Source organism: Lucilia sericata, unplaced genomic scaffold, assembly GCF_015586225.1.
Source record: "Lucilia sericata isolate MDLA Ls3-8-SP2 unplaced genomic scaffold, ASM1558622v1 Contig000507F_arrow, whole genome shotgun sequence".
Lineage (NCBI taxonomy): Eukaryota > Metazoa > Arthropoda > Insecta > Diptera > Calliphoridae > Lucilia > Lucilia sericata.
The window spans coordinates 20,001-272,500 of NW_023994521.1; the positions used below are offsets into that span (position 1 = coordinate 20,001).

Here is a 252,500-nt window from a genome sequence, read left to right on the forward strand (position 1 = left end):
TTTAATTGTCTAAATTAAATCAAGAATTTGTAAGAAATTTCTGTTGCAATTTATTTATTTTTTTTGCTTTTGCTTAATATTTTGAACTTTTTGGCCATCTTTAACTTAAAAGTTGAGGATTTGTTTAAGTAAAAGCTTTTTCTAATAAAAATTATAAAATTTATGACAATTTTTGTTTGTTTCTTATGAAAAACATCGAGATTTCTTTTAAATAATTTTGGGGAAAAATTTATAAAAAAACTAAATTATAATGTTTTTATTTACAGTTTAATTTTTAAGAAAATTTTGATTTTAGTTTTAAGAATTTTGTTTAAGCTTTTTTTTTAAGTTTGTTAAATTTTAAGTATTTTTTATTATTTTCAATTAAATGCAATGAGATACGTTTGTTATTATTATTTTTAATTTCATTATAATTTCTTCTCTTCACATTTGTTTAAGTTTTCTTGTTTATTTGGTGTTTTTTTATATTTAATATATATTTTGAAATATACAGTTGTTTTATTATAAATAGATTTATCTGTTTTTTTTTTTGGCTTTAGTGCAGGGTGTTATTATTATTAATATTTAATTTTCTATACACATTTTTAATTTTTTTATAATTCATTATAAATTCAAGCAATCTCTCTATTAAGCAAATTACACATTTAAAATTAGTGACTATTCAGTGGTAATAATGATAGAAATTTAGACATTTTTGAAAGCTTTTTAAGGCTAAAGAAAAACTTACTTACACTTTTTAAAATATTTATGCGAAAAAATTTAGTTTTTTTAATAAAAAAAGCTTTTTATTAAAAAGGCTTTCATTTAACGCTTTTTAATAAAAAAGCTTTTAGGAGGACATTTCAATATACACGCTTTAGCTTTCTAATCAAGAAAACTTTTTCAGAAATTTTGTAATAAACATTGTTTTACGAAAGCTTTTACATTTTCAAAAAGCTTTCAAATAGAAAAACTTTTAAAATAAATTAAAATATAACGACTTTTAGGAAGCGGTAATATCATTTATAAAAAAAGCTTTTTTTAAGTTTATATAAAGATTAAAAAGATAAAAAGAATTTTGAAAAAAAACTTTTGAAGAAAATGTTTAAATAACAAACAGAAAATTTAAAAAGAAAATGATTTGAAATAATTATTACTCTTAGAAAGCGTTGGAAAGGACATTAAGAAAAAAGCTTTGTTAAAGCCTAAAAACGGATTTTTGGTTAAATAAAACTTATTTTTTAAAGCTTTTGAAGAAAATTGCTTAAACTGAAAAAGTTTTTTTGATTAGAAAGCTTTTCAAAATAAATTTTTGTTTAAGAAAGCTTTAGATGAGAGTTTTTTTAGAAAGCGTGTAATAAAGCTTTTAAACAGAAAGGTGTTTTAAGGAACCTTCTAAATAAAAAAGCTGCCAAATAAACTTTAAAATCAGAATGCTTTTAAATAAAAAGCCCTTTGATTAGACATTTTAAATAAAAAAAGCTTTTTTAAAAAAGAAGAGAAGTGTTTTAAGAAAGCTTCTTAATAAAAAAACTGCCAAATAAACTTTAAAATGAGAAAGTTTTTAAATAAAATACCCTTTGAGGAGAAATTTTAAATAAAAAAGCTTTTTTAAGAAAGCTTTTTGAGAGTTGAAAAGGCTCTTTTTAATAAACCGTGGCTTTTAAAAGCTTCTGAAGGAAATTGTTTGCACGGAAAAAGTTTTTTTATACAAAGCCTTTTATGAAAGCCCTTCGTGGAAACATTTTAAATAAAAAAAGCGTTGTTTATGTCTAAATAACGTTTTTTTTAAGAATCTTGTTAAATAAAACATGTTTTTTAAAAGCTTTTCAAGATAATTTATTAAACAGAAAAAGTTTTTTTTTAAGAAAGAAAGGTTTTAAAAATATTTTTGAAATTTTAAAATTTCAAATATATTTCTCTATATATATATTTTGAAAGCTTTTAGATAAGGGTTTTTTAGAAAGCGTTTAAAAAAGCTTTTTAAAAAGACATTAAAAAAATCAGAAAGTTTTTACATAAAAAGCCCTTTGTGAAAATATTTTAAATAAAAAAAGCTTTCTTAAATAGAGAAGCTTTCTAAGGAGTAGAAGAAAGCTCTGTTTATGTCTAAATAGCGATTTTTTTAAACAAAACATGGGTTTTAAAAGCTTTTGAAGAACATTTTTATACGGATAAAGTTTTTTTGATAAGAAAGCTTTTGAAAACAAAATCTTTTAAGAAAGCTATTAGATGACAAAAAGCTTTTAAACAAAAAAATGTTTTAAGAAAGCTTCTAAATAAAAAGGACTTTAAAAACCGTTAAAAAAAAAGCTTTGAAATAAAAAGCTTTTAATGAAATCTTTTGGAATATATTTTCAATAAAGAACTTATTTCTACAGGCTTTTTAACCTTTAAGGAAGATTTTAAACAAAAAAGTGTTTTAAGAAAGCTTCTAAATAAAAAGGCCTTTAAAACCCGTTTAAAGTTTTGAATAAGAAAGTTTTTAAATAAAAAAGTTTTTTTTTAATAAAAAAGCTTTTAAATAAAAATATTTTCTGGAAAGCATTTGGAAAATATTTTGAACTTATTTCTGAAAGCTTTTTAATAAAAAATGCAATACAGTAAATCTCAGTTTAAGGTTCAGTTAACTTTCTGCCCTAAAAGCTTTATAAAATGACAATATTCTATCACTTTTTTTCTACATAATTTCATAACGTTTATAACGTTTTTTTTTTTCATTTTCTCTTATTTTTCACAACTAATACCTACATTTATGCTAAACTTTGATTTTAAATTACTAACTTGTTATTATGTTTTTTTTTCTTGGCTTAAAATTAATTTTAAAATTTCTTTCCTTCCAAATTTAGTTTTCATTTTATTATACTTTCTAATTTTATGCAATTTTAGGCAAATTTTGAAAATTTCAAAAATATTTCTATTTATATATATATTTTGATATATTAGATATGTAACTACTACAACTAATTTAATAAACATTTATATATTAATCTTAGGCAAAAGAAAAAAAAAATAATTTCAATTTACATACAGAATCTAGCCTAAAAAAATTACATTAATTTAGAAAATCCTTTTACTTTTTAGGTTCAACTATTTACATTATGATTTGTTGTCATTAGAAAATCTCTGTTTTTTTGTCCATTGTTTAAAAATAATCCATTTGTGGTGCATCCAAGGCTGAGTGCATGGTTAGAGTGACACCACGATTAATACTAACAGCTGGATAGAAGACACCATATAAATCACGAAACGCTATAGAACCTTGAGGCATGCCATTAACCAGAAAACTTAAAGTGTGTCTTTCTAAATTGAGTAAAACACCGATGGTGCTGCCGGTGCTAATGCCACCCTCAACGCGTCTTTCATGCACTGAATTATGTTGGAACCAAGAACGTTGACGATCAATGTACATGGCAAATGATTTTTCATCTTTACCTTTAAAAGAAAAAAATAATATATAAAGAAGGATTAATTTTTTTGGTTTAAAATATTGTAGAGTATAAAAAATAAATGAATCTCTTAAAGTAAGCAGGAAAAAGTAACAAAGAAAAGCTTTATGGTTAAAAGCTTTTATTTTTTTTTTCTAAAAAGTAAAAAACACAAAAGTTTTTTAATTTTCTTTAGCTACTTGCTAAAGAATAGAAAAAAATTGTTTGCCTTACATTTTTGTTAATGGATTTTCAATAAAATAACAATATAGAAAGAACAAAAGAAATTAAAAATGGCGTCAAAAAAACTTTTCTGTCGTTTTGTTAAAGTATCAATAGAGGAAGTAAAAATTCTTTTGAAAAATGATTTAAAAACGTGATGGCGCCTTCTTTTGTTTTAAAACTTTTGTTTTAAACTTTTGACTGAAATGATGACAATATATATTGGCAAATATTGATATTTTGGAGTGCCAACTGAAATCATGGACCGATTTTTACTTCGTCCTTAAACTAAATCTCTTAAACTTTTTTAAAAATAAGACTTAAAGTTTGTTCTTAAAGTTTGCAATGAACGATGACACAGAAAGCGATTCTGAGCCGATAAATGCCGAGATCATATACATAGTTATTTCGCTAACAAATACTTTATTTCGTCAATACTTTTACACCACTTTCCAACAATATCTCCCGATTAGCCCCACACACACAGTTAGTGTGAAACCTGACCATAAGTAAAAAGAGAAAAACAACACAACACCACTAACAACGTAAAGTTTTATCTCTATAGCAAACTTAAGTTTGTGACAATAAACGCCTCACACCTCCCCGAAAATCCTCCTGCCTCAAGAGATAATATGATAAAAACTAGCTAAAGAAACACTTCGATATTTCGACTACAAAAAAACCAAAAAGGCGTGACAATAAGCACAAACACTTTTCAAACAAAAAAACGAAACTTCTATTTAATACAAACAACAGCAGCAGTGAAATCTAAAGTTTGGCAAGTGAACACAAAGTATTGTTAACAAATGAAAATTGAAAATCGAAAAAAAAACAATAAAAACAAGAAATATTGCCAATTTCGATACAATTTAATCTGAGAGAGAAAAATAGAAAATCAAGAAAAACTTTCGCTGTTTGTGCTATTAAAAAAAAATTGCCAGAGAGCTGTTGCGCTTTTGTATGCGAAAGTGTGTTGGCTAGAAGTCTGTAACTGTGAGATAAAATTACCAATTGTACAATAGCAACAACAAAGGAAACGGAAGTTTCTTTTCTCTCTCAAAGTATATACAAATCCATTATAGTTGGTATAAAGTTATTTGAAGGGAATTAAGTGAAATATTTTTGCAAAGTTGAAAGAATGTTGAAAGCTCATGAGTGCAAGACAAGTATAAATAAAAGTTATTTTCCATTATTTACATTACCATAGATTGATAAGTTAAATTCTTCTATTTTAATCAACTGCTTTTCCCTATTGGGTATAAGGAGTAGTTTATAATGTCAGCTAGAAAGTTAATATATTTAAGGCATCATAATTTCTCATTCTTTAAAAGCACTATCTACTATACCCTAAAAATTTTTTATGTAAGATCCTATACATATGTTTTCAAATAGAATGTCTGCTATTGTATTAAACTTTACAGAAAAAAAGCTTTTCAAGGAATTAAAATGCACTTTTTAAAAAGATTCTCTTTACAGATTTTTCAGGGAATTAAAAACTAGTTTTTGAGAAAGATTTTCTTAAAATAAATAGTAAATTAAAGCTTTCAAGAAAGCTATTTGCCTGAAAGTTTTGTTATAAAACTCTAAAAATATGAATATATAAATAGATAAAGCTTCTAAGAAGATTAATAATATGAAATTTTTAAGAAAGTAATAACTTAAAAAGCTTTTTGATATAAACGACTATAAGCTTTTGGCTACTTAGTTAGTTAGTTAGTTAGTTAGTTAGTTAGTTAGTTAGTTAGTTAGTTAGTTAGTTAGTTAGTTAGTTAGTTAGTTAGTTAGTTAGTTAGTTAGTTAGTTAGTTAGTTAGTTAGTTAGTAGTTAGTTAGTTAGTTAGTTAGTTAGTTAGTTAGTTAGTTAGTTAGTTAGTTAGTTAGTTAGTTAGTTAGTTAGTTAGTTAGTTAGTTAGTTAGTTAGTTAGTTAGTAGTTAGTTAGTTAGTTAGTTAGTTAGTTAGTTAGTTAGTTAGTTAGTTAGTTAGTTAGTTAGTTAGTTAGTTAGTTAGTTAGTAGTTAGTTAGTAGTTAGTTAGTTAGTTAGTTAGTTAGTTAGTTAGTTAGTTAGTTAGTTAGTTAGTTAGTTAGTTAGTTAGTTAGTTAGTTAGTAGTTAGTTAGTTAGTTAGTTAGTTAGTTAGTTAGTTAGTTAGTTAGTTAGTTAGTTAGTTAGTTAGTTAGTTAGTTAGTTAGTTAGTTAGTTAGTTAGTTAGTTAGTTAGTTAGTTAGTTAGTTAGTTAGTTAGTTAGTTAGTTAGTTAGTTAGTTAGTTAGTTAGTTAGTTAGTTAGTTAGTTAGTTAGTTAGTTAGTTAGTTAGTTAGTTAGTTAGTTAGTTAGTTAGTTAGTTAGTTAGTTAGTTAGTTAGTTAGTTAGTTAGTTAGTTAGTTAGTTAGTTAGTTAGTTAGTTAGTTAGTTAGTTAGTTAGTTAGTTAGTTAGTTAGTTTCTTTCTTTAGTTAGTTAGCTTAGTTAGTTAGTTAGTTAGTTTAGTTAGTTAGTTATTAGCTTAGTTCGTTCCGTTAGTTCTGTTAGTGAGTTAGTTAGTTAGTTAGTTAGTTTGTTAGTTAGTTAGTGGGTATACCACTATCGCCATTACTGGGTGCTACTTTTTCCAGAACCGCTGGTGGAAATCTGACCCACAACCTCCGGCCTGATAGGCTTAAACACTAATGGGACCATATTATTGCTGATAACTTTCCTTCAAAATTAAAAATATATACAACTTGATATTTAATGCTGACACAAACAAACATTTTAGGGAATTTTCCATAAATATTTTCTAGCTGCAAACTTTTCCTATACAAAATTTCTACACCATTTGACACGTGTTAAAGCAGCTCATCACAAGTTTTCAAATTAAAATTTCATAAGACACTGCAGTTAAAAATAGAAAACTTTGTTTATGCTGCTGGTATGTACATACATATTTAAGAATTAGTGGTATGTATTGCTAGCAACATAACACCTTTTTACCCCACCCACGAAATTGACACTGACACTAAAATGTTGAAAAGTTTTTCGTTTGCGCTACTAAATGCTAAAAGTTAACTAAACAGTGGCTGGAGGAGATTCCCGGGTGGTTTGAATATTATTCTAACATTTCTTAAAAAAAAAGAAAGTTATTAATAATATTAATATGTGTGTATATTTCAGAAATTTGGGGCAAATAATTACATTACTAATTCTAATGTGTTATTATAGCTTTCATCCATTTAATGCTTTTAAGCCACTGTGCAATATTTAACAAAAAATATGTTTCTCTTTTTTAAATCTAACTTTTTATTAAGCTTTGTTAGACGCCACTACCCTAAAACCTCTCTATATCCTTACATTGTCTTAGACATTGTGGACGTGATGAGTTGTTGTTTTGGCTTATTTTACTAGCAAGTCACTTTTTCGTTTCTTTGCTGCTGTTACGTGTTTCGCGTTATTGTTCTACACAATCTCATAAAAAATATTTGTTACAAACAAAACTTTTCGCTTTTCCTGTCGTTTATTTTAAACTAGTACATACAATGTATTACAAAATATGTATCTGTGTGTTTGAATATTGGGGGCATGTATCTCTTAAGTTAATATCATGTTCTTATTGCATGTGTTGTCACAGTTTGGTGTCTAACATTTTGGAGTTTTATAAAGTAAGTAAGTAGCAGTAGTAGTATAGTTAGCTGCTGTTTTTAGTTTTTCAAAACCATCATGTTTAACTTTAAAAAAAGTTTTGCCAGATAATGTTCAGTGTTATCTGGCTCATACTTCATTCTTTTGCTACATTCTGCCACTAACACTCGTACTTTTGCTAAGTTTATTACGCGATACTAAGATTCTTAGATAGTCATACATACTAAGTTTAAGTATAAAGTTAATGATACTTTGTTGTTATTTTGTTACATTTTAAATAGTTTTATTATTTTGTTATTTAGTTATGGGGGTGGGGGATAAGTTGCGTTTGTGCTGATGCTTACAACGCTTATCCCGAAATTTAAAAAGACGTCCCTGTATCTATCTTGTAATCGATTTATGATTTCTTCAATTTGTATGAAGAAGAACCCCTAATTTTTTTTAACTCTTGCGTAACAACTCTCTTGAAAATCTATCTAATTTACAGTTCAAAACTTCCAAAAACGGCTTCTTTTCAAAAAGTATTTTCTTTGGGAAATGAACTAACATTTTTGAATAAATTTTACAGAAAACTTTATAAAAAATGTATAAAAATAAAAAATTATTACAAATATTTTTAAATATAAATTATTGTTTTAAGCAATTTTTATTTTGCTAAAGTTTTTTTTTTTTAAAAAAAGCTTTGCCACAATTAAAAGCTCTTAAAAAAGCTCTTTCAAAACAAACTTTATAGTGAAAAGCTTTAAAATATAACTTTAGGTAACTTTTAAAAATAAATTACTTGTTATATTAAAGTTTAGTTTGAAAGCTTTCAAATATAAAACTTTTGTGGAAAACTGATACTGATATTTTCAAAAATAAGCTTAATAGTAGAAAGCTTTATAAAACCTATAACTTTAGGCAACTTTTGGAAATAAATTACTTGTTATATAACAGTTTTGTTAGAAAGCTTTCAAACAAGAAAACTTTGGAAAAACGTTTCAAAAACTAAAGCTTTCTAAATAAAATAAAGGCTTTTAAAATGGTATTTTTAATAAAAATAAAGACTTTTAAAGTGGATTTTTTAAGATCTATAAGAAAAGCTTTTTAAAAGAAAAGCTCTTTTATAAATTTTTTAAAACACAAAGAGCTTTTAAAGTTTAAGAATGATGTTTGTGATAAAGCTTTTTGATGAAAAACTTTTCGATAAAACGCTTTGCCAATGTGTGGGACAAATGAAGATAAAGCTTGAATGCTTTAGCTTTTTCTACAAAAGCTTTAATTAATTTAATTCATATAAAATTAAAACTACTTAAGCCTGCTGTTGCTAACTTAAAACATCTTGAGAAATATTTGGAGAAAGCTTTTCATCTGCTCAGTTTCTGAGAAATTCTCATTGTCAATAAAAAAGCTTCGTTAATGTTATGGGAAGCTTAAATTTGTGAAAATGGATTAAAAGTACTATTTATTTATTTCAATCTATTGACAAATTGACTAACTAATCTTTGTAGGAGACAAGTCTATGTGAGATCCAGAACTAAAACTCATAATTTAATTTAAGTCCCCTTTTTATATACTATACTTTCTTACTTGTAGTTTAATTTTATAACTTTAAGTTTTTAAATAAATTTATTACTTGACAATGTTTTCTTTCATATTCTCTGATTCATTACTTATGATCCCTGACAACCAATTTATATTAAATATTGCTAAAGAAATTACTATACCTGTTGACCAGCTCTTAACAAAGAAGCTATAAATCTCAACAACAACTAAAAGTACAATTTTCTAAGAATATTTCTACATAAAATACAAAGAGCCACAGACCGCAAAGTTTTTTCTTCTGTAATAAATACTCTTGTACTACTATTCATAGCTATTATTTCTTTAAGTTGCCAAGCAAGCTAATACTATCCCTTTTGCCTTTATACTTAAAAAAAAAACTACATAATAAAAACTACTGACAACAATTGACTACTTACCCAACATTTTATTACGATTAACATCGATGCGTGCCACACCAAAGGCAGGATCTGTATCAGCTGTATAATTGTCAATGGTAAATTCCCAATAGTGTATGCCACGTGAAAAACCCACAGAACCCAATGCAACACGATGTTCCCAGCCTTCAACGGAGACAGTTGAATTGTTATTACTAAAGATGAGACCAGAACCAGGACCACCGCTTAAAACCGGATCAAATGTAAACCAGGCAACTGTAAATATAGGGGAAAAAAATAAATATAGAAACATTGAAAATGTAATATAAATACTAGGAAATAAATAAATATCCTTGACTGTGAAAAATAAACTCTATAAACCACAACTTGTTATGTAGTCTGGTAAAAAAACGAGGAAAATAATAGCAAAATCTACATTTAACAGGAAGGACAGACAAATAAGCTTTGTTTAGCCAATATGGAGGAAATTCAATTTGATTGCATTTCCTTGTTATGCTTGTTGTAATATTCTCTTTTCTTCTTTAAATTCTACTACTTTTTTAGTTTTTTTGTTGTAGTGGTTTTTTAGTCCTGTTTTAGTTGCAAATGTGTTTGTATGTGGGTTGTTGTTGTTATGATGTTATTGTCTGCACCGCAAAGTATGCTTTAGGTTTTGTAAAATCTTGATTTTTTTCTTGTATAAGGGATGTTAGCAGAGACTTTAGCTATGAACTAAGCAAATATTTAAGTTAAATATTGGTATTATACTCTATATGGTGATATATGTATTATAATTTCTCTTCCTGGTAAGTAGAAGACTATCTATAGACGAAATCCTTTGTCATTACTTCTATAATGACTATTGTTTGCCATATCGAAGCCGGCAAACTATTTTTGGGTCTTTGCTTGAAAATTCTTGGGTTTATGCATGAAAGAGCTGAATCAGCCGATCCGAGACGGAACGGAACATACATACATAGCAATTAGCTGAGCCTTAAGTCGAAAAAGAGAATTTAGAGTTTTTAAGCTTTCTAATCTGTATAGCCTACAGCTCTACAGTGAGGAGGTTATTATGAGAAGATGTTGTGTTGGTCCCACACTCACCTTGAAGAATATGAATGTTCTGAGACTGTTAAGCTATGTCCGTCCGTCTGTGAGTCCTCGTAAAACTTGTGACTTTTTGAAATAATTTCCTTGAGTCAAAGTATAATGTGTCAATTTTCATCAAATTATCTTGAAAATTAAGTAGAACGAGTGATGAACGAACATCGCTAAATTGTTTTAGAATATGATTCAAATTCAATTAGAGTAAAAGCCAGATTTCTATACGTCACAAACATCAGCACGATCTCATGACACCTTTACCACTATAGTGGTCTGAATTAAATTTTATGATATAGCAATGGTGCTATAACATGTCTATAACTTCCCCGATTTATTTTCCTATTCACGGTTATTTGTTTTTTTCCTTTCTGTTAGAGTGGTTTAGTTAACTTATTTGTTCATTTACTTTTTCTAAGTTATTGACTGCTTATTATTAGCTGTCCTGTCCGGTAAAAACACTCACCTCGCTAAAAGAATGTTAAGTAAAATTAAATAAAATCCTCTTACAACTAAAGATTAAAAAAAAGAATTTATAGTCGGGCATGGCCCACCATATGATACCCTATACCAGTGATTTTGTTAAATATGTTGATTATTATTTTTAATAATAAACTATTTCATTTCATTTTTATCTTAATTCAAAATTATTTTATGAATTTGTTGACAAAAAAGGATTTTCTAAGTAAAGAGTTTTACGGGGGCAAATATGATCCTATCCTTATAAATTTTGGTAGAGGGATTTACGTCTACATTAGTTGTTTATGTAGAATATCATCATGATATCAGTGAATTTTCTCCTTCAACTCACTTTCTGAATGGGACTTTGGATGGGGGATAGGGTCAAATGGGACCCAATCATTACGAAAATCAACAGTATGATTAAGACCTATATAAAACTAAGTTTTGCCAATTTTTGAAGTGATACAAGAACATTTAACATATTTATGAGCTCAAAATCCCTATTCGAGGGGTACGGTTGTATGGGGCTATACGAAATAATGAACCGATTTTAACCTTTTTCAATAGTTCTTGGGTCATAAGAAGAGTATGTACAAAATTTCATCAAATTAGCTTGAAAATTGTGACCTGTATAGTACGCACAAGGTTTACATGGACACACAGATGGACGGACGGACATAGCAAAATTGATTCAGAAAGTGATTCTGAGCCTATTGGTATACCTTAAGGTGGGTATAGTGTGCACAAAGTTTACATGAACGTACAGACGGACGGACATAGGTAAATCGACTAAGAAAGTGATTCTTAACCGACTAACTAATTACCTACCTAAATAACTAACCAACCAACCAACCAACTAACTACTAACTAACTAACTAACTAACTAACTACTAACTAACTAACTAACTAACTAACTAACTAACTAACTAACTAACTAACTAACTAACTAACTAACTAACTAACTAACTAACTAACTACTAACTAACTAACTAACTAACTAACTAACTAACTAACTAACTAACTAACTAACTAACTAACTAACTACTAACTAACTAACTAACTACTAACTAACTAACTAACTAACTAACTAACTAACTAACTAACTAACTAACTAACTAACTAACTAACTAACTAACTAACTAACTAACTAACTAACTAACTAACTAACTAACTAACTAACTAACTACTAACTAACTAACTAACTAACTAACTAACTAACTAACTAACTAACTAACTACTAACTAACTAACTAACTAACTAACTAACTAACTAACTAACTAACTACTACTAACTAACTAACTAACTAACTAACTAACTAACTAACTAACTAACTAACTAACTAACTAACTAACTAACTAACTACTAACTAACTAACTAACTAACTAACTAACTAACTAACTAACTAACTACTAACTAACTAACTAACTAACTAACTAACTACTAACTAACTAACTAACTAACTAACTAACTAACTAACTAACTAACTAACTAACTACTTGATTTCATAACATTAGTATTTAGACCTAAAGTAAAGACCTATTTAGACCTATTAATTGTCAAAAACTTATCTACTTATTGCATATATATTATAAACTAAATGAGAATTATACGCTAGAATGTAAATTAATGTATTTTTTAGTTTTCATATTTGAATTTATTACAAAATGAGAATCAATTGATATATCAATTCAATCTAAATTACTGCTACCAGCTCTAAATAACTAGAATTTAATTCTTAAAGAAATCATTAGCGTAAACTTTAAAACCAAATCAAATTAGCGAAAAGCTCAATTAACATATAAATAACACTTAAACAAGACAATAAAAAATATGTTAATTTTTTACTGTTCGAAAAAATAAAATAAATAAAACTGAAAAAAATCTATAAATTTTCTATTAGCTACCACCTTCTTTCTACCTTAATGCCTCTATTAACATTAAAATAATTAAAATGCTGTCTTCTGCAACTCTCACCTTTTGCAGACATCAAAATTTATATCCTTGTCATTTACACACTTTTCTACATTAAGTAATTAAATATTAAGGACTAATCAATTTTCTATTTGAAATCCCTTAAGGCATTTTATGACTAGACTTAACTGGCTCTTCTTGACTGACGCTATTTCTATTTGTCTGTCATGAAGGCGAAGGCGGCAACGGCGGCCTAAAGAAGCAAAAAACAATTTAAATGAAAATTAAATAATAAAAAAAAAAATATTTGCGTCTAATGAAATCAACACTGCTGTTTACTAGCGTATAACTAATAAATCTTGCTAAAATAGCAGGCAGAAAACTGCCAAAGCAAGTTGCTAAAGGAACAACAAACGGAAAACATCAATCAATTTTGAAGTGGAAGTGCTAGAAAGAAGCTAAAGTTTCTAATACAACTTAACAGAAAACAGTAAGTAGTAAACGGAGTAGTCAAAGGAGTAGCAAAGCGAAGAAGAGATTAAAAATTTTGGTGTAAAAGACAATTTATACAACTGACACTCACGCATGAGTGAATTAGTAATACAGGAAAATTATAACCCTTTATGGAAGACTTTTTAAATTTAAATACTAAAAACTTTTGTTCAAACTAGAAAAGAACCTAATACTCTAGTTAAAAAAACTGTTTTGAAAAACATTACAAGAATGTTTTTGTAATGTTAGTCTAATTTACAAAACAAAATCACCAACTTTTAAAGCGGAAAAATATTTAACGCTTAAAATAACATAAGTCTTTATTTATGTCCACCGGTTTTGGATTTCACTCGAAGGTAACCCAGCAAAACCTAAGTAATGAATTTCAAGTATTATACCCTACACCACTATAGTGGGGAGGGTATTATTTTATTTTACCTAATAACATACTTAAATTACATAAAAGTTGTTAAATAATAACTTACTAAGAATCACAAACAAATGTTTAAATATTCATTAGACGCCTCGCAAGGACTACATAACCGCTTACTAGTAAGCAAGTAGTTATTAAAACGATAACCAGTTCTTGCGAAATGTAATATACCTGTTAGCATTGTTGTAATGTTTTTTTGCAATTTTTCAAGTATTTAGTTTAAATGCTTTTTAAATTCTAATGGAATTATTGTCGGTTTTAATGTTTTTTTTTTGGCTCAACTAAAGTAATACAAAACAACAAATGCACTTTAGAGTGCTTTGAACTTTATGAACTTACCTTCAGCCGTTTGTAATCCAATAAGTTCAGAGTATTCACCTTCTCCAGCACTATTGAAAGCCTTGACACGAGCATTGTACATTGAATTAAAATGTAAACCATCAACGGTGCATATTGTTTCTTTGCCACAATAAACTTCCTATAAATGAGGCATGAAATGAAAGGTAAAACAAAAACAATGGTAAAGGGAAAAAATTAAAATAGAATAGTTTATAAAATATAATAGGAAGAAGAGCTTAAAGCTTTAAGTAGAGATTTTAAGTAAAATTTTCGGAAAACAGTGCATTTCTGAAGTAAGAAAGATTCGAAATGAAGAAACTAACTAACTAACTAACTAACTAACTAACTAACTAACTAACTAACTAACTAACTAACTAACTAACTAACTAACTAACTAACTAACTACTAACTAACTAACTAACTAACTAACTAACTAACTAACTACTAACTAACTAACTAACTAACTAACTAACTAACTAACTAACTAACTAACTAACTAACTAACTAACTAACTAACTAACTAACTAACTAACTAACTAACTAACTAACTAACTACTACTAACTAACTAACTAACTAACTAACTAACTAACTAACTAACTAACTAACTAACTAACTAACTAACTAACTAACTAACTAACTAACTAACTAACTAACTAACTAACTAACTAACTAACTAACTAACTAACTAACTAACTAACTAACTAACTAACTAACTAACTAACTAACTAACTAACTAACTAACTAACTAACTAACTAACTAACTAACTAACTAACTAACTAACTAACTAACTAACTAACTAACTAACTAACTAACTACTACTAACTAACTAACTAACTAACTAACTAAACTAAGCTAACTAACTAGTAACTGACTGACTGACTGACTAACTAACTAACTAGCTAAGTAGCTAACTACTAGCTAAGTAGCTAACTATCTAGCTAGTAGCTATCTATCTATCTATCTATCTATCTATCTATCTATCTATCTATCTATCTATCTATCTATCTATCTATCTATCTATCTATCTATCTATCTATCTATCTATCTATCTATCTATCTATCTATCTATCTATCTATCTATCTATCTATCTATCTATCTATCTATCTATCTATCTATCTATCTATCTATCTATCTATCTATCTATCTATCTATCTATCTATCTATCTATCTATCTATCTATCTATCTATCTATCTATCTATCTATCTATCTATCTATCTATCTATCTATCTATCTATCTATCTATCTATCTATCTATCCATCTATCTATCTATCTATCTATCCATCTATCTATCTATCTATCTATCTATCTATCTATCTATCTATCTATCTATCTATCTATCTATCTATCTATCTATCTATCTAAGGATAGCTATATGAAAATTTTATTTTAAAATTTTACAATTCCTAGAAATACAAAAAATTACAGAGAAATTTTGTCTGGAAACATAGTGTCATATTCCTAAGCAATACTGACAAATGCACTCTATTCGAATCCTGTTATAGATTCATATTTGAAACATAATTTATTATTTATACATTCAAATAAAATGTACATACTTCATTCTCTACACTTACCCTAAATTCTCCACCGCTGCCATCGTCTAGTTCTAAAACGTAACCCTCAACAAATGAATGATTTGGCGCCTGCCACGCCACGGTAACTGAATTATTTTCCGCTGAACAATCTTGTGGTATAATTGCAGGAGGTTGTGGAGCTATAGTTATTATATATATATTCATATATTTGTAATTTGTATATAATTTTACAGTTTTCCATTTACATTCCAGGGAAAAACGAGAAATATTAGAAATTTGTAGTCGAGATTATGTTTTGTTCACACACACGTAAAGGAAATGGAAGAAAAATAAACAATAATATTGTTGTTATTTAGCATAAATGTAAATTATGTAATAAATTATATAGAAGTTTTTGTTATTATATTATTAGAATAAAGTAAGTATATTTGTGTGTAAAAGTGTAAGTTTATGTTTTTAGTGTAAATATTAGTAAATGTAAATTCAAGTATTTAACATTTTAACTACAATGATACAGTTTAATTATTATGACTTAAGGGTATAATAAACAATAAATTATAAATACTAAGAGAAATGAAAAAAAACATTATTTATATTTCTTGAAATAAACGAAAAAAAAACATAAAAAAGAAAAAACCAATCCTTGTTGAAAGAAATAGGAAAATTAAAGAACATAAAGGAATAGAATAACACCAAGTTTAAACAATGAACTTAAGAAACCATTAAATAATAGGAAACGGAACTTAGGTGTAGTAATATCAAATGAAACGAACAAAAAAAAAAAACTGTAACAAAAACAACATTAACACAGCAGGATCCTTTTTGTTATTTTTTGCAATGTATGTGTTTGTGTTATGTAAGTTGTTGTTTTAACCTTCCGTGTAGCCAGTAGCAAGTTCGAAAGTATAAAATTTATAGAAATTACTAAAGTAACCGGAAACCGGAAAAACGTACACCAACCAACCTTTGGAGTTGCTGTTTTGTTTTTTCCATTTTTTACCAAATAATAATTACTTTTTTATGGTGTAAATGTCATATAAAACAAATAAATTTTTATCTAGAATGGAGTGTGTTTGCTTAGAAAAGTATTAGGAAGGAGTAGGAAGTACTGATATGAATAAAATGTGGTATAAATAAAAGTACTTAACAATAAAAGAAATTCTCATATATTAACTTAAAAGGTTAGTAATACAAAAGTTTTTGTAATATGCAAATGGAAAAGAAAATAAAGAATTACAAATTACATTTCCCTAAATGGAAAATAATAATTATTATAAATATTTCCTATTCTCTAAATCAGAAAATTACTTTTTTATGAAGAATGCAAGTTCAAAGCTTGGATGTTGCTTTGAACTTGCTAGATCTATAATCGGAGAGTATATTTATTAGTTTAAGTTTTTATTTTGGTCTCTCTGGATTGACTCTGGCTGGTTCGATTCTCTTAGTCATTATATCTTTGTATATGTAAGCAATTTTTTGATAAAAAAGGTTTTCTTTTGACTGAAGTGAACGTTTTTGTGAAAAAAGAATTTTTAAGCTGGTTTTGTTTTCTTCAAGTTTTCAGTGAAAAGCTCTCTTAGACAATATATCACTAGTTATATATGAAATCATAGTTTAGTGAAAAAAGCTTTATTTGGTCGAAAATAAATTTGTTTGATAAAAAAGTTTTTGCTTCTAAAAATTATCCTATTTTGATTAAAGAACCTTTTTAATTGTAAATGTTTTTTTTTAAGTTTTTTTTTCTTTTTTTTTTGACTGAAGAATCTTTTTAAGGTGGTTTAGTTTTCTTTAGGTTTTCAGGGAAAAGCTTTTATGTTAATAATTTTAAGTCTTTATTTTGGTTAAAAAAGTTTTTTTGTATGAAAAAGCTTTTGGAAGAGGAATGTTGTTAAAAAAGTTCGATTTTGATGAACGAAGCTTTTTCATTTTAATTATTTTTAAAGCCTTAGCTTTAAAATAATTTTTTTTTATAAATAAAGCCGAAAAGTGAATTTAAATTTGTGAAAAAGCTTTTTAAGCAAAACTTTTTATAAATTTTAATAAAAATAAGCTTTTCAGATTAATTATTTCTTAAAGCTTTATAAGACAAAAATTAAAAATTTTAAGTGCAATATTTATATTTTATTAGCAAAAAGCTTTTTCAAGTAAAATAAGTTTTGAAAGCCTTTATGTCTAAAGCTTATTTAATAAAAAGGAAAATGTATGATAAAAAAGTATGAACAAGTTTAGAATGAACTTTTTTTAGAAAACAATTAATTTTTATGAAAAAAAGCTTTTCAGACTTTTTTTAAAAAGGCTACTTTTTTAAAAGGCTTTTTATTAAAAAGCTTCATTTTTAAAAAGCTTCTTTTTTTTAAAAACTTCTTTTTTTAAAAGCTTCTTTTTTTAAAAGCTTCTTTTTTTAAAAGCTTCTTTTTTTAAAAGCTTCTTTTTTTAAAAAAGCTTCTTTTTTTTAAACAGCTTCTATTTTTAAAAAGCTTCTTTTTCTAATGAACTTTTGTAGAAAACAATAAATTTTGATGAAAAAAAGCTTTTTATGTAAAGATATGAAAAAAAGAAACTTTTTTTAAAAAAGCTCCTTTTTTTAAAAAGCTTCTTTTTTTAAAAAGAGTCTTTTTTTAAGAAAGCTTCTATTTAAAAAAACTTCTTTTTTAACAAATAAAGAAGCTTTATTAAAAAAAGAAGCTTCTACTTAAAAAAGCTAATTTTTTAAAAAGCTTCTTTTTTAAAAAATGCTTCTATTGAAAAAAGCTCATTTTTTAAAAAAGTTTAATTTTTACTGAAAAATCTTTTTCAAGGAAAATTATTTTTTAAGCTTTTATGTAAAAATATGAAATTTTTGGGAAAATACCTAAAAAGCTTTTTCATCAAAATGGATATTTTTTATAAAAAAGTTTTTTTTTTTTAGAAAAAGCTTTGTAAGTGAATAAAGTCTTTCAGTTAAAATAGTTTTTGGATTTATATATTTATTAAAATAAAAAGCTTTATTATTACTGAATCGTTTACTCAGAAAGCTTTTTAAGAAATATATTGCATTTATTGGTAAATTTCCCTTAAGTAAGAAAATTGATTGTTAATTACGCATACCTTCGCATATTTAATAAAATAGTAAGCTTATAAAATTCTTAAAAAATAAACCCAACACCAAATAATGTTTAGTAACAAATAAAGCTAAGTGCAAGTAAATAAATTAACAAAAAACACAATTCAAAAGAGGATATTAAATAATAGCGAAAATGAACTTAAAGCAATATCATAAAGTAAAACGAACACAAAGAACATGATAAACGATTAGACACGAAAAATATGAATGAAACACACAAAGTGTATGAAAATGAATGAGTTATTAAAACACAAATTATACATTTAACAAATGAACCAGAAACATAAACAACAAAATAATTGCAATTTGAAGAAATGAAAATATAACGAAACAAAACAATTTTGTGAAAAAAAATGTTGTGGGAAAATTTAATAAAAAAAAAATAAGAAAATAATGCATACATGATATCGATTCATCGTAGTTAATTAATTTTCTAAATGCATTCATTTTCAGGGATATTGATGTTGAGGAGGATGAAGATGATGATTTATTGGATTTGGTGGAGCGTAATGTTGAGGTTTTATTATTTTCATTGAAATTGTACGACAATAAGCTGGTTGGCATTGATGGTATTGATATTATTCCCGAATTAGCTGTAGAAGGTGGTGGTGTTGTTGTTGTTGTCATTGTTGTTGTATTGTCTAATAATGAGGTATTGATGACTGTATTGGTGGATAGTATGGATGTGGTAAATGTTGTATTGCTGATTAAATGATCATCTAGCATCTCACCTGCTGGTAATCTTTCATCGCCATCTTTAGCAGCTATAAAAGCGGATTATGGATTTTTATATCATTTTTTTGTTTACAAATAATTGATGATGATAATTTTGTTTATTATATAATACATAATTTGATGAAAATTGATTTGATTTATGATTGTGTTGTAACAAATATTGTTTAAATTTTTATTTTTTTTAAGCAGCATGTAATGTTGTTAAAGAAAAATGAAGAGAAAGAAGTAGAAATATTTTGAATTTTTTGTTATTTTATAATATTATATAAATATAGTTAATTTTAAAACTAGCTTTTTTGGAAAAATTGTGGTTGTTTTTCTTTTATAAAAAAAGTTTTACTTTTAGTTTTTGTTTGGTGTATAAAGTAAAACAAATTTTCTTAATACTTTGTGGTTTTATAATTTATGGTTTTGTGTTGATTAACACCATTTCCAGGTGAAATTTTGAATTATGTGAAAAAATCCGGTGAAAAAGCTTTATATGTTGTGCAGTGAGTTTTCTACAGAAAATAGCTTTTTGTGGTAAAAAAAGCTTTTTTTTCGAATGAAAACTTATTCCCTTTCACAATAAATATGTTTCTGCTGATGAAAAATGCGAGTGTTAATGAAAAAAGCTCTTCAATGATGAAATGAAAACTTTTTTTGAGAAAGCTTTTTAAATGAAACTGTTGCTTGCGAGGAAAGCTTTTCTAGTTTAAAAAACTTTTTTCTGTTGTAAAATACTTTTAGTTTAAAAAGCTTTTTTCTAGAAAATTAGCGCATACATGTTCGAAAAAGCTTTCTTATCTGAAAGATCTTCTTCTGCTGAAGAAATATGTATGTTCCTGATGAAGAGCAGATGAAATATTCAATTCTTAATGGAAAAAAGCTTTTTTGTGATGAAATTTTCTGGTGATGAAGCTTTTTCTAGCAAAAAAGAAGTTCAAGGTTTTCTTACGAAGCTTTTATCGGTGCGTTGAAAAGCAGTTTTCTAATGAAAGGAGAAATTTTTAATAAGAAAACAACTTTTTAAGGAAATAAATACTTTTTCTAGCAAAAGAGAAGCTTTATCTTCTTCTACTGAAGAAATATTTTGCTGATGAAAAACTGATGAAATATGCCATTCTTAATGAAAAAAACTTTTTCCTGGTGATAAAGCTTTTTCTTATAAAAAAGAAGTTCAAGATTTTATTATGAAGCTTTTATTGGTGAGTTGAAAAACTGTTTTCTGATGAAAGGAGGAATGACAAGAACTTTTCTAATGAAATAAATACTTTTTCTGGTTAAAAAAGAAGCTTTTTCAGCTAAAATAAAGCTTTTTTTCTTGTTAATGAAGCTTTTGCTTATGATAGAAGCTTCTTAAAAAGGATCTCTTGTTCAGATGAAATGAAAACTTTATCTCGTAAATTCTTTTACTTATAAAACTTTTTTGTTTACGATCTTTTCACATTGGAAATGGTGTCATTAGTTTTTAAATATTGCTGTTAAAATTGTGTTGGTATGTGTTCGACAAAATAAAAAATCTTCTCATATTTCAAAATAAATGTTTGTTAAACAAAACAAACAATATTGAAATGATATCTTATTTTCGGGTTGTGTAGAGAAAAAAAAACTAAAATCTAAATAGTAAAAGTGATTTGTCACAGCTGTGTAGATCGTAAGCCAAAGTGGTTTTTAAGGGGTCTTCCCAAATCATACACACACACACTTTAGTTTAGTGTAAAAAAGGTATCACTCACATACTGTAACTAACCAGTGACTAATTACAGAACATGATGTGATTTTAATGTTTTAACATAAATTTAAAAAAAAAAAAACTATGTTTTGAAACAAGAACAAGGGGGGATGTGTGTATCGTTTGAAAACTAGATAAATGTTTAGTAATTTAATTAATTTTTAGCCTAACAAACCTAAAATTTTCAAAAGTGTAAGTTAAAACTACTTTAGTGTTTGTGCAATATTACTCTAAAATTCTAATTAAAATTTATTACTTTCAATTTATTTCTATAATTAGGAGCGCTCCCTTGTATATTAATTTTCGATTGAAAATTTTTGGTAAAAAATTTTCATTTATTCTCATACTTACGTTTCATTTGTATAAAATTTAAATTATCAATCGCTCGTAAAACGGAAGCATCATCGAGGGTTAAATCGACTATGGGTGAAACACGGGGTGCAGCATTTGTTACTTCCTGATGCCAAGTCATATCGGTGTTGGCTACGCGATTTATTAACATGGAACCGACCTGAAAGGATATGATGTTGTGTTTTTTGTTAGTTTTTCTACATATTATTTAAATTTTATTAGTGTTTATAGAGAGTGAAAACTAATCTATGCTTTGATTTTAAAATTTAAATGGTAAGATTTTAAAGTTCAAAGCTCACTTTCATGGAGTTTGCGAAAAAAGCTTTAAACAGTTACAAAACTTTTTCCGCTTGGCTTAAAAAAGCTTTAAACAGTAACAAAACTTTTTTCGTTTGATTTAAAAAAGCTTTAAATTAAACAAAAATTTTACTTGTTAACTTTAAAAGCTTCATATTATAACCATTCCTTGACCTTTTAAATTAAAAAGCTTTTAATTTTTACCAAGCTTTTACTTCATCTTGGAATTCGATTAAGAAATTTATTAAAAAGTTTTTATCTTGGAATTCGATTAAAGAAATTTTTTAAAGAGTTTTAAATTTCAACATAGCTTTGACCTTTTGGCCGAAAAAGCTTTAAATTTTAACTAAGCTTTGACCCTAAGACTTAAAAACCTTAAAATTTAAATAAGTCGTAGACCTTAAAAGCTTTACTATTTTAACCAAGCTTTGACCTATTGTATATATATTAGTCAAACTCTTTAACCAATAACAAAGCTTTTTCCGCATGACTTAACAAAGCTTTAAATTTAACCAAAATTTGACTTGTTAACTTTAAAAGCTTTAAATTATAACCATTCCTAGACCTTTTAAATTAAAAAGCTTTTAATTTTTACCAAGCTTTTACTTCATCTTGGAATTCGATTAAAGAAATTTCTTAAAAAGTTTTAAATTTCAACATAGCTTTGACCTTTTCGCCGAAAAAGCTTTAAATTTTGACCCTAAGACTTAAAAACCTTAAAATTTTAATAAAACTTTAAGTCCTAGACCTTAAAAGCTTTATTATTTTAACCAAGCTTTGACCTATTGTATTTATGTTAGTCAAACTCTTTAACCAATAACAAAGCTTTTTCCGCATGACTTAACAAATTTAACCAAAATTTGAACTTTAAAAGCTTTAAATTATAAACATTCCTTGACCTCTTGATTACAAAAGCTTTATACTTATACTAAGCTTTTCATCTTGAAGTTCGGTTAAAAAAAATTCTTAAAAAGTTTTAAATTTCAACATAGCTTTGACCTTTTGGCCCGAAAAGCTTTAAATTTTTAACAAAGCTTTGACCCTAAGACTTAAAAACCTTAAAATTTTAATAAAAATTTAACAAACTTTGATACCTTGTCTTAAAAAGCTTTACATATTAATCAAGCTTTGACATCTACTTAGAAGTTGAGATAATAAAATATTTCTATTTATTCTAATAAAAGTTTATAATTTGTATTTTCTAATTTACCTGTAAAAATGCAGCACTATCAGTCTCTTTTAATGCCTCAATACAGAATTGTATTAGACCTGTAGTTTGTTGTAATTTTCCAGTACAATTTGATTGTTGATCCTGTAAAAGAAATTAAAAAAATCAAGTTTAATTATATTAAATTAATATAATACACAATCAATAGCTTTTCTGTAAGTACTTACCTTTAATATTCGTATTTTAGTATCTTTATCCATGCGTATTGCTTCTAATAAATATTCACGTCTATCATGTATGGCTTGTATTAGGGCTTCACATTGTGCGGCCACCAGTCTTTCAAATTCTATGCAGGATTCCTGGAAGAAAACGAATGGTAGAAGAAAAAAAAGCACATGTAAATAAATATCCAAAGAAGTTTATAAAAAAGAAACTTATGGCAACATATTCAAATGGCAATATCGATTAAGATATACCCTTCAGTTTAAAGAATAGGTATCCGATGTTATAGTTAAGTTATTTAGAGCCTTAGAATAACCGATTTGAATTAACATATGGACAGACGGACGCAAAATTAACCAATAGACCGACATGGACTCGACTATAAAGATCGACATTTTCGAAGTAAATGAATATAAATTGGAATTAAAATAAAAACCTCATGACAAAGCTATACATACATATGTATATACCTTGTACATAGGTGTATGGCCTTGTCGCTTTGCTGCAGTATAAATAAAATTTAATTAAAAATATTGCGTATTTCATTTCACACAAAATGTTCATGTTTTTATACTTAAATATAAACTCAAAGAAAAACTCCAAGAAAACGGAAATCTAACAAGTCTTTAGCAAAATATATATATAAAAACATGGCGCCATTTCTTTTACATTTTTAATTTTCTTTTAATTTTATTTTTTTTAACTACAGGTAAATCAAAAGTAATTGTTGTAAGTTTATTAAAAAAGAAAATACAAAAAAAACTTAAATACTTAAAGCAAATGTCTGGTCGGTAAAAGCTAACGTCAGACAGAAAAACCCATAAAGACTTTTTGCAAACAATTTGAGTTTTTTCCACTTTTTGTGTACTTTTTACTTTAGTTGGAGATTTTATGTTGAAAGTTTCTATGCTGCTTTTTAAGTAGTAAAATAAAATAGAAGTAAAAAAGTACTATTTATTTTATGTCTACAAATTAAATGCTCAATATTTTAAAATTTTTAAGCTTAATTATACGAATATTTTAAATTTAAAGTTAAAGCTCTGTAAAGCTTAGTCTCCTTTTAGAAATTGGCTGATATTTTGCAATCTTAAATTGGAAAAGGATTGGATATTTGTGGCTTGATCACGTAGGCGTGCGACATGCAAGTCCCCCAAGAAAAGGCTCTGCAATGATCCAATCAGACGATCTTGTCGAACTAAGTAAATCATCTAAATAAGACATAAGACGTCCTTCTATCCAATGCATCCCAAAGAGGTAGTTATTTTCACAAAGAAGCTTCGATAGGATAGAGGTTAGTATTATAGTCTAGTAGGCTGGTGGCTGTAGGTTCGATTCCCACCGGACACACTGGTTAAAGAGTGCACAGTCCCGATATAGGCCAAGGTGTTTTTCGCATTTGGTTTCAAGCTAACTAACTAACTAACTAACTACTAACTAACTAACTAACTAACTAACTACTAACTAACTAACTACTAACTAACTAACTAACTAACTAACTAACTAACTAACTAACTAACTACTAACTAACTACTAACTAACTAACTAACTAACTACTAACTAACTAACTAACTAACTAACTAACTAACTAACTAACTAACTAACTAACTAACTAACTAACTAACTAACTAACTAACTAACTAACTAACTAACTAACTAACTAACTAACTAACTAACTAACTAACTACTAACTAACTAACTAACTAACTAACTAACTAACTAACTAACTAACTAACTAACTAACTAACTAACTAACTAACTAACTAACTAACTAACTAACTAACTAACTAACTAACTAACTACTAACTAACTAACTAACTAACTAACTAACTAACTAACTAACTAACTACTAACTAACTAACTAACTACTAACTAACTAACTAACTAACTAACTAACTAACTAACTAACTAACTAACTACTAACTAACTAACTAACTAACTAACTAACTAACTAACTAACTAACTAACTAACTAACTAACTAACTAACTAACTAACTAACTAACTAACTAACTAACTAACTAACTAACTAACTAACTAACTAACTAACTAACTAACTAACTAACTAACTAACTAACTAACTAACTAACTAACTAACTAACTAACTAACCAACTAACGTCTAACCACCAGGTTCCTTATGAATGTACACTTTGTAAACGACAGTCGTCACTTGTGTCAACTTTGTAAGCGACAGCAGCGAAAGAACAGTGGACACTTAAAAAACAAATTTCAACAAAAATGTTCATTGCCGTGTATTGACCTCTATTGGACTAGCTTTCTGACTATATCCTCGTCAACTATAGAGTGCCAGTTGAGTTACTGGTAGGACAAGCACATGATAAAATAGCCAGTAATCCGGGAAGTCGGTGGCTAGAGGTAACCCTTGATAGTAGCTTAAATAGGTAATTTGGAATTGTCCCTCCGAACTGCTGGGTAAACACAATCCCAATGCTTACAAATATGGTAATTATGCAATATAATTTTTAATCCTAAATAAATTTTCATTTGATCTGTTATACAGAATTTAATAGGTACAGAACCATAAGGTCGTATATACCCAACTAAGTCTGTATACTTGGCATTTCATTACTTAAGTGCCATTAAAATTAGATGTAAATATTTTCGCAAGAAAATAAACTCTAGCAGCACAAAAGAGGAAAATAAAGCAAACAACTGTTTTTTCTTAATTTCATGACTAAAAACACACTCTTGAGACTTAAACATTTACTTAATTAAGAAATTATAATTTAGAACTGTTTTACTTGAGAATGCTTTTTATTATTTATTTAGTTTTAATTTTAAGCTTTTTAAGGCCTTTGCAAAGAAACACACAAAATTAATGATGAAAATTTTAACTGAAACAATTAAAAAGTTTGTTTTTAAGTGTAAAAACGTTTGTTTAAGCAATGTTTTCCAAAAAAAATGCCTAAAGGATTAAGTTTTTCCTTTAAAAAGACTTTGAGTAAAAATTAAAAAAAAACATAAGAAAGTAAAACTTACCGTCACTTTATCACTCATGCCCTTTAGCCGTTGTATAAATTCTGTTGTTGAACGTGCCTTCTCTGACAATTGTTGCAGATTGTGTGAAAGTTCCGTCTGCAAATAAAATAAAAGACAAAAATATATTAAAACTAAGATAAGAATATAATGTAAATTTTAAAAGATTAAAAGATATTTAGAGAAATTCAGATAAATGAAAAAAAACATAATGTCAGTTATAGTGACAAATTGCTATAAAGAAATTCAAATAAAAAGAAAGTGTTTTATTTTCTGATTTTTTTATGAAGTGTTAAAATAATGCTTTTAAACAGATTTTTTTTATTATTTGTTAGTATAATTTTTTTGTTGTATCCTTTTTGCAAATTTCCTTCCTTCCTGTTCAGTTTTTTTTTTAGTTGTATGAGTCATGGGTTTCATGTTATTTTTGCGCCTCAACAAATTATAATAAAAGTAACCACAAAAGCCCGGAGTCATAACAATAATGTTCTCTTTTGGTATTTTTTTTTTTCATTTTATAGAAAAAAACGCAGCAAATGTTTTGAATAGGAACAATAAAAGGCGTGAAATGGAAACTTTTTTATCTTTTTTTCCATGCGAACACAATTGTTGACAAATTAAAGGAAAATAATAGCAAACGAATGAATTGTTGCCGGAAACTATAAAAATAAAGCGAATTTTAATGAAAATTCTAAAAGTTGTCAAGTTAAATAAGTGGACAAGATTGTACAAACAACAAGGACTTTTTCCAAAAACATTTAAATTTGGTTAAATGAACCAAAGGATCTCATAATTTTAAGACAGAGAAAATCTAATATGAATGACTGAAGACGACCCCACAATATAAACAGCGATCTTATAAAATAAGCCATGATATACTTTGAAGTTCATTGACATACTTAAAGAGCCTTAAAAGGATAAAAAGGTGTTTGACAGGAACCACTTCTATTTAATATACATAATTCTGGACATGATCTTTGAAAGACCTTGATCCAGACCGTACATGTCTACTGGTGCGCAGCTACTTAAATCTAGAGGCGGAATTACGAAGCGTAACGCTGGCGGTGGAAACACTTGGTTTGAAAATTAATGTGTGGAAGACAAAAATCTTATCAATACATCCTCTCGGGACTTATTTAAAACTGGTGCCAGAGAAATAGAAAATGTCAGCTAATTCTGTACTAATTCAGGGATTATTATCGCCCCTATTCAGCATTTAAATGGGAATCGAAATTTTCTCCGTTTGGCAACTTTGGTATTCTGCATTTCGATTCGACTCTCCGGCACATAAACAACAACAAAAACGTAGGTACGATCGTAACGCAGAATACACATATTCGTAAAGCATTAAAACGAATTGGAATTGCTTCTTCTTTTTCTTACGATTCAGTTTTTTGATGGAATAACTTTTTTTCGATCGTTGCGTAATCGAAATGCAGAATAGGGGTGTGGGATCGGATGAGGATATCGATAACACAGGCCAACAAATTTTAAATCCAGACCCCAATGAATACTTTTCTAAAAGTTGCTTTTTTAGACGTTGTAACAGCGCCAAAACAACTTTATTTATAGAAGATATCTCGAAGAAGAAAGAAGATATAAGGCCTCTATTTTAAAGGACTTTTAATGGACTTTCAAATGTCATACAACATTTTATAAATAAAGTTATCTTAGAGCTGTTACGACTTCCCAAAAGGCCCAAAAAAGGCGTTTTGTCAAACTTCAGGACACGATATCTCAACTCCCAAATGTGATGGTGAAAATCTAAGGTCAGGTCAGAAAAGTGTAAATTGGTCTCAAAGTTTTAACTTTTTCAAATTTTTTCGGCAAAGAGGTTGCATTTTGGCCGTGATCCACATTATACGCAAAGAAATGGCCAACAAATTTCATCTATTGACATTTAGAGAAGCAAATGGCGCTGGATTGGTCACACACTTAGAAGGTGGACTAACCTAACATCACTATAATTGTCACAAACTAGAATTTTCAAGGAATCAGAGAAGAGGACGCTTAGTCCCAGGATGATACAGATTGAGGCCCAAGTAAACCAAAATGCAAAGAGTTTGGGGAAGGAGTTGACATAAAAGAGTTACATACATATGTTCAAGAATTTAGACTGAGACCATATGTACCTTGTAGGAAGAGTGAGAACTAACGGATAATATAAGAAAAGTTGTGTAAGCTAAAAAACTTTTTATCAACTTTTGGTGGAGAGAGAGAGAGAAATAAATAAAATGTCCTCTGTGCTTGTCTATGTAAAAAAACTTTTAATCTGCTAACAGGAGAGGAAGAGGGAGACACTTTTGTGAGTTTATGCACGTGTGAAAGCAAGAGGAAATGCTCATGAGAGAACTCTGTGCCGATAATTGCTTAAAATTGATTTTCAAATTTGCGAGAGAGAGTTTTCAGATAAAAATTCGTGTATTCACTAATTTAAACACATTTTGCATTAAGGCTAAAAAATTTTTATATTTACTAAAAAATTTTTAACGTTTAATCAACATTCAAAACAATTTTATTTAGATAACATCTTCATGTTGAAAACAGTTCTTTATAATAAATAAATAAAAATTCTTAAACTTAATTAAGAAATGTCTTTAACAAAAACACAATCCACTAATTAAAAATTAGATTTAAATTAACTCTTCCTGTACTGTTTCTTTCTCTTCTGTTTTGGCAAATTTTTCATTAAAAAAATAAATTTTATTTTTTGAACAAAATAAGAGAAATCATTGTCTAAAACATACACCATTCAAAAGTTTTCTAAAACAATATTTTAAATGAATTCAACAGCCATAACAACGGAGCTACAACCGAGCGACCTTATGGTCTCAAACCATAATAATAGGAAAATGGGTATTAAAAAACCGGCTTTAAATAAAAACAGGAAAATTTACAACATTGAACATGACAGGAAATGTTCTAAATACTACAGCAAAATACTCATCATCAAACTCTTACAAAAAGGGAAGAACTAGACACAATATTTGCCAGAAAGTAAGAGAACAGGTTTGGAAAGTTTAGGGCAGTAACATCTAAAAGCACAAATAACTGAAACTGGATATTATTGATTCCCTGAGAAGCGAAAGTGCTTACTTGGACTTGGAACTTAACAAATTGGTGTTCACTTCAGTCTCATAATAGAAATTGGATTTCAGTAGCTTTTAACAAGTTATGAAAAGCACAAAAAGCTTTAAAGTTTCCAACTCTGCTAAAGCTGAAACAGGAACAGAATAGACATTTGTACTTAAACAACGTACATATTTCTCTTACAAACATCCTCATTAATATAAGTGTGTATGTGGCAGCAAGCATATGTATGTGTGTGTGTGTGTGTGTGTGTGTGTGACAACAAATGCTGCGGGCCAAAAACATTATTATTGTAATTAAACAATTCATGTTGTTAGCAACACTTTTCTTCTTCATCTAGTCTACTTAATGCCACATACTCTCATATATTGCGCTCTTTCACTCTTAAACAGACTTTTCTATATCCTGTTAAGGACAAAACAAACGCCCTCTTCAATACTTAGCAGTTTTAAGAAGAGTCATGGTATCCCTTTTCAGACGTTGGTTGACAAGTGAATTAAAAGTTTGTACACCTCGAACTACAGGGTACTTGTAACCATACCTAGACTAAGGATTTATTTTCATACACATTGCAAATATACATATGTATTTGTTCCTCACAAAATTCAAGTACAAGGTTAGAAAAAGGAAAGTATGTAAAGGATGGATGGTTGGTTGTTGCACTTGAGGCTGTTTAAATTGATGTTGTTGCTATCATCTACATAAGTATTTTCCTAATGTTAGTCCTGTTGTTTGTTTATTTGTATATGTATTTGTTGCCACCACGTATTGTCCTGAACAACAAACAACCGAAGCAGTAGTAGCAATAACAGTGTTAGCAACAACATAATTTAAATGGACATAAACAGTTTTGAAGCAAAATATTGTATGAATAGACAGGAAAGCTTCCATAACCCCACTAAAGTTTAAATATGACATTAAAAGAGGAGGCAGTCGACATTAAGGGGTGATGTTGACGGACAAGATTGGGTTTGGCGTAATGTTAGAATAATGGTAATTGAAAAATAGCATTTCTCTAATAATAAGCATTGCTTAAGGATGTAAATCCTTAGAAAAACATGCTGTTTAGCTAATGACTACAACAAAGACTTTAACATGGGTTGCGGTAATCTTGTTTCTTACGATTATCAAAAGGGGTGGTGGTTGGAAATTAAAGAATTAAATTACAATATTTTGTAACAATTTAAAATATTAAAGTGAGAAAAAAAATACTTCCTTAAATGAGTATATTTATTAGGATTAGAGGTATATCAATGCAACAAAATAAATATAGTCGTAATAAACTAGGCGAATAATGGACTCGACCAGCATTAAGGCTTTTTCTGACTGTTCAGTTCAGTTCTAGTTCAGTACAAGTTCAATTCTAGTTCAGTTCTAGTTCAGTTCTAGTTCAGTACTAGTTCAGTTCTAGTTCAGTTCTAGTTCAGTTCTAGTTCAGTTCTAGTTCAGTTCTAGTTCAGTTCTAGTTCAGTTCTAGTTCAGTTCTAGTTCAGTTCTAGTTCAGTTCCAGTTCAGTTCTAGTTCAGTTCTAGTTCAGTTCTAGTTCAGTTCTAGTTCAGTTCTAGTTCAGTTCTAGTCTAGTTCAGTTCTAGTTCAGTTCTAGTTCAGTTCTAGTTCAGTTCTAGTTCAGTTCTAGTTCAGTTCTAGTTCAGTTCTAGTTCAGTTCTAGTTCAGTTCTAGTTCAGTTCTAGTTCAGTTCTAGTTCAGTTCTAGTTTAGTTCAGTTCTAGTTCAGTTCTAGTTCAGTTCTAGTTCAGTTCTAGTTCAGTTCTAGTTCAGTTCTAGTTCAGTTCTAGTTCAGTTCTAGTTCAGTTCTAGTTCAGTTCTAGTTCAGTTCTAGTTCAGTTCTAGTTCAGTTCTAGTTCAGTTCTAGTTCAGTTCTAGTTCAGTTCTAGTTCTGTTCTAGTTCTGTTCTAGTTCAGTTCTAGTTCAGTTCTAGTCCAGTTATAATTTATCGGATAGCTAATCAGATCAAAGCAATTCGCAGTTCAGTTCTCTCTAGAACAGCCTTCTAAATTTGAACATTAATCGAAATAGTATTTTATTAATGCTTATTTTGCTATCATTACCATTCTTTGTTCTGTGTGTCTGTCTCGATAGTTTCTGCAAGATTGCAATATTTACTTTTGAGATACATACCTAGAAAAACTTAAACATTTTCTTAATATTTAATTTTAAATCAACAAAGAAAACTATAAAATAAATAAACTTTTGCTTTTATTTTCTTTAGTGTAAAATGAAAACAAGCTAACACACACGTACTAATGCCACAAGGTACTTTGTACGACACTCTCACTTAACGTTTTTCACAGATAAATCTTAGAAGTTCTTCTACAACATCTATCTATGCATGTAGTTGCATAGAAATAAATGTTTGCATAAATGTTGGAATAAAAGGCAAAGTTTCATGGGTATAATAAGATAATAATCGCAGACACAATGGCACCAGTTTGTATGCATATGCAGAAACATTTTCACACAAACACAAAACCCAATTGATCATTTTTCAAAAACATACACAAATATGTAGAATCTAGTTATATTTTAATATTGTCGCTCATTTTGATATCAATAGAGGCTTTACAGTCGTCATTATCATCTATTGTGGTTTGGTCAATTGGGTAAAATTTTCAACACATGCATACATTTAACAGCAAAGATGCTTACACGAGATTTGCTTCATAAAGCCTAAACGAAAGTTTCCCTCTGCAACAAGTCTAGTTCGTTTAAGTTTTTTTTTTTTTTTTTTTTGTAGCTGCCTAAGCGAGCAGATTCTCCACTGACACTGTACATTAACAATTTTGAAGGTTAGCATTTAGTTTTTATTGTTTTTTTTTTTTTTTTTTTTTTTGTTGCACAAACAAAACTGTTAAAGATATGTATAAAAACTTTTTATGTTGCATATTGTTTTAATTTGTTTAAAGTTTTTTATTTTTGCACATTTTTGCAGAAGACGTAGTCATAAAACTAGTAAATGCGTATTTTCTTGCAACATTTTTTTTTCTTCTGTTGCTGATGAAGAGATATTGTCATAGTTTATAATGATGCTATAATTTTCATCAGCAATTGTTGCAGCAGTAGCTGTATAAGACATCAACAATCCATAAAGTAAATGAGCAGGAAGATAGAGAGAAAGACGATAACACTTTTAACGGTATGAATGAAACTAATTTATAGTCATCAAAGTGTCGCTGCTGTTGTAGCTGGGGTGTTGCTGGTTGCTATTGCTACTGCCACAACTTTATTTCTTTGCCGAGTTAATTTCTTAATTGCAAAGTTAAATTAAGCGGTTACAATTTCTGCAGAATTTCGTATTTCTTTTCTGGCTTCTGTTTGCGAAAGCGGTAAACATTAAGGGACTATGTAAGAGATATTATAAAGTTTAAAATTTAATTATGTTTATTTAGTAAGAAGTAATTGAAAACAATGCAAAGAACTTATAAATATATTTTACAAAAGTAATTATGAAGGGATAATCTTTTTAATAAAAAAAAAGCTTAAAACTTTTTAGACTTACATAAAGGCACTTAAAATTAAAAACTGCAGCTATATATGTAGGTATTTTTAAGAAAATGTTTCAAATTGTATGAAACTGTTTGAAACGTACTAGTTCCGTAGCTAGTGGTAAGGAAACTTATTACTAAACTAGTGCATATGTGATATAAAATTATTAAAAAAATCGTTAAAATTTATAATGCATCACGTTCGTTACTCTTATACTCATGCCACTGTCAATTGAATTTGTTGTGACTGAAAGCGTCTTGTCACTTGACTCCTTCGACAGTTTTTCCTACGATGACATGAGACATGTGTAAAATTAAACGTGACTAGCTGCCAATGCAAGTGCATGGAAAATAAAATAGAAAATGTCATTTTTAACTGAGAAGGAAAGTGTATGTTAAAATGACATTTCAGACAGACAGCATACAGCAACAGTTTGGTAACTCAATTATAATGTCACATATGAGAAACAATTTTAAACAGCTGTATTGATTTGCAAGGTATTGAAAGATTCAATAGTGATGTTAATAACCTATATCTTTTTATTTTAATAATAAGTGTATCTGAACTAGAACTGAACTAGAACTGAACTAGAACTGAACTAGAACTGAACTAGAACTGAACTAGAACTGAACTAGAACTGAACTAGAACTGAACTAGAACTGAACTAGAACTGAACTAGAACTGAACTAGAACTGAACTAGAACTGAACTAGAACTGAACTAGAACTGAACTAGAACTGAACTAGAACTGAACTAGAACTGAACTAGAACTGAACTAGAACTGAACTAGAACTGAACTAGAACTGAACTAGAACTGAACTAGAACTGAACTAGAACTGAACTAGAACTGAACTAGAACTGAACTAGAACTGAACTAGAACTGAACTAGAACTGAACTAGAACTGAACTAGAACTGAACTAGAACTGAACTAGAACTGAACTAGAACTGAACTAGAACTGAACTAGAACTGAACTAGAACTGAACTAGAACTGAACTAGAACTGAACTAGAACTGAACTAGAACTGAACTAGAACTGAACTAGAACTGAACTAGAACTGAACTAGAACTGAACTAGAACTGAACTAGAACTGAACTAGAACTGAACTAGAACTGAACTAGAACTGAACTAGAACTGAACTAGAACTGAACTAGAACTGAACTAGAACTGAACTAGAACTGAACTAGAACTGAACTAGAACTGAACTAGAACTAGAACTGAACTAGAACTGAACTAGAACTGAACTAGAACTGAACTAGAACTGAACTAGAACTGAACTAGAACTGAACTAGAACTGAACTAGAACTGAACTAGAACTGAACTAGAACTGAACTAGAACTGAACTAGAACTAAACTAGAACTGAACTAGAACTGAACTAGAACTGAACTAGAACTGAACTAGAACTGAACTAGAACTGACTAGAACTGAACTAGAACTGAACTAGAAACTGAACTAGAACTGAACTAGAACTGAACTAGAACTGAACTAGAACTGAACTAGAACTGAACTAGAACTGAACTAGAACTGAACTAGAACTGAACTAGAACTGAACTAGAACTGAACTAGAACTGAACTAGAACTGAACTAGAACTGAACTAGAACTAGAACTAACTAGAACTGAACTAGAACTGAACTAGAACTGAACTAGAACTGAACGAGACTGAACTAGAACTGAACTAGAACTTGAACAGAACTGAACTAGAACTGAAACTAGAACTGAACTAGAACTGAACTAGAACTGAACTAGAACTGAACTAGAACTGAACTAGAACTGAACTAGAACTGAACTAGAACTGACTAGAACTGAACTAGAACTAGAACGTAGAACTGAACTAGAACTGAACTAGAACTGAACTAGAACTGAACTAGAACTGAACTAGAACTGAACTAGAACTGAACTAGAACTGAACTAGACTGAACTAGAACGGAAAACTAGAACTGAACTAGAACTGAACTAGAACTGAACTAGAACTGAACTAGAACTGAACTAGAACTGAACTACGAACTGAACTAGAACTGAACTAGAACTGAACTAGAACTGAACTAGAACTGAACTAGAACTGAACTAGAACTGAACTAGAACTGAAACTAGACTGAACTAGAACTGAATAGAACGAACTAGAACTGACTAGAACTGAACTAGAACTGAACTAGAACTGAACTAGAACTGAACTGAACTAGAACTGAATAGAACTGAACTAGAACTGAACTAGAACTGGAACTAGAAACTGAACTAGAACTAGAACTAGAACTGAAACTAGAAACTGAACCTATAACTGGAAGCTAGAACTGAACTAGAACTGAACTAGAACTGAACTAGAAACTGAACTAGAACTGAACTAGAACTGAACAGAACTGAACTAGAACTGAACTAGAAACTGAACTAGACTGAACTAGAAACTGAACTAGAACATGAACTAGGAACTGAACTAGAACTGAACTAGAAACTGAACTAGACTGAACTAGAACTGAACTAGAACTCAACTGACTACTGAACTAGAAATGAACTAGAACTGAACTAGAAACTGAACCTAGAATGAACTAGAACTGAACTAGAACTGAACTAGAACTGAACTAGAACTGAACTAGAACTAACTAGATGAACTAGAACTGAACTAGAACTGAACTAGGAACTGAACTAGAATGAACTAGAACGAACTAGAACTGAACTAGACGGAACTAGAAACTGAACTAGAAACTGAACTAGAACTGAACTAGAACTGAACTAGAACTGAACTACGTGAACTAGAACTGAACTAGAACTGACTAGAACTGAACTAGAACTGAACTAGAACTGAACTATAAATGAACTAGAACTGAATAGAACTGAACTAGAACGAACTAGAACTGAACTAGAACTGAACTAGAACTGAACTAGAACTGAACTAGAACTGAACTAGAACTGAACTAGAACTGAACTAGAACTGAACTAGAACTGAACTAGAACTGAACTAGAACTGAACTAGAACTGAACTAGAAACTGAACTAGAACTGAACTAGAACTGAACTAGAACTGAACTAGAACTGAACTAGAACTGAACTAGAACTGAACTAGAAACTGAACTAGAACTGAACTGCTGAACTAGAACTGAACTAGAACTGAACTAGAACTGAACTAGAACTGAACTAGAACTGAACTAGAACTGAACTAGAACTGAACTAGAACTGAACTAGAAACTGAACTAGAACTGAACTAGAACTGAACTAGAACTGAACTAGAACTGAACTAGAACTGAACTAGAACTGAACTAGAACTGAACTAGAACTGAACTAGAACTGAACTAGAACTAACTAAAACTGAACTAGAACTTAACTAGAACTGAACTAGAACTAAATTAGAATTTTTCAAAATATAACTATAATTTTGTTTTATTAAAGCATAATAACTCTTTTATAGATTTTTGACTAATAAGTTACTGTATTTGGTCTAGGATTTGTTTGTCTAATTTTTTTATTTAAATCCCTTAAAAATATGTTTTTGTTTCAGTTGATTACATTAATTAACCAGCAAAACTCCTCTGAAATATTTGTGTTTTTTGTTCCATTTGAGAAAAAAAATTAACAAACTTTAAATGAGCAAAATATGTTTTAAATACCAAAAAGGCCGAACCATACACTGTAAAGCTTAAAAAAACTATAGCTGTTGAAATTTAATCCCTTAAGGGATGTCCTTTATGAGCTTAGCACTAACAGAAGGACGGACAGACAGACAGACGTGGCAACAAATAAAACTAGAAAGAGAATTGTAAAATTTGTTGAAATATATTTTAAGGCATTTATCAAAATTGTGGATTTCTATTTTTCACAAATTGTATTCATTAGAATATTTTGTGAATAAATGTATGACTGGCAGCAGCAGGAGTGGTTGTTGGCTGGTGATTTTAATGCTGAGCGTCTGTTTTGAATTGATAAGGCAAAAAGTTAAAGTAAGCGAAATATTTTTTTGTGAATTTATTTTTTTCTATTTGGGTTATTTGTTGTTTGTCATGAATAATTGTTTGAATGAGTAAACGAATGCATAAAAGGGTATATAAATCTTACTTTTTTTTGGAATAACAAAGAAATAAGAAGACTGAGAAAAAAATGCCACACAACAAATGAACACCCTTAACAACATACAAAAATTAAAAAAGGAGAAAAGGACATAAGTAAACAAATTAAAGGAAAATATACGTTTTTATAAACATTAAAAATAATATTTTTACAACAAAATATTTTCACAATTACTTAAAGAAATTAGCTTTGAAAATAGTACTTGTGAACATCAAAAACCTATAAAGACAAAATGCTCGTTCATACTTTAAGTACTTTATTGTGTCATTTTATTTTTAGCCAGACACATAAACCATTTCGTTTGTTTGTCTATTTGTTTCGGTAAAAAAAATCAAATAAAAACCTCAAGAATACATTATTTAAGGCAATAAATTACAGCAACAAACAAAAATGAAGAAAATATAAAAGTTGCAAATCTCTATATATTCATGCCACATAAAGAAAACTGTTACTTAAAACAGCATATGCATGCGTAAGATGATGAGAATGATGATGCTGTTGGAGAAGAAATCTTTTGTCTTTTCATATTTTATGTTGCAGAATGGAACAACAATGTCTGCTCTTACATCCTTTTTGTGTTATTTTCTTGCAACATGGTAAAAGTTGTTAAAAACAATACACATAAACAACAAACAACTTTAAGTAGTTGAATAAGTTTATTATATTGTTGAAAATGTAATCATAATTTCTTTACTTTTATTCTTGTAGAACAAAACAACAGTATTAAAAGAAACTTGCAATAAAATGTAATGAAATGAATGAACAGGAAGAGAAGTAGAAAAACAAACAAAAATATGAGTAAAGTATCCTTGGCATAAATGAATTTTGTGGAAGGGTCACACATTGAAGTTGGAAACATGTTAGATTTTCCGTATGTAGAAATACATATTTTAAACTGAACTAAAACTGAACTAGACCTGAACTAGAATTGAACTAGAACTGAACTAGAACTGAACTAGAACTGAACTAGAACTGAACTAGAACTGAACTAGAACTGAACTAGAACTGAACTAGAACTGGACTAGAACTGAACTAGAACTGAACTAGAACTGAACTAGAATGAACTAGAACTGAACTAGAACTGAACTAGAACTGAACTAGAACTGAACTAGAACTGAACTAGAACTGAACTAGAACTGAACTAGAACTGAACTAGAACTGAACTAGAACTGAACTAGAACTGAACTAGAACTGAACTAGAACTGAACTAGAACTGAACTAGAACTGAACTAGAACTGAACTAGAACTGAACTAGAACTGAACTAGAACTGAACTAGAACTGAACTAGAACTGAACTAGAACTGAACTAGAACTGAACTAGAACTGAACTAGAACTGAACTAGAACTGAACTAGAACTGAACTAGAACTGAACTAGAACTGAACTAGAACTGAACTAGAACTGAACTAGAACTGAACTAGAACTGAACTAGAACTGAACTAGAACTGAACTAGAACTGAACTAGAACTGAACTAGAACTGAACTAGAACTGAACTAGAACTGCTGAACTAGAACTGAACTGAAACTGAACTAGAACTGAACTAGAACTGAACTAGAACTGAACTAGTACTGAACTAGAACTGAACTAGAACTGAACTAGAACTGAACCAGAACTGAACTAGAACTGAACTAGAACTGAACTAGAACTGAACTAGAACTGAACTAGAACTGAACTAGAACTGAACTAGAACTGAACTAGAACTGAACTAAAACTGAACTAGAACTGAACTAGAACTGAACTAGAACTGAACTAGAACTGAACTAGAACTGAAATAGAACTGAACTAGAACTGAAACTAGAACTGGACTATAACTGAACTAGAACTGGAATAGACTGAAACTAGAACTGAACTAGAACTGACTAGACTTAACTTACGAAACTGAACTAGAACTGAACTAGAACTGAACTAGAACTGAACTAGAAACTGAACTAGAAACTGTAACTAGAACTGAACTAAACTGAACTAGAACTGAACTAGAAACTGAACTAGAACTGAACTAGAACTGAACTAGAACTGAACTAGACAATGAATAGACTGAACTAGACCTGAACTAGAACTGAACTAGAACTGAACTGAACTGAACTGAACTGAACTAGAACTGAACTAGAACTGAACTAGAACTGAACTTAGAACTGAACTAGAACTGAACTAGAACTGAACTTAGAACTGAAACTAGAACGGAACTAGAACCTGAACTAGAACTGAACTAGAACTGAACTAGAAACTGAACTAAGAACTGAACTAGACTGACTAGAACTGGAACTAGAACTGAACTAGAACTGAACTAGAACTGAACTAGAACTGAAACTAAACTGAACTAGAACTGAACTAGAACTGAACTAGAACTGAACTAGAACTGAACTAGAACTGAACTAGAACTGAACTAGAACTGAACTAGAACTGAACTAGAACTGAACTAGAACTGAACTAGAACTGAACTAGAACTGAACTAGAACGAACTAGAACTGAACTAGAACTGAACTAGAAACTGAACTAGAACTGAACTAGAACTGAACTAGAACTGAACTAGAACTGAACTAGAACTGAATTAGAACTGAACTAGAACTGAACTAGAACTGAACTAGAACTGAACTAGAACTGAACTAGAACTGAACTAGAACTGAACTAGAACTGAACTAGAACTGAACTAGAACTGAACTAGAACTGAACTAGAACTGAACTAGAACTGAACTAGAACTGAACTAGAACTGAACTAGAACTGAACTAGAACTGAACTAGAACTGAACTAGAACTGAACTAGAACTGAACTAGAACTGAACTAGAACTGAACTAGAACTGAACTAGAACTGAACTAGAACTGAACTAGAACTGAACTAGAACTGAACTAGAACTGAACTAGAACTGAACTAGAACTGAACTAGAAGCTGAACTAGAACTGAACTAGAACTGAACTAGAACTGAACTAGAACTGAACTAGAACTGAACTAGAACTGAACTAGACTGAACTAGAAACTGAACTAGAACTGAACTAGAACTGAACTAGAACTGAACTAGAACTGAACTAGAACTGAACTAGAACTGAACTAGAACTGAACTAGAACTGAACTAGAACTGAACTAGAACTGAACTAGAACTGAACTAGAACTGAACTAGAATGAACTAGAACTGAACTAGACTGAACTAGTAACTGAACTAGAACTGAACTAGAACTGAACTAGACTGAACTAGGAACTGAACTAGAACTGAACTAGAACTGAACTAGAACTGAACTAGAACTGAACTAGAACTGAACTAGAACTGAACTAGAACTGAACTAGAACTGAACTAGAACTGAACTAGAACTGAACTAGACTGAACTAGAACTGAACTAGAACTGACTAGAACTGAACTAGAACTGAACTAGAACTGAACTAGAACTGAAAACTGAACTAGAACTGAACTAGAACTGAACTAGAACTGAACTAGAACTAGAACGAAACTAGAACTGAACTAGAACTGAACTAGAACTGAACTAGAACTGAACTAGAACTGAACTAGAACTGAACTAGAACTGAACTAGAACTGAACTAGAACTGAACTAGAACTGAACTAGAACTGAACTAGAACTGAACTAGAACTGAACTAGAACTGAACTAGAACTGAACTAGAACTGAACTAGAACTATACTAGAACTGAACTAGAAATGAACAAGAACTGAACTAGAATAGAACTAGAAATGAACAAGATATCGAAAACATCTATATATCGAAACATATAGTGTATCAGTTGCTCACTCAAAATATAAATAGACTGATTAAGCACTTTTTGAATATAGCGTCTCGATATAATATTCTTTTAATAATACTGATGTAAGAAAGACCATAGTAAACATAAACCATCCACCACAACATTTGTTAAATGTCTGCCAAAGAAAAAAAAAAAACATTCAACATTTCCTACGTGACGTCTTCATTTTCAGACCAGCAAAAAAGAGTCAAAAGGTGCCTGAATAATTTTAGCCATATACTCAAACTCCTAAACATGTGCCCAAGACAAACAGCAGACAACCAAATAACCATTTAACAACATGTTTAGACAACACCTAACCACCTGTTCCCCCAATGAAAGGAAAAAACTACAACTTAATAAAGAAAAAATCAATAAAAATATTATATGTATAGTATCTACAATTTTATAATAAAATATAAATTGTTTATAAGAAATGTGCAAAAAAGAATATATATAAATGGAAAATTGGCATTACACAGACATTAGTCTTTCCTAAACATATGGTGATTTTAGAAAGAAAAACAATAATTTTAATATTTATAATATTTGATCGTTTGCTGTATTTGCAAATAAACATTTGTGTTGTTTGATTTTTATTTTTTTACAAAAAAATATATTGTTTTTTTTTTTTTTTAATTTATGATTTATGTTTAAAAATTGTGTAAATATTTAAAGAGTAGTTTTGAAAATTTTATTAACATATTTGCTATCAGTGATGCCAAGTGTAGGGATTTTTCCCTTTTTTGTAGGGATTTTTTTCAAAAATTTCACGTGTAGGGAAAAAGGGAAAGATTTCTTACTATTGTCAAGTTGTAGGGATTTTTTCAATTTCATAGTTTTTATCAACTAAAAATATACTCTTTCATGTATTAAACTTTAAAATTAAAAATGAAATCAATTTTAAGTGTATCGTTAGTAAAAATTCCGCTTGTAATTTCTACAATATGTGTACCTACATATCCCTACAAGCCTGGCATAATCCAAAATTCGGGTTTCTTGAACTGACGTCTACAAAACATGCGACATACTAATATCTTTCATATATATTTATCAAATTTCTAATATGTCTATTATTTTCGATGTGAAAACGATTTTTTGTAAACGTAAAAACTAAAACCAACGTTTTCGTGAATATTAGACAACTAAAAATTGAATTTCAATTTAGATGAGAAACATATTAACCTCAACTATCTGAATTTGGATTTTTAAAATCCCTTAATTTGTTTAAAAGTTATCAAAGAAAATAGTTAAATGTCATTAAATATTCATATCCATTTTTCTTCAAACTACTTTTTTGGATTATGCCAATCCTGTAGGGCGATATATTCTGACTCCTTATAGATAGAGTAGTCGGGGGCTTAATGCAGTAACTCAGGATTGAAAAAAATAATTTCATGTTCTGAGAATTTATAAAAGTAAACCGCAAAAAGTAAACGCAAAAGTAAACCTTATTTAAAATAATTATATTAAATTTTATGACATTTTTTTGTTGGGAGCACATAAAATACATTTTTAACATCGAATCGTGATACTGCTATAAATCTCTTAATTGTCTTGTTTTTTTTAATCTTAACTGAAGAGTCAGGGTTGGAAGATTTGTATGATGTAAAATTGAAAGTAAAAAATTACAAATTTAAATTCTAGAAATTTCATTCCTAAAAATTAAAAAAAAATATATATATATATTATAAAACAGCTAATATTTTAGTTTTTTATGTTATTTTTGTATTTTTTTATGATAAACTTGGAAAAAAATTGAAAAAAGTAGTGTAGGGAAAAATGTAGGGAAAATAAAAAGTGGGTGTAGGGAAAAAAGGGATTTTTTCTCATAAGCGTAGGGATTTCTGAAAAATTCTCCTGGCATCACTGTTTGCTATCGTAACTGTCAGAGTCATATGGTCTAGCAAAAATTGCATTTTCGCAATGTGTTTACCCGTTTGAAAGTCTCTCTCTCTCGCTTTTAATAGAGCGATGCGTGAACACGATGCTCGTATAGTTTGATCTGTCTAGTTAAGTCGAGTTTCAAACCCTTGTGGCTGTGCTAGTTTGAAAACTTTTTACAAAGTGTTGTATAAGTTTTTCAGATCCTATAGTGCAAATGGACCAAAAATATTTAAATAATTTCCTTTCAAATTTACCTGCCAACACCTTCTGACTCACTTTAAAGATTTTTTTAGAATCTTAAAATATTTATTTTTTTCATGAATCACTGTTTGAGTCATTTTTCATATTTATTTATACATTAAAAAGTTATAAATATTTTGTGTATTTATTTGACATTTAGAAGCAAGAAAAAATTAAAATAATTTAAACTTTAACAAAAGGAGACCCATTTTATTTAAACTTGTAACATTTTCAAACCGAATGCAAAAAAAAGGTCAGTCAACCAACCTACTCCTGCAAAAAAAGGTAAAATTATAACATTTACCTATATAGAAAATCCCCATTACCGTTATTTTTTTATGACAAGTGTCATTTACACAAATAAAGTAGAAATAATATCGACACCGACATAAAAAAAATATGAAACGTAAAAGTACAACATTGCCATTTAGAGTGGTATAAATAAATAGGAGTTTTTTGTTAACATTTTAAAAATGTTATTTTTAATAACAAAAATGTTTACAAACAAATGCCACACAGTGTACTTGTTAATACAATTCGGGCCAACAACTTGCAAACACTTTAAAACTATCTAACCACTTGTAAACACTTTAAATATTTAAATCCCATTCTAGTTTTTCTGTGTCATTTTATCATATCATGTTTATATGTATGTTTATAAAAATGCCATTTTCTAAAGAAAAAAAGGCAAAAACATTAAAATGATTTGTTTTATTTATAACACACTCTAAATACATAAAATAATTGCAGTAATATGAGATGCATTTTAAAATGATCTCAAACACGTGAAGTGTAGTCGTCACTCTGCCAGTACTTGTTTGCAGAAATGTGATCATTTTGTACAAAAATATAAAAAAATCTGAAACAAAAACATTGTTATAATAATGAAATTGGAATTGTTTGTCATTGAAAGTCCAACCGAATAGTGGAAATGTAGGCTGGTTAGGTTGGTGGCACTGGCTGGTTGTTACGAGTTTTGTTCATACATAGTTTTAAATTCATTTGAGAGATTGTACTGGTGACCATATTTATTCATTTGTTTACCATTAGAAGTGGTTTCCAATAACATACAATTTATAAAAGATATAATTATATATTCTAATGGGGTTAACATAGTAATTAAACAAACTTTAAGTTTACCTACATACATATTTTATAGGTCCCCAGCGGTTCGCAGGGACATTCCTGCACTACATATTTAACTTACCACTTAGAGTTATCCCTAGCCACCCGACTAGCCTTTGTACTTCACTTAATATATTACAAAGAGACAGTCAGAATTCTAGGCCAAAGCAGTCAATGCAATGAAATTTTTTCTTAAGTTTGTGTTTAAATTTCTAGTCTCTAGACTACTTGGGGACTGTAAAGTAGAGACAGAATCTGCTCTCGCTTACAAAGGGGACACTCACGTTTACGAAGAGTTCATTAGTGACGAAAGACAAATTAGAGGGACACTAGGGGACTATCTGTCTTTACTGTCGTTTACGAAGAATACATTCGTGAAGAAATACGTTTAGAGCCGACTAAGGCTAATCTGTTGGTTAGACGTATGTAAGTGGACATGACTGACTGCTAAGTCAAGGAATGCTTTGCCGTTTCTCTTCACTCGACAGTTGTCAAGATGGAATAAAAAATTAACTTTTTCAACAAGATACTTTCGGAATTTGTAACCACGATACGATTTCTGTTGTATTCCATTCTCAATATAAATAATATTTCAGCCGTACATCAACATCTATTAGGACCCTATGGTGGGTTTTTATCAGACAGACCTACGGCCATGTCGAAAATGGTTGTTTGTAGAATCACAATAAACCCATATTTGATCTAAAAGAAGACTGCTTGAAGTTTTTTGTAAATGGTAAGTGACCAACCTTTAGACCAACCTTTCTATAGAAACTAACTAACTAAATAACGAAACGAACAAACTAACGACAAACGAAACGAACGAAAAGAACGAACGAACGAACGAACGAACGAACTAACGGAACGAACGAACGAACTAACGAACTAACGAACGAACTGAACGAAACTAACGAACGAAACTAACGACCGAACGAAACGAAACGAACTAACGGAACGAAACGAACGAACGAAAGAAAGACGAAAGAACTAACGAACGAACTAACTAACTACTAACTAACTAACTAACTAACTAACCTAACTAACTACTAACTAAACTAACTACTACTAACTAACTAACTAACTACACTAACTACTAACTAACTAACTAACTAACTAACTAACTAACTAACTAACTAACTAACTAACTAACTAACTAACTAACTAACTAACTAACTAACTAACTAACTAACTAACTAACTACTAACTACTAACTACTAACTAGCTAACTAACTAACTAGCTACTAGCTAACTAACTACTAACTAACTAACTAACTAACTAACTAACTAACTAACTAACTAACTAACTAACTAACTAACTAACTAACTAACTAACTAACTAACTAACTAGCTAGCTAGCTAACAACTAACTAACTAACTAACTAACTAACTAACTAACTAGCTAGCTAGCTAACTAACTAACTAACTAACTAACTAACTAACTAGCTAGCTAGCTAACTAACTAACCAAATATGATTGAACCGAGAAAATCACTCGACTTGATGTCCCATATGTATCAGTGTTGATCACTTCTGCAGAATACTGCTTAAGTTTCTTAACCTCTCTATTGAAATTTATTTTATAAGTTTTCTTCAAACCAATATAGAAACTTTCAAAATTCCATAATTTTCAAAACACTACTTTTTTCCATTAGTTTTATTACTTATACCCAACAAAATCCAACTTTCTAAAGGAAATTACCAATAATTATTGACTTAATTTTTGTTGTAATTTAAAAAAAATTTCGCTTAAAATTGATTATTAAAAATATCTTTAAATCCACAACAACTTGTTTAATTACTGCAGTAGTTTCTCTCCATATCACTTAAGATTAGTTTTATGGAATTTCCATTTCCTTAATGTAAACATTTCTCAAATATTAACAGACTTTAATATAGTAAATGACTTGTAAAACTATTGGAAATTAGTAAGAGGCACTTTAGCAAAAAAAATAAAAAAGTAAAAAAATTACAAACAATTATGTATTTACAAATACAAGAAACCATAAATATTTGTTTTAAATAAAAAAAACTACCGTAAATTCTAATAAAATATAGAGGCGCCATGTAATACTATATTAAAATTGAACCAAAAACCAAATAAGTGGATCATAAACGACTATAAGATACCTCTGCAACTATACTCAGACCTATAGTTTGATTTAAAGGTTTACATGGAAAGACGGACATATAGCAACTAAAATACTTAAATGCCGGATGTAAAATCACAATTTGTATGTGTTACAAACGCATAATACCCTCCCCACTATAGAGCAAACTCAAATCTCTATACCTTCTCAAACATCCTTAAGAAATCTGTTAAAGTACAACAACTATAGATGACAATAAAAACTAGAAGTTGTAATAAAAAACACGAAAACAGCAAAAACAACATATTTTGATTGTTGTTGTTGTTTTATTGTTTTGACCACCAAACCCAGACACACAAACATACAAAAGTAGTTTAAGAACATTCGCAGCAAAAAAAGGAAGAAATGAAAAAGAAATCATGGAGCTGATACGAAGTGACACATTAATGAGAATAGATGGGAATACATGCAGGACGCATACAAAAACATTTATTGTATTTCTTTAAGAATGAAAAAAAAAAAAAAAACAACAAATATTGTAGCTTTTAAATGCAATAGGAGCCAGACTAATGATTCAAAAACAGAAATAAACACAATAAATGTTTAAGATGACTAAAAAGGAAGGGAGACGACGACGGTCAAGCAGACAGACATCTGCAACCATATCTGTATATGTTTGGTTTTTTTTTCCTGTGTAATGTTTGTAATGATAATGACAATGAGACAATAATGGTTATAAAAGTTATGTTCTTCATTTTTGGCGCTAAAGTACTTACTACTCGTATTTACGTAGTAATACTCATCGTACTTATAAGATTGAAAGTAATAAAAGATTATATTGTTTTGTTGCTAAAATAAATGCTGGTTTACTATGAGGAGCGTATCAAAATCAAAACGAAATCAGTTTTCTATATTCAATGGCAACGAATCTTTAAAAGCCTCTACTATTAAAAGATATCATGTTTCATGGAAAGTTTGATTCATTCTAGCAAAAATTTGATAATTAATTACTCATCAACTTAGTTTCAATGACTACTTTATAACGTCTGCATTACCTATGTGTAAGAGTTTGTGGTAATCACTTATTTAACTGCCTATTTGTAAGCGAGCGCCTCCAATGACATCGCTGTATGAGAAATGTTCACAAACAAACAACTAACTAACTAACTAACTAACTAACTAACTAACTAACTAACTAACTAACTAACTACTAACTAACTAACTAACACTACTAACTAACTAACTAACTAAACTAACTAACTAACTAACTAACTAACTAACTAACTAACTAACGAACTAACTAACTAACTAACTACTAACTAACTAACTAACTACTAACTAACTAACTAACTAACTAACTACTAACTAACTAACTACTAACTAACTAACTAACTAACTAACTAACTAACTAACTAACTAACTAACTAACTAACTAACTAACTAACTAACTAACTAACTAACTAACTAACTAACTAACTAACTAACTACTAACTAACTAACTAACTAACTAACTAACTAACTAACTAACTAACTAACTAACTAACTAACTAACTAACTAACTAACTAACTAACTAACTAACTAACTAACTAACTAACTAACTACTAACTAACTAACTAACAAACTAACTAACTAACTAACTAACTAACTAACTAACTAACTAATGCCCCTAATATGGTTTACAACTCAACTCTTCTTTAGTTGAAATTTTGGTCTTTGGTATTATCGATAACAACTTAAAATTTAAAGTTGAAATTTATTACAACTTTTTTGAAAAAAATTACAACTTATCAAAAGCAGTTGTAACAAATTACAACTCAATTGTTTAGAATAAATTTTTAAAATAAAACAAAGTAAAGTCTTTTTTAAACATTTTTTTTAAATTTCATTAATCACTGATTTCAAGCGAATTTACAATAAAAAGATGTTCAATACATTTGTCATTTACGAAAAACAGAAATTCATAAACTTTTCACTTAATTTTATGACAAAAAAGCACTTTTTAGGTTGGCAACATCAACACAATTACAACTGAAATTGGTTGTAATTCATAATACCAAATATAAGTTGAGTTGTTCTAAAGTTGAGTTGTTTCAATTTCAACTCAACTGAGTTGAGTTGTAAACCATAATAGGGGCATAACTAACTAACTAACTAACTAACTAACTAACTAACTAACTAACTAACTAACTAACCAACTAACTAACTAACTAACTAACTAACTAACTAACTAACTAACTAACTAACTAACTAACTAACTAACTAACTAACTAACTAACTAACTAACTAACTAACTAACTAACTAACTAACTAACTAACTAACTAACTAACTAACTAACTAACTAACTAACTAACTAACTAACTAACTAACTAACTAACTAATTTATAAATTAAAAATTCCATACTTTTCAAAACACAACTTTTTTCCATTAGTTTTATTACTTATCCCCAACAAAATCCAACTTTCTAAAGGAAATTACCCATACTTATTGACTTATTTCTTATTGTCATTTAAAAAAAATTGTAGCTAAAATTTGACGTTCGATGAATCCCAGCAAAAACTATAATCACTCACTTACTTTTCCATGACTACTTTATAACGTCTGCATTACCTATGTATAAGAGTTTGTAGTAATCACTTATTTCACTGCCTATTTGTAAGTGAGCGCAGTATGTACCCACTTGTCTCCAATCATATCGCTGTATGAAAAATGTCCATGTATAAGTAGTAAAAACGAGTTTTATCACCTTTTTAATGTTAGGTATTAATCTGGGTATTACAGAAAACAAACCAGATTCCCTTTTACCCACCGTAGAGTACTTAAGAAAAGGAGTTCTAAAACAAAAACTATAAGAATAAAATGTAAGTATTACAAACAGATGGTGATCATATATATTATTTCCTTTACGATTTTTTTCTTTTCGTGTATTAGAAGAATATTTTTATTACATACTTATTTTGTCTTCTTGTGCTTTTTGCTTAAGAATTGATATTAATGACAATAGAATTTTTATGTTCTTTTCTAGAAATTAAAAATAATTAGATTTTCTTTACATGAAAAAAACAACAACACGATGGTTGGGAAATAAAAAAAAAATCATTGTTAATTAGAGACAAGAAAAGAATTATTAAATCTTTTATAAATTTTCGAAAAGAAAATTTAATTGAAATCGCAAAATCAAAGGAAAGTTTAGAATTTTAATACACTTTACGTTTAAGAAAAGATTAATCGGCAGACTGTTAAATAAGTCCAGGACATGTTTTTACAGTATGCGGCGAGGTCCGCGTACTTCTATATAACTATAGTGGGAAAGGTAATATGCGTGACTCCACTCAAAATCGGACTTCCGGATAGACAGATACAATGAAAACAAGAAATAACATATAGCTACATATTCTATGTTGTTGTAATATATAAAGTTGAATATTTTTGTGGTTTTGTTATTGACGAAAGTAACGGAAGAATCAAGGATGGAAGATTTTGTATGATGAAAAGTATTTTTTTTAAATTTTTATACCCTACACCACTATAATGGCGAGGGTATTATGCATTTGTGCTAATGTTTGTAAGGCACAAAATTATTGGTCAGAACTCCACCTTAAAGTCGATTACGACATGTCCGTCCGTCCGTCTGTCCGGCTGGCTGGCCATGTAAATCTTGTGTCCAAGCTACAGGCCACAATTTTCAAGAAATTTTGTAAATAGTTTAAAATTCTGGTCTTATTCTGCTTTATATAAGTAAAACACTCCAAATTAAATAAGTGCTAAATAAACAGAATTTTCCCACACTTAATTTTTTTTCCTTAACGGAAAATGAAACATTCATTTAATTTAAAACATTTCTTTTTTTCATTATAATTCCCATGATGTCCTAAAACATTTATAATGATTAAGATGATCTTAACATAAACATTGACATACAGCCAACTACTCCTTCTCTCTGTCATTCAGTCAACCAGTCTATAACTTCAACTTGTTGTTTGACAATAACTACCAAAAACACTTCTTGGCAGCACGTCAACAATTGACATTTGAAGAAACAATGAAAAATATTAACTAAATAAGAAAAACAGCAACACATACAGTAGTGAACACACGTTGAGTTAAACACTGCAGGAGTTAAAAATATTTTGTAACTCCTTCTCGATTAGAAGAAAGTCTTCAAGTCACTCAGTCAAGCCAGTCAGCCCTCCAGCCAACCCAGTCAGTTATTCATACGAGTACAAATAATAAAAACAAGAAACTAACGATATGACAACATATGAATTTAAAATGAATTGTTGTGTCTGATTTATGGCAATTCGAAGAGGATGGATGCGCCATATGAAAAACAACACGTACTTATTTCGGTTTCTTTTCGTTAAATTTCTTAAGACGTTGTTTTTTTACTTTTTCTATAAATTTCGTTACACCCAAACAATCAGTGGTATACAATAATACACCATACGGGTACTTTAATATCAACACAACTCATTTTAAAGATTTTTTTTGTGGAATGAAAAAAAATTTACCGAGAAGAAATTTCTTCACATTGTGCGAAAAAGTATGTGATATTAAAAGCAGACATTTAAGTTAGCGCTTTCTTTAAAATAACAAGAGAGAGAGAAAGATTGCTCAACTTCGCATTAGAGAAAAATGAGAGAAATTTTCACAACTCTGCCCGATCATAATACAGGGTATACAGAAGCGTCACGAGTAAAAAACTATTTCTATCTCTTTCGCACACCACTTTACACCTAGTTTTTTAGCTGTATTTTATATACCTCTTCCCAGAAATGTTTACAAAAGCCGCAGAAAAGCTGATTTCAGACTTTTGTAAATGTCAAAAGTGACACCTCTGTATACATTGTGATGATAGCATGTCAACTTTAGGTTAGGTCGCTAGTTAGCGAGTTCGAAGGTCTTGTGGCCCATTGTGATATCCTTAGAATTGTCATTCCATTATGTTGAGAGAATGGTTTCCCTCCCTGATTCCGTTGACTACTTGGTTCTTGCGGCCTTCGTGAAAACCAGCCGTTGATCCTAATAAAACCAGACTGTCCAGATCATGGAAAAGAGCTTTACCAATGTAGAGTAGTATGTGCTCTTGTAAGACTGGCCAGTCACATAGAAAGTATTGTACTGTAGAGTAGCTATAACGTGGGTGTACGTTCCGATATATGTAAAATCAAAAAGTGCTCAGTAATTAAACCAGTTAGAAGCCTAATCGAGTTCTTAATAAGACACAAGAGAGTCCTAGTCCAATCCGTTGTCAGAGTGGGCCACATTAGTCTCGATATTCTACAAGTGCTGATATTTGACCACCTGAGTTACGTCTCACTGGGCTTCATCTATCAATCAGTCAGGGCGAAAGACCAATCGAACCATCTAGTAGCTGGTTCTCTCCGAAGTTTCCCTTAGGATAGCTGGTCCATTTAAAAATTATGTAAAATAATCTTATCTGGTAAAGCGAATGATTAGAGGCCTTAGATTCGAAACGATCTCATACTTTAAATGGGTAAGAACCTCATCTTTCTTGATATGAAGGTTGTGGTTGTATTATATGTTAAATAATCTTATCTGGTAAAGCGAATGATTAGAGGCCTTAGGTTCGAAATGATCTCAAACTTTAAATGGGTAAGAACCTCATCTTTCTTGGTTTGAAGGTTGTGGTTGTGATATAATGGTCCCAGTGGGTCACTTTTAGTAAGCAGAACTGGCGATGTGGGATGAATCAAACACTTTGTGCAAGGGTTAAGTCTAGGGACGACCCTTTGGTTGCGCATTCATCAGATATTTCATTTCCCCGGTGGCCTTCATGTCCTGGAACCCATATCAACTCAACGTGAAGTTGTGTCAGTTGTGCCAATAATTGAATACAATTGAGAAGACATTTCAACTTAATAAGATTGGAGTTAAGAGCCTTGATTGATGCATGGCTGTGCAATGGTCGAATATTCGAGATCTAGTTCCCGGATTCTTCTCACGGCTATATCGATTTGATACCGTGCAGGTGTCAGGTAGTATAAGAGACAGTAGAAGATTCCCGATCCCGTGCCTCTTTCTTTCTTTGAGCCATCAGTATAGATTGAGATCACGTCGTCCCTTAGGACAGTGATCGCGACCCAATAATCCCCTGTCGGTATTCTGGTCTTGAATGACCGATTGAAATTCATTATAGATAGTGTGTAGTCTGTGGCCTGCCATGATTGGCCTGTCAATGCGATCATGCTTCAGTCTGTTCGACTGTTTAAGTCGAAGAGCAGATTTAGCAGAAATGCATTCGATATATATATATCAAGGGGATAGAAAATAAAGTATATATCAAAATTTCGAAGAGGAAAGCTAGTTAGTTAGTTAGTTAGTTAGTTTGAAAGGAGGATGTATATACATCAAATCCGAAGAAATACACCTAGGCCTCTATCGGGCCTGTTGTGCGCTCCTTAACCAGTGCCTTAGGTGGGAATCGAACCCACCACCTCCGGTCTACCAGACTAGAACACTAACCACTAACCTACCGGAGGCCACAAGAGGAAAGCTAAGTTGGCAAATTTTATCTTCATTCAAGGTCGTGTTGCTGTGGAACCATATAATCGTTAAAGGTTGATTATATCGCAAAAACTTCATCTGAAACTGTTTCAAATATTCCGTACGATTCTTCTAATCATCCATATCATTAACGAACTTTTCATCCTATCTATATAGAAAAAGTCGCATTCAAGATTTAAAATTACTTGAAAATTTAAGTATAACCTTTTTTAAAAATAGGTAACCAGGGGGATTGATTACAAAATCGAGAGCAGGAAATCTTAAACTAACTGTAAAAATCTATTTTTAAGTGTGTTGGTATTTGAGTGCTAATGAGAAATGTTCTGAAGTCAAGTACGAATCGTGCTCAAATCAAGAACACAATTCTTAACGAAATAAAAGAACAAAACATTCTTACTGTAAAATTATTAATGGAACGATGGATAGATAGCATGAACAGAATCCACTCCTTTAAATTACTGTTAAACAGTTGAAACAAAGCAAAAAATCTATATATTGGAAAAAAAGCAAGGAAACAAAAAACAAATATGATGAGCTGGTTTTATAAGCTTAGGAAGAAATCATCATCATCTACGGCAGCAGCAGCAGCAGAAACATTTAAAGAAACTGAAGATGAAATGTAGAAGGTATTATGGATATATTTATATGGAATTGTATGGCGGATAGACGCCATGCATGATTATTTTAAATTGGATTATTTGTTTAAGGCGACAAGCAGCGCGGCATCTCTTCCTCATCATCTTTTGTATTTATTTTTATTATTTCTTTCATGACTTTACGGTGGTTTCCACACAACGGTCTGGGTCTACTAAGGCGGCTTTTTCAGTTTTCAAAACACACACACACATACACATGAAGATATAACGGATGAATTGGATTTGTAGTTGGAGTTAATAAAAAAAATATATATTCCTTTTGGTATAAAAAAAAGAGGATAAACACAATATTTTGCCAGTTATGCATATCAATGAATGTTAAGGAATGAATGAATAAATGACTGAGTGAGTGACTGAATGAATGGATTGGTTTTATACAAATACAAGTGATAAACATTTCAAAATTTTAACTTGAAATAAAAATTATTTATTTATTTACTTTTAATCTTTTTCGTTTTCCATTTCTTGTAAAAATGTAATTGAATTTTTGTTTTATACAGTTGTCAAGTTGAATTAAAAATTTTTCTTTGTTTATTAAACTCCAGCATGAATGTCATGCAGTATAATGACTGTCGTTGACACATGTTTGTAAGCCGTGATAAATCCTAGCGTTATGTTGGAAATAGTATATATGAGCCATGACTGAGAGGCTTAATAATGTTAACAATAATTAATGTTTTAATTAAAAAAACAAATAACGCGCTTGGTATACAAATATGCTCTACCTCCTGAAACGCAAAAATATCTCTATAATAATTACAGGTGTCAAAACAGCTTATGGAAAATATTATTTTTATTATAGAAATGAATCAAAAGATTTATAGTTAAAGCTTTTGCAGATGGCAACTTATAATAAAAAGCTTACCATAAATGTGCAATATTTGCCATCAAGTCAAAATAAATTTATAATTATTGAAAAAAAACTCATACATATACTGTCAGTCAGGTTTTGTTTTTTTTGGCTGGCCATTAAATTATAATTAAGAAAATGTCAATAAAATTTGTAAAACGAAATTAATATGGAAATCTCTCTTTATTGAGCCATTATAATGTTTTTTAAGCTTTATTTCCATTGAAAAATATATTATTAAAAAATGTACATATGTTCTTTTTTATTTTACTAATAATGACCTTAAAACATAAATACTTGTTCACATTTTCCAGCTGTATTTTGTTTAAAAATAAGTAATATTTTTAAAAATCATTTATAAACATTAATACACTGAAACTTTTTATAACCTATGTACACCTTAAAAACAGTATGCTGAGTTTGTTCTGATGTTTGTTAAACCCAGAAACAAAACAGTTTGATACCTCCCTAGTCAATTTAACTATAGATATCTTTTCCTCCCTGTCTGAAACAATTATTTTTTCAAAATGTCACTTTCATGTAGAAATATTTCCCGGTTTATTGTATCATAAAGTCGACTTTGACCGTTTTCTTTTAGTTATTTTTTTTTTATTCCATCGAAATGTCATTTTTCATTATTTTCGTTTTATGAATGTATATCATGATAAATATAACCTAATTTTTGTGGCACATTCGTCGGATGTACTGTATCTATTATAATATCAGCAAAAAGTTTTAAGTTTGAGGTTTTAAAAATAACATTGATTTATCGATATGATTTTAATATAATTGAAGATAAACAAAAATATTATTCAAAGTTTAATAAAAACATAAAAAATTAAAATGGCTTATATACACAGTTTGACTTTGAGCGTTAAATAGAAGAGACGTATAGACAAGTACACTTATCTCGCGTGTTTTAAACTTTTCTTCTTTCATCTATTCTAAAAAAAAAAAAAAAACAAAAACAGCATGGAAAAACCACCGGACGGTGGTTTGGAATCCAAACCACCAATTGTTATTGACAAAAATAAAAATATTAAAATTACAACTCCTGGACCAAAATTTTTGGTAATGTCAAGAATTAAGAGTGAAGATACGCTATCAAAGGTATCTCCCTTCTTAATTAAAAAAGTGATAGATTCCATTTGCGAAGGCGAAGTTTCAAGTTGCAATAAATTACGAAATGGAACAATTTTAATCAAAACAAAAAATCTTAACCAAGCCAGCAAATTAATAAAACTAGGATCACTCTCCCCTTCAATTGAAGTAGAAGTCTCTGAACATAATTCATTAAATTTTTCTAAAGGCGTTATTTACTCAAACGATCTACGTGGAATAACCGAAGAAGAAATTCTCAACGAACTAAAATCGCAAAATGTGTGCAAAATTGAAAAAATAAAAAGAAAGACGTCAGAAGGTAAAATAGAAGAAACGGGACTTATTATACTTACCTTCAACACCATCTCCTTACCATCAGAAATCTCTATTGGATACGAAAGAGTTAGAATCCGGACATATGTCCCCCTTCCTCTACGTTGCAGAAATTGCCTTCGCTATGGACACATAGGCAAAACGTGTAACAATACTAAATTATGCTCTAACTGCTCTCAAGAATTCCACATTGAAGAAAATGAAGAAGAATGCGAATTACCAAAATCATGCATTAATTGCAAAGAGCAAAATCAAGATTATAATCATTCCACAACTGACAAAAAATGCCCTATCTTCCTTAAAGAAAAGGAAATTCAAGCAATCGTTACGCTTGAAAAGGTAGGCAAAAAGAAAGCCGTAAATTTATATAAAGAACGCCACCCAAATATGAATCATTCTTATTCATTTGTTTTAAAAAACTCCAACACCTTAATAGGTACAACTTCCCAACAAAATGTAATTACACCGGCAAACAATAACAATAATAAAAATTCTAACGGACCCACGCAACTAATAACAACACAACGTAAGTTGAATGACTACTCAACAATTATCTCTGATGTCGAATTATCAGAGAATGAAGAAAATGATGTAGAACTAAACAGTGTATCATCTCTTTCAACTACTGATTCAATGACAAACCCAACAACAATAACTACGGATTCTGCGGCTAAGCCATCAACAAAAAACAATGTATTTCTCCTTCCAAAAAACACCTCTAACAAAAACAAGCAAAAAATTAAGAATAAGCAAATAACAGGAGCTCGCAACAAAAAATAATTTCTCTTATATTTTTTACTTTTATAAATAGTATCATAAATTCACTCTCATCTATAATGATCTTCAAAAATTCCTTTTTTACTACAACAACTTTACTCCCAACATTTGTATCACTTCCAACAATAGTTACATCACAATCATTATACTTATTTTCGCTCCTACTCATTTACTCTCGATTAATAATTAAATGTATCTCTCATACGTTTAAAAAACAACTTTCTTCCCTTACATACACAACATATTTGGAACAAACAAAATTTAACTATATACTACACTACACAATAATGCCCTACACAAAAATTTACAATTTATTATTTATCTCAAAATATTATAAGCAAGTCTGTACACATATAATAGTTATTTCAAATGTCATTTAAAATAATTCAATGGAACATAAACGGTTATTTTAACAACTATAATAAATTGCTAATACTAATAAATAAATATATCCCTAAAATCATAGCAATCCAGGAAACTCATATCCATACCCAAACAAATATCCCTATTCCAATTAACTATATACTATACAAAACAAACACTTCAACTACTAGATATGGAGGAGTAGGTATTCTAATTCATAAATCTATAGAACATAAACTTATACCACTAGGAAGAGATTTCGATACAATATGCCTAGAAATCAAATCGGGGAAAAAAATTAACATTATCAGTGCATATATTCCACCTCAAACCCATTTACGTACTATAAACCTTGAAAACGTTTTTGGAAACCTTACGTCGCCGACCGTCGTTTCAGGTGATTTTAATGCCTGGCATACAACCTGGGGCTCCCCAACCAACAACTCACGTGGAAACACTATTGACAACTATATATCAAACTCTCCTTTTGCCATTATTAATGACGGCTCACCAACTCATTTAAGCAGTCACGGTAGTCTTACACATGTGGATTTAACATTTTGCACCACGTCGTTAACACCAATAATAAGCTGGAAAACTGATGATAATTTATTTGGAAGCGACCATTTCCCCATTTTAATATCAATTCAGTTTCAACCAACACCTCACTCCCAATTTTCTTATAAACCCATATTTAAGACACAACAATCAGACTGGAATAAATTCCAACATTTTTGCTCGAAGATAAGTGCTACAAAACCTATAGCAAATGAAATTAATAAAGAAGCTGCAAATGTAAGAAAAATTATAATAGGTGCTGCAAACTACTCCATCCCTCAAAACTCTCCGAATTTTAAGCCTAAACAAGTTCCATGGTGGAATCAAAATCTTGAAATCTTAAAAAAACAGAAAAATACGGCATGGAATTCATTTAAACGAAATATAAATAATCAAAACCTCGCTAATTATAGAAAACTTAATGCAAAACTAAAAAGAGAAATCAAAATAGCCAAAAGGAAATCAATAGAAAATCTTACCGCAACTATATGCCCTTCATCCTCAACCGAACACATTTGGAATAACATAAACAGATTCACTGGTTACAAGACTAATTGTAGTATTCACAGTCTCATCATAGATAACACTAATCAAATACTTACTACTAACAAAAAAGAAATCGCAAACACTTTATGTACATTTTATTCCGAAAACTCTAAAGACTCTAATTTTCCGATTGAATTTCAAAATCAAAAATATAATCCCTCAGTACCTACAATACAACCATCACCCGAAGCTAGTATGATTGAACATGATATACTTCTCTCAGAACTGACAACAGTCCTTTATAGTTTAAAAGGCAAAACTCCTGGATTAGATCGGATCTCATACCCAATGTTAAAACAATTGCCAAACCACCTGAAACTTAGGTTACTTCAACTCTATAATAATATCCTTAATAGTACTATCCCACAACAATTTAAGACAAGTATCATTGTTCCTATACCGAAGCAAAAAGCTGACAAGACATCACCAAACTCATATCGTCCAATATCCTTAAACTCATGTCTATCAAAGGTCCTTGACAAAATCATAGCAAATAGACTATGGTGGCTTGTCATATCGTCCAAGCTTCTCGATAGTCGACAGTTCGGTTTTATGAAAGGCAAATCCACAATTGATCCTCTACTCTATGTAGATTATCAAATTGCAAACAGCCTTTCTTTAAAGAAACATATTACAATAATATCCCTCGACTTTGAGAAAGCATTTGACAAAATAGGAACACATTCAATCATCGATCAACTTCTTGCATGGAGAGTGGGACCCAAGATTATAAACTATGTTCGAAATTTCATGGCGAACAGAAAAATTATTACCCGAGTAGGCAAACTTTATTCTAACTGTCAGCCATTACATAATGGTATCCCACAGGGATCACCATTATCTGTAATCTTGTTTTTAATAGCTTATAACAAAATTTGCTCCATCATATCTCTACACAGAAACATTGACTTCATAGCATATGCTGATGACTTCAATATGCTCATCCGGTCTGACCGCAAAAGGAATCCGATAGTGAATATTGATGAAGTCTTCCAGGACATTAACGAGTGGTGCAAACATTCAGGAGCCGTTTTATCTAGCTCTAAATGTAAAGCTATTCATATTTGCAGAAAAAAAAACTGCACTCACAGAATAGTATGCAATAATTTCTCTATCTCTGAAGTCGATACTCTAAGAATACTTGGGCTATTCATAAACAGAAAATATAAATGGAATACCCATATAGAAAAACTCTCCTCTTCCCTAACAAAACAACTTAATGTTATAAAATGCTTATCCAGCCAACAATTTAACAGTAACACTTCAACTTTGGTTACAATTATAAAAACACTACTGTTGACCAAAATAAATTTCACACTCCCATTTTATGGCTACTCTCCTAAAACGTCTCTTAGGAAAATAAAAACAAAAATAAACGCAGCTGTAAGGTTCGCGCTAGGAGCGTTTCGTACAACGCCGGTGTCAAATATGCTGCATGAATCCAACATTCTTCCACTGGAATCACAACGAGATTTTATTACAGCCAAACTAATTAAATGTTTATATAACAACCATGACACACCCCTGAAACTAATAATACAAAAATGCTGCAAATCTAAGAAAAATCCAAAGATACCATCAGTCATCCATAAAATTATAAATATTTGTAAAAACCAAAATTTGCCCCTTATAAGGAAAATACATGACAAGGAAAAGAAACCACACTGGACCTTTAGAAATGAAACAATAAACACTAGTCTGCATAATCACATAAAATCGAACACTCATCCCTCTTTATTCAGAAAATTATTTCATGAAATCCAATTACAATATAAAGATTCTACTTTTATCTACACTGACGCTTCAAAAACAGATGATTTAGCAGCCTTCAGCGTCACCTATGATAACAAAATAATTAAAAACTTAATTCTACCCTACTACACCTCCATATTCTCAGCGGAAATCATAGCTATTATGGAAGCCGTAAACTTCGCCTGTACACAAAACGGACACTTTGCGATTTGCACAGACTCGCTATCATCTTTAAAAGCTATCTTAAATACTTCAAACAACAACTATTACGCCAAAATAATAAGATCTATTCTAATAAAAAAATATCCAAATATAAGACTCATCTGGACACCTGGACACTGTGAAATAAAGGGTAACGAATTCGCAGATAAAACTGCGAAGGAAGCAGATAAGACCCCTTTAATGATGGCATACAACTACAATACAACAGACATCAAAAAATTTTTTAAACGGGTTTACCTTGGCAATAACATTTTATTTGAACACACCTCTCCTTGGTACAAACAAATAAACAACAACAAATTGAATGTTACCATATTCCTTAAAAATTATATCTGCCAGTTAAATAGAAGGGATATCACTAAATTTGTAAGACTGCGTCTAGGACACACAAAACTGTCCCATGGACACTTAGTTAACCTAAATCAGTCCCAAGTCTGCAACTGCAACATAACACCAAATGAAATACTTAAACATTTACTATCCACATGTCCAAAATTTCAAACAATACGCCAGCAAATATTTAAAAACATCTCTAACCCAATATCCCTGTTGTCTAACCCAAGTGACATCAATATCATCCAAGTAATATCTTTCTTAAAGGAAACAAATCTATACAAACTAATCTAAAAACTTATTATTATTATATATAGAAATATTGAGCCTAAGGCCTAGTAGCCATGGCCTATTATACATTAATTTGTAATTTATAATTATACTTTAATGATTAAAATAAATAAATAAATAAATAAATAAAATGGCTTATAATAACAAATGCATATGTTGTTTTTATTATTTAAATAATTTCTAAAATAATAAACTCATTCTATGGAAGAGCTCAAGGAAAATTATTGTTTAATACTGTTTTACCGGGAAAATTACCTGTTGCAATTTATGAGTGCATTTAGCAAAATATAACTTAACTAGAATTGCAGTAGAATTGAACTAAAGCTGAACTAGAACTTAAATAGAACTGAACTAGAACTGAACTAGAACTGAACTAGAACTAAACTAGAACTAAACTAGAACTGAACTAGAACTAAACTAGAACTAAACTAGAACTGAACTAGAACTGAACTAGAACTGAACTAGAACTGAACTAGAACTGAACTAGAACTGAACTAGAACTGAACTAGACGACTACTGAACTAGAACTGAACTAGAACTGAACTAGAACTGAACTAGAACTGAACTAGAACTGAACTAGAACTGAACTAGAACTGAACTAGAACTGAACTAGAACTGAACTAGAACTGAACTAGAACTGAACTAGAACTGAACTAGAACTGAACTAGAACTGAACTAGAACTGAACTAGAACTGAACTAGAACTGAACTAGAACTGAACTAGAACTGAACTAGAACTGAACTAGAACTGAACTAGAACTGAACTAGAACTGAACTAGAACTGAACTAGAACTGAACTAGAACTGAACTAGAACTGAACTAGAACTGAACTAGAACTGAACTAGAACTGAACTAGAACTGAACTAGAACTGAACTAGAACTGAACTAGAACTGAACTAGAACTGAACTAGAACTGAACTAGAACTGAACTAGAACTGAACTAGAACTGAACTAGAACTGAACTAGAACTGAACTAGAACTGAACTAGAACTGAACTAGAACTGAACTAGAACTGAACTAGAACTGAACTAGAACTGAACTAGAACTGAACTAGAACTGAACTAGAACTGAACTAGAACTGAACTAGAACTGAACTAGAACTGAACTAGAACTGAACTAGAACTGAACTAGAACTGAACTAGAACTGAACTAGAACTGAACTAGAACTGAACTAGAACTGAACTAGAACTGAACTAGAACTGAACTAGAACTGAACTAGAACTGAACTAGAACTGAACTAGAGCTGAACTAGAACTGAACTAGAACTAAACTAGAACTGAACTTTAACTGAACTAGAACTGAACTAGAACTGAACTAGAACTGAACTAGAACCGAACTTAAACTAAACTAGATCTCAAAACATATGTATCCATCGAATCTAAGGGTCTTATTCGCAGATACATGATGATTCCGTAATGTTAGTCTTTTTTAAAGAGTTTTGTTGTACGAGCTTAATTTGATCCCTTTTTATTGAAGTTATAAGCTTTTTTAAGAATAAATCTGTTTTATAATTTTAATCCCTTTCGAATGTAATTTTAAATACCCCTTTTAAAATAATGTAATCCTTTAAATATGTCTAGCATATGTATACATGTAGTATCCTTTAAACTTAAAAAAGGCTTAAACTATTATTACTATTTACTTAAGTAGCACAATTCAAAACTAAATATTGTTCAACATTTAGTTGGGTCAAAAGTAAATAATGAAAGAAACTTACAATAAACATAATGGCCTAAGCAAGCATTGTCAGTCCAACCAACATTCTTTTCAAAAGTTGATCATTATTTGTGCATAAATTAGGATTAAATGTCCCCACTGACCAAAAAAAAAAGTTTTCTTTTTTCTTAAATAAAAAGAAAAACAAAAAATATGTTACAATTTTATGCCTGTTTTTGGTCAATAATAATGAGTTTAAAATGACAACATTCACTGTGGCTTGCAGCAAATACCTAACTGCAGCAGCATCATCGTCAACATCATCAACAACAACTAGTATTGGATGGAAGTTTGTCTTGCGGCCTGCATATGATGAGTGCGATTGATAGTTTTTTTTGTTTAAAATTATTTTAGCCTTATAAGGTTAAAGTAAGTATTACCAAAACCGAAAACCAAAAAAAAAACAAAGTCACAACAATAATAAGAATAACAAGACATTGTTAACTTTTAAACAACTAAAGCTAAAGAGTTAATTGTGTAGCTAAGACAGTGGGTCGTCTTATAAAGTCCATGAAATGTAAGTAAGTTTACAACAAAGCAGAGTTAAATTGTTTTTATTTTCTCTTCAGGCCGCTCTCTGCTTTGGAAAAAAGGAATCGTTTTCATTCCTCTTGTCTGTTGTGTGACAATGTTTGTTTTCATTATGACTTAAATACATCATTATTTTTTTTTGTGTGGTTGAATGGACGGATGGATGAGTGTGTTTTTGTTATTGTTGTTGTTGAACCTATATTTAGTATGTTGCATGATTAAGTGTGTGAATGTGTGGAATGTTTTCTTATTTTTTTTGTTTTTGTTATTTTCAGGAAATAATGAATAATTAAAATTTATTGTATTTTCATAATTGATGACAATTTATTTGACACTTTTATGTCAGAAAAATGTTTGTTAATCTTGTCTTGGGTTTCGATTTGTTTTTTTTTTTATGAATTAGTGTAAACGGAAACTAAGTGACTTGAAAAATGACTTTGAAATTTTTCAAAATTAAAACAAAAAACTGAAATTTTCATTATGGGAATAAATAAGAGCGGATATGTGTATGTATGCAGGGGGAAGTTTTGAAACAGTTTGATCATATGATAACCTAAAAATTTTATTGTTAAAATAAAGGGAACTAGGCTTACTAATTGGAGAAGCTTTATGAAATACCTTTCATTTGATACCATAGAAGATCGTGTGCCAAATTTCATTGAATTATCTTCAAAATTGCGACCTGCAGCTTAATTACAAGGTTTACAAGCCCTATTCGGAGGGTCAGTTGTATGGGGGCTAGGTGAAATAATGGACCGATGTTAACCATTTCTAAAAGGCTTCGTCTCCGATACCATAGAAGATCATATACCAAATTCCATTGAATTATCTTCAAAATTGCGACCTGTAGTTTGATTACAAAGTTTACAAGCCCTATTCGGAGGTTCAGTTGTATGGGGGCTAGGTGAAATAATGAACCGATGTTAACCATTTTCAATAGGCTTCGTCTCCGATACCATAGAAGATCGTGTGCCGAATTTCATTGAATTATCTTCAAAATTGCGACCTGTAGTTTGATTACAAGGTTTACAAGCCCTATTCGGAGGTTCAGTTGTATGGGGGCTAGGTGAAATAAAGGACCGATGTTAACCATTTTTATTAGGATTCGTCTCTGATACCATAGACGATCATGTGCCATATTTCATTGAATTATCTTCAAAATTGCAACCTGTAGTTTGATTACAAGGTTTACAAGCCCTATTCGGAGATTCAGTTGTATGGGGGCTAGGTGAAATAATGGACCGATCTTAACCATTTCCAGACGACGAACAGACGGACAGACAGACAGACAGACAGACGGACAGACAGACGGACAGACAGACGGACGGACATAGCTAAATCGACACAGAAAATTATTCTAAGCCGATTACTATCCTTTAAGGTGTATATAGGACCAATATTATTGTGCGTTACGAACATTAGCACAAACCCAATATACCATCCCCACTAAAGTGGTGTAGGGTATAAATATCTACAAATTAAATTATAATTACTTCTACTAACTTATTTCTCCCGCAAAAAATCACTTAAACGAAAACAGATTTTCCACCAATTAAAATAAATTTCTTCGCCAAAAAATAAAAAACAAATTATCACATCAACAGATCCGCCACAACTCAGGTGACTTTAATCACAAGATGACACCTTCGCGTGTGACTCTATTCCTTGGCACAATGTTTTTCCTTTTTTTTTATCAGTTTTCTTACAATAAATTTACATGAAAATTTCCTTTAAACAAACATGACTCTACAAAGTTCGTTGAGTGTCTGGCTGGTTGGTTGGCTGTAGTTGGTACTGACTGACTGACTGCATGTAAAAAATAATTTACATACAGTCTTTTAATTGCATTTAAATGCGACATTTATTTGCTTGTAATATTTAACGTGTATGCAAATTATTTTTATGGTTTACAAAAAAAAAAACATAAATTTTAAGTTTCAGTTTTGTCTCTCTTTTTACTTTGACTGACTACAAATGACAATGACTGAATAGCAACTTTATGTGTGTGTCATCTTCTTTGGCAGTCTTTAGAGGAGTAAGTCTGCTTACAACCCTCCTTGGGAGGGGAAGACAGCAAGTGAAGGTTGTTGTTTTTTCAAAGATGCCTGCCATGGAAGACTGTAAATCAAGTTGTTGTTGTTGCTGGCAACTACTTACGTGTGTGAGCTGGTGCTCGTGCGTAGTTACAAGCACCCGGAGTTGTATATTTTGTTTAAATTTGTTATTTGCTTTTTTTGCTGTTGTAAGTCGGTGACAACTGTAGTGACAGGCAGACATCAACACTGGATGTAAAACACATCACAGCTTTGGTTTTTGCTTGGCTTTTGAATCTTTTTTTATAGTAAGTACATAATATGTAGAAAAAGAGACAGTTGGAAATTTGCAATACTCACTTGCAATAATAGCAGAGGCCGACAATATTTGAAAACATTCGACATCCTGAGACTTTTAAATAAAGTCATATCTTCCGAGATATCTTCACCTAAGCTTGATAAAACAATAAATTGAAAAAATCTCAGAAAATCTGATGCCAGATTCAGATTCACCGCAACCCAAACCTTTAGAAAGTATACTTTGGTCTCTGGGTTAGAAATTAGTAGGCCTGTGTAATTATATCAGACAATATCTGTGTTTCAAATAAAAATCTCTACCTCAGATATATATATAACAAATGATCATTTAATCTAGTGACATGTTTCGGGACCTTACTAGGGGATCATTTAACACTGTGCACTTTCCAACGTCGAAAGTCGAAACTGGCATAAATGCTTAGCTTAAGTCGTTCGAGACAGTTTTCTGGCAGAGTTCCGCCCAGTAATCATGGGTAACATGGGAAGTCTTTGTCAAAATACCCAAAAATTTCCTATAAGGTATATATTAGTCTGAGGAGTACTTTGTTGGTGGCACTTAGACATATTAAATTAAGATTTTATGCAAAATCAAATATTAGAGGTAAAATAAACTCTATTTCGTTCATTTAAAAAGATCAATCAATTAAATCTTGCTTCCATATTAGATCTTCATAAGGAAATGAAATAAGGAATTTGAAAAATCGCTTTTATAGGGAAATTTGATTTGATGATTAAATCAATCGTTAAAGAAAACTAAAGTAAGAGCATACGTGATCGTCTATGCATTGAAAAGTTCGTGTTGCGTCTTTGAGAAAAGCCGATCTATGTCCCTGCCCTAGGACAATCATTGATACATATAAGCTAAATTCCAAAAGTCCTTAAACTTTTCTTTACACCCAATCTTTTTAGTTTACATTTTAAATAAATACAAACTAATTTTTTTTGTTACTTATAATTTTAACTACCATGTTTTGTGTGGGCTTTAATTTTTTGTTCTTCTCCTCCTAGTATAGTGTTGAATTTTTCATGTTCATGTTTTTTTTTTCTATGTATTTTTCCCTTTTTTTTTGTTCCTTTTTCTAGCATATAACTCTTTCATTTGGTGTTTTAGGTATTTGTTATTTTTTTGCACTTTTTGTTAAGTAAACTCTGCTGCCATGTTGTTATATGCAAAATATATATAAAAATGTATTTTTGCTGTATTCCTCCTTTTTTTCTTGGTTTTAATAAAGACATAAAAAAATTATTTTAAATCATGTAAAGATTTTTCCCACAGTGAAAATTTTTTATAGGAAAATATCAAAAAAAAAAAAAAAAAAAAAAATGCTAAAAAGCTGTAAATCAATAATACACACAGAAAAAGTATTAAAATTTTACACTTTTATAGCTTAACCATAAATATTTGTATATATTGATCTAAACATTTAATTTGGAATATAGAGCAAAATCTATTATAAATAACTATGAAAACTACTGAACTAGAACTGAACTAGAACTGCACTAGAACTGAACTAGAACTGAACTAGAACTGAACTAGAACTGAACTAGAACTGAACTAGAACTGAACTAGAACTGAACTAGAACTGAACTAGAACTGAACTAGAACTGAACTAGAACTGAACTAGAACTGAACTAGAACTGAACTAGAACTGAACTAGAACTGAACTAGAACTGAACTAGAACTGAACTAGAACTGAACTAGAACTGAACTAGAACTGAACTAGAACTGAACTAGAACTGAACTAGAACTGAACTAGAACTGAACTAGAACTGAACTAGAACTGAACTAGAACTGAACTAGAACTGAACTAGAACTGAACTAGAACTGAACTAGAACTGAACTAGAACTGAACTAGAACTGAACTAGAACTGAACTAGAACTGAACTAGAACTGACTAGAACTGAACTAACTGAACTAGAACTGAACTAGAACTGAACTAGAACTGAACTAGAACTGAACTAGAACTGAACTAGAACTGAACTAGAACTGAACTAGAACTGAACTAGAACTGAACTAGAACTGAACTAGAACTGAACTAGAACTGAACTAGAACTGAACTAGAACTGAACTAGAACTGAACTAGAACTGAACTAGAACTGAACTAGAACTGAACTAGAACTGAACTAGAACTGAACTAGAACTGAACTAGAACTGAACTAGAACTGAACTAGAACTGAACTAGAACTGAACTAGAACTGAACTAGAACTGAACTAGAACTGAACTAGAACTGAACTAGAACTGAACTAGAACTGAACTAGAACTGAACTAGAACTGAACTAGAACTGAACTAGAACTGAACTAGAACTGAACTAGAACTGAACTAGAACTGAACTAGAACTGAACTAGAACTGAACTAGAACTGAACTAGAACTGAACTAGAACTGAACTAGAACTGAACTAGAACTGAACTAGAACTGAACTAGAACTGAACTAGAACTGAACTAGAACTGAACTAGAACTGAACTAGAACTGAACTAGAACTGAACTAGAACTGAACTAGAACTGAACTAGAACTGAACTAGAACTGAACTAGAACTGAACTAGAACTGAACTAGAACTGAACTAGAACTGAACTAGAACTGAACTAGAACTGAACTAGAACTGAACTAGAACTGAACTAGAACTGAACTAGAACTGAACTAGAACTGAACTAGAACTGAATTTATTAAAAAAATCCTTAGATCTTTTATGTATAATAGAATCATATAACATTTATGTTTTCTCTGGACATTGTGTATTATTTTGATTTATTCTAATTAAAGAAACACATTTAAAATTTCTATCTAATCTATTAAAATTTCTAATTAGTTGATATTAAATATTTATTTTCTAGTAAATACAATTAGAATTTTAAATAAATACTTTTTTGCATATGTTCACACTAGGTTGCAAATTTAATTTTCTTGACACTTGAGTAATTTAAATTGACTTTTTGCTGACATTATAGAAGTGTTAATGTTTAGAAATTTTTTAAACAATCAATAAAGGTCAAATAGATTAAATTGTAATCTTTTATATTAAATTTAATTGTTATTTAAATGTCAAGAAATTAAATAAGGAATTGTAGTAATTTTATATTTGTTTTTGTAGTTATTAAAATACTATGGCAAAACAATGTGTAAAAATTATCTCAAATTAAGTTTTAGATTTATTTGTTTCGAAAACTTTCATTTCATAGACTGTTGCCTTTTTTACCAACTTTTTGGTTCAAATACTGCTTAGTGCTCTACTACTTTAAATAAAAGAAACTTGCATTTTTAAAGTTTCATTTGTTTCAAATCTTTTTTAAAGTATTTAAAAACAAAATTAATATGATTTTTTTAAGATTTCTTGTTTATGCCACAAAAATCTTGAAAAACCAAAATCAAAGAAGAAAAAGACTTTGTGGTAGGTTTTATTGCCTTGAATATCAAAAAAAACACATATAAAAACTAAACCCCTACATAGAGCATAAAATCTATAATATATCTAACAAGTGACGCCAATGTCAAAGCATAACACAACTGATGTCTTATTATGACTACCACAAATTGTGCAGTTTTTCCCTCTGAGTTGTATAACCCACCTCATGCTATTTAATACCCCAAACTCCCTTCTAACTTCTTGCACAAATATTTTATATATATAATAAAGTTAATCGAATCTTTTAAATAGTACAGATAGAGAGTAGAAACATATGAAATATGTTTATTACAAATATATGTATGTTTGCCATTATAAAGATTTTTTGTTTTTGATAAAAATAAATTGTATTTTTACAATTTGAATTTAAAACTGAGAAAATACACACAACTACATACATATGTCTAAGGAATATTATTATGAAAAATGTGTCTAGCCACATCAGAGACTTGACTTTACTGGGGTACTCACTCAATGGTATAAATTTACATGCCACAACTAAAATCCTACAAAACAAATATAATTTGTATATGTATGTGTACATCTTTCACATGCAACATAAGGCGTCTTGTTTACAGTGATAAATAAAACAAAGTGTATAAAAGAATAACAATTGCTTGTTTCAATAGTGTTTTTTGTTTTTGGTAGCATGTGTTTTGTTGTAGCAAAAACATTAAGATGCTGATCACTATTACAAAATTATTGTATAAATATTTAAGTGTCAATAAAATTTTGAAAATTTAAATATTGTTCTTTGAAAATAATATTTACCTAAAGGAAACATTGATATTTTTTTTTAATTTGTTATAAAGGGAGGATTTTAGTTTCATGAGGGTCTTTAAATATTTCTTTAAAGGATATAAGGGTAATATTTCTGTTTAAAAAGAAGTACATTTTCTTGTGAAAGTCAATATAAATTAGTTCATTATATTTGCTATAAATTACCTAATGAGAAAGAACATAAATATTTGGGAAAAATTTGAGGAATTTAAATTTTATTAAATCCAACATGTCTGCAGTTCATTAAGAATATATACTTAATTTAAAATGCCCTTAAAATTTTCTAGAATTATTTTGACATCTTGCACTGTTACAACAACAACTATACAATTTGGACTTGTCTCAATGCATATAGTCTTGTCACTAGACTTGACTATGGTTTTCATAGACTTGACAATACTTTCGTCCATATTCTGAACCATAACCTTTATTAAGACTGAACAGACTTTAGCCTGGTTAATAGTCTTGAATGTAGTCTCGTCTATAATCTTAACCATCATATAGTCTATAGTCTAGAGCATAGTGATGTTTATTGTCTTGACTAAAGTGTCATTAGAGTCTGGGTCATCATCTGGTCTATAATTTGGACTATATTCTTCTCTATAGTCTGAACTATAGCCTGATTATAGTCTGGATTATAGTCTTGTCTGGACTAGTACTTTTTATAGTTTGGTCTATAGTCTCATCTATTGTTTGGACAATAGTCTCGTCGATAGTCTGGACTATAGTCTCGTCTATAGTCTAGACTATAATCACGTCTATAGTCACATCTATAGTATAGTCTGAAGTGTCGTATATTCTCTGGTCTATAGTTTCGTCTATAGCATTGACTAAAGACTCTTCTATAATATTGACTATATTCTCGTCAGTAGTCTGGACTTCAGTCTCTTCCAAAATCTGGTCTCGTCTATATTCTGGACTATAGTCATGTCTATATTCTGTACTATAGTCGCGTCTATAGTCTGGACTATAGTCTCGTTTATAGTCTCATCTATAGTCTCGTCTTTAGTCTGGACTATAGTCTCGTCTATAGTCTCGTCTATAGTCTGGACTATAGTCTCGTCTATAGTCTCGTCTATAGTCTGGACTATAGTCTCGTCTATAGTCTCGTCTATAGTCTGGACTATAGTCTCGTCTATAGTTACGTCTATAGTGTGGACTATAGTTACGTCTATAGTCTGGACTATAGTCACGTCTATAGTCTGGACTATAGTCACGTCCATAGTCTGGACTATAGTCACGTCTATAGTCTGGACTATAATCTCGTCTATAGCCTGGACTATACTCTCGTCTATAGTCTGGACTATAATCTCGTCTATAGTCTGGACTATAATCTCGTCTATAGTCTGGACTATAATCTCGTCTATAGTCTGGACTATAATCTCGTTTATAGTCTGGACTATAATCTCGTCTATAATCTCCTCTATAGTCTGGACTATAGTCTCCTATATAGTTCGGAATATAGTCGCCTCTATAGTTTCGTGCATAGTCAGGACTATAGTTTATAGTCTAAGCTACAGTGTATAGTCTTGGCTGCAGTCTCGTCTAAAGGTTAAACTATAATGTGGACTATTGCTTCGTCTAGCCTATTGTCTGGACAATAGCCTCGTTTATAATCTGTATTATAATCTCATCTAAGATTTAACTATAGTCGCGTCTATAGGCGACTTGAGAATGATCTTTAGTCTGGACCAGGTCTATTACTTTTGTTATATTCAATAATTTTGATCATAGTTTTGTATATAGTCTTAACTATATTCTTGACTCTAGTCTTGTTTATAGACTGGAATATGGACAGCAAAACAAAGAAATTTTTGAAGTATCTAAACTTTTTCTTTTGAAATTTGTTTTCATAAATATAAACACAGCTGTCCTCTAAAAAAAAAAAAACTGCACTTTCATAGCCTGTAAACACATTTATATTAAAATTAAAAAAAAACTTCATCATAACTCCACCCTTCTTCTGATAATTTTAGGAAACATCTTTCACTCACTTAGTTCCAAGAAAGAAATCACATAAAACAAATTTCATTTAAAACAATCTCAATAACAAAGAGAATACAACAATGCACAAAGATGCTGACAGTGATAAAGCATAATTACAATATTTTCCCTTCCTCAATTATGCATCAAGAGAAAAAACAACACACATGATGATGTATCATACCTGGCAGATTATACTTAAATGTGCAACATAATAAAAGATTATAAAGTATAGTGAACAAAACATGCAGCACGTGTCTTTGGGTGACAACTTGGAAATTTTTAAATTGTTTGTTTACTTAATCTTATTGTTTAAATGATAAGGCGATAAAGTACAAAATTGAAAATGAGGGCTTTTTTTGACAGACAGACAGATGTTGTGGTCATTTTTTTCTAAAATAAAATTTATATTTAAAAGTATTCTTATTGCATAAATAAATTTAATTTTATTATGTTAAAGTTTAAAAATTATTTTTATTAATTTTTAAATTTACTTAATACTTTTTGACCATATTAAAGTAAAACAAAGACTCCCTTAATCTGCGGCTTATAATAACCACAAAACTTCCGCCAAAAAATAATTACAACCATAAATTAAAAACCCGAAATTAAAAGAAAAAATCAACTACATTAAATAAACACTTGTTTTTTTATTTTTATTGCATGTTGCACACAAAAGGACACTACAAATCCACCACACACACCCACCATAAGTTACAACACCACAGAAGCAAAGCTGAAATGGTTGTATTACATCCGTATGGATGATGGTCAGCTGCTGTAGTTACATGCTTATCGACGAACATTTTACCATTCTCGTTAATGAATGCGGTCGCTGGCATATCAATTTTAATACTATAATTAAAATTTTTTTCCATAATCCTTCAAAACCAAAGAATCGAGTATTACAGTACACAACAGATAATAATGAATTTTGTAGAAAAAATATAATGTTTTTGTTTTAAAGGAGAAGAATATTAAAAAAAAATTAAATTGTTTCATGTAGAACAAACAGTTGGGGTGGTTTGCTGCATGACATTTTTTTAGGGCAATTTTTGTTCCAATACACGTGTTTCAGTTCTCAATATATAAACATTTATAATGTTGTTTTAATTTTATAAGGATATGCTAATATTTTCTTATTTTTTGTGGATTTTTCAATTTGCTCTAAAGGTTGGGTTTGGAAGGCAAGGATTACAATAAGTAATTCATTACAGTTGCAATTACAATTACTTGTAATGGGTTATAGAACTACCAGTAATTGTCTTTGAAGTTTTAACAATTGATATGATTTATAATTCAACAATTACTTGCAATGTGTTATTGAGCAACAATTCAATTACAAGTAATTGTAATTGAAGTTTTAACAATTTAAATTATTTATAATTGAACTATCACTAATAAAAATTATATGTAATTGTAATGGAAATAAGTTCGATTAATTTTTTTTTATTAAATTACATGAATTAGTACTTAAATTATCAATAATTGTATTTCAATTACAATAATTAATCTTTAATTACAATAAAAAGTAATTATACTTATATTTAAATAACCAGGATTGAGGGTTAATGATTAAATTTTTAATTTCAAATTAAGTAATTGTAATTGAATCTTTACCAATAATGATTACTTGTAAATCTAATTGAAGTTTTGACAATTACAATTACTTGTAATTGTAATTGGAGTTTCACCAATAACAATTATTTATAAGTGCAGTTATTGATCAGTTACATTACAAGTAATTGTAATTGGAATAATTTGAATAACAATAACAAGTAATTTGTAATTCAGCAATAATCAATTACTTGCAATTGTAATTCAATTGTAATCCAAGCCTGTCAGTACTACAGATTAAGTATATAGTCCAAAGATCGTCGTTATTAGACATTATTGTATATGTAATTGAAGTTTTGTTATAAATAATAACGATTACTTGTAAATGTAATTGAAGTTTTGACAATTACAATTACTTGCAATTGGAGTTTCGCCAATTACAATTATTTGTAATTGTAGTTATTGGTCAGTTAAACATTACAAGTAATTGTAATTGGAAAAACTTGCATTATAATTACAAGTAATTTGTAATTGAGCAATAATCAATTACTTGTAATTGTAATTCAATTGTAATCATTACCCTTCAAGCCTGTCAATGCTACACATTAAGAATATAGTCGAAAGATCGTCATTATTAGACATTATTGTATATGTAATTAAAGTTTTGTCAATTACAATTACTTGTAATTGGAGTTTCGCCAGTTACAATTATTTGTAATTATTGGTCAGTTACACATTACAAGTAATTGTAATTGGAAAAACTTGAATTACAATTACAACTAATATGTAATTCAGCAATAATCAATTACTTGTAATTGTAATTCAATTGTAATCATTACCCTTTAAGCCTGTCAATACTACATATTAAGAATATAGACCAAAGATCGTCATTATTAGACATTATTGTAAATGTAATTGAAGTTTTGCCAATTACAATTACTTGCAATTGGAGTTTCGCTAATTAAAATTATTTGTAATTGTAATTATTCATCAGTTACATATTACAAGTAATTGTAATTGGAAAAACTTGAACAATTACAAATAATTCAGCAGTAATCAATTACTTCTAATTACTTCTAACTATAATTGTAATTCAATTGTAATCATTACCCTTTAAGCCTGTCAATACTAAAGATTAAGAATATAGTCATTATGAGAATAGAGGTTGTGGGCTATTGCTTTGCTTCCTTTAATGAAAAATATATCCAAAATAATTTTTTTAATTAAACCTCCTTTTTATGGTTATACGCTTCGTTAGCTAAACCATATTAAATTTAAAAATTCTTTAAATAGTTTCCTTTTTTTTTATCCCTCCTCAATCCAAATACACCTTCTAAAGACCTACTTGAAAAACTTCCCTGCCCACACATCCTTATAGAAGTGTAAATAAAACACTTTAAATTGATCCTATCACGATCACAATGAACGAGGCATAAAAATAAGAAAAATATTAAACAAATTTTTAACAACTAACGAAGCAAAAAATATTTTTACTAATTATGTGGAACCATATTTTACAAAGTACTTAAATTCTTGTTAACGGAATAAAACAATAATTGCATCCCCTATTTCCGTTCGGAGCACACACACCTTATTTCTATGATCTATCCTATAATGCACAAGATTAAAGTGCATTGAGTAATGCATGTGTTTACCCTTAACAAACCCCTGAATCCTGTGCTCTTTTGTTTAAGGCGCCTGTAAAGTATGTTTCATAGAAAATACAATATTTTTACTCGTCATTCATTATTAAGGTTTATCATTATAATACACTCGCTCTTATATCCCGGAAAAGGACAGATGTTTTATGTTCTAGCAAAAACCATTATTTCTATTGATTGCAGTTCAACTCGCTAAATATGAATCGACATCTTGTTATACACTCAACCCTGTACTTTTATCTATAAAATAATATTAAATTTCTTTTCTATAACAATGCTGAGCAAAAAAAGGCTTTAGTGTTGAAATTCTCTTTCTCTCTAGTCCTGTTTAAGGCAATGACTGATGTTTCACATCATAAAACCGCCATGTGACAGGCAACAACCTCCTCCCCTTAACATGAACCTGAACTGTAGGCTATAGTTTTTATGCGCTTATTTCTTTATGTTTCAATATTTTTGTTTTAATGCATTTTGTAGATTTATTGCTTTAAACAGCTTACAGTTTTATTGTATTTAAACAATAGCAAAACTACTGATCCCTGCTGTTGCTATTGTCCTTTTTTTTTGAGCATTACAATTGGGGTTAGGTATAGTTTTAGGCTGTTTTCCTTGCTGTAGTAGTAGTGGTTTTGAATAGATTTGTTTTATTTTTTTTTTTTTTTTTGCAAAATTCTCATGGCTTATTTGAATGATATGTGTTAAGGCGATTGTGTGATTGTTCATTTTAATGTTTTTCTAAATAAAATTCAAAAATTTTTAATATTCATTTGTATTGAAATAAAAATGTTCGCTAATAAATTCAATCGAAAAAAGGAAAACAAATAAAATTTGTAAATTGAACTAAATTGTTTACTTTTCAAAAGGGATTTATTAGAGTGTTTAGAAAGGGGTTAAAGTTTAACATCAAGGTATTAGGGATTTTGAAATAAAAAAAAATATTTGTAGAAAATTGTTTAATAAATTTTTAAATTTTAGTTTTTGGAGGAATATGGGGGAAGAAGAACAATAGCTCATTCCTGTCTACAGACTACACTGAAGCTACTAAAGATACACACGAGGCAATAGCCTTGCACAAAATCTATCTAGTGTAGACTATATAATAGTCAATAATCTTGAATATTGTTGGTCTTTAGTACTAACTGTAGTCTTGATAATAGTCGTGCCTATAGTATCTGTTATAGTTTGTTCCACAGTCTCTGTCTATAGTCTATAGTCTTGGCTAAAGTCTAACTATAGACTAAACTAGTCTTAGCTACAGACTGCTATACACTTGACTATAGTGCCGGCTGTAGTCTTGACTATAGTACTAGCTATAGTTTTGACTATATTGCAAGCTATAGGCTTGTATTAGCCATAGTCTTGACTATAGTTCCAGCTATAGTCTTGACGATAGTGTCAGCTATACTCTTAGCTATAGTGTCAGCTATAGCCTTGACGATAGCGCCAGCTATTGTCTTGACTATATTGTCTGACTATAGTGTCAGCTATAGTCTTGACTATAGTATCAGCTACAGTTTTGTGCGAGATATTGTCTTGACTATAGTGTCAGCTATAGTCTTAACTACAATGTTAATGTCAGCTATAGTCTTGACTATAATGCCAGTTGTAGTCTTGACTATAATGCCAGTTGTAGTCTTGACTATAATGCCAGTTGTAGTCTTGACTATAATGCCAGTTGTAGTCTTGACTATAGTCGTTACTATATTGCCAACTATAGTTTTGACCATAGTGCCAGCTGTAGTCTTGACAATAGTATGACCATGGTCTTGACTACAGTGCAGCTATAGTCCTGACTACAGTCCCAGCTATAGTCTTGACTATAGTTACAGCTATAGTCATGATTATAGTGCTACCTATAGTCTTGACTATAGTGCCAGCTAAAGTCTTGACTGTAGTGTAGTCTTGACTACAGGTCCAGCTATAGTCCTGACTACAGGTCCAGCTATAGTATTGACTATAGTTCCAGCTATAGTCATGATTATAGTGCTAGCTATAGTCTTGACTATAGTGCAACTATAGTCTTGACTACAGTGTCAACTATAGCCTTGAATATAGTGTCAGCTTTATTCTTGACTGTAGTGTCATCTACAGTCTTCAGCTGTAGTTTTGACTTTAGTGCCAGCTAAAGTCTTGACTATAGGGACAGTTATAGTGTTGGATATAGTGCCACTTGTAGTCTTGAATATAGTGTAGATATAGTCTTAAATATAGTGCAGTTATAGTCTTGACTATAGTTTTGTTGTAATTTCGATAATAGTTTATGCTTTAGTATGGACTATAGTATGTTCTATGGTCTTAGCTGATGTCTATGCTATGGTCTTGACTATAGTTTGTACTATAGTATAATAACTGCTAAACTTACTAGACTTTGCTATTTTAAAATAAAATATTCTGAATATTTCTAAAAAATATATATAAATTTTTAAATCTTCAAATAGTTATTTTCTAAATACTTACAATTCAATAAAAATTTCTTTTAACAAAACCACAGCCTTTAATTAAAACTTTTCTAAGAACTGAAAAATCGTATCTTTACAGCAATTAAAATTTTACAAAATTGATTTCACACTATTGTCTTAGTACATGACATATAACAACAATCCTTTTAAAACTCAAAACTATACAATGGAAGACAAAAACTACTATATGTCAAAAAATATTATTGACACATTTTCTATTACTATGAACACGAATATTTACAATAACAAAGAAAAAGCTGCGTTCACACTAAGAAAAGAAATATTTGACAAAATCAGCAAAATGTATTAATGTAAACTTTTAAAAAGGACAAACTATTTCCTCAAAATACTTGGCTTAGTGTGAACGTAGCTTATATTGTACTGAAAAGAAATCAATGTGGAAAAAACACAAAACAAAAGCTAAAGCAATTAGTGTCAGAGTGTGGTTGGTGCGAGAAACAAAAAAAGCATCAAGTTAACAAAACATAAAGGATTTCTTTTTTTTATCCTTTTTATACATTTAAAACTACACTCGAATCCAAATGATCACAAATACAAACGATATGCTAACCCCTGCTAGTGCTACTGAATGAAACAAAGAAATCTAATGAAATAACAGACCGGAAACCTTTGAAAGGAAATAAAAGCTTAAAACAAGCAGTTGTAATTGACGATTTTTTTTGTTGTATAGTTTGTGCTGCAAATAGTTATCACACCGTAAAGGTATTTATGCGAAAAAAAAAGAAATCACAAAAAAATGGTGAGAAAAATTGATAAATATCAGCTGAAGTTAAAACTTTAAGGGGGTTTACGAGTTTGTTGATTTTGCAAAAAAACATTGAAAAGTTATAGGATATAGTATAGCTGGCAAAAATCCTTTTGTAATCACAGCTTTATTGATTTAGTCGGATTTTTTTTTTTTTTTTTTTGTTTTATACGTTTACATGAACAAAGTAAGAGATTTTAGTAGAGTCCTTTATTGTGGTTAAATTTTTCTATATATTTTTTTCCATATTGATATTTTATAATGGTTAACAAGTTTTTAGAGCCAACAACTACCAATAGCAAATGAATGGTCATTGATTAGAAAATAAAAGATGAAACCAAATCCAATAACATGGAAGAAAAATATTTAATATTTAAAGCAACCAAAAAACATTTTCATTTACAGATTTTTATTTTATAATTGATTGCTATGAAACTGATTGATGATGGGTGGTTTTTTTTTTGCTTCATTTTTGTCAAAAGGGAAATATATATTGAAAATCAGCTTGTATTTCTTTATTTTTGTTAAAAAGTTCAACAATAATAATAATAATTTTTTATATGACATGACAAATTGCTATCAAACTAAATTTTATTGAGGGGAATACAAGAATTGTTGTTCAGAAGAAAAAAACAACAAAATGCTTAATAAAAGGACTAGTCTGCGGTGGAAATTATAGAAAAGCAATCTGGAGCGCTATTGCCAACTCTAGAGAGTAAACTATAGTCTAGACTATTAAGCAAACTATAGTCACTACTTTCGACTAGATTATAGTCGGGCTATCAACCATAGACTACAGACACTATCGTCTAGATAATAGTCTACTATAAACTGGATTAAAGTTAAATATAAACTGCACTATAGTGGACCACAGTCGGTGCCATAAACTATACTATTGTCAGTAATAGACTAGACTACTATGGACAAGACTATAGTTAGAACTATAGTCCATAGATGACACACACGACTATTGTCAAGAACATAGTCAACTATAAACTGGACTATAGCCAATGACATAAACGTTACTATAGTCAATACTATCCTATATTATGAAAAAAACTACAAAGCCGACTATAGTCACTACTATAAACTAGGGCTATCGTCCATAAGACACTACTATTGTCAACTACAAACTAGACTATAATCACGACTATTAAGCTTACTATATAGTCACTACTATAATCAGGGCTATCGATTAACAACTACAAACACGAGTATTGTCAATACCATAGTCAACTATAAACTGAACTATAGTTAGTACCATGAAGTATAGACTATGAAGCCGACTGCTATAAACTATAGTCAGGACTACTTACGCTACTATTGTCAAGAGCATAGTCGACTATTAGCTGAACTACAGTCAGTGTCATAAACTATACTATAGTCAATACTAACCTAGACTATAATCATGAATCTATGAAGTCGATTATAGTCAGGACAATCGGCCATAGACTACAGACATGGCTATTGTCAGCTCTATAATTGACTATAAACTGAACTATAGTCAATACTAGACTAACTAGGCAAGATTATAATCCGCTTCACTCTATAGACTAGACTATAGTCAGGGCTATCGACCATAGTCAACTATAAACTTGACTATAGTCAGTGCCATAAACTAGACTATAGTCGACACTAGACTATACTATAAATAAGACTATAAAGTAGACTATAGTCGCTACTATAGATTAGACTGTAGTCAATGCTATCGACCTTAGACTACAGACATGACTATTGTCAATACCACAGTTGACTATTAACCGGACTATAGTCAATACTAGACTTATTAGACTAGACTATAATGCCAACTATAACCACTCCTATAAACTAGACCATAGTCAGTGCTATTGTCCATAGACTACAGACACGAATATTGTCAAGACCATACTCAACTGTAAACTGTAGTCAATGCCATAAACTATATAGACTATAGTTAATACTATACTAGAATACAGTCCAGACCATAAAGCGGACTATAGTCTGGGCTATCAGACATAGACTACAACACGTCTACTATAAACTAGTAGGGCTCTATAAATCGACTTTGGAATAATCGAACAATCGACTTTTTATCGAAAAAAGTCGAAGTCGTCTATTTTGTTCCAAAAAAGTCGATAACTCGACTATCGTCTATGAAAAAAGTCGAAAAGTAGATTTTGTAAATAAAAGTCGAAAAAAGTCAAAAAGTCGAAAAAAGTCGATAAGTTGAAAAAAGTCAAAAAGTCGGAAAAAGTCGAAAAAAGTCGGAAAGAGTCGAAAACTCGAAAATAGTAGAAAAAAGTTAAAAATAGTCGAAAATTTTACAAAAGTGGAAAAAAGTCAAAAACTCTAAAATAGTCGGAAAAAAGTCAAATAGTAGAAATAAGTCGAAAGAAGTCGAAAATAGTGAAAAAGTCGAAAAAAATCGAAAAGTCGAAATGTCGAAAAAAGTCAGAAAAAGTCGAAAAGTCGACTATTTATAAAATACTAAAAGTCGACTTTTAATAAAATGAAAAAAGTCGAAAAATCGACTTTTCATAAAATGCAAAAAGTCGAAAAGTCGACTTTTAACTAAATGAAAAAGTCGAAAAGTCGACTATTTATAAAATACTAAAAGTCGAAAAGTCTAAAAGTCGACTTTTAATAAAATGAAAAAAGTCGAAAAATCGACTTTTCATAAAATGCAAAAAGTCGAAAAGTCGACTTTTCGTTTCAACTATAGAACCCTATAAACTAGTATACTATAAACTGGACTATAGTTTACTATAAATTGCTATAGTCGACTATGGTCTTGACAATAGCTGTGTCTGTATGGACAATAGCCCTGACTATAGTCTAGTTTATAGAAGTAGTTATAGTCGGCTATCAACTATAAACTAGACTATACTTACTACTACATTACACTATAGTCATGTTTATAGTCAATAATATTCACTCGAATATAGTCAAATTTATAACGAATATAGTCAATATTACAGAAAAAAAACAAATAGCAAAGTTCAAGTTTATATTATTTACAAAATGTCCCTTCTGTTTCAAATATAAAGTTAAAAAATCCCTAAACAACTTACCCACACAACCTTTATAGACCACTACAACTTCATAAATTACACATACCTGCAAAGAAATAAAAAGAAAATAGTTGTTTAGCATTAAAAATAAAAACTATTTTAAACATACATTATTATGATTATTTTAATATTTATGAGTTTTTAACAATAAAAAAAATACATTGAAAAACTGTTTCACACACAAACAATATAAAAGCCAAAATCTAACAACAAATATGTACGTGACATTTTAGCTAATTACAGAATTTTGTATCAACATTTAACACCAACATAAAGAGCTGTTTTTTCCTTTCAAACTTAATGTATTAAAAAACAAGAAAGATTTGTAACAACCATAAGTAGCACTAGACATGAAATTAACAAAAAAATATAAAGTACAATAACCCAGCAAAATTTTTGTTAACAACAAAAAGGATGTCTCCTAAAATTTTAAATTTTTTTGTTAAATAAACATTTTGCTGGGTTGGAAAATATAAAATAAAAAGCATAAATATATTGTTTTGAGAGTTGAAATACTTCTTTGTTTTGTGTGTCCATGTTTTTTATTCTTTGTTAATGTTAAATGTGTAACAACTATTAAGTATTATTTTTATTATTCTACACTTTTTGTATTTGTAATTTATTTATTTTTTTGTTCTATTTTTTAAAGAAAATTTACGAGTTTATAATGCTACTGGTCAGATAAAAAATTTATACAAACAAACACTAAAAAATGCTAAATTTGAAAATTAAACTCATAATTTTTCTACTGAATGTTAATTTTTTTCTTCTTCTTCTTTAGTTTCATAAAACTCCTAATATTTTTACCACATTAAAAAAATGGTAATTATCGTTTGTCATTGAGTAAATACTAAAAAATACGTTTATTCCTATAGAGAGCTTTCCCGTTTTTCCCTAGTTATACGAGCAAAAGTTTAAAATTTATTTTTGTCATAAAATACTGAGAAAAGAAAAATCCATAGAAATTCCATTAGAGTTGTGTTTGGTTGGAAATAAATTTAGGCTTGTTAAATATTCATAATTTATTTAAAAGAATTTGAAATGCTCTAATTATTGCTGTGATAAATTAATGTGGACATTTAGGTAAAAAGTTATGCTTATGAATGAATGATTTCTCAAAATAAAAGCTGTTAAAAAATAATGATTATAAATTTAAATTTGTAAAGCTAAACATGCTTGCAATTTGGTTCGTGGAAAATGATTCCGCTATAATTACTAACTGAAAAGAGTGGATTGTAATATAGACAATACTATAGTCTAAACTCTAGACAAGATTTTAGTCTAAACTCTAGACAAGATTTTAGTCTGGACTATAGACAAGAATATAGTCTGGACTATAGACAAGACTATAGTCTGGACTATAGAAAAGACTATAGTCTGGACTATAGACAAGAATATAGTCTGGACTATAGACAAGACTATAGTCTAAACTCTAGACAAGACTTTAGTGTGGACTATAAACAAGAATATAGTCTGGACTATAGACAAGGCTATAGTCTGGACTATAGACAAGGCTATAGTCTGGACTATAGACAAGGCTATAGTCTGGACTATAGACAAGGCTATAGTCTGGACTAAAGACAAGGCTATAGTCTGGACTATAAACAAAACTATAGTCTGGACTGTAGGCAAGACTACAGTCTGGACTATAGACAAGACTACAGTCTGGACTATAGATAAGACTATAGTTTGGACTATAGACAAGACTATAGTCTTTACTATAAACAAGACTATAGTCTGGACTATAGACAAGACTATAGTCTGGACTATAGACAAGACTACAGTCTGGACTATAGACAAGACTATAGTCTGGACTATAAACAAAACTATAGTCTGGACTGTAGGCAAGACTACAGTCTGGACTATAGACAAGACTACAGTCTGGACTATAGACAAGACTATAGTCTGGACTATAGACAAGACTATAGTCTTTACTATAAACAAGACTATAGTCTGGACTATAGACAAGACTATAGACAAGACTATAGACAAGACTATAGACAAGACTATATTCTGGACTATAGACAAGACTATAGACAAGACTATAGACAAGACTATAGTCTGGACTATAGATAAGACTTTAGTCTGGACTATAGACAAGACTATAGTCTGGACTATAAACAAAACTATAGTCTGGACTGTAGGCAAGACTACAGTCTGGACTATAGACAAGACTATAGTCTGGACTATAGACAAGACTATAGTCTGGACTATAGACAAGACTATAGTCTGGACTATAGACAAGACTATAGACAAGACTATAGTCTGGACTATAGACAAGACTATAATAGTCTGGACTATAGACAAGACTATAGTCTGGACTATAGACAAGACTATTGTCTGGACTATAGACAAGACTATAGTTCGGACTATAGACAAGACTATAGTTCGGACTATAGACAAGACTATTGTCTGGACTATAAACAAAACTGTCTGTACTGTAGACAAGACTACAGTCTGAACTATAGACAAGACTATAGTCTGGACTATATACAAGACTATAGTCTGGAGAATAGACACGACTATAGTCTGGACTATAGAGAAGACTATAGTCTGGACTATAGACAAGCCTATAGTCTTTACTATAGACAAAACTATAGTTTGGACTATAGACGAGACTTCTGTCTGGACTATAAACGAAACTATAGTCTGGACTGTAGATAAGACTGTAGTCTGGACTATAGACAAGACTATAGGCTGCACTATAAACGAAACTATAGTCTTTACTATAAACAAGACTATAGTCTGGATTATAGACAAGACTGTATATTGCACTATCGACAAGACTACAGTCTGGACTATAGACAAGACAATAGTCTTTATTATAGACAAGACTATAGTCTTTACTCTAGACAAGTCTATAGTCTAAATTATATACAAGACTGTAATTTGCACTATCGACAAGACTACAGTCTGGACTATAGACAAGACTATAATCTGGACTATAGACAAGACTATAATCTGGACTATAGACAAGACTATAATCTGGACTATAGACAAGACTATAATCTGGACTATAGACAAGACTATAGTCTGGACTATAGACAAGACTATAGTCTGGACTATCGACAAGACTATAGTCTGGACTATCGACAAGACTATAGTCTGGACTATCGACAAGACTATAGTCTGGACTATCGACAAGACTATAGTCTGGACTATAGACAAGACTATAGTCTGGACTACAGACAAGACTACAGTCTGGACTATAGACAAGACTATAGTCTGGACTATAGACAAGACTATAGTCTGGACTATAGACAAGACTATAGTCTGGACTATAGACAAGACTATAGTCTGGACTATAAACAAGGCTATAGTCTGGACTATAGACAAGACTATAGTCTGGACTATAGACAAGACTATAGTCTGGACAATAGAGAAGACTATAGTATATAGTATAGACAAGATTATAGTCTGGACTATAGACATTCTGGACTATAGACAAGACTATAGTCTTCACTGTAGGCAAGTCTATAGTCTAGATTATAGATATAAGACTATAGTTTGGACTATAGACACGACTATAGTCTGTAATGTAGACAAGACTATAGCCTGTACTGTAGAAAAGGCTATAGTCTGGACTCTAAGCAAGACTTTAGTCTGGAGAATAGACAAGACTATAGTTTGGACTATAGACAAAGCTATCTTAGTCTGCATCATAGACTATAGACAAATCATATGGTCTTGTGTTTAGTATAGAGTATTTGTCAATAACATTGATTCAAAATTAAAATGCTATTTTTAACCTTAAATCTTATTTCGATTAATTGCTTTCAAATTCAATTCAAAACATCAATTTAATAAAATTACCCTGATATTTAAAAAATAAGACCTCCATATAAGAATACAATAATATTTTATCTATTCATATACACCATTTACCACTCTACAATTAGCATTGATTTCCTGATTAACTTCCCAAAAAAAAAAGAAACAAACTGCCATAAACTATTAAAATGACATTTATAAATGCATCATAAATCTCTGCAGAAGTAGGAAAATATTAAAAAAAAAACTCTTACAAATCAAACATGTACAATCTGCTTCGTAACAACTTCAACAAAATAGTACTTAAAGCAGCATTTAATTGAATTTTCATATCTCTGCTTTAAGATGAACTACTCTACTCGTTATGATACAAACAAAAATTTGGAATACATCATTAGTCATCTTAAATATACAATATATTTGTGATTTTTTTTTTCAATTTTCTATATAAAGAAAATGTTACACTCGCTTTAATGCTATATGCAGCATAGTAGCTAAAGAAAAAGATGAAAAAAACTGAAAAAATATGATGCTGCTGTTGCAGAAAGCATAAAAATGAAACAACACATGGCTGAATGGATGAATGGCTGGTTTACTATTTGATGATGGAGTTTCCCTGAAAAAGTGTTTTGTACTATGTTCTTAATGAAAAAACGAAATAATAATTTTTATAAATGATCTTTTTGAAAACTTAAATAAATGATTTTTTTCATTTCATTCTAAGAAGAGAAAGAGAGGAGAAGAACCACACACACTGCTTAGCATTTAGTTAAATTAAGAATGAAATCATATTTAATTATTTTGACAGCATATTTTGATGAGATTTTCCTGTGTCTCTGTGTCTTTGGTTTAATGTTTGTTTAATTTGGGAGGGGTTCAAACAATCTCTGGCCATCATTAATTGTAAACAGTTATCATTACTTATAAAATGAAAAATATTTAATACGTTTGTGGAAAAAAACAAATCTTAAAAAGTAACAATTAAAAAAGACACCAACTGTGCCTTGCTTTACTATAACATTATTTAATTTTAAAAATATCTATAATAATTTTAGCTATAAATTGTCAATGATCTGTCATTAGCTGTACGGTTGACTGGCGGTTTTTATTTAGATCTCATTATTATACCCCTATATGTGTGATAAGTGCTTGACTTTTGAAGTGTTATGTATGGTAAGCATCTGTAAGAGATTTTCTAGGGTTCTTAAAATTTGCCATGCTCGTCGCCTCAATAATTGACGAAATTGATGAGGAGCTACTGTGTTTAGAATAACAAGACAGCTATGAATTTTTCTGGACGTGCTTGACTGATTTGTAACAAGAATAAACGGGGTACCGAGCAAAAACAAAAAAAAAAAAAAACGATTGTTATTGTTCTGGGAAAAATCTATTTACATGGTATAGTTTTATTAACGAAATTCGTATAAATTCAAGTTTCTGTCGCTGCTTTCATTTATTTGAATCATTTCAATGTACTTTTACAGAACATCTTGTATATATTTGTTAAATTTATCTAGAAAACTACTAAAGGTTTCCAAAATTACCCTTATTAAGCATGTTGCCTGGTGTCTCAGCTTCATTCATTAGTTTGACTTTAAGTCTCTAATGATCCTATCAAAAGTATTGTTTAATATAGATCAGATTTGTATATTCGATAATGCCGGCTATAGTCTAATCTATAGTCCTCACGAAAGTCTAGTTTAAGGTCTAGTATACTGTCCAGATTACAGTCTAGTCTCTAGTCCAGACTAAAGTCTATAGTCCAGACTATAGTCTATAGTTTAGACTATAGTCTATAGTTCAGACTATAGTCTATAGTTCAGACTATAGTCTATAGTTCAGACTAAAGTCTATAGTTCAGACTATAGTCTATAGTTCAGACTATAGTTTATAGTTCAGATTATAGTCTATAGTTCAGACTATAGTCTATAGTCTTGACTATAGACTAAGGTACTGTTTGGATTATAGACTAAGGTCTGGACTATAGACTAAGGTCTGGACTATAGACTATAATCTGGATTATAGACTATGGACTAGTCTGGACTATAGATTATAGTCTGGACTATAGATTATAGTCTGGACTATAGACTATAGTCTGGACTATTGACTATAGTCCAGACTATAATCTATAGTCCAAACTAGTCCATAGTCTGGACTATAGACTATAGTCTGGACTATAGACTATAGTCCAGACTATAAACTATAGTCCAGACTATAGTCAATAGTCCAGACTATAGTCTATAGTCCAGATTATAATTAATAGTCCAGACTAGTCCATAGTCTATAATCCAGACTTTAGTCTATAGTCCAGACCTTAGTCTATAGTCCAGACCTTAGTCTATAATCCAAACAGTACCTTAGTCTATAGTCAAGACTATAGCTCAGTCTGTAGTCCTGACAATAGCTTAGTCTATAGTCCAGACTATAGCTTAGTCTATAGTACAGACTATAGCTTAGTCTATAGTACAGACTATAGCTTAGTCTATAGTACAGACTATAGTCTATAGTCCAGACTATAGTCTATAGTCCAGACTATAGTCTATAGTCCAGACTATAGTCAATAGTCCAGACTATAGTCCAGACTATAGTCTATAGTCCAGACCATGGTCTGTAGTCCAGACTATAATCTATAGTCCATGCCTTAGTCTGTAATCCAAACAACACCTTAGTCTATAGTCCAGACTATAGTCTATAGTCCAGACCATAGTCTATAGTCTAGACTATGGTCTGTAGTCCAGACTATAGCTTGGTCTATAGTCCAGACTATAGCTTAGTCTATACTACAGACTTTAGCTTAGTCTATAGTATAGACTATAGTATTTAGATTATTGTCTTTATTATTAGTTACTCCTCCGCCTTGTCATCTTATTGCTAAAAAATTCCACGTCAGCTATTTAACTAAATGATTAGATAAGTAGTAAAGGTTTGCTGTACATAAAAGTGTAATAAATTTTAATAATATATTAAAATACTTGTCATTTTTTTTCTTTGGGCTTAAATTATAGTTACTTACTTGACGTAACTAATTTCCTCAGTTAACCAACTACCGAAAAACAGAGCAACCAAATCCCAAATGTTGAAAATACGTGATGTGTTTCAATAAATTGAAATTGTTTATTTCGAATGTAAATGGAATTGTGTGTATTATATAATAAATATTCAAAGGAAATTATTTAATAAAAATAAAGACATTTTAAACTAAAAGTAAAGAAAATCCCTTATTTATGATCTTTCAGATGTTGTTTGTAAGTAGCAAAGTAAAAAAGGGAATATTTTTGGAAAAAAGGAAAATTTTAAATTATTTTCAGAAGGCTTTTGAAGAGACACTTGTATGTGACTGTTACTTTCAGAGAGTTTAAAAAGTCATTTATCATACCGAAGGAAAAAAAGTAAAATGTTTAAGGAAAAATGTCATTTTAGTATTTTGTGACACATTTCTTTAATTTTGGCCAAGTCACGCATTTTAAAAGCCTAACAAATTAAAGTTCACACTGGAAAAGAAAAAATTATAATCTTTAATTTATAATCAAAAAAACAAATTTAAGATATCTTACTTTTCTATCTTTATCCATCAAATCAAATATTCATTATTAAGAAAAGAAAGGAAAAATTATTTACAAAAAATAGACTTTAAGGCTAAAGTAGCATTAGTGCCGCCATTAATAATACTATTATTTATTCACAACTTTCTAGCCATTTACAAGATTTTGAAATTAAAAGCAAATAATATTAAACAAATAAATCGACTCTATACTATGTTTAAAATGTTATTAAAGGAACAAATAACAAATAGAAAAGAAAAATCATCCATCCTTTTATTTATCTGCCAACTCAAATAAATTTGATAGAAAGGAAAATCTAACAAAGAGAGAGAGAGAGAGCGTCAAAAAAAAGAAAAGTCATTGAATATTTAATGAATTGCTGAAGATTGTGTTTAAAGTAGGATATTTTTTGATTTATACCGTTAGACAGTTGAAAAAGAAAACTAGACAAGCAAAACCAAACTAATCAGATTATTGTATTTGATTGCAATTTGATTTCTATTTAACTGGCAATTTTAAATTAGTTGCAGTTTTTCTTTTTATTTGTATTAAAAGTCTACGTAGACTTAACATGATTAGCTTGAAAGGCTTTGAGTCTCATACATTTTTTTACTCTGAATAAATTTACTTAAATATTTTTTTTTTTTTTTTTTTTTGATAAATATTAAGCTTTTCTAATAAGAACTTTAATATAACCACTAAATGTTTGAAAACACTTTAGTAAACTGTTTGTAAAATGCTCAAGTTTTTTGAAAACTTTGTTATCATACGATTTTTTCATAAAGCTTTAAAGTTTTAATATTGTTAATAAAGCTTTGTTGTAAAATTTTTAAAAAAATTTTTCACAAAAAATATTTGAATACATTTTCGTTCGAAGCTTTTAAAAATAGCTTTTTTCAAAAAAAGTGAAAAAAGTTGTGTCATAAAAGCTTTAATTTTTTGTAAATGTATATAGTTTAAAAAAGCCTTTTAGAACTTTTTCTAAAATATTTTAAAAACATTTAAAGGAGTTTTTCAAAAATTTAAAAGAAAACTTTTTTAAAAGTTTAAAAAAGCTTTTCTTAAAGAACTATTTAAAACATTTAAAAAGTTTTCTTATTAAAAAGTTTAAAATTTTTGAAGCTTAAAATTATTTTTTAATAAATCTAAGAAAGCTTTTTGTTAAAAGATGTTGGAAAATGAAAAAACGAAAAGTTCATAAATTTTTTTACGAAAAAATTAAAAAAAAACTTTTTTTAAACAAAGATACAATTTGTTCAAAAAATTAACGAGAGCTTTTTAAGTTAAGAAAATTTTGTCTAGGAAATTTTAGAAATGCTGTATTTTTAAAAGCTTAAAAAAGCTTTTTCTGTAAAAAATTTAGAAAAATACTTCTAAAAAAGAATGTTTAAAAAAGAAAACATACAAATATACAAGTTTTTTTTAATAAAACCAGCTTTTAAAACCACTTTTATAAAAAATTAAAAAAGCTTTAAAAAAACTTAAACATTTTGATCTTAAAACAATTTTTAAAGCTTTTTGTTAATTTAGAGAAACGTTCTACAAAACTCTTAAGTTTTTTTGTTCCAAAAATAAGAAGCTTTTTCTTAAAAAGCTTTATTTAAAAAATTCTAGAAAAACTTTTTTCTTTGAAACTTCTAAAAAAAAATCTTAAAAAATGCAATAAAGATCTTTTTTAAAAAAATATTTAAGTATAGCTTTTTTCTCAAACATTTTAGAATAGCTTTTCTCTTAAAAACTAAAAAGTTGTAGAAATGGTTTGATTTTCTTAAATACATAGTTTAGAAAAGATTTTTTTTCAAAACCAGTTTTGCTAAAAGTTACTTTGTAAAAATGATAAAAAAAGCTTTCTAAAAAAGTTAAAATTTTTTACTAAAAGTTTCTCAAAAATTTTTCCAAAAAATCTTTAAAAAGATTTTTTCAAATTAATTATTTTCTAAAAGTTTTTCAAAAACTTTGTATATTAAGAGAAGCTTTTTACATAATCTTTAAAAGGTTTTTTTTAGCTTTTTCTAAAAAAGTTTTCCAAAATCTTTTTATTCTTCGATATTTTCAGAAAAGCTTTTTTCTAAAAAGTCATACAAAATGTTTAATTTTCGAAAATAGTTGATAGAAATTTTTGAAAAAAGCTTACAAAACCTTTTTTTTACAAAGCATGTTAAATGTTTTTTCATTAAAAGCTTTTTAAATTTTAAGAAAATAAGGAAAAATTTTAGAAAGTTTTTTTTTTTCGCAAATAAAAAGCTTTTTCTTAAAAAAGTTGAAAAAGTTGTTTTAAAAAAGGTTTTTTTCTTAAAAATTTCTAAAAATCCTATTTTCTAAAAAAAAATCAGTTAAGCTTTTCTCAGCTATATTTCAGCTTTATTCTAAAATATTTCAAAAAAACTTTCTTCTTAAAAACTATAGAAAATTTTGTTTCATTAAAAACTTTTATCTTAAAAACTATAGGATAGCTTTTTCTTAAAAACTATAGAAAAGCTTTTTTCTTCAAAATTATAAAAAAGCTTTTTTCTTCAAAACTATTTAAAAAAAAGTTTTTTTTTCTTAAAAATTTAAAAAAAAAACTATTTTCTAAAAAAAACAATTAAGCTTTTCTCAGCAATATTTCAGTTTTATTCTAAAATATTTCAGAAAAGTTTTTTTTTAAACTATAGAAAATCTTGTTTTGTTAAAAACTTTTATCTTAAAAACTATAGGAAAGCTTTTTTCTTAAAAACTATAGAAAAGCTTTTTTCTTAAAAACATAGAAAATCTATTTTCTTCAAAACTATAGAAAAGCTTTTTTCTTCAAAACTATAAAAAAGCTTTGTTCTTAAAAACTATAAAAAAGCTTTTTTCTTAAAAACTTCTAGAGTTATAAAAGTTTTGAATTAAAAAAGTTTTTTATAAATTTTATTTATAATTAAGATGACAATACTGTTACCCCTTCAGTAATATAGTTTTTAGAAAAGCTTCTTGGAAAATGCTTTATAAAAATTTGTCCCCTAGGAAACTTCCCTCTTAACCGGTTTTTTTGTAAATAAAGCTCTCCTTGGAAAAAAATGAAATGTACATAAAAGCCAAAAAAATTATCATCATTAATTTTTCAATCATTTTACAGATTTATTTGCCATTTTTTCCCTCTTTATTTTCTAGTACTATTATTTTTTCTTTAACGATTTTTTTCCCGGCGTTTCTTTTCATTACAAGTTTACATTATCAAGGGTTTGTTTGGTCATAATAGACTTTCTCTGTTTGTTAAACACAGATTCTTTTAACTTTTATTTCTTTTGTTGACTCTTAGTGTATAGTAAAGACCCCACCCTTTGGGGTTCTACTCAATAAAAAGCGTTGGGATGAAGAAAATAAATTGTATGCAAATTTTTTTATAGCAAAACAATTTGTATTTTTTTTTTTTCGTTTTTTCTTATGGTGGTGGCAGGGACTGTAAGGGCGAGGTATTTGGAAAAAAAATGGATAAAGTATATAGCAAGTATCAAATGATTTATTACTTTAGTAAGTAAAAACATGATTAGCTTTTTGCAATTTATATCCTTTTTTTATAGTCATGTTTTCTGTATAGTATTTTTTATATATATATTGTGAGGAAAATAAATAGAAGTAGTAAACAGGAAATATTTCATTATTTTCTTTAAGATTACCTTGTCATAATCTAGAGACTAAAGTTTTAAATATTTTATATAGTTTTTGTACAACTAGCATTTCATAAATGTTAATTATGTTAAAAATTCAAAACGCTAATGTTAAACTTGTTTTTAACTAAGTCGTCTGCAGTTGAAGAAAATGTAAACAAAGTGAAGTTGGTGGCAGTTGCTAAATATAAAAGTAAATAAAGTGAAGTTGGCTGCAACTCACTTAAAACGAAGGTTATGTGCAAAGATTTAATAAGTATTTTTTTTTTTACTAAATCTTAATAAATATTTTAATACAATTCATTTATTATAATGACCTTAAACGATTTCTTCAACATTCCTTTAAAAATGAGCAAAATATTTTTCTTAACTTTACTTCCGCTGCTTTAAACATTTACTTGACTTTATTCTCCTTAAAAAAACAATTTTTAGCAATATTTGTACTTAAGTAAAGGCGTCATTGATTTTCCTGTTTTTCTTTGTAGTTGTCTTTAAAGGAGTCATTGTTGTACCAAAATTGTGGGGTGCGGTTGGTGGCTAAAAAAAAACGGAAGTCTTTTGTAAATTGTTGGTCTTTATATTGACTTATTTTTTGTGTATGTCTGTCCTTTCCTTTAAGCATTTTTTCTTTTTTGGATAAAGTGAATAAGTTTCACGTCATATTGAAAATATTGAAAGTCATAAATTATTCTCTGTTCAGATTATAAAGTGCTTTTTAAATTATTAAAGATTGTGAAAAGAGATTGTCAAAAAGAAAAGAAAGCAAAAACGAAATTTAAAAGGCATCCAAAGAAAAAATAGGGGAAATTTTGTTGGAAATTTTTAAAATATTTTAAAGATTGAAAGCTTTTAAAATTATATATTTTTAAATTTTCAAAACTTAGTTACAAATGTGTTATGTATTTTTAGTTTAGTATTTTTTTCATATAAATCATTTTTAATTATTTATCAAAAAAACAAATTATCACACTATAAATTACAAAATTTTAAATATTTAAAACTTATTAACCCCTTTTCTAACCCCTCTTCTTATTTTCATTGTGATATATCACCACCATATAGATTACAAAACTTTTTTTTATCACAAAACCATTATGATAATTTGTTTTTTATTATTTTTCAAAAGATTTATAACTTTTTCATAAAATGTAATTAATTTTAATGGTATTGATATTATTTAAATGAAACCCCAGACAGAAGAAAAACTATAAATATGAAATAGTAGCAAGTGTGAACACAATCTTAAATAAAGTTAATTAATGCAAGTGCAACAAAATGTTTGAGTTGCATGTTGCTGCCTAAAGAAATTTTATTTATTTTTATTATTTTTTTTTTTTTTTTTTTGAAAAAAAGTGTTTTCGGTAATTACTAAAAAGGGTGTGAAAAGATTTTCTTACACTTGACCATAAATTTTTGTTTTAAATTAAAAACACAAGAAAAGGGGAATATATTATTTTTCAAAAGAATTTATGGATTTTTTTCAAATGATTTATATGTGTTATTAATGTTTCTGCAATAGAAAAGTTTAAAAAATATAAATTATTTGTTTACAAATATAAAAAAAAATTAAAAGAGAACAAATTATTAAAATTTTGTAAAAAGTTTTTATTTTTCGAAAAAATTTAAAATTTTACAACCAAAATAATTTTTTTAAAATCCGAAAAATTGTTTACAGGGTTTTTCTTTTAACTAACTAACTAACTAACTAACTAACTAACTAACTAACTAACTAACTAACTAACTAACTAACTAACTAACTACTAACTAACTAACTAACTAACTAACTAACTACTACTAACTAACTAACTAACTAACTAACTAACTACTAACTAACTAACTAACTAACTAACTAACTAACTAACTAACTAACTAACTAACTAACTAACTAACTAACTAACTAACTAACTAACTAACTAACTAACTAACTAACTAACTAACTAACTAACTAACTAACTAACTACTAACTAACTAACTAACTAACTAACTAACTAACTAACTAACTAACTAACTAACTAACTAACTAACTAACTAACTAACTAACTAACTAACTAACTAACTAACTAACTAATAACTACTAACTAACTAACTAACTAACTAACTAACTAACTAACTACTAACTAACTAACTAACTAACTAACTACTAACTAACTAACTAACTACACTAACTAACTAACTAACTAACTAACTACCTAACTACTACTAACTAACTAACTAACTAACTAACTACTAACTAACTAACTAACTAACTAACTAACTAACTAACTACTAACTACTAACTACTAACTAACTACTAACTAACTAACTAACTAACTAACTAACTAACTAACTAACTAACTACTACTAACTACTAACTACTCTAACTAACTAACTAACTAACTAACTAACTACTAACTAACTAACTAAAACTAACTACTAACTAACTAACTACTAACTAACTAACTAACTAACTAACTAACTAACTAACTAACTAACTAACTAACTAACTACTAACTACTAACTAACTAACTAACTAACTAACTAACTAACTAACTAACTACTAACTAACTAACTAACTAACTAACTAACTAACTACTACTAACTACTCTACTAACTAACTAACTAACTACTAACTAACTAACTCACAACTAACTAACTAACACTAACTAACTAACTAACTAACTACTACTAACTAACTAACTAACTAACTAACTAACTAACTAACTAACTACTAATACTAACTAACTAAGAACTAACTAACTAACTAACTAACTAACTACTACTAACTAACTAACTAACTAAACTAACTAACTAACTAACTTAACTAACTAACTACTAACTTACTAACTAACAACTAACTAATCTAACTAATAACTAACTAAATAACTAAGTTTGCTAATGTTTGTAACACCCAAAAATATTGGTACGATTAAGTACACTAATCGCTCATATCGCAATTAAGCTATGTCCGTCTTTCTGTTCGTTTCCAAGATTTTCAAGGACGAAGCCTATCGAAAATGGTTGTAATCGGTCCATTATTTCCATTATTATTAAAATAGGGCTTAGAATTATGTTAAATGTTGTAGAATCTCTACGAAATTTCTGTTATCATCGGGCCTCATTTGACCCTAGCCTCTATACAAATTTCCCCGCAAAGAATGACTTAAAGTTGAAAATTCACTTTTAAACACTAGTATAACAATAAAATTCTCCATAAATAACTTTAATGTCATAAAAATAATTCACATTTTTAACATACTCACTAGTGTGGGGTATCATATGGTCGGCCATGCCCGACTTGCATTTCAATTCGAATCGAAATTTTCTCCGTTTGGCAACTTTGGTATTCTACATTTCGATTCGACTCTCCGCCACATAAACAACAACTTACAAAAACGTGTAGGTACGATCGTAACGCAGAATACACACATTCGTGAAGCATTGAAACGAAATGGAATTGCTTCTTCTTTTTCTTACGATTCAGTTTTTTGTTGGAATACCTTCTTTCGATCGTTGCGTAACTGAATGCGTGAACGTAATCGAAATGCAGAATAAGGGGGATTTTTTTTTATACATTTTGTTTCGATCGAATTTATATAATTACCCCAAAAAACTTTTGTTTTGCTTGTTGATCAATTCCTTTGTTGCATTTTTTTAATTATCTGTTTTTAACAAAATTTCTATAAAAAAATATATATTTATAAAAAATTTTAAGACTTTGACATTTTTCTAATCCATTTGCTCTTCTAATTTAAATATCTGTTCGAAATTATTCCTTAAACGTCTTTTAAAAATCTTTCGCCTCTAATATTACAAAATTAGATTTCCTTTTCACACACACACACACACACAACAATACAATATAATTTGTCTTTTGTATCAAAGAAAGAAACCTCTAAAAACATCTTAGCATTTTGTCAATATAATTTATTGATTGAACCAACCGCAATTTATGGAGACAATGACAAAATAACAAAATAACAACAATAGCAACCACTAATACAGACTGACTGACTGTCTGTTTGGCTGTGTTGTGTTATGTGTAACAAAATGTGCAAGTATGTATATAGTATGAACAAGAACTTGCAAAATGTTGTTGCTAGTTGGTGGCTGGTTGGGTTGGCTTTAATATCCGTTTCCGTTTTGTAAATTTACTGTCATTTATTTCCTATTCTCACTCGCTCTCTTGCTATAAGTTTATATGTATGAGAGTGAGTGTGTATTAGTTTAAGTATGTGTTTTTGAGTAGTTATTGTTGTTATTGTTTACTATATAAGTATACAACTGAATAGCCATTTCATCAGTCTACTAACAGCAACAACAACTATAACATCAGACTGTATAAATATTTATGCTGTTTTCCAATACAATTTGTTTATCAACTTTTTGTATTTTTTTTTACCATTTTTTTCTCTTTCCAAATTTTTGGTTTGTGGTTGTTGCAAAAAGGAAACAATTGTATGTGTGTATAAGTGTATGTATTGTAGCAATGTTTTGTGGCAACATCTGTTACGCTATTACGGAGACAATTTTTGTTCAAGTAAAATGATTTTTTTTTTTATTTATTTTACATTCCTTTAGTTTTATTTCATTTTTTTGTTAAACACCCAGAGACAAAGATAAATTGTTAAACATTGAATGGTTATTTATTTTGTTTTTACGTTTTCATTTCGTCCTTTTTGTGTAGAACATTTAATAATGTTTTGCTGCTGTAAACAAGGTTCAGAGGCAGTAAGTCGTTGCTATAGAACAACATTTGAAATTTGACATTTTATTAAAAAAATCCTTAAACATACATATAGTAAAGCATACTTTTAGTTAGAAACAGCAAATAGCAACGAAAATTCTGCAGAAAACTTGCTATTTATAAACTCATAGACTCTTACTAACACACACACACACGCTCAGACCACAAAATGTTGTCTGCAATATTTTGGGAAAAAATTGGAAATTTATTTTTTGACAAAATATATCTAAAATGTGTCACGACAACATTTCGCTTGATAGTAAATAAAGAAAAACCATTCAAGTTGAAATTGACAAAATAAAAGAACAATTAACGGGAAAAAAATTTATAATTTATTAGAGATAAGTAATAAATATTTGGTCATCTAGACGTCAAATTGTAGTTGTTAGACACTTGAAAATTTATTACTGTAGATATTTTAGAAAGTTTTTAAACAAGCTGAACTTTAGGCGAATTCATTAAAATGTTTAGAAAAATACAAAATTTTTAAAATTTATTAAAAAAAATTTGACCCTCATTTTTGGTGTTACTAGCCTTTGAACATTAAAAGTAATTAAAATTAAATTCTGCCCCAAAAAAGCACAATTATTTACCTGATTGTTGCATATACCTATACATACATATAAAACCACTATTTACTTTTACTTGTTGTTTGCTTTAATTTTACAAATATTAAATTATCATACAATTTTATATTAACAGCAAACAAAATAACAGAATTTTATTAAAAAAATCCTTAAAATATCCTTAGGCTTTTTAATAACATCAGTAACAACAAACAATTTTTTGTATGCCATAAACGTTAAAAAACATGTTGCCATATCTATGTATTTTGAAAGCTCCACTAAATATTCTGACTCTCACACAATTTGCAAGAGTAAAACAAAACAGAAAAACAAAACGCCACTTTAAAACGTGGCATTTTTAAGCCTGAAGTCATATTGGACGGAAATAAACAAAAATAAAAATTGCTTATTCCTTTTAACTTTGTACACACACATATTCTACATATTCCTACATTTTTTTATAAAAAAAATATTTCGCCTTTTTGGTTTTACGATTATTAAAAAATAGAGAATTTGCTTTTTTTTTCTCGATTTGTCTATAAACGGAAATTGCTTTGTGCCTTCTTAAATTCAAGTAAAATTTTGTGAATTCAATGATCCTTAATGAAATTGTTTTATTGGGCTGAATGTCTTTATGGCCAACCCCTAGTTGGGAAACTACAAAATATTTGTTAAAAAGAAATTTTTATAATAGAAATAAATATTGAGAAATGTTAATGTTAAAATTAGGCAAATAGTTAAGATTTAATGAGTAATTGAAAAAGGGACATAAAAACCATTTGTAGTAAACCAAGTATAACTGAATTTTAACTAAACTAAACGGAACTAAAACAGAACTGGCACAGAACTGGAAGAGAACAGGAACAGAACTGGAAAAGAACTAGAACAGAACTAGGAAAGAACTCGAACATAACTAGAACAGAAGTAGAACTGAACTAGAACTGAACTAGAACTGAACTAGAACTGAACTAGAACTGAACTAGAACTGAACTAGAACTGAACTAGAACTGAACTAGAACTGAACTAGAACTGAACTAGAACTGAACTAGAACTGAACTAGAACTGAACTAGAACTGAACTAGAACTGAACTTGAACTGAACTAGAACTGAACTAGAACTGAACTAGAACTGAACTAGAACTGAACTAGAACTGAACTAGAACTGAACTAGAACTGAACTAGAACTGAACTAGAACTGAACTAGAACTGAACTTGAACTGAACTAGAACTGAACTAGAACTGAACTAGAACTGAACTAGAACTGAACTAGAACTGAACTAGAACTGAACTAGAACTGAACTAGAACTGAACTAGAACTGAACTAGAACTGAACTAGAACTGAACTTGAACTGAACTAGAACTGAACTGGAACTGAACTAGAACTGAACTAGAACTGAACTAGAACTGAACTGGAACTGAACTAGAACTGAACTGGAACTGAACTGGAACTGAACTAGAACTGAACTAGAACTGAACTAGAACTGAACTAGAACTGAACTAGAACTGAACTAGAACTGAACTAGAACTGAACTGGAACTGAACTAGAACTGAACTAGAACTGAAGTAGACCTGAACTAGAACTGAACTAGAACTGAACTAGAACTGAACTAGAACTGAACTAGAACTGAACTAGAACTGAACTAGAACTGAACTAGAACTGAAGTAGACCTGAACTAGAACTGAACTAGAACTGAACTAGAACTGAACTAGAACTGAACTAGAACTGAACTAGACTGAACTAGAACTGAACTAGAACTGAACTAGAACTGAACTAGAACTGAACTAGAACTGAACTAGAACTGAACTAAGGAACTAGAACTGAACTAGAACTGAACTAGAACTGAATAGAACTGAACTAGAACTGAACTAGAACTGAACTAGAACTGAACTGAGAACTGACTAGAACTGAACTAGAACTGAACTAGAACTGAACTAGAAACTGAACTAGAGTAGAAGTGAACTAGAACTGAACTAGAACAGGAAACTAGAAAGTGAACTAGAAGTGAACTAAGAACTGAACTAGAACAGAACTAGAACTGAACTAGGAACTGAACTAGAACTGAACTAGAACTGAACTGGAACTGAACTTGAACTGAACTAGAACTGAACTAGAACTGAACTAGAACTGAACTAGAACTGAACTAGAACTGAACTAGAACTGAACTAGAACTGACTAGACTGAACTAGAACTGAACTAGAACTGACTAGAAATGACTAGAACTGAACTAGAACTGAACTAGACTGAAGAACTAGAAATGAACTAGCTGAACTAGAACTGAACTAGAACTGAACTAGAACTGAACTAGAACTGAACTAGAACTGAACGAGAACTGAACTAGAACTGAACTAGAACTGAACTAGAACTGAACTAGAACTGAACTAGAACTGAACTAGAACTGAACTAGAACTGAACTAGAACTGAACTAGAACTGAACTAGAACTGAACTAGAACTGAACTAGAACTGAACTAGAACTGAACTAGAACTGAACTAGAACTGAACTAGAACTGAACTAGAACTGAACTAGAACTGAACTAGAACTGAACTAGAACTGAACTAGAACTGAACTAGAACTGAACTAGAACTGAACCAGAACTGAACCAGAACTGAACTAGAACTGAACTAGAACTGAACTAGAACTGAACTAGAACTGAACTAAAAATGAACTAGAACTGACTAGAAACTGAACTAGAACTGAACTAGAACTGAACTAGAACTGAACTTGTACTGAACTAGAATTGAACTAGACCTGAACTAGAACTGAACTAGAACTGAACTAGAACTGAACTAGAACTGAACTAGAATTGAACTAGAACTAAAATAGAACACAACCAAATCAAATCTGTAGTTGAACTGTAATTTTTTGTGCTTATAGACTCTAAGTCCTTTTGCATATTAACCTTGAAAAGGTTACGCCTACCAAAAATAAAAATATATAACAATTTATTTCTTCAAAAATGCTTAAGTTTTAGTAATTTAGCTTAAATACAAATAAATTGGTATTAAGAAAATTGAATTTTCAATTTTAAAAATTTCTTGCACCACATCTCTCTTTATCACTTTTTTCTGTTAAATGATGAAATAAAAATTAACATAAAATTTAATATACAAAAAAAAAAATTTGTGCACTCCAATCATGTGATAAGCGGAAATGAATTTTTATATAATTTTCGCACACAATGTTTTTGAAAAAAAAAAAAAAAATACTTTAATGGAAAAACCTCCCCAAAATAAATGACATCGTTTTTTTTTCCTGCAGCTCATGCTTATTTACTCAATGTCGTGTGTTTACCAATTTGACATTTTCTTGATATTGTTATTTTATCATCGTCAGGATTAATGTTTACTCTTAATTTATTTCACTATATTTGTGTAAGTCAGTCACATACATAGATGAAACAATGAGTGAGTGAGAGAGAGAGAGGTAGTGTGAGTAGTAGGAGTACATTTGAATTATTTTCATTATATGATTTTTTTCATGTCTTTTGCAAATAATTGCTTTAACAGAAACGTGTATGACATTAGTTTTAGTCCTTTAATATATATATTTTTTTTGTATTTTAGTTTGTGTTGTTGTTTTTTCATTAATATGTGATCTCCTGTTTTCTTGTCATTATTCCTGTTGACTTCTTTATCTCAATTTCAATTGTTTACTCTGGGAATTAGTGTTAATTTATCTTTAGTATTTGTTTAAATTGTTTTTATTTCTTTGTCTCTATTTATTTATTTGTGTTGGAAACGTGAAGGGAATACGTTTAATTTTTCGTTTTGTCATTTTTGGACTGAAGGCAGAAATTTGGTCTTTAATAGTCTTAATCAATATGCGTATGACATGAGTCAGTTGGTTGGCTACGAGCAGAAGCTAAGAAATGATTGATGTTGGTAGATGTGAAATAAAGTATTATTTAAGATATGTCACAGCCAATGCTATATTATTGATGAAATTGTATTTATATTAAAATAATTCTAGCATCAAAAGTCACTTTTAAAGCTTTTTTTGCAACATTAAATGCTAAAAGTATTCCATATTTGCCACAATCTGCAAATCATATTATTTCTTGTGCCAATAAAACTTTAAAAACTTTTCACTTCATTAAATCAGCACAATCATCAAACAACTAAATAAAATAAAAATCAATATTTTTACCATTATTTGGCAATTTTCTGCAAATCAAAAAGTGCATTTAATTCAACAATTATCAAGTTATAAAGTATTGCTATAAAATTAAGAATAAACCTAACGATTAACCACAGTACTTTGCTAAATTAAACTCTAAACCATGTAACGAGAAATATTTAAGTAAAAAGGTGCGGTCGAAGTTTATAAAAACATGAAAAATATTTTGTTTGTTTCCTTAATCGTAACTCACCATGACATGACTAAACTCGGTAGAATCAAAGAAATTCATTGGTTTGAAAGAATAACAACAGTCAAACAAATCGACTTAAAACTTAAAAAATGCATTCAAATAATTTTACACAAATAGTAGCAGCGAAAAAAGAAGAAATCATAAGTATACAAAGTGGAATGGTGAAGAGGCAAAATAAGCATGAGATAGTCAAACATTGTGTTAAAAGTTATATGGAAGAATAAACAGAAGTTTAAACCTAAAAAGGCTGATCAGGAATAAAAATTATTTCAGGGTCATGTGAAGCAAACACAACCAGAAAGTGAGTAGAAAAGAGCTAATAACGAACGAACAAGAGAACTAGAACAGAACTAGAACAGAACTAAAACAGAACTAAAACAGAACTAGAACAGAACTAGCACAGAACTAGAGCGGAACTAGAACAGAACTAGAACAGAACTAGAACAGAACTAGAACAGAACTAGAACAGAACTAGAACAGAACTAGAACAGAACTAGAACAGAACTAGAACAGAACTAGAACAGAACTAAACTAGAACAGAACTAGAACAGAACTAGAAAGAACTAGAACAGAACTAGAACAGAACTAGAACAGAACTAGAACAGAACTAGAACAGAACTAGAACAGAACTAGAACAGAACTAGAACAGAACTAGAACAGAACTAGAACAGAACTAGAACAGAACTAGAACAGAACTAGAACAGAACTAGAACGAACTAGAACAGAACTAGAACAGAACTAGAACAGAACTAGAACAGAACTAGAACAGAACTAGAACAGAACTAGAACAGAACTAGAACAGAACTAGAACAGAACTAGAACAGAACTAGAACAGAACTAGAACAGAACTAGAACCAGAACTAGAACAAGAAACTAGAACAGAACTAGAACAGAACTAGAACAGAACTAGAACAGAACTAGAACTAGACAACTAGAACAGAAACTAGAACAGAACTAGACAGAACTAGAACAGAACTAGAACAGAACTAGAACTAGACAGAACTAGAACAGAACTAGACAGAACTAGAACAGAACTAGACAGAACTAGAACAGAACTAGAACAGAACAGAACAGAACTAGACAGAACAGAACAGAACTAGAACAGAACTAGAACAGAACTAGAACAGAACTAGAACAGAACTAGAACAGAACTAGAACAGAACTAGAACAGAACTAGAACAGAACCAGAACAGAACTAGAACAGAACAGAACTAGACAGAACAGAACTAGAACAGGAACTAGAACAGAACTAGAACAGAACTCGAACAGAACTAGAACAGAACTAGACAGAACTAGAACAGAACTAGAACAGAACTAGAACAGAACTAGAACAGAACTAGAACAGAACTAGAACAAAAGCGAACTACAACTATGTATTTACGTTTTAAATATTCCGGAAAGTTCATAATTTAAAACCCATTGTAAACTTTCCCTCTCTTAATGTCCTTTTGGGGTTAAAACGCCAAAATACTCTCCCACATTTTCAACACATAATACATATTTTACAACCAGCCCTAACACTCCTTGGGTGTGATGAGAAATCGACCAACTAATGTTTAAAAAAAAGAAAACATACATATTTCGATTACCTTTAAAAAAACTTTGGCAACGCATTCCATTTAATGTGTTACGCTTTTGCAAATTGTGGTAAAAGCTACAATAGCAACAGCAACAAAAGAACTGAACAGAAGAAGATTTGAACACAAAATGTCATTAAAATTGCTCTTCATAAATCACCCAACAAAAAAAAAAACATGTTGTTGCAACATAACCTCATTTCACGGTCCATGAACTTTTACATTAATACATTCATCCACAAAACAATCAAGCATACAGGAAAAAAAAAAGAAATCCTTTTTTCCCCGTAAACGTTTATCAGGCAACCACTAGTAGAGAGTTATAGACTGTGGCAGCAAATAAGCAAGTGAGTGAGTGAATGAGACAGTGTCTAAAATAAACCCAACAATCAGTAAATGCAGCAAACTACATTTTTGGCTTATACTTAGTTTCTTTAGACAGCGTGCCTGGTTGTCTGCCTGAATGTATGAGAAAACGCGTACGTTACTTTTATTTTTACTTACTGTTTGTTGACTAAAATATGTTCACAGTGATCGAAAAAATGCAACAAATGTTATATTTGTTTCTCCAATTTGAATGTATTGAAAAACAAGGTATTGAATTCTTCTGAAAAGAAAACCAAAAATAACTAAATGGAGTATAAATGTCATGTTGCGTTTTTTTTTTTTCCAGTTTCAATGGCAACTCATATACATATTTGCATCATTGCATTTGGGATTCATACTTCATATGAAAATATTTTTGTTTTTCTTTCTCACAGCTTACAAAGCGATTTGTTTCAAAATGTGTTCTTCATTTATATTCGTATTGCTTTTCTGCTTCTCAATTCTAAAAGTATGTGCCACATAAAATGTGGCAAATGTACAATAGTACATCTAGGAAATTTTTATATGCAATTCTTGCAAAAACTCGCTTTAATCTGTTACGGTAAATAACTGTTACCATACCTTGCAATAAAGTGTGTGTGTGTGTGTGTGTGCCAATTTTTGGTCGGTGGGTGAGGGGGTTGCCATTAACATGAGCGTGTACATTTATGCATGTATTGTATATTGCATGTCGAAATGTTTATATGTATTCACATTTCACATCCTTATCAAATGTTTATCATCAGTATTGTTGTTGTTTTTCTTAAATTTTCTTTCTTGTTGTGGGATTTATGTTTCCAGTTTATAAAGTGGGATTTTCCAAAACAACATTTTCTTTCTCGTATGTTTTATATGTAGTCAGGGCTCATGAGCATCAAATATTGAAGTGGATTTTTTTAGATTATTCAATGTGTTCATTCAATTTCAAGGAAAATTTAAAAATATATTTTGAAACAGAAATTCCTCTTTCGATAAGAGAAACAGTGTGCAAAACATCCAATTGTATTGAACAAAATTTGTATTGAGAAAATGCTTAGGTATTTCTTTTAATAGGTTCTATTAAAGTGCATTATAGGGATTTGTAGAGTTGATGAAGAACATGCACAATATGTTCAAGATTAAATTGTTTTAAAGAGACATTAAAGGTTTTCATTTCTGAAACATAAACTTAACAGAACTAGAAGACAACTAGAACACAACTAGAACAGACCTAGAACCTAACTAGAACAGAACTAGAACAGAAGTAGAACACAACTAGAACAGAACTAGTACCTAACTAGAACAGAAGTAGAACAGAACTAGAACATAACTAGAACATAATTAGAACATAAATAGAACATAACTAGAACAGCACTAGAACAGGACTAGAACAGAACTAAAACAGAACTAGAACAGAAATAGAACAGAACTAGAACTGAACTAGAACAGAACTAGAAGAACAGAACTAGAACAGAACTAGAACAGAACTAGAACAGAACTAGAACAGAACTAGAACAGAACTAGAACAGAACTAGAACAGAACTAGAACAGAACTAGAACAGAACTAGAACAGAACTAGAACAGAACTAGAACAGAACTAGAACAGAACTAGAACAGAACTAGAACAGAACCAGAACCAGAACAGAACTAGAACAGAACTAGAACAGAACTAGAACTAGAACTAGAACAGAACTAGAACTAGAACAGAACAGAACAGAACAGAACTAGAACTAGAACAGAACTAGAACTAGAACAGAACTAGAACACAACTAGAACACAACTAGACAGAACTAGAACAGAACTAAAACAGAACTAGAACAGAACTAGAACAGAACTAGAACAGAACTAGAACAGAACTAGAACAGAACTAGAACAGAACTAGAACAGAACTAGAACAGAACTAGAACAGAACTAGAACAGAACTAGAACAGAACTAGAACAGAACTAGAACAGAACTAGAACAGAACTAGAACAGAACTAGAACAGAACTAGAACAAAACTAGAACAGAACTAGAACAGAACTAGAACAGAACTAGAACAGAACTAGAACAAACTAGAAAGAACTAGAACAGAACTAGACACAGAACTAGAACAGACTAGACAGAACTAGAACAGAACTAGAACAGAACTAAACTAGAACTAGAACAGAACTAGAACAGAACTAGAACAGACCTAGAACAGAACTAGAACAGAACTAGAACAGAACTAGAACAGAACTAGAACAGAACTAGAACAGAACTAGAACAGAACTAGAACAGAACTAGAACAGAACTAGAACAGAACTAGAACAGAACTAGAACAGAACTAGAACAGAACTAGAACAGAACTAGAACAGAACTAGAACAGAACTAGACAGAACTAACAGAACTAGAACAGAACTCGAACAGAACTAGAACAGAACTAGAACAGAACTAGAACAGAACTAGAACAGAACTAGAACAGACCTAGAACAGAACTAGAACAGAACTAGAACAGAACTAGAACAGAACTAGAACAGAACTAGAACAGAACTAGACAGAACTAGAACAGAACTAGAACAGAACTAGAACAGAACTAGAACAGAACTAGAACAGAACTAGAACAGAACTAGAACGAACTAAACAGAACTAGAACAGAACTAGAACAGAACTAGAACAGAACTAGAACAGAACTAGAACAGAACTAGAACAGAACTAGAACAGAACTAGAACAGAACTAGAACAGAAACAACTAGAACAGAACTAGAACAGAACTAGAACAGAACTAGAACAGAACTAGACAGAACTAGAACAGAACTAGAACAGAACTAGAACAGAACTAGAACAGAACTAGAACAGAACTAGAACAGAACTAAAACAGAACTATACATAGGGAAAAAGGAAATAAACACTGGTACCAAATTGAAACCAAAGAGTTTATAATTATTCAATAACATCCGCTGTCAAAGTATATACATACGTACGACAACGTTGCGTTGTCAACATTGCAACAATTCGTTGTCGAAATCTAAATTTTATAACACATCCGTTGTCTAAATGTTAACAAACGTGGTAAGCTCACTATTGGCAACGGATTGTTTGTAAATAGAATAGGAATAGAACAGAAATAGAACTAGAACAGAACTAGAACAGAACTAGAACAGAACTAGAACAGAACTAGAACAGAACTAGAACATAACTAGAACAGAACTAGAACAGAACTAGAACAGAACTAGAACAGAACTAGAACAGAACTAGAACAGAACTAGAACAGAACTAGAACAGAACTAGAACAGAACTAGAACAGAACTAGAACAGAACTAGAACAGAACTAGAACAGAACTAGAACAGAACTAGAACAGAACTAGAACAGAACTAGAACAGAACATAATTAGAACAGAACTGGAACACAACATTCGTTGTCAACAGTATGAAAACTAGAATTGCAGCTTTAAATTTAAATTTAACATCTTTAAATATTTTCATTTACTTTTATTTACGACAATTCTTAAAAACAAACTTTTATGACATGACTTTAATATTTTTGTTTATTTTACAACCGCCAAATTTTCGTTTATTAATACATTCTGTTTGTCTTTTATGGTTTTTATTATTTTGTTGAAACAATATTATTTTTCCTGTTTGCTGATCAACAGGAGGAGTCGTAAAGCAAGCTCTTTCAAAAATAACCCCAAATTAAAGTAAATATTAAATGTACTTGTTAAATTCTTAAACCAGGGAAAATATGTGTCTTTTAACGAAAAAAAAAAAGAATTTATATAAAAAAACTTTATTTTACTGCAATATGGCGCATATTTGCACATTGTATTTTTTTCTGGTGGAGCACTTTTTCTTATTTGTTTTATTTTACTTTTTTATATGTATTTAAGAGAAGACTTAACAAAGTAAATTTTTTAACGATTTTGACTTTTGTTGATAAACATCACGTAGACCAAACAACGAAAGGAGCAGCCAGCCAAACATACAAACTAAGCATGTAAAGGACTCCGAAAATATCCTTATATTGTAACAAATAAAAAATTCTATAACATAAGTAAAATGGATTTGAGATTTGCGTGATAGAGTTTTAAGATTTACAAAATGAAAAAATATATATAAAAAGGATATCTGAAGAACTTTAAAAAGGGTGCAATTTAACTTACTGTTTATAAGTACACATACATACACATTTTGGGACATACCTAGAAAGAAAAGTAACAAATCAAAAATTAGTTTATAAAATAAATAAAAAGGTTTTCTTCACATTAAATTAATAGGCAACTATAAACATTTTTCGTACATTAGATAAATTCCTCCCCTATCTGCATAGACAAATTTACTTATATACAACAGCTGATTATAATGACGACGATGATGGTGATGACGTTAATGCCCATTATTTTTGCAGACCAAAACTCAAACGATATAAGTACTCATAAGTTGTAAAACTCTTCATTCATAAGTTATTTTGTTATTAAAAACCCCAAAGAAGAAAAGTCTGCTTTTAATGGAAGATGTCAGTTTTTTAATGTTGTTAACATTCCAACTTGATTCTTGAGGGTTTCTTTTTTTTTATTCCAATTTTATTGCAGTCCATTTCAAAATGCCACGTTAGACAGACAGTTGTAAAATCTTGGCCATAAAAGTGCAAATATACACATTTTATACACATTTATTTTAGTTTTTTTTTCCATTATTTCTTTATGATTTTATATTTTTCTTTTACATATTTCACACATTTCATAATGTATTTTAACGATGTACCCTTTCAAGGATTAAAGATTAATGCATGTATCCACTTAACGGCATTTGTTTTGAATTGGATGCTTTTTTAGAAGATTTTATTAAGAAGACAGGATGATGATTTATGAAGTAGTGTTGAACTTTGCTAACAGAATAAGAGGGCAAAAAAATAAGTTATGATTATGTTCTATTTTCGTTTCAGTTCTGTTCTAGTTCTGTTCTAGTCCTATCCTTGTTCTGTTCTAGTTCTGTTCTAGTTCTGTTCTAGTTCTGTTCTAGTTCTGTTCTAGTTCTGTTCTAGTTCTGTTCTAGTTCTGTTCTAGTTCTGTTCTAGTTCTGTTCTAGTTCTGTTCTAGTTCTGTTCTAGTTCTGTTCTAGTTCTGTTCTAGTTCTGTTCTAGTTCTGTTCTAGTTCTGTTCTAGTTCTGTTCTAGTTCTGTTCTAGTTCTGTTCTAGTTCTGTTCTAGTTCTGTTCTAGTTCTGTTCTAGTTCTGTTCTAGTTCTGTTCTAGTTCTGTTCTAGTTCTGTTCTAGTTCTGTTCTAGTTCTGTTCTAGTTCTGTTCTGTTCTAGTTCTGTTCTAGTTCTGTTCTAGTTCTGTTCTAGTTCTGTTCTAGTTCTGTTCTAGTTCTGTTCTAGTTCTGTTCTAGTTCTGTTCTAGTTCTGTTCTAGTTCTGTTCTAGTTCTGTTCTAGTTCTGTTCTAGTTCTGTTCTAGTTCTGTTCTAGTTCTGTTCTAGTTCTGTTCTAGTTCTGTTCTAGTTCTGTTCTAGTTCTGTTCTAGTTCTGTTCTAGTTCTGTTCTAGTTCTGTTCTAGTTCTGTTCTAGTTCTGTTCTAGTTCTGTTCTAGTTCTGTTCTAGTTCTGTTCTAGTTCTGTTCTAGTTCTGTTCTAGTTCTGTTCTAGTTCTGTTCTAGTTCTGTTCTAGTTCTGTTCTAGTTCTGTTCTAGTTCTGTTCTAGTTCTGTTCTAGTTCTGTTCTAGTTTGTTCTAGTTCTGTTCTAGTTCTGTTCTAGTTCTGTTCTAGTTCTGTTCTAGTTCTGTTCTAGTTCTGTTTCTAGTTCTGTTCTAGTTCTGTTCTAGTTCTGTTCTAGTTCTGTTCTAGTTCTGTTCTAGTCTGTTCTAGTTCTGTCTAGTTCTGTTCTAGTTCTGTTCTAGTTCTGTTCTAGTTCTGTTCTAGTTCTGTTCTAGTTCTGTTCTAGTTCTGTTCTAGTTCTGTTCTAGTTCTGTTCTAGTTCTGTTCTAGTTCTGTTCTAGTTCTGTTCTAGTTCTGTTCTAGTTCTGTTCTAGTTCTGTTCTAGTTCTGTTCTAGTTCTGTTCTAGTTCTGTTCTAGTTCTGTTCTAGTTCTGTTCTAGTTCTGTTCTAGTTCTGTTCTAGTTCTGTTCTAGTTCTGTTCTAGTTCTGTTCAGTTCTGTTCTAGTTCTGTTCTAGTTCTGTTTAGTTCTGTTCTAGTTCTGTTCTAGTTCTGTTCTAGTTCTGTTCTAGTTCTGTTCTAGTTCTGTTCTAGTTCGCTAGTTCTGTTCTAGTTCTGGTTCTAGTTCTGTTCTAGTTCTGTTCTAGTTCTGTCTAGTTCTCGTTTCTAGTTCTGGTTCTAGTTCTGTTCTAGTTCGTTCTAGTTTTCTAGTGTTCTAGTTCTGTTCTAGTTCTGTCTAGTTTCTGTTCTAGTTCTGTTCTAGTTCTGTTCTAGTTCTGTTCTAGTTCTGTTCTAGTTCTGTTCTAGTTCTAGTTCTAGTTCAGTTCTAGTTCAGTAGTTCATAGTTCAGTCTAGTTCAGTTCTAGTTCAGTTCAAGTTCAGTTCTAGTTACAGTTCTAGTTCAGTCTAGTTCAGTTCGAGTCTGTTCTAGTTCTGTTCTAGTTCTGTTCTAGTTATGTTCTAGTTATGTTCTAGTTATGTTCCAGTATTTAACAGGTGCTGATATATGTATCTCAAACAAAATTTAGAACATTTCTGTTTATTTTTCCTTTATTTCTTTAAACAATATTATGTTAACCAATTTGTTACAAAAACTTCTCCATCACACACAACTAATATTTATTTATTCTAGTGCTTATCCTTAACAAAAACTCAATTTTGTTATTACTGGTGATATATTCTTATTATCATAACAGAAATTGACAATTTTTTTGCCACTTGAATACAAAAAAAAATTGTTCACACTTGTGCAACATTATGCCAAAACAAGCAGCATCTCTCTCCACCACCAATCAACCGCATTCAACATTCTGAATACACTTTTAAATACTTGAACTTCAAGTACAATGTTGATCTAGAAGTTTAAGTTTGTTATTCTTTTTCTATTTTTTCGTTTACAGCAGTTGCATTAAATTTTGTGAATGAAGGAAAAAAAAGCGTAAAAAGTATCATCTTTAGTATTTGTTTGAAATTTACTTGTCATCATCTTTCCAATGTGGTTGTCATTTCTATTAAAATTTTTGATATAAAAAATTTGTTTTTCTTTGTATAGGTTGTTGCAATTATTTAGTTGTTATTCTATCGAAATTGTTCAAGTGGTTTATTTTATTATTTGTTACAAATTGTTGTTGACAAAACCTGGTGGCAATAGTATTTAAGTTGCTGCTAACAAAATTTTAACAATGTTTATAGGAATGAGTCGAAAATTTTAAATTACTTATTTAAAATAGAATACGTTGTGTTTGACTAAGGCGATTTTCTCTTTATGCCGATCACTGCTTTTTATTAGTTACGATCTTTATGCCAAACAATTAAATAAGTTTGAGTCAATATTTCGAAAATGTTGAAGTGTAATAAGTAGTCAGTAGTAGTTTTTAATGACCACTACTACATGACGAGACATTGTTTTCCTAGAATTTTTTTTTATAGTCTTGCTGGCCATAAATCTTTTAAAATAGTAATAAATATAAATTTAAATTTCACTAGCAGCCCTTATTAGTTAGAAAACTTTTTATTACACTTGTTTAAATTTGATTTTAATTATTATAGGAATTTAATTATGGCGCCTTTAGAACAACCATATTAGGCAATACATTGTTGTGTAATAATAAAAAAAAAGGTGGCAATGCAATAAAAATTTTTTAAATTATTTATGCAAAAGAAATTTTAAAGTGATTATTTGAAAATAATCAATTATTTTCACTCAATTTCAATAACAATAAAATCATTGCTATTGACATATTCTATCCACAAAAATATGGTAAATATTGTTTGACAGACAGACAGACAGACAGACAGACGGAGAGACAGGCAGACATTTAACATTACTCAACTAGACTTTACAAATTGTTAACAAATTTATATGAATTTTAGCCATTTCTGCTTTACCGCCAATTTTGTTTTTACACCCTCTCTCCTTGACGTACATACGTACATACATACATATGTATGTAGGTATGTTAGCATTGTGTGCTGCAAACAATTGTAATAAAGTTTTCGTTATGAAAACGAGCAAACGAACTGTATAAATGGGAAATGAAAAACATATTATAATGAAAAACTTTTTAATAAATCTATTTTCAAAAGAACCGGGCTGTATTTGTCAAGACCCCCTCTAGACCCCCACAAAGTTAACAAAATGCTTTTTATACAGTGAGTTCCACAAAAAGTTTGTGACAGCCGAGGCAAACAACCAGCAACAGAAATTGTAACAATGCAACAACAACAAATAGGAAATGATTGTAACTATAGGCGCTTAAATAGCTGCAACAGCAGCAATAACAGTGGCAACATATAACAAAAAAATGTTATTGGTTGACTTGTAGGCAACAAAGAGTCTCTTTCTTGTGTTTGGTGTCTGTCTAGACATGATTATAAAACGCTAAACGTGAAAATTGAATTGTATGGTGAAAAATGACAGCCATATTGACTAAATGACAGAATGACTAGTTGGTTGTGGATAGAAAAAGACCCCTTTTTTCGTTAGTTAAAATATTCAGCTTATAAAATTTATTTTTATATGGATATCTGTACATGTTCTTCTATAATCGTGACATGTTTGAGAATTTGTTTAGTTTTTTTTTTTGACAAGAAATGTCAATACTAAATGACAATTAAATGCAATATTTGTTTATGTTTATTATAACTGGTGGTTTTTTGATATTTTTGTTTGTTCAAAATTTAATTTTGTATTTATTATGACAGTTTTTATGATCCATGGAACGGTTGTAGTTAAATTACCATAAGAAAAAAAAAAATTGTGATTAAATTATTACATAAAAACGGAATGAATAAATTATGACTGTGTTAATGTCTTTATTATAATAACAATCTTTAAGATAATTTTAATAAACATTTCGATAAACTTAAAGAAACTTCTATAAAATTATAGAAAACTAAATTGTAAACGGATTTTAAAGTTTGTTTTTATATCCTACACCACTTTAGTGGGGAGGGTATATTGGGTTTGTGCTGATTTTTGTAACGCACAATAATATTGGTCCTATACCCACCTTAAAGTATACCAATCGGCTAAGAATCATTTTCTGAGTCAATTTAGCTATGTCCGTCCGTCAGTCCGCCCGTATGTCCGTCCATGTAAACCTTGTAATCAAACTACAGGTCGCAATTTTGAAGATAATTCAATGAAATTTGATACATGACCGTCTATTGTCCCAGGGACGAAGCCCATTGAAAATGGTTAAGATCGGTCTATTATTTCACCTAGCCCCCGTACAACTGAACCCCTGAATAGGGCTTGTAAACCTTGTAATCAAACTACAGGTCGCAATTTTGAAGAAAATTCAATGAAATCTGGCACATGATCTTCTATGGTACGGGAGACGAAGCTTATTGAAAATGATTAACATCGGTCCATTATTTCACCTAGCCCCCGTACAACTGAACCCCTAAATATTGCTTGTATACCTTGTAATCAAACTACAGGTCGCAGTTTTGATGATAATTCAATGAAATTTGGCACATGATCTTCTATGGTACCGGAGACGAAGCTTATTGAAAATGATTAACATCGGTCCATTATTTCACCTAGCCCCCATACAACTGAACCCGACGAATAGGGCTTTCAAGTTCATAATTATACCCTACACCACTTTAGTGGGGAGGGTATATTGGATTTGTGCTGATGTTTGTAACGCACAATAATATTGGTCCTATACCCACCTTAAAGTATACCAATCGGCTTAGAATCATTTTCTGAGTCGATTTAGCTATGTCCGTCCGTCTGTCCGTCCTTCCGTCCGTCCGTCCGTCCGTCCGTCCGTCTGTCCGTCCATGTAAACCTTGTAATCAAACTACAGGTCGCAATTTTGAAGATAATTCAATGAAATTTGGCACATGATCTTCTATTGGCCCAGGGACGAAGCCTATTGAAAATGGTTAATATTGGTCCATTATTTCACCTAGCCCCCATACAACTGAGCCCCCGAATAGGGCTTGTAAACCTTGTAATCAAACTACAGGTCGCAATTTTGATGATAATTCAATGAAATTTGGCACATGATCTTCTATGATACCGGAAACGAAGCCTATTGAAAATGGTTAACATCGGTCCATTATTTCACCTAGCCCCCATACAACTGAACCTCCGAATAGGGCTTGTAAACCTTGTAATCAAACTACAGGTCGCAATTTTGAAGAAAATTCAATGAAATTTGGCACATGATCTTCTATTGTACCGGAGACGAAGCTTATTGAAAATGATTATCATCGGTCCATTATTTTACCTAGCCCCCATACAACTGAACCTCTGAATAGGGCTTGTAAACCTTGTAATGAAACTACAGGTCGTAATTTTGAAGAAAATTTAATGAAATTTGGCACATGATCTTCTATGGTACAGGAGACGAAGCCTATTGAAAATGGTTAACATCGGTTCATTATTTCACCTAGCCCCCATACAACTGAACCCGACGAATAGGGCTTTCAAGTTCATAATTATGTTTAATATAATCGTATCTCGACAAAAAGTTATAAAACCAAGTTCTAGCCATTATGACTCTCATGAATTTTATAATTATAGGGTCTCATTTGACCATAGCCCCTATACAAAGCCCCCTTCAAAATTTGACTTAAATGTCTACAATTTTATTCAACAATAAATGGCTTAAGTATATCTGAGACAAGGTAAAATTCAACTTAAATGCTTTATTATGAAAACTAAATCATATTTTATTTTTGTATCAGGTGTAGGGTATTATATGGTCGGCCTCGCCCGACTATAATTTGTTAATTGTTTTTTTTTTTAATTTACAGCCTTAAATGTAAACAATATTTATTTAAACAATTTCAATTAAAAATATTATTATTATTGAACAGTGTATTCAGCAAAAAAATGTTGCAATATTTATATAATAAACAATTGTAACACTCTAACAAATATGCATACAAATCCAACAAGAGAATTGAGTAAATAAATCAAAAAAACTCTACTCTCTTTTGCTTACTTGCATATTAAATAAATCTGCAAAAAAAATAATAAAATTAAATAAATAAATATAATTGTTTATATATATATTTTTACAACAGTTGTCATTAATTGCAGCAGGGTTGATATATTTTTTATTTATTTGATTTTATATTTATTGCAATTTGTTAGTAAATGTTTGTTAAGGCTTTTAAACAACTCTCTTTTTTTGGGGGTTATACTGCAGAAAAAAGCCATGGCGTAGACTCATCTTTTCACTGTTTGTTATTTGTTTGTGGTAGTAGTAGTAGTACTATGAAGTATATACCCAGCAAGAACATGTTAATGATTTGCATTTACTGAAGAACTAACTTTCATTAGTTACGGCATACCGCCTGCACTACTTAGAAGGAGTTTAGTAATAACTTACAAATAACTATATAAGTAAGTACTTCCTTTTAAGCCTTACACTTATGTTTTCGAAAGTAGTTTTTTACAAAAATGAAAATCTTTTTGTCAATAGATATTGCACGTATCCTAATTTTTTCTTAAAAACCAAACTTCTTACTTAACTCCTTACTTGTAAGCGAGCATGATACGTACTGGCCTCCATGTCATTCATTAACATGTTAAACTAATCGCTTAAAATGCTTTTGTTTAAGTAATTTACAGTATTTTCACCCCTTTACTGTTCAATGTTAGGTTTTGCTGGGTATATTTACAATTTTATTATTTATGTATGTAAATGATTTTTGTTGTTGCTGTGTTAAATTGCCATTATGACAAAAACAACAGTTACAATAAATACATCACTGCAAGAGAAAATAATAAATAGTCGTAAGAGCTCGTAAATATTAAACGAGTGGAAATTGGTATCTAAGGAGAGGGTGTAACAGGCGTATGCAAAATGTACTATGGTACTTTTTATATTGGTTTAAATGAAAAAGTACTACATGCCCACTTCATTAGGCGATAGAATTTGTCAATAAAAATCGTTAATAGATGAGTCTATAAACTAGTCAAAAAATTAGACAATAGTCCATAGACTAATCAATAGTCAATAGACTAGTCAATAGTAAAGTCAATAAACTAGTCAGAAGACTAGTCAATGGAATAGTTTTTGGAGTTGTCACTCCAACTCCAAAAACTCATCCACAGACTAATCATTGGTATAGACAATAGATTTTTTCAATAGACTATTCCTAATTTTAGTCAATATACTAACCAATAGACTATTCCATATACTAGTCTATAAACTTGTCTATAGAAGAGTCCTTAGACTCACCCATAGACTAGTCAGAATATTAGTCGATAGACTAGTCAATAGCATATTCCACAGATTATTCAATAGATCATTCCTTACGTTAGTCAATATTATAGTCCATGTACTAGTCCACAGATTACTCTATGGACTCGTCAGTAGAATAGTCCTTAAAGTTTTTAATAGACTCATTTATAGACAAGTGAATAGCCTAGTCAATAGAATAGTCCTTAGAGTTGTCAATAGGCTCATCCACAGAGTAGTCAATAGCCAAAACAATAAACTAGTCAGAAGACTAGTCAATAGAATATTCTATAGACTATTACTTAGATGAGTCCATTTACTATTCCTTGGGGATGTCAATAGGCAATAGATTATTCAATAGACTATATCTTATATTTGTTTATATACTAGTCAATATTCTAGTCCATGTACGGGTCCACAGATTAGTCTGCGGACTAGTCAATAGAAGAGTCCTTTAAATATCATAGACTAGTTTATATACTAGGCCATTGTGTAATCCATAGACCCATAGAATAGTCAATAGAAAAGTCTTTTGAGTTGTCAATAGAATCATCCATATGCCAATCAAAATAGTCTAGTCAATAAACTAGTCCCTGGACTAGTCGGAAGACTAATCCCTAGACTAGACAATAAACTAAATTACAGACTAATCAATTACCAAATCCATAGACTTGACACAAGTCCACTTTATAAACAAATGGCGAAAAGTACATTTTATACTCCTAATACTGAAAAAGTACTATTTTGGAAATAGTACTATTTCATAGCTCCAAATTTCGCTTGCAAAGCGTAGCCAGCAAAATGTTGGCAGTAGAAAAATCAAAACAATTTAGTTGTAAATCGAAAAATTTACATAATTTACAAGTGTATGACATACACATGCTGCGTTTGTGCAAACACATACACACACACATTTAAAACAATTTAAATGCAAATATATAACAATATTGACAGAATGTTTGTTGAAACAAATTGTCCAGGTATTTCCGGTTAAGGGGTTTCTTTTAACTATGAAAAAAATAACACAATGGGCTGAGTTTAAGCTAAATTTGATCTAAAAAAATCAACAGATGTTAAAATATTAAAAAATTTAATAAAAATTGTTCACATTTATAGAAGAAATTTCCATACTTTTTGTTTTAAACACTCGGGGTTAAAATTTTTATGTTGTTTAACCACTTGATGGTATTTTTGCAACAATTATTTAAATTTCAAAATTTATAAAATAACAACATTGAATAATAACAGGTTTTTGGTTTACTATTTTTAGTCCATGTAATAAAATCTATTTTATATTTTTAACTATAATTGGTCATTTTATCATAACGAAAATTGTTGTTAAACTAAATGTTACAGTTTATGAAAACAAAAAACTTTTTTCTGCACATACACACATACTATACCTATTAAAATAACATTTTAATAAATGTCATTGTTAGTTTTTTGTTATTTTCATATCAACTTTGTGTTCTTTTTATTTTGGTGAAAAACTCATGTAACATGTCACAAAAATTTTATGTTTATTATTTTTTTCTGTTTTGTAAATTTGTTAAAAATTATTTTGTTTGCAATTTGTTAACATTTTTGAAATGTAAATTTTTAAACGTTTGACATGTGTTTCTGTAACAATCTATTTGCACCGTAACACACATACCAATAGAAATTTGTATGTTTTTGTCAAAATAAAAACTAAAAAAGTTTATTTTGCAGTTACATGGATACTTATGTGTGTATATGAATTTGCACTTGTATAAATATTTGCTTTAATTTCAGTTAGATTTGTTGATTTTTTAATTGGCTTGGTATACACAGCCACCGACAGACACACGCGGATTCAGTCACAGATAACGAGCAATCTGGTTGGTCTGACATTTATTGACAGGTACAGCATGTTTTTATGACAAATACAAATTTATTTTATGCGCATTTCTTTATGATTGAATAAAATTTTATTGATTCAATTAATAAGAATTAAATGAAAAATCTATATACAAAATTTTAAAGAATTGACTTAACATGGATCTAATAAAATAGAACAGAATAGAACAGAACTAGAACAGAACTAGAACAGAACTAGAACAGAACTAGAACAGAACTAGAACAGAACTAGAACAGAACTAGAACAGAACTAGAACAGAACTAGAACAGAACTAGAACAGAACTAGAACAGAACTAGAACAGAACTAGAACAGAACTAGAACAGAACTAGAACAGAACTAGAACAGAACTAGAACAGAACTAGAACAGAACTAGAACAGAACTAGAACAGAACTAGAACAGAACTAGAACAGAACTAGAACAGAACTAAAACAGAACTAGAATAGAACTAGAACAGAACTAGAACAGAACTAGAACAGAACTAGAACAGAACTAGAACAGAACTAGAATAGAACTAGAACAGAACTAGAACAGAACTAGAACAGAACTAGAACAGAACTAGAACAGAACTAGAACAGAACAGAACTAGAACAGAACTAGAACAGAACTAGAACAGAACTAGAACAGAACAGAACTAGAACAGAACTAGAACTAGAACAGAACTAGAACAGAACTAGAACAGAATTAGAACAGAACCAGAACAGAACTAGAACAGAACTAGAACAGAACTAGAACAGAACTAGAACAGAACTAGAACAGAACTAGAACAGAACTAGAACAGAACTAGAACAGAACTAGAACAGAACTAGAACAGAACTAGAACAGAACTAGAACTGAACTTGAACAGAACTAGAACAGAACTAGAATAGAACTAGAACAGAACTAGAACAGAACTAGAACTGAACTAGAACTGAACTAGAACAGAACTAGAACAGAACTAGAACTGAACTAGAACTGAACTAGAACTGAACTAGAACTGAACTAGAACAGAACTAGAACAGAACTAGAATAGAACTAGAACAGAACTAGAACAGAACTAGAACAGAAGTAGAACAGAAGTAGAACAGAACTAGAACAGAACTAGAACAGAACTAGAACTGAACTAGAACAGAACTAGAACAGAACTAGAACAGAACTAGAACAGAACTAGAACAGAACTAGAACAGAAACTAGAACAGAACTAGAACAGAACTAGAACAGAACTAGAACAGAACTAGAACAGAACTAGAACAGAACTAGAACAGAACTAGAACAGAACTAGAACAGAACTAGAACAGAACTAGAACAGAACTAGAACAGAACTAGAACAGAACTAGAACATAACTAGAACATAACTAGAACAAATAATTTACGAAAAAAACACATTACAAGAAGGGGTTCAACATAACAAGACTAAAAGTTAAACCGCAAATCATATTAAATAGGTTGCCACATATTTCACAGAAAATACTTTTATGTAAAGTCGTAATTAAATCTAGCACATAATTTAAAGATTAAACACACATACATATATACATATGTATAAAAACAAAATATTCAACACATATGAATTAAAGCATCCTATTTACTCCTTGCTAACGTCATCAACTCATTGATGTGTTAAAATCGTGTTATTGAAACTTTAATGGTCGAGAAAAGGTTTCCTTTCTCTCTGATCCATTTATCCAACTATTTATCTCCATGTGTAAAAGTATATTGATGTATCCCCTTTTTATTGACACTCTGCTTCAACGCCTGAGGTTTATTACTCCACAACAAAAGCCCAACAAAAAACTAAACTGAAAACTACAACATCAGCACTAACATTAACAATAGTCAATAGCAAAATTAGAACTTCTGGTAACCTAAAGATAAACTGAAATCACACATCATACGGATGCGGAAGACAACAGCAAGACACAGGATAGTTATAATATGAAAGAACATCCCAACTAAAATAGAAAAGGAAAATATGACGACGTTGTCTAAAAAACTGAAAACATAAAACCGCTACATAAAAAAACCACGACCATCTGTATTTTATGTATGTGTGGCTAAAAAGAAGAAGACTAGAAATAGAAAGCTGTTAGACAGATGGGAGTAAAAAAATACTGTTGCAAATGATTGTAATTAAAAATAATATAAAAGTTAATTTTTAAAAAATTTTAGAGCTACTGTTTGGCAGACCATATAGGCGCAAAGTCTGAAATTTTTATACATCTATGCTTTCAGGTATGCTATATACACTTCTAAAAAAGGTCGTGAAATATTTAGCTTATTAAGTATTGCTTTTACTAAATTTGTCCCCATTTCTGTTCAGAAATATAAATTTTCTTCGATTCTGTTGTATACTTTTGTTCTAAAACGATAAAACCCTTAATACCACAACAACCACATATGACTGAGTGACTGACTGACTGACTGGATGTCTGTTGTGCTGCTTGACAGTCTCACTTTAAATAGTCTCAACTATTTTCCTAAAACTATACATTGTAACCGACAGGAGCATCATGTTTTCTTCTTTCGTTTAAACCCACATCTAAATATAAAACTTTTAGCCAACATACACTCATACATACATAAGTATGTAGCACGTTTAGTATTTTTATAGGATTCTAGTGTCTCGCAAGTATGGTTTGTTGCTACCAAAGTTATGACGACGTGTCTGCCAAACTATTTTATACTCTTATGGCTGAAATATCATTATTACTGTCTTCATCATCATTGTCATGTTTATGTGTAGACTAAAACTAAATAACATGAAATAACCTCCAAATATTAATGTTGCATACTAAAAACGGTATTAGAGGTTTGTTGGGTACTGATACAACACGTCTAAACAGTCATCAACTTTGTCGTCATTATCATGTTTATGTCAATTTATATCCTCATATGTTATATTAAATAAAGGTTAAATTAATGTGCTTTGGAGAAACATATTTACTCATATTAGAAAATTTTGAAATTTCGCTAAATAAAATTAAAGATACATTTGAACTAGGACTGAAGTAGAACTGAAGTAGAACTGAATTAGAACTGAACTAGAACTGAACTAGAAATGAACTAGAACTGAACTAGAACTGAACTAGAACTGAACTAGAACTGAACTAGAACTGAACTAGAACGAACTAGAACTGAGAACTGAACTAGAACTGAACTAGAACTGAACTAGAACTGAACTAGAACTGAACTAGAACTGAACTAGAACTGAACTAGAACTGAACTAGAACTGAACTAGAACTGAACTAGAACTGAACTAGACTACTGAACTGAACTAGAACTGAACTAGAACTGAACTAGAACTGAACTAGAACTGAACTAGAACTGAACTAGAACTGAACTAGAACTGAACTAGAACTGAACTGAGAGAACTGAACTAGAACTGAACTAGAACTGAACTAGAACTGAACTAGAACTGAACTAGAACTGAACTAGAACTGAACTAGAACTGAACTAGAACTGAACTAGAACTGAACTAGAACTGAGAACTGAACTAGAACTGAACTAGAACTGAACTAGAACTGAACTAGAACTGAACTAGAACTGAACTAGAACTGAACTAGAACTGAACTAGAACTGAACTAGAACTGAACTAGAACTGAACTAGAACTGAACTAGAACTGAACTAGAACTGAACTAGAACTGAACTAGAACTGAACTAGAACTGAACTAAACTGAAATGAACAACTGAAACTAGAACTGAACTATAACTGAACTATACTACTGAACTGAACTAAACTGAACTAGAACTGAACTAGAACTGAACTAGAACTGAACTAGAACTGAACTAGAACTGAACTAGAACTGAACTAGAACTGAACTAGAACTGAACTAGAACTGAACTAGAACTGAACTAGAACTGAACTAGAACTGAACTAGAACTGAACTAGAACTGAACTAGAACTGAACTAAACTGAACTAACTAGAACTGAACTAGAACTGAACTAGAACTGAACTAGAACTGAACTAGAACTGAACTAGAACTGAACTAGAACTGAACTAGAACTGAACTAGAACTGAACTAGAACTGAACTAGAACTGAACTAGAACTGAACTAGAACTGAACTAGAACTGAACTAAAACTGAACTAGAACTGATCTAGAACTGAACTAGAACTGAACTAGAACTGAACCAGAACTGAACTAGAACTGAACTAGAACAGAACTAGAACTGAACTAGAACTGAACTAGAACTGAACTAGAACTGAACTAGAACTGAATTAGAACAGAACTAGAACTGAACTAGAACTGAACTAGAACTGAACTAGAACTGAACTAGAACTGAACTAGAACTGAACTAGAACTGAACTAGAACTGAACAAGAACTGAACTAGAACTGAACTAGAACTGAACTAGAACTGAACTAGAACTGAACTAGAACTGAACTAGATCTGAACTAGAACTAACTAGAACTGAACTAGAACTGAACTAGAACTGAACTAGAACTCAACTAGAACTGAACTAGAACTGAACTAGAACTGAACTAGAACTGAACTAGAACTGAACTAGAACTGAACTAGAACTGAACTAGAACTGAACTAGACTAGAACTGAACTAGAACTGAACTAGAACTGAACTAGAACTGAACTAGAACTGAACTATGAACTGAACTAGAACTGAACTAGTACTGAACTAGAACTGAACTAGAACTGAACTAGAACTGAACTAGAACTGAACTAGAACTGAACTAGAACTGAACTAAAAGTGACTTCATAGTTTTTAGTCTGTTAACAGTATACTGTCTTTCTGTTGTTATCCCCTTGACCAGGTAGTATAAATATTTCGGTACATGATATAACTATTGAAATTTGTACAAAATGTTGTTTAGTAATATTTTTATTGTAGGTAGTTGTAAATAGTTAGGCGGATTATTCAAAGTATTGTTTTAGCCCAAAACAACTTTAATATTTCAAATCCATTTATTTTCTTAAATAATCCTCAACACATAACGGAAACCTCTAACATATTTTAGGGAGGAAATTCCTTAAATCATATTCCGGCAACATCTTAAGCTGCTAAAGCTTTAACCTCAAAAACTACCACTTGTTTAATAAGATTACAGCCCATAAGACCCCAAATATTTGTTATACAAAACATTTGGGGGAAAAAAATTCATAATATTATGAAAATAGTTGTTGACAGTTCTTTTTACAATATTATAGCAAATGTTTGTTTTTATTACTACTCTAATGATGAAATAGTTTCATATTTTTGTCATTTTAGCTATAGTTTTTCGGGGTATGTGAAACTATTTCGAAAATTTAGTGGTGGTGGTGGTTTCTAAGTGATTTTTAACTTAAGGAATTTGCTAGTTTATATTGGATTAAAGACGTTTTTGTGTGATGTTGTCCATCCCCTGCTCCTCTTTCGCTCAGTCCTCTAGAGTCCTATTAAGTTAGCGGAAAAATTTATTATTAAATTAGTCAATAACTATGATTGTTATCGAGGGCATTCGCATTTAAATGGCCTTAACGTTGTGTTAGTCATTTTGGTTTTTATATTCAATTATTATTTATGTCTCAGACATGACAGGATGTAATGATGAATTTTTTCGTTTTAGATTGCTTTTTTTGTTCCTTTCATTTTTGCGGAAATGAAACGTGTATGGAATACTTATAAGAGGATTCATGTATTTGAACAAATAAATACATACATATACGTAAATGTGATAAGGCCAAATTTATGTGTGTATATGGTTAAAGAGGCTGGTTAAAGAATTCAAGTTTTTAAATGAATTTTGGAAAATAAAAGAAAATTCTTAAATTTAGCTTTAATGTTAATGAAAGTTTTATATCATTAGCATTGATATGTGGATTTTGCAAAATTTATCGAACTAAAAAAATTAATTTCTAATTAAAGCAACAGTACATCATGTTTAAGTTCGAATCTCAATTCAATTTTAGAATATAACAAAAATATAGCTTTCTTAAGAAGTAAACTTAATGCTGGGTTGTCCTTTAAAACTCTCCTGCTCTATCATGCAAACTTCGTTACAAAAACATTCTTCTACATGAAGTTTTTAAAATTGACATTTATACAATTTGACGCAATACAAATTTAATTTTGTGAAAATTTACTTTTTATTTTCCCTTTACATTACATTCTTTATATTTTCCACACAGTCTCACATGTTAGATAATATAACTTTGTATCAGCATGTATTCAGGCACTACTGCAGCAAATGTAGAAGCAAAACCGAAGAAATCAAATTGTTTGCATGAATAAATGCTGTATATACATATGTATGTCAGGAGTATGAACTAAGTTTAAATGTTCTAATATTTACACTCAGGGAAACGAACTAGTTGAAATTGAAATTATTATAGCCAAGTCTCCATAATTTGAAAGCTAAGTTCTTCAAATTTAAAGTTCTTATTTAAAGCTCTTGGTTAGGTTTTAAAAATGTTGATAAAACACTTCTTTAAGAATTTTTTCAATGTATTTATATGACTGACAATTTTTTTTACATATGTGTATTTTAAAAAATAAATTGCATAGTCTTTTATTGTGTAAATTTATTCGAATAATACTAAAACGGAAGTTGATCAGCATGAGAAAGTGAGTGCTTTTGAGATGAGAGTAGATTATCAACAACACTACAATCCCCATATTGTTCAAGACTCATTTTTCTAGAACTGAATTAGAACTGAACTAGAACTGAACTAGAACTGAACTAGAACTGAAGTAGAACTGAACTAGAACTGAACTAGAACTGAACTAGAACTGAACTAGAACTGAACTAGAACTGAACTAGAACTGAACTAGAACTGAACTAGAACTGAACTAGAACAGAACTAGAACTGAACTAGAACTGAACTAAAACTGAACTAGAACTGAACTAGAACTGAACTAGAACTGAACTAGAACTGAACTAGAACTGAACTAGAACTGAACTAGAACTGAACTAGAACTAAACTAGAACTGAACTAGAACTGAACTAGAACTGAACTAGAACTGAACTAGAACTGAACTAGAACTGAACTAGAACTGAACTAGAACTGAACTAGAACTGAACGAATGAACTAGAACTACTGAACTAGAACTGAACGAACTGAACTAGAACTGAACTAGAACTGAACTAGAACTGAACTAGAACGAACTAGAACTGAACTAGAACTGAACTAGAACTGAACTAGAACTGAAACTAGAACTAAACTAGAACTAAGAACTGAACTAGAACTAAGAACTGAACTGAACTGAACTAGACTGAACTAGAACTGAACTAGAACTGAACTAGAACTGAACTAGAACTGAACTAGAACTGAACTAGAACTGAACTAGAACTGAACTAGAACTGAACTAGAACTGAACTGAACTGAACTAGAACTGAACTAAAACTGAACTAGAACTGAACTAGAACTGAACTAGAACTGAACTAGAACTGAACTAGAACTAGAACTGAACTAGAACTGAACTAGAACTGAACTAGAACTGAACTAGAACTGAACTAGAACTGAACTAGAACTGAACTAGAACTAAACTAGAACTGAACTAGAACTGAACTAGAACTGAACTAGAACTGAACTAGAACTGAACTAGAACTGAACTAGAACTGAACTAGAACTGAACTAGAACTGAACTAGAACTGAACTAGAACTGGAACTAGAACCTGAACTAGAACTGAACTAGAACTGAACTAGAACTGAACTAGAACTGAACTAGAACTGAACTAGAAACTGAACTAGAACTGAACTAGAACTGAACTAGAACTGAACTAGAACTGAACTAGAACTGAACTAGAACTGAACTAGAACTGAACTAGAACTGAACTAGAACTGAACTAGAACTGAACTAGAACTGAACTAGAACTGAAACTAGAACTGAACTAGAACTGAACTAGAACTGAACTAGAACTGAACTAGAACTGAACTAGAACTGAACTAGAACTGAACTAGAACTGAACTAGAACTGAACTAGAACTGAACTAGAACTGAACTAGAACTGAACTAGAACTGAACTAGAACTGAACTAGAACTGAACTAGAACTGAACTAGAACTGAACTAGAACTGAACTAGAACTGAACTAGAACTGAACTAGAACTGAACTAGAACTGAACTAGAACTGAACTAGAACTGAACTAGAACTGAACTAGAACTGAACTAGAACTGAACTAGAAAACTGAACTAGAACTGAACTAGAACTGAACTAGAACTGAACAAGAACTGAACTAGAACTGAACTAGAACTGAACTAGAACTGAACTAGAACTGAACTAGAACTGAACTAGAACTGAACTAGAACTGAACTAGAACTGAACTAGAACTGAACTAGAACTGAACTAGAACTGAACTAGAACTGAACTAGAACTGAACTAGAACTGAACTAGAACTGAACTAGAACTGAACTAGAACTGAACTAGAACTGAACTAGAACTGAACTAGAACTGAACTAGAACTGAACTAGAACTGAACTAGAACTGAACTAGAACTGAACTAGAACTGAACTAGAACTGAACTAGAACTGAACTAGAACTGAACTAGAACTGAAAAACTGAACTAGAACTGAACTAGAAACTGAACTAGAACTGAACTAGAACTGAACTAGAAACTAGAACTGAACTAGAACTGAACTAGAACTGAACTAGAACTGAACTAGAACTGAACTAGAACTGAACTAGAACTGAACTAGAACTGAACTAGAACTGAACTAGAACTGAACTAGAACTGAACTAGAACTGAACTAGAACTGAACTAGAACTGAACTAGAACTGAACTAGAACTGAACTAGAACTGAACTAGAACTGAACTAGAACTGAACTAGAACTGAACTAGAACTGAACTAGAACTGAACTAGAACTGAACTAGAACTGAACTAGAACTGAACTAGAACTGAAGTAGAACTGAACTAGAACTGAACTAGAACTGAACTAGAACTGAACTAGAACTGAACTAGAACTGAACTAGAACTGAACTAGAACTGAACTAGACTGAACTAGAACTGAACTAGAACTGAACTAGAACTGAACTAGAACTGAACTAGAACAGAACTAGAACTGAACTAGTACTGAACTAGAACTGAACTAGAACTGAACTAGAACTGAACTAGAACTGAACTAGAACTGAAATAGAACTGAACTAGAACTGAACTAGAACGTTACGATTAGTTTTCAGAACTGCAGGGTATAATGCAAGGAATTCTTTTCCATTTAACTTCTTTATGTTAAAGAAAAATTATTAAGACAACAAGGACGAACATGTACATGAAAAAATATGGAAGAAAATTTCATTTGTTTATGATTTTATGAGTAATTTGTCACAATTTACATTTAATTTACATATAGAGTTGTTGTTATAGGTTTTTTTTTGCAATTACTTTCAGCAACATGTTCTTTACATAAATGTTTATGAACAATGTTGTAAAATAAAACTGTAGAATTTTTAAATTTGAGAATATAAAAAAAATATTTGTATGTGTTTATGATGTGACTTACAATTAAAGAATCTACAAAACTGACAAGATTTTCATATTATATACACAATTTTACTTTCAATAATACTTCCCCTTCTTGTTCTATTTATTATTACCCTCATTTTAAAAATTTCACTTTTCCTTTGTTTGAAACAACATTATAAAGTCATTTATTAGCAACGTGACAACATGAAATCATGTGCCATAGAAGTCATAGCCAAGACCAATCGATCAAAATTCAATACATTAGAAAATTTCACCTTATGCACATGTTAATTTTGCATTAATGTTATAATTTCTATAGCCTTTTACACTAAAGTACTCTTTTAGTTGTATTAGGCTAATAAATATTTGGGGGTGGGAGAATTTCGACACGCCTACACGTGACTTTAACTATTCATCGAAGATGGTAATGAGCATGTAAAGGTTGATGGCAATGATAATTGTAACAGTTGAATGAAAGTTAAAGTTTTTCTATTTTTTTTTTTGCTACAATTATGAATTTTTGTGTTGAACAACACATGCCATTGTTTCGATTTTTTCTATAACTACCTACCACCATATGTTGAGGAAAATATAATATAATTTATCATATTTTTTTTTTTTTTTTTTTTTTGTAAAAGACATTTGTAATGACTGGTGGGAAATTAATCGATTTGTGTTATGAAATAGGTGTATCAAAGTGAAATTTTATGAGTCAAATGAATTTCAATGTTAGATCTTTAACAGGGGTTAAAAGAGGGGGAACTTGAAGGTATAATTAAATGACTTTTTTCTGTTTGTTAAAAATCGTTCCTGATATATAATGCACTAAAATCTAAACTCGGTCCATCAGACATACTAGTTGTACGAATAAAGTAAAAATGGCTTTAAATTCACGATTACGCATTACCTCTTCACCCCTTCTCACACATATGTATAACTATCCTTCAAATTTAATTTTATAAATTCCAATTAAATTACTTTTATCTTATCAACTAACTAACTAGTGCAAACAATCAATATTTAAAACCATTAACAGTTATCATATAAATACAAATAGAAATTAATGCACATCTAACATAAACGTTTCTAATTAATGCTTTTAAAATCATTGCTACGCTCGCGCCCCAAATCACCCTTTAAAACAACCCTTTCAATCATCCATTACGAGATACCACAGTGGGGCAGAATGGAAATTTTTTGGAAATAAATCTGGAATTTCTAAACGGCTGATCCGATCGGGATAAAATTTGGCGTGAGCGTAGCCAAGGAGTATTCGAGTTTAAGTTTTGAAGATGAACCCTGCAGATGCCCCAGGGACGGCGCTGTGGCGGCTCAAAGTAGGGTACCTACGACATGTAAAATTTTTTAAACTCGTGCCATTTTTTTGTTTTTCACCCAAATACAAAGATTTTTATATTTTGTGAAAGCGCTCGACGAGATCTTGAAAAAACATGCTTGGACATACTACTTATCTCTTATAATATCCGAGTTATAGGCATTTAAAAATTTAGTGATACAAAATTTACCATACCTTGGTCCGCCCTTTTTTTGAATACCGGGCGTAATTTTGGACCAAATGGACTCAATTTTTTCTTGTTAGTTAGACAACAAAATTTCCAATAATATACAAAAAATTTCAGATCAATATCGTTTACAGATCCAAAAATATACGTTTTTTAATTTAAAAATTCAAAAAATTTTAGATTTTTGGCGTTTTTTTGCCAAAAATGTGTCTTAACTCTTTTATTAATAAAATAAATTTTTTATTAAGAACATATAACAATTTTATAGTTTTCTAAAAGGTATCTTTACGCAGAACGCTTTGGCGTAAAAAACTTGTCCTATTTTTTGAAAATGTTGCCACTGCGTCCTTCCGAATATGACCTATTTTTTATCAAAACTTCAACTTTGGGCGACATGTTCTAAAATCCCAAAGCTGGGATCAAAAACTGAAAGCAGTTTTGGAAACCTCAATATGTTTTCTATTTACTCCAAAAGTATTTTCCCAGCCCTGAAAGAAATGTGGACCCTATGGGCAAAAAAGTAAAAAATCCCATTTTTGGGATTTTCATTCCTATTTTTGGGAATTGCGGGATGCCCTTTGACCTTTTCAATTTTTTTTTTGCATATTCTTATTTGAAATGACAAATTTAACAAGCGTTGAAAATTTCATTGAGTTTTGTTCATAAATAAAGATTTTGTCATATATTACATATTTGTTTAATTTCTAAAACTATGATTTATATCAACATTTTAATAGGATCGCAGATAGCTACAACAATTTAGTCCATATTTATCCCTTAATATCATTTTTTAGTTAGATATGGAAATTCTCGACCCTTTACAAAAAATTTCAAGCCAATATCTCAATTACATTCAAAAATATGTTCATTTAAACCTGTGTCCTTTAATTTCATCATTTTCATATTTTAGTATTAAGTATGACAGAACATATTTAAATCTTATCTCTTTACCTATTTTCTATTTGTTTGCTTATCCTTATAATTGAAAGGTCCTATTATGCTTAAATTTTCAAAAATTTATAACTATTTTTTACCTAAATTTTTTCGACAGATCATTTCGTTCTGTTTCGTTTATGATCATGTAGGTAAAAATGTACAGGTAATGATAATTTCGATTCATTCACTAATAAGAAATATCAATGACTGAATTACAGGTTATAGTAATATAGTCCTAAATGTTAATAGGTAGACAATTCGTAATTTTTTACTTTGGAATACCTGTATCGGAAATGACAAGAATTGGTATATAAGTAAACTTCTCAGATTTTAAGTACCATATTTAATAAATCTACAATGAAGATTACATTAAAGTACGAAGAGTTGTGTTCCGTTTTATGGAGTATATCTTCAAAAGGGCCAGAAAGAATTGAAGACATTTCAAATTATATAAAAACTACATATAGTAGAAAAGTAGACAAAACAGGCATATCAAAAATTGAAAACTTTTTAAAACTTTTTGATGTAAAAAGTAAGTCTGTGGATGGAAATCAAAAGAAATTTCGATTAAAATTTTGTAGTTGGATGGAAACTACTACGGAAATCTCAACTTACAACACATCAACAGGAGCGCCTTGCAAGTCATACGAAGACTTATGTTCAAGGTAAAAAAAAAGAGGGTCACACAAAAACTTTTTTCAATCTCAAATGAGGAAATTGCTGATACATTTAACGAAATGCTGAAAAAGGAAAACCAACATATGGATGTCGTACATATTGCAACTATTCTATAATGCATCACCAAAACGACTTAAGCGAATTGTGGAAAGTATACCAACTCCAACATCATAATCAAATTTTACTGAAGAGGAAGCAATAGCGCTTATGTTGGAACTGGGTCTCAGTCGAAATAAGTACCAAATATTAAGGAAGCTCTGCATGAAAAAGGACACAATATATTACCATCATACAAGGCGATCCAGGAAAAAAAAAACAAACTATCCTACTAAATCAACAAAAAATAATGAAGAATTGAAAGAACTGAGAGCTGCGGAAAAAAGCAGAATCCAAGAAGAATTTAAAGTTCAGATGGGATTAAACATCGACAAACCACTTTCAAGTTGCGGTAGTACAAATGACGGTAATACGGCGAGAAGGTTTTTTCGTGATTTTGAAATTACTTCAAAAATAACTGGAATCGACAAGGAGTTGCTTCGAAGAGTTAAAACTATTTAATGGCACTGAATAGTAAACATAAAATTAATGAAAATCGATTTGGGGAATACACATCTGAAATTTCTAAATTACTTGTATCTCTGTATCCATGGAGGGAACTAACACCAACAGTACACAAAGTATTGTGTCATGGTCAAATAATAATTGAATCGAATATTCTTCCACTTGGAGAGTTAACAGAAGAAGCCCAGGAAGCGAGGAATCGAGATTTTAAGCATGTTCAACTATTCAGCTCAAGAAAATGCTCCATGCAATCACAGAATGAAGATATTTTTAATAGTTTACTTCTATCTTCTGATCCTGTTCTTTCAACTATGCGAAAAAGATGGATTTGTTATGAAACTCTATCATCTCAAAACAAGGAAGATTTAAAGGACTTATATTACCTTCTGGATATGTATACCGATATGACAGATTATTTTATAGAAAATAAGTAGTGTTAGGAATTAACTATATAAGTAGGTTGTAAGAATTAATTGTATTATGTTTAAGATAAACAGTTCAAATAAAAAAAGCTATTATACTAACTGATGATATTGTATTAAATTGTGTTTTATATTTCGGTGGGCGGGAAAGGTAATTTGTGTGGGGTGATTTAGGTGTGTTGTGCGTGGCTCATAATAAAATTATAATTTTTTTTATTTAATATACAATATTATAATAAAATAATTAACTAAATAATTTTTAAAAATTGTCCAAATATTTTATTCAACACCAAATGTATGTTCTGTCATACTTAATACTAAAATATGAAAAAGATGAAATTAAAGGACACAGGTTTAAATGAACATATTTTTGAATGTAATTGAGATATTGGCTTGAAATTTTTTGTAAAGGGTCGAGAATTTCCATATCTAACTAAAAAATGATATTAAGGGATAAATATGGACTAAATTGTTGCGATCCTATTAAAATTTTGATATAAATCATAGTTTTAGAAATTAAACAAATATGTAATATATGACAAAATCTTTATTTATGAACAAAACTCAATGAAATTTTCAACGCTTGTTAAATTTGTCATTTCAAATAAGAATATACAAAAAAAAAAATTGAAAAGGTCAAAGGGCATCCCGCAATTCCCAAAAATAGGAATGAAAATCCCAAAAATGGGATTTTTTATTTTTTTGCCCATAGGGTCCACATTTCTTTCAGGGCTGGGAAAATACTTTTGGAGTAAATAGAAAACATATTGAGGTTTCCAAAACTGCTTTCAGTTTTCTGATTCCAGCTTTGGGATTTTAGAACATGTCGCCCAAAGTTGAAGTTTTGATAAAAAATAGGTCATATTCGGAAGGACGCAGTGGCAACATTTTCAAAAAATAGGACTAGTTTTTTACGCCAAAGCGTTCTGCGTAAAGATACCTTTTAGAGAACTATAAAATTGTTATATGTTCTTAATAAAAATTTAATTTTATTAATAAAAGAATTAAGACACATTTTTGGCAAAAAAACGCCAAAAATCTAAAATTTTTGAATTTTTAAATTAAAAAACGTATATTTTTGGATCTGAAAACGATATTGATCTGAAATTTTTTGTATATTATTGGAAATTTTGTTGTCTAACTAACAAGAAAAAATTGAGTCCATTTGGTCCAAAATTACGCTCGGTATTCAAAAAAAGGCGGACCAAGGTATGGTAAATTTTGTATCACTAAATTTTTAAATGCCTATAACTCGGATATTATAAGAGATAAGTAGTATGTCCAAGCATGTTTTTTCAAGATCTCGTCGAGCGCTTTCACAAAATCTTTGTATTTGGGTGAAAAACAAAAAAATGGCACGAGTTTAAAAATTTTACATGTTGTAGGTACCCTACTTTGAGCCGCCACAGCGCCGTCCCTGGGGCATCTGCAGGGTTCATCTTCAAAACTTAAGCTCGAATACTCCTTGGCTACGCTCACGCCAAATTTTATCCCGATCGGATCAGCCGTTTAGAAATGCCAGATTTATTTCCAAAAAATTTCCATTCTGCCCCACTGTGCGATACCTGGTTTGAGGAGTGTTTACGTATTTAAGCCTTTTCACCTCTTATTTCACCGCTATTTGACATAATATTAACATTAAATCCATAAATAATTTATTAATTCTGTTTGTCTATATATTCCTACCAACTAATGTAACTACAATGAACAGACATATAGTGGAAATTCAAACAATGAAACATATATTTATTTTTTATACAAATAAACAAAATGTATGACAATAAAATAGTATTCCATAAAGTAAGTAATAAATACGAGTTGTGAATAGAAAAATAAGAACAAAATATTCAGTGTTAGAACTAACCAACCACCAAAATAAACGGATAAAATGTTTGCCTCCAACAAATTGTTAGTGTCAGAGACAATAGAGTAGTAGCAGAATCTGATTTAGCGGGTAAAGGGCAAGCCAAAAGAAGGGTGCAGGTAGCGAGAAGCAATATAAGATGGGCAACTGAAAATACCGGAGAGAGGAAGAGGAAATATCGGAGAGAGAAGAAGCAGATAACAACGCGGCAGGCGGGAGAGAACGAACGAACGAACTAACGAACGAACGAAAACGAACTGACGAAAACGAACGAACGAAACGAACGAACGAACGAACGAACGAACGAACGAAACGAACGAACGAACGAACGAACGAACGAACGAACAACGAACGAACGAACGAACGAACGAACGAACGAACGAACGAACGAAGAACGAACGAACGAACGAACGAACGAACGAACGAAAACGAACGAACGAAACGAACGAACGAACGAACGACGAAAGAACGAACGAAAACGAACGAACGAACGAACGAACGAACGAGACGAACGAACGAACGAAACGAACGAACGAACGAACGAACGAACAACGAACGAAACGAAACGAACGAACGAACGAACGAACGAACGAACGAACGAACGAACGAACGAACGAACGAACGAACGAACGAACGAACGAACGAACGAACGAACGAACGAACGAAAGAACGAACGAAGAACGAACGAAAACGAACGAACGAACGAACTAAAACGAACGAACGAACGAACGAACGAACGAACGAACGAACGAACAACGAACGAACGAACGAACGAACGAACGAACGAACGAACGAACGAACGAACGAAACGAACGAACGAACGAACGGACGAAGGAACGAAACGAACGAACGAACGAACGAAACGAACGAACGAACGAACGAACGAACGAACGAACGAACGAACGAACGAACGAACGAACGAACGAACGAACGAACGAACGAACTAACGAACGAAGAACGAACGAACGAACGAACGAACGAAAGAACGAACGAAGCGAACGAACGAACGAACGAAACGAACGAACGAACGAAACGAACGAACGAACACGAACGAACGAACTCACGAACGAACGAACGAACGAACGAACGAAAGAACGAACGAACGAACAACGAACGAACGAACGAACGAAATAACGAACGAACGAACGAACGAAACGAACGAAACGAATAACGAACGAACGAACGAACGAACGACGAAGGAACGAACGAACGAACGAACGAACGAAGAACGAACGAACGAGCGAACTAACGAACGAACGAACGAAACGAACGAACGAACAACGAACGAACGAACTAACAAAAACTAACGAACAATAACGAACGAACTAACGAAAACTAACGAACTAACGAACAAACGAACAAAAACGAACTAACGAACGAACTAACTAACAACTAACTAACTAACTAACTAACTAATAAACTAACTAACTAACTAATAACTAACTAACTAACTAACTAACTAACTAACTACTAACTAACTAACTAACTAACTAACTAATTAACTAACTAACTAACTAATAACTAACTGACTCTCGACAATAACTCTCGATTGTTTGATCGAATATTTATCGAGCATTTGATTTAAATTAGAGTTGTCTGAAATGTTCGGAAAGTGAATTGAACTATGTACTGATATCGGTAAATATTTTTAAAAAATGTGTTAAAACGGTCTATTCGGGATATGGCAATTACATATGAATTTTAAAGCTATTTTCTAAAGCGGGTCTACTATAGGGACTAGGGTTGCATGATTTTCATAAGAATTGAAAAATTGGTGAAGTTAATGGTAGTTTGGTAGTTTTTGGCGTAGAAAAATGTATCGGTTTCAATGAAAATCAATAATACATGCACCCACCAAAAGTGGTAATAGCAATTTCTCCGGGTTTAAAAACATCAGCACAAATGCATTATACTTACTCGCAACACTAAAGTTGTGAACCATATAAAAACTAGAGTGACTTATAAATCAATATATCTCGAGATTTTCTATGTTCTACCAAACGTATAGTACCTTGCCACGTTGTAAGTAAGCGAATTAGAACTCCAATTCTCTTTTACTAGATAATGCAGTAAATTTTTGAGTAGAACACCCTAAATTATCAACAAGACAACTAACGCGCTATTATACACCTATTCTCCGCATAATAAATGTATCACACATACTACTACCCCACCTCACCATTGGCTTTGACTATGGGCCGCTTTGTATTAAAAACTGCTTAAAAAGCTTAACGCATGCGGCGCGTGCCACACCGATGATGATACATGGTTGTGTTTTGGTTTTTAATAAATATTTTTTTTAATAGTTTAACGTTTTTAACAAAAAAAAATCATTATAAACTATTAGTTTTTTTGTGAAAATTATTATGTTTTTTTTTGTCTACTAAAAAAAAAAAAACAGATGTCGGCGGTATTAACAAACATTTAATTGGGCTTAAACAAGCTCAAGCATTAATTGAATGGCCAAAGGAATTATTAATGGATTTAGGTGATAAAATGAAAAATTAATAAAGTTTATAAAAATTAATGTTAAATTTAGTTGATAAAAATTCATTATTAAAATTAAAAATTTTAAAATTTTTATACGATGTAATGTATAATGTGCTATGATTTCTTCTATTGGGTTCCGATTCTTATAATATGTATGTACTGATTGAATTGAAGCTAGATTTTAACAATTATAACTAATTGTCCATTTACTCACCACCTGTAGTCAATTAAGTGCATAATACATTTAAACATACCTGCAAAGAAAAAGTTAAATTATGAATATTTAATAATTTATTATAAACTTATATAATTTACATACAAAAAATAAAGAAATATTAAAGAAAAATTTTAAGCAAACTTTCTGCTTAAATTCACCTTTATTCATGCAAGGCTCCCCTTCAAACTTGACTTAAAACAATGTTTTATTTGAATAATAAGAAAAAAACTTTCTTTCTTTATTATTCATAAGTGACAATGAAACAGAGAATGATAAAGAAAGAAACTGAAAAATTCTCAAACTGAAATAAAAACGAAAAGTATTTTTCATCATAAAAAATTCATAAAGAAAGTTGTCAAATATTAAATATTTTAAACATATTTAACACAGAGTAAATGGTAAAGAGACTAAGTGATATTTGTAAGAAAATTATTATTTGTTTCTATTTTTACTTTATTCCGTAACTAATAGAAAATATTATTCATTGAAATATTTTGTTTTTATAAAACGTACTTAGGTGCTTTTGCTAGCAAGATAATGATATATTCTCTTATTTCAGCAGCTGCTTCATTGTCACATAAGAAAACTTTTGTTATAAAATAGTTCTTGAAACATAAATAAATTTTCTTGCAATATTTTTTTAGCAATGTCCTCTCATCACTTAAGCAGGAGTATGTATATAAAGTTTGTCATTCTATTTTCATCATCTGCCCTTAACTTTTGAGATCTTGGTTTCTTAAAGTTATAGGAGTTGATTTAGATAAGTTCGCTAGTCAGTTTAAGTAAATTATACACTGATTACAGATATCTTAGGAATCCTCATGTTTGATTAATGTTTTAGCCATTCTACTCTAATCAGCTATAGAAAGGCCCCCCGATATCATTCTTAAATTTTTGATTGATTTATCCGTATAATTAACAAGTCAATGAAGTGAGCATTGATTACAGAGTCAGTTCACCAATGTCTGTCTAACTGTCCAAATCAAATTTCCGAAAGCCCCAAATATCTTAGGCACTTAAACCATATTTCAATCTATCTTTTGCACTGAAATCTTGGACTAATATATCAGAAATGTACATTTGAAAACTTTTATAATTAACAATTTAGTGAAGTGAGTAATGATTGCAGAGTAAGTTTAGCTTGTCTGTTTAAATCAACTTTCCGAAGGCCTCAGATGTCTTAGGCACTTAATGCAGGTCTCAATCTATCAGAAATATATTCAAGAACTATCACAATTATCATTTTTGCCAATGTTGTTACCGTAGTCAATGAAGTAATGTCCACATATATTCACACATTAATTTAAATCAATTTTCCGAAGACCCCTAGATATCTACCAGATACTTATACATTCAAGAGTAACCACCTGGATTAATGTTTGGATTGATAGATAGCAATGTCTATAGTAATATTTTAAATAAAATCTTTCAAGATATCTTACTCACACCAATCTTAGGTCAATCTATCAGACATACATTTAGAATTACCACAATAGTGATTTAGATCAGTATAGATTAAGGAGTTAATGTTCAGATATTAGTTCAAATAAACTCTTCGAAGAATCCCGATATCTTACCTGTATCAATTTTGCAAATTAGTAATAGACATTTGGATCCATTATTGATAGCGACAATATCGAAATGTCTGTCTTTCCGTATATTAATTCAAATCAAATTTTCTAAAATCCCATTCGGATGAAAATATATATGTGGATAGAGTGCTTAAGATATCAATCGATATATATTTTTATCCGACATATATTCCAGAATAATCATAATTACTATTTGATTCAGTACTGTTAATGTAGCAATGTCCAACAGTTCGTATATTTGTTCTCAATAACTTTCCGAATATCCCAGATATCTGACGCACCCAAACTTAATCAGTCTCCTAGTTCCTCATTCAAAAATGAACAAAGTTAAAATTTGGATTAGTACTGATGTTAGCGCAACAATGATCACATATCAACACTCCGAAGGGTCTCAGTTATCTGTTTCCAACCAAATTTTGTATTAATCAGATCAACATTCAGAAATTTGCATTTGGATCATAATTAATATTATAATGTTAACCACAGTTAAGATTTGGATCAGTACTGAAATTAGCGCAACAGTGATCAGATATCAAAACTCCGAAGGTCTCAGTTATCTGTTACAACCAAATTTTATATCAATCTGATCTACTTTAGAAAGCATTTGGATCATAATTAACACTTGGTGTCAATCGCACTAATCTGTGTTTTAACTACAATTTATGTTTGAAGGTCCCAGATATCTTAGGTACCAACATTTTGAATTACTCTACAAAATATTCGGTCAAGAAGTTGCATACATATGTATGTATTTTCATGATTCATGAATAATGGAGATATATGTAATAACGAAAGCCTATTATGGGATATATCTCCAATACTAAGTTCCTTTAATGGGTAACATATTTATAAAAAAAAGCTTTAATTGTAAACGTTTTTTAAAGAGTAGGGTATATAACCTACAACACTGTAGTATAGAAATTAAGAAGATGTTAGAACTTTTGTGGGTAAAGAAAAATAAAACTGACCTAAATTTCTTTAAAGAACCGAAAAGAAAAATACAATTTTATAAGAAAGAGCAAAATTTGCTCAAAAATTATGTTAGATGAACTTTGCTAGAATGTAAATGCAAAATTTATGCAGATGATTTAATTTTCTTTCTCCAAAAGAAACTAAAGCAAAACAAAGCTAAAACTTTTTTATATAAAATACATACAAAGGATTTTTTTTTAGTTTTGCTATAAGCAATAAAAGCATATCAAATAATTAAAAGTGTAAAGATGTTCAAGGTAGATATTGCCAAGGTTTTTTTAAAATAAATTTTTAATGAAATAAGCTTTTTTTAAGCGAAATAGAAGATTTTTTAAAAACATAAATAGTTTGACTTTGCAAAATTGTTTTAATATATAGACATCTAAAAACTTAAGAAATATTTTGAGTATAGTAAAAAGGCAATAAAAACTTAATATTAGCTGAAAGCTGACTAAATAAGCTTTTAAATTATTCTAAAAAAGTTTTGATTTGCTTTGTAGGTATTTTTACAAAACTCCTTTAAACTTTCAATATGATTATCATTCATGTTGATGTAAACATGTTTCTCAACATGTTGTGATCATTTTGAATAACTTACATGTTAACAACATGTTTAGCCACATTATTGAAGAAAACATGATTCTCAAATAAGCTCAACATGTTTAGCATTATTGTTAAGGTTAAAATGTCTATAGTCTAGTCTATAGTCTAGTCTATAGTCTAGTCTATAGTCTAGTCTATAGTCTAGTCTATAGTCTAGTCTATAGTCTAGTCTATAGTCTAGTCTATAGTCTAGTCTATAGTCTAGTCTATAGTCTAGTCTATAGTCTAGTCTATAATCTAGTCTATAATCTAGTCTATAGTCTATTCTATAGTCTAGTCTATAGTCTAGTCTATAATCTAGTCTATAATCTAGTCTATAGTCTAGTCTATAGTCTAGTTTATAGTCTAGTCTATAGTCTATTCTATAGTCTAGTCTATAGTCTAGTCTATAATTCTATATAATCTAGTCTATAGTCTAGTCTATAGTCTAGTTTATAGTCTAGTCTATAGTCTAGTCTATAGTCTAGTCTATAGTCTAGTCTATAGTCTAGTCTATAGTCTAGTCTATAGTCTAGTCTATAGTCTAGTCTATAGTCTAGTCTATAGTCTAGTCTATAGTCTAGTCTATAGTCTAGTCTATAGTCTAGTCTATAGTCTAGTCTATAGTCTAGTCTATAGTCTAGTCTATAGTCTAGTCTATAGTCTAGTCTATAGTCTAGTCTATAGTCTAGTCAATAGTCTGGTCTATAGTCTAGTCTATAGTCTAGTCTATAGTCTAGTCTATAGTCTAGTCTATAGTCTAGTCTATAGTCTAGTCTATAGTCTAGTCTATAGTCTAGTCTATAGTCTAGTCTATAGTCTAGTCTATAGTCTAGTCTATAGTCTAGTCTATAGTCCAGTCTATAGTCTAGTCTATAGTCTAGTCTATAGTCTAGTCTATAGTCTAGTCTATAGTCTAGTCTATAGTCTAGTCTATAGTCTAGTCTATAGTCTAGTCTATAGTCTAGTCTATAGTCTAGTCTATAGTCTAGGCTATAGTCTAGTCTATAGTCTAGTCTATAGTCTATAGTCTAGTCTATAGTCTAGTCTATAGTCTAGTCTATAGTCTAGTCTATAGTCTAGTCTATAGTCTAGTCTATAGTCTAGTCTATAGTCTAGTCTATAGTCTAGTCTATAGTCTAGTCTATAGTCTAGTCTATAGTCTAGTCTATAGTCTAGTCTATAGTCTAGTCTATAGTCTAGTCTATAGTCTAGTCTATAGTCTAGTCTATAGTCTAGTCTATAGTCTAGTCTATAGTCTAGTCTATAGTCTAGTCTATAGTCTAGTCTATAGTCTAGTCTATAGTCTAGTCTATAGTCTAGTCTATAGTCTAGTCTATAGTCTAGTCTATAGTCTAGTCTATAGTCTAGTCTATAGTCTAGTCTATAGTCTAGTCTATAGTCTAGTCTATAGTCTAGTCTATAGTCTAGTCTATAGTCTAGTCTATAGTCTAGTCTATAGTCTAGTCTATAGTCTAGTCTATAGTCTAGTCTATAGTCTAGTCTATAGTCTAGTCTATAGTCTAGTCTATAGTCTAGTCTATAGTCTAGTCTATAGTCTAGTCTATAGTCTAGTCTATAGTCTAGTCTATAGTCTAGTCTATAGTCTAGTCTATAGTCTAGTCTATAGTCTAGTCTATAGTCTAGTCTATAGTCTAGTCTATAGTCTAGTCTATAGTCTAGTCTATAGTCTAGTCTATAGGCCAGTCTAGTCTAGAGCCTAGTCTATAGCCTAGTCTATAGTCATAGTCTATATCGACATGTATAGCAACATTATTAAAGCAAACATGTTTCTTAAATAAGCTCAACATGTTTAGAATTATTGTTAATGCTAAAATTTATCTCTAATCTTCATTTTATAAAAATTTTGCTTTAAATTTTAAAATTTTTTTTATTAATTTATTGACTTTACTTAACACATGTTACAATTTTCTTAAAATTTTATAGCAAAGTATATTTTGACATGCTGTTGAAAATCTCCTAACGCCTGATTAATTTCTTTCTTTTAGATTCTTCAAACAATTGGTCTCTATCAATCTTCTCTTTCGTTTAGTAGTTATGTACTTTTGAATTCAATCAATTTTCAATAACAAAATCAACATTTGTATAAAATTCTTTTTCGAAACATTTATTGGCACAGCCTCAAGGCTTAAAAAGGAACAAAATAAAAATTCAATTGCAATAACGCAAAAATGCTATTTATTTAAAAAAAAAAGTGGAAAAAGAAAGCAGCAACAGAAAAAAAAACTAAACTGAAACATAAAATTTATAACAAATGACAAAAAATAATATTTACTTATACAGCTGCAAATACTATAAAATGAAAAAAAAAAAAAACTTAAAAAAACTGAAAATAATTTTGTGTTCTCAATTGGTTGCACTAAAGTATAAAAAAAAACGCAAAAAATGGAAAAAAAAGCAAAATTAAACACCCTTAACAGACAGACACTTGTAACAAGTGGAAGCCCAGCAGGACACATTTTTCTTTTATAACTATTGTATTTTCTTTTTTCACACTAACATCTGAAGCCTATAAGTGTCATTTTAGCAGTTTGCAATATAACTGTTATGCTTTCGAACTTACCACTTTGACAGCTATAGTAAGACTCTATTGAATCAGCTTTACATTTGTCTTCCCTGCCAAGCTTTTGTCAGCCATTATAATGGTTTTTAGAAAAATGTGAAATGACAAACTGCAGTTATTGATTCAGTTTGATTAAAAAAATTTCATTTCAACCATTACTTTTCTTAATTTTCTTGGCATTATTATAGAATTCCAGAAAAAAATTTCTTTTGTCCTTTTTTTATATAACATAAAGCGCTTCTAAAAGGATTTTAGGATTTATTAGAGGATTTTCATATAATAAACATTTACTACAAGTAAACAATTGTTGCTTCAATTTTTCTTTTTATTACAATTCAATATTATTATGTCATACAATTTCCTTTTCTTTTTTTATATTTTTATTTTCCAAAGTGCACACTAACTTTAGTCCTTTTCTGTACTCACATACACTGACAAACAGCACAGCTAACAATTCAACATTTCGTTTATTTGTAAATCTTTACAGGATTTTTCACACATTTTAAATGGGATTAATATCCAGTGGCGAGGTATTCATACAGAAATGTGATAAATTGGATTTTGTCGGCTAAAAGTTTTGGATTTTTCTTTTATTTTCGTATCGTTTTTTTGTATTGTCCTTATTTTTGCAAAATATTGTATATATTAAGGGTTGAATTTTTTTAAGGCGCAAAAGAAGTTAATGATTACTTGTTTGAAAGTTTTTGCAAAAAAGCAATTTGAGAACTTTGAATAAAATGTCTCTCGCATAGTATAATATCTGTTCTAGTCTCAAGTATATTCTCTGTTTTAGTCTATTATCTAGTCTCTAGTCAAGTCCGTAGTCTAGTCCAGTCTAGTCTACCCCAGTCTAATCTAGTCTAGTGTAGTCTAGTGTAGTCTAGTCTGTAGTCTAGCTTTAGTCTTGTCTATAATCTAGTCTATAGTCTAGTTTATAGTCGAGTATATAGTCTAGTCTGTAGTCTAGTCTATAGTCTATTCTATAGTCTAGTCTATAGTCTAGTCTATAGTCTAGTCTATAGTCTAGTCTATAGTCTAGTCTATAGTCTAGTCTATAGTCTAGTCTATAGTCTAGTCTATAGTCTAGTCTATAGTCTAGTCTATAGTCTAGTCTATAGTATAGTCTATAGTCTAGTCTATAGTCTAGTCTATAGTCTAGTCTATAGTCTAGTCTATAGTCTAGTCTATAGTCTAGTCTATAGTCTAGTCTATAGTCTAGTCTATAGTCTAGTCTATAGTCTAGTCTATAGTCTAGTCTATAGTCTAGTCTATAGTCTAGTCTATAGTCTAGTCTATAGTCTAGTCTATAGTCTAGTCTACAGTCTAGTCTATAGTCTAGTCTATAGTCTAGTCTATAGTCTAGTCTATAGTCTAGTCTATAGTCTAGTCTATAGTCTAGTCTATAGTCTAGTCTATAGTCTAGTCTATAGTCTAGTCTATAGTCTAGTCTAGTCTATAGTCTAGTCTATAGTCTAGTCTATAGTCTAGTCTATAGTCTAGTCTTTAGTCTAGTCTGTAGTCTAGTCTATAGTCTAGTCTATAGTCTAGTCTATAGTCTATAGTCTAGTCTATAGTCTAGTCTATAGTCTAGTCTATAGTCTAGTCTATAGTCTAGTCTATAGTCTAGTCTATAGTCTAGTCTATAGTCTAGTCTATAGTCTAGTCTATAGTCTAGTCTATAGTCTAGTCTATAGTCTAGTCTATAGTCTAGTCTATAGTCTAGTCTATAGTCTAGTCTATAGTCTAGTCTATAGTCTAGTCTATAGTCTAGTCTATAGTCTAGTCTATAGTCTAGTCTATAGTCTAGTCTATAGTCTAGTCTATAGTCTAGTCTATAGTCTAGTCTATAGTCTAGTCTATAGTCTAGTCTATAGTCTAGTCTATAGTCTAGTCTATAGTCTAGTCTATAGTCTAGTCTATAGTCTAGTCTATAGTCTAGTCTATAGTCTAGTCTATAGTCTAGTCTATAGTCTAGTCTATAGTCTAGTCTATAGTCTAGTCTATAGTCTAGTCTATAGTCTAGTCTATAGTCTAGTCTATAGTCTAGTCTATAGTCTAGTCTATAGTCTAGTCTATAGTCTAGTCTATAGTCTAGTCTATAGTCTAGTCTATAGTCTAGTCTATAGTCTAGTCTATAGTCTAGTCTATAGTCTAGTCTATAGTCTAGTCTATAGTCTAGTCTATAGTCTAGTCTATAGTCTAGTCTATAGTCTAGTCTATAGTCTAGTCTATAGTCTAGTCTATAGTCTAGTCTATAGTCTAGTCTATAGTCTAGTCTATAGTCTAGTCTATAGTCTAGTCTATAGTCTAGTCTATAGACTAGTCTATAGTCTAGTCTCTAGTCTAGTCTATAGTCTAGTCTATAGTCTAGTCTATAGTCGAGTCTATAGTCTAGTCTAGTATAACCTCAGAAATCACCCTTTTCACCTTGTATCCAGCTCACTGAATCCGGACAGATTTATCAATAGTTTAAGCTAAGTGCGCTTACTTAGATTTAATTAAGCTTTTATTTCATTTAAAACATTAGCACCTCGTAAATTGGAGCGACCCAATGTTGTATATTTCCTTTTCTTTGAACACTTTCCCTCTAAAATTTCTCAGTTAACCTTTCTAAAGTTATTGATTTGATCGTTTTTAACTAGAATTCAATATTTTTATGTATTTTCGTTATCTGGAGTAAATATTTGTTTAACATTTAAAGTCATTAACAAAACGATTCATTGAACCTACAGCAAAATTATTCAATATGTTCAAAGTATACCGATTCTTAAATACCCTCCATCGTTGTATGTTTTAATAACTTTTTGGGAAAAAGTTGGTAAAAATATATTAGCTTTCAAAAACTTCACTTTCAGATAAATTTTATCTGAAAACATTTTTGTTAATAAACAGTATCAAATCTTGAGTATACAATTTCTGATAAAGAGCAAAATGCAAAAGTTAAAATTTCATAGAGACAGATGTTGTTGATGTTGCATCATTAGCACTTGATGCTGTCGCAATATCAGCAGTAAAATATAGTAACAGCAATATGGTCGTCATTGTCAATAACATCACCATCGTCGAGAGATAACAAAGTGATGTACATTCAATGGTAATCAAGTAATATTTACTTGATATTGATATAGAGACATCAAATGCAGAATCATTTCCAAAAATATACATACATACATACAGAGACTAATGTAATGTATGATGTGGAGTATGTTAGAGTTTCTAAGCCCAGTAGTTATAGGTGTGTATGCCGTTAAATAATTTTATTTATGGGTATTTTAACTTGAAAGTACATATCTTCAAAGGTGCCTATATAGATAATTTTTTGTTGAGAAAAATAACTTCATTGCAGAAATGTGAAAAACGAACTAGCTACACTGTGCATTACTTAGGGAAGCTAAGGTGACAATTAGCTCTCCGCTAGATTACTAGTGAGTATAAAACGTATACCTTGACTAGTTGGTAACATTGTAGGGATATTAAAGAGAGTAAATTGTGAATAGGGTAAATGAGTGTGACGAGACTAACTCCCATATAAACATGAGTTATCTTACAAATGTGTTGCTCATACATTTGTCTTGATATGGTATGATATGATATGATACTACTACAACTATTACCATTAGCAACAACAACAAATAGTACATCATCACCAACAACAATTTTTGAAATTTTATTAAAAAGGCAAAACTGAAGAAGAGCAAGACAAAAACAAGAAGAATAGATAAAGATAAGTTTGCAAATAATACTTAAAATATGAATGAATGGAAATTCAAGAAATTTTGTTGAAAGAAGAAACTTTAACATGCAACATACAAATGATATGAAAGGATGAACTAGAGGGAGAATAACTAGCAACAACAACAATAACAACAGAAAAAACGACATTTTGATGGGAAATTGATGATGATTGAAGAGTTGTAGTTGATGCAGTTGCATCATTTTCCTTAATTCTTTTACTTTTCTGAAATGTATTCAAAAGACTATGTGCATAGTTTGTGTGGCAAGACAAACTGCAAACTTTAAAATTCCTTTTCAACACATGAAAGCTACATGAAATGCTTAAAACTGAACACAAGAGGAATACATATTTTGATAGAGAAGAAAAAGCTGATTAAACTTCTAGAGAGGTTTTCTCGGTATTCTAATGTTTATATCTCTGCCATTTTAGTAGATTTGCATTGCTAACGATTCGAGCAGGAATTGAACTTGCAACCCCAAATTTGAAGGAGTAGCTCTCTAACCAACCAGGAAATCCAGATTTACATTTTGTCTTCCAATTTACATCTAAAATCTTGCCATCAAATAATTCCGTGCACTTCCTTTACAACTCCTATTGCTGTACTAAATGATTGTTCCAAATATTAACTTTTTTTTTTTTTTTGTTACATCAACTACATGAAGTTTTGCACAATTTTACGTCTTTTACTGCATACAGTTGGTTGTTGTGAGAGAAAAAAAGGAGCAGCATTTTACAATTTGATTATGACTAGAAATTCTTACAAATTACATTGAATAATTTTTCTGCTACAGGCTTGCACATGACAGAAAAAAACTTTTACATTTTAAAAGTTGCAGCAAAAAACTTAATGCTTTTTAATTGAATCAAAGTGTTAAAAATCATAGTTATACAAAATGTAAGGATAGTAAAAAAAAGTTAAGAATTTTACACACAATGTACAAATATTAAATGAAATAGCATTAATTTATTTGATTTTACAGGAATTTTCTAAGTGCAAACAATATAACAATTGTTAATAGGATTCTAACTTAATATGCAGAGCAACGAAAAAAGATGTGAAGCTTTCCCAGCAAAAACTTGGCAAGGACTTGTACTTGTTCAACAACTTACTTTACAATGACTACTTCATGCCATCTGCATTACTTTGGAGTAGTCTTTTAATGACTTATATAATATAATCAGTTATCTGTAATGAACTTTTTTTCAGAAATGTTTTCAAATCAAGTGCAAATCAAGCTGAAATCAAGACCAAAATATTTGAAAAAATCTTCTTAAATATTCGGAATTCTGAAATCAAGTATGAGTCGGATTCAAATTAAGAACATTTTCGTATGATTTCAATCTTGATCGTACTTAAATTTATTATGTATCAAACCGATAATATTTTATAAAAGTACGTTATAAATCAATTTGAACCCAAAAAAGTATTAATAAGATCTATAATTGAGAATTTTGTAATTGATTGATCTGTACTCGAATCAAGTATTTTGATATTACTCCAGTTTGATTTGTGTACGTATTAGTCGATACTTTCTTGATTGTTCAATTTGAGATTTGTTTTAGGGTAGATATTAAGAGAAGAACTCTAATTGGATCAAAGGGAGCAGAAAACTGGGCTCTAAAGAATTTGAAAGAGAGATAATTACCACGGATAATATATTAAAACAAATAATTTTTGTTGAATTCTATTTTCGTGTATGATGGTTTGGCCGATTGGGTCAATTATAGACTGATCATCATGGACCTAAATTCTCAGACGATCTAGCCATGTCCGTCCTTATGTAAGACTGTCTATCTGTTGAAATTACGATAGCGACCACACGGTAGGAGCTAGAGGGTTCAGATTTTACAAATAATCTCTATTGATAAAGTTTATTGGTCCATGATTTCATATAAACCCCATACAAGGAGATAACCATGTGCGTCCTACGGTCCATCCGTATAACTGTAGGTCTGTCTGTTGAAATTACGATACAATATGGGTAACACGGTTTCATCTTACCCCATATACAAGTGGACATGGTACCATAGTTGATCTTAGCCCCATGTAAGGCACCCTACCGAAAATTACTTTAATTATACCATGCAAAATTTATTGGAGGACATGATCTATTTGGGTAATCCCAAAACTACTCCCTTGTAAACAGTATTGGAGTAGATGATCAGTTTAGTAGTCCTATGTAGTACAGGCTTGAGGTATGTACTTGGCTTGAGGTCTAGCAATGACTTACACATAATATAATATATAATGAAAACTAATACTAGAAGAAATGGACGTATCCTCCTACGAAATTTTCTCAGAAACAAAATTACTTAACTCACTAACCTGTCTCCTCCGGCTAGTGTTTAGCATTCTAGTCTGGTAAACCAGAGGTGGTGTGTTCGATTCTTACCTAAAACACAGGTTAAGGAGTGTCCATCAGGCCCGATAATGGTCTCGGTGTATTTCTTTGGATTTGATGTATACATTCTCTTTCCAAACTAACTATCTATCTATCTATCTATATCTATCTATCTATCTATCTATCTATCTATCTATCTATCTATCTATCTATCTATCTATCTATCTATCTATCTATCTATCTATCTATCTATCTATCTATCTATCTATCTATCTATCTATCTATCTATCTATCTATCTATCTATCTATCTATCTATCTATCTATCTATCTATCTATCTATCTATCTATCTATCTATCTATCTATCTATCTATCTATCTATCTATCTATCTATCTATCTATCATCTATCTATCTATCTATCTATCTATCTATCTATCTATCTATCTATCTATCTATCTATCTATCTATCTGTCTATCTATCTATCTATCTATCTATCTATCTATCTATCTATCTAGCTATCTATCTATCTATCTATCTATCTATCTATCTATCTATCTATCGATCTATCTATCTATCTATCTATCTATCTATCTATCTATCTATCTATCTATCTATCTATCTATCTATCTATCTATCTATCTATCTATCTATCTAGCTACTATCTATCTCTATCTATCTATCTATCTATCTATCTATCTATCTATCCTATCCTATCTATCTATCTATCTATCTTATCTATCTATCTATCTATCTATCTACTACTATCTATCTATCTATCTATCTATCTATCTACATCTATCTACTATCTATCTATCTATCTATCTATCTACCTATCTATCTATCTATCTATCTATCTTCTTCTATCTATCTATCTATCTAGCTATCTATCTATCTATCTATCTATCTACTACTATCTATCTATCTATCTATCTATCATCTACTCTATCTATCTATCATACTATCTATCTATCTATCTATCTATCCTATCTATCTATCTATCTATCTATCTATCTATCTATCTATTCTATCTATCTATTATCTATCTATCTAGCTAATCTATCTATCTATCTATCTATCTATCTATCTATCTATCTATCTATCTAGCTATCATCTATCTATCTATCTATCTATCTATCTATCTATCTATCTATCTATCTATCTATCTATCTATCTATCTATCTATCTATCTATCTATCTATCTATCTATCTATCTATCTATCTATCTATCTACAGAAGTAGGTACTTACCTAACTCCCTCAATGACATTCCCGTTTTAATGTTATTGTGTAAGTAAATTTAAGCACTTTAACGCCTTATTTTTCAATGTAAGTTTTTGCTGGGTCTATCTAACAAATATTATGAGGATCAGTCTATAATTGAACCTATCTTCGAAAACTTACATTAATTTACAACATATGCTTCGATGGTGGATATAAAAACACTTTCATCTTCATGCTTTATTTTTAACTTTCAAATATCAAAAAAAAACCAAACTTTGAAACTCTAAACTTCATAACTTTCAAAACTTTTAAGCACAAGAAAAAAAAACTAAATTTCCTGTCTCACCTAATAAACCAAACAAATCACTTTAGCCAAAGCCAACCAAAGACGTCTGGACATTTGTACAAAAAGTTTAAGTTATTATTGCCATAAATGGGCCTCCTCTTTTTAACACATCGTTAAAAAGCCATAAAAGTAATCATACTTTTTAATATATTTACATTCATAAGTTTATTTTAAAAAACCAGTCATGCATTTAAATATATAAATTTTGCTAAAGAATATTTTATTATTATGCATATTTACTAACATATATTTTCTTATTTATTTATAACAATTTAATGTTCTTTATCAATTATTTTAAATTGTGTGGTTGTTTTAAATGTGTTATGATGATGACGTTACAACAGTTTTATTGACCATTATCATCATCAATTCTAGTAGATAAACTTCCTGGTAAAACTTTTATATTTTATTTAATAATTTATTATTAAAAACAAAGTTATTTGTTTTTTTTTTTTTTTTTTTTGTTCAATTTTAATAATTTCTGTTGTGTTGCTGTTTTTTATTTATTTTTATGGTTTTTGTGTTAAATGGTCAAGAGATAAAATGAAATGTATTAGTCATAAAAAATGTAGTTTAACGTAAAATTACACACTCATATGTATATTTAGTCATATAGCAAAAATAACTGAAATATAAACAAATATATTTTATAAATTTTATAGCCTTTTAGTTGTTGTAGGTAATGCTGTTCTGCCTGTTTGTGATGACTTTTTAAAAGTCTGTTTTTAGCAAATAATTTTTAAGTGGTTTAAAATAAATGATGATTTTGCTAAGGCGTCTTTATTTCTACGTTTGTGGTTAACATATGTGTGTGGCTTGCGTGAAAGGTAGAATGTGTTAAGACCATAAATGCTAAAAAATTGCCATAAAATATGAAATTATTGGCTGTAGGCATTTATATATTTATACCCACTAATTTTTGAGACATTTATTATAGATTTTTCATTTTGAGTTTAATTGTAAGAAACATACAGTTCAATTATAGACTTAAGCGTTTTTGCTTTTAGCTAAAGTTTGTACAACATTTACTCGTTTTACTTATCAGTAATGCAACTTATAGCTGGTAAATATTTGCTATAGCGTTAACCCAGTTGAACTCAAATGATTTATGGTTACATTTTTATAAGATAGGTGATGATTGCTATTTAGTAGGCTGTTTTGTCTTCAACAGCCTTTTAGTTTTATCTAAAGCTTTATAAATACCTTGCAATGAATGAACTTATCGAAGGGTTTATTACCTGCAAATAAAGGAAAAAGAAATATTTGTAAGTAATATTAAAAAGGAAACATTGTGATATTATTATAAGCTTCTGAAAAGTTTTCGAAAAAGAGCCTTTTATGGAGACCTGGTTAAATTGTGTATAATTTTTGTCGAGTTTGTCTTAATAGGATTGATTTTTAAACGATTTAATAACAATATTGAGATTTTCTGTAGACTGGGTTATATGGGAGTAGGATCAAAATTATAGACAGATTCATATGAAATTTGTTTTATAATCTAGTAAGGACACAGAATATATACACAGTGTTATGGTTCTACGATCAATATTTACATTTGTTAAAGAAAATCTTTTAACAATAAAAGCTTTTTTGTAAAGCTTTAATAAAAGCTTTTTTTAAAGCTTTAATAACAGCTTTTTAAAGCTTTAATAAAAGCTTTTTTAAAGCTTTAATAAAACTTTTTAAAACTTTTTAAAGCTTTAATAAAACTTTTTAAAATTTTAATAAAACATTTTAAATCTTTAATAAAAGCTTTTTAAAGCTTTAATAAAATCTTGTTAAAAGCTTTTCTAAAGCTTTAATAATAAAAGCTTTTTTAAAGCTTTAATAATAAAAGCTTTTCTAAAGCTTTAATAATAAAAGCTTTCCTAACGCTTTAATAATAAAAGCTTAATAAAAACTTTTTTAAAGCTTTAACAACTGCTTTATTAAAAGCTTTTTTAAAACATTAATAACATATTTAATAAATAGATGTAAAAGCTTTTACTAAAAAGATTAATTAATTAAAGTTTTTTTTCAACAAAGGTTTTAGTTAAATAATTCATTAAGAAAGCTTTTATAAAAGAGTTTATTAAACATGTTTTAAAAGAAGCTTGAATTAAAGAACTTAAATGGAAGCTTTAAAAAAAAGCTCTAATGTAAACTTTTTTACAAATATCTTCAATAAATGGTTTTATTAAATGATTTTATTACAAAACTTTTTTTTACTAAAAAGCTCTAATAAAAGCATTTATTACAAAGGCTTTAATAACATGTTTTATTAAAAAATAAGGCCAATTAAAAGCTTCTACGTTTAAAGTTTTAGGAAACGTTTGTATTAAAAAATCTTTTATAAAAATTAAAAAATCTCTTATATTTTTATGAAATTCGATAAAAGCTTTTATTTTAAAACTTAAGTTTTACACTTAGAAGCTTTAAGCAAGATTTCGTTACAGTTTTAAAAAAGCCTTTATCCAAAAGATTTTATAAAATTTTATATTACAAATGTCTTAAATTTAAGCTTTAGTAATGAAATTTTAATAAAAGCTTTTATTTAAAAAGCTTTAATGTATAAGAATAGCTTTAATGATGACTTCTATGTATTAAATAAACTTTAGTAAAGAATTTGCTAATAAAAGTAAATCAAAAGCTTTAATAAAAGCTATTATCAAAAAAGCTTTTGTTTTTAAACTTGACTTATAAACTTTAAAGCTTTATTCGAGATATGGTTAAAGTTTTATAAAAGCCTCTATCAAAAAAGGTTATGTTAAACTTAAACTTTGAAATGTTTTAGAACTAAGCTTTCGTAAGGATTTTTAAAAGGACATTATTATTTTTTTCAGTACATTTGACAGAACACCATTTGACTTGTCGTTAAATACTACTAGTCTAAACATTTATCAAGCAGTTTAAGAAAATCGGAAATTCAGGACTTTGTCTCCTAGACTTTATAATTAAAGAAAAATAAATCTATAAAAAACCTATAATAAAATCAAACAAATTTCCTTGAATTTTCCAACACAGCACAATTTACTGAACCATAAAAACTAATCAAACAAAATGTCTCTTCTATCTTAACATACAAAAACCCATACATGTGATGGCCCAGTCCACACATTAAAATAAAAACCACTTTAATTTAAATTTTTCATGCTCATCCTATCTACTGGCCGGTCAGTCACTAGGAAATGGTGTCTGCATACAAGTGTGGGTGATTTATTTTGCAACATAAAACCCCAAAATATTTTACCATAAGAAGGGGGCTTTGTCTTACCACTGAAAAACATCCAGTGACAACAGTATTAAACAGCCCCCAATCACCACTGATGGTCAAAATAACAAAAATCAAAGAGAACAAACAATAAAGTAAAAGAAACAAAATATTTGGTATAGAAAAAAATTTAAGCCCTTAATTATATTGAGTGTATAAAATCCTTTAACCACACACATACACACACAAAGTCATAGAAACAGACAAAACTCATACATATTTATTTAGTTTATAAATTTATTAGATACTTATGCTCGTGCTATTAAAGTTACAGGAAAGATACATAGGGGAAGAAAATGTCCTGCATTAAGTACTTTTTTGAGTACTTATTATTCATAAGGAATGTTGGGAGAAATAATGGAATTTTTTATATTTTGTGGTACTTTTATAGTACTACCTATTAAAGAATAATTCTTTTCTGAAAATTTTATGCAACAATAATACTCTTAAAGGGTACTATTTTGAGCCTTAAAAAAATGCAACATGTTGCAAAAAAAAAAATGTTGGTGTGTCAACTGTAGCGAGACTCAGCCAAAGTTTCGCTTCTATGACTACAACTATGGCTACCACTTTATAGGAACTTCTAACCACTTTTGCACACTCTTACCTCTTTTCTATGCTCATTGCATTTAATCCCCAACAATTTGCCATTTTTTGGCAATATAAGCCAGACCAAGTAGAGTTTATGGCCATGAAACAAAAAGCGGTGTATGATTTTTTTCCTATAAACAGGGTAGCAAAATTTCAAATCATTATTTGTTTGTGGTGTTCCTCTACCACTAAGAGTTTGCTTCCAAAAAAGTAATAATATCAAGTGGCAATTTCAAAGCTTTAATACCGCTTTTATTATGGAAAATACTCAAATGAAAACAGACACACACATGGCAAATTATAATGATGTAAATTTTTACTTAGTATAAAGAAGAAGGAACATTGTTTTTGAAACAGGGGAACATAATCAAGAAACTTAAGTATAGAATTCATGGCAATTATTTTTGATTTTATGAATTTATTGGCCTATAAGCTTTGGCGGCATTAGTCTGGAACGAAAATTTAAATATGTTTTATGCTTTTGCACCAGGCTGAATTAGAAAAGAAAGGTATGGCAAATAAACCATCAAAAATAGGCGTATTATTGACTTTAGACTATAGTTTACATTAGGACTATAGACTAGACTATAAACTAGACTACAGATTACATTAGAACTATAGACTAGACTAAAAAATAGACTATAGACTAGACCATAGACTAGACTATAGACTAGACTATAGACTAGACTAGAACTAGACCTATAGACTAGACTATAGACTAGACTATAGACTAGACTATAGACTAGACTATAGACTAGACTATAGACTAGACTATAGACTAGACTATAGACTAGACTATAGACTAGACTATAGACTAGACTATAGACTAGACTATAGACTAGACTATAGACTAGACTATAGACTAGACTATAGACTAGACTATAGACTAGACTATAGACTAGACTATAGACTAGACTATAGACTAGACTATAGACTAGACTATAGACTAGACTATAGACTAGACTATAGACTAGACTATAGACTAGACTATAGACTAGACTATAGACTAGACTATAGACTAGACTATAGACTAGACTATAGACTAGACTATAGACTAGACTATAGACTAGACTATAGACTAGACTATAGACTAGACTATAGACTAGACTATAGACTAGACTATAGACTAGACTATAGACTAGACTATAGACTAGACTATAGACTAGACTATAGACTAGACTATAGACTAGACTATAGACTAGACTATAGAGACTATAGACTAGACTATAGACTAGACTATAGACTAGACTATACTAGACTATAGACTAGACGATATGAAACTAGACTATAGACTAGACTATAGGACTAGACTATAGACTAGACTATAGGACTAGACTATAGACTAGACTATAGACTAGACTATAGACTAGACTATAGACTAGACTATAGACTAGACTATAGACTAGACTATAGACTAGACTATAGACTAGACTATAGACTAGACTATAGACTAGACTATAGACTAGACTATAGACTAGACTATAGACTAGACTATAGGACTAGACTATAGACTAGACTATAGACTAGACTATAGACTAGACTATGAAGACTATAGACTAGACTATAGACTAGACTATAGACTAGACTATAGACTAGACTATAGACTAGACTATAGACTAGACTATAGACTAGACTATAGACTAGACTATAGACTAGACTAGATAGACTAGACTATAGACTAGACTATAGACTAGACTATAAACTATTAGACTAGACTATAGACTAGACTATAGACTAGACTATAACTAGACTATAACGATAAACTAGACTATAAACTAGACTATAAACTAGACTATAACTAGACTATAAACTAGACTATAAACTAGACTATAAACTAGACTATAAACTAGACTATAAACTAGACTATAACTAGACTATAAACTAGACTATAAACTAGACTATAAACTAGACTATAGAAATTCAGTCAGCAACACGACTCTTACCACTTCCATTGTTTAAAGTATAACCTGTCACTATGTAATGAGTGTGGGCTGTTTCTTCATTGCCACCCATTTATTATACATCTTATTATTATTATTGTTATTAAGCCCAAGCTTATTATCATGAAAATTATAGCTGTTGATTTATGGCCTTTATATGTTTTAACGAGATAAATTTATATTTTTATTTATTTATATTTTAGACAAAATTAAGTTTCTGTTTTTCATACTAATATTATCTTCTCTACTCTACTCTATAAAAGGGCGTTTTTAAGCAAAATTAACTTAAAGTATTAAAACACACCAAAACAGGCAGTAGCTAGAACAAAAAAAGTGATAATCTAAAAAATTTTTAATGGAAAAAAATATTCGCAAAAAAGAAACTTATTACTTACTGTCAGAGTTGTCCGTTTGTTGGTAGCAGACATTGTGCTGTCATTTCGTTGTGTCAGATGTCTGTTTATTTGCACTTGTTTTTTTTCTGTATCTCATTCAGCCATAAATATATTTTATTTAAACATTTTTTATTTCCTTTTCCTTTTTTTAATATTTTATATTTTGTTTATTATTTATTTTATAGAGTTGAGTCAGTAAATGGTGGTAATAAAAAAATTTGCTTGTAATAAAACTTGTAGTAATCATAATAATCATTATTATGTTTGATTACTATTAATTATGCTGAATGCTGTTAGCGAGTTTTGAAATGGAGAAATTTCAGACATATTTTTTAGGAATTTTTTTAATAATTTTTTTAATTAGAGGCAATTTTTATATATTTTCCAAGAATTGTCTAAAAAAAATTTCGAGACTGATTCTAAATTCTGTAAAATTTTAAAAATTTACAAAGAACCCTAAATGATGTAAATATTTTTTTATGCCAAATAAAATGAGCTGTTATTAAAATATAAAAATTTTTTCCTGTTGTATTTGCACTTAGTGTGTAATGTAGCATTATTAAAAATTTTTAATCTTTATTTGAAATTGTACAACATAAAAAATTATTATTTTAAATTGAAAAACAGATACAGGTTACCACAAGTTTATGGAGTATACTAACTGTGAATGTAGTTCTCTGAAGGAGGTAGTTAAAAAATAAATTTTATTGCTTTAACATAATAATTTTAAGATTTTAAACAACAAATTCCAAAAATAGAAAATTCAGAAAGGACTTGATAATCTGAAAGCTCTAAGTAAATACCAAGGGGTTTCTAGCTGATGTTTTAAATGGATGCTGGCTGATCGGTTGATGCAACTTCTCTCATCTTTGTTTGTAAGTTAGTTAGTTAGTTAGTTAGTAGTTAGTTAGTTAGTTAGTTAGTTAGTTAGTAGTTAGTTAGTTAGTTAGTTAGTTAGTTAGTTAGTTAGTTAGTTAGTTAGTTAGTTAGTTAGTTAGTAGTTAGTTAGTTAGTTAGTTAGTTAGTTAGTTAGTTAGTTAGTTAGTTAGTTAGTTAGTTAGTTAGTTAGTTAGTTAGTTAGTTAGTAGTTAGTTAGTTAGTTAGTTAGTTAGTTAGTTAGTTAGTTAGTTAGTTAGTTAGTTAGTTAGTTAGTTAGTTAGTTAGTTAGTTAGTTAGTTAGTTAGTAGTTAGTTAGTTAGTTAGTTAGTTAGTTAGTTAGTTAGTTAGTTAGTTAGTTAGTAGTTAGTTAGTTAGTTAGTTAGTTAGTTAGTTAGTTAGTTAGTTAGTTAGTTAGTTAGTTAGTTAGTTAGTTAGTTAGTTAGTTAGTTAGTTAGTTAGTTAGTTAGTTAGTTAGTTAGTTAGTTAGTTAGTTAGTTAGTTAGTTAGTTAGTTAGTTAGTTAGTAGTTAGTAGTTAGTTAGTTAGTTAGTTAGTTAGTTAGTTAGTTAGTTAGTTAGTTAGTTAGTTAGTTAGTTAGTTAGTTAGTTAGTTAGTTAGTAGTTAGTTAGTTAGTTAGTTAGTTAGTAGTTAGTTAGTTAGTTAGTTAGTTAGTTAGTAGTTAGTTAGTTAGTTAGTTAGTTAGTTAGTTAGTTAGTTAGTTAGTTAGTTAGTTAGTTAGTTAGTAGTTAGTTAGTTAGTTAGTTAGTTATAGTTAGTTAGTTAGTTAGTTAGTTAGTTAGTTAGTTAGTAGTTAGTTAGTTAGTTAGTTAGTTAGTTAGTAGTAGTTAGTTAGTTAGTTAGTAGTTAGTTAGTTAGTTAGTTAGTAGTTAGTAGTAGTTAGTTAGTTAGTTAGTTAGTTAGTTAGTTAGTTAGTTAGTTAGTTAGTTAGTTAGTTAGTTAGTTAGTTAGTTAGTTAGTTAGTTAGTTAGTAGTTAGTTAGTTAGTTAGTTAGTTAGTTAGTTAGTTAGTAGTTAGTTAGTTAGTAGTTAGTTAGTAGTTAGTTAGTAGTTAGTTAGTAGTTAGTTAGTTAGTTAGTTAGTTAGTTAGTTAGTTAGTTAGTTAGTTAGTTAGTAGTTAGTTAGTTAGTTAGTTAGTTAGTTAGTTAGTTAGTTAGTTAAGTTCCCTATATTTCGATATCATGCGATTCCTAATGATCCTGGGATATCTCGTGTTAGTTCTTCTACATTCCCCTAATATTGAGACGGACCCTTCAGAGGGCTTTTATCTGCAGGAAAGCAATTCAAAAACCAATGGTCATCCATTTCCCGATTCAAATTTCTAACATCCCTTTGAATGTTTTTTTAAAATAATAAACATATGTTTTCAAAGGTTTCATTTAACATAATTTCACCAAAAAATTTTATAGTTTTTCATGTTTGTTCTAAAATCATAAAACTAAAAACTTAGAAAGAAATGAATAATTACACCTAAGGGATTTGTATAAAAAAAAAAAACATAATAAATGACGACAAAAGTCAATTAAAACTGCGAAGAAAGTAGAATAAAAATAAAACCGAAAAATAAACATACATAAATGATATTAAACCATAAAACTGAAACATAACCTGAACAAATGTGACAAAATAATAAAATAAAACTTTAAAAATGTAATAAGATAAAAAGAAATTGCAACATAACAAACCAAAAAAGGACACACAGCAATAAAAAGAATACCACCCCAAATAAGGACAAGGCTAGATTTTCACCAACTAAACTAAAATCAACCCCCTAAAAACAAATGCAATTGTCTAGTCTATGTAATGCGTAGCTAAATTTTGGTAGTCAATGCAATTTAACAAAACGTTTTTTTCCACCAGACTTCTGTTGAATATATGGCACAAGGATGATGAAAAAAAAATTACATGCCATAGCAACACCTCACATGCATCGTTTAGAAAAATTTAAAAAAAACACATTTACGTTTTACATACGATTATACAAATCTAAACTAACAAATTTATCTTTGTTTTACAAAGACATTTATATTGTGATTCAGATATTTACAGGGGATAAACGTTGCTGGCATTTATCAGTTGCTAAGATTTTTTTTCCACCTAAGGGTGAATGAAATGTTTGTAGAATGTTTCTTTTTTAGATTTTTCCTGGCATGTTAATAAAAAATTGGAATTTTCATTTAATTTAAATCTTAGGTTATAAATTACTTAAAAACTCATTTGCAAAAGATATATAAAGTTTAAGGGGTAAGTTTGTTTTACAGGAGCAGTTTTTTTACATTTTGAGGTAGAGAATTTTGGAAAGTAATTTGTTTTAAATTTAAATTTAAATAAAAAAAACCTAAAAATTCCTTTTTGAAACTTGAGTGAATATGAATGTGTTTCAGTTCCAAATGCTTATGTAGTTATTAGAAAGAAAAATATAATAAATTCTTGGAATATTCGCGAAAAATTATTTTCAAGACTATCTCATGAGAGAATGAATATAAATTCAAATCAGAAATGTTTTCAAATATTTAATTTTCTTTCAAAGTTCGGTACAAAAGTGCCGCTGAAGCATAACAATTACCCACCGATTCTTATGGTGAATATGTTCCATCTCTTTCAATGTGCGTTAGTTTGTGAGTTAGTTTGTGCGCTTCAGAAGTAATGATTTATACAGGAAAGACAAAACTCAAATCTTTTAAGAAAGGAAATTTTGTCTCAGCCGCTTAGTAGTTTAGATCTTGTCTTGTCCGTCTTTTATTTGCCTAGATCGATGTAGAACCCTCTCAATGCAATACGCTTTGCTTCAGAACTAGTTTGACTTCATTTGTTTTAGTCCTCAAAAGATGAGCAGTCCTTTTGCCGCGGAAACAATGCTTTACCAGAAATATTTCAAAATAAAATCTACAAAATACTCCCAATATTTTTAGTTGATTTCCTTACGGAAATTAAAACAAATTCGTGGAATATTCACGAAAAAAACAATTAAAATTAGAAAAAATAAAACCGAAGTTCTAAACACAATCCATAAACAATTACATATAGTTAATACAAATACAAAAGAAAGTAACTGCTGAAATATTCTTTAAGTCAGATTTTTTCTCAATAAGGAATATTCTAGATTGATTATTGATTGATATTCTTGAAATATTAAAGAAAAATAGAAATAACTATTAAGTTTGTAAGTTATAAACTTGTTTGTGATAAGAAATCATTATGTAATTATTATGTATAGATTACATTGAATCTGCAAATTCCTGGAATATTCTCGAAAAATTCAAAATTGGAATATTCTCGAAATATTAAAGAAAAATAGAAATAACCCTTTAGTTTGTAACTTATAGACATGTTTGTTATAAGAAATTATTATATAATTATTATGTAGAGATTACATTCAATCTACGAATTCCTGGAATATTCTCGAAAAATTCAAAATTGGAATATGTATTTTAGAAATATTAAAGAAAAATAGAAATAAGTCTTAAGTTTGTAAATTATAGACTTTTTTGTGATAAGAAATCATTATATAATTATTATGTAGAAATTACATTGAATCTGTGAATTCTTGGAATATACTCGAAAAATTCAAAATTGGAATATGTATTTTAGAAATATTAAAGAATAATAGAAATAACTCTTAAGTTTGTAAATTATAGACTTTTTTTTGATAAGAAATTATTATATAACTATTATGTTGAGATTACATTGAATTTGCGAATTCCTGGAATATTCTCGAAAAAATCAAAATTGGAATATTGTCGAAATATTAAAAAAAAATAGAAATAACTCTTAAGTTTGTAAATTATAGACATGTTTGTTAAAAGAAATTATTATATAAGTATTATGTAGAGATTATATTGAATCTGCAAATTCCTGGAATATTCTTGAAAAAATCAAAAAAGTATAATTTTTTTAATTTTGTTTTATAATTAGTATTTGTAATAAAAACGTTCGACAAAATAATAAAAAAATTAAAACTGAACAAATTCTAGGAATATTCGCGAAAAAATTTAATTTGATAAAAATAAAATGGATTCGTTACTGGCTGTTGCCTAAGGCAAACTATTTGTTAGATAACATTATTCAGTTTTGAAATTATTTAGTTCCCCAAAAACACTTCAAATACTTGATATTACTTCAAGCAAATTATTATCAAATCATTTACCCCTGACCTAACCTACCCCCTTAAGTACTAACACAGCTTTAACATTTTTCCCAGCAATTGTTTTCATTTTCAGAAAAAGGTAAAGTGCATTTCTTTTCCTCTATTTTTTCCACACAAATGCTGCACGTGTTCAATTTGGTAATAGACACAGGATTTTTGTTTTTAATAGAAAATAAATTGAAGGATACATTGTTTTTTTCATACATATATTCAATCACTCTAAAGGGATAGACAGAAATTACTGCAATTTTTTCCAATTTGAAGTAAAAATGGTTTAGAGGAAGTAATGAATTGAAAATTTTAAAACAACCGGCAAGTGAGAGAAGGACATGTCTCATTTAGTCAAATAAAAACTAGTTACCAGCTAAACTAAAGCTTAAACACACGAATTTAATTTGTATGTAGAAGTTTAGTTTGTATTTAAAAGCTTTTGACTAATTTTTAAACTACAGGGTTTATTTTTACAAAGAATTTATTTTATATAAAATTAAAAGAAGATTTATGCATATTAGAAATGTTATTGAAATTATTTGAAGCATGAAATTAAATATTAAAATAGATTTTAAATAACCACAAATGCTTTTTTTTAGTTAGTAATTTAGATTTTTTTCTCAATTTCATTTTTCATTTACTGATTGTATTGAAAATTAGTTTGATTTATTGTTTAATTAACAAATATTTGTTATTTTAGATTTTATTTTCAAATTCATTTTAATCTGTATTTTTTGGAAGCATTTTAGCGTTTATTTTGTTTTTAGATTTTAATTTTGGTTTACGATTTATTCATGTATGACGTCGTAATCAACTAAAACTACAAAATAACAACTTATATATAATTACAGGGATTTAAAAAATAAGCTTTCTTGTGGCATTCTATTAGAAATTGTTTATTAGTTTGTGCAACAAAGTGGAAATAAGGCTATTTTGTTTTGTTTTAAATGCGGTTTGCAGGTGAAAATTTTGGGGAAAAAATGGCAAATATTTAACATTTATGTTTATAAAGATTTACAAAGTAATTAAAAAGTATTAAAATGTTTTAAAAAATTTTTCATTTGTTTTTTAATAACTATTGAAAAAATTAATTAGTTTTTTTTAAAATAGGATTTTTAAATAAATTTGTCTCTTTAATCTTTATGGAAATGATTGTAACATAGAATTGTTAGACCTAAGTCTAAAGTTTCGAATTCAATTTAAAATTTTCAATTAGCTGCCTGTAAGCTTTTTCTAGAAACGAAATTGCATCATAACCTCTTAATTAATATTAATCATACGCTATGAAGAACTTACTTATAAATAATTATGAAGTTAGGTAGTTAGTTAGTTAGTTAGTTAGTTAGTTAGTTAGTTAGTTAGTAGTTAGTTAGTTAGTTAGTTAGTTAGTTAGTTAGTTAGTTAGTTAGTTAGTTAGTTAGTTAGTTAGTTAGTTAGTTAGTTAGTTAGTTAGTTAGTTAGTTAGTTAGTTAGTTAGTTAGTTAGTTAGTTAGTTAGTTAGTTAGTTAGTTAGTTAGTTAGTTAGTTAGTTAGTAGTTAGTTAGTTAGTTAGTTAGTTAGTTAGTTAGTTAGTTAGTTAGTTAGTTAGTTAGTTAGTTAGTTAGTTTGTCTGAAAGGACTATGTATATACTACAACAAATCCTTAGAAATACTCCTAGGCCTCTAACCGGTCTGTGGTGCGCCTCTGTCTTTACTTCTGCCTAAGGTGGGAATCGAACACACGACCTACTAAGTAGACACTACCCTACCGGAGGCCACAACATTTATATGTATATGTAAGGCATATACCGGTTATAACATCTCTTACGAACACTAATTGAAAAAAAAAAATACTTTAAACAACCAACACAGAAATTAAGAGAAAACTTAATAATATATTACTCATACGCAGTCTAGGACATACATTTTGCATATCATTTCCATAAAGATTTTTAAAACAAAATCTCTTGAAAAATTTTAAAATCTAACTTACCAAATTACCCTGATTATAACATAAACTGTTAAAATTTAAAAACTTTTTTAAAATTTCTTTTTAATTTAATAAACCAAAAAGTTATTTGCCTAATACTAAAATAAACCAAAAATTATTATTACTCATACGCAGTGGTTGACTTTAATATGTAACAATTTAAGAAAACTCTTTAAAACACAATATAGAAAACTAACATTTTATATAATTTAGTCTTAAATTATGGACTACTTTAATAAATAACTAAACAAAATATTGATTTTTTGTGGGTTGGGGAGAGAGATAGAGAGAGCAAACGAAAAGAAAAATCAAAATAACAAAAATAACTCTACAAACAATAAAATCAAATGATTTGTTGAGAACTGGCGTTGTTATTTGTGTTTTTCTGGGAAAAGGCGTTTAGAGAAAAATCAAATGGCACTTTAGGGAACAATTGTTTAAATAACAAAAGAAAATAAAGGCCAAAATAAATATTTTTTGCTTTAAATGCGTAACTTAAAGGAATAGGAGGCAAAAAAGGAAAGAGGCTACAGCAAAATAGAAAATTATGGGATTTTAAGACTTTAATATTAATGTTTGTTTTAGAGGTAGTGGTATAAACAAACAAACAAACAAACCTTTTAATTTGTTCAATATTTGTTTAAAGTTTATTTTTATTTTATTTTGGAGGGGGATGAAAAGAGAGTTTACAATTTAAAATTATTCAAATTAAAATTTTTAATTAAATACAATTTGTACTTTGAAATAATCTTAGCAGAAAACATGTCATTTTGCATAAGAAATGAAATAAAACTGTTTTTGTTTTTCTTAAACAACATGTAATGTTTTGGTCTTTAACACATTAACAACCGCGACGGGAGTCTCGACAACATGTGGTGAGCAGCAGTGGATCTTGGTAAGAAAGAAAGAATGTATCTAAAACATATAAAAATTGTTCATACAAGAAATTTTACTTAACATTTAAATATAGGCAAACATTAATAAAGTACAAACTCGCTAAAAGGATATAAGGATATGCACACACACACACACATACACATTCATTGCAGCTATGAAAATCACTTTGAGGGTGGGTATGTTGTTGCTGTTGGGAGTGCCCGCTAGTTTGCTGGGGTTTGTTAGAGAAAATTAAAAAAAAAAAACTTGCTAAATGTTTGTTGATTGTTGTTTTACGTGTCTTGTTTTCTTCCTGTTATTGTTTAGTTGTATTTTCATGTTTTTCAAATGCGTGCTTCATTCTTTTAAATAATAATTATTACATTTGTTTGTTGGGCCAAACAATGGGGAAAAAAATAAACTTTTTTTTTTGGCCAACAACTTGAATTCTATAGCTCTTAAGGCGTTTTGTAGTTAAAAAAGTATACTTTAAGCAGTTTGTAATGATGAAAAATGTTTTACAGGGATCCGCATCATTACTAGATTTAAGGGTGAGTTTAGTTCTAGTTGATTTGTGGCCTTAACTAATGATAAAATAATTAGTATTTGAATACCAAAAATGTTAGTTAAATTAGAAAAAACAGCTGAGCAGGAAATTGTAAGAATATAAGGTATAGAATTTAATTATTTGAGTTTTTGTTTATAAGTTTTAAAGGTCTCTTAAGAAAAAGTTTTGTTTTTGGGAAATTTAATTTTTTAAATATAAATTTGTTTTAAAAATTTCTTTTGGCTTGTAATCACTAACTGCTTAATATTGATATCAGATTGTAGCCAAAAGTCTATGGTTTTAAAAACATATTCAAATTTTCAAATATCTTAAATATAGCCCAAGTTATTAAGCAAAATGTAACATAATATTGTAATTAATATTAATCATACAACATGTTGAACATAATTACAGTGAAATTTGTAAATAGCGAATAAAATATTAGTATGTTTAAATTTGTATCAATAATAAAAGGAAATTTGATTTCCTTAAATGTGTTTAATCTGATCTTCATTATCATTAAATTTACTTAATAAAGACTGATAGGGGTTTCTCAGGAAATTGTAAATACAACTATAGTTTTAAAAGATTAAGAAATTGTTAGATGTTCATACATAGATGTATAATTAAAACATTTGAGTTTTAGTTCAATTCTATTAATGTTTTAATTCTAAAAAGTTTCTTTACATTTTTTCAAATTGTAATACAACCTCTTAATTAATATTAATCATACGTCATGTTAATTTAGGAAATTAGTGAAGGTTTGTAAGATTGAGTTATACGGGAGCTACTCATTCAGCAATTTTAAAGCGTTTGTAACCCAAAATCAAGGATACGAACTGAAGTCGAGGAAACTTGAAATAGATTCATTACGACAACTCGAAGCGTAAGAGATTGCATTTGAATGAACCGCAAGGCCAAATACCCATAGCGCTAAGGTAACGCTAAGTTTTTGATTAGCTCAAGTGGTCCACGAGCTGCTGAAGTATGAGTAAATCAACACAGGGAAGCTGCAACGACTTCTACTGATTTGTTTTAAGAGAGCATTGGCCAGAATATGTCAAAAGCATAAAGTCCCACAATGACAACCATTGATATCTCATTACAATAACTGTCCATTTCGCAAGGAGTAGTTGGGAAGTTTTGCCTCAACAGCTTTATAGTCAAGACCTTGCCCGGTTCGACTACTATTTGGTTTTATTAACGAAGAACGCACTGACTAAAAATATGAGCAGTTCTCTTCGGGCGGAATCTAAAGTCTGACTAGATCAACACAGAGAACCTGCAACGATTTCAACTGATTTGTTTCAAGAGAATATTGGCCAGAATATGTGCAGAACTTAAAGCGTAAAGTCCCATAATGACAACGATTGACATCTTGTTACAGTAACTGTCCATTTTGAAAGTAGTAGTTGGGAAGTTTTGCCTCAACTGTCTTATAGTCCAGACCTTGCCCCGTTCGACTACTATTTGTTTTTATCGGCGAACATAGAACGCACTTTAGAACTAAGTATTCGCAATATGATTGATTCGTTCTTGGCCTCAAAATATGAGCAGTTCTCTTCGAGCAGAATCTAAAGTCTGACTAGAACCTGCAACGATTTCAACTGATTTGTTTTAAGAGAGTATTGGCCAAACCTTAAAGCGTAAAGTCTCATAATGACGACGATTGACATTTTGTTACAATAATTTTCCATTTTGAAAGTAGTTGTTGGAAAGTTTTGCCTCAACTGCCTTATAGTCCAGACCTTGCCCCGTTCGACTACTATTTGTTTTTATCGGCGAAGAACGCACTGACAAAATTTTCCCAAAAATTTTACTTTCAAATCAAAATTTTCCTCATAAATTTTTTTTGTAGTAATAAACACTACTTTATAGACCAAGGTCATAAGATTTCAAATCTATTTAAAATATTACAATATTTTTATAGTAATAACACTTATGTGTGAAAATTCAAAATAATCCCCAATTAATATTAATCATACGCCTTGAACAACTTTATTTAAATGGATAATTAAAAGCTAGAAAATTTATAAAAATATAAAGAAATTAAGATAATTATAAAAATATAAAAGAAATAAAAGTATATTTTAGATTTAAAACATTGAAAATTTCATTGATAAAACTGCTTGAAAATATGATATTTAATGATATATAAAATTATATTCATTAATAACTTTATTTGTTGTATTTTGGCTTTAAATATCAATCAAAATGTTTTACAAGATTCTTAAATTTTTTAAAGTTAGTTAAAGAAAAACCGAAATTTACTTACAAATCAATATTACTCATACGCTACGTAGGAATAATATAACAAATTTAGTAGATTTAATGGAAAGACCAATAAGTGTGCATATGATGAAATAACTTGTAATGTAATGTATTTAATACATAATAATAAACTATTTACCTTAAATAAGGGGAAATTTTATCCAAAACGCATATTAACACCAAAATATAAGTAGCTCATATTTTATCCAAAAAAGAGTATTCTAAAAAGTTTTTAAACTATTTTAAGAAAATAATGTTACAAAACTTCAACTCTTTCTTTTTTTTAATTTCCTTACTGCCTGCCTTCACCCCTGCTGTTAATATTTAAATTTCTAAAAATAATTTTGTATAAAACTCTTCAAACATTTCCTGTGTACAGTAGTTTTTGAAGATGCATAATGTTACCTTAATTTATTTCTTTGACATTTTGTTAAATAAGATTTCGATAAAAAATTTGATAAAGGTTTAATGTTAGGTAAAGGGTTCGTCGTTTATAGCATTTGTGGTATGTGTTTAATTTCCCTTAAGATTTTTGTTTTATATTAAAAAACAACATAACAACCAGTAATTTAATATTTTTCTTATAAGCTTAAGAAAAATTGTATTAAATATAAGCCATATTTTGCGTATGTAAAACAGATACACTTACATATTGAAGAAAAAAATGTAAATAATTAGATGTCTAGTCATAGGCAGGATTAATTTCAAAATGAAATTGTTAAAAAAGAAATTCTTGGAAAAAATATATTTATGCCTAAAATTATGTTGCTATTTGTGCTGATATTATCTACCTGGCAAATATGTATAGACAACAAGCTTAAAAACAAAATTCTGGGAATATTAGCGAAATAAGTAGATTTTTAACTAATGTACAAGAGTGTTCAAAGAATATAATGAAAGTTTTGTAATTTTCCTATGAACACGTTTATTTATATAATAAAAGCAATTACATTGAAATTAGTTCTTAGAATAATCGCGAAAAATTTAGGAATGTAAAAAAATTATGATTTGGTTTTTGATTTCTTTAAATAAATACCTTGAAAATCCTATTTATAGGATACAAATTTTGATTTGTTTTTACCTGGAAAGAGAAAAGATAAAAACAAAATATTAGTATTTGAAAAAAATTCAATTTATTTATATACATATGCAGTATTTTCAATATTGAAAATTTTTTCCGATAACATATGGATGCTGCGCCAAAAGAACTGCTCATCATCATCAACAAATCAAGACAATTTCTAATACTATGTTCTGAAGTAAAGAGTAGACTTGAAATCAGTTTACATCGATCATAACCGAATCACAACCGCCTTATGATCATAACGATCTTGTAAAAACTGAGTTTTTGTGTAAAAACACAGTTTTACACAGTTTTTACGTAAAAACTCAGTTTTTTGTTAAAATGGAATTTTTGTATAAAAATACACATTTTGTGTAAAAGTACAGTTTTTGTGTCAAACAGAGCTTTTATGTAAAAACCGAATTTTTGTGTAAAAATAGAGTTTTTGTGTAAAAGCCTAGTTTTTGTGTAAAAACACAGTTTTTGTGTAAAACCTTGTTAAAGTGTAAAAACACAGTTTTTGTTTAAAGACACAGTTTTTGTGTAAAAATACAGTTTTGTGTTAAAACTTAGTTTTTGTGTAAAATCATAGTTTTAGTATAAAAACACAGTTTTTGTGTAAAAACACAGTTTTTGTGTAAAAATACAGTTTTTGTGTAAAAACACAGTTTTTCTGTAAAGACAAATTTTTTGTGTAAAAACCGAGTTTTTGTGTAAAAACCAAAATTTTCTATAAAACCGAGTTTTGTGTAAAAACAAAGTTTTTGTGTAAAAACACAGTTTTAGTATAAAAACACAGTTTTAGTGTAAAAACAAAGTTTTAGTGATACACAGTTTTAGTAAAAACACAGTTTTTGTGTAAAAACACAGTTTTTGTGTTAAAACACAGTTTTTGTGTAAAAACACTGTTTTAGTGTAAAAACACAGTTTTTGTGTAAAAATACAATTTTTGTGTAAAAACACAGTTTTTGTGTAAAAATACAGTTTTTGTGTAAAAACACAGTTTTTGTGTAAAAATAAAGTTTTTGTGTAAAAACACAGTTTTTGTGTAAATATACAGTTTTTGTGTAAAAACACAGTTTTTGTGTAAAAACACAGTTTTTGTGTAAAAACACAGTTTTCATGTAAAAACACAGTTTTTGTGTAAAAATACAATTTTTGTGTAAAAACACAGATTTTGTGTAAAAACACAGTTTTAATGTGAACAAACACAGTTTTAGTGTAAAAACACAGTTTTTTTGTAAAAACACAGTGTTAGTGTAAAAACACAGTTTTTGTGTAAAAACATAGTTTTTGTGTAAAACACAGTTTTTGTATAACAACACAGTTTTTGTGTAAAAACACAGTGTTAGTGTAAAAACACAGTTTTTGTGTAAAAAACACAGTTTTTGTGTATAACACATAGTTTTTGTGTAAAAAACAGAGTAAAAACACAGTTTTGTGTATAAACAGATTTCTTGAGTAATAAACAAATTTGTGTGTAGTTTTTGTGTAAAATTTGTGTAAATTATGTTGTAACTAAAAAAAACTTTTTACAAGTTTTTTTGTCAAAGTATTTTGTCAAAATTAATACACATTATTAACAAATCAAATAAAAATATATTCTTCTGAGAAAATTTTTCTTTAAAAACTCTCTGTAGACCATACGCTTAATTAAAGCAATTTAACAACTAAAGAAACTTAAACTACCAATAATGGAATGTTTTTTTCGGAAAAAAAGAAAACAGAATATCTGTCAGAAACACACAACAATTTAAAGCAGTAAAATTGTTGAATGTCCCACAAAAAGCAACAACAAACAACCCTTATTAAAAAAATTGCACAAAAACAATGAAAATATTCAATATGCAAGTTTAACACACACACATACATAAAACATACATTCAAAAGAAGAGCAAAAAAAAACACCAGGAAACATTGAACCAGTCAAGTGTAATTAAAAGTAAAATAACAATAACAAATAAACAAGAAATAATAAAAACAAACGTTTTTTTTTTCTCTCATGCTCGCAAACACACACACAGATAAATAACAGGACAATAAAAGCTTGTAGCAAAAACAATCAATATAAACATTGTGTATATGTGTGTAGTTGTGTTTTTGTGTATTGAAATTATATCGAACATTTAAAGAGAACACAACAACAACATAATATTTCATTAAGATGGACTCGAATCTCCCAGACTCCCTGTGTATGAGTTCGTTTTGTTCATGTGTTTACATTAAATGCACTTTAGTAATGACATTATACACATGTAGGTAATCACAACCTCCTGCTTATAGTGTACTCTTCTCTATAGCCTTGTGCTCTTTAGTGTTTGTTGTTTGTATAATTTTTAATATCCTGTTAAATGTAAACTATGTTTGTACAAAAGTAAGTATGTTTGTATGCATTCATTACTGTCCTTGTTTGTTTGTTATAGCTTTTATCTTCTTCCTTACTGCTTTTGTTCTGTAGCAAAGTTTTCTCATATGTATGAATGGCGAGAGCGTGTGTTGGCAAGTATTACTTTAATATTGATAATATTAAAAGCTTGTTTACAAGCATATACACTCCAGCATCATCATACATGAATCCAAGTTAACGCAGCAGCAGCCTCATTAATGTTAACTTTCATAATACATACACATATACAACCATCACACAGTTTGATACTTGTTGTTGTTGGTGGTGTGTGTTTATAAAAACACTTTTGCTGTTCAGATAAGAGCTGGTTGTTGTATTCCATAAAGTACTTTTAACATTTGCATTCAGTTTTTTTCTTCTCATCTATTTAATTTTCTGTATGCTTGTTTGTTGTAAAACTACGTGTAAAACATTTTTAATTGTTGTCCCAAAAAAAAGTAAGTAAGGAACAGCAATTAAAGACAACGCTTTAATACATTCACCCGGCGCTTACTGTTATGTAAAGTATGTGTTTCAGTTTTAAGCAAGACACCAACAACGTTTGATACAAACTGTTTAAACACGTGTTTGGATTTTCTGGGAAATTTTCATTTCTCTTGGTTATAAGAATTTACAAAAATTTTATGTTTCTCAAGAGAAACAAAAAAACTTGAGAGAAACAGTGAAAGTTTTTAACAAACCATTAGGCAAATAACGCCTGTGAAAATACTTTTTCAAAAACAATTAGCAAATTATTACCCCGATCTCATAACTAACACGGGTGGTTGGTTTCAACACAAATTACAGTTATTTCACAAATAAAATTTACACAACAACAGAACTAGAACAGAATTAGAATACAACTGGAACAGAACTAGAACAGAACTAGAAAAGAACTAGAACAGAACTAGAACAGAACTAGAACAGAACTAGAACAGAACTAGAACAGAACTAGAACAGAACTAGAACAGAACTAGAACAGAACTAGAACAGAACTAGAACAGAACTAGAACAGAACTAGAACAGAACTAGAACAGAACTAGAACAGAACTAGAACAGAACTAGAACAGAACTAGAACAGAACTAGAACAGAACTAGAACAGAACTAGAACAGAACTAGAACAGAACTAGAACAGAACTAGAACAGAACTATAACAGAACAAGAACAGAACTAGAACAGAACTAGAACAGAACTAGAACAGAGTTAGAACAGAACTAGAGCAGAACTAGAACAGAACTAGAACAGAACTAGAACAGAACTAGAACAGAACTAGAACAGAACTAGAACAGAACTAGAACTGAACTAGAACTAACTAGAACTGAACTAGAAACTAGAACTGAACTAGAACTGAACTAGAAAACTGAACTAGAACTGAACTAGAACTGAACTAGAACTGAACTAGAACTGAACTAGAACTGAACTAGAACTGAACTAGAACTGAACTAGAACTGAACTAGAACTGAACTAGAACTGAACTAGAACTGAACTAGAACTGAACTAGAACTGAACTAGAACTGAACTAGAACTGAACTAGAACTGAACTAGAACTGAACTAGAACTGAACTAGAACTGAACTAGAACTGAACTAGAACTGAACTAGAAATGAACTAGAAATGAACTAGAACTGAACTAGAACTGAACTAGAACTGAACTAGAACTGAACTAGAACTGAACTAGAACTGAACTAGAACTGAACTAGAACTGAACTAGAACTGAACTAGAACTGAACTAGAACTGAACTAGAACTGAACTAGAACTGAACTAGAAATGAACTAGAACTGAACTAGAACAGAACTAGATCTGTACTAAACCAGGTTTTTGCACTAAACCAATGGTTTGCATAAAAATCTCTAATTTTACCAAAAATTCCGCTTTTGCTTAATATCCACTTTTACACAAAAACACACTTTTTAACTTATATTTTACACAAACAGTTAATTCTTGCACAAACATTTTATTAAAAAAACTCAGTTTTATACAAATTGAAAGATTGATTGATTTCCCAATTTTGTTTAGTTTTAGTTAAAATAATAAATAAATGAGAGAAATATTTCCTTATGAATTTATTAAAAATTATTATATAAATAAAAATCACAACTCAATTTGTATAATTTTTTAATACATTTATAGAGTGTTTGTTTGCAATCTTTTTTACATTTTCTACAATAGTCTTAACATTTTTTTTTTTTTTTTTTTTTTTTTGCAAAAAAAATTAAATTATATTTATTTTCTAATATAAACATTGCCACAAATTTTATGCCCCTTAAAAATGTTTACAAATTGCTAAATGAAAAGATTAAAAAACAACATAATATTTTTATCTAAATAAATAAATATATTTTTTAACAAATTTGTTTATGGTTAAAAAAAGGATCTTCAAAGAAACAACATTTCTGTATACAACAATTTTTTGGTTTAATTAATTATTGTAGAATTTGAACAAAAGGAATTTAGCTTCAAAATACCTTAAAAGGTAATTTAAGCTTCTAAAGCAAAAATAACTTATAATAATAAAAGCAACAAATATATAACAACAACTAGGACAAAATCAACAACTACTATATAATATAGTATGTAGAAATACAACAAAAGCTAAAGATACAAAAGACAGAATATCAAAAGAAAATATGTTTTAATAACATAAATGTATTAAAAGACTTAACAGGAATATCTACCTAATACTGCTACTGAAAGAACGACAGATGGATGAACAGACAGACGGACAGATATCTGTGTAGATACAGAGATATTAAATGTTATAAATACTCACATACATTTATTTGCCTACAACAATTAAACGTGGAGTAAACCATAAGTTTTAAAATAGCAAAAATCTTATTTGATTACCTTATCACACACCCTACGTATTCATTATTATATTTCCAGTAGTAAAGGAAGTAGGCAAATATTCCTTACAACATTTAATATTAAAACATACTAAACAAAACAATTTCAAAAATAACTTAGATATTTGTGGATGTAAAACAACATTAGAAGTGGTAGCAATTGTAAGTACAATATGTACAGAGGCAAGAGTGGTGGAAGAAAGTTAAATTGGCAACAAGCAAAAAAAAGAACCATACATTTATATTTAAACAAACACATACAATTATTACTACATACCTAAATATATTCATTCTAACAAAAACCTTTCCTACTACTTCTAACTAAGATGTTGTTAGAATAGACTTTGAAATGTTTTTGTATCTGAAAAATACTCATACAGACTGCCAACCAAACAAAACACAGTTGCCTATAACAATTTATGTTTAAGAATGTGTATGTTTTTTTATAATAAAGACTTAAAACATGTGCTGTTTAGTCTGTCTGTATGTAGTCTTACATAAATATTCATATGTGTATGTAGACATTAGACAAAAAGTTGCAAATAGAAGACATAAGTAATGTATAACAAAAAACCTATTAAATAACAGATCAAATGCAGAGCCATAGCTACTTATAAATAAAAACAGGGCCTATCATTCTTTATTGCGCCATCTTTCGCATATATGTATAAGTAGCTTCCTCGAAATAATGTTTTTTCAAGAACACTTACAGAAATTTTCTGTTGCAGGTTTGTTTATATGTATGTATATCATTTCCGTTGTAAGGTGGTTTACGTAGAGAAGTCTATGATTTCATGGTTAATATGTTAAGAATAACATCCAAGGACTAGAACAGAACTAGAACAGAACTAGAACAGAACTAGAACAGAACTAGAACAGAACTAGAACAGAACTAGAACAGAACTAGAACAGAACTAGAACAAAACTAGAACAGAACTAGAACAGAACTAGAACAGAACTAGACAAACCTAGAACAGAACTAGAACAGAACTAGAACAGAACTAGAACAGAACTAGAACAGAACTAGAACAGAACTAGAACAGAACTAGAACAGAACTAGAACAGAACTAGAACAGAACTAGAACAGAACTAGAACAGAACTAGAACAGAACTAGAACAGAACTAGAACAGAACTAGAACAGAACTAGAACAGAACTAGAACAGAACTAGAACAGAACTAGAACAGAACTAGAACAGAACTAGAACAGAACTAGAACAGAACTAGAACAGAACTAGAACAGAACTAGAACAGAACTAGAACAGAACTAGAACAGAACTAGAACAGAACTAGAACAGAACTAGAACAGAACTAGAACAGAACTAGAACAGAACTAGAACAGAACTAGAACAGAACTAGAACAGAACTAGAACAGAACTAGAACAGAACTAGAACAGAACTAGAACAGAACTAGAAACAGAACTAGAACAGAACTAGAACAGAACTAGAACAGAACTAGAACAAACTAGAACAGAACTAGAACAGAACTAGAACAGAACTAGAACAGAACTAGAACAGAACTAGAACAGAACTAGAACAGAACTAGAACAGAACTAGAACAGAACTAGAACAGAACTAGAACAGAACTAGAACAGAACTAGAACAGAACTAGAACAGAACTAGAACAGAACTAGAACAGAACTAGAACAGAACTAGAACAGAACTAGAACAGAACTAGAACAGAACTAGAACAGAACTAGAACAGAACTAGAACAGAACTAGAACGAACAGAACAGAACAGAACAGAACAGAACACAGAACAGAACTAGAACAGAAACTAGAACAGAACTAGAACAGAAAAACAGAACTAGAACAGAACTAGAACAGAACTAGAACAGAACTAGAACAGAACTAGAACAGAACTAGAACAGAACTAGAACAGAACTAGAACAGAACTAGAACAGAACTAGAACAGAACTAGAACAGAACTAGAACAGAACTAGAACAGAACTAGAACAGAACTAGAACAGAACTAGAACAGAACTAGAACAGAACTAGAACACAGAACTAGAACTGAACTAGAACAGAACTAGAACAGAACTAGAACAGAAATATAACAGAACTAGAACAGAACTAGAACAGAACTAGAACAGAACTAGAACAGAACTAGAACAGAACTAGAACAGAACTAGAACAGAACTAGAACAGAACTAGAACAGAACTAGAACAGAACTAGAACAGAACAGAACAGAACTAGAACAGAACTAGAACAGAACTAGAACAGAACTAGAACAGAACTAGAACAGAACTAGAACAGAACTAGAACAGAACTAGAACAGAACTAGAACAGAACAGAACTAGAACCGAACTAGAACCGAACTAGAACAGAACTAGAACAGAACTAGAACAGAACAGAACTAGAACCGAACTAGAACAGAACTAGAACAGAACTAGAACAGAACTAGAACAGAACTAGAACAGAACTAGAACAGAACTAGAACAGAACTAGAACAGAACTAGAACAGAACTAGAACAGAACTAGAACAGAACTAGAACTAGAACATAACTAGAACTAGAACATAACTAGAATAGAGCTAGAACAGAACTAGAATCTTGTTTAAGGATATTAAATATTTGGCCTAATGTAGTACAGCACCCTATTTTGCCTTCTCTTCCATTATAACAACAATACAATGTTAACAAATACTTTACTTTAGACTTATATTATTATTATTACTGTTGAAAGTTTTACTACCACCATCATGCATATTACGCAGGCCATAGAGCCTAGAACCATACAAAAAGTCTTATTAGAAAATAAATACAAGAAATAAAATTTTAGTACTTTAAATGTATGTGTATGTATATGTCTGCCTACTAATGTGTTATAAGAACAAGACAAAGACATTGAAACAAAATAAAAATAAAAACAATACGGAAGTTAATATTATTTACGTAAATTGTTTTTTTATGTAAATAAAACATTTGAATTTTAAACATATACACAGGCATTTAAAAGGGATTTTCTGGAAAATTTGCGCACATTTATAAAGTGTTTAGAAACAAAAAAGTTTGGGAAAATGTTAACAAAAAGTTTAAGAAAAACTCTAGGAGAAAGAATTAAGAAAAATTTACACATATGTATGTACATAAAAATAGGCAAAAAAATAATGGAGCGGTTGTTAAGCTCAGCTTTTTTCGTGAACCCTGTTGAAACATTCAAGTTAGAAAAAACTTGGAGATATAAGAAAATAATACAAATGCGATATTTATAAAACTAAGGCGTATGATTAATATTAATTACAAGCTATACTAGAATATCTGTGATAACTTTACCTAAACCGAAACTATTTGAAAAATTCAATTTAAAAAAACATTTGAATTTGAAAGCTAAATATTTAGTTTTTTTATACATGTAATGTTTGCAGCAAAAATACCCTAACAACGTTATTACTTAAAAACACTTTTAACAAGTCTTAAACAAAAAAAGAATATAATTTTCCTAACTTTTCTAGAAAACATCTTACGGTATTATTTCCACCTGTATGCATTTAACAAACCACAATCATTGTCAGACTTCAATACTCTTGTACTTAAACAAATCAAAAGTCTAACTTTTATTTTATTTTTCTACTTATTTTTACTTTTTTTTCCTTTTTATATATAAATGTGTTGTTAGAAAGCAAACAGAGCAAAAAAATGAATACTGTTAAGGACAACATGTGTCCTTAGGAAAAAACTCACCATAAAAAAAGAAATATTCTTAAAAAAAGGAAATCTTAAAAGCAAATGTTATAAAATCATTTGAATGTAAAGAAAAGAAATATAACAAAAGTTTTTTTTTTAAGATTTTATTACTTGACGCTTTTTTTTTTTCATTACTTTTTCTTTATTTCAGCTTTAAGTTTTTGTCTGCGGTTGTTCCCTCATGTGCCATCAGCTTAAATCGATTGTTTTTTGTGGTTGAACCATAAGAATGGAGTGAAAGCAGATTTAGAAGTTATCATTTCAAGTATATGTTGCTTGTGAAAAAAGTGACAACTTTTTTAATTTAAACTCTAGCAAGTGATAATTTTTTAAATTTTTTTTCTTGTTAAGCTGTAGCCACAGCAACCTTTTCGTGTTACATTTTTTATGATTTTTATTGGCGGTTTTTCGTTTTAGTTTAACCTTACAATTAATTTCATAACTTTTTGGCTGCTTAACGACCTGTTTTTGTGGTCGATTTCAGAGTAAAGTACAAAAATAAAACTTTTAGTTGTCTTGTGTTATGTATTCATAAACTTTTTTTATTAACAATGTAAATTTGAAGTTGGTAAGTTTTGTAGACAGGTAAAGTTGAAAATTTGGAGTTTTAATAAGGTAGACAAAGGACGGGGTTAAAAAGTAAATATTATCCTTAAAAAAGTACGTAATAATAAATTAAAGTTTAGATGCATTAAGGATTTTTCTAGTTCAGTTCTAGTTCAGTTCTAGTTCAGTTCTAGTTCAGTTCTAGTTCAGTTCTAGTTCAGTTCTAGTTCAGTTCTAGTTCAGTTCTAGTTTAGTTCTAGTTCAGTTCTAGTTCAGTTCTAGTTCAGTTCTAGTTCAGTTCTAGTTCAGTTCTAGTTCAGTTCTAGTTCAGTTCTAGTTCAGTTCTAGTTCAGGTTCTAGTTCAGTTCTAGTTCAGTTCTAGTTCAGTTCTAGTTCAGTTCTAGTTCAGTTCTAGTTCAGTTCTAGTTCAGTTCTAGTTCAGTTCTAGTTCAGTTCTAGTTCAGTTCTAGTTCAGTTCTAGTTCAGTTCTAGTTCAGTTCTAGTTCAGTTCTAGTTCAGTTCTAGTTCAGTTCTAGTTCAGTTCTAGTTCAGTTCTAGTTCAGTTCTAGTTCAGTTCTAGTTCAGTTCTAGTTCAGTTCTAGTTCAGTTCTAGTTCAGTTCTAGTTCAGTTCTAGTTCAGTTCTAGTTCAGTTCTAGTTCAGTTCTAGTTCAGTTCTAGTTCAGTTCTAGTTCAGTTCTAGTTCAGTTCTAGTTCAGTTCTAGTTCAGTTCTAGTTCAGTTCTAGTTCAGTTCTAGTTCAGTTCTAGTTCAGTTCTAGTTCAGTTCTAGTTCAGTTCTAGTTCAGTTCTAGTTCAGTTCTAGTTCTTTCAGTTCTAGTTCAGTTCTAGTTCAGTTCTAGTTCAGTTCTAGTTCAGTTCTAGTTCAGTTCTAGTTCAGTTCTAGTTCAGTTCTAGTTCAGTTCTAGTTCAGTTCTAGTTCAGTTCTAGTTCAGTTCTAGTTCAGTTCTAGTTCAGTTCTAGTTCAGTTCTAGTTCAGTTCTAGTTCAGTTCTAGTTCAGTTCTAGTTCAGTTCTAGTTCAGTTCTAGTTCAGTTCTAGTTCAGTTCTAGTTCAGTTCTAGTTCAGTTCTAGTTCAGTTCTAGTTCAGTTCTAGTTCAGTTCTAGTTCAGTTCTAGTTCAGTTCTAGTTCAGTTCTAGTTCAGTTCTAGTTCAGTTCTAGTTCAGTTCTAGTTCAGTTCTAGTTCAGTTCTAGTTCAGTTCTAGTTCAGTTCTAGTTCAGTTCTAGTTCAGTTCTAGTTCAGTTCTAGTTCAGTTCTGGTTCAGTTCTAGTGTATTTTTTGCAATTCAGCTCCTGTTTAGCTTTCTCTACTGCTTAACTCAAAATAAATCATTTGAAGATTTTATTACAGTTTTTTAATATATTTAAACTTAACACCCCTAACTATAATTCATATATGAAAAAGGTCGAAAAATTCTATCATATTTTGACATACAAAATCTCTTCTTTACTCTAAAAAATTACTAAAATAATTGTATTATTTTCACATAAATCTATTAAAGCAAAAAGCTTCTTAATTAAAATAACATTTCAACCATTTTCTCATAAATTAATTATAATATTTTTGCTCCATTTTCTAATAAAAACAAAATCAAGAAAATTCTGCTCTATCATAAGCTCATATATCAATTTAGATTTGACATGTTTTTTGTTCCATTTTGTTGTCTTTCTAAACTTGTAACGTAAGTACTCGTGTAGTCTAGTCTGTATGATTTTCAACTAGATGCTTAGTTAAACAATATGTAGTCAAGGCAAATTGTGACTTGAGTTTTGTATGCAAAAATTGTTATTATTCTCTTTTATCAAATTCAAATTCAATTTCATTTAGTTTTTGTTTAAGTGTTTGTGTTTCGATTTGTTCGTGCGTTACTCATATGTTGTCTTGTCTTGTTCATTTTTATGATGTACGTATCCAAGTGTGTAGTACATGGAAATTGTTTTCAACACTTTTGCCATAAAATTCAATTAAAATTCAATTCAGCATTTTTATGTTGTTTGTGCATAGATTTAAATTGCGTACGTTTTAAGTGTAAGTGAACGCACACATAGTTTTTAATTCAAATTACTGGATAGTTTTCAGTTTCCGAAGACGCCACAAAAAAGTTAAGTGATTTTTAAATATATTGCTCTTTTGATATCTTCTTTAAAGATTCTTGTTCAAAATAAAACATAGGGAACTCTGTAGTTCTGTTCTAGTTCTGTTCCAGTTCTGTTCTAGTTCTGTTCTAGTTCTGTTCTAGTTCTGTTCTAGTTCTGTTCTAGTTCTGTTCTAGTTCTGTTCTAGTTCTGTTCTAGTTCTGTTCTAGTTCTGTTCTAGTTCTGTTCTAGTTCTGTTCTAGTTTCTGTTCTAGTTCTGTCTAGTTCTGTTCTAGTTCTGTTCTAGTTCTGTTCTAGTTCTGTTCTAGTTCTGTTCTAGTTCTAGTTCTGTCTAGTTCTGTTCTAGTTCTGTTCTAGTTCTGTTCTAGTTCTGTTCTAGTTCTGTTCTAGTTCTGTTCTAGTTCTGTTCTAGTTCTGTTCTAGTTCTGTTCTAGTTCTGTTCTAGTTCTGTTCTAGTTCTGTTCTAGTTCTGTTCTAGTTCTGTTCTAGTTCTGTTCTAGTTCTGTTTAGTCTGTTCTAGTTCTGTTCTAGTTCTAGTTCTGTTGTTCTAGTTCTGTTCTAGTTCTAGTTCTAGTTCTGTTCTAGTTCTGTTCTAGTTCTGTTCTAGTTCTAGTTCTAGTTCTGTTCTAGTTCTGTTCTAGTTCTGTTCTAGTTCTGTTCTAGTTCTGTTCTAGTTCTGTTCTAGTTCTGTTCTAGTTCTGTTCTAGTTCTGTTCTAGTTCTGTTCTAGTTCTGTTCTAGTTCTGTTCTAGTTCTGTTCTAGTTGTTCTAGTTCTGTTCTAGTTCTGTTCTAGTTGTTCTAGTCTGTTCTAGTTCTGTTCTAGTTCTGTTCTAGTTTGTCTAGTTCTGTTCTAGTTCTGGTTCTAGTTCTGTTCTAGTTCTGTTATAGTTCTAGTTCTGTTCTAGTTCTGTTTAGTTCTGTTCTAGTTCTGTTCTAGTTCTGTTATAGTTCTGTTCTAGTTCTGTTCTAGTTCTGTTCTAGTTCTGTTTCTAGGTTCTGTTCTAGTTCTGTTCTAGTTCTGCTCTAGTTCTGTTCTAGTTCTCTTCTAGTTCTGTTCTAGTTCTGTTCTAGTTCTGTTCTAGTTCTGTTCTGTTCTAGTTCTGTTCTAGTTCTGTTCTAGGCTGTTCTTTTTATAATTTTTGTTTTCTAGACCAAACCAAGAAGAATTACATTTCCTTTCAGTGACCTAAATTTCACTAATTACCATTATTATTTTAAGGAAATTTTGTTTTTTGTATTTCTTATTTTATATATATTTACAGTGTAATCTTAATTATCAAGACACGGGCCTATAAATACGTATAATTTGTCCATAACTTTCCAGCCGCACAGTAGAAAAGAATGAGATAAAAAATAATCAGAAATGATAGAAAATAAAAAAGGATCTAAAGTTTGCTTAATGTCATCAAAATAAACCAACTGATTTTAATAGCTAAATGATGATAAAATTACCACGCAAGTACATATTTGTACCATGGAAATGATAAGGGTTGAGTTTGGCAACAAATCAAAATGATGCTGAAGAAGAATAAAGAAGGCAAGGAATAAATGAATAATTTAACAAGATGATAAACGCAAAAAAATATATTTTATGAATTATTTTTCTTTCATGATTGTTTCCCTTGCAGAGAGCTTGACATTTGAATTTTTAATGAATCTTAAATGTTGACTTTAATTAGCAATGATTTTCTTGAATGGCAAAATCTTTCAATAGAGTTTTGCATAAAAAATTATGGGAAATAATAAATTAGGAGAAAATTATGTTTGCCTTAGAAAAGCGAAATATTTTAAAATAGTAAAAAGGAAAAATATTAAATTTAATATTTAATTTCAACGGGCGTATGATTAATTTTAACTAGAAAACCTTTAGTAAGACTTGTTTGTTTTCAAAAGGGCTTTTAAACCATGGTATGCAGAGTATCAGGGAAATAACTATACCTTGTAAAAGTTGGAAAACTTTCAATGAAATTTAACCTAAACAAGGCTGTAGGCAAATTTTAAGTCAATACTAAAGATATATGTATGTATGTATGTAGGTGAAATGCTCATTTTAAAAACAAATATTGTGCCTGAAATACTTATAACCATTTTAGCCATAAAACCACATACTTATAGGAAGTCTTACTTTTTTATTATTTCCTTGTGATATATTCGCATATATATCACATACTTTTTATGACCTTTTTATTCCTGAACAAAAAAATAAATATTTCTCCAGAAAAGCACCTTTTTTCCTTTATATTGCCCCAATTTTGTTCATTCGTTGACTGTGTGTATTCAGTTCCAAATGTGTTGCAGATAATTTGTTATAAAAGATAATAAACATAATAAATGGCAGTAAGGAAAAAGTATATATGTATGTAAAATTACTATCTTGTTTTCTGGAGAAAAGTACCAATATGTATACGAAAACAAATTTTAGTATGCAGAAAATTGTATTAAATATATTTTTATTTTCAGTTCTTCTTCTCTTTTTTTTTCGCTGTAGTCAGCACAAAGACAAAATTGTATATTTAGAGATAGGAAAACCTCCCCATGATAATGTGTTTGTTTCGTTCCTCAAAAGGACTTTTAGTGAATTGCTTTAGAAGTCGAAATTATTCCTACAAAAAAACGGAGAATAATAGCAAAGGAATAGAAACAGAAAACATTGAAGCTAAATGTTTAGACATTTGCATAAATTATCATTTGTTTAACAAGGCTTACGTTTAAGACAAAGTAAAAGAAATGGAGAATGCGAATATAATAAATTTAACAGAGAATGAAATACTTTTTAGTTAAAACATTTTTGTACTCCTTGGTGAATAGAAAATTAAAAAATTGGCCAAAATAGCTATTTTAAAATTCAGTTGTAGAACAGAACTAGAATCAGAACTAGAACAGAACTAGAACAGAACTAGAACGAACTAGAACAGAACTAGAACAGAACTAGAACAGAACTAGAACAGACTAGAACAGAACTATGAACAGAACTAGAACAGAACTAGAACAGAACTAGAACCGAACTAGAACATAACAGAACAGAACTGAACAGAACTAGAACATAACTAGAACAGAACTTAGAACAGAACTAGAACAGAACTAGAACAGAACTAGAACAGAAACTAGAACGAACGAAACAGAACTAGAACAGAACTAGAACAGAACTAAACAGAACTAGAACAGAACTAGAACAGAACTAGAACAGAACTAGAACAGAACTAGAACAGAACTAGAACAGAACTAGAACAGAACAGAACTAGAACAGAACTAGAACAGAACTAGAACAGAACTAGAACAGAACTAGAACAGAACTAGAACAGAACTAGAACAGAACTAGAACAGAACTAGAACAGAAACTAGAACAGAACTAGAACAGAACTAGAACAGAACTAGAACAGAACTAGAACAGAACTAGAAAAACAGAACTAGAACAGAACTAGAACAGAACTAGAACAGAACTAAAACAGAACTAGAACAGAACTAGAACAGAACTAGAACAGAACTAGAACAGAACTAGAACAGAACTAGAACAGAACTAGAACAGAACTAGAACAGAACTAGAACAGAACTAGACAGAACTAGAACAGAACTAGAACAGAACTAGAACAGAACTAGAACAGAACTAGAACAGAACTAGAACAGAACTAGAACAGAACTAGAACAGAACTAGAACAGAACTAGAACAGAACTAGAACAGAACTAGAACAGAACTAGAACAGAACTAGAACAGAACTAGAACAGAACTAGAACAGAACTAGAACAGAACTAGAACAGAACTAGAACAGAACTAGAACAGAACTAGAACAGAACTAGAACAGAACTAGAACAGAACTAGAACAGAACTAGAACAGAACTAGAACAGAACTAGAACAGAACTAGAACAGAACTAGAACAGAACTAGAACAGAACAGAACAGAACTAGAACTGAACAGAACTAGAACTAGAACAGAACTAGAACAGAACTAGAACAGAACTAGAACAGAACTAGAACAGAACTAGAACTGAACTAGAACTGAACTAGAACTGAACTAGAACAGAACTAGAACAGAACTAGAACAGAACTAGAACAGAACTAGAACAGAACTAGAACAGAACTAGAACAGAACTAGAACAGAACTAGAACAGAACTAGAACAGAACTAGAAGAACGAACTAGAACAGAACTAGAACAGAACTAGAACAGAACTAGAACAGAACTAGAACAGAACTAGAACAGAACTAGAACAGAACTAGAACAGAACTAGAACAGAACTAGAACAGAACTAGAACAGAACTAGAACAGAACTAGAACAGAACTAGAACAGAACTAGAACTGAACTAGAACAGAACTAGAACAGAATAGAACAGAACTAGAACAGAACTAGAACAGAACTAGAACAGAACTAGAACAGAACTAGAACAGAACTAGAACAGAACTAGAACAGAACTAGAACAGAACTAGAACAGAACTAGAACAGAACTAGAACAGACAGAACAGAACTAGAACAGAACTAGAACAGAACTAGAACAGAACTAGAACAGAACTAGAACAGAACTAGAACAAACAGAACTAGAACAGAACTAGAACACTAGAACAGAACTAGAACAGAACTAGAACAGAACTAGAACAGAACTAGAACAGAACTAGAACAGAACTAGAACAGAACTAGAAGAGAACAGAACTAGAACAGAACTAGAACAGAACTAGAACAGAACTAGAACAGAACTAGAACAGAACTAGAACAGAACTAGAGAACTAGAACAGAACTAGAACAGAACTAGAACAGAACTAGAACAGAACTAGAACAGAACTAGAACAGAACTAGAACAGAACTAGAACAGAACTAGAACAGAACTAGAACAGAACTAGAACAGAACTAGAACAGAACTAGAACAGAACTAGAACAGACAGAACTAGAACAGAACTAGAACAGAACTAGAACAGAACTAAACAGAACTAGAACAGAACTAGAAACTAGAACAGAACTAGAACAAACTAGAACAGAACTAGAACAGAACTAGAACAGAACTAGAACAGAACTAGAACAGAACTAGAACAGAACTAGAACAGAACTAGAACAGAACTAGAACAGAACTAGAACAGAACTAGAACAGAACTAGAACAGAACTAGAACAGATAAACAGAACTAGAACAGAACTAGAACAGAACTAGAACAGAACTAGAACAGAACTAGAACAGAACTAGAACAGAACTAGAACAGAACTAGAACAGAACTAGAACAGAACTAGAACAGAACTAGAACAGAACTAGAACAGAACTAGAACAGAACTAGAACAGAACTAGAACAGAACTAGAACAGAACTAGAACAGAACTAGAAAAGAACTAGAACCAGAACTAGAACAGAACTAGAACAGAACTAGAACTAAATTTGGACAGAATTAAAAAAATATAAATAATAATAAAAATACTCATCCTGCTGTTATAGAAAGTAGAAATCCTGGTAGAAAGGGTTACACATACCTGCAAAAAGAAAAAAAGAAAATTTAAAAATAAATGACAATATTACATAATTAATATTTTTATAAAAAGTTTTCTGATTAACTAATTTGAAATTCTTCAAACTCTTTAATTTTCGTTATAAATTTTTTATTAACTACAAAGCTTTTGGTCGAATTATTTAGCTAAATATTTACTTTGTAAAAAAAATATATTTTTTTAGTATAAAAATATGCATAATTAATAAATTCCAAAGCTTTTAGTTAAACTGCCAACTAATTAATATTAATCATACGCCCAGTCTGTACTCTACAAGTAATTTTATTTCAGCAGTCAAATAATTACTTTTGTTGTACTAAAAGTTTTAACAAAAAAACACAATTTTCGTTTAATAATCACTTGAATATTAATTAAAAATTATTGCTTTATTTACATTTTATGTATTAAACTTGTTACAAGACTAAAATTTTATAGACTACAAAGAAGAAAGTGTAGTAAGTGTTTCGAGAATGAAACGAGAAAAATTATGTTAATTTTCAAAAATATCCCAGCTAATATTCATAAATATTGCTAATTAGATTTTCCTATTTTCCTGGCTGCTAGCAAAATCATTGTTTTGTTTTGTCCTTTTTCATATTTGTTCGTCCTGTGTAGTAAAGATTGTAATGATGGTGGTTGGCGGCAAAATTCTTGGCTTGTATTACTAAATTTATGTTAACAACAAATACTTTGCCAAAAATAATAATTTTATGTCGTAGTATTGCCTCCACCTTCCCGCTCTTCTATTAGCGGAAACAACAGTTCAGTAGCATAAAAATTACATTATTTGTTTTCCGCTGTTACCATAATTTTAGTAATATTTTGTTGTTGCAGAATTGTTCATGTCATAGTTACATTGGCTTGAAAAAACACAAGCGATATTTGACTACGAACCGCTGTAAAGATGAGTTAAATTTTTCAGGATGTAGTTATAAATTAAGATTTCTATACAACTACTCTTTAGTGTAAATGGGTAAGAGGACTTCATAATGAAGCAGTTTGTATTAAATTTTTGGCTTCACCATACTTCAGTGTATGTATGTGTGTGTGACAATAATTAATAATTTTACTATAATACACACACTCAATCCGCCATTGTCCTCTTAATATCATCACTCTAAAACACAAACACCAAAACCATTATCGGCCTTACCATCATCATTATTATTATCATGAGTTTCATTACCATCATCATTGTCGTCATCATCTATATCCTTCCGTTTTGTGTAGTGTCTCTTCTATAATTTACTAAAATTGCTTTTATGTCATAAACTACAAATTGACGCTTGTTTGTTGCTGTCTCCAGCCTTGTGTTTTACATATCGTTCGGAGATGGGTTTATTACAAAATTCAGCAATCTATAGAATGTTCTTGCTTTTAATAATGAATAGCAATAGATTTTCATTGGCAAATAATTGGTTTGCTGTTTGTTAATTATGACATGGTTTAAGTGGATAAAATTAGAGGAGTTTGCCTTTATTAAGGAAATTTTACAATAGAGGAATTTAATTTAATATCACAAAAAGTATAGTTTGTAAAGGGAATCGAATGAAATTTGGTAAGTTAAAGTTATAACACAAACAAAATTTGCGGAAAAATAGCAAAACATAAACATCAAAGATTCGCAAAAAATATCACTGTGTTCCGATTTTATTATAATATATCTTTCTAATTGTATGCGTATGATAATATAAATTCGGAAGACGTTTTACAAAAATAAATAAAACACGTAGGTAATATGCTGTATTTGAAATTTAAACCTAAAATGTATTCAAAAACAAACATTTGTAGGGTTACAAAACAACTAGAAAAAGAACTGAACTAGAACTGAACTAGAACTAGAACTGAACTAGAACTGAACTAGAACTGAACTAGAACTGAACTAGAACTGAACTAGAACTGAACTAGAACTGAACTAGAACTGAACTAGAACTGAACTAGAACTGAACTAGAACTGAACTAGAACTAGAACTGAACTAGAACTGAACTAGAACTAGAACTGAACTAGAACTGAACTAGAACTGAAATAGAACTGAACTAGAACTGAACTAGAACTGAACTAGAACTGAACTAGAACTGAACTAGAACTGAACTAGAACTGAACTAGAACTGAACTAGAACTGAACTAGAACTGAACTAGAACTGAACTAGAACTGAACTAGAACTGAACTAGAACTGAACTAGAACTGAACTAGAACTGAACTAGAACTGAACTAGAACTGAACTAGAAGAACTAGAACTGAACTAGAACTGAACTAGAACTGAACTAGAACTGAACTAGAACTGAACTAGAACTGAACTAGAACTGAACTAGAACTGAACTAGAACTGAACTAGAACTGAACTAGAACTGAACTAGAACTGAACTAGAACTGAACTAACTGAACTAGAACTGAACTAAAACTGAACTAGAACTGAACTAGAACTGAACTAGAACTGAACTAGAACTGAACTAGAACTGAACTAGAACTGAACTAGAACTGAACTAGAACTGAACTAGAACTGAACTAGAACTGAACTAGAACTGAACTAGAACTGAACTAGAACTGAACTAGAACTGAACTAGAACTGAACTAGAACTGAACTAGAACTGAACTAGAACTGAACTAGAACTGAACTAGAACTGAACTAGAACTGAACTAGAACTGAACTAGAACTGAACTAGAACTGAACTAGAACTGAACTAGAACTGAACTAGAACTGAACTAGAACTGAACTAGAACTGAACTAGAACTGAACTAGAACTGAACTAGAACTGAACTAGAACTGAACTAGAACTGAACTAGAACTGAACTAGAACTGAACTAGAACTGAACTAGAACTGAACTAGAACTGAACTAGAACTGAACTAGAACTGAACTAGAACTGAACTAGAACTGAACTAGAACTGAACTAGAACTGAACCTAGAACTGAACTAGAACTGAACTAGAACTGAACTAGAACTGAACTAGAACTGAACTAGAACTGAACTAGAACTGAACTAGAACTGAACTAGAACTGAACTAGAACTGAACTAGAACTGAACTAGAACTGAACACTAGACTGAACTAGAACTGAACTAGAACTGAACTAGAACTGAACTAGAACTGAACTAGAACTGAACTAACTGACTGAACTAGAACTGAACTGAACTAGAACTGAACTAGAACTAACTAGACTAACTAACTGAACTAGAACTAGAACTGAACTAGAACTGAACTAGAACTAAAGTAGAACTAAACTAGAACTGAACTAGGACTGAACTAGAACTGAACTAGAACTAAACTATAGCTTTAAATAATTTGTTTGGTAGCTGAAATATTTTCATTCCTGCTTTGAAACTTTAACATTTTTGAAAAATGTCTTTACCTGTATGTCGTTATAACGAAATAATTTTTCATATTTGAATTCCATAACCTTGTTAAAACACCCGAATTGTTTCTTTTTTATAAAGTATACAACAAACTTTTTCTTCCCCTTTTTAGGGAAAATATTCGTAAGTAAAAACTATTTGCCAATATTAAAATAATATTTCTAATAATTTTTTTAAATGCTTACTCTTACAAGGTATCTTACATGGTATGAGAGTATCGTCTTACATAAAAGTTTTTATAAAACCAATATGGTTTTAACTATGAGATAGAAAGAAAATATCTCAGATGATAAAGTATATGTCATGGCAACTTTTCGACATGAGAAGAACATAATATGTTAAAAGATTAAGGAAAAAACTTCAAACTATTTTGGCTTAATAGTTTATTTTATTTACCTACTTGGTTAAACATACTTATGTAGGGAGTGGCTAAAAAGGAAATGTAGCAAAAAGAATGTTTAAAATAAAAAAAGAATGTTTAAAAAAAAAGTTTTGAAAAATTTGCATAAAATTGATTTTTATGAATAGGAACTCTTAACAAGTTTCCAAAATCTTAAACAGTTTGTTGAATTTTTAGTTTTAAGGAAACTACCACTTAATTAATCATACGCCTGGTATGGCTTTAAATTTAATAATTTGTATTTTTAATAAAAATAAATTTTAAACATCGAAGATGATAAATAGCAAACACTTTTTAGAATTGTAACTCTATAATTCCAAGGACATATGTACATAATCAAGTACCAGATATTAAGTTTCTTACTAAAAATTAAATAATTTTAATAAGATTTTTAAACTAAACTCTGACTTTGGTAGAGTGTATTTTATCCTGTTTATGTGGTATCCTTTTTTTCTGATATTTTCCTGTTTTAAATTAAAAATTTTGCATTCACATTTTGTCACAATTATTTACGTTCTATTTATTTTGATTACAAAATAAAACATCCCCTGTGGTTTATGAACATTTATTTTAATTTTTTCTCTTGGCAAATACTCTGGCTCTGGATGATGACAAGGATGACTACGACTACGATGATGACGTTGATGACGATGTTTTATAAACTGCTACATTTAACTTTTTAACCTTTTGTACAACAGCAACAACAATTGTTTAAATGTTTTTTTTTTTTCGATACAAAATGGGGTGAACTATGACTAAAAGAAAAAAATAAAGGCAAACAAGGAGTTATTTTTTCGAAGAAATAACTTCTCTAACATAGAAATACATAATAAATATTTATGTATATGAACACTTTACATAAAACAACTACAACCTGAAGAGGTAAATAAATAAAAATAATAACAGAAAAATAACTCCCAAAGCATTATTCTTGGTCTCTATATACAATCATGAATGGATGCTTGATCTTTTCATCGTAACTGATGTGTTTACGTTCTTTGCAGCAGTTTGCTTGACATCGTCACAGTTATGTATGTGTGTGATGTATGACGATGATGACTTTTTTATGAAGTTTAATAAACCAGAAGAAGTTTAAAGATGAGGTGCAATGAGGACAAAATGTAAAAAAGAGAAGAAAGTCTAGCAACAAAAAGAAAGTGATAACATAAAGATAGATATTTAAAATTAAAAGTATAGAGGATGTCATATACATAATTAAAAACTTATAGTGCAGAAATTTGTAATTGGCTAATGACAAGATAACAAGGATTACGTAAAGCTGCAAATTAATTATTTAGTTCAGAAGTTTCAAAAACAGAACTACAACTGAATTGGAACAGAACTAGAAAGAACTAGAACAGAACTAGAACAGAACTAGAACAGAACTAGAACAGAACTAGAACAGAACTAGAACAGAAATAGAACAGAACTAGAACAGAACTAGAACAGAACTAGAACAGAACTAGAACAGAACTAGAACAGAACTAGAACAGAACTAGAACAGAAGTGGAACAGAACTAGAACAGAACTAGAACAGAACTAGAACAGAACTAGAACAGAACTAGAACAGAACTAGAACAGAACTAGAACAGAACTAGAACAGAACTAGAACAGAACTAGAACAGAACTAGAACAGAACTAGAACAGAACTAGAACAGAACTAGAACAGAACTAGAACAGAACTAGAACAGAACTAGAACAGAACTAGAACAGAACTAGAACAGAACTAGACAAGAACTAGAACAGAACTAGAACAGAACTAGAACAGAACTAGAACAGAACTAGAACAGAACTAGAACAGAACTAGAACAGAACTAGAACAGAACTAGAACAGAACTAGAACAGAACTTAGAACAGAACTAGAACAGAACTAGACAGAACTAGAACGAACTAGAACAGAACTAGAACAGAACTAGAACAGAACTAGAACAGAACTAGAACAGAACTAGAACAGAACTAGAACAGAACTAGAACAGAACTAGAACAGAACTAGAACAGAACTAGAACAGAACTAGAACAGAAACTAGACAGAACTAGAACAGAACTAGAACAGAACTAGAACAGAACTAGAACAGAACTAGAACAGAACTAGAACAGAACTAAACAGAACCAGAACGAACGAACTAGAACAGAACTAGAACAGAACTAGAACAGAACTAGAACAGAACTAGAACAGAACTAGAACGAACTAGAACAGAACTAGAACAGAACTAGAACAGAACAGAACTAGAACAGAACTAGAACAGAACTAGAACAGAACTAGAACAGAACTAGAACAGAACTAGAACAGAACTAGAACAGAACTAGAACAGAACTAGAACAGACTAGAACTGAACTAGAACTGAACTAGAACTGAACTAGAACTGAACTAGAACTGAACTGAACTGAACTAGAACGAACTAGAACTGAACTAGAACTGAACTAGAACAGAACTAGAACAGAACTAGAACAGAACTAGAACAGAACTACAGAACTAGAACAGAACTAGAACAGAACTAGAACAGAACTAGAACAGAACTAGAACAGAACTAGAACAGAACTAGAACAGAACTAGAACAGAACTAGAACAGAACTAGAACAGAACTAGAACAGAACTAGAACAGAACTAGAACAGAACTAGAACAGAACTAGAACAGAACTAGAACAGAACTAGAACAGAACTAGAACAGAACTAGAACAGAACTAGAACAGAACTAGAACAGAACTAGAACAGCACTGAACAGAACTCGAACAGAACTAGAACAGAACTAGAAAGAACTAGAACAAGAACTAGAACAGAACTAGACAGAACTAGAACAGAACTAGAACAGAAACTAGAACAGAACTAGAACAGAACTGAGAACAGAACTAGAACAGAACTAGAACAGAACTAGGACAGAACTAGAACAGAACATAGAACTAGAACAGAACTAGAACAGAACTAGAACAGAACTAGAACAGAACTAGAACAGAACTAGACAGAACTAGAACCGAACTAGAACAGAACTAAACCGACTAGACAGAACTAGAACAGAACTAGAACAGAACAGAACAGAACTAGACAGAACTAGAAACAGAACTAGGAACAGAAACTAGAACAGAACTAGAACAGACTAGAACAGAACTCGGACAGCTAACTAGAACAGAACTAGAAACAGAAACTAGAACAGAACTAGGAACAGAACTAGAACAGAACTATGAACAGACTAGAACAGAACTAGAACAGAACTAGAACCGAATAGAACAGAACTAGAACAGACTAGAACAGAACAGAACTAGAACAGAACTAGAACAGAACTAGAACAGAACTAGACAGAACTAGAACAGAACTAGAACAGAACTAGAACAGAACTAGAACAGAACTAGAACAGAACTAGAACAGAACTAGAACAGAACTAGAACAGAACTTAGAACAGCTACAGAACTAGAACAGAACTAGAACAGAACTAGAACAGAACTAGAACAGAAACTAGAACAGAACTAGAACAGAACTAGAACAGAACTAGAACAGAACTAGAACAGAACTAGAACAGAACTAGAACAGAACTAGAACAGAACTAGAACAGAACTAGAACAGAACTAGAACAGAACTAGAACAGAACTAGAACAGAACTAGAACAGAACTAGAACAGAACTAAGAACAGAACTAGAACAGAACTAGACGAACAGAACAGAACTAGAACAGAACTAGAACAGAACTAGAACAGAACTAGAACAGAACTAGAACAGAACTAGAACAGAACTAGAAACAGAACTAGAACAGAACTAGAACAGAACTAGAACAGAACTAGAACAGAACTAGAACAGAACTAGAACAGAACTAGAACAGAACTAGAACAGAACTAGAAGAACTAGAACAGAACTAGAACAGAATAGAACAGAACTAGAACAGAACTAGAACAGAACTAGAACAGAACTAGAACAGAACTAGAACAGAACTAGAACAGAACTAGACAGAACTAGAACAGAACTAGAACAGAACTAGAACAGAACTAGAACAGAACTAGAACAGAACTAGAACAGAACTAGAACAGAACTAGAACAGAACTAGAACAGAACTAGAACAACTAGAACAGAACTAGAACAGAACTAGAACAGAATAGAACAGAACTAGAACAGAACTAGAACAGAACTAGAACAGAACTAGAACAGAACTAGAACCGAACTAGAACAGAACTAGAACAGAACTAGAACAGAACTAGAACAGAACTAGAACAGAACTAGAACAGAACTTGAACAGAACTAGAACCAGAACAGAACTAAAACAGAGCTAGAACAGAACTAAAACAGAGCTAGAAGAGAACAACCTACATCGTGTCTGGTGCAAAAAAATTTTTGAATATTCGAAAACTTTATAAACTCTCTTATATACTTTTATTAATTTAGCTGTTTTAATTTTGACCCTTAAATTTAAACTTATTTATTTAAGTAATATGTATCTAAACAAAAATTAAAACCCAACCCCACCACATGTACTCACACAACCGTAACAAAAAGGTCAACTGTCAGATATGACAAATTCACCAGCTTTCAGTTTTAATTTTTGTTGCCACCATTATCCTTTAGGCTAAAAATTAATTCATTACATTTTTTGCCCTCCATCAAAAGGAAAAAGAATCTTACTAACGAAATAAACCAAATAAAATATTTGCCTACTAAATGAGTTAAAAAAAAACTCCTAATAAAAAAGAAGAATGTATGTATAATTTTTTCACTACCGTTTTTTAATTTGTTTGTGTTCCTAATAACCCTTAGAGACAAAGAAACTCATTAATTTTCCGGAAACAAAAAATTAAACAAATTCATTTACGCTTTCACTTAATTCTAATTTAAAGCTTAAATTTCTAAATAAACACATTAATTTTGAGCTGGAGTATAATATAAATTTTATTTCTTTATATTAAGGGAACGTACGAAAAAACTAATTAAGTAGATAAAATTTGGTGGACAAAAAGCCAAGTAACAAAAATTTACAGCTTTTGTTAAATAATAAACCAAATAAAAAAATACAAAATTGAAATTTATTTACTACAGCTCATTTAATAAATTTTCATTTTCATCTTATTTTTCAACCTTTACAACAGCATCAGGAAATGCCATAAAGTTGACTTCTTGTGTTCACACTTTGTAATTCATTAAGACTAGTTGAGTTGAACATTTTCCTTTCTATACAATAAATTTTTATATTTCATCCCTCTTTATACAAAAGCCTATAAAATAAGGTATGTTTTTCTATGGCCATTTTAACATTTGTCCATTGCTCAATTTTAACTTAAATTATTATTTATTGTTTGCAAGAAATGTCTTGTCATATCTTGCCTTGTCTTGGTCATTTGGTTTTTAAAGATAACTTAAACTGGTTTTTGCTAAATACATTTTTCTATTGTTAGTTTTATTAGTAACAAATCTTTATGTTAACATGCTTATCGAAATTATAAATATTATTTCTAAAACTAGGTAAGAATGGAATTGTTTTGAAGTTTTTGTAAAAGGGAAATCAGAATTTATTCGTATTATTAGATTATCTAAATGTCTTTTGGGTTTCTTTTTAGAAATAAAATAAATTTTATTAAGATTAACGCCTTAGCTTACAATAACAGAATATCCAGTACGTATGATTAATATTAATTTTTAAATATTTAATTTAAAACTTTCATTTAAGATAAATTTGTCTTTATAATTCTTCTGAAGAACTTACTGAACTAGAACTGAACAAGAACTGAACTAGAAATGAACTAGAACTGAACTAGAACTGAACTAGAACTGAACTAGAACTGAACTAGAACTGAACTGAACTGAACTAGAACTGAACTAGAACTGAACTAGAACTGAACTAGAACTGAACTAGAACTGAACTAGAACTGAACTAGAACTGAACTAGAACTGAACTAGAACTGAACTAGAACTGAACTAGAACTGAACTAGAACTGAACTAGAACTGAACTAGAACTGAACTAGAACTGAACTAGAACTGAACTAGAACTGAACTAGAACTGAACTAGAACTGAACTAGAACTGAACTAGAACTGAACTAGAACTGAACTAGAACTGAACTAGAACTGAACTAGAACTGAACTAGAACTGAACTAGAACTGAACTAGAACTGAACTAGAACTGAACTAGAACTGAACTAGAACTGAACTAGAACTGAACTAGAACTGAACTAGAACTGAACTAGAACTGAACTAGAACTGAACTAGAACTGAACTAGAACTGAACTAGAACTGAACTAGAACTGAACTAGAACTGAACTAGAACTGAACTAGAACTGAACTAGAACTGAACTAGAACTAAACTAGAACTGAACTAGAACTGAACTAGAACTGAACTGGAACTGAACTAGAACTGAACTAGAACTGAACTAGAACTGAACTAGAACTGAACTAGAACTGAATTAGAACTGAACTGGAACTGAACTAGAACTGAACTACAAATAAAAGCATTAAGGCAATTGTTACAAAAATATGACTAATTAATGTTACTCATACGCCACTCTATACCAAAAAAACATTATTAAAGAACTTAAGACCATAAAAAATGACAAGTTTTAATAGAAAGCAAACCATCAAAATAGAAAACTTTATATTATTTATTTACAATTCTCATTTCAGGTATTTTTATAATTTGCAAAATTTGTCTTGTGTTGACTGTTTCTAGCTTTAACACAATAAACCGAATAAAAATGACACAACCACTTCAAATTGTAGAGAAAAACAACTCTGTCACTTTCAACTTTATATTATGTATACTCCTTTATAAATAAAGTCGAACTAAGTAAAAGAATCCATAAGGGTTAAAAGCTATAAAACTCTCTAGCATTTTCAAACATGTTTTTTGTTTTGTTTTTTTACAAAATAACATGTTTGCTTCATTCTGAAAAATTTCATTATAAAGACATGTTTAGGTGCTTAAAGCACCTTTAGCCACAAAAGTACTTGAAAAATTACGAAACAAAAAAATTCCAACAAGAAACCAGCGACAATGAAGTATGACAATTTCTCTTTTTATTTTAACCATTTTCCACTTGTAAAAGTGCATAAACCTGGTTTGTTGGCTTTGTTTTGAAGAATATAAAAATAAAAACAAAAACTAAGAAAATTAAGTGTGGAAATAGAATTGAAGAAAAATATAGAAACTCCAGTTTGATTCAGAAAAGGGGAAGTAATAAATACTTCAACTTACAGGAATGTGTACATAACCTCAAAAGCTGAAGGGTTTGTTTTGTTTTTTGCTGGTGTTTTTTTGTGTTTTGTTTTCAAGAAAGTGTGAAGAAGAAGTTGTTTTGTGGTAACATTATATTAAGATATTTGTCATCATTATCATCTACAGTTATATACTTGAGAAATATTTCTCGTTTCGATTTTGTGCAATATGTACTTCTAGGGTGAAATACCTATGCTAAGGTGAATGATTACTTAATTTAGATTTCTGTGATGAAGAAAATTTAAATAATTTTGATAAAAGTTTAACTGTTTTTTGGTATTGAAAATTAGCAATATTTGTCCATAGTTTTAGCAGTTCCTCTAAACTTCTTCTTCTTAGAAAGAAAATTCAATAAAATAAACAAGAAATAGACAGACAGACAGACAGACAGACGGACATAATTACATCGTTGGCAAAGTCCAAAATGTTTCGATATTTTACGAAAAGACTAACAAAGCAATACTTTATTAAAACTTAACAAAAACATTTTAATTTTCTTAAAGAATTAACAAATTTAAAGAAATTTTAAGTTTAACTAACCGGTGATGTATGATTAATATTAATTAGAAGTTATTTCACAAAATCTCTTATAAAACACGTAATTTTCAATATTTTTTAAAAGTTTAAATAAGAAATAAAAGTAAATAAATCAATAAATTTAGTTAAGTACAAACATACTATAATTGGCTTTAAGTTATATAAATAAAACCTCCCTTTTTAGGGAAATTAAATATTTTTTCTTTCCCTAAACTCAAATTACATCATTTCTAATTTCGAGTCTAATAAAAATGTTCCCTTATTATGACTTTTAACATTAACATGTTTGTTAATGTTTTGTCATATCATAGTTATATTTGGACAAAATTGAATATGTTATCTATGGTATTTTTAATTATACACCATAATTGTAGTAAGTAGTATAGTATGTATATAATAGGGAGCAAGAGAAATTTTGTATCTTGTATATTTTCATTTTAATCTAACTAATTTAGCGCTCATTAATTTCCATAGATGAAATTATCATTAAACATATTATGGCTGGGAAATAAAATTTGTTTATTTTCATTGCTGAAAAAAATAAACCAGCACGCAATAACAGTTTTCTTTCTTGCACTTAACTGGAGTGGTATAAATGTGTATAATAGGCTTCATTTTCATTATGATTAGTATTTTCTTTTATTATTTCTATTACAACAGAGAATAAAAAAATAAAGAAAAAATAAAGATAATTGAATTAAAAAAAGACTATTTTTCTACAACAGACAACAAGAGCATGTTATCCAAAATGTCAATGTCTTGAAAACAAAAGGCCAAAATCATAATATCCTGACACAAACACACACATCAACACAGGCTCATTACTAAACAAAATTGTTGTGTTATCTTAAGTTTAACAACCACTTACACACACACACACACAAAAAGCACAAAAGAGTAGTGAGAAAAAAGCCAGAGCAGGGAGCTAAATACAAGTATTTAAAAATAGCCTGCCACTTATTACAGTTAGATAACAGCAGTCAGTCAGCCCGCCAGTTATGCCTGACTCTTTGTTATGTGTCGACAGCGTATTGTTGATTTGGTTAATTGAAATTATATATATAATGAGATTTATCAGGAATAATACTATAAAAATAAAGAGAGTGTAAGAAAAAAAATTACAATAGATTGGTACAAAAATATCCTTATTTTTACTATCACAGCAACCATCTTATCACTTTTGTTTGTTGATTATTCGAAAACATTTAGTTTTTTTTTTTTATTTCATTTATTTCTTTCTCTTCATACTCTATTCTTACTCGCTATAGAGTAGAGTAATAATTAAGACTAAAAATACTTGACCCAGATTTAATTATCAACAAAGAAGAGAAAAAATCATAAGAAAAATAAACATTTTCAAGAAAAATTTTTAATGGTCCTTGAAGATAACAAGACAATAGAAAAACAATGAAATTTCTTGTGATTTGTTAAATAAAATTCTTGAAAATTAAGTTAAAGAGAATTTTTAAACATATTTTTAAGAAAATCGAATTTGAAGAAAAAATTAATTTAAAAAAATTTAAATTTCCTTAACTTGAAATTTTTATTAATAATAAGCTTTTCTTTAGTTTTTAAATCATTCCAAAACTCCTTTTAGCAACAAAGTTATAACAATATTTCTCTTAAAATTTAATATCACTCATACGTACTGCAGTATATTTTACTTATTTTATGAAATATTTTAAGTTAATGCAAGAGATTTTAAAATTTGTAAAATTTTAACAGATTTTAACTTAATTTTAGTTTAAAAATAGATATTTATACGTAAGTGAGTTTTCATATTTTAAAAATCCAAAAGTAATTTTTTGGTAAAAACGGGATACAGCAATCTTTTGCAAGAGGAAATGCTTAAATATAAATAATTTTTTTTATTTATTATCAAATTTTCTAATACTTTCCTTATAATTGTTTGAAAAAGTATTGAAAATTATGGATTTTTTAGAGGATTTTCTAAAAACACTTATTATTAATATTAATCATACGTCACCAGTTAAGTAAAATTTAAATCACTGTTAACTGTTTATTCGTTTATTAAAATGTAAAATTTGTATGGGCTACAGGACAATAAAACTTGATGTATATCATGTTTTTGAGATATAGTGTCCTAATTAGAGACCTTATCTATCTATCTATTATGTCATCTGAAAGTCTAAGTCTGTAAACTAGTCTATGAACTTTTCAAGTTCTAGTATATGGAATGGACTAATCCATTAACTAGCCTATGGACTATTCGGTTGATTAGTGATTAACTAGTCTTCGAACTAGTTTATTATATCTAGTTTGTGAATTAGTCTTATAATTTATATGCTGACTAGTTTTTGGGCTAATATTTTGACTAGTTTGCTGACAAAGCTATGGACTTGTCCTATGACTAGTCCGTGGTCTATTAAAATGGTATATGAGCTAGCCCATGGTCTAGCCTATGAACTAGTCTATGAAGTAGTCTATTGTCTAGTCTATGGACTAGTCTATGAACTAGTCTGGACTTTTCTATGAATTACTCAATGAACCAGTCTATAAAATATTTGTCTATGAACCAGTCTATAAAATATTCTATGAACTAGTCTATGAACTAGTATATGGATTAGTTTATGAACTAGTCTACGGACTAGTCTATCAACTAGTGTATGAACTAGTCTATGGACTGGTCTATAGAGTAGTCTATGAACTAGTACATGGACTAATCTATGCACTAGTCTATGAAATAGTTTATGGACTAGTCTATGAACTAGTCTATGAAATAGTCTATGGACTAGTCTATTAAAACGGTATATGAACTAGTCTATGGTCTAGCCTATGAACTAGTCTATAGTAAAGTAGTCTATGAACTAGTCTATGGACTAGGCTATGGACTAGTCTATGGACTAGTCTATGGACTAGTCTATGTACTAGTCTATGGTCTAGTCTATGGTCTAGTCTATGGACTAGTCTATGAACTAGTCTATGAACTATTCTATGAACTAGTCTATGTACTAGTCTATGAACTGGTCTATGAACTAGTCTATGAACTAGTCTATGGATTAGTCTATGAACTAGTCTACAGACTAGTCTATGAACTAGTATATTAACTGGTCTATAGATTAGTCTATGAACTAGTATATGGACTAGTCTATGGACTAGTATATAGACTAGTCTATGGACTAGTATATAGACTAGTATATGGACTAGTCTATGGACTACTCTATGAACTAGTCTATGAAATAGTCTATGGTCTAGTCCATGAACTAGTCTATTGTCTTACCTAAGAACTAGTCTATGAACAAGTCTATGGACTAGTCTATGAACTAGTCTATGGACTAGGCTATGAACTAGTCTATGGATTAGCCTATGAACTGTTCTATGAACTAGTCTATGGACTAGTCTATAAACTAGTCTATGGACTAGTATATGAACTAGTCTACGAACTAGTCCATGAACTAGTCTATGAAGTAGTCTATGAACTATTCTATGAACTAGTCTATGAACTAGTCTATGAACTAGCCTATTAACTAGTCTATTGACTAGTCTATGAACTAGTCTATTGACTGGTCTATGGACTAGTCTATGAACTAGTCCATGGACTAGTCTATGAACTAGTCCATGGACTAGTCTATGAACTAGTCCATGGACTAGTCAATGACCTAGTCTATGGACTAGACTATAAACTAATCTATGGACTAGTACATGAACTAGTTTTTGGACTAGTCGATAAACTAGTCTATAAACTATTCAATGGACTAGTTTATGAACTAGTATATGGATTAGTCTATAAAGTAGTCTATGAACTATTCTATGAATTAGTCTATGGACTAGACTATAAACTAGTCTATGGACTAGCATATGAACTAATTTTTGGACTAGTCGATAAACTAGTCTATGAACTATTCTATGGACTAGTCTATGAACTGAATGGTCAATTGTAATCTATGGACTAACAATTATAAAGAAAAGAAAAACAATCTTCCCGGAACATGTTGCAAGCAGATTAAAGTATTTTTTTATTAAAAAATATTACAATCACAAATTTAGCTCTCTATTAAAATTAAATTCAAGACGTTTTATTTACTAACAAAAATATATCTATCCTTAAGGCAATTTTCAAGAGGAAAATAATATTAAATTTCCTTTTGCATATCAAGTAAAATTTTTCTTAAGCAAAAATTTAAAATTAAAATTCTCAACTTGTGAACTTTATAAACACATACATACACATAAATCACAAATATTTACATTGAAAAAGAAAAAATAAAACAATACACCTTTAGGCTATAATATTGATTAAAAATTGAAAGCTTATAAAAAAAGAGAGAAAAAAATTAAAATCTATGGAAAAGTATATGTATCTAAACAAACTTTCTCAGTTGTCAAAATAAAAAACAATGTCAAAGATAATGTTTAATGTTTTGTGTCATTATTAAAGCCTAAAGATATGATATCAAAATTTTACATACTACATACGTTTGTACATAAAATTGTTTTTTTTTATATAGCGAGTAACTAACATTAGTCTTTGGTAACGAGAAATAACATTTTAATAAATTATCAGACACAACAGGAAGTTAAAGACAAGAAAATGTAATAAAATATTATAGAAATGTTGCTAAAAATGTTTTCACTTTCTGGTAGATTTTTGTAAGATTTTCAAGGATTTTGTTGAGGATTTTGACACAAAATATTTTTTGAAACTAGTAAACAGAGAAGTGTGAATTAAGAGCACAATTTTTAATGTCAAAAAATTGCAACATTTTTGAAATTTTTAAGAAAAAATAAATATAAATAAAAATTTGTTGCCAACAGCAGAAAATATTTAAATATTTTGTTAAACTTTTTTTTTTGAAATAATGGAAATATTAAAAAATAAATAAAAGTTCTTAAATAATTGGTTAAATCTTCACCAAATTTTTTAAAAAGAAAGTAGAAAAAAATTGCAAAAATAAACACTTTCACTAGAAAATTTATTTGCTGGCGATATGTTCCTTCCTTATCATGCTAATTATTTGCCTACAACTGTGTAATCTATTACTTTTATGCCAAAAATAGAAGAAAACTCCCATATATATGAATATAAGAATATTTTATAATGTATATATATAAAGGGAAAAACTGCTTTAGGACATGTGAGAGTTATTTTATTTTGTCCCAAATAGGATTAAGTTGCAAGTGCTTTTTTTGATTTAATTTTTGTGTATATAAAAATGTATAAAAAATTTTTAAATATTACAGAAGCCATAAATAACAAAAAAAAATATAAGTATAAATCCCCAAAAGAACAATATCACTTGTCAACAGAGAAAATAATATGAAAAAAGTTGTAAGTTACAGTTAAATAATAAAAACAACAAATTAAATTTATGGAATTAAGAACAGAGTGGAGATCAAACTACAGTCCGTATTGTAGAGCAGTCTAAAGTCTGGATTATAGAGGAAGTTATAATCTGGAGCAATCCACAGTCTAGACTATAGAACAATATATAATCTGGACTACAGAGAAGTTTGTAGTCTTGACTATAGAGAAGTACTCTGGGCTATAGAGAAGTACTCTGGACTATAGAGAAGTCTATAGTTTGGGTTATAGAGAAGTCTATAGTCTGGACTATAGAGAAGTCTATAGTCTAAACTATAGGACAGTATATACTCTGGACTATAGAGAAGTCTATAGTGTAGACTACAGAGAAGGCTATATTCTTAAGTATACAGAAGACTTTAGAGCAGTCTATAGTCTGGACTATGGAGAAGTGTATGGTCTGGACTCTAAAGAAGACTATAAAGTAGTCTATAGTCTGAAGAATAGAGAAGTATATAGTCTGAAGAATAGAGAATTATATAGTCTGGACTATAGAGAAGTCTATAGTCTGGACTATAGAGAAGTCTATAGTTTGGACTAAAGAGAAGTCTATAGTTTGGACTAAAGAGAAGTCTATAGTCTGGACTATAGTCCAGACTATAGACTTCTCTGCCTCTTCTCAGTCTATAGTCTAGACAATAAGAGAAGTCTATAGTCCGGACTATAGAGAAGTCTATAGTCCGGACTATAGAGAAGTCTATAGTCTGGACTATAGAGAAGTCTATAGTCCAGACTACAGTCTTTTCAATAGTCCAGGAATATAGAGAAGTCTATAGCCTGGACTATGAAGAAGACTGTGGTATAGAGAAGGTTATTGTATGGACTATATAGAACTCTATAGCCTAGAGAATAGAGAAGTCTACAGTCTGAAATATAGAGCACTTTATAGTATGCATTGTGTAGCAGTCTATAGTCTGGAATGTATAGTAATCTAAAGTCAGGACTATAAAATCTTTGTAGTTTGGACTATAGTCTAGACTATAGAGCAGCCAATAATAGGAGCATATAGCAGATAGCAGGCTAATCTGGATCATAGATCAGTTAATAGTCCACACTATATACCAGTGACTGTAGAATAGTCCGACGTCTTGACTATATACATACATACGTATAAGTTTTATTGAATTTTAAAAACTTACGTATTACAAGATGTCAGATAATTAATTTAATTTGCGGTTTACGTACCTGTAAATAAACAAAAAAAGAAAGAAAATTTTAATAATATACTATTTAGAAAAAATTATTTTTTATTAAATACTAAAAGACTTTCAAACATTTCAAATTTCCTAAAACAATATTCAACTAAGTATCTAAAATACATATAAAACCTAAAATCAATAAATTTTGACATTTACTTCCCCTAAGTGTAACAGTTTTTTACACTTGTCTTACTAAATTATTACTGTTGTCATTAAGAAAACTTTTTTATAACTCGTATTTCCCTCCTTAAACTAAACATTATTTATTTTCTCAATCATTTTTAAAAAGGGTTAAACAATTCAATCACAAAAGCCAATCTTAGGGGGTGGAGAACATACAAATGAGTACATAAAATATTCATCAACTTACTATCACCTCCTCGGTGATTAGTTGGCAGAGCTATTTTGGAAGTCAGCCAACCAAACAAACAATCAACCAGTCAGTCACTCAGTCAGTTAGTGGTTTATGTTTTTGGGTGATTATTACACATGTCTTTATTTCCAAGTAGACAAACCGTAACAAATGACAAATACAATGAAAACAACAACGTGGTGGCAAAACAACAATAACAATAAGTTTAACCAATGACATATTGATTGACTGATTGACAGTTGACTGTCATGCCTTGGCTCAAAGCAGACAAACATTAATTTTTTAAACTGTCAAAAGAAAGTTAAGAACACATTAAATTCTAAGACACTTTCGGTATTTTTTTTTATTGTTTGAAGGAAAAAAGGGTTTTATTTTAGTTTCAAGTAAAAGGAAATCTTATTTAATTCTATTAAAAGAGATATTTGTTTAAAAACAATTCTATATAAAATCTTAAGGGAAATAAATAAAATGCAAAAGAAATTTAAATTGATTTTTCTTTAAGAATATTTATATTCCTTAAAATAAAAAGGCTCATAACAAAATCATTCACCTATCAACAGATCAAAGACCCTTTACATATTCTTTTAGTATGATAACTAAATCACAAATTACTATAATTCCTAAAACTCAGCTCATGTGTCAGAACATTTTTTAAATTTTCTTCGAAAACATTTGTATTATTTCATATTAAATAAATTACTACCTTAAACTTATAATGAAACAAAAAAAAAAACTAAAATATTTTTGTAAATTCATAATGTCTAATCTATTTTTAATAATAGTCCTCACAAACAATTGTCAACTGTTTCACACCGAATAGCTTAAAATTACCACCTTTGTCTGCCCATGGAATCAAATGACCAAATTGCTCCATTAAAGTAAATTACCCTTTAGGTGTTTTCAAATTGTATTTTGTGGCTACCATATACATACAAATACAAACATTTATAAATTAAATTTTATAAAAGTTTTAATAATAAAAACATAAAATAATAAAATACTAAAATATGTAAAGTTTTTGTGAGGCTTTAGAAAGGATTTTGATAAGCTCTACTAAAGATATAAACAAAAGGACTGGGATTTAACAAAATATTTTCTATAGTCTAGTCTATAGTCTAGTCTAGTCTAGTCTATAGTCTAGTCTATAGTCTAGTCTATAGTCTAGTCTAGTCTAGTCTATAGTCTAGTCTATAGTCTAGTCTATAGTCTAGTCTATAGTCTAGTCTATAGTCTAGTCTATAGTCTAGTCTATAGTCTAGTCTATAGTCTAGTCTATAGTCTAGTCTATAGTCTAGTCTATAGTCTAGTCTCTAGTCTAGTCTATAGTCTAGTCTATAGTCTAGTCTATAGTCTAGTCTATAGTCTAGTCTATAGTCTAGTCTATAGTCTAGTCTATAGTCTAGTCTATAGTCTAGTCTATAGTCTAGTCTATAGTCTAGTCTATAGTCTAGTCTATAGTCTAGTCTATAGTCTAGTCTATAGTCTAGTCTATAGTCTAGTCTATAGTCTAGTCTATAGTCTAGTCTATAGTCTAGTCTATAGTCTAGTCTATAGTCTAGTCTAGTCTATAGTCTAGTCTAGTCTATAGTCTAGTCTATAGTCTAGTCTATAGTCTGGTCTATAGTCTAGTCTATAGTCTAGTCTATAGTCTAGTCTATAGTCTGGTCTATAGTCTAGTCTATAGTCTGGTCTATAGTCTAGTCTATAGTCTAGTCTATAGTCTAGTCTATAGTCTAGTCTATAGTCTAGTCTATAGTCTAGTCTATAGCTAGTCCTATAGTCTAGTCTATAGTCCTAGTCTATAGTCTGAGTCATAGCTAGTCTATAGTCTTCCTATAGTCTAGTCTATAGTCTAGTCTATAGTCTAGTCTATTAGTCATAGTCAGTCTATAGTCTAGTCTATAGTCTAGTCTATAGTCTATTCTATAGTCTATCTATAGTCTAGTCTATAGTCTAGTCTATAGTCTAGTCTATAGTCTAGTCTATAGTCTAGTCTATAGTCTAGTCCTAATAGTCTAGTCTATAGTCTAGTCTATAGTCTAGTCTATATCTAGTCTATAGTCTAGTCTATAGTCTAGTCTATAGTCCTAGTCTAGAGTCCTAGTCTATAGTCTAGTCTATAGTCTAGTCTATAGTCTAGTCTATAGTCCTAGTCTAATAGTCTAGTCTATAGTCTAGTCTATAGTCTAGTCTATAGTCTAGTCTATAGTCTAGTCTATAGTCTAGTCTATAGTCTAGTCTATAGTCTAGTCTATAGTCTAGTCTATAGTCTAGTCTAGTCTAGTCTATAGTCTAGTCTATAGTCTAGTCTATAGTCTAGTCTATAGTCTAGTCTATAGTCTAGTCTATAGTCTAGTCTATAGTCTAGTCTATAGTCTAGTCTATAGTCTAGTCTATAGTCTAGTCTATAGTCTAGTCTATAGTCTAGTCTATAGTCTAGTCTATAGTCTAGTCTATAGTCTAGTCTATAGTCTAGTCTATAGTCTAGTCTATAGTCTAGTCTATAGTCTAGTCTATAGTCTAGTCTATAGTCTAGTCTATAGTCTAGTCTATAGTCTAGTCTATAGTCTAGTCTATAGTCTAGTCTATAGTCTAGTCTATAGTCTAGTCTATAGTCTAGTCTATAGTCTAGTCTATAGTCTAGTCTATAGTCTAGTCTATAGTCTAGTCTATAGTCTAGTCTATAGTCTAGTCTATAGTCTAGTCTATAGTCTAGTCTATAGTCTAGTCTATAGTCTAGTCTATAGTCTAGTCTATAGTCTAGTCTATAGTCTAGTCTATAGTCTAGTCTATAGTCTAGTCTATAGTCTAGTCTATAGTCTAGTCTCTAGTCTAGTCTATAGTCTAGTCTATAGTCTAGTCTATAGTCTAGTCTATAGTCTAGTCTATAGTCTAGTCTATAGTCTAGTCTATAGTCTAGTCTATAGTCTAGTCTATAGTCTAGTCTATAGTCTAGTCTATAGTCTAGTCTATAGTCTAGTCTATAGTCTAGTCTATAGTCTAGTCTATAGTCTAGTCTATAGTCTAGTCTATAGTCTAGTCTATAGTCTAGTCTAGTCTAGTCTATAGTCTAGTCTATAGTCTAGTCTATAGTCTAGTCTATAGTCTAGTCTATAGTCTAGTCTATAGTCTAGTCTATAGTCTAGTCTATAGTCTAGTCTATAGTCTAGTCTATAGTCTAGTCTATAGTCTAGTCTATAGTCTAGTCTATAGTCTAGTCTAAAGTCTAGTCTATAGTCTAGTCTATAGTCTAGTCTATAGTCTAGTCTATAGTCTAGTCTATAGTCTAGTCTATAGTCTAGTCTATAGTCTAGTCTATAGTCTAGTCTATAGTCTAGTCTATAGTCTAGTCTATAGTCTAGTCTATAGTCTAGTCTATAGTCTAGTCTATAGTCTAGTCTATAGTCTAGTCTATAGTCTAGTCTATAGTCTAGTCTAGTTAACTCAGTTAGATTTAAGTTAACTCTGGAGATTTAAACAAATTACAGTTTTCAATTAAAAACTTATGGTAAATTTGTACAACTCCATTTTGTTCGATCTCAAACCTTAAACTCCATATTCCAAACAATATAAAACACTTTAGTAGTATTATATTTTGCCCTCCCTTTGGTTGGTTACATTAAACAGCAAACATTTGGGAGTTTGGAGTTTCATAAACTTCTCTCACAATTTGAATATTCATATGAACTTTTCTCCTGTATGTATTTATATAAACAGGATAAAGTAGCTAGCTGGGTGTTAAACAAATTGTGGAATGAGAGTTTTTGTTTATAATTATATCATAAAACAAGCTTGTATTTTTTTCCTGTTCACTATAGGTACTTATTCCCCTGTACGTTATGTTTTTATATGACTTTATATGAGTATTTTTCCCGGGAAAACCATGATGTGTTTTTGTATGGTTTAGTTGCTTTTGGTTGGCGTTGGTTTCGTGGCAGAGTATTAAAACCTTGACAATTGCAGGAAAACATGCGAAATAAACATAAATTACAACACATAGAAATTAAGTTGGTATTATCCCCAACAAACACAAAAAAGATATGTGTATGTATGTGTACATACATATGTGTATGTATATAAATATATAGAAAATGTTAATAAAAATAGCGTCCTTTTTATCACATACACACCCCCACCGACTCCTAATTTTTAGTCCACGCACACAAGCTTAAAGTTAGAAATATTAGTAATAGTTTTCTTGTTCTTGTAATAGTTATAGTAAGTATTTACCTGTTACTTAATATTCAAACTTTTAGAAAAATATGATTATATTTGTGTCTATATCTATATATCTGTCTAGAACTGTCTGTGTCCCCTTTTATCAATATCTGTGTTCATCGGCCTATGTCTGTATATATATGCCAATGTGTGCCTATGTTTGCATATCAATGTCTATGTCTGTCTTTGTCTGTCTATGTCTGTCTATGTCTGTCTATGTTTGTATATGTCTGTATATGTCTGTCTATGTCTGTCTATGTCTGTCTATGTCTGTCTATGTCTGTCTATGTCTGTCTATGTCTGTCTATGTCTGTCTATGTCTGTCTATGTCTGTCTATGTCTGTCTATGTCTGTCTATGTCTGTCTATGTCTGTCTATGTCTGTCTATGTCTGTCTATGTCTGTCTATGTCTGTCTATGTCTGTCTATGTCTGTCTATGTCTGTCTATGTCTGTCTATGTCTGTCTATGTCTGTCTATGTCTGTCTATGTCTGTCTATGTCTGTCTATGTCTGTCTATGTCTGTCTATGTCTGTCTATGTCTGTCTATGTCTGTCTATGTCTGTCTATGTCTGTCTATGTCTGTCTATGTCTGTCTATTGTGTCTATGACTGTCTATGTCTGTCTATGTCTATGTCTGTCTATGTCTGTCTATGTCTGTCTATGTCTGTCTATGTCTGTCTATGTCTGTCTATGTCTGTCTATGTCTGTCTATGTCTGTCTATGTCTGTCTATGTCTGTCTATGTCTGTCTATGTCTGTCTATGTCTGTCTATGTCTGTCTATGTCTGTCTATGTCTGTCTATGTCTGTCTATGTCTGTCTATGTCTGTCTATGTCTGTCTATGTCTGTTTATGTCTGTCTATGTCTGTCTACGTCTGTCTATGTCTGTCTGGCTGTCTGTTTGTCTGCCTGTATGTACCTCTCTAAATCTATCTCTGTAGTCGTATACTTTGTCCGTCTTTCTCTATCTTGTATGTATGTATTTCTATGTTTTTTGACTCCTGACTCTGACTTACGTTAATGTTTCCGGTTATGTCATTTTGTAAATTTTTCCTCGAGTGTACAATCTAGCTGTTCACCAGTATTAAAAAAACCTGCTTCACATTTGAAGTCATGCAAACATACTCTATACACATAAAACAATACAAAAACCTCTTAGTTTAATACTTTTTTATTGTACTAGTTTTTATGACACAAAAACTAGTGATGATTGATGTTTAAAACTAAATATGTTTAATAAAACAGCAGGTTATTAAACGAACTTTAAAGGTCCCTTATTACTGTACTCTAAAATACCCACCCATGCGAACACCCATCTAGAGCAACAGCAAACAAATAAATAAAAATATTTCCCCGCTATAATAAAAAGCTTAAAGTTTTAATTACTAAAAGTTCAGACATAAAACCAAATTTTTAAGGCTAAACAAAAAAAAATGTGCGTGACAAAATAAATGTCATGATACAAATCATTTTCCAACTGTTATCCTGGTAATTGTAATAATTATCTGGTTCTGTTTCCATGCTCTATCATCTCAAAAGTTATTTGGATGTCTATCAACAACAACACAGTACAAAACAATCTTATTTTAATGTTTTTATTTTATTCAGAGATGGAGAAGTCTAAAAAATCATTATTTAATATTAGAGAGTATGAATACAATGGGAACTACAGACGACGAAATAACTAATTACCTTTGATTTTCGTGATCTCAGGATCTCTCAGGACTTAACTAACAGAATCTTTTTCTGGCAACGATATATGTATGTATATCATTACTTGATTTTGTCGCCTATAGTTGTGGTTGCAATTGTAATCAAGCCGTTTATACCGTCAGTTTTCTGTGGTTAATATTTAGTTGTAGCCTGAGTTTGGGAATTGCGTATAAAACGCCATAAAAATAAATTGTGCGTTTTTTCGTTTGTGTTTTGCTTTAGCAGCTTTTATTATTCATAGCTGTTAAAATATTTCGCTTTGTTTTTCTGGGTGTGTTTAATTTAAATGTTTTATTTTTTTCTTTTTGTTTTTAGTATATTTTATTACCAATGGATTTTAGTAAAGATTTGAAAAACGCACTCATATTTTTGTTCGTTTATCCTTTTTTTATGATTTAAATTCAAATTTATTTTTATTAGCTTTTTTGTTGCGAGCAATAATAAAAAACGAAAAGGTGGTAAGACCACACCACATGATTAACAAAATACACACATTTGATATGGGGCGTCAAATATACGTTTTAAATAAACATTTATATATCATTTTATAGTTTCGATATGAGTAGAGGATGTATGACTAGTTGTGATAATTTTTTAAGTTTTGTTACAGCAAAAGGGACTCATGAACGACGGCAATCCATATGGCAGAAGAATCCATGTGAGACGTGAATGGAATCTCTAACGAATTTAAAATTTCATGTTTGTTTGTTATGTCTGCATTCTGTTATGCTCATGAAGTCTTGTCATGTCGTCTAGGTCTAAGTCTGTCATAGTCTTGTCAGAGTCTTGTTATGTCTGTCTTGTGTTACAGTGTCTATGGTCTAAGTCTTGTCTACTTGTTATGTTTGTCTAAATGTCTTCTATGTCTATGTCTTGTCTATGTCTTGTCTATGTCTTGTCTATGTCTTGTCTATGTCTTGTCTATGTCTTGTCTATGTCTTGTCTATGTCTTGTCTATGTCTTGTCTATGTCTTGTCTATGTCTTGTCTATGTCTTGTCTATGTCTTGTCCTATGTCTTGTCTATGTCTTGTCTATGTCTTGTCTATGTCTTGTCTATGTCTTGTCTATGTCTTGTCTATGTCTTGTCTATGTCTTGTCTATGTCTTGTCTATGTCTTGTCTATGTCTTGTCTATGTCTTGTCTATGTCTTGTCTATGTCTTGTCTATGTCTTGTCTATGTCTTGTCTATGTCTTGTCTATGTCTTGTCTATGTCTTGTCTATGTCTTGTCTATGTCCTTGTCTATGTCTTGTCTATGTCTTGTCTATGTCTTGTCTATGTCTTGTCTATGTCTTGTCTATGTCTTGTCTATGTCTTGTCTATGTCTTGTCTATGTCTTGTCTATGTCTTGTCTATGTCTTGTCTATGTCTTGTCTATGTCTGTCTATGTCTAGTCTATGTCTAGTCTATGTCTAGTCTATGTCTAGTCTATGTCTAGTCTATGTCTAGTCTATGTCTAGTCTATGTCTAGTCTATGTCTAGTCTATGTCTAGTCTATGTCTAGTCTATGTCTAGTCTATGTCTAGTCTATGTCTAGTCTATGTCTAGTCTATGTCTAGTCTATGTCTAGTCTATGTCTAGTCTATGTCTAGTCTATGTCTAGTCTATGTCTAGTCTATGTCTAGTCTATGTCTAGTCTATGTCTAGTCTATGTCTAGTCTATGTCTAGTCTATGTCTAGTCTATGTCTAGTCTATGTCTAGTCTATGTCTAGTCTATGTCTAGTCTATGTCTAGTCTATGTCTAGTCTATGTCTAGTCTATGTCTAGTCTATGTCTAGTCTATGTCTAGTCTATGTCTAGTCTATGTCTAGTCTATGTCTAGTCTATGTCTAGTCTATGTCTAGTCTATGTCTAGTCTATGTCTAGTCTATGTCTAGTCTATGTCTAGTCTATGTCTAGACAGTTTCTATGTCTATGTCTTGTCTATGTCTTGTCTATGTCTTGTCTATGTCTTGTCTATGTCTTGTCTATGTCTTGTCTATGTCTTGTCTATGTCTTGTCTATGTCTTGTCTATGTCTTGTCTATGTCTTGTCTATGTCTTGTCTATGTCTTGTCTATGTCTTGTCTATGTCTTGTCTATGTCTTGTCTATGTCTTGTCTATGTCTTGTCTATGTCTTGTCTATGTCTTGTCTATGTCTTGTCTATGTCTTGTCTATGTCTTGTCTATGTCTTGTCTATGTCTTGTCTATGTCTTGTCTATGTCTTGTCTATGTCTAGTCTATGTCTATGTCTTCTCCACTCCATCTTGTTACCCTCTCTAAATATTTGCTGAAAACTTAATTTAAAAAACAGAAGCTCTTATTTTTTATCACTTTCCTATCTAAACCCGCTTTTTCTAATTTAAGCACAATCCCTTCGAAGCACAAAAAAAAGGTCACTCAACTCAATTCATTCACATTTATTATTGATACGTAATCAATCTCTTAAAGTCAATACAAACATTGGCCGTCCACAAATATTGAATGAATTGTTTTGAGTCTTAAATGTACATACAGACATTAAATTAAATATGACATGATGATAACACACATACACAAAAAGAAAAACTCTTCCACACATACGTATACAGAGACAGAAAATGAATGATACCCTTAGATGTATGAGAATGGATGACTGAATAAATCAATAGTTGGCTGAATGATTGGGATACACCCATGCAGTTTGAAATTAAATCCATTAAAAAAAAACTAACTGTTTAATTTTGTAAGTGATTCTCGTTTGGTCAGAAAAAACGGTCACTAAAATAAATAAATTCAATTAAAAACCAATACTTTCCATTTGGTTATATTTATTTTGGTGGAACATTATTTTTGGGTGTTGGAATTAAAAAAGTTTTTTTTTTTTTTTTTTTTGATATTGTACAGTTTTCTCTGAAACTTTTAAATGTCATAAAATAAATTTAAAATAATTTTTATTTTTTTATTAGTATTTTGGGTGGCATTTGTCGTAATGGGGTAAATATAACAGCGTTTGATCTTATTGTTATGGTTTTTGTAAGTCTTAATTTTACTGTTAGGTTATGGAGAATTTTAAGCAAGTTGAACTATTGAACCTGCATTTCATGTTTAAGATAAAGATTTATTAAAATTAAATTTAAATTTTTGAAAATCTAGGTCAGGTTGCTAGCTGTAGTGTAAAGAAAAATTATCAAACATTAGAATTGTAATTTAATGATTATTACTTTTAAAGTTTAAAAGTCATTTATTTAATTTAAAGGAATGGTACTATTTGATGTCTATACATTTGAGAGCTTCCCTATAGCTGATTGATTCAAGTATAAGCATTACAAATTACTACATCGAATCGAAGCTTTTTAACTGTTAAGCTTTTGTTGGGAAAAAAATAACTTTGTTGACACATAAGACAGAAGAATCAGGAAATCCTGCTAGTGTGGCTTTCACTGTTGCATTAAAATTTGTATTTAAAATTAACATTACATTTTCATTTAATATTTATATTACCTCAGAGTCACATTATTTCAATTTATTTATAATTGTTGCAAATTTACACAAATAATTGCAAGCGCTATAAATTTTTTAATTATTACACAACAAAGTTTAATTTCAAAATTTATATAATAGAATTCATATATCAAACGTCTATGTCTAGTCTATGTCTAGTCTATGTCTAGTCTATGTCTAGTCTATGTCTATGTCTAGTCTATGTCTAGTCTATGTCTAGTCTATGTCTAGTCTATGTCTAGTCTATGTCTAGTCTATGTCTAGTCTATGTCTAGTCTATGTCTAGTCTATGTCTAGTCTATGTCTAGTCTATGTCTAGTCTATGTCTAGTCTATGTCTAGTCTATGTCTAGTCTATGTCTAGTCTATGTCTAGTCTATGTCTAGTCTATGTCTAGTCTATGTCTAGTCTATGTCTAGTCTATGTCTAGTCTATGTCTAGTCTATGTCTAGTCTATGTCTAGTCTATGTCTAGTCTATGTCTAGTCTATGTCTAGTCTATGTCTAGTCTATGTCTAGTCTATGTCTAGTCTATGTCTAGTCTATGTCTAGTCTATGTCTAGTCTATGTCTAGTCTATGTCTAGTCTATGTCTAGTCTATGTCTAGTCTATGTCTAGTCTATGTCTAGTCTATGTCTAGTCTATGTCTAGTCTATGTCTAGTCTATGTCTAGTCTATGTCTAGTCTATAGTCTATGTCTAGTCTATGTCTAGTCTATGTCTAGTCTATGTCTAGTCTATGTCTAGTCTATAGTCTATGTCTAGTCTATGTCTAGTCTATGTCTAGTCTATGTCTAGTCTATGTCTAGTCTATGTCTAGTCTATGTCTAGTCTATGTCTAGTCTATGTCTAGTCTATGTCTAGTCTATGTCTAGTCTATGTCTAGTCTATGTCTAGTCTATGTCTGTCTATGTCTAGTCTATGTCTAGTCTATGTCTAGTCTATGTCTAGTCTATGTCTAGTCTATGTCTAGTCTATGTCTAGTCTATGTCTAGTCTATGTCTAGTCTATGTCTAGTCTATGTCTAGTCTATGTCTAGTCTATGTCTAGTCTATGTCTAGTCTATGTCTAGTCTATGTCTAGTCTATGTCTAGTCTATGTCTAGTCTATGTCTAGTCTATGTCTAGTCTATGTCTAGTCTATGTCTAGTCTATGTCTAGTCTATGTCTAGTCTATGTCTAGTCTATGTCTAGTCTATGTCTAGTCTATGTCTAGTCTATGTCTAGTCTATGTCTCTAGTCTAGTCTATGTCTAGTCTATGTCTAGTCTATGTCTAGTCTATGTCTAGTCTATGTCTAGTCTATGTCTAGTCTATGTCTAGTCTATGTCTAGTCTATGTCTAGTCTATGTCTAGTCTATGTCTAGTCTATGTCTAGTCTATGTCTAGTCTATGTCTAGTCTATGTCTAGTCTATGTCTAGTCTATGTCTAGTCTATGTCTAGTCTATGTCTAGTCTATGTCTATGTTATGTCTAAAATATATTTTTTATTATAATAAAACTTCTGTTATATGATTTATTAAAAAACTATGTAATTTTAATCTCAAACTAGTAATAGTAATTTGTGGTTTTTAATCTATTTAATCTGTAACATGCCCTGCTCCTCCTTCATAAAATTTATAACTTTTGTTTTTGACAAAAATATTTACTAATGCTATAATTTGTATTTAATTTAAATGACTACTTTTTTATGTAAACAAAATCTGCATTTGATTTGTTTCAATTTAGAATATGGCATAAAATTTAATTAAAATTCATAGTTGTTGCTACTGCAACTATTTGACAACAACAAATGAAATAAATTATAATGGCAAAAATAACAACAACAGCAAGTGGAAATGTCATTATGTCATGATTGGCTTTTAATTTTAAATACAAAATAGTAAAGTAGTTAATTTTAATTATATTTATTATTACTATTTATTTAGAGACATATAGATAGAAATTTGTACAGGGAGGGAGGAAGGAGCAGACAGTAGGCGAAACGGGTTGGAGAGTAACCGAACTTATTTGTTTAATTGTCTATGGTTTAAATAAAGTAAATGATTTATTAAGTGTTTTTACACACATATAATTATTTATAATTTATGCTGTTTGAAAGAAATTATTTTAATATTTAATAAATAATTTGTATAAATTACAAACATAGTGTGAACGTTAAGCTGTGTTCACACTTTGTTAAAAATATGTTTATGAACTTTTATATTACTTTGGTAAATTCTCGCTTTTATTTCATTATAATCCAATAATATCAATTGATTTTTTATAATTTTGAAAAAAGAGAAATATTATATTTACTTGTCTTCATTTATATTTCTTTTAAAGATAATGCAATCTTTATGACTCTTTTTTATTATTAAGCAAACATTTAAAGGAATTACTTAAGTATAAATAATAATAAAAAGAAAATAAAAGTAAATGCATTTACCATTACAAACAATTAAAAATTAAGAAAAAAATATTATGATGGCATAAAAAATTTAAAAAAAAAAAATACTTTAAACTAAAATTTTACCAAACAATTTAATGGTTTTCGAAAAAAAAAAAACACAATTTTCACCAAGTGACAAAATGTTAAAAAAAACGATCATACACACACTTACACTCTAAATGATCTTGCTGACAGTTGACAGAGTCACAAAAAAATGCAGTGAAGCCCTTTATGCAGTTTTAAAAATTAAAGTACCATAAAAATGTTAATTTTTAAATTTATGGCAACTTTTTTTACAGACACACCAAATCATTAAAAAAGTCAAATAAAAAACTCTAAAATGAATAGTGTTAATTTAAAAACAGAAATTGTCACTAACACTTCAGTGATCATGATCATGACAAAAAAAAGAGCCGCTTTTGACACTTTAAGACATATGGGTACGCGTGCCTTTTGTTTAAAGGATATGAAGTGTTTTGTTTTAGGGGATTCAATTTCAACATATGTTTAAGTATTGTTTTAAAATAAATACTAGGGGGACAGACAACACCCTTATTTAGTTTTTTATTTTAACAAAAAAATCCATAAAATTTTTTATGAAAATTAAAGAATGTAAAAAATTTCTAGAATAATATATTTAGTTTTTAATGGTTTCATTAAAAATAAAGAATTAAAATAAAATAAATAAGGGAGAGTTTTTTTAACAATTTAAACAAAAAGTATGATCGAGGACAAACCCCAACTTAACACAAACTTGCATAGTTTTATTGCCGAAACGAATTTTTCTAAAATGATTTTGGAAAGTGTCTGTCTATACAGTTTGATTCCATGACCAACCGCATAATCATTGATTGCATGTATGTATATTGAAAAAGAACTAGTAAAAGAACCTACTTGCTCTAGAACTAGTTACAAAACTATAGTTATGTGTCACTTTACTATACCCGATTTAACAAACTTTTAATTTCTTGTCCTTGATGCAATTAATTCGTTTTTTAATAAATAGAAGATTGTTATATGGTCCTTCGAACCACCACAATTATATCTTTTCTTTTCGAAATTTCAATTAAAAAAGTTTCAAATCTAAAGATTCTATTATGGTCCCTCGAAATATAAAATTTGTAATCGAATTTTTTACTTAAATATTTGTATTCACCGGTAAAACCAGCGAATGATCACCGTCATCCCGATCGGTTATGTTATGGTCCTACGAGCCATAATAATTTCAATACAATTTTTTTCTCTGAAAAGCCCTGTTAGCTAGCAGGTGGTATACTATAGTAAATATGTATATTTATATGTATATGTAGACTATAGTCAATCAATCTGATCCTTCGAACCCTAACAGTTATTGGCAGTTTTTGCCATTAATTTTTTTTCAGTTATTTAACAATAATAAACTTCCATTAAAATATAATTTAAAATAAACAAAGCAAAACAAATTTGTACAACAAATATTTATAAATGTTTTAGTGTATAATTATTTAAATTTGTTTTTATTTAAATAAATTTGTTGTATTCTTTTTTTTCGAATATAACTTTGTTTGTATTTATGATAATAACGTGGCTCAAAGAAGAAGTTATTGCGGAAAAATATTGAAGTAATTTAAAAAAGAGAGGGAGGGTCCTCCTAGAAGACAGGGTTGAGCATATATATGTTTTGTTCCATTACTGAAAAGCAAATAAGAGCTAAATCTGTAGCGGAAATCGGTTCGATAACATTCGAACAATAGTAGAATAGTAGTTTAAGCCAATTGTCGTGAGTTCTCTCCCAAGTATTACTGTCTTGACAAGTATACAAATTAAAATATTTGTTTATCACAAACAGAGAGCTAAGATCTCATTGAATATGTTTTCAGAAATAAAACTCTGAAATATTTATTATATTTAAAACAAAATTACCTTTGACCACTTTATATAGAAAAATATTATATGTATAAAACTTACGCGAGTATCCTTGGAATTATTATTTTCTTGCAAACGAATAGGAAACAAATTTTCGTTAGATTCAAAGCTTTTCAATTTAAAACTAAATTTAATAATTTTCGAGAACATTACAGGAACTCATTTTAAATCTTATTTGCTTAATAAACATATTAATATGATAGATTAAGTGTTCAAAATTAATTAAACTTAAGAGAAAACTAAATTTAAGACAGAACCATATCATGACCTTTGACCTCTTTATACAGAAAATATTAAATTTTAACATATTTCGCGAATATTCTTAGAATTCGTTTTTCTTATAAACCTACAGAAAACAAATGTCTATTAAATTCAAAGCTTTTTAATTTAAAAACAATTTTAATAATTTTCGAGAATATTCCAGGAACTCATTTTAATCTTAGTTAACATAATAATACGATATTTATATAGAAGAATATTATATTATAGAAACTTTCGCGAATATTCTTAGAATTATTTTTTATTTTTTGAAAACGAGTAGGAATCTAATGAAAACTAACATTAGATTCAAAGCTTTTTAATTTAAAATGTATTTTAATAATTTTCAAGAATATTCCAGGAACTCATTTTAATCTTATTTGCTTATTTCACATATTAATATAATAGATTAATATTAAGAACGAATCGAAGATCTCATTGAATAATCTGTTTTTAAAAAGAAATCTCTAAAACATTTATCATATTTAAAGCAAAGAAATGTACAAAACATATAAATAAATATTAAATTTTAACAACTTTCGTGAATATTCTTAGAATTATTTATTTTTCTCAAATTTCTATTAAACTCAAAGCTTTTTAATATAAAACTAATGAAAAATTTAAAACTCAGCAAAAAATGAACTTTTTAATAATATTCGAGAATATTCCAGGAACTCGTTTTAATTTTATTTGCTTTATTAATATATTAACATCATTCGCTTTATTCCTCACAACACTTTAATTTGATATTCCCTCCATAACAACGAAGTAATTTCGAAAATATCAAATCGCGAACTAGTTCTTTTATTCGACTTTTTTCTATGATTTTAAGTTAATATTCAGAATTCTTTTAATTGTACCCTCGTCTATAATCACTGTATAATGAAATCAAAACAATTAACATAAATAAATACTTATTAATTTAAATATTCAAAATTAACAGCAACAAAAACTGAATAATTCATAAATAATAAAACTACTAATTTAATATAAAAATCATTCACTCACATGCATGAACGCCAATGTACAGTGGAACCAAATCGGGGAAATGTGTGCTTGAAAAAGAACTGGGAACAAGACTTGTGAAAAGGAACCCAGTTAAATTTTAGTTATTTTAATTAAATTCATCCCACATATCAAGAAAAATAAAATTCTTGAGACTGTTATTATATTCGCGAACATTTCTGGAACTAGTATTATTGTTTAATTAAGTAGTAAGTTGAGTTGATTTTAATTGTGCATTGTAACATGGTATCTTTTGTATCAATGTGTGAGATTTATTATTTTGCTAATTAATGGTTACAATCTCACGCCTGAGAATTGTTCGCGAATATTCACAGAATTTTTTTATGATTAGTAATAATACTATGAACTTTTTATAATTTATAATGTGTAGTTTATTTCAGCTCAATTCCACTGTCTGACAAAAAAAAAACACACAAATTATTTAAAATATATATGTATAAATTTTGCTAAATTGAAAAAAAATAATACCAAAATACATAATATTAAATAAGTAATTTTTAATGCTTGATTAAACAATTATTTAAAAAAAAAACATACTCAAACAAACAAATAAAACAAATTGTTAAATTAAATACCTAAATGACAAGAATTATACAATTTGTTTTGTTTATAACGAATTTTTAAACCAAAACTCAATGAAATGAAATTAATTTTTATCATTTAATTTATTTACTTTTTTTCATTGTTTGTATATATTTTTTTATTTAAAAATTTAATGGCATAGAAGAGTAATGGAAATAAATGGGATTTTTTTCTCAGCACGTGTTATACGCCAAACAAACCAACATTAATTTGGAATTAAAACAATATAAAGTTGTCAATTATTGAAGATGGGAAGAGGGGGGGGAGAACAAATTTTAAAAAAAAGTTTAGATGAAAACTAGTAGCAATTGTGTAAAATCATGGTGGCTGGTAATTAGAGAGGTTTTGTGGTTAGTTTTAAAACCCTTTTATGTTAGGGATAGGGGTATTTTTACAATGAAATTTAAGTTATTTAGCAGAAATAGAATCACAGGCAATTTTGATTATTTTCGTGAATATTCTAAAAATTCTAAAAATACAAATTGAGTTAGTTCTAAATAAAATCAAAGGCAAAAACTCAGTTTTGATTATTATCACAAATATTAAAAAAAAATTCTAATAGAAATTCTATTAAGGTTAACTTAAACAATAAATTTTCCTGGAATTGAAAGCATAGTTATCTTTTGTATTAAAATGTATTTCAAATTCTACAAATTATTGCATAAATATTAACCCAGAGCACTTTTTTCGCGAATATTCCTAAATAATTCTTTGAACTTAAACTAGTCTAATTAGATTTTATATAAATGGAAATGTTCCAAAATTGCACAAATTTGAATATTAATTATTTTCAAACAGAATTTTTTAAAATATCATAAATTTTCGCGAATATTCCTAGAGTTTGTGTATAATGGTTTATTTAGGCAATAAATTGAATTTAATTTAAATTGTTGTAATCAAATTAATTTGGTTTAAAAAAATATAATTTAAATTACAAAATTTACTGTCTAAATTTTCAGCCAAAGGAATTTATCGAGAATATTCCAAGAATTGTTTTGTAATTAAACTTAATTTAGTTTAAAATAAAGATGTACAAAATAGATTTGATGTAGTTTTAAATATTAACAAATTTGTTCGGATTTGATTTGATTTTATTTTTAAGGATAAAAGACAGTTATTTGAATCTCATAACTGTCGGGAATTTTCCAAGAAGTTGTTCTATTAATTTTTATTTGTGTTCTAAATTTTCTTTAAATTTTTATTTACTGGACATATTCTCCTTCTGCAAAAATTTTTCGAGAATATTACAAGAATTTTTTTGAAATTTTCTTTGAAATTCAAGCTTAATTTTTCGATGTAGTAGATGGAAATATGTAAAACTGTTTCAGATAGGATCATTTTAAGACAATTTGTATAAAATCTTGGACAATTATATAATTTACATCATTTTCGCGAATATTCCAAGAACTTGTTTTTTCAGATTGGTTCAGGAATAAATTTCCTATGAATTTGAAATATTGTAATTCCGGTTTTATATATAATATAATTATTTGGATACAATTTCTCGTGAGCAGTTTTTTTCATAAATATTCCATGAACTTTTTTCGAAAAAGTAAAAATATATTTAAATTTGAAGTTTTCTATTTATATTTAATGAAGATTCATTATTTATAAGTACAGTTATTATTTTCGCGAATATTCCAAGAACTTGTTTTATTATAGTTTACTTAGTAGTAATTTTTTATTAATTTGAAGTACTAGCTGCAGTTTTCTTTTATATTAAAATGTATTTAAAATCTCCTGACAAAACTTTTTATTTGCGAATTTCTTTGTATGTAGAGCATTCCTGTGAGTTGGTTCCATAATTTTAGAAATCTTATACTTTTCAAAAAATCATAGAAAATTATTGGATTTTTATTATTTTCGCGAATATTCCAAGAACTTGCACTATTATAATTTATTTAAATAATAAATATTAACACAGTTTTCTTTTGTATTAAAATTTATTTTTTATTAATTATTGAATACAAATCTATGACTAAAGGCTTTTTTCACGAATGTTCCTAGAATTAGTTTGTTAAAATAAGTAATTATTTCTAGAATTTGAAGCATTTTATTTTGATTTGACGTATATTAATATGAATTTGTATTTTTTATAAGAAGTATTTCAAAAAAATTATGAAAATTGTTGAAATTTTTAATATTTTCGCGAATATTCCAAGAACTTGTAGTGCTATGGTTTATTTAAGTAATAATTTTTATTGGGATTTAAAGCATTATAACTAGGTTGCTTTCCTTTCAAAATGTATTTAAAATTTTAACAATTACTGTACTCAGGACATTTCTCACGAATATTCCAAGAGTTTAGTTTTAATCGTAATTATTTTGAAGTACTTTAACAAGATCAAATACAAGTAATTTGTTGACTTGTTTTTGATCTAGTTAAAGTACTTCAAACTACGTACGAATTAAACTAAACTCTTGGAATGTTCGCGAGAAATGTCCTGCTTTGTATTACATAAAACATAAACTATTTTGTTAAAGTACTAAATACCATTTTAAATTTGAAATATTATATAGATTAAAACGATGTAAGATTTTTATTTAAAATTTTACAAATCTCTTTAAAACTACAATAAACACCTGAGCAAAAACCACTCACTTACATACATATTTAAATTTTCTTTTAACATTTCTCTCCCACAACTGACCGATAAGAAGATTATTTTCGTCTATAACATCTAAACCTGCGTGTTTAAAAATGTTTAGCTGCCAATAAATACCAGAGATTTGAAATCTTCTAAATTTGTATGTATGCAAACGCTAACAACATACACTTTAATCAATGTTTAACATATTTATAATCCTGTCAACACCCCTTAAAAACAAGACCTTTTACAACAAACAACGAATACATTCACATTTGCAAAAACACACACACACCTCTAGAAAGTAACGATTTGAATGAAGAAAAAAGTATAGAAAATAACTCAGGTAAAAATTTACAAAAAAAAATAAAAAACACAAGTAAATAAAGTTGTAAACAGTTGTTGTTGGTGTGTTGCAAATACGTGTACAGCTGTCGCTAGCTGCTAGTGTTGAGTTCATTCACGTACACACTGCCTCACCAACCAAGTAATATAATTACAAGCAGGTATTTAAAACTATCAATACTTTTATAGCAATAACAGGATTAGCTAATAATTGGGTAATTGGCGAAAGAACTAGTTCAAAAGAGATGTAAAGAAGATCACATTTTTTCCTAAAACAAGTCACGTAACAGGATTTATAACTTATTTTAACAGGTTAAGTGATTTGTCTTACTTTCACCAATCGAAGAACTAGTTCATTTAAAACTCCTCTTTAAAATTTATTCAGGAAAAATCTTTGCACTCCTTTCATTTACTGTCCCTAGTCATTTACATTCTTTTTTTTAAACATTTTTGCACACTTGCTTGTTTAGCTTTTTTGTGTTGTGTTGCTGCTACAAATATTCTTTGAAATTTTTATAATTCTTTTGAACTCATTACAATTTTGTTTACATTTTTATGATTCTTTTACTCTTATTTTGTTTTGCTATTTTCTATAGTCCTTTTTTCTCTAGTTTCTATTATATATAAAATTTTCCTGTTTTCTTTTTTTAAACAAGTTTGAGTACTTTACTCATATAAAAAAACGTCTATACTCGTAGCCTTATCCTTTTAGTCTATTTATTTTGTAAGTAGTGAAAAAATTTTATAGTCTAACACCATAACAAGATTTATAGTTTAAAGGATATATAAATATTCAAGATTATTTATAGAGAAAAAAACAAAACAATATATAACTTGAAAACCTTTCTTATATAAAACACACTATTTACCTCGTTGTACAATGGTGTAGTGCAGAGTAATTTATCGTTAAAAAAATGTAAATACTAAACTTTTTATCCTAAATAAATAATTATAATATATAAGGTTTTTTTTTTGAAAATTTAACTTTGAAATCGTATTATTATCGCGAATATTCTAAGAACTTTCCTTGACTCAGACGAATTATAACTAGTTTTCTTTCATATAAAGATATATTTAGAAAATAACAATTTTGGGATACTATCTCTTATTTTAAGATATTTTTCGCGAATATTCCAAGAATTAGTTTTGTTAAAGTATCGAATTTTGCTTTAAATTTAAAGCATTGTAATTATTTCTGATCTATTAGACAAATTCTAGAAAGATCTTTCCAAAAAAAAGAAATTGTGAAAATCATTAGATTTTTATTATTTTCAGGAATATTCCAAGAACTTACTCTATAATGGTTTATTTTAGTACTAAATTTCCTTTAATTTTGACAAACTTTTACTAGATTACTTGTATTGAAAGTTTTAACAATTACTGAATTCTATATCATGTCTGTAGTAATATTTCGCGAGTATTCCCGGAACATGTTTTATATATTGTATATAATAAAAATATATACAATTAAAAGAAAATATAATTGTAATTTCTAATTGGTTTTTCAAAAAATGTTAAAGAATTTTTTGATTTTTACAATAATCGCGAATATTCTTCGAATTTTTTTCAATTTAAAATTGCACCAATTATTCTGTTGTTATTATTTTCACGAATATTCCAAGAACTTACTCTATTATCGATTATTAAAGTACTAAATTTTCTTTTAATATGAAAAATTGTTACTAGATATATTGCGTTTTAAAAGTTTAACAATTACCGAATTCTATATCATGCCTGTAGTAATTTTTCGTGAATATTCTTGAAACTTGTTTTTCATAATAAGTACAAAAATGAATAAAATTTAAGGAAAATATAACTTAAATTTGTAATTTCTCAGAGGTTTTTCATAAAATATCAAAATATTTTTTGATTCTTATTATTTTCGCGAATATTCTTCGAATTTATTATTATATATTTAGGCACTCAATTTCTTTTTGACTCAAAAACTTTTGAATATTTGTTAAAATTAAGCTTTTTTTACCAATTGTTCAATTATTATTATTTTCGCGTATATTCCAAGAGCTTATTCTATTATGGTTTATTTAAGTAACATTTTTACTTTTTTTGCGCTTTAAAAATTATTAAAAGTTTTAACAATTACTGAATTCTTATCATCCCTGTAGTAATATTTCGCGAATATTCTCGGAACTTGTTTTTTATAATAAGTATAAAAATTAATAAAATTAAGGAAAATATAATTTAAATTTGTAATTACTAAAAGGTTTTTCATAAAAATTTCACTCAACTTCTTTTAAAAAATTTTACCAATTAGTATTTTCGCGAATATTTCAAGAACTTACTCTATTATAGTTTATTTATGTACTAAATTTACTTTCATTCTGAAAATTTTTTATTAATTTACTTTTGTTTTAAAATTTAGTAAAAGTTTTAATAATTACTTAATTCAAAGTCATGTCAAAACTAATTTTTCGCGAATATTCCAGGAATTTGTTTTATACAATAAGTACTAAAATGAATAAAATTAAAGGAAAAAATTTATTATTTCTAATCTATCTATTATTTCGAACAGGTTTTCATAATATATTAAGAATTTTTTTGATTTTTAAAATGTTCGCGAATATTCTTGGAATTTTTCTAATATTATTTATTTAAGTTGTAAACTTATTTAAAAAACTCCGTAAAACTACTGCTGTGAAGAAAGTCAGATTCACATTTATCGCAGTTGAATTCTTACTTTGATCTGGGTTAAAATTTGTTTGGCCTATGTTATTATATTTATATGGTCCAAAAAGTTAGTTTAAAAGGGTGGGTATTTAAGTTTCGTTATAGCCGATTTTTTTTAATTTTTTTTCAATTTGTTCTTTATTTTATGTTACTATTAAGCTAAGTTAAATAAATAAATGAATGTAATGCAGACAATTTTACTAAACCCGAACCTTTATGCACTAATCTAACGTACAAGTTAAAATGTCTGGCTGGTGGAATAACTCACTAGTCTAGTCTAGGAATAGTAAAAAAACACGTACCTTTACACTCGAAAAAAAAATATTGAGAAATATATAAACAAATTTATACTATAATCCCGAACAGTTTCAGAAGTATGGTTTACCTTAATCCAAGTATAAAATCCTTGATTCAAGAATGGATCCATGAAGTACGAAAAATCTTAATTGAACCTGTATTTGGGTTTAAGTTTTAATTTTCATTTTAATTTAATCTGTAATTCATACTTGATTTGAGATAAAAATAAGTTTGATTTAAGAATGTAAATGATTGAATTAATACCAAAGTGTGATTGATTTGAGCACGATGTGTACTTGATTTCAAAATTTCGTTAAATACCCAGCAAAAACTTTCAAGTAAAGGGTAAAAACGCTCAAATTTTATTACACAATACTTTTCAATGAGTACTACATATCGTACTGATTACATAGCAGCAGTCTAATAACTGGTATTACAGACGGACAATGTGTAACGAAAAATAGCTATTTTATAAACCTTGCTTATCTAACCGCTTACCCATAACCAGTACTTTCATACCCAAATTCTTTTTTTTTTTTTTTTTTCATTAATTTCTAAATAACTGTCTTTCACAGTCTTTTATGTCAGTTGAACAATTTTTACTTTTATTTATCACAGCAAATTATATTTGTCTAGTATATGAGAGTTATTTGTAGACAATTTTATTTTATTTATTTAGTATTTTGTTTGCCAGACTAATATTATTAGATGAATATAGACTACGACAAAAAAGAAAATAAACAAATCATCTAACAGAAATAAAACTAAAGTTATTTGCCTTGTCACTGGGGAAATTTGGATTATATAAAATAAATAGACAAAAAAAATATAGAAAAATAAAATTGCTTAAAAAATGTATTATTTGTATTATTTAATATAAATATTGTCCCTGACACTGAACAGCAAGAGTACAAATATTTTGAAAACTAGTTTTAGTTTAACATAATGTATAACAAGTAATTGACGAAAATGCACTTCCATATAAGCTAAAAAGTAAAGAATCTTTAGGTTGAATAAATTTCCTAAACGGAATACTCCATTTTTAAAAGATTCTTAGCTTAATTGCTAATATATGTACATAACACGTTGTTAAAATATTTTTGTAAGTATTTGCTATTAAATTTTAATTTTTAAAAATTTGTTTAAAAATTTCATTATTTAAGTGTCAACAAATCGTTAACAAAAGATTTGTTAAAATATTAAAAAAAAAACAAACAAAACTTGACAAAATCAATATTAGCTCCAACAAAATAAATGTACACGTAAGAAAAAATATACATTAATCAGTCCAACTTAACACTTTTGATCCTTAAATATTCACAATTCCAAAATAAAACACAACAACCTTTAAAAAAAAAAAAAACAAAACTATAAATATATGCTTGTCCCTTTTCTTAGATAAATTTCTTTTTACTTCCGAATTTTTCCTTTTCTTTTTGTATTTCTTACTTCTCTTGTTTCTGTTCCAACCCTTAGTGAGGCATAAGAAATAAATGAAAACCATTTCCTCAGACCAGCATCATTATTATCCTTAGGATGTTACTTTTTGGTAATCTTATAGTTTACTTCAACTGTCAGAATTTACATGAAAAATGCGTCCAACTTCAACTTTGACAGTTGGAGGGTAATAAATATTGTTGTAGTAACACTGCGAGACAACAAGAATTTAATGAATATATTACATATAGGGTTAGTTGGTTAAGAGTTTTTGAAGGTATGTGATCAATTTAAAGTAGTACTTAGAACTAGAGTTCTTTAGACCTCTTAGAACTTTGATATTATTATTGAATTAAACATGAAATTTCATTACAGTGAAAGCTTTAACACTGAAAATAACACATGCTTAACTTTACTAATGAAAATTTCGTAATATTTACGAAAATTTCTTGCATAATACGAAGTATTAGTTAATCAAACTCTTTTCTAATTTTATAAAAATTCGAAAACCTTTTGTGTTATATTTTTAAAAATTTTCGTAACTAAATTTTTCATAATATTTACGAAAATTTCGTGCATAATACGAAATATTATTTAATCAAACCCTTTTCTAATTTAACAAAAAAATACGAAAATCTTTTTTAATATATTTCTTTGTGTATATTAAGAAACTTTGTTTTATTTTACAAAAACTAATTTTGTTAAACGAAAAATGATACTACGACAGGTTATCGTACTTTTGTAGTATAAGAAAAGGCTTTAATTAAATAATATTTCGTATTATATACGAAATTTTCGTAAATATTATGAAAAAATTAGTTACGATTTTCAACGTTTTTTCCATCATTCTGGCAACATATCGATTACTCGCCAAAAAAAAACTGCTCATCTTTTGAGGCGAAAAACAAACCACACCACTTTCGGATGCTCTTTTCTAAAGTGAAGCGTAAGCCTGGGAGAGACTTCTAGCATCGATCGAAAGAAATAGTAGTCGGATGGTGTAACATCGGTACTACATATAAGGGGTAAGAGGAATAATTTCTTTCTAAATATTAGTTTACAAGAATTGCAACATGTCTAGAGGTATATACTGGAGGTCCTTCGGTCAATGGTCACTTCAAGCTCTGCAGTTGCTTTCGGTACAAGTTTTCTGTGATGATCTGCCAAGATTTCAACAGTTCATTACATATAGGAAACCCTATGGGTCAGCAAATGCAGATCATTACCTTAAACCCTGATTATTTGGTATTGTTTTCAATTATACTGGTCAGGCGGGCTTCACATAGGATCTCTTATACTATAGTTTATCGTAAAAGATCCATTTGTATGTCGCAAGTAATGCTATAATGTTCTCGGGGTTGCTCGGCCAATGGCCGCTTCAAACGCAGCAGTTGCATTCGGTACAAGTATTCTGTGATGATCTGCCAACATGACAGCAATTCATATTACATATAGGATCCCTCTGGACCACCAATTGCTGAGCATTACCTTAACGACCTAATTATTTGGCATTGCTGTCGATTATACTGGTCAGGCGGGCTTGACATAGGATCTCTTATACTATAGGTTATCGTAAAGGATCCATTTTTTGTCACTAGTAATGATATAACGTTCTGCGGGTTGTTCGGCTAATGACCGCTTCAAACGAAGCAGATGCATTCGGTTCAAGTTCTCTACAATGTTCTTTCCAAATTTCAGCAGTTCACAATAGATAGGATCCCCTAGGGACCACCAATTACCTTAAAACCCTGATTATATGGCATTGTTGTCGATTATACTGGTTGGGCGGACTTCACTTAGGATCTCTTACAGTATAGGTTATCGTAAAGGATCCCTTTTTCTTAGCAAATAATGATATAACCTTCAGTCTGCATTATGGACTTGCAAAATCCTATTTCAAGGTCTTTCGGATTCCGTTCGTATAATAACCAATTATCCTACATTCCGTTGAATGCTGCTGCTCGTAAGCCTTTTTGAAATTTCAGATTGAGTAGCTTCTAATGTTTTCTAATTGAGTTAAAGTGTCTGGGAGGTAGTGCCTCCAATTCTTGGTCTTTAAACTTTTATGTTTGGATTTTCTCTGATAATATTTTTAAGATCAGATGTAAGGTGTACAAATAAAACAAGAAAGAAGAGGAACAGATATTACTATTAGTATCCGGGTGATATTAGAAAGATTTCGTTTGATGCGGAATTGGAACAAATATGCACTGAACTATTTAGAACTCTTAACACTTTGATTTTCAAACGACTTCAACTCATCATGTTTAAGTCCAATTGTGTATTCAACAGATGGTTAAGAAAGGACGGACATGACTAGATCCTTCATCTGAATCTAATAAAGGTCCTGAATATATACACCGATGTGTAACAAACGTCATGACAAATTCAATATATACCCCATTCTTTTACGATGGTGCGTCTACAGAGGCAGAAGTGTAACATAAATTTTGTTTAACATCCAACACGAATAGAATTTTCTTTGTGTACATATCCTTTTGTGGCTGGAAAGGTTGCGAAATGAAAAGGAAATGACTGGTCAAATAAGTGTTAAGAAAATGAGGAAAAAAATATACCTAAAAAGGATTTTTTAGTTTAAATATAAACTATTATACATCAACGTAGATAACTTAGCTTGACTCTCCTTTAAACTTTAAAACATAATCTTGGTTACTAAGGTAATAGAGTAACATAACTTTAAGACTGCTTGAAGGTGTCTAAGGAATTTGATTTCCTTTTTTCTCTCGTTAGTCTTTCTTCATAGTCTTTAAGTTTAAGTTCCTTTTTTTGTTTTAAATATATATATTATATGGGGCGTTAAAGGGAGTCTTGATATATTTGCATTAAGGTCTGTTTTGGTTTTTGGCTTTTATAAGTTTGTTTGTTTTGTTAGGGATGTGTTGGATTTTTCCAAATGGCAGTGGTAGTGGTTGTTTGTCTGTATGTTACCAGCTGGTGTTGTTTTGTTTTATTTATTTTTTCTTGTTGTTATTTTTTAAGTTGTGTATGTGTACCGTTGTTGGTATTTTGTTTTCCTCAATTTCACCAATATTTTCTTTTTTATGGTTGTTGTATATAAACATTAAAGTTAAGGAAAATTGTTCTTTACCAAATCCGAAAAAAAACACTTAAGATTTTAATAAAAGTTTAAAATAAAATGATTGCTTAGAAGTTGTGGAGTTTTTTAAAAACCTGCATGAAAACATGGTTTAATTGCCAGTAACCGGGTTAAAGATTGAATTAAATTGACCAGAGGCTCCTTCATATAAAGTTTTAGAACTAGAGCCGATTCCTCCCACATGACTAGTTACTTTAATTCAATATTTCAGTTGTTAGACTTGTGTTCTGTCCTGCCTTGGCGGACATAAAGACTGAGTTCTTTGGCAACCCAAAAATAAGATAGGATCGTGCCTCGGATTGATTCGATTCCATGTTAAACACGGTCATATGTGGACCCATTTTAGCTGACAGCCTCATTAACCTATACCTTGACTTTTTGCTCAAAATTCTGTTATTATGACACGATTCTGCTTATTTTAAAAAGCAAACTTTTCGAAAACATATTTTAACAAATTATAGAGAATTTCGATTACGAAGATATCTTGGATTCTTCAGAAAACTGAGTTGTGTTAGGAAGACATTACTTAATACCTAGACTTTTGCTCATACCTCTGTTAATTGTAGACCGATATAGCTTTTATTAAGTATTAAACTTTTCGAAAGCATATATGATATAATTATTGAATTATTTTTATTCCGCAGATATCTGGGGTCTTCAGAAAATTGAGTTCAACAGATATAGACTCCGCTATCTATAAGCAATTATATTTTGAAAATTACAAAAGGAATGACAAACTTAGTGATACCCTTCTAAAGAAGCTGAAAGACGTAAAAATGGTTCAATACCTGATATGCTAAAAATGCCCTTAATTGAATTTTACAATTGGTTTACTTTAACACTTCATTATACCCTTTAGTGGGGAGGATATATTGGGTTTGTGCTGATGTTTGTAATATTGGTCCTGAACCCACCTTAAAGTATACCAATCGGCTTAAAATAATTTTCTGTGTCGATTTAGCAATATCCGTCCGTCTGTCTGTCCGTCTGTCTGTCTCTCTGTCTGTCTGTCTGTCTTTCCGTCCGTTCATTATTTCACCTCATACAACTGAACCCCCAAATAGGGCTTGTAACCCTTGTAATCAACAGGTCGCAATTTTGAAGATAAATCAATGAAACTTGGTATATGATATTCTATTGGACCTATAAAACCAAGTTCTTTACTAGCCTTGATGTCCCTGATGATAGGGCCTCATTTGACCCTAGCCCCTATACAAAGCCCCCTTCAAAATATGACTTAAATATCCACAATTGTATTCAATAATAAATGGCTTAAATATATCTGAGGCAAGATACAATTCAACTTCAATACTTTATTATCAAGTAAATATTTTTCCAAAAAAAAACCACCAGATAAAAATCTAGAGCATTAATATAGTCGTTTTGTATTTGACCACTGGCCATTTTTAAGAAATGCAATTTTATCTTGAAAAAAATAAATTCTTTTTCTATCTCTTAAGTTTTATTTGCTACAGATAAACACAAATATTTCTTGTATATATGTATTTATATGATATTATTCCTTACTCTACACTTCTAAAAACAATCACATTTGTAAATTTCACAATTTCTTATATATGTATCTTCTAAGGACACAACTACCAGTTATATTTATACATGTATGTAACCATAAAAAAATTACTCTAGTTTTCTATTATTTTACTCTATATTTAGTGCAAAAAAAAGAAGTATAAAGATTTACAACTTGGTTATTTATTTGTTTAAGCCAAATACTATCACTCTATGTAGTAAACTAGGTAGGTAGGTAGGTAGGTTGATAGGAGGATGTATACTACATCAAATCCGAAGAAATACACCTAGGCCACTATCGGGCCTGTTGTGCGCTCCAATTCAAGAAAAAAAAAAAAAAAAATTGTTCACTGAATGTATTATTTTTCCATGTTCAGAAACTCAGTTTCCTGGACGTAATTCCTAAGAATCTTCCAATCGGTGTTGGTTAAGAATGTTATTTCTGGAATAACATCACTTCCAAGATACTTGGATCTAACTTCGACGAATGCCTGACAATGGCAAAGAAAGTGCTCCAGAGTTTCACTGTCCTCTCCACATGCTCTACATTCGTCTGAATTCGCACGTCCAATTTTGTATAGATGTGCTCGTAATCCTGTGTGTCCACTGAGAATACGTACCATCATACTAACCTCAGACTTGCTCATTTTGAGAAGATTTCTCGTCTTGCTCTCATCAGGGTCACCCCATAGAATCTTTGTGGTTCTACCCACCGTTTCATTATTCCAAGAGGCCTTATGGGATTCTCTCATCCATATTTTTAATTCAGCTTTTGTTGCGTCGAATGGTTTTGCGTTTGTCAGGTTAACTACATCGAGCTCCCTTCCCTTTAAAGCTATTACATTCGCCCTTTCGTTGCCGGCTACTCCCGAGTGGCCTGGTACCCATATGATGTGAACCTTACCTCTGGGAGAGTATTCAGTTAAAGCTTTCTTACAATCCAATACGGTCTTAGATTTAATTCTATCACCTGATATCGCACAAATTGCCTTCTGGCTGTCGGTAAATATATTAAGCCCTGTGGGCGCCATATTTATTCTAATCCAATTTACACATTCCGTTATTGCTCGTACTTCTGCCTGGAAGCTTGTGTTATGATTAGGTAAACGGTGGTATATTTCTGTTTCTGGGTCTTCAATATAGAACCCCAGACCCACTTTGTCCCCTAATTTAGAGCCATCCGTGTAGCAACGGATTCCTACTGGTATTTGCTCTAATGTTCCGCTTGACCAAGACATTCTATCTGGGATTAGCGTTTCAAAGTTTCCGACATATTCAGTGTCTGGTATGCGATCAGGCACGTCCGATGAATGTGTATAACCTTCCAATGTGTCCAGTATACATTGATGACGTGTCCTATAACCGTTTTTGGCCAGTTCGCCTAAAGTAAAGAGCCGTTCGGCTGTAAGCGCCGCCTCATATCTTATATATGTTTCAATGGGTGGAATATCTAGCAACGTTTCCAGAGCCTTGGTTGAAGTAGTACACATGGCACCACTTATACCCAAGCAGCATGTACGCTGAACTCCCTGTAGTAGTTTGATATTACACTTTTTGTCCAAAGCAGTCCACCAGATTATTGAAGCATAAGCTAGAATTGGTCTAATTACACTTTTATAAAGCCAATTTGTCATAGTAGGACTAAGACCCCATTTCATGCCTATGGTTCTCCTACATATCGCCCAGCACCGATGTGCCTTGTTGATCCTATCCTCTATGTGGTGTCTCCATTTTAATTTCCGGTCAAGTATTACACCTAAGTACTTAACTTTGTCTGTCACCGGTATCTTCTTGCCCAAGAAGCAAGGTTCAGTATATGTAGAAATTTTTGTCTTTCTTGTGAAAAGACAGATTTCCGTCTTCGCCGGGTTAACATTGAGGCCTCTCGGTTGAGCCCAGCTCAAGGCCGTATTCAGAGCCTCCTCAGCTCTTCTACACAAGTAATTTGGATCCTTTCCCTTTAAAAGTATTACGACATCGTCTGCATAGCAGACAGGTCTAAGTCCTTTCTCGGTTAGGGTCCTTAGGAGGCTATTAATCGTGGTGACCCAGAGTAAAGGTGACAAAATGCCACCCTGTGGTATACCGCGAAATACCTTTTTCCTGATAGTTATATCGTACATCTCGCAGCTTATCCATCTGTTCCTTAGCATGTAGTTGATCCAGTTACGGAGCACCCGGTCAACATAAAACTGGTCTAGGGATTGGATAAGGGTATCAGTGTGCACGTTATTGAAAGCGCCTTCGATGTCAATGCATACTGCCAGTGTATACAGTTTGCTATCGAAAGATTCACTTATGTAGTGGACAACTTCATTTAAAGCGGTCTCCACCGATCGTCCCTTTACATAAGCATGCTGCTTATATTTAAGGTCATTGTATGGTATGCTGCTTTTAACCATGCTATCGACTATCCGTTCCAAGGTTTTAAGTAGGAAGGACGTAAGACTTATCGGTCGATAGGACTTAGGTGTCGCATAGCTAGGTTTCCCTGGTTTGGGTATAAATATTACCCTTGCATCCTGCCATTTAACTGGGGTATATGCCAATTTTAAGCATGCAGTGAATATCTGTGACAGATGTACGGAAACCAGTCCCGCCTCCATCTGCAAAAGTGCCGGGAAAATTCCATCCGGCCCTGCAGCTTTATAGGGAGCAAAGCTCTTGATTGCCCCTTTAACCATGTCAGTTGTAATAACTATTTCCGTGTTACCCTCCCCTTCCTCCAATATCGGTTCATCTATGTTATTCGATATACCGGGTGGGAAATGAGAATCCATTAGGAGTTTCATTGTCTCCTCCATATCCTCAAGCCTCCTGCCCGTGTCATCGATCATAGATTCCGGTTGGACATGAGTTTTGGATAGGAATTTTTTTATCTTCGATACCTCATTTACGCTATCTACCTGTTCACAGAAAAGTTTCCAGGAGTCTCGTTTGGCTCTTCGAACGATTTTCTTATATTCACCAAGTTTATTACGATACTCATCCCAGTATACTGTAGTAAACTAACATTCATAGAAATACGAAGAAAATCCTTATAGTTTTAGTTAAACCATAACAAAAAACTACTAGTAATACCGGAAAAAAGAACTAAATAAATATTTTAACAATCTTTATTTATGCTGTTATATGTAAGTATGTATATTTACATGTTTAGAAAGCAAATGTATTGTTTTTTCTGAACATATCTGAAGTACTTTTTCGTTGGTATGTTGTACAATTTATGTTTTTCATTAGTATTTAAAGGTCCTTTTTTCTCCTTAAATAATAAAACATTTGATAGATTTATAACTGCTTAAATAGAGAGAAATAAATATATTTTCCAATAAGCAGAAAAAAGGAGAGAAATTAAAGTTTTAAGGATAAGAGAAATGCTGGGAGGAATTAAGCTTTTAAATACATACATACGTAATATGGTCTAAGGATAAAAAAACTTTCTAGTTTTATAACTACTTATAAGTAATGAGTAATATTATCAATATAAATCGAATGATAAAATATATACAGATTGATTAGCTTTGCGAGAAAGAGGACTACTGAAGAAGTAAGCATCCACTACACTATGTAGACAGCACTTTACCCAGCTTGGTAATGACTTGTACTTACTAGAAACTTACTTTTCAATGACTAATACATTACGCCTGCATTACTTAGAAGGTATGTAGTAATGCCTTAAAAAATAATTTTATACATGAGTTCTTACTCTTTAGTCTTGTCACTATTTGTTATCGAATATAGTTTTTTACAAAACTTATAGTAGACAAACCTAAAGTATCTTCTCAAAAACAAAACTACTTATTTCACTCCCTACTTGTAAGCAAGCATATTACGCACTTGCTTCCTATGTCATCAGTGTATTAAAATAATGACTTAAAATGCCATTGTGAAAGTAAATTTTAAGATTTTAACTTTTCAATAAAAGTTTTTGCTGGTTAGTTATTGAGTAGCGTGTTATAAGTTAAGTTTGCTGAACCAAAAATGTATCTAATAATAGAAATGTGTTCGAAAATTATTCCCAAAATTTGGTCCGCAGAACATTTGAAGTCTTTGGAAAGTAAATCGCAAACATCATACGGACAGAAGGACATCAGTTCAATCTCTGGTAACTAGCGAAAGAACTAAAAAAGCTAAAGTTTTACAAAAAAAAAATATCTTAACTTCTGCACATAAATGGTTATCATGACATTATATACTTGTATATGATATGAAACAGCTCTAAAATACATTTCCTTTGATATGCATTTCGTCCACAAACATTACATAGGATCCGAGATACATCCAGAAAACTATAATAAAGTGCAAATTGTGCTCATATCTCCATTATTAAGGAGTGACTTTTGAGATTGGAATAATACTACTACACGAAAACATGTCTGAAAATATTATAGAAGTTTTGGACCCTGAAGAAAATTGATTTCAACAGGATGGACAGACGTTTTAAAAAAAACTTGATTAAAACAAATTTAAAAATTTAGAACTGAGTGACTGTCTAATTTATAATATTCTCACGAAATACTTCCAAAAGAGGATGCTGTAGCTAGAAATGGTTAGTTAGCTCGTTTGACTATAATGCTTGACTTGACAATTGCGACCAGAGTTCGATTCCCAGGCGCCTCAAATCGATAGCAATTTCTTTAACTTATAAAGTTTCTATTTCGAAAATGTTTCTTTAAGGAATACAGTTGTTGTCTTCTGCTCATATTTCAAAACTATTGACAAGCATTAAAGTGGTAACTCAAGATCTTAGGAAATCTAGAAGACAATTTCAAAAATAAAATTTTGCCTTAACTTTTTGCTTAAAGTTAATTTATTTCATCAAAATTGTGTAGTAGGTCCCTCAAGCCCTCTTAGAATAACATTTAAAAACTCATGCCAAAACAATACTCTCTCTCTCTCTCTATCTCTCTATTTCTACTTCTCTCTTATTACCTAAGCTTTACAAATAGAGCTGATCATCGCTGAACTTATTGCTAAGGAGTCCTACAAATTCTATGAAAGAAATTTAATCAGTTTCTTTTAAAAACTTAAAATTTCTCGGTTTCAGATACTTATCTACACCCAAGAAATCCGAAATGTATTTCTAAAAACTCCAATTCCAATACAAATTTGGGAAATCCAATTAATATCAAAATTTTCTTGAAAATACCATTATTAGCCCTCTCTATAGTAACTTCCTTAAACATTAACTTAAAAAATGTCTTTTAAAACACCCGGAATCTTTCTAGATTCTCCTTTAAATAATAACCAAAACATCTCACTCTCTTACCTTTTGAGCTTTACAAGTAGTGCTGATCGGTTGAACTTCATGCTGGGGATGACGCTGATCATTAATACACTCCGGACAAGCTGGCATCTTGCATGTAAGACAATACATTGACAAAATATCTTCATGTTCACCACAAACCGATTCACGCTGTTGAGCGGCACCCTTTGGCTTAACCAAATTATGTTTGGCCAAAGGACCCCTAGCCGGGTGGCATAGTTCACGACAAGCATCGCAATAACGTATTTCACATTGTTCACACACTAACGAAGCCACTTTAGGATCTGTTTCGCACATTTGACAGCGTAAAGCTTCGCGAGCACAGAAACGATCTACAATAGATTCCATGGCACGATAGGGTGGTAAGTTGCGTACACCACCCTCGTCAAAGAAAACAATTTTACGACACAAAGGACAAGTGAGGCTGTAAGCAGCACCAGGTGGTGCAGAGGCAGCACCTTGCAATAATCCTTGTATATGACCAGTACCAGCGTAGGATACGGGACGTGAAGTATTAGAACAGCAAACAACACCCGAATCTGCTTCACTTAAAATGCTAACTTTATCGGCTTGATCTTGATCGGATGTAACCGATTCAGAACCGGTAGCCGAACTGGCAGTACTGGCTGCAGAAGAATTTGATGAATGTCTAGTGGCAGCGTGTGTATGGGAGTGTGTATGATGATTGGAGGCTGCACCCGAAGGATGTGGATGTATGGTGGCGGCTACACTGTGTATGGTGCCACCATTTAAAGAGGCTGAACCGCCAGTAACCGAAGCTAATATGGCTCCCGGTGTATAGGGTGTTTGTATATCCAGAGCACAACCCAAACACAGAGCATGAAAACAAGGCAGCAAAACGGGATTAGCAAAGAGCTGTTTGCAAGTAGGGCAACGTAATTCGTCCTCCATAATCAGATTTTTTTAATCTATTAAAATAGTGCCGCTTAAATTAGGGGTGGTTTGGTAAGGTATTGTTTTAGGGTTAAAGCAGCAGCAATTCACTAAATTTTTCAAATGTTATACACAAGTTATTTTTGCATTTTTGTAAATATTTTTTTTTGTTAACTTTGTTTAAAAAAACACTTTATTTTTGCAAATATTTCACAACCTTTTAATTAATAATTTTTAAATTTTGTTTTCTTTTGAAAGGCGCCAAAAAAATTTTGTGTTTTTTCAAATCACTTTACAAGTTACAAATTTTAAAGACAATTTCAAATTTTCTTTTAATATGAAAATTTTTTCAATTTAATTACTTTTTTAGACATTTACAGGATTTTGTACAAATATTTTAATTTGTCATCATTTTTTGTTGTTTTCTTTAACAACCAACACTTAATTTTCAATAAATATTTTTGCACTTTTTCCTTGTTATTTCCTGTTTTAATAATAATTTAATTTCCGTTTCTCTTTTTTTGCTTTAACTTCCTTTCTAATTTCCACTTTAGTTTTCTTTAAACCAATTTTTCTTTCAACTTTTATTTTCTTTCTTATGATTTCACTTAAAACTTTAATTTCATTTGTTTTGATTATTTTTTACTTAGAATTTTCACCAAAAATTTTAAAACGACCGTTTTTACTTTTATCGCTTTGCAATACAATATTCCGTTCGTTCAACCACTTTCCACGAAATCCCAATATTGACTAATCAAACTCTATGTTTTTGTACGCTTTGCCGTATGGTTGCGTTTGATGTTGTGCACAAACGCATCAAACATGTTGGCATGCGGCTATTTTCCAGTGTTATGTTTGCAACATTTTCTGTTGCTGATGGATTGTACAGTGGTTCTGACAGTCGGAATAGTGGATGATTTTCTGGAATGTAAGAGGAAAGAGATTTCAGTAAGCTATTAACAACTAACTAACTAACTAACTAACTACTAACTAACTAACTAACTTAACTAACTAACTAACTAACTAACTACTAACTAACTAACTAACTAACTAACTAACTACTAACTAACTAACTAACTAACTAACTAACTAACTAACTAACCAACTAACTAACTAACTAACTAACTAACTAACTAACTAACTAACTAACTAACTAACTACTAACTAACTAACTAACTAACTAACTAACTAACTAACTAACTAACTAACTAACTAACTAACTAACTAACTAACTAACTAACTAACTAACTAACTAACTAACTAACTAACTAACTAACTAACTAACTAACTAACTAACTAACTAACTAACTAACTAACTAACTAACTAACTAACTACTAACTAACTAACTAACTAACTAACTAACTAACTAACTAACTAACTAACTAACTAACTAACTAACTAACTAACTAACTAACTACTAACTAACTAACTAACTAACTAACTAACTAACTACTAACTAACTAACTAACTAACTAACTAACTAACTAACTAACTAACTAACTAACTAACTAACTACTAACTAACTACTAACTAACTAACTAACTAACTAAACTAACTAACTAACTAACTAACTAACTAACTAACTAACTAACTAACTACTAACTACTAACTAACTAACTAACTAACTAACTAACTACTAACTAACTAACTAACTAACTAACTAACTAACTAACTAACTAACTAACTAACTAACTAACTAACTACTAACTAACTAACTACTAACTAACTAACTAACTAACTAACTAACTAACTAACTAACTAACTAACTAACTAACTAACTAACTAACTAACTAACTAACTAACTAACTAACTAACTAACTAACTAACTAACTAACTAACTAACTAACTAACTAACTAACTAACTAACTAACTAACTAACTAACTAACTAACTAACTAACTAACTAACTAACTAACTAACTAACTACTAACTAACTAACTAACTAACTAACTAACTAACTAACTAACTAACTAACTACTAACTAACTAACTAACTAACTAACTAACTAACTAACTAACTAACTAACTAACTAACTAACTAACTAACTAACTAACTAACTAACTAACTACTAACTAACTAACTAACTAACTAACTAACTAACTACTAACTAACTAACTACTAACTACTAACTAACTAACTAACTAACTAACTAACTAACTAACTAACTAACTAACTAACTAACTAACTAACTAACTAACTAACTAACTAACTAACTAACTAACTAACTAACTAACTAACTAACTAACTAACTAACTACTAACTAACTAACTAACTAACTAACTAACTAACTAACTAACTAACTAAACTAACTAACTAACTAACTAACTAACTAACTAACTAACTAACTAACTAACTAACTAACTAACTAACTAACTACTAACTAACTAACTAACTAACTAACTAACTAACTAACTAACTAACTAACTAACTAACTAACTAACTAACTAACTAACTAACTAACTAACTAACTAACTAACTAACTAACTAACTAACTAACTAACTAACTACTAACTAACTAACTAACTAACTAACTAACTAACTAACTAACTAACTAACTAACTAACTAACTAACTAACTAACTAACTACTACTAATAACTAACTAACTAACTAACTAACTAACTAACTAACTACTAACTAACTAACTAACTAACTAACTAACTAACTAACTAACTAACTAACTAACTAACTAACTAAACTAACTAACTAACTAACTAACTAACTACTAACTAACTACTACTAACTAACTAACTAACTAACTAACTACTAACTAACTAACTAACTACTAACTAACTACTAACTAACTAACTAACTAAATTTGCCAAAATTATTCCGCTATCCCTTTTTGTTAATTATTAACAACAAACATTTGGGATCAACAGAAAGATATCTAAAAAGTTTAGATATATAGCTAGGACCAATAGCCCGAATAATTAAGTAATAATTAATGCAATTAGTTTTCATTTTAATTGAATCATTCTATTACTAACGATTTTATTATATATCATTTATTTCAGCCATCAGTCACAATCACCCTACATTGCCCTATTGCAGAAATTTCCAGTCGCAACCTCAATACCATACAACGAAACTGCAACATTCATGTCTACAACAATTATGTTTGAAAATCAAACAAACTTAGCAAGCAACATGTTGCATGGAGGCGTTTGCCTTAAAAAAATTTCAAAGAAGTCTGCAAAATACAACAAAATGCGGTTGCATCGGAATTTAAATGTTTTGTGCAAAAATTTCATTTGATGAAAATATTTTTCAAAACCCAAGTTGTGATGATGTTTTTGAAAAATGATAAATTAATGGATAAATGTGCAGATTGCAGTACAGGTACAAAAAATGCAAATACAGGTAGGTTGTGTTAAATTATAAAATACATTTCAGTAACATAAGTTATTAGAACAAAATTGGTTTTGTTGTTGTTGTTATTAATTTGTACAAAATTAAGAAGTAATTCGTCGGGGAAATTATCGTAGAAGTTTATTTTGAAATTGTGGGGGAAAACCTGGAAAAGGAAAAATGTTTCCTACAAAAAGAATCCACACTGAAGATCACTTAAGTATTTTTTAGAAGCACTAGTTCTTTCTTCTAATTTAGAGAGAGTGATTTTTAGAATTTAAAACATTTTCGCACAGTCTCAATATCTATGGTCTAGTCTAAATTCTAGTCTAAAGTCTAGTCTAGTCTATAGTCTAGTCTATAGTCTAGTCTAGTCTAGTCTAGTCTAGTCTAGTCTAGTCTAGTCTAGTATAGTCTAGTCTAGTCTAGTCTAGTCTAGTCTAGTCTAGTCTAGTCTATAGTCTAGTCTATAGTCTAGTCTAGTCTAATCTAGTCTAGTCGATAGTCTAGTCTATAGTCTAGTCTATAGTCTAGTATATAGTCTAGTCTATAGTCTAGTCTATAGTCTAGTCTATAGACCAGTCTAGTCTATAGTCTAGTCTATAGTGTAGTCTATAGTCTAGTCTATAGTGTAGTCTATAGTCTAGTCTATAGTCTAGTCTATAGTCTAGTCTAGTCTAGTCTATAGTCTAGTCTATAGTCTAGTCTATAGTCTAGTCTAGTTTATAGTCTAGTCTAGTCGTAGTAGTCTAGTAGTCTAGTCTAGTCTATAGTCTAGTCTATAGTCTAGTCTATAGGTCTATAGTCTAGTCTATAGTCTAGTCTATAGTCTAGTCTATAGTCTAGTCTATAGTCTAGTCTATAGTCTAGTCTATAGTCTAGTCTATAGTCTAGGTCTATAGTCTAGTCTATAGTAGTCTATAGTCTAGTCTATAGTCTAGTCTATAGTCTAGTCTATAGTCTAGTCTATAGTCTAGTCTATAGTCTAGTCTATAGTCTAGTCTATAGTCGTAGTCTATAGTCTAGTCTATAGTGTAGTCTATAGTCTAGTCTATAGTGTAGTCTATAGTCTAGTCTATAGTGTAGTCTATAGTCTAGTCTATAGTCTAGTCTATAGTCTAGTCTATAGTCTAGTCTATAGTCTAGTCTATAGTCTAGTCTATAGTCTAGTCTGATAGTCTAGTCTATAGTCTAGTCTATAGTCTAGTCTATAGTCTAGTCTATAGTCTAGTCTATAGTTCTAGTCTATAGTCTAGTCTATAGTCTAGTCTATAGTCCTAGTCTATAGTCTAGTCTATAGTCTAGTCTATAGTCTAGTCCTATAGTCTAGTCTATAGTCTAGTCTAGTTATAGTCTAGTCTATAGTCTAGTCTAGTTTATAGTCTAGTCTATAGTCTAGTCTATAGTCTATAGTCTAGTCTATAGTCTAGTCTATAGTCTAGTCTATAGTCTAGTCTATAGTCTAGTCTATAGTCTAGTCTATAGTCTAGTCTATAGTCTAGTCTATAGTCTAGTCTATAGTCTAGTCTATAGTCTAGTCTATAGTCTAGTCTATAGTCTAGTCTATAGTCTAGTCTATAGTCTAGTCTATAGTCTAGTCTATAGTTTAGTCTATAGTCTAGTCTATAGTCTAGTCTATAGTCTAGTCTATAGTCTAGTCTATAGTCTAGTCTATAGTCTAGTCTATAGTCTAGTCTATAGTCTAGTCTATAGTCTAGTCTATAGTCTAGTCTATAGTCTAGTCTATAGTCTAGTCTATAGTCTAGTCTATAGTCTAGTCTTTAGTCTAGTCTATAGTCTAGTCTATAGTCTAGTCTATAGTCTAGACTCATTTTAAAGTTGATTGAAAATAATTTATTTCCTTTAAAGTCGCTGATTTATTTTTCCCCTATCTTAATAGTTAATTTGTTCTTACATTCCTATTACTTATCTATAAAAACAACATTTTTTGATTGACTATCATTAAGTCATCATCATCATCGTCATACGAGTGTCGACGATTTAATAGACCTGTTTAATAAACAAATAAAATGCGACAAACAACATACAGACGGACGGATCCAAAGTAGTTAAATGCACTATAGGTAAATATATAACAAAAAATCATGTATAAAGATCTAACAAATACATACAAATATTTAAAAGGTAAATAACAGATAAATTACGAGCATTTATTAGATTTATTGATACATATGTATATAGACCAAAAAACACCACAGAACTATAACAAGGTAAAGAGACAGATAGAAATTTATAAAAATCATTACCGATAAATATTGTTGTAGAAAATGTTTGTGAGGGTGTGATTTTTATTTGAAAACCCCTTCAACTACGTACATTACAAAAATAATAAAATTTACAAAGTACATAAAAAAGGTGTCATAAAACACACGCACTCGACGTATATAATAAAGACCTGTTAGAAAATGTTACAAATTACAAATAAAACACCAAAAAAAGAGCACAATCTACTCTTATCTATCAATTTATTTATCCATCTATCAGTATTTATCTGTAACTTCACAATCTATTCATTGATGATGTATAGAAATGTGTACTTGAAATACTTACTATTTACACTCGTAAACTATATAAACTCATTCATACGAGTAGTATTTGATATGCTATTTTATGTACAGAGAATAAATTTTTTTGTTGTTTTTCAATTGGTGTTTTTCATGTTATTTATTATTGCTTTTGTATTAACTTCATAAACTAATACGCATTTTGCCGTTAATTTCTATCTCCTCATAGTACTTATCAATGATACTCATAGTTACTCAAAATAAAACGTATATCAATGATGTACATTCTGTATTAATATCGAGTTCGTCTATAAAATAAACATTTAGAAAACAAGTAAGAAAGTATAGTCGGGCGTGGCCGACCATATGATACCCTACACCAGTTATGAATATTAAATGTGATTTATTTTTCATAATAAAGCATTTATCTTCAATATTCCCTTGTTCCGATACATTTAAGCAATTTATGGATGAAAAACTAATTTTCTGAAAGAGGCTTTATATGGGGGCTAGGGGCAAATATGGACCAAGCCCGATAAAATTTTGTGAATATATTTATATTTACATAATATTTTATTGTGCTGAATTTCATCGCGATATTTGTGTTTATAAGTTAATTTGGGACATTCAAGTAATTTTCTGAAGGGGACTTTGTATGGGAGCTAGGGTCAAATGGGGCCCGATCTTTATGAAATTTGGCAGGGTCATCAAGACTTCTATAAAACTTAGTTGTGCCGTATTTTATCGATATATCTGTATATTTAACATAATTATAAGCTCAGAAGCCCTTTTCGGGGGGTTCTGTTCTATGGGGGCTACGTGAAATAATGGACCGATTTTAACCATTTTCAATAGGCTTCGTCCTTGAGTCAAATAAAATGTGCGTGCCAAATTTCATCCAATTATCTTGAAAATTGCGACCTGTACCTTGCGCACAAGGTTTACATGGACAGCCAGCCAGCCAGCCAGCCGGCCAGACGGACGGACGGACGGACGGACGGACATAGCTTAATCGACTCAGAAAACGATTCTAAGCCGATTGGTATACTTTAAGGTGGGTCTAGGACGAATATTTTTGTATGTTACAAACATCAGCACAAATCCAATATACCCTCCCCACTAAAGTGGTGTAGGGTATAAACACGTACTTTAGGTTCAATGGTTTTGAGTGCTTATCACCTATAGGCTACTTGCTAATAATACAGGGGATAGGGATATGTATCTTTAAATCCTTGTTGCTTTATGCAATGGTCAGTAAGTACATCCAAAATGGAAAAATGGAAATAATTAACTATAGCGAGTGATGCAATACGAAACAAAAGCCTTGCAGTAATTAATATTTAAAATTACTTAAAAATATTCAGATTCTCTGAAAGAAATTGGAATGGTAAAGTCATACAGTTATTAGTTAGTTAGTTAGTTAGTTAGTTAGTTAGTTAGTTAGTTAGTTAGTTAGTTAGTTAGTTAGTTAGTTTAGTTAGTTAGTTAGTTAGTTAGTTAGTTAGTTAGTAGTTAGTTAGTTAGTTAGTTCGTTGTTGTTAGTGTTAGTTAGTTAGTTTCGTTAGTTAGTTAGTTAGTTAGTTCGTTAGTTAGTCGTTCGTAGTTCGTTAGTTCGTTAGTTTGTTCGTGTTCGTTCGTTCGTTAGTTCGTTAGTTATTCGTTCGTTCGTTAGTTCGTTCGTTAGTTCGTTCGTTCGTTAGTCGTTCGTTCGTTCGTTCGTTCGTTCGTTCGTTCGTTCGTTTCGTTCGTTTCGTTCGTTTTCGTTCGTTCGTTCGTTCGTTCGTTCGTTCTTCGTTTCGTTCGTTCGTTCGTTCGATTCGTTCGTTCGTTTCTTCGTTCGTTCGTTCGTTCGTTCGTTCGTTCGTTCGTTCGTTTCGTTCGTTCGTTCGTTCGTTCGTTAGTTCGTTCGTTCGTTCGTTCGTTCGTTCGTTCGTTCGTTCGTTCTTTCGTTCGTTCGTTCGTTCGTTCGTTCGTTTCGTTCGTTCGTTCGTTCGTTCGTTCGTTTCGTTCGTTCGTTCGTTCGTTCGTTAGTTCGTTCGTTCGTTCGTTCGTTCGTTCGTTCGTTCGTTCGTTCGTTCGTCGTTCGTTCGTTCGTTCGTTCGTTCGTTCGTTCGTTCGTTCGTTCGTTCGTTTCGTTCGTTCGTTCTTCGTTCTTCGTTCGTTCGTTCGTTCGTTCGTTCGTTCGTTCGTTCGTTCGTTCGTTCAGTTCGTTCGGTTCGTTCGTTCGTTCGTTCGTTCGTTCGTTCGTTTCGTTCGTTTCCTGTCTCCCTCTCCCTTCGCCTTTCCCCCTCTGTTCCCCTCTTCTTGTCCCCCTCTGGCCCCGGTCTCCGGCTCTTTCTTTGTCTGTCACCCCCTTGTGTCTTCTCTGCACTTTTGTATCTATGTATGTATATAATGTCAATATATAACAATTTGATATCATTTTATAATAACTGCAATAACATGCCCAGACATTTGTATCTAATGTACAAAATAAGCAAGTGTGCTAATATAATAGTGTGTGATCATATGTATCTAAACATTTGCTCTAATGGACATGTATATTTAGTATAAATTTGCGCTATAGTTACTTCATTTAGACTAAAAGTACAAACATGTCGGCTTTGTTTACCGGTTTGTTGACTGACTGTGGCCAAATTGCGATGAAAACATAAAAAAATCTTTATACCTTTTATTATCCCCAAAAATATTTACCAATAACATATCAACACACGCACATTTGCATTAGAATAACGCACACTCCCCAATAGTTTCGAATGACTACTTGAAGTAGTGATTTAGTCAGGTGAAATAAGAATAGTGATTTCAACATACATATATCTGTAAGAAATTTACAATTGAATCTGCAATAGATTTTTTTCTCATTGCTTACATAACTAAATATGTACTTCCTAACATACAGTGCATATGAACATGTTTAAAGTGTATACAATATACATTACATAGGGACAATAGACTTTCTTCCTAACGGGCTAAAAAATATAAATTGACTCCTTTTGAAAACTACTGGGTCACGTATGAGCAACTTACTCACGTTTACAGTAACACCAACTTATACCAAAAAAGTTAAACAGCCTGTTATTTCGTCGTTTTAGTTGTTATTGTTTGTATTAGAGCGTGTTTGTATGTGTTTAGAAATAACGTATGAATGATTGTATGTGTATGAATGAGTGAATGGATGTGTTTGCAATGTTAGAGTATATTTGTCAAATATAAACATTATGTACAACTATCACGCATGTTACAAATATAACAAATACAATAACGACGACAGCAATAGCAATAATAGTGATATAAAATATAAAAAGGTTATCAAATGAAATTTGGTCAAAATATTGACTTCACTAACATAAACACAGACTAACATGGCAATACACTCAGAGAAGAAAATATTGGTTACAAAAAGTTCTAGTCCAGTTTAGTTGCATTAGTTCTAGTTCAAGTTCAGTTCTAGTCCAGTTCTAGTTCAGTTCTAGGTCAGTTCTAGTTCAGTTCTAGTTCAGTTCTAGTTCAGTTCTAGTTCAGTTCTAGTTCAGTTCTAGTTCAGTTCTAGTTCAGTTCTAGTTCAGTTCTAGTTCAGTTCTAGTTCAGTTCTAGTTCAGTTCTAGTTCAGTTCTAGTTCAGTTCTAGTTCAGTTCTAGTTCAGTTCTAGTTCAGTTCTAGTTCAGTTCTAGTTCAGTTCTAGTTCAGTTCTAGTTCAGTTCTAGTTCAGTTCTAGTTCAGTTCTAGTTCAGTTCTAGTTCAGTTCTAGTTCAGTTCTAGTTCAGTTCTAGTTCAGTTCTAGTTCAGTTCTAGTTCAGTTCTAGTTCAGTTCTAGTTCAGTTCTAGTTCAGTTCTAGTTCAGTTCTAGTTCAAGTTCTAGTTCAGTTCTAGTTCAGTTCTAGTTCTAGTTCAGTTCTAGTTCAGTTCTAGTTCAGTTCTAGTTCAGTTCTAGTTCAGTTCTAGTTCAGTTCTAGTTCAGTTCTAGTTCAGTTCTAGTTCAGTTCTAGTTCAGTTCTAGTTCAGGTCTAGTTCAGTTCTAGTTCAGTTCTAGTTCAGTTCTAGTTCAGTTCTAGTTCAGTTCTAGTTCAGTTCTAGTTCAGTTCTAGTTCAGTTCTAGTTCAGTTCTAGTTCAGTTCTAGTTCAGTTCTAGTTCATTCTAGTTCAGTCTAGTTCAGTTCTAGTTCAGTTCTAGTTCAGTTCTAGTTCAGTTCTAGTTCAGTTCTAGTTCAGTTCTAGTTCAGTTCTAGTTCAGTTCTAGTTCAGTTCTAGTTTCAGTTCTAGTTCAGTTCTAGTTCAGTTCTAGTTCAGTTCTAGTTCAGTTCTAGTTCAGTTCTAGTTCAGTTCTAGTTCAGTTCTAGTTCAGTTCTAGTTCAGTTCTAGTTCAGTTCTAGTTCAGTTCTAGTTCAGTTTCTAGTTCAGTTCTAGTTCAGTTCTAGTTCAGTTCTAGTTCAGTTCTAGTTCAGTTCTAGTTCAGTTCTAGTTCAGTTCTAGTTCAGTTACCTAAATTAAGTTGCAATTATTTTCTGAGTGTAAGAATAATGTTTTTAAAATATAGTACACAAAACCAAGTGCATTAGACAAAATAAAAGCAACAAATAGAAATAGATATAAAACAATACCTACATACGTACATATGTATGTATTTACGATTATTGATTTTATTAGGGATTTTATTTCTTTTACAACAAATTTCTTTCTAAAGCAGACAAAAAAAGAAAAGTCAAACAAAAGTAGGGTTCAATTAACGAACCACTGTGTTTCAAAATGATGTCAGAGAGATGGTGATAATGAAGTAAAGTATCTTATGTTGTTTTGGCTGTATCTGTCATTGATGATTTCTTCACTTCTTGCAGGCAATGCTGACGTCGATAGTAATGACGTTTGTTATAGTTAATGACTTCATTCGAAGGCATAAATGAAGATGTTGCTAGTTATTGGTCTATTTATTATTTGCCATATAAACCAACTTTTTGAAAAAAAGGTTATAATTTTCTAGTTTTATATTTGTTTATTTCATTAAAAAAAGTGATGATTTCTGTAGCGTTTATGTTTGGCATGTGTGCGTTTGTGTTTGGGACATGTTAATATATTGTTGATATGGAGATCTTATGGGAATGTGTTGAATGTCTTTTCTATATTTTTGCTATTTTATGCTAATATTTACATGTTTACACGCATACAAATATTTATTAGTTAAATAAATTGTAGCCACAAATTATTATCTAGTGTGTATTTTATTATTTATGATACTGATATTAATAAACGCACACAAACTATATATGTATATATATGTATTTCATTACGAAGTTTCTTTTTTTGTTAACATTTTTCATGTTGAAGGCCATTGTTGGCATGATTTTTTTTCTTTTGCTTTCAAAATTTCTAAGCAAAAAAAATTAAAATATTAATAGACAAAATGTCTAAGGAAATTAGTTCATTTTAACTTAAAAAATTTAAAAAAATTGTTGTTTAATAATGGATTCATCTTTTAAAATCTGTAAAGCTCGGTCCATAAGTAACCAAGACCAGCATAAAACTAATAAAATGAGTAACAGATGAAATCTATTGATAAAGTAATATATAGTCTAGTCTATAGTCTAGTCTATAGTAGTCTAGTCTAGTCTATTAGTCTAGTCTATAGTAGTCTATAGTCTAGTCTATAGTCCTAGTCTATCGTCTAGTCTATAGTATAGTCTATAGTCTAGTCATATTCTAGTCTATAGTCTAGTCTATTAGTATAGTTATAGTCAGTCTATAGTCTAGGTCTATAGTGAGTCTATAGTCTAGTATATAGTTCTAGTCTATAGTCAGTCCTAGTCTAGTATAGTTAGTCTATAGTCTAGTTCTATAGTCTAGTCTATAGTTAGTCTATAGTCTAGTCTATAGTCTAGTCTATAGTCTAGTCTATAGTCTAGTCTATAGTCTGTCTATAGTCTAGTCTATAGTCTAGTCTATAGTCTAGTCATAGTTATCTATATCTAGTCTATAGTCTAGTCTAGAGTCTAGTCTATAGTCTAGTCTATAGTCTAGTCTATGTCTAGTCTTAGTCTAGTCTATAGTCTAGTCTATAGTCTAGTCTATAGTCTAGTCTATAGTCCTAGTCTATAAGTCTAGTCTATAGTCTAGTCTATAGTCTAGTCTATAGTCTAGTCTATAGTCTAGTCATAGTCTAGTCTATAGTCTAGTCTATAGTCTAGTCTATAGTCTAGTCTATAGTCTAGTCTATAGTCTAGTCTATAGTCTAGTCTATAGTCTAGTCTATAGTCTAGTCTATAGTCTAGTCTATAGTCTAGTCTATAGTCTAGTCCTATAGTCTAGTCTATAGTCTAGTCTATAGTCTAGTCTATAGTCTAGTCTATAGTCTAGTCTATAGTCTAGTCTATAGTCTAGTCTATAGTCTAATCTATTCTTGTCTATAGTCTAGTCTATAGTCTAGTTTATAGTCTAGTCTAGAGTATAGTCCATAGTCTAGTCTATGCAAGTCCATATATAGAACTTCACTTCAAAATCGAAGGCACTGTCATTGAACACCCTGACTTGTTTATAATTCTTACGCACACTTTGTTGTATTATGAATTATATTTCTATAAATTGTCTTCCTTATAAATCCTGTTGCCCTGACCACGAGGTTAAATATCAAATGCCTGCCTAGCTGCCACCATGTCACTTTAAAAATAGACAAAAGGAAAAGATGACAACAACAGACTGCCTGCTATTGTTGTAGTATTTGTACTGGCAAATGGCTAAACGGATAATCGTAATGGTTGGATAATGATGAGTTGAAGCGGCAGGGCTCAGGCCTCGAGTGTTATAATAACAGATTTATTTAGTGTGTGTGTGTGGGCGTTTGATGATTTCCATTGAAATACAGGTGTAAAGATGGGTGGTTGCTGGAGTTTTGTGAGTGAAAATATTGACTTGACTTCACTTCATTACACTTCATTGGGTTGCCATGATAGTAGCAATTTTCCATTGATGATGGCTCACTTTCTCTTTTCCAATTTTTATTATTATTATTTTGATTTATTTATTTTAATAACAAAGAACACTGACTTCCACCACGTGTTTAGTTTGGTGGCCAGAACAAAGATTTTTCCATATACAGCTCAGTGCCACTACAATATGGTTTCACAAGGTTTTTAACGTGAAATATTTCACAAAAATTGTTTTATTTATGTTTACGTTTATTTGCATTCCTTCCATAGAAACAAAAACATGTTGATTTAGCTATTTTTGTTTTCAAATCCTTTAACACTCCCTGCTACAGTGCATGGAGTTAACAACAATGTGTAGAGTGAGTATGTGTGCTGGACCATTTTGTTTAATATGTTTAGGAAGGACATTTATGTATATTTACCGCTTAAATGCTTTTGCACTCTGTTGCATGCCTTGTCTGTTGCTGGCTCGGTTGGGTTAAGTCTGCTGTGGCCGTGTCTAGTCTGGCCGTGGTTTGGGTTGGTATGGTCTCTTGTTTGTCTCTAAATAAAACACAATACAACAATTTCGCTAAAGTCAACATTGGAAACGTATTTTTGTTTTTGTTCAGGAATGTTGCAGTTTGGTGGGAAGTTTCCACAGAAAATTTATTGAGAACTAATAAATTTTTCGAAAAATGTCTTTTAAAGGAGTCTAGGGCCGTTCAATTGTCACAAATATTGATAGAAAAGATAGATTAATTAACACCAAGGCTTTTCTTTATAATGTCTTTAGAACTAAGTTTACCACACTTAGGAACCTTTCCCACCCCCCAAATTTAATTCCACATCCTTATTCCCTTTACAGGATTTCCTCTTTCGTAGATTTTTTGTTATTTGTTGCTACACACTGAGTGTTTGTTTGTTTATTCCTTCCTGCTGTTTTTTTCTAACCATCATAGCGAGTGATAATAGTCAGAGGTTCATCCCATTTGTAACATCTAGAAATACTCGCGTAAGGATTTATAGAAAAAATTACTGATAATCAGTTATATTTCCAGATCTATCAAAATAAATTAAAGAAAATAGAAAATTTTATCGACAACTATCCTTAGAGAGAAAAATTATCGAAAATTTGTTAAAAAGAGAAAATTTATCAGAAATTTTCTCAATAGAATTAATGGAAAATTCTCTGTAAAGGAATATCTCTTTAGAAACAAAATTAAAAGAGAACATTTTTGGAATTTTTACTCGAGAGAAAATTGTATAAAATTTTCCATAAAGAAAAACTTTATTGAGAAAAAAGGATATTGTTAAAAAAGAGACAATTTTTCAACATTTTTCTCAAAAGAAAAAATGGAAAATGTTCTCCAAAGAACTATCTCTTTAGGAACAAAATTAATAAAAAAGAGAAAATTTATGGAAAGTTCTCTCTTAATTTTTGATCGAAATTCTTCATTTGAGAGAAAATTTAATAAAAATTTTCCATAGAAATTGAGGAAAGGGATCTCCTAAAATTTCTCTAGAGAATTGATGAAAAATTATCTCCAAAGAGAGAAAATTAATCTTAAAGAGAAAATTGATCAAGGGTTTATCACAAAATTCTTGATTGAAATTCTTCTTTAGAGAGAAAAAGTATTCCATATAGAGAAAACATATCGAAGAAAAAGAGAAAAAAGAGAAAATTTTCTACAAAGAGACAAATTATTGAAAAAGAGAAAAGAGCATACCTTTTCTTTGGAGTATTGAAGGAAAGTTATAACCAAAGAGAGAAGAAAAATAATTGATAATTTTCTCAAAAGAGTTAATCGATTGAAATTTTTCTCCAAAATCTTGATAGCAATTCTTCGTTAGAGAGAAAATTTATTAAAAAAATTTCCATAGAGAGAAAACAAAAACAATTTCTTTATAAAGGGAAAAATTAACGAAAATGTTATGAAAAAACTAATTTTATAGGAAATTTTCTCTATAGAATTTATGAAAATTTGTCTACAAGAGAGAAAATTAATCAACTATTGTCTCAAAAGAGAAAATTGATAAAATTTTTATATAAAGAGTTAACTGAGCGCAAGTTTTCTCTAGTCAATTGATTAAAAATTATCTTTAAAGAAAAAATGTATCAAAATTTCTCTCTAGAGAGTAAATTGTTAACAAAAAGAGAGGGCTAAGGAGAGAAAATTTATCAAAAAAAATTAATGTGAAAATGTTCTCAAAAAAAACTTGATCGAAAATTTACTCTTGAGTGGAAATCCATCGATCGATAATTGTCTCAAAAGAGTGAATCGATTGAAAATTTTCTCCAAAATCTTGATATCAATTTTTCTTTAGAAAAAAAACTCTCTATAAAGTAAAAAAATAACGAACATGTAATGAAAATCTAATTTTATCGGAAATATTCTCTAGAGAGTATATGAAAATTTCTCTGCAAAGAGAAAAAATTAATCGACTATTGTCTCAAAAGAAAAAATTTATCAAATTTTTCACTAAATCGAAAATTTTCTTACTGGTTTTTATCGTTTTTTATACATGTGTAAGCATACATGCGTGTGAAATTAAGAGTGCAAGAAAGCTCTTAACAAAGCTCTTTGCCGATCAGGGCTCTAGAGAGTAAATTGTTAACAGAAAGAGAGGGCTAAAGAGAGAAAATTGATCAAAAAGAAAATTAATTGTCTCTAAAATTTCCGCATATCGAATTTATTGCTCTACAGAGAAACTGTAAAAGCAATTGTCTCTCTATAAAGCCATTCTCTCTAAAGAGAACCCAAAGTCCAAAAACAGTTTTAAACTGTATTTCAGTTACGACTTAACTAAACTCCCCGACTCTACTTATTTTCCCTGTTGAGTTTGTCCTTAGTTCTTTTGTCAAAATATCACTACCATCATCATCAGCATACCCCAAAAAGTCGGTTTGCTTCATTTCCCATGTATTTATGTATGTATGTATTAAAACAATGTAAAAGTTTGTGTGCAAATAACAACATAAAAAAAGTTTGTTATTTTTCTAATGTCTACTACAAATAAAAGCGGGAATATAAAGTCATCTGCGGTATGATTCCCTTATATTCTGCCCGTTACTAATGTCAAAATTTCTAACTGTTCGTATGGTAGTATAAAAGTGAGTGTGTGTGTATGTGTGCTTATTTATGTAAATATGTTAAAATTTCATTTTTTGACAACTTCTGCATGATGTCCATATATGAGACTGTATTCCATTCACAACAGCAGTATAAAGATACAGGAGATACGTAGAAAAGAAAGAGTGAGAGATAAAGAGTCGAAAATTTTTGAATATTTTATTTGTCTTGTCTGTCTATTTGTATTTTAATATTTGCTTAGGGCGTCATAATTGCTTTTTATGCCCCAAAAACTTTAATATTTTCTCCATATTTCTGTGTGGGTGGTTAAAGGAAGTTGCTACTGCTGCTACAGCGATGATGAAAAATTTGCATGTTTAACCATTAAATTAATTTAGTAACGAATATGATTTTATTTGCCAAATAGTTGAAGCTTTTAGAAATATAATTTTTAATTAAATTTTTACTATATACATACATATCTTGTGTGTGTGTGTGTGTGTGTGTGTGTCTTTTTAAAGCGGAAGAGGCAAAAATGTATTGATTTTTTTATTTGATCGAAAATTTGCTTTAAAGAGAAAGAAATATTCCTTTTATGAGATTTGATCAGATTTTTTTAAAGACAACTTCACAATTTTCCTTTAAAAAGGAAATAATTCGTAAAGTTTCCTTTAAAAAGAAAATTGATCTCAATGTTTGTCATCAGTAAAGATCAACAGGATCAATCCATTAATTTAAATCCACACTATCCTACCACCCCCTCTTTACGATCAGTTATCAGATCACATTAAAGTCTAAATTACTACCCTTAAAAAATAGAATTTGTAATTAAATTTTGTAATTTTTATCCCTTAACATTTCATAAACATTAAAAGTGTCATGTTGCATATTATATTTGCATATTGTAGACAAATAGACAAAGGACTATTTTCTTCCTTTAACAAGTTCTTCTCTCAGCCTAACTACACTCTTAGCAGCAGCAGAAAGGACACACAATTTTCAAAATGTTTATGAAATTTAATATTTGATTTTTATACCAATATCAATTAAATGAAGTTAAATAAGTATAAAAACAAAATTTTATAACAAATATGGCTTACAACCATGAGTATTAC

At 29.9% G+C, this 252,500-nt stretch overlaps 1 protein-coding gene across 3 annotated transcripts; it reads right to left on the bottom strand.

Moving 5' to 3' along the window:
- Positions 1-2,526: 2,526 nt before the first annotated feature.
- LOC119605663 (E3 ubiquitin-protein ligase TRIM9) lies at positions 2,527-236,302 on the bottom strand. 3 transcript variants are annotated; one of them, XM_037958905.1, is made up of 10 exons: positions 234,651-235,737; positions 26,024-26,119; positions 23,033-23,164; positions 22,848-22,949; positions 21,341-21,500; positions 18,942-19,304; positions 15,477-15,616; positions 13,898-14,036; positions 9,202-9,435; positions 2,527-3,414 (listed from the first exon to the last, which is right to left on the bottom strand). In XM_037958905.1, exons 1-10 carry the CDS (start codon positions 235,557-235,559, stop codon positions 3,125-3,127), a joined length of 2,565 nt encoding a protein of 854 aa, XP_037814833.1. In that variant the 5' UTR covers positions 235,560-235,737; the 3' UTR covers positions 2,527-3,124. The 3 variants fall into 3 exon arrangements, with proteins under 3 accessions (XP_037814833.1, XP_037814835.1, XP_037814834.1); XM_037958906.1 differs by having other exon boundaries at positions 2,716-3,414; positions 19,272-19,304; positions 234,651-236,302; XM_037958907.1 differs by lacking the exon at positions 18,942-19,304 and having other exon boundaries at positions 2,531-3,414.
- Between the last annotated feature and the right edge of the window lie 16,198 nt (positions 236,303-252,500).

Bases quoted from the DNA above. Each gene is read 5' to 3' on its own strand.
- LOC119605663 (XM_037958905.1), bottom strand. From the start codon at position 235,559: ATGGAGGACGAATTACGTTGCCCTACTTGCAAACAGCTCTTTGCTAAT. The intron at 19,305-21,340 runs GTAAGTATGAGA...CCGCTTTTATAG, and splicing joins AAATTTTATACAAATGAAAC to CTGCTAAAGATGGCGATGAA. The intron at 9,436-13,897 runs GTAAGTTCATAA...CTATATTTACAG, and splicing joins TGGATTACAAACGGCTGAAG to TTGCCTGGTTTACATTTGAT.